Raw genomic sequence first — 288358 nt, forward strand, 5'->3', positions numbered from 1 at the left:
TGTGATTTGCGGGTGTAGCCCGCCTCTTGTCCAAAATTAGCGGGGATAGCATCCAGCATTCCTGCAGCCCTAGTGAAGATAGAAGATGAATGACTGGATACTGTACTGTCAGTATTTGCAGTATCTCACCGCTGGTGAGAACGTGGCAGCAAGGATTGTATAGTTAATGAAATTTAAAGAAATGATTAAAGATACATTGGAAAAAAGGTTTATGATAACAAAATGAAATTAAAATTAAAATTAAAATTAAAATGACTTTAAAAAACAAAAGCGTAATACTCTAAAACATCTAACGTTTTTTTCTAAAAGCAAATATAACTAACTATGATTAGAGCGAAAATGACCTTTGTTTTCATTTGTGTTAATTAATATCATACATGAGCTTTCGGGGTTCATTTTAAATGTATTTTTTTCCAGTATCGCTGTACTTTTGCGTAGAAAAAGGAAGGTCGAACAGTGTTATGAGAATTTTAGTTTACTTTTTATACACACTTTATGACCTTTTTTTTAAAAAAAATATATATAATTAAAAAATAAACTAAAGCAAAAAATAAAAACTAGTAAACCTGCTTTAAAGAGTAATTATAACTAACTGAGAGGGGGGGGGGGGGGGCAAAACAGATAAAAACGAACTACAATGGAAAATCCCAAATTATAACCACCCTGTATGGCAGCAGGGTGAGCATGTTTAACTCACAGTCAAGAGGTTCTAGCGGTTCAAAGTTGGCATGTTCCAAAAACATGTCTATTAGGTTAACTGTAGAATAAACTGCCCATAGGTGTAACTGGGTAGTTATGGTTGTTAGTCAATTTTCCCATGATTGGCCGTGACCACTCCAGGGTGTATCCCGCCTCTTACCCAAAATCAACTGGGGCATGGTTCCAGTTCACCCGTGACCCTAATGGGAGAAAGCACTCCAGAATTGGATGGAAGATGATAACAGCAGTCATGACAGCAATTTATATACACCAATGTTTTTCGATTTTTTTTGAGTCAAGGCACATCCCGCGGCACACCACCAGCTGAAATAGTGAAAAAAAAAAAAGCTTATTTTAACAATATAAGTGTTACATTTTTCATGTAAGCATTTTTTTTAACATTGAAGAATGACGTTATATCATAACGTCTTGAATGGGAATTAAATAAACACAAAGAAAAAAGTATTTTATAATGTTTTATATTGATACTTACTCAGTGTGAAACATGGGCCTGTTTGGATAAACGTGTCACTAATGCGCTTGTCTCTAAACAAAGGCAATCGGCTACCTGCTGCTGCTGATACCTGCTGGTATGGAAGAGTACCACAATGTAGTAAAGACATGATTACGTTGCCAGGCGCTAGACCGCACGGGCACACAAATTAGATCATTTCCCACGGCACACCTGACAATATATCACAGCAAACACAGTTTGAAAAACACTGATCTACACCTTCCACTGTGCAGTAAAGTCCTCACCAGTAAAAGTACAGAGAAATGGTGGCATGCTTTCCAAGAGTGTCTGAAATGAATGAGTAATGCTGCTTGTCAGTAGAAATCCAACAGCACAGTCAAGTGGTGAAAGATCGGAACAACATGCTGTCAGCAGGAACGTAGATGACGACATCCACCCATCCATTTTCTTACGGGTGGTTATTGCTTGGAGCTCATTTCCCCCACCAGTTGGATAAACGTATAATCTCACATCAGTGATCCTCACCTTTTTTTTTTCCACAAGATCCACACTGGCAGAACAAAAGAAAGGGAGAGCCACTTCAATGAAAACATCTGACATTGACACTCCCACAAAGCATCTTACTCCCACTTCCAAGAGGTAGAGTACATTCTACCACCATGTACTTTACTCCCTTCCCCTCAAGAAAAGCCCTTGGTCACTTGATGTTTCTCTTTCAACCTGGGATTCTCAGACTCCTGCACTTTCGACGTGTTGTTTTCGACCATTTGGGGGTGCAGATGGGACTCCCTCTTGAAGGGTTTTCAACATCCCTTTCTTCTTGTTCCCTCATCTTCCATTGCACAGCCTCTGCACAGGTTCAAACCGGACTCCGATCCTATTTGTCTGACTTGAATGTTGCTTTTGGCTCATTCAACCACAAGTATAGTTGCTTTTACTCTTCCACACTCATATTTTTGTAAAATGTGTTGTTGGTTGCTGTTGCATTCATTAAACCGCCAAGAGATGTGTTCAAAGTAAGTTTAGTGTTAAACTAAGTTTAATGTTTGTTTAAGCTATTACTTTTTTTTCAGGGTGAAATTCACTAGCAATGACAAGGCACGTTGTTTGTTATAATTTGGATGAGGAACAAAAAAAATATATATCTAAAGAGGAAGGCAAGCAAAAGGCAAAACATGTATCAAGTCCCAGCCCTTGCACATATCAAAGATTGAAACTTTGTGAAATTTTGATAAATAAATGTTTGGTTTGTCAACATGAAACCTATTAAATTTTGTTCGCATAGGACATGATGTAATAACTCAGATATTCCTATAGCCAGTGATGACAAACAACTTGTATATCGTTGACATTCGTTATGAACGTGCACACTGAAAGAAAACAGAACTTTGAAGAGTGGAATATTTATTTGAATGAATCAAGCAAGATGCACTGTAAAGACATCATTATAATTGAGGACCTCATGCATTATTAGTAGTGATTAGCATTTTCCCCAAATCAACTGTTAATGACACTTTTTTTGTCTTGAGAGCATGAAGATACTTACTGGTGTGTTTTATAGTGTCCCTCAGGTTTCTGGACAGATACCCCAATACATAAGCGTTAGTATGCAAACAAAAAAAAGTGAGTGTGTTCGTATATACTGGGCAAAAAAACCCCAAAAAACACCCTCAGTTTGTCTCCATCTGTGGTTTGTTTGATTTAGGCTTTGCTTTTGTCACTTGCGTCTTGCTCTTTCACCTCTCCTCCACTGCCAAAGCGGCGATTAAGCTCAGAGGTCAACACCGAACAGCATGATTTCTGTAGCAAGGAGGAAGATTCAAAATGGTGGAACATGATTCATTTTTGTTTGTCAACAGTACTCTCTCAGTATTTCCATTCGACTGTATTATTAAAAAAAAGCCTTAAAAGATCTGCTAAGTGTGGAGGTATAAATATATCATCGTGCATGACAGTTATGTCTCACAGTGTTGCAGAACATTTTGGCAACAAGTGTCTTGCTTTTTCTTTGGCTTTTTAATGCACCACAGACAGGAACTAGCCTAAAGAGTAAAGGTGTGATGATAACCACAGAACCTGAATTGGAACTGAATGAAATAATATAAAAGAACAATTATAGTACACACCTGAAAGTCAGCTGCATTGTGTGTGAATGCGAAGAGAGTCACCTCCCAGTCACAGGAGTAGTTCTACTTCTAAATGTTTATCAGAGCTAATGATGACTAAACAATTCACTAATTTTAAGTTTTGAAACACTTGCGGTTTACACTATGTCAGTGGAGAATACAGCGGTCAGCAGCAAATTTTAATCAGCGATTACTTTACGTGTCTTTAAATGTATTTTTGATACTGTTTTACTTTTTTTCACATCAGTTTTTGAGATCTTTACATTTTTTGTTTTAAGGTTTGAATTAAAAAAAAGCTCATTGCAATACGGATTTTTACCATGCACTGTAATTTATAGCTATGATATTTCAGAAAAAAATCCACTTGCTGCTGAACCTCACCGTTAATTTATAAATCTGACTAAATACATTACATTATTATTATTACAAAATCCTGATGTGATGGGGGGAAATGAGGGCAGATTCTGAATCAGCGCAAAAGAATAATCTAGAAAAGTTGACTTGCATTTCTGATTAAAGAATTTTGTTGACTAGTGATATCAATACATTTGATCTCATAGTTTGATCCGTTTTCAGTAATGCTCCCTATACCTACACCTCTGTCATGCCGCATGTGTCCTCAAAAGGTAACGAAAAAAGATCACATGATGTATGTGTGTTATGAGAATTATTTTACTTTCTTTACTTCCTAAATTGTTTCACAATATAAACAAGTGTAGCGGAACAGATTGTATTTGACATCACAGATTCCAGACTGAAATAACAGCACCATTTACCGAATGAGATGTTTCTATTCTTACCTTCTGTTCCTTGGCCCGATTGCGAGCCTTGGATAGAAGCTCGAGCAGGGCAATAAGGAGGCCCACACCCAGACCAAGACCGAGAAGGAGAAAGAGACCCCGCAGGTCATAAGGCTGGAGGGTCTCTGAGGTGCGGGCCCCGTCGTCTCCCAAGCAGCTGCTGGCCCACCACTTGTCTCGCAAATAAGTCAGCTCGCCAGACTCGCTCAGCTGAAGAATGGCCAGGGTGAGGTTTTTCATCAATGGGGAGCCTGAAGGAGTGGTTTGAGACCTTTGAACATATGAGTTAGTGGCTCCTTAAAGCTGATCACTAGCTGGGACTCACCCTGGCGTGCAGCGATGCTATACGCTCTCATGGCGATGACTTCCTGTGAGCGGGTCAGCTTGCAGTAGCGAGCCACAGCCAAGTCCAAGGACACTGCTTCACCGATGAAGGCAAAGTTTCCCTCCTGAGCACGGCGAACGCCTTCCTCCATGCCCGCCACGTAGCTCTTCTTTCGCTCCATGTGCTGGTAGATGCGGCGGTACACGGCACTCTTTGAATTCTTGAACATGTAGTGAAGAAGGAGAAACGGCATCCCTATGAAGTTGACATCATCACAAAATTGTTGCCAATAAAAACTGAACACCTTGAAGAAAAGCATGGTGGAGCCACCATCCACTGTGCCATATTCGATCTCGTCCTGGTTGACGAGGTCTTCAAAGGTCTTGATGGAGGGATTGTTGTTCGAGTGCAGTGCGGCGTTTAAGTTGGCTAAGTAGCAAGCGAGTAGCAATATAGCCAACACCCACCAGATGGCACTGACTAGTTTTCCAGACACAGATTTAGGATGAGGACCAGCGCCTATAAAACATCCAGACAATTAATTTACCTAAGAAACATGTAACCCCAGGGAGAAAATGCAAACCCCATACAGAGTGTATGTGGGTGTGTATTTTGATGCAACCTTAGGGGGGAAAAACTAAAAGAAAACTATGCCCCTTTAGGCGTTCCATTGGCACCAGTGAGGGAATAGAGGAAAAAAATGAGATGAAGGATGAAATGCAAGTGAAAGTCACAAAAGTATTTGAAATGGGGTAAACTTGATTGTATATTTGCATGACAGTATAAAATGATACTTAAATCATTGGCTGTTTAGTTAATTTATAAATGTCTCATGATGGTAACACTCCTGAAAGGGATTCATTCAATTTTATTTCTATTAAAAACAAAATACAGCGGCAACTGTTTGTGTATGTAAGTACCGTATATAATTGTTTTAATTGTGCAGTCTCAACAAGATGAAATTCACAACTAATCAATTGGGTGCAAATATACGAATACATTGACGCTGCAGAGAATTGAACTCCTTTTCTGAATGCTTGGAATGTCAGGCAGAAAAGAGAAATAGGCTTCTACAATAGTGTGTAGAGTTTATGTGGTAACGTTCAACTGGTTGCTGGGATACCTTGAAGGGTGAGCGCTCCTGTGATGTACCAGAAGCTGTGCAGTAAAGTGAATTGGTGCTCGTCTGTGTGGGGCTCGGCCCATTCAGTGGGACTGATCCTGTCGAAAAAAAAGGCACAACAAAAGCACAAGGAAAAGGTTAATGTCAGGCAAAATATGTTAAAAACAGTGTAAAGATTTGTATAAGATAAAAGGCAATGAAGCTAAAAAAAAAAGACAATAACGTAAGAATGTCTGATAATAGACAGGGATTTTTTTTTTTTACAAATTCTTCAGAAATCGGTGAGAAACATTCAATACACCTTTACCATGAAAAATGCTAGAAAATGAAACACTAGGAAAAATACAAAATATGAAAAAATATTGACAAAAAAGTAAAACAAAAAAAAAATCTACAAATATGCAGATTCACAAGTGCCGAACTGCACATATGCAGGGGTTGACTGTAGTTTGAAGTTGTAATATCACCGATCATCACTAGATGGCAGATATGTCGCGCTAACATTGGGTCTTATACTTCCCTATAATACAGCATGAATAGGTAGGCCTAACATTGTTTGCAGATTTGGAATTATATGCAAGGCAAACATAAGTAGCATCTCAATAACATCACAATTTTGAGTGAGTTGATTTTTGTGAAAAAATGTACAAAAGGAGTTGTTGCACATAACAATGGTTTCTTTTTGTGTTGTTTTGTGTTTTGTGTTGTCCTTGAATGGTCATTTTTATGCAAAAGAGCCCTTTGCATAAGAGAAAAAAAATTACAGTATGTGGTCATTTTGTTGTTTGCTTCAAACCATTTGTTGTTAAAATAGTATTTTTGTCATGTATCTGGTTAAGAAAGTGCGTAAACCTATGTGGGTGTCCTCCAGCATTTAAGTTGCCTATCCCTATAATACATTATTTTATTATTACTGTTCCGCATTCTTTATAAATATGAACAAGTGTTCCAATTTTTTAAAGTAAGGGATTCCAGAATTAGTTTTTTTAAAAACATCTGTAAAATGCTAGCATGTAAAGAAAAAATTGCCATACAGAGTGAGAAACCACTGAATGCTCCGTGGTTGTTCAATTTGGTATTTCAGCAAAATAAGCCAAAGAATGTCAATTTAAAGTCTTCAATTAATGTTGCTTGATAAAGTGGGAGGAAGTGTGAAAAGAGCTGTGTCAAACGAATTTATAACACGGACTACAACACTTCTGCTCTACGTCATCTTGTGCAATGAGTTTATCGCAAAATGCATCCAAGAAAAATGTGACACATACCTGCCCACAAGGAACATGCAAAGGCCGGTGAGCATGAACGCAACGAGGATGCCCGCCCACATCTCAGTGGAGAAGGGTGCCAGAAGGCTGAATGAGCTGTGATCGCAGGCCACGTCTTTGTGAAGAATGAAACTGATGCCTGTTGTCATGAAGGGGGTTGTCATGTCAACATATTGCTCTCTAACAGCAGTGAGGGTCAGCGGCGCCACAGCCAGGTCAGCTTCCTAATGGATGGTATTGGGAGACCACCTGTTAATTTACATGCTGAATTTCCCCACCAGCTCTAATATTACAGGCACATTCTCTACATGCGGGAAAAATATCCCTTGAAAAGCAGGGCTGGATTTGTGCGTGTGAGCCCCGATCTCAAGCACGCAGTGTACATGCATGGTTTAACTGTCCGCTGCTGGCGACTTACTCCTCTGATGACTTCACCAATCATTCCATTCCAGTTGCCGCTGGAATCCATGGCTCCGTAGCGGTTGTCCTTCACCAGTTGCACTTTGTATCTGAAGCCGAGCATTTGGCTGAGCTCAGAGATCAGGTCCATGCAGAAGCCCTCCAGCTCTCCTCCTGAGCCTTTGGTCATTGTGTACGGGTCTTGCTGAGTAACACAAGCACAGTGTTTTATTTGAATGAGGATTGTGGGTGAGATAATGAGCAAAAAAAAATGCATCCAGGATCCTTTTTTTTTTTTTTTATGTTGTTTCTTTAACCAGCACATTATAACTGTCAAACAAACAAAGATGAGACACTTTCAATGTGAAAAGTTTAGAAAAACAAGTCAGGATTTTACTCTGAGGGAAGAAAAATAAATACCTTTATAGTGGTGATGGATAACTCCTTGTTGCCTAGAATGTGGGTGGGGGAAAAAAAGCAGAATTTCACTCAAGAACAAGTCAAAGTCACAAAGCAAGCTCAAATCGACTTTGCTTTGATGTCTTCAAACGTATGTTGGAGCAGCTTCAGAAAGCCTGTTGAATTCAAGTTCTCTTTGTGTCCCATTGGCTTTTTTCTCGACGCAGCAGTAAATAAGCTCAGCAGGCACTAAAGGACAATAGAGGCCTTGTGTACAATAATGCACGGCACTTGGCTATCTGGGAATCAAAGTGAGGGGACCCTCTGGAAAGAAAAAAGATCTTTTTCCAACCCTTTATTCCAGCGTGTAAACAAGAGCAGTACAAGGAATCCCCTCCCCAATCCCCATGGCATCAGCCTGAACAGTGACCAGTGGTGTTCCCAGCATGTCTGGCAGGACCTTACATCAGAGAATGGCAGCGGGGATCAGGAGGCGCCAGGGGCGCGTGTTCGTCATAATTTCATGCCATGACAAAAGTCGTCACAGATGGGTCATACCAGGCTCATGACACCCGGTCAGTCTCCTCCAGAGAGGATGGCAAGACCTATGATCAGCGGAGATGCCTGTCGGTTCATCGATTGCCTGCCTGCGGAGTGTTGCTTAATTGATTTATCACACTGCTTTCTAGACCACAGCACGACGCGAGCCCCTCCACTGGTGAGAAATGCGAGGCTGCCCAATTGGATTGTGCTGTGACAGGACCCCGACAGTCTGGCAGGGTCAGTTGGGGGAAGGATCACATTGAAGAAAACTGGTTGGGAGCGAGACCTTTTTTCAAAAGGTCAGCCAGAGCCCAATGTCTGCGATCGTGAGCTTGAGGCATGCAGTTTGTAACTCAGTGTATATATACACACTACTCATAAAAAAAGTTAAGGGATATTTGACTTTTGGGTGACATTTCAGATGCACTATAACCTTTGAAGTTGAACATAAATTGAACTTCTCTACACTGTAAAAAAAATAAAAATAAAAAAAAGTTGAGTGAACTAAAATTTAAAGGCACCGAACCGATAACATTTTAAGTTAGGCAATTTAACTAAATGTGTTAAAGCGGAAATCAACCCAACATGTTTTTTTTCAAGAATATGTTCTATGCAGGCCCATCTGTCGAAGCATTCTGATTAATATTGCGTTTGTGAAAAATGAGTTAAGCAGTGACAAACACCTGTTTTTAGCAATATCAGGGGGTGGCCATTTTGTCACTTCTGTCGACTGAAATTGACATCACAGTTAATCAGGGCTCAGATAACTACCAATCATGTCTCATCTTCAGAAAACTGGTGATTTGTGATTGGTTGTTACCTGAGCAACTGTGATGTCATTTTCAGTCGACAGAAGTGACAAAATGGCCACCAAGATGGCTAAAAACGAGTGGATTAACTCTTATTCCACAAACGCTATATTTATCAGAGTGCCTTGTTTCTGCATAAAACATATTCTTTTTTTTTTTCCAATTCTTTATTTGTATGTATTTTTTTTTACAGTGTAAGCTTTTCAATTCACATGTCCATCTGTTCATTGCTTCAGTACTTTTTGCTGCTGTTCTCTAACAAGAAGCTGAATGGCAAAATTCACATTGTTTGATCACCAATGTGTTTTGATCATCCATGTATGGTTAAATACATTTATTGGTTCGATTTGAATTGTTATTTTCATGCTTATCACATTTTGAAAGTATGAGATCAAAGGAAACCCCTAACAACTGATGAACAGTATCGCACCATTGAGAGGCTTCAAGCTGAATGTTCTCTGAGGGGAGAAAGCGGCCACTATGAATGTTACCGAGTGTCATCGTCAGGTTGCAGCAGAGATACAGAGAGACTGCAAGTAGCAGAAAGGCATAAAAGTGGATGTTCCTGGAAATATATACATTTATTCATGATTCAAAGTGTTGAGAATTCTGCCATTCGGTTCCTTGTTATAGAACAAGTTTTGCAAAAAGCACAGCGCGATTGCATTTGGAAAATGCATTTAAAAGTTTAAGCAGGTCAAATTAAGTTCACTTCTAAAAGCTATAGTGCATTGCACGGTCATGCTGAAATTTCACCCAAAAGACCAAAATCCCTGACTTTTTGAAAGCACTGCATGTGGATTTCTGTTGAGTAGTTTTTTTTTATAGGCAGAGACATATGCAAACCGCTTGAACTGAATCAAAAAGTCAGCCTTGTCCAAGATGATAATGCAGTTTTGATACACACTAACAGCGAGGTATTTAACAAATGTTGAATATTGTTGGTTTAATTAAAGAGATGTACGACTGCTCTGCATTATACAGATAGTTGGAGTCCTGCTATGAGAGCCACAGCTTTTGTGTTATTACCTTATGAAGAGTTACCTAATGAATATGCTGGTGAGTGGATATACCATGTATTGACAGTACATTTTCCTCAAACAAGTGAAAAAGAGAAAATAACAAACAACAAAAAAAGAAAAACAATAAGATTATTGGAACTAATTGTTAAAATTATATACCAGTATACATTTATTAATTTTTCATAGTCTAGTCTTAGTCTTACCTGCAGCGAATGCCCATCTACTCAGGGCTGCCATACTGAAGACAACAGCTATGCAGCCTTTCATACTGGAAAAAGCCTGAAAATCACACTTGCATATATTTCAACATGACTGATAACATGGCTGTCGCAAAGGAAAAAAAGACAAAAAAACCAAAACGTTTTGGCTGCGTAGTTAATGTTGTACTCACCTATGAAGTGTGGATTTCTCAACAACAAAAAAGACACCAACAAAAAGTCAATGAAATGGTCTACAAATGTTGCAAGTGTTAAGTGGTTGTGCACAGCGGACGGTAGTGGGCGAGTTTAAATGTGGGAGAAAGAGGGAGGGCCTAAATGGGGGAAACCTCAAACTTGTTTGTTGAGACAGAGGCTGAAAAAAGTCTCAAGACAGATGTTGCTGTCCAGTATGGAAATGGGATGATGTGGAAGGGGGAGCAGTTTTTTCAAGCACTCTATTTAAAAAACAAAACAAAAAACAAATACAATATCTGTACTTATAAAGACTTGGACCTTGGTCGAATGTTGAGTACACTCTAAAAGCAGTTGGTTAATAATAACACAATTTTGGGTCAAAAATAAACCGATACACAAAATGGGTCAACTTTCTTGCATTGTTTTCTACAAAACAGCCCATTTTTTGGGAGTTGTTTTGTACAAAACTACCCATTTTTGGGGTTGTTTTCTGCAAAAGCAACCAAAAAAGTTGGGTCAAATTGACCCAAGTTGTGGATTGGTCCATTGTTGATACCAAATTGTGTTATTTTTAACCCAACTGTTTTTAGAGTGTGATTTTGTAAAGGGTTAACAGTGTCAACTGACTGAACAAATGGAAATGTAAAGAATAGATTTTGCTGCCAACCACTCTATCTCAGATCATAATCATATACATATACATATATAAAATCATAAGTTATACATAATATAAAATGCATGATCAAGGAAATTATTTTGTTTTATGGTGGCATGGTGGTTGACTGGTTAGCACGTCCGTCTCACAGTTCAGAGGTCGTGGGTTCGATCCCGGCTCCGGCCTTCCTGTGTGGAGTTTGCATGTTCTCCCCGTGGTTTTCTCCGGGTACTCCGATTTGCTCCCACATTCCAAAAACATGCCTGGTAGGTTAGTTGGACACTCTAAATTACCCCTAGGTGTGATTGTGAGTGCGGATGTTTGTTTGTGTCTGTGTGCACTGCGATTGGCTGGCAACCAATTCGGGATGTCCCCCGCCTACTGCCTGAAGACTGCTGGGATAGGCTCCAGCACTCCCTGCGACGCTTGTGAGGATAAGTGGGATGGATTTTGTTTTATTTTAAAAAAATGTGTAAAAGCATTAACACCCCAGAGAATATAAATAATATTTGAGATATACAGTATTAGTATATTTCAGGCTGAAGTCAAAAACACAAGTGTCAAACGCAAGTCCAGCTCAATAGCTCACAATATGATTTTATATGGCCCACTAAAGAAAATAAAACATGTGTACTTCATGTTTCTGGCTAAATTAATTTGATCTTTTCATTTTGGCAGATTCTGAGACAGAATACTTTAAGTTAATGGCTATTTATATTATTTTCAGCAAATCCCTTCTTAACATAAAGTGAACAATAGTTGTACAGTTAATATTAACTCTCCATGACGCCTGCAGTTGGGGACAAAATGACTAACGATGTTTGAGTGACTTTTTAAGAGTGTAATCCTGTTGTGTTTTGTCTAAATAGCCTATGTGACATTTTTTTCATGTACCATGAAAACTATCTGTTTTTTTCTGTGGATTTTGGCATAGTCCAACAAGTTGATGGGGCATTAAAAATAAGTAGTGACTTCATCATGGAGGAGGGGTTGCATTCACTTATTGAGACAAAACATTCTGTTAGGCGTGAACTGAAGTGCCAAACGGTGAAGGAGGCTTCAATTGAGAGAAAAAGTCGCGCCAAGCGGTCTAGATAAATACATCCTTAAAAGAGTGTCTGGGATTGTCTAAGAATCCTAATGAAGCTGTCTTTTGTATTTCTTTGCTGGCTGGAATGGAGTCTGCAGCGCAAAAACAAGCATGTTGCGCTTCACAAAGTCTCTCAGAGCTGGAGAAGAGGCCCAGCAGAATGTGACAGCGAGCCAGAGGAGGCCGTCAACTTTGGAAAGCACAAAGTGACAATAGGCGAGGCTTTGAAGAATCAGTGTCGTGAGAAAGCGTGAAGTGGCTCCGTGCCTTTCTGGATGTTCAGATTGAAGGTTCACGTTTGGTTTAAATTGCTTTGCCGTGCAATGCAGATGGTGATCACACTCGTTACAAAAGGGAATTCAAAGGGCTTCTCAAAGAGCAGTGGCGAAATTGATTTACTGCCGTGTCTGTTTATCTGCACTTTCCAAAGATTTACAACCGAGAGCTCTCCTAACAAATTCACTTTTAGTAATTTGGTCATCTTGAGGCAGCGGTTGGCAGTTTAGTGGTTGAGGTTGACATCCATTGTGCAGCCCGATGTCTTTCAAAAAAACATAACCCCTCCTGTAGGGGGTCTGATGGGTTTTTGCCAAAGGTCACTGGTGGTAAACACACCAAAGGAGAGTTGATAATTAGAGCAGAAAGCACATTCACCAAATCCAAGGTCAAATCCTTCCACATGTCACTTTGCGTAAGGCTCAATTATAGTGGAACCTCTGCTCTGAAGTGGAATGCCCCAGCAGCTCCACAATTTTCAGGGGGAAAAGCCCTTTAAAGTCGCAAAAACGTTTTACCTGCCAAATCTCATGACACTCCAGCTTTGTAACACCACAAGCGTGTTTTGCATTTTTGACAGATGCCACCACAGAGGCGAACTTTACCATGAATGGAACTGGGGACTTGGGAAAGTGGTAATTGGCTGCTCAATAAAATATGGTAGGTCAACAATAACTCAACATCTACTAAAGAAGGAACCACACAACTGAAATTCTTCAATGAAGTGACTCCGCTCCTCTGTGTCCAACGCTTATCATCAAAGTAAACAAAGGAAAACCCGATTTTGTTTTGCAAAGGTAAGAGTATGAAACTATTATTTAAAACCTTTTTTCAGGACTGTAAATAAAGGTTTTATGATGACAACCATTTGGCTCTGCAATAGCTTAATTCAGAGGTTTGAGAATTTTGACTTTCAAATCCAACAAATTGGGTGTCAACCATTATCCTGGGTCAGAATGTGTTCAACCTCAGAGGTTCCACAGTTTTTTTTAGTCACTGATCAGGAGCACCTGGGGGGGAAAAAAAATGAAGAGGAACTTACATTATTTTTGGAAATTTATTCATTTAATTTCACATTGTTAAATTAAATATCGCCCCTAAAATGTTTGCACAAATAACTGGCATGTAGGTACAAACAATACAGCAGGCCAACAAATAAACATGCTTTGTTTTAGTAGCATGGACTATGCAGAAGAACGAATTACAATGTGATTCTCTTGGGAACACCAATAAAGTGTCCTACAAAAAGTTTGGGACGTTAAACATCTTGATATAAAAAAATCATAGTAAAATAAAGCCCAGCCATGGGATAAATAATTCAGTGCGTATAACACATGCAGTCACCTAAAAGGGGCTAAAAAGGAGGAGTTCTCTCAGTGCTGTGACATGCTACAGGTCAAAATCATTCGCTGAAAGTTGGCAGCTTGGTTGCATTACAAGAAAGCACGGCACAAACTATTGCATAAATGAAAACTTGGATCTTGCATTGCAAACATATGAACATAGTTCATTTTCTCAGCAGGTAAGACATTAGCTCATCGTTTAGCATAAAACTGCACGTTATGTTTCACATGATAACAATGCCATCGCTCTTATAATATTGCTTGATGGTTGGGCTACAAATAATAATGCAGATAAGAATCCCACCAGTATATGTCTAAAATTCAGATGATACATTTTTGGGTTTGAAAATTACAAGAGATGACCTCTACTTTACATATTGCTACTGGATGTTTTACCTCCTAAAATACACAAACATAAGAATCGCTCAAAGTCATCATCATAAAGAGCCATTAAAAAAAAATTGTAATTTTCACTCTATCATTTGGTGCAGATTTACAGGGCTTTTAATCATTTGCTTTGAGAAGAGAAATGTATTTCCATATGTCAGGACAATGTTTCCCAATCCAGATTTGTCTGGGATCTTTTGATGAACAAAGATACCTTTTATGAACTAAAACAATACTTTTTGGAACTTTTAAAAAAAGTCGATCGCTCTGAATGTGTCGTACTTGTTCAGTTCAAGGGATCCAGTTACTGAAATCGAACCTTGTAAAGGACCTCTCTGTTTTCAGGCTCTGGGAACTGTCTTGAAGGGGGGGAGCCTAAAGACGTGGCCAGACTGACCATATTTGGGCTGGCACAGGGACTCCTCGTTATGCAACATGCCCCTTCAGGATTCCCCCTCTCCTCAATGGGGCAAGCAGTACTTCCGTTGACGTTATCAGTATGGCCAAAGCTTGTATTGCCTTGAATCAAGCTTTGGAGCCTTTGCCTTTCCTGGGCCTTCTTGGCTCGATTCGCAATGTATCGCACCCTGCTTTGGCTCCTGGAAGATGACCTCCGAATTGATTGTGGCCCATCGAGAGATTCCTCCTGATAATCACTTGGTCTGTTTTCAGGGGCAAAGTCACTCGCCGTGAGGGGCTCCACATCAGTCAGCCTCCGTAGCTGCTCCGCCAGGTCACTGTTTGGTCGGGCTTTTAGCGGGCTGCCCTTTCGAAGATGGTCTCTAGTTGACCTAGTGATGAAGCTCCGGCTGATGCTGCGGTACTTGCTGTCGAAGTTACAAGAAATATCATCTGATGTGAGATCCCCCAGGCTTTTGGATAGGGACACGGGCGCTGTGGTTGGAGCAGCTGATGAATTCCTTGCTGATGACTGCTTGAGCCCTTCCATGAAGAGCCGACTCCAGGTATGCCGTCTTTGAGTAAGTCTGTTAGTCGGGTCAACAAAAGATATCTGGCGCTGCTGTAGACTGGGAGACGTGGAACACTCAATCTGCGTAAGATTAGGGTTCGACTTGCTTCTGTTGACTTGCAAGCTATCAAAAGAGACGAGTGCTGAATGGTGACAGCAGGCACAGGGGGGGTCGCAATGGACGCTTGTTTTGGCAAGACTCTTTTTGGCCAGGTTGGTTAGCGACGAGTCAATGACAGTGTCACTGGATGAGATGCTGGAGGACGACGACATGCTGTCTCGATGGCTACCCGACTCGAGCTTGCTCCAAAGACGGTCGTTCAGAGTAGCGTCCGTGCATACTTCTGGTACTACTGACTGGGCCCTTTCTCGAACATGCCCATCGCTTTTTGTTCTTCTTATTGGTGTGTATGACGACATATTGTTGACCGTTCTGCCTGCCTCATGCAATGCTGCAGCAGACGTTTCTAATCTGGGCTCAGACTTCACCACTGCTACATAATTTGTCTCATCTGTAAGAGCTTGCAGGTTTTCTCCCTGGCTTTTGGTGTGCTCTAAGGATGATTGAGTACTTATGACTGTTTGGGGAGCTCGGGTGCACTCCATCTGGATATTTTGCTCAGCAGACGTCACTGGGAGAGACACTGTCCGAGTAAGTGCTTTGAGTTTTTTGTTTTCTAGATTTACTGGACAAGGACTGGTGGTTAACCGATTTGAATGAACTGTCAAATGGGATTCAGCATTCATTGGAGTGGAGGGTGACCGCGGCAATGATGAGGAATGCTGTGAGGAAAAGCTGTCCTCGGGAATGGTGACGGAGCTGATGAAAATTGTCTTCTTAGCATCCTTGGAATTTTGTGCAGGAAATGGAAGTGGAGCAGTTGGACTCTGCACTGTGGAACAGTCTGGGGGGGACAAAACAATGATTAATTTGATTATTGAAACATTCTTTTCATTTGAGTTAAGTGATTAGGTGCGTTACCATTGCAGATACTACATTGGATGAATAAATACTGAATTTGTCACATTTGCGAGATAAGCTCCACTCTAAAAGTATGGGAACAGTGAGGCCTATTGGCATTGGATGTACATAACTTGAACGACTTTGTAGATTTTTTGTAACAAAACCCCATACATTGAGGTGGAAAAAGTACCAGAACAAAAATAAATACATTCAAGTGACTTTATAGTTTGTTTCTTTTTTTAATTTTTGTTGCAATAACTGTTTCAAGCCTGTGGCAACCTCACATAAACTTTTACATGCTTCTTTTGTGAGTTTTTGCTAGGCTTTCCCCTCGGTGTCTTTTTTTGGATGGTGTGTGTGTGTGTGTGTGTGTGTGGGGGGGTACACCCTTCGGTCTCCTCTTCTGCAGGTAAAGGGCATACTCTATAGGGTTTGGAACCACACAAAGTTTCTTCTTTCCCCTAATTAACTCCTGGTTATTTAGGCAGTGTGCTTCCTCCTGTATCGTGCACGCAGAAAGCGTAAAGTTTCTGTTCACTCAAATCTGAATAATGGTATGCATGTTTCTAACTAGAATACACATTTTCAATGAGATTCCCTTGACATACAATGAAATAGTTTGGATGGACAATGGCATGTTATCACTTCCTGTAACATTGTAATCATAAAGCATGTTCCCAGAAGGCACTGTGTTGCTTTTTTGTATTGATTTCAAGGTCTCCAAATGAAAAAATGTCAGTTTAAGCTAACTTTGGTTTGTTTCTATTTTATTCCCGTCTCAAGTATTTCTTCTTATAACTGCCCTTTCTGGGCCTGTGGCAGCATGACTCAGTATTGAGACCAAACTTGACATGGCTATTTTATTTTTTCCACTGATGTGATTTTGGGTTGTGCAGCATCGAGAATGTATATTTTCAAATATTTATTTCAAACTTAAATCAACCCCGACAAAGAAAAGCAGCCACAAAAACACAAGTGAATGGAGGAGGAAAAAGCTGGGTAAGATGGAGAGAAATATGGGTGAAGTGAAGATGCACATAAAATTGTATATAGTGAGCTGAGTATTTGGTTGTGTGCATTCAGCAGGTTTACCTGGCTCTGGTCATCCCCTCAATTCTGCACTAGGAACAGAGAGAGCGTGCAAAGGGAAAAACAGGAAAAAGGAGTTCAGCAAAAACTGGAAAGAAAAGGAGATGGGGGGTGGGGGGCTAGGGAACAGCTTCCAGAGAAAAGCATTCATCAATAGAGAACATGGACTGACATCACCATAACATGGAAATAGAATTACCGGTAACAATTATTCAACACTGTAAAGAGATACCGGTAGTTGCCCGCAAAAATATAACCCTAAAGCATCTCAAACTTCCCTAAAATGCCTCCAGAAAATCCATTACGGTCACAGAAACGTAGCCTCGTTATTCTTTACTAAAATCAATTGAAAGCTAAAAGAAAAACTTAAATCATATTTGGATGGTTGCACTGAGATGAGCCCTATTCGTAATGAATTCAAAACTTACCATTTGTGTTATCTGTTAGACATGGGGAGTATCAGATTGCGTATTTTGGGCAAAGACAAAACACAATTTGAATCAAATATTTTAGCAGTGATAGAGTCAATTTTTGTACACACTTTTGGAGAAAGCTTTTAAATAAACTCATTGCTAAAGGAAACTAAGGCTAGGTTCTCACCGCAGGCAAATGCGACCCAGATCTGATTTTTTTTGCCCATATGGGACCTGTATCTGATTTTTTTATGACAGTCTGAATGGCTCAATTCCGATTTTTTAGAATGCAACCTGGGCCACTTTCATACGTGGTCCTAGATTGGTTAAGTATCGGATTTTTGGCAATGCGACCGCAGTCTGAACGGCAAGATCGCATATATCGACATTGAGGTCATCCCGAGCCAAAAATGTGCTCCGAGTGGGCGGAGGGAGAGTGCTTGGGGCAGGAAGATCGACTCTGCAAAGTTGTTTTGACTTTATATTTGACTTTTAATTTTATCCCACTTGAACCATGAAGCATAAAGTAGACATTTGTGGTGATAGTAGGAATTCAGCCACGGTTCCGATTTTTTTACACGCGCTTACGAAGTGACGTCATCTTCAGTGACGTCTCCATGAAGTGAGATTGAAAAGCCTCGCCTCATCATACTGTATTTCTAGCACCTACCTAATCGCTTCACTGTAGAAATGCCCCGACACACTGGACCACATTTACTTCCGGAAACACTATGTCGTGAGGGACCTCATCTCTTTTTCTGCGCATGCGGGTCACTTTAGGGACACATATATTCATACATGAGGTCGCATTTATGATGTAATAAGAAGGCTTACACCAAAAAATACGAATTGAGCATTAAGGCCTGTGGTGTGAACCTAGCCTAGGAGGATTTTAAATAAAGTATGTTTGGACACAGGATGCTGAGGTTTGTGCTTACTAGGAGAGCAAACAGGAGGATTACTACAGTGACGGGAACATGAAGCTTCACTCGTGATATTTTTTACTCCTCTGGATGGTGCTCCTGGTTTAAAGTGTATGGGAGACAATTTTTACAAATGTAACATGTTGTATTTAACAATAAAATGTCCATGTCGAAATAAAAGGTTTCTCAAATCGATACACATTAACCAAGTATTTCCTTAATTTAGCATTATGCTTTGAAAATCTTCCAGGTGGGGCGAAATCATGAGGAAGGCGGATATGACATCATCGAGCTTCTTCTCTAACTTGCCGGCTATCAAGTGTGCTTGTCGTGGTTTTTCTTTGGATTCATTTAATTTCTCCGTTAATTGAACAATAAAAACGAGCAACCAATACTTACCGACAGCTTGTCATCGACATTTTCAGCGCCTGAAGACGACGACGCTGGGCCAGTGATGTCACACGCGCACTGGGTCAACCGGCCAATGGGCTGACCAGGCTCACGGGAATATTGAGTTTTCTGCTTCTTTTTTGAGGCCTTTTCATTATGTTTATACCAAAGTAATCATTGGAATCTCATTATTCGTACTTGAGCTCCTTAAAAGGTTTTTAGGGTAACTTTTTTTGATGTCCCTTACACTTTAAAGATAAATGCTACTTCAATGGATTTTATTTTAATTTCCACTGCATCTTTAAACCACGAGTGCCATCTAGAGGAGTAAAAAAATTAGCTGGTCTGTGAGGATATGGGGTCGACTTGAGCTAATCTAAAACTGATCTACCGTACAAAGGGCGACTACACAGCGTCCAGCTGGACACTACGCCTCATCAACATCTTACCAGCGAAGAACAGGGGTGATTTATGACGCAACTCCTCCATTTTCTGGGCGAACAGGGCATTCATCTCACGTTGAAGAGTGCCTACCGCCCTCTTGCGGCTGTCAAGGACAGAACTTCGAGGCAGCACCGGGAGGGAGTCAAAGCTGCTCAGGCTGCCAAAGCTGTCACAGCTGCTGCTGTCATCACTGAGTGAGAGACTTTGCTTGCCGTCACTGTTTGCATACGGTATGAAGGCAGGGCCACACACGGTACCATATTTGGGTATTGTCGCCTGATGCCAACGGAGGTTGGTCCGACAATCTGGTGTGAGGCTCTGCACTGGTGTGACAGTGTTGGGAAAGCGTCTACGGGGAATGTTGCAAGACAGGGCATTCCTCTGCGATGCATCAGGCAGAGATTGGAGGTGCTGGGCAGCCAGTGTTTGCCTTGCTTTGGATCTGGGGAAAGGCTTGGGTCGAAGGAAAGCCTGGGATGAGTACCGAAACTGGGCCTCCTCGGAGTGGGGAAGTGACTGTGAGCTTGGCGGAGAAGCTCGGGGCTGACACTGAGCTGTAGGTTGTGGCTTCACTATTTCCTTGTTTGAACAATTATTTCTTTCCTGGTCCTCTGCCAATTTTGACTTGAATCCCTGCCTTTCCTCAACACCACCCTTTCTTTCTGCGTCCGGACTCTCCTTGGAGCCGATCACACATGTGATACAGTTAGAAGACATTCCCACCCTGCTCGAGCTGTTAAGTGAGACTCGAGCAAAAACCCCTGGCTTCATATCTGGATCGTGAAAACGTAGTCGGCTGGCCCGTTTCAAAGGCTCACTCAAAGGACGCCGATGAGCAAAACGAGGGCTCTTACCTTTACCCTCAGCGTGAAAAGTCCCATTGGTCTCAGGGGGTTCCCATTGGCCCTTGGCTTGGCGGGATGCCAGTGAATCGCCATTGCGGAGTTGCGGTGGTGTCGGCTGGTGAGAGGAGGAAGCGGAGGCCTTGTCCTCAGACTCTCGGTCCTCACTTGTGCCCTCCGAGTTGCAGTCTTTGGTGTTAATGGTGATCTCAGGGAGGCCCTTCTTGACTTTGGGCTGACCTTTGGTCGGTGCGCTGGCGGTGCGCCGCAGGAGGTGGGCACCAAACGGTTGCTTACGGCTCTGCTGTGCAGCAGCATGGCTGTCTAGGGAGGCCTGCTTTGGATTTCTGTGAAACAGGCCTTTTATGCCGCTGGCTGCTTTGGCCTGATGAAAGCACAACAAACAAAACTGTCAAACACATGGTGAATTACCGCGGAAACATTTCGAAAGACACAGAGGGTAAAGCAAAAATAAATGGCATGCTACCATAATGCAGATAACACTGGTACACTGCATTATTGTAGTAACACACAATCTTTGAGGAGTGAACATGCTTAGTAAAGGAGTAACTAAACACAAATCCACATGTACTTTCCTGTGACACAAAACCTGTCACTCAGTGTTTACGAAGACCTTTCAGTTGTACGCCATACTTCCTCAAAGTGAAATGAAATGATTAGCAATTTAGTTATTGCTTCTCGCGTATAGAACGACAATACACACAATGATAGTTGTAGTTAACATCTGCTTAAAGTAGATATACATTTACTGTATATAACGGCTCTAGATGATTAATTTCCAAATTCTCAGCCTTCTGATGATCCAACTAAAGAGCAATGGATGCTTGAAACTTTGATGTTTTGGTTTTTATATAATTTTTATATAAAGCCAAGGCTTTTGAACACTTTTTCCAAAATTAATACTGCAATCGCTAATACTGCACAGTAAGTCAGTACAATGTCAATGAAATTCAAATGTGTGGATGTTTCCTGTGCCTAGTATATGCACAGGAAGGCTAAAAAAACAACGACAACAATGACTGATATGACAATGACAATGTCTGACTATCAATAACATCCAGACAATGTGATGACTGTGAAGGTCTGCTTGTGTCCAATATTAAATTGAATCATTCCAAAGTAAACACAGATGCAAATGAACTTTAAAATAATATTGAAAGTAGATCCAAGTAGTCCAAGTGTTGACACGGAAGTGATAGTCGCGAGGAACAAATAACAATAAAGAAAACAAGTCTTCTAAAAAAGGAGTAAGTGGCCTAAATGATCTGAATGTAAAAACTAAGCATGATTAAACTTGGGAAACTAAACTTGGGACCTGGAAACCCCTACACCTATGCTCATGAATCAGGTATTTACTTAAAGGGACTGTGGACGTAAGATGGTCTATTTTTCACTCAAAAACTCTCAAGAAAATTTTGCTTGAGAAAATTGGCATTCATTTTCAACTAAATCAATTCATTTTGGAATAATAAAACAAATGCCCCTGGAATACCCCTTTTTCAACTGGAAATCGAAATTTGAAAGACTAAAAATGATCATTGTGTCACCCGCAGCTCTACAACACGGCCAGGTATCAATACCTTCCGACATCAGACGCAGCACAAGCACAAACAGTCAGACAGTGTGGAGAAATAAAACCAAAGTAGGACAATATCATGGCTGTCTGTGTGCACCAAGAGGTACTGTATACAATGCGGCCAGCTTCCAACACTGTTTGGGAGCGAGCCAAAGAGGAGCAGGCTTGGTGAATGGGGAGTGAGGAAGTTGGTGAATCTGGCGAGTGTATTGACTTGTTTACAGCTGTTGAAGTGTCAAGAAAGATAGCATTTAGCAGCCAAAGTAACACAACCCCAAGCATCGGCCACTAAATTCACTTAACAGTGTGCAAGCTTTTTTTCTTCTTCTTTTTTTTTGGGTCAGTGGAGAAGGAGGAGCCCCTGTTCTTCTCTGCTCCATGCAACCCTCGGGTAGTTCCCTTGCGAAGAAATGCCCGCAAGACACACAATGGGCGATTTTGTGTTGGGTCTAAATGTAGCATTAGGCTCACACATTTATCTAAAAGTGGGCATTCCAAAATCTGCAAAATATCTCCAGAAAACAAGTTTACAACAATTACTGTGTCGTTTTTTTTTTTTTTGGGGGGGGGGGGGGGGATTTTTATAGCAGACATATTTTTCAAATCCAGAACTACAAAATAAGTGCAGATGTTCACCCCATTACATGGGCTCTTTAAAATGGCAACAAGGTCATATCATTGTCATTTGGCTCCTTGCACCCAAATACATGTATTAACCCATTAAGGACGGGAGCGCATAACCGCGTTTCTACCACTGGAGCCGGGAGCGCTGTTGCGTCATTCTACCTTTAAAGCTGGGAGAGCGGATACGTCGGTGTCTTTTTTTAATCCAATTCTCCGTTTCTTAGCCAATTTAATGCATCACAATATACACGTGACGGTGTCGCGAGACGGCCGAGGATGTCGTGGAATTTTTTCAAGCCATAGGTAGGCTAATGGCAGACGCCATCGATCGCCGGGAGCTCTGATAAGTAACGGCTGTGCTATATAGACGACGCGCACGACCAGTGGAACCAGTCGAACGTGATATGATATGGTTTGTAGACAATGACGATATTGACGTCTTTGTAAGAGAATAGAGGATGGTAATTACCACTCGATTTTTTTAAAATTAAAATACTGCTTCTCTTGCACTGACACATTATTTTTACATCTTTGATTGAAACAGTAAATAATAATAAATTCTGCCTGTGTGAAAGCCACATGTCGAAGCTCTTTAATTATTTTGGAATTATGTTTCTGTCTGCTACAGGGGCTGAGATATTAATCATTTTGTAAGTGTTGAATTTCTGGGAGAACTTCAGCTTTTCAAGGCTAATTCCAAAGGCGACCTTAGGTTTTGGGGAGCTGTTGGGACAGGCGCTTTAGTCCTTAATGGGTTAAAAGAGATATGTGTAAGAAAACAACAAATGTTATTAGAGGTTAGATAAAACTTGGAAACTCATAGGTTTATATTATGCAATCTTTAATCCAGATTTAAAATTCAAATTGTCAGAACTAGCAGTGAGACTAACTAGGAGTCAAGTCTAATGTAGTCATTCCTTAAAAGTAATAATGTTTCACATTTGTTTTAATAAACTGGATGGATTTAAAATGATGGCATAATCCAATTCAAAGAAGAAAAGAGAGAAGGAAGATGGGCAGATTCCCTAATTAACTATTCTGTTCTCAAACAGCTCTGGCATTAAAGACATTGGATCTACTTGATGGATCACGGAAAGTGCAGATAGGCCAAGCCTTCAATAACTCATGCGAGGCATGAGTTGCTCATTTATGTAAAGCGGACGAGTGGGATATGTGCAGGGGGAGTGTGTCAACTCAATTGGGCTCATGCAAGGTGCCGACTGGGTGTCACTACACCTGAGCTTTGATTGGCAGCTTCAACGTTCCTAAAAATGTCCTGCTTCGAAATGAATCATTTGGTAAAAGAGAGGTCCACTGGAATTACAGACAGACAGAGGCAGAGTGGGGGAGAAAGAGAGAATCAGACGGGAACAGATGAAAAAGAAATAAAACACAGGTGTGGTGGGAAGTAAGATATAAAGCACAACAAGGAGTACAAAACTTCTGAGAAAGACAAGGTTCAAAACGAGGACAATATGAAGAACAGTTTTACAAGTGACTGGACACGGCTGAGTGCACTGAAACAGAGGAAGCAACACAATTGTTTTTATAGCAACAGCTGCATTCTTTCTGAAAGTTGAAATACTAACAACAATACACACTAGCCCTATTCGGAGCCTCCTTGAACATAAATCCATCATAGTGAGATGTGGACGTCACCAACAATAAACAGGGATATAAAAAAGAGCTACACGCATCTACACTTATGTCTCTGTTTGGTTTAAAAATACTTATGCTATAATTGCTTGAGGGGGGGATATTAGTTGTCCATATGCCTCAGACAGCAATACCTACCTTACCAGTGATGTCATGTACAGCTACATGAACAAAGATGGAAGCCTCCTCCATACCTTCTAAGTACACATGGCGATAACCTGCAGACAAACCAAAGGGCGAAAAAAAGTCATTCATAAAAGATTCTCAAAGTAAATACACAGATAGGTATTTACTGCACGAGTCAGCGTCCAGCAACACACAACATATTTCACCTTAAACAACAATACATCCACACAAAGGTGATGAGTAAGTCTTACCTGGCATCATGCTGTTGAAGGCGATGGTACGCTGGCCAATGAAGTCTTGACCAATGGGGTCGTGGTCCCACACGAGGAAACGCACGAGGGCCAGCTCTGGCATGTGGACTGTAAACACCAGAGTTTCCTCCCACATCGGGTTGAAACCTTCAGGAGCATCCCAAGTGAGATTTTAGGTGTTAAAAATGGAAGGGTCCCCCCAAAGGTTTCATAAGAAGTACACAACAGGAGAGTAAAAGTAGGAAATGAAAAGTGAATGCGAAAAATTGAGACATGTCAGAGAGGGAAATGGCAGAGAAAGTAGAGTCAGGAGAGTGTCTTAGAGTGGAACACAGCTTAGCTGTGAGAAATTATTCTTGTGTGCAGACAGAAATGTCGCATGTGTAGGTCTCTTTGGACTGTGCTCATCAATAATAGATCACAACCCATACAAGCAGCCCGATGATGTTCTTTTAACTTGGGCTGCATGATCCCGGAGAAAAACAAAAATCATGATTTCTCCTTTGTTTGAATTGTCTCTTAGGATTCAGTGAGCAAATATCATAGCAAAAATTCATCATCTTACTTAGTCAAGAGTGAACTTTTTTTTAAGGTGGTTGCATTATTTTACAGTACAAAATGCTTTACCTATTTATAGGCACTGCTTTATGACAAATATTCAATCATAGCAAAATGTTTACATAGAGACTATTATTCTGTTTCTCTAATCTGATTGATCTTAGTCTTCTAAATTGCTATCAGTTGAGTACGGTTGTGGGAGGTTATTCAGTTTTCAATGTCATTGGCATTGCGCATTAGATACAGTCGAAGCCATATCTTAGGCACTGACGACACCATGTGGACAAGAACATATGTTGGAAATGGTGATTATGTGTATTGTGTACAGTTGTACACCATACAACAAAATGGTATTGACATACAGTGCAGTTTTATTAATCATTTGTTCATTCATTGATCGTGCGGCCCTGCTTTATGAAGTATGAATAAAACTTCCTCAACTAACCAGTATGTTAAAAAAATGGATTAAAAGGTAAAGCAAACTTCCACAAACCGACCTAGTTTAGAAACTCTGAAAATGAGAGTTAAAGTGCAAAAAAGTGAATTCTTGTACATACTTCCCATAAACTCACCATTATCATCCACCACTCGAGTTTGCTCCTTGGAGCAGTCCACTGGAAGGCCAATGATCTCCACTTCCACAAAGGGATCAATGATCTGACATGGGACACGGACACACCAGACCGAGGATGTCATTTGAGTGTACCACCACGCTACTGATGTGAGTACATTTAATGTTAACATACTCCTGTGAAAATAAGCATTCATGTTTTCTACCTCTCCTCTGTCCCCCAGCATAGAGTCTTTGGGTTTGGGCAGCTGCTGTCCACTGATGATCTTCAACACCAGTTGTTTCTTCATTTGACCTGGCAGTGGATCCTCCAAATTGGGATTAAAGGCACCTAAAACGTATGCAAAAAAAAAAAAAAAACATGTAGTACACATGAAAATATAACACAGTCGACTCTTGCTCTGTCTCACGACCGCCACCCTATCCTCCAAGCTACCGGAGGCCTGGGAGCTTGTGCAGGAACTTAGTTGTTACCACTGCCAACATAAAATATTGACATGTATGCATGCTCACCTTCACACATGCATCTGGGTTTGATAATGAAGCCACAGTTGCCATTGCTGTAGAACTTGGCTCTGTTGAGCTGAAGGACCCGACCCTCGGACTGGTAGTTGAGTGCAACTGAAATGCAAGTCATTCCATTATTACTATCAGTAGGATGTATATTGGTCCATAATGCGCAATGAGAGCAATGTTATAATGCACTTCATTGATTAGAGTGCCGCTTTTAAGACAATACTTACCTTTACACTTATTTACACACTGCAGTGTCTTTGGCTATATGATGCTGCTTGCAAATGGATTTTTAGTTTAACATTGAGACATAGGAGAGTCAGATTTAGGGTTTTAATGCCCTACGAACTGTTATGTCCTTGTTTTAAGTATTGACTCATGACATAGTCCACCGTTGTTCTGTGTCTACATTTATGACTGTTCTGCCTCTCAACTGAATAATCTGATTGTAAAGTATGTTGATGGGCCAACTGCCATTGGGTTGTATACCTGTAGAGTCCAATGACACATTTCATTACATATGTGAGGTGCACATTTTAAATTGAGTGAAGTGTCATCTAAAAAAAAGTTGTTGTTTTTTTAAGCTTTTAGGTGTTACCATTATAGATGATTTTAGCAGGAACTTAAAGACAAGTATTAATAAGTCACAGCAACTGCTTTTTTCTTACTCAAACTGAAGGAATTCACTTTGAATAATCAGATTTTGCTTAACTTTTATCAATGTGCAATTGAGAACATCCTGTGCAGCTTAATCCTTGTGTGGTTTGGCAGCTTATCAGAAATCGCTTATCGGAGTTGTGCGCCCACAGGACGACCGGCATCAATCTAACAGAAATAAATGACTTACAGTATACCGAGGCAAGATATTGTTTTGGGTCAAGTAGAGGCCATCCTGCTGCAAACCTTTTTGTTCTTCTCCCTTTAGACAAATATTTCCATTCTATTAAATGCTCCGCCTCTTATTTTGCAGAAAAAATTGGAAGCGTTTCTACCCCTGTGCAAACTCCAAATGAAATTTTGTCTGGCACTGTATCATGCACCTTTTCTACTTTTGTTATGTCAAGTGCTGTAAGCCTGAGTTTATTTTAATCGGTAATTTATTCTATAGAAAAATGTATGCTTCGGTCCCATTATTATCGGTCTGTTCCACATGCAGGCATGTTCTCTTCAACCTTGTTGTACATTGTATGTCGCTGAACATCTCCAATGTGGTGCTTCCACATATGTGAAAAAAACACCCAAAATTTATGAGTGCTGCAGAGCCATCGGCAACAGCAGCAATAGTTACAGTATATAATCTCTGTCAGAGAGAAGAGGGGGGGTCAAAGTCGTGACGTGTGCAAGAGCATACCAAGTTGGCAGCCTGCGTTCCAGAAGGGCTGAGGGTTGAAGTTTGAGGAGTCCACACGATAAGAAGAGGGGTAGATGCGTGAGAGCTGTCGCTGGTTAAAATGGTTGAAGGAGCTGGCTTTCTGCTGCATCACCTGATGGGCTTTGGTTTCACTCAGGGATGAAACCTGCCAGCTGCAGTTGGCTACCATTGATGACAGACAACAAATACATAAACAAATAAACTATTTAGGAAGATTGTCCAATTATATCATAAAAGGCATTTCACAATGATCCTGTCTAAGGATCATTGTTTTCCGTCTTACGCCAAATGACATGTTATTTGATTGGTTCAACATACTGTATGCTAATTAATCGAAAGATTGGCATGTGTCCGTCTCATCTATGGATTCCATCAGTAACCTAAGAGTGTGAGCAAGATTAGCGAACACACCTTGAGCTTCAACGTCATAGAGGCCCACGGAGCACGTGTATTTGACCAGGTCGGACAGGGCTCTGGATAACTTCATGGTTTTCTTCTTTCTGGAGGGTTAGAAATTGGACATATATGATGAATCTGACATATTCAAATAATGTAGAGCTGTGCTTTTGTACAACATAGGAACAATATTTTCATTTTGACAAAACCTGCTATAAAGCAGTCATCGTTCATTACTTAAGTGAGGACATGACATGAAATAGGGAGCGGTAAAGTCAACTGAAATTGAGATCTTTGATTGTTGATTGGTTGCAATTTTGTGGATTTAGACGGCAGAATGTGAATCAGGAACTATGAACAACCATAACGTAACGGAACTATAACGTGTGTGCCATACTTGTTGTGATGCAGGGGTGCTCGTGATGCACTGCTGGAGCTTTCTTGGTCCGTATCTGTGTCTTCCAAGCTTGAGGTCTTCTTCAGCTTTGTTATTTTTTTCTGTTGTGGGAACAGTAACATCACAGAATATGGATCGTCCAACTAGGGAACAACTCATCATAGTAAACATTCAGTACTGTCATTTTTGCGGCATTTTGCGGCATTTGCCTAGTCAAAGATTTTTGGGGGAGGGGGGCCTATCCTCTGTTACTTACTGAAAAAACTCAAGTATGTGCTGTTTTTGTGCTCAGGTCAAAGTCATGTCTAATATAAAAAATATTGCTTTTGCTCCATCTGCTGGCATGTATGTGCCAAGCAAATTTGTTGAACTGAGGGGAGGAGGAATTTAGCCAGGCCATAGCCTTGTCTTATTTGTGCAGAGTTTATTAAGTGTAAATATCAGACAACTATTTTTTACATACCAAAGAGTTTCAAACAAGCACATAATTGAATTGAAGGCTTCATCAAATGCTGCAGATTCCTCCTCGTATACTCATATCCATTTTTTTTTCACGCACTTGGTTTGAAAAGGATGTTCCCATTACAAAGTCACTGATATAATGACACGTGTCATTATCCATCCATCCATTAACTGTACCGCTTCTCCTCACAAGGGTCGCGGGGCGTGCTGGAGCCTATCCCAGCTGTCTTTGGGCAGTAGGCGGGGGATACCCTGAACTGGTTGCCAGCCAATTGCAGGGCACACAGAGACAAACATCCGCACTCACAATCACACCTAGGGGCAATTTAGAGTATCCAATCAACTTACCATGCATGTTTTTGGAATGTGGGAGGAAACCGGAGTACCCGGAGAAAACCCACGCAGGCACGGGGAGAACATGCAAACTCCACACAGGGAGGCCGAACCCACGACCTCTGAACTGTGAGGCGTAAGTGCTAACCAGTCGACCACCGTGCCGCCACGTGTCATTATAAATCTTCCAAAGGCTTCATATCCTCATGTCATGTTCCTTTGTGAGGGAATAACAAATACTTGTTGAGTATACACGAGAACAAACAAAAAAGCAAACCTTGCGTTTTGAGAAGCTCCCCATGAACGAGTGGCCAGTGCGCTTATTGCTGCTGGTGTTAGCTTCGTCCAATATCTCTGATCCATCCTGCCCTTTAGCCTGTTAGAACAAGTAAGTGGTACACATTTCTGAACATGACTTTGACATTCATTTGTGCTATTTTTGGGAGGTTTAAGATAATGAGAGATAAATGTTGAGTTTACTGTAAATAAAGTGGGAAAACATTATGTCATGCTTAGTTAAAAATGCTTTCTTAATGAATTGCATTGTTTTTAAAGTGCATTGTTTTACACGTTAAATATGTTCATTGAGCATAAGCAGGTGTAATGATGCTTATGTTGAGGGAAAATATAACGTGATAAATGAATAACCCAAAAACAGCACGATACACGCATTAATACACTCTCACATTAACTAACTGTTGCCAGCTGTGACACTCATTACAAAAAACACATTATGAAAAACACTTTTTCCAGAATGCGTAATTGTAATTTAGCCTTGATTTTACCATTTACTGTTTGGTGTGTAAAACGAGATGTTATTTCAAGAAGGAAATCAACCCAAACATATATTTTTTTCAAGAATATGGTTCCAGCAGGCCCACTAGTTGAAACAAGGCATTATGATAAATATTGTGGTTGTGGAATAAGAGTTAATCCACCAGTTTTTAGCCATTTTAAGGGCAGCCATTTTGTCATTTGTGTCAACTGAAAAAGACATCACAACTACCCAGGGCTCAGGGAACGACCAATCACGGCTCGGCTTCAGAAAACAGGTCAGCCGTGATTGGTCGTTACCTGAGCCCTGAGCAGTTGGGATGTCAGTTTCACTCGACAGAGATGACAAAATGGCCACCTCCTGAGATGGCTAAAAAGGGGTGGATTTTGCTGCTTAACTCTTATTCCACAAACTCAATATTTATCAGAATGCCTTATTTCAACTAATGGGCTTACATAGAACATATTGTTGAAAAAAATATGTTTGGATTGACTTCTTCTCCTTTAATCAGACATACTTTGGAGGCAGTTTTATCTAAAGGCCCAGCCGGTGGAAGTGCAGCGATGGTGAAACTGTCTGGGTCTTCTCTGTCTCGAATCTTGGACTCCTTCATCAGGTTATCCAGCTTTTTCTTCGCCATGTTCTCTACTTGCTTCCTGTTGGCAGACATCTGCAGGAGGAAGGAAAACGCATGATGAAATCCAAAAAGCAGTGATGGTGGGGTATGTTATATTTTGTATGTCTTAGAAATTATGATGGACTTGAGGCTAGATTCAACATAGATTAAGGTACTTAAAAACACGAGCAGATGAATTGTAACAGGGTTCATACATTTTCAAATGGATAAAGCATGGTTCTTGATGAGCACCATAGATAAATATATACAAGTTGCAGACGACAGACAGACTGTAAGATGTTTTAAATTTTAAATCAAACAGTGATTACCCTACCGAAAATGTGGCCATGCTGAGTGCAGCCACAGGATGGCAGAGTTTAGCTTTAAACCAACTGATTCAAGTGTTGAGCACTACTGTAATGTGTGTGCTCCAGGTAAATAGTATGGGTCAGTTTTTATCATCAATAAATGTATTGAACTCATTGTTACCTAATAAATATTATATTGCATTTACTGGTCATTGAGCAGTTGGGGTTTCAGAATGTTATTTCACCATCAAATAAATTCAGATTAGTGCACCGTTTTACAATTCATGCACACATGAATTGCAGGTAGTTTACACCTCCCATTTTAATAAAACCAAAGGACCATTGAGGAGGAAACATACAATAAAGTTTACGTTCCCGTGTTAGATTCTTCAACCAAGAAATTAAAAAAATGCAACAGGCATACATACATCTCCATTCATCAGCTTGCAGTCATCCTCCATTTCATCTGCACTGTCTTCGTCGGACACATCGCCCTCCTCTGCGTTTTCATCGATGTTTGGAGGCAACTTTTTACCCTGAGCGAGAAAGTGGGTGACATTTAGAAGTAGAGAAATTAATAGTATAAGTTTGAGAAAGTAATGCTATCCTTGTCAAGTGTAATTTGCATTAATAGTACTGCATTAAATACAAAAGGCCAAGCAAGCATCTGGTGACTAAAAATAAATGTATGAGGTATCATTCAGAACATGTCATCAACAAGCCATCGCTTTTTGGGATGCGTTTACTAGCCCACTATGTTAATCCGTAGCATCCTCATACTTCCATTCTTTGGCCATTGTCAGTGTTGCAATCATTATGGAACCTTGCAATCTAAAGTTTCACTTGATGACTACAGCTCAAGCTTTTTCCTAAGGGTGAAAAATTGACCTTCCATTTATAGTACATTGCATGCTCAGTTTTGTTAAATAATATAAAGTATGTCCTGGATGTAGTAGCCTGCAGCTTGTCTTGGAAAAACTGCAGGCTGAAGATAACTTCAGTCCAGCTGTCTCATCACAAAGTTTGGGAAAATTTCCCGAGCGCTCTCACACTGATGCTATTACTACTGTATATTACTCCTGGCTGGACACACAAGTATTGGTTGTGGTGCAGCAATAGGCTGAGATATTTATTTCATGCCAGGTATTGGCACGCAGCCTTCTCCTCATTGCAAGCATTTGGTGGCAGTGCAGCCTCATTAACTTCAACACGTTACATCTGTGCTCTGTCAGCAGCGGGCTGTTACAATCATGAGCTTTAAAGAGGATGGCTTCAATCCATTATTTAGGATTTACATTGCATAACAGTGCCGCCATTGAGTGGAACTTTTCAATTAAATTAAATGGAAAAGACAGCCCTACTTTGAAATTAACTTAATTAAGTTTGGCCCGCTGCTAGGCAGCACGTCTACCTTTTCTGAAATTTTGGCCACAGCCTTCGTGTGTGGAGTGTGCAGCGTAACTGTGCTAGAGTTGATTTTCTCCAGGGACTCTTTAGTCCTATACCAGGTTCCAAAAACAACTAATTTAAATTAATTAAATACTCTAAACTGCTGCCAGTATTCAGTAATGCAGTCACACTCTGTACACTGGCCTATAGACGGGTACTAATTTTTTCCTCTCTGGAAAAAGGCGAATGACGGACGATGGAAAGGTGCAGACGGATGACGGATAACGGACGCTCTAATTTTTAGTAAAATGCCCAGCTCTGCTGATTTAACTCGTGTACAAAGTAAGGGAAAAAAGTAATGAATGAAGCAAAAGGTCAAATTATTTTGTTTACTGTCAAATACGCACACAAAATAGTTTCCCTCTTGTAGGAACTTACACAGTGCTCATAGCGACATGTAGCATGTTTATGTATACGAGCTAGCATTAGCTCAACTTTTATGGTATCAACAGTGTTGCCAAAGTGTTGCTAATGTGGTCAATGGAAGAAAAAAAAATCCCAAATTAGCTAATGTCAACAACAACCAAAAAAAAACATACATGTTTGCGTTTGACTATGAGAATTTTTGGACATCAGGAACTTGCAGTTTTTAGGATGGCATAAGACAACCCATTTGCGATGAATCAGTCTTGGAGCCGATAACACCAAACACATCTCTCAAATCCATCAAATAGGGAATACATCTTTTCCCTGAAACTATTGCCGCCTTGTTCCTGCTCCCCAGTTTACATTTCTCCATGTCGTTACTGTCTCTTTTTTTTGTACACCTTATACCTAAGATCTCAATAAACCTAGATCTCAACCACGAGTGGCTTCAACTTTTCATGTCAGATATCTGAAAACTTGCTCTCACTTAAGTTATCGATTAATACTTCCCTTAATCATACGCACATATTTTCTTTTTTATTAGTTCAGCATCAACACAAGTCACCGCCATTGACTCTTCACAAATTTGACCAATTTAGACCACTTCACAATCCGCTACCTTTGAGGTCTAGTTTGAAACGGCAAGTTCTTATACCTACAAGTTAAAGTGTGTTACAGTTCACCAATAGACTTGACTTACTTTAACAAGGATCTTTCCCTTAAGGTTTTCTGGTGAGGGTAGCCATCCAGACTCTTCCGCTTTGATGTTGGAAACATCGAGTTTGTCCGCTAGAATATCAATGAGGTACTGGGCCATCTTTTTTTGTTGAGGGACACTGCAGTGGTTCTCTATGGACAGGATGACTGGGAAACTGGTAGAAGGCAGAAAATGACACACAGGAGATTGGCGTTATGAGTGTGAAATGCTGGAGAGGACATACATACAGTAATACGGTGTCTTTTGTTTGGAATGTTATGCACCTGGGTCCACAAGGTTGATATGATGTAGAAATCTATCATCCACTTTGGGGTTTGATATGCAGTGATAGCTGAAATATGATCGGAAATGACAAGTTCCATTGCTCCACGGTAGGAAATGAATTGCAAAGCACCTTACAGTAAAATGTCAGGAGTCTGTTTCAACAGTTTGTTTTTGTCTGCTGTGTCTCCACACCAACTGTAACTAACTTGAATTGACAATAGTCATTGGAGTGCATCCACTATTATTGTCTCAATCAATTTGATTTGGACCTATTCATGAAGAGAAGTTAAGATAGAGCGAAATGCGGTATCGCAAACAACATATTAAATCACTATGAATTTATTCATTAAAATCTAATGGATACATGTACATTGATTCTGATTTGAATGATTCTGGATACATTATGTAGTTAGAAATGTTTTTTTTTACTATGCCAAATGTGCAAACATGGAAAAAGCGAACAGATATTTTTTTCTGCTTATGTTATTACCTTGACAAACGTTTGCTCTTTTATTATGTAGGCTTATGAGCCATGCACTATAGCACACAGTAGACTCCTTGCTCTCTAGTGTGGGCCTATTCACAAGATGGCAGCTTTAAATTCCAATTTTTCCCATGTCAGTCCTCTGTAGAGTTGTTGTGCATCTGGTAACAAGGAAATCTGATTGACCTTTGACATCAAAGGAATCCTATTATTACACTTCTTTTGACCGATTTCGGGTGGAATAGGGAGCTCATGCTAATGTTCTCATAAACACAAAAGAATGAAGATCTTGGAAAATTGAGTATTTCTCCGCCTTTTGCTCTAAAAATAGAGCTTTTGTGCACATCCTCCAGTCAGTGTGCATGTTGATGGGAATATCACCTTCTGATGCAGCTATCTTGAAAAAGAAAGCGGTGGTGGTGCGGGGGTGGATGTGGGGGGTGTCTCTCCTTGCACACACGCTAGTTGGCGTGTGAGTAGACAGGACTGCATCTCAACGTTTTGATACGTTCTATATCATCCGTGCATGCAGATGGTCACAAACCGACGCAAAACTTGGACACTTCTGTGGCATGATTGGTAACAGTGTGAAAGTTATGTCATTCACGAGCCACGGCATTCACAATAACCTACCAAACTAAACACGAGACACTAATAAGGTTAATGTGTTAAAACGCACACATCATCACGATAACACTTGCCAAAAGACAGATAACCATCTGTAATGATGTGCTGCCTCCTCTAGTTGCTCGTTTAGAGAATCTATGCCGCTTCTATGATTCTATTGGCTGCATTTGTGCCACAAAAACAAATATTACTAATTAACGCAAATGTATTTAACCACCACCAAGTAAGATTTTTGCTAAGAGCTGCCCTAAATTATCAATGTTGGTCTTGGGCACAGCCAGACATTTTTCAGTGGGGTGGCCAGGGTGACACAACACCACAGTGAGGTGCGGCAAGGGGTGGCTGTGCTTGTGTCATTCTTTATCATAATATCCACAGTCATGGTTACATGAAATAAAATTCACACATATCCAGCTCAAAATGCCCAGCTCTGGCATCATTAGCAAAACCATTTTGTGTGCCGTTTCTGTAATGTTAATACACCATTATGTAGACTCTGTGAAACAAAAATAATATATTTAATGCTAAAATAAACTACAATTTTGATTATTGTGATACAAATTATTATAATTGTTGTTAGGATGTTTTTTTTTGTTGTTTTTTTTTTAATTAAGAGAACAAATGGTGCAGGGGTCTTCAATCCTGTTCCTCGAGGGCCGGTGTCCTGCCTGTTTTCCACCTCTGCCTGCTGCAAAACACCTGTTTCAAATGATCAGATAATCAGCAAGGCCTGCAGAAGGGGGATAACGATCCTGATCATTTGAATCAGGTGTGGGTTGCAGCAGGGAGGGATGGAAAACAGGCAGGAGGCCGGCCCTCGGGGAACACGGTTGAAGATCCCAGGTGTGGTGTTTTGTTCGCCTGACTTCTAAGCCGACAACCTGTATTAACTTCAGTCCACGCTCAGTGTCTGTGTGAATGTGAATGCTTGTCTCTCTACTGGATATGTGCACTGTATTTAGACATTTGGGGGCCCAAGGCAACCCAGTTATGGGTCACCTCCATGTACAGCAGAGATTTTGGATATTATTGTTTATCGTCAAATATAGAGTATGAAGTTGTGAAAATTCTCCTATTTCCAGAGCTACATTATAACAAGTCCTTACAATGATCAATCAATCAAGAAAATCATCTCAGTTGTTTTACTATAATTGATAAGAACATTAATCATCATGTAATAAAGTTAACCTGCAATGCACTATACTGTGCATCAGCAGAAGGAACATTGGGCACCTACATTACAGCTCACCTCCAACAAATGACATGAGCACATCACAGTAGTCCCTGTTGCCCTTCATTGGCTACCTGTGAGTTTTACAATAGATCGTCATTTGGGGTTTTACTTGGTCCATAAACCCCATCTGGTCTCCAAGGCTGAGTTTAAACTCAGCGTCTCTGGAACTCTCAGCCTTGTGACCTCTGACAGACAGCATCATTATCCGTCTGTAAATCGCTTCTAAAACTCGCTTTTATCACCCAACTTTTATTTAACTGCTGATTTTACTGCTTTGTTGAAATGTTCATATCTATTTTATTACAGTATTTTAATGTGTTACTGTGGACTGGACGACAATTATTATTAGTACGCTTATAATTAATAGTAGTAGAAGTAGTGGTTAGTGGTGGTAGCAGTAGCATTTTTGCCTAAATCAGCTGGGAAAGATTAAGTAACGACAGTAGCAGAGAGTCCTGCGCTATATGGGCTGGAGGGGACTGTGCCTTGCTCAATGGCACCTCAGCAGTAGCCGGCAAGCACACGAGCCAGAGCTGGGCATTCCGTCTATGTGACGGACCGGTCTGTCTATCTGTCACTGACAGACGCCCGTTTTGCTGTCAGTTGACGACCGATGGGAACATTTTTTAAAACAGACGGATTAAGCATCGACGGAAACCCCTTTGTTTAGTCCAGCATTCGTCTGCAGTCGGTCATTAGTCTATTTTTCACGCCGAGGCTTCGATGGCCGCGGAGAGCGCGGGGAAGAAAATAATGAGTTGTTGTTGCTTGGGGGACAGATTTGAGTGACGGACCAGGCTGTGAACATGATTCCAAAACACAGTGAGTCGCTATTTCTGTTCAAATATCATCCAGCGGGGGGCTCTACTGAAATTTGTTTTTGAGGTTAAAAAAACATAGTCAAATATTGAAAGCCTAGCAGTGTGTTGTAGCTATTGCGCGAAAAGCCAAAACTTAACTAACCTAAATGCCGAAACTCTCTATAAAGCTTGATATAACCAATTGTAGCACTTCTTGACGACCAATTGTAGATATGCAATATTTTATTTCATATTTCTGTACGACTAAATGTTATGTTCCAAAGTACCATAGTTGTCAGGTTTTAAAGAACCAATATCAATATTTTCATTGTGTAACGGTTAGATTAGAGATGGACTCTTATTCACATCACAAATATTCTCATCGATGAAATACCAGAAAAATAACATTATATACAAAAATACTAATATGCTGAAATGCTGATGGTTGTAAAAGCAAGATCTTTGGTTTATAAGCCTATAGCATGTCAAATCAACAATAGTGACTGTAGAGGGCCATATTATTGTGTTGCTGAGTTTTTTTTTACTTAATGAATATTAAAGACCAGCACACATTTCTTATGAATTATTCCATGTTTTTTATCTGTGATTTCCGAATGAGGCGGTATGGTGGTAAACTGGTTAGCATGTCCGCCTTACAGTTCAGAGGTCGTGGGTTCGATCCCGGCTCCGGCCTCCCTGTGTGGAGTTTGCATGTTCTCCCCGTGCCTGGGATTTCCGAATGAGGCGGTACGGTGGGCAACTGGTTAGCATGTCCGCCTCACAGTTCAGAGGTCGTGGATTCGATCCCTGCTCCGGCCTCCCTATGTGGAGTTTGCATGTTCTCCCCGTGCCTGCGTGGGTTTTCTCCGGGTACTCCGGTTTCCTCCCACATTCCAAAAACATGCATGGTAAGTTGATTGGACTCTCTAAATTGCCCCTAGGTGTGATTGTGAGTGTGAATGTTTGTTTGTCTTTGTGTGCCCTGCGATTGGCTGGCAACCAATTCAGGGTGTCCCCCGCCTACTGCCCGAAGACAGCTGGGATAGGCTCCAGCACCCCCCGCGACCCTTGTGAGGAGAAGCGGTATCGATAATGGATGGATGGATGGATTTCTGAATGATACACAGTATTTGCATATCAGTACTGGATATGATTCTACACTATGGCAGGTTGACAGTAATAACATTGGAGTGGTTGTGTGTGTTGTAACATACTCATTTTTGACAAAGGCATATTTGTTGATGGTTTCAATAACGTCTTTGAAGAGGATCTTGGAGGTAAGAGTGTAGCCGTGATGAACAATTGGCTCGCCATCCTGACCATCCCAGCAGTCCACTGTGCACAAGAGAGACGTGACAATCAGCAGCAGTTTTCTTTCAAATGCAGGAAGAGGCCATTTCAAAACCAAAGCATGAGCCAATATTGCATAAATTAGGTAGGACCGTATACAGTCCCAAATATCACCTGTTCTTCTTGCTCTATTGTATGTAATTTTGACACCTTCAGAGCCTTGACTATAATTAAATAACTATATATTATTGTTATTAGCACAAATTTGTAATATCAAAAGCAAGTGGAAAATGAAGCAATTTCATATTACTGAAAATAACTCATCTGTTTCACTTGATTTTTCACAATGAGTTTAACTCTGGAGTACTGTTTTTGAGTCAAATGTCATTTAAAGGGGAAATTAACCCAAACATTTGAATTTTTTTCAAGAATATGTTCCCAGCAGGCCCACTAATTGAAACACAGCATCCTGATTAATATTGCGTTTGTGGGATATGGGTTAAGCAGCAAAATCCACCCCTTTTTAGCCATCTCAGAGGGCGGCCATTTTGTCACTTCTGTCGACTGAAAATGACATCACAACTACTCAGGGCTCAGGTAACAACCAATCACGGCTCACCTGTTTTCTGAAGCTGAGCCGTGATTGGTTGTTTCACGCCTTGTTTCAACTAGTGGGCTTGAATAGAACATATTCTTGAAAAAAATGTTTGGGTTGACTTCATCTTTAATAACTTTAAAATGAAAACACATCTTATACATGTGATTATTAATGCCTGTATCATTGTGTCAACTGTCCTTGAACAGTACATGGAAGGCCAGGGCAAATAAAGTACCCTCAACACAGCGGCAGCCGGCCTGCAGCACCCAGGCATACATGTCCACTCTGGACTGGGACATGAGTTGGTCTCCCATCAGGTAGGTGTTGTGTGAGGAAGCAATGAAGTAGTTGCACAGCGGCTGGCTCATGTCCTGGTTAACACTGTAGTGATCTGGGTTGAAGATATCCCCAGCAGGGCTGCGCATGTAATTTGTAAACCCTGAAAGAAGGTTAAAGTACTGTTAAGAACCAAGCTGATCAAGGTTTTGTTTTCATGTAACCTTTTCTGAAGTGCAGTCAAGTAATCCAACATGGAGTATGCCAGAGGGTCTAGTTATGGATTTGCTCTCATCATTATTTATCTGAATGATCATGAAAATAATGAATGATTTTATTTTATATACTGTATGTATGGTTTAAAAAAAATCATTCGACAATCAAAATCTTAAAACACTGTTTTAAGACAGTTGTGTTATTTTATTACAAACTTCAACTGGAAAATACAAATTGTTTGTGATTAAATTATTAACTACTTAAAAAAGAGAAAGAACATACTTGAACATGGATATATTTTGATTTACAATTGTATTTTAGGGATTCTTAGATTACGTAGATTTATTAGTATGTCTTTTTGAAAAAGGTAACAGTCCTGCTGAATTTTATGAAAAGACAATGACAATTCACTGCAAAATCATATAAAAGGCTTAAATATATGAACATAAGTGCAGTATTCTTACCATCAATTCCCAAAACAGCTTGCTTCTGGTTCTCTGAACACGGCTCAAATTTGTTGATAATCTCCAGACAATGGTCCTTGCTCACTTTGGTCATCTATAAAGTATGGAAATCCATATCAAAAATGTATCTGCCTCGTTGTAGTAACATAATGATGCCTTATTGTAAGGAAAAGGAAAAAGAACAAGTTGTATGCAGAACTGTCTCCCTGCCAGTGATGCAAATTTCTCTGTGGTTACTGCTGTGGAGCGTGAAATGGCCACATGTATTGATTGTTTTAAAGTGGGTTGGACAATTCTAGGTCAGCCACTGTCTTCACTATGACGGGTTATGCCATGGAAGTTCACAGGTTAGTAGTCTGGTAATATATCAGTTCCACTGGGTAGTATACGCTTAGGTTATACATTATATTAGAACACAAGCACACAATCAGGTTACACAGAACGAGTGGCATTCCCTGAAGGCTTTCAAAGCCTTCTCTGGTGGCCTAAACACTATCAAAAGCACAGACCTACATTTACACCTTACATGAAATTGTATTAATTTATTTCCAACAGTATTTTGTCTTCATTTCAAAGAGTTTGTCTTGGCTGCAGTTTACAGTTGTTCGTCGGCTATATATTTTTTGGTCCAATCAGATTTCAGCTTCTGTGGTGCCATAACATTGAAGGTTTTCCAGGGCCTTTACAACTAAGGGTTGCTGATTGATGCCAAATACAAAAGCCTGGTTCTTTTTATTTATTTATTTTTTTAACCAATTTGAACCAGTTAGATTCTAGATTCCACGAACCAAGCCAGTTAGAAGGCTCAGGGTCATGTCAGCATTTTTCCATCCTTTGTTTGGTTCAGAGCTATTCGAGCAGGGGAAAAAAAAAGAAAAGAAAGAAAAAGAAAAAAAGGTGGGGAAAAAGGTCATTGCAAGGATAAGTCGTACAACGACTGTAGCCAGTTGGCTTGTTTTAAGCCGGTAAAGGATTTTTCGCCACTTTCAGAGCGGCGACAGCTACCTAGCTAGCGCTGACTATACCGACACAGCTCGCAAAAGAGGATAGATATTGGGAAGGCCACTGTGTAGAACATGGTTTTTCACTGTTATACTGAAATGTTGATCAAATATTGATGGTGACATAAAATATTCTAATATGTACACATGACGGCACAAAGTAAAACAGAACAAAATGATTAATGGAGCATGAAATTATAACCACAAATGAAATAAATACATGCTGTGAATTTGAATATATGACAGTTATTCTGTCTGGCCAATATTTTTGTTTTTGTCATTGTTAAACAATGATTAAACTTTTCGACAATTCCGTTTTTCCTGGTAGACTATGTAGATTTCCCACAGAATAACACTTTGGAACACTAAACTTCAGTGAGTGAGACAAATCTACTGCATTATGAGATTCAAACATAAATGAATACATCTTCACTTCACAGAGTGGCATCAATTATTGACAAATACCAAGTGCCATTTCATGATCAGAAGCTGAGAATAAGTTATCGCCAACCATAGGAGAGCGCACATTTTGCTGACAGAGCATTCTCCCTTAAAAATGACTCTGCATTAAAGGCCTGCTAGAGTGCTAATAGGAGGAAGAAGCACAGTCTGTCTCTTTAATGAACAACTTGCAGTCACGCTTATATATATTTTTTCTTTTGCAGAGCACGTGCATTAATAAAGAAAAGAAAAAGCTTTACAATTTCACCTCAAGTGTGGCAAGGGCACTGGAAATGTTCCTTATGTAGAACCTCATGATGTCTACATTTTCCCACACCGAGCACCAGTTCAGCAGTGCAAACTAAAGTTGGTTATATATTTCACCCTACCACAAGTCCAAGATAAATATCTCCACAAAGTTAAGTCACTCTTCACTCTTAAATAGGTGCAAGTGAGAATGAGTGAGGTGAAGGAAAGGAGCAGCTCCAAATCAGCTCCCATCACTTGTCAACTGTGGTGAAGGCAGTTTTGTAACACAGACATTTTCTGCTGATAATAGAATTGGGTCACCATCATGATGTGACTGCTGACATAGTGGTTATATGAATTCTGAAATGTACAGAGTTCACCCATTTGCTCATATTCAGCCAAATGACCCAAAACGTTGTTACTTTTCCATTGCTTGGATTCATGACACAGTCATGATCTTTTGACACGGAATGGTTAGCGTGCTCTCACATTTTGCCAACTGGATGTACTCTGCGATCTATTGTTGACATACATTCTAAAATGGTATAATGTATCCATCCTCTGCCATAGTGACACATTCAATCTAGTTGAGACTGTGGGATGCTAACATGCAAATGAAAGCAAAACAGCTTAATATGCCAACGAGAATATGTCCATAGGGGTAGGCGAGCGATATGGGCAAAAAAAAATCTCTATATTTTTTCCCAAAAAATCGATAACGATAATTTGACGATAATCTACAAAAAAATATTTTAAATCTGCTCTTGCTTCACAGACCAATTGTGGATAGGCAGCGTTTGTGAAAAACACACCTCTTTTAAATTGCTAACTACAGCTTCTGCAAAACATAATGATATTCTACGACAATATGTGACAATAAAAAACAAAAAATTATGTAAAGACTTACATTGATTTTTGGGAATATTTATGTCATTTAAAAGTCTGTGCTGTAATTCCATAATGATGTGACATTTTGAGCTGCAGTAGGTACTGTTGTACCACTGCGAACTACTAGAGGAATCAGAATGAGAAAAAGGTGTTAACTACAGCAATCAGAATGAGAAAAAAATGTATTTGATATGTCACGTGTGACGAAGTGTCACCCAGCGAGAAGAAAAAAAAGACGTCGTCATGACAACACCCATTTCTCATACATTGGCCAACGTATTCAGAATAAAGTTGAATAACAAAACTGCAATTTACAGAAAAGTGCATTTTCCCACTCATTCATCGCCGTGATATGTAGACTTGTGACTTTATTCATGTTTGGGCGTATGCTGGCGTTACACTAATAAACCATCTTAGTTTGTGCAACATGCTTCGGGAATACAGGCTAGTTATGAATGATGCGGACTAAAAGCGTGTAAACTGAATGTTATCTGATCATCCGGGATGTCACGTTTGCCTTGCTCGCTTAAGTACTGAGTGTGTGTGTACGTGAGTGGGTGCGTGCATTTATATTTGTCGGTGCAACTCGCCGACTGTTTTCTGAGTGTGTGTGCGTGTTTAAACTTTTGTTTAGCGTGCTTGCGCGGTCGCCAAGTTTTCCTCGTAATCCATATGGCTCGTGGTGCAACAGAAAATTGCTCTTCACGGTGACCGTTTTGGCACATCTAACAATGTTATTCCCACCAACGTCAGTCTTGTCAACTCCAAACCATTTACAGACTACGGACAACGTGGACTCGCGCCTCGCTATAAATCCCCGCTCGACACTCCTCCATGAAATGAGGAGGAAACAGCTCAGCTGTAGTGCGGGCAGAGTCAGGTGACCGGGCCCAGCCCACTGATTTGGCGAATGATTATCACTTCCTCCTCCTCTGCCGTCAATGCACACTGATTTTTCAGCATTTCCTCCAACTTTGTGGCCGTCAGATGACTCGCTTCGAGGCAGTATTAATACTCGATAATGTAAAATTACTCATCGTGTAGGCAAGATTGACGATGATATCGATAACGATATGCTTTATATCGCCCACCTCTAGTCCATACACTACTGGCTCTCGCAAAATGTCAAAAGCCATGCACCTGGAAAAAAAAACGCGCCAGCATAAGACACAACGTCAGCCTTCGTTACACTAAACAGACCCATTTGTAATATCGCTTGTGTCATTTTAAACAATGTAAGTACCTTCTGCTCTATTTCTAAGAACCGGGTTAGGTCATCTGCATCAAGGTGGTCTTTGTGGTTGCTATAGGTGAGCATTAGCAGGTAGAGGTCTCGACGAGTCGACATCATCTTGTAGAAGGAGCAAAACTCTTCAAATCCCAGAGTTCCTTGGTTGTCATCAGTGTCAGCCTCCTGCGTAACAGGCACAGGCAAATGAGTCAACTTCATGCATTGTATTTTGTCCTATTGTGCAGATTCCTGATACTATTCTTCAAAGAGAGGGTTATTGAGCATTAAACTGCTCTGAAAACAAACCACGGGCCCGCATACATTATTTTCAAGTCCCAGCACTCTTTTCGGAAGCAATCTTATTAGTGAGAACATATCTTCCACAGATAACACAGTAGCAAATGCTCGGTTGGAGAACTACGTTCATTGGACACCAAACATCAATCTAGCCTTGCTCTTTCCAATTCATTATGTATGAAGCGGGCACTTAACTTGTTAGCGGGCTTCTGCTCAGCGTTTTAGTTCAGCAGCTAATATGGATTATTTCATTAGTAAGAATTGCTGTAGCTGCCTCTTCCAACAGAGATTTTCCTTCTCAGCTACATCTACAAGTTCGCTGTGATAAATCATTTAGCAAAGCAGCAGTTGTGAAGCCTGCTTTTTTTGTTGATCCATTTAAAATACAGCAATGCCACAGGCTAAGGATTCAGCCTCAGTCCCAAAAACACCAGAATAATCTGTGTCTAAAAAAAAACAAAACAGAATCAATCTAACTCGTGTGTGTCAAAATAACCCCAAAGTTAAAATGTGTCTTGCTGTAACAAAGTGAAACACATTTTGAGAAAAACACCTTGGTCTCATTGTTTTTTTACGACACGAGCTAAGATGGGACTCTAAAGTTTCTCTAACTTACTGGGTATTGTTGGAATGCTTCTCTTTTGACACATTGTGCTAATTATTTGACCATGTTTGTCAAAAGTATTTTACGACGTACAGGCCCCTATTTTTGTGCCCAGCACACGTCTAGTGCCAAGCATGTTTTAAACAATGTGATAAAGATGATGACATGAATTGATGTCAACAGTGATTCAGAGGTTTTGATGCTGTTGTTGTTTCATTTACGAATTAAATACAATGAGAGCCACCGCATATATAAACGGAGCGCAGAATTTATCTGCTAGTGCCTTGTTGAAATTCACCAAAATCAAATCACACCACCTGTGCCCCAACTTAGACCTGCTTTGAGGTGGTCTAAAGTTTAGTCGACTTGATGTAACTAGCATCGTGTAAAAGAAAAAACACTTGGTCCGCTGGAATGCATGGCGCAGCGCGGTCTGCCAAATTCCCAAACAGTAAACAAGACTTGCCCTGTCATGACAATGTAGATGCGCTAGCTTTCACAATAAGCGCACTTGCAGCGTCTACGAAAATAGAGCCTAGAGTCACAGTGGGATTTTCATTTGTGGAATACAAATATATAGTATACTCATTTGAATGTTTCAAAATTGTCAATAACTGCATAAATTATTCTTTCAAGCAAGAACTAGTTGGGCAATTAGTTGTTGATGAGATGCTTGTCTGTTAACTGGCGACTGCTGAGGTGCCCTTCAGCAAGGCATTGTCCCCGCCACCCCAGCTCAAGTGGTGCAACACTCTTTGCGCACCTCTGTCACTGTGAGGGCTCTATTTTTGCAAACAGCTCATCTGCGCCTTGGCGCAAATGCAGGCAGATCCTGATTTTCACATCAGCGGAAGGCTCACGCGCGTTGTACAATTTGGCAAACCAGACTCTGCCAAGCTGTGCAGCTCGGCGCAGCAGAAGAAGTGGCTTGGAGAGACGCCTGGTGGAGTGACACATACTTTTTACAGAAAGTCGATATAAACCTTACACTTGTTCAGGCCACATTGAACACCGGCGTAGGGTATACCCACACTACAACAGAGGTCACCAAAGTGGTCCAATTTAGATCACTTGAGTGAGAATTGACTATGTTATCTGACCTCGTAATTATGTCAGTTTTGGGGGTCACCCAATACATAAATGAATATGGAAACATATTTTAATGGTGTCGACTTGGCCCAAAAACACTGGTCACGTGGTAAAAGAAAAAAACAGACAGACTAAACCAATGACCACTTCTGTCCGAATGGTAAAATAGAAAAGTACAACTCATCGTGACCCATTTAGAGTGCATCATTTATGCACTGAACTGTGCTTTACAAGAATCTCCAAGGCGGAAACTCATATTTAGTGATGTCCATCCCCACTTCAGGCAGTTATCACTGGAAATGATTTTTATCCAAGTTTGACACATTATGGTTAAATTCAATGATTTCATTTATCCAAATACTTTTGATCCCCTGAAAATGGAGGCACTCTGCATAAAAAGACTGACATTCCTCAATGGTAAACATCATATTTTTGTGACACCTCTGAAACTACACTTAATGTCTACAGGACACTTCAAACAAAATGTGATTGTTTCATTTCAAATCAAACTGACGGTGCCAAAGAAAAGGAAATAAAATATGCACTGTGTTCTATACTGTGAGTAGATTATCAAGGGAACTGGTATTTATCGTCTTCAAAGTGGGAAAGGGATCAACTCCACAGGTGCTTTGCTTTAAGCACGTTAATCCAAGAAATGAGTTGCGATTGTCAACACACAAATCTTAAGCAAAACACACAGGGACAGATTGGTCTCGTGTGTGTTTACCTTGCGTTACATTAGAAGCCATCTGTAGCACAAAGACACCATATGGATGTCCGTCAACAGAGCCTGGGACTGAGTCCAGTAACCAGGCTCACTGCTCTGTGATCGCAAGGCTAGAACATAGTGCTTAACGTGACAATGTGCCAATCCTCCTGAAGAGGAGAGCTAGTGACCGTGTCATGTGCTAATACAGCACTACACATTTTTGCTATTTAGCTATTCTGTGCCTAGAGAGCTTATTCACATTTTTTTCTGTACAAGTCAACAGAGTTGGGCATTCCGCCTATCTGGCAGACCGGTCCGCCTGTGGCACATTTTGTAGGCGATAAACGAAAGACAGCAACCTTAAAAAAATAGCTGGACTAAGCATAGTCGGAAACCCATTTTTCCCATCTATGTAATCGTTCATCGCCTTTTTTCGCGGTGGTTCAATGGCCACGACTAGGTTTCTGTTTCCCGTTGGTCGAGCCATCTGGGTCCTAAAAGGAGACACATTTGGTCCGGCCACAGTGAGTCTTTCGTTTTAAATATTGCTCTTTTGGGGGGTGGGGAGGCAGTGTGAGTGGATGTTGGTCGAAATTGGTAGACTGAAATGCTAACGGAAGCCCGTTTAAAATGCCAGGCGGCCCGGCCTATCGGCGATTAGTATTTGGTACGGCCGGACAAAAAGGCGGATAGACAGATGGCGAAAGGGTACCCTGGCTTGCAGGTGGAAGGCGATAAACGGAACGCGAAATTTTAGTAAGATACCCAGCTCTGCAAGTCGATGCAAACTTCAGTTTCAAGTGGCCTGCTAAGCCTACTCACTCGCAATGAGTTGCTTATGTTAATACATCTTAAAATATATGCTATGTTTGAAGTTGTAAAGTGCGAATTTACCTCGGCTATGTGTCTTAAAATGCCTTTAAGAATTCTACAGCTTTTTGTTGTATTGCACCTAAACTAAACTGGACAGTTGCGCTGAAAGCATAGATGCTTTTTTTTTCTTTTTAATTTCCAATTGTTAAAAGTTGTAAAGGGTACCAAAATAAGCTGTTCCGTTAACGGTTAGCGCCCATCTAATGGGGTACAAACCACAATTATAGAGTATGGAATGATAATGAGCATAAAGCTTAAAACATAAAAAAGCAAAAAATGTTAATTTGCATAATTTGGGAAATTGTGGAAATGTTTCTATTGAATCAACAATAAGGCAAACTGAAGACATGTTACAAAATGACAACATTCTCTACTGTACCTTGAACATCTGTTTGACTTTTTGCCGTGGTAGGTTGACGTTCAGTTTATGCAGGAGCTGGAGGACTTCACTGATGCTTAAGCTCCCGTCGCCATTCTTATCAGCCTCTGTGAAGGTCTGTTTTAGCCATGTGATATCAAAGGGAGTTAAAGAAAGGTTGCATAAAGATTTAGGGAAATGCACCATATATTAATGTTTATCAATGTGGCAATATCAGATAAGTCAAGGTCAATATTTTAAAATGTCTATTTATGACTGAGCATTATACTTGCTTACATGGCTGTCCTGTAAAAAACATGTTATGTCGAATGTTGTCTTTTTTTTAATAGTCACTTTAATTGGACATCTGTAATGTGGAAATGCCGTTAATGTAAAAAAAAAAAAAAAAAAATGGACATAAGTGTTTTTGACAATGACGATATGGTTAAAGTAACATGCCACAACAAACAAGCCAGCAAGCAATGTCATCAAAGGATATTGGTCTCGAGTACGCTGCCTCTTGGCCAGGCTGTCCTCATCACTGATACCAGCCATCAGGTATTTGAGGCCTGTGATCCAAGTTCGCGCCTCCTCGCCGGTACCAGACACAAGATCAAGGGACTCCATGTGCTCTCCGTAGTACAAGGTGAAGCAACAGTTGGGGTCAAAGCTGCCCTCGGCATAACGCTGGAAGATCTCAGACTGCTTACCCTCACACACTTCCCGAATGGAATCTATAGAGACTGATGCAGGAAAAAAAGACTAAGAATATTTTGTAACAGAATGAAATTCTTTTGGAGAATCTTCTACTTTTTGAATAATGCATACACATAGCAATTGTTCCTAAGTGGGGAAAAAAACATTATTGTTTGGTAGACTATATAATACCCAGCAAATATTTAAATTTTTCTATCTATTTAAAAAAAATGCCTCTTACCTACCAGCTTTCACACTTACGCCAATAATTGACAAGATGTGTGTGCAAAACTTTTACTGGTGCTGAATATTACACCAAATACTGTAAATGCATTTGACCTAAAAAGCACAAACATATGAAAAAAAAGCATCAGATTTTTGTTCTCTACATGCCGTATTAAAAAAGCATCCGGCCATGTGTTGTGGATAACCACAACGTTCATTCACACAATGCGACATGAATGAAACACTGCTGACATACTCATCTATCCATAATGTAGCCGAATTTTCAATTCTGCACCATACTAGGCGGAAAAGTAAACTCACCTTACCAGTGCATAACATAGTCTCAATGAGACACTTGAGATGCTGCTGCTGTATAGCATATCCTCCCATGTGGTTTTCACATGGATAAAATGTTTTTTCCTCAGTGTAGCTCATAAATAATACAATAACATAGACCAGGTTACTGTGAGGGTAAGGTGATTTTCATAAGCTGCAGTGCGGTGATGATTCTACAGTATTAGACACCACAGGGTGACACCTGACTTACACTGTACATTGACACTTGTGAATGCAGTGCCCATATAGTGTAGATATGTGACCCATCTGACTAAAAGTCATTCAAAAATTGCTTATTTTTAAATTGGTTAAACAGTTTATCCATCTTGGATGTTTCTTTAAAAATCATGTAAAATGTCAAAACTTACAAGGCTTGAAAACTAGTCTGGTTTGAGAAACAGCAGTGTGAACCAGGAGGATATAAGAGTGAGGGCATACTCTGACTGAGCCAGTTCTACCATATCGGGCATTGGCAAGATTTCTTCTCTCAGTCCCACGTCTCCACCACAGTCCTCCACTGGCCCAGACTGACTCTGGTCAGCATCCATTTGGGTTTAAAATGCATTTGCCTGAGCATAATTTTTCACAAGTGTCTATTTTCATTGTTTCTCTGCATAGAAGGGGGTTAATGTATAGCAATCACTTTGATTGTCCATTGTCTGTAAAGGGGAAATAAACCCAAACATATTTTTTCCAGAATATGTTCTATGCAGGCCCACTAGTTGAAATATGGCATTCTGATGAACATTACCTTTGTGGAATATAAGTTAAGCAGCAAAATGCACCCACTTTTAGCTAGCACAGGGGGCGGCCGTTTTGTCACTTTTGTCGACTGAAGATGACATCGAAGTTGCTCCGGGCTCAGATAACGACCTAATCACGGCTCACCTGTTTACTGAAGCTGAGCTGTGATTGGCCGTTACCTGAGCACTGAGCATTTGTGATGTCATTTTCAGTCAACAGAAGTGACAAAATGGCCGCCCCCTGAACTAGCTAAAAATGGGTGGATTGCTCATATTCCACAGACGCAATATTAATCAGAATGCCGTGTTTAGACTAGTGGGCCTGCATAGAACATATTCTGGAAAATATGTTTAGGTTGACTTCCCTTCAAAGAAATGTATTACTTTCCACAGACCAGCTACCCGTACTTCAGCATATTTTACAAATGTGTATTTACAAAAAGTGATAAGTGTGTAAAACATCTTTGGCAGATTAAATCTGATGAATAATTAATCTTACTTAATCTTATTAAAATCATGATTAGACAGGAGAGAGAGAGCTAAAGGAAGCGTAACTGAGCCTCCATAGGGAACCAATCCACAAATGTGCTGCTTTCTTATAATCTTACCACACTTTAAGAAAGATTTAGGGACATTAAAGCTACCTCATGAGCAAAACCCTCTTTTTCAGTGAATGTGGCAGTCTCCACCACGTGTACACGTGTTGCTAACAGCGTATGTAAACCTTTAGAGTGAGTGAATACACAATTTAGCACCCTATTAGCTATTTGGGACCTTTGTAAAAAAAAGACTGCAATCTTGGATCTCCCCACAATACCAGCAACGCGTGCAATTTGTTAGCGTGGAACCTCAATTTTGGATTTTGGTAAATCAGGCTTGAAGTCCTATTCACTTCATTCTCTTTTAAATCTATGTATTCCAATAATCCTCAGACAAAAAAATATCTCCACTAAGTTGTCTCCTGTCTCCTAAGTTACATTTTATCCAGATCACTATAGTACCTGTGAAGAAAATAGAATGGAATTGTTCATCTCGTGGCTCATTTTCATCTTTTCATGTGCAATTTAGAAGATTACAGCCAACAGCCCAAAAGATTTAATTGGCCTCTGTTCCAATACTTTTGGAGGGTAATGTAGTTGACTCTCGCACTCTCTCTCGCACTCTCTCTCTCTCTCTCTCTCTCTCTCTCTCTCTCTCTCACACACACTCTCACACACTCTCTCTCACTCTCTGTCACTCTCTCTCTCTCTCTCTCTCTCTCTCTCTCTCTCTCTAGATAATGGATGGATGGATGTCAAAATATAAAATAATACTTCAATACTTCGATTATGAAATTTAATTCACAGCTCCTCCCCATTATATTTTATCCAGACTAAATGAAATGTCAAAGGTTCGAAAAGGGCCGAACATTCATTCATTCATTCATCCATTCATTATCCATACCGCTTCTCCTCACAAGGGTCGCGGGCGTGCTGGAGCCTATCCCAGCTGTCTTTGGGCAGTAGGCGGGGGACACCCTGAATTGGTTGCCAGCCAATCGCAGGGCACACAGAGACAAACATCCGCACTCACAATCACACCTAGTGGCAATTTAGACAGTCCAATCAACTTACCATGCATGTTTTTGGAATGTGGGAGGAAACCGGAGTGCCCGGAGAAAACCCACGCAGGCACGGGGAGAACATGCAAACTCCACACAGGGAGGCCGGAGCCGGGATCGAACCCTCGACCTCTGAACTGTGAGGCGGACGTGCTAGTCGACCACCGTGCCGCCAGGGCCGAACATATACAGTAAAAATAATGGAAATCAGACAAGCCTGCCCCATTAAAAATGACAGATTTCTCCATACAGTTACATCATGAATGCAGGTGTGATTACATTGTGAGTTCAGGGAAAACGACACTTACTCTTGGCTTTTTCATTCTTGCGCGATGGCCTCCAGCGGATGCAGGATTTGTGTTCGTCCAGATAGAAGAACCGCACCAGTCCCTTGGAGCTGCCACGAAGCTTCACCATCTGGGTACCCATCTGCATGGAGCTCATACATTTCTCCACTGGGGAGGAAACCAAACAGACAAAACAGAATGTTGGAAAAGATGGAAAGTTGACAATTAGAAAAACAATCTGCTCAAAGCACTCGTGACACTGTTTTTTTTTTCCAGAAGGAAATGCATTGTGTGTAATACAACGGGTGGTGGTTAGCCTATATTATATTTGAAGATTCAGGCGTGGCTTATTGGAAGAAGAAATAAAGTGACCGGATAAGCAACACTGCTGTTACAATACAATAGGTAACGTAGGCCAAACTGCTTAATCCAACAGAAAAACAATACTGGCCAGCCCGTTGTTGTTGTTTTTCTTTCTGTAGGAATCCATCAAAAATAAAAATCATCAGCTATACTGAGAATAGAGGACATGTCCTTGACATTATTTTTGTGTGAAATGGTCAGTAACTCCACAGGAAGCTAATGGTGTGGTATTCAGCAGTGGGATAGTTACAAGCCCCAAGGCTGCAGGCATGTGGCCTTCCCAATAACTGTCAAGTGTTCGTCACATTCCAGCAAGCATGCAGCAAATTTGGCGGCCTCAGAAAGTGCCACAATCTAAATAAATAAGGCTAGCTGACAACTAGTCCATATGACCTTTAATATGTCCCAGCTCGCGTTTCACATGAAAGAACCACAAATGAAGTTTGATAAGAGTGTTTTGCAGTTTCAGACTAAACTGATTAAGAATGGATTGTCTTAGGCATTAGGCAAATGAATCAATCATGAATATGTTGAATTTGCTGCATTAATCGCTCCTAGAAGTGTCTGAGTTGGTGGGACTAATTAGGTAAGTGATTGCAAGGTTGTTGCTTTCAATATTATATTCCAATTAAAACTCTATTTACATGTTTTTAAAAAAGAACAAAATGGAGCCTGAGGCGAAACTTCCTTATAGTCAAATGCACAAATTACCTGCAACAACACACAAAAAGTCCTACAGGTCCTTCCTGAGCAATATGATAATGTCAACATGTCACATTCAGATGACAGGCAGCCCAATGACAGTCAGTCAAGCAGATAACACATCTGCTCCAGAGGTAGTTGTGGGGAATTGGAACATTACCTTTTGGACTACAGCTTGTTTTGCCGGAAAATCACTTGGTCTTAAATTAGTACAATTGTAGGTATGTATTATTACACCTACATTTATTCACAGCACCACTTTCTACATAATATAGGCAGACAAAGATAGAATGCAGACAAAGAAACTCTGTCCGCCATGAATTTAACAATGACGAACATCATCCCAAATCAGTTTGGTGATTAATCTGTCATTGGGGGTAGTAATTGTCTGATAGAGTGACACTGATGTGACCTCAGATATCCCTGTTACATTGCCTGGCACAACTACAGCCTGTTGAGAGAATTAATACTGAGGCTAACCCAGCGCCCAGGGCAAATTCATTACAGCGAGCCCACATGCAGACTCCATTATTCACACATAAATATGCCTGGGTTACAGAAAAATCTGCGACCAGGACAAAATTGCGACCAGGAGGCTATCCGGGGGGCGGTGTTGGCCAATTTCGACCATGGCCTGTGTTTGACTGATCTACCATCGATGAGATCGACAGCAAAAGAGAATACTACTACTTATGGCAAAACTTACATTAAAGTTTGCTCCTGTGTGTGATGTACAATTTACTTTACTTCTTTTCATCATAATGGCAGAAACCAGTTGATTATATTTCCCAACACATTTGCTGCCCAGTGCATGCAATTAATGTAGAGCTCTGGTGATGTAATAAATATATAAATACAACAAATAAATAAATAAATAATGCAGAAACATTGCATATTTTGCAACTTGAACCAATAAAGAAAAAAAATTCCCATGTTCACAAACAATCCTACACCAGCAAAGAAAAGAGAAGGGGAAAAAAATATTGCGGTAAGAACTGTTCAATGACTGATCAACGATTGAAGTCATTTCAATAATAATTCAAAGAGCAACATCCGCAAAACAAAGGTAATGAGGAAAACAGTCATTGGACATTGACTGGGTTTCAAAGTAGTGTTGAAGGATGACATAGCGTGTTCCATAACAAAATGATAAGAGAGAGGGACTGTGTAGCTCTGTGTGTGTGTGTGTGTGTGCCATATTCCACGTCGGATCCACAAAGGAAAAACACTGTCTACCACAGTCTCGCTGCAGTGGGGTGAAAATGGGGAATTAGCCCTAGAGTCCAAGCGTTTGACTTTAGCCCTCGAGTCATGAGCCTCAAGCAGGAACGGCTAACGCTTGGATGAAGTGTTTCAGTTGACCATGAGTCATTTAAAAGCATGAATAGAGGCAATTTGAATTTACTGCAATATTGTCAACTCAAACGGCATCTGAATTCTATAACTTCGTTTAAAATTGCACTGACCTGTTTTTGCATGTAGTTTGGCTGATGTGAATTTAAAAAATATATATATATTTGGCCAAAAATAATTGAAATGAAAACATCCCATAAACGGTTGCCTTGAAATACAATTACAAAGTACACAATTCAATTGTTTTAACAGGGTCCCATCACAATTGAACCGAATAGATTGTTCTTGTATCAGAATTTCATAACTTTAAGTGAGTTTTATGGAGTCTTGCGTTTATAAGTATGTTTGGTGACAATTTTGACTGTCCAATATTATATCGTGGATTGCAAGATTGTTTTTACTTTATCTACGATATTACCAATAACTGTGATCATTTCTGTCACGATGCATGGATCTTAGTATTGACTTCCCTCTGTGTTGTAGATACTGACTGACTGCATCTCCTCTTTTTTGGAGATTGCAACACAACTCTGGATGTTTTATCTTTGGGGCAGTAATCCATGAAATTAGTTGCTGTCAATTTGGTTGGGATAAGAAGATGATATGGCATAGTTTTGAGTCAGAGAAGAAAACTCCCTGTTGACATTGACGTACATGTCCAAACTCACCCCACTCCAGTTTACATGATGTGCCCACAACTAACATCCTTCATGGCCTCTCACCAGATAAGAAGATGCTGCTAGACAAAAAAAACATCTCAAGAAATGTCAATTTACTACTGTGCGATGTATTTAAAAGAAAACCAACAGCCTTTTTGAGATTAAGCCTCCAAAATCTCAGCTCAAATAATTCACAGATGAGGAAGCAAAGAAGCCAGTTCTGTTTAAGCTCCCACTGTTACACTGTGTGCAGGGCTGCGGAATTTACTATAAATATCAAACATTATCAAATTCATACTTGGAGTTTGCATTTTTGCTGCAGGCCTGGGAATGATTGTCATCACATGGCTCAATTTTGAAATATATTAAATTACAGTTAGATAGCTCGCCCATTGATTCCCTGCAATGTGATGACACTACATTAGTTAAACTTTCTTAACTTTGCATCTTATTTTTAGTTAATCATCATAAACAATTATTATAAACAGAAGGGAGGAATCATTATGTCAGTGTGACACCTCTGTTGCCTTGCCGTGTTATGTTCTTGTGCAGAACACAACACGCCGTGTCTGTCGGTCAAACTCTTCTAGCCTAGTCTAACAATCTTGATGTTAGGGGCCAATGAGATTGATTGCCTTATATACTGTATGTGCACCCTAAAAATTGTAACAGAGGGGAGCATGGAAAAAAAAAAAATCACCTTTCCTACAGATCAATTTCAAAGATCAATACTTAACATATTTGGCTCATCTGGTCAAACGCTTTAGTGCGAGCCAAACGTGTACATCTACTAAAGTCAGCATATGCCATTACGATTAACAGGAGAGGATTCATCTCCTGGCCAGCTTCTTGAGAAGACACAGTTTCCATATAAAGGAATGACCTACATCGACACGTAAGTATTTGAATGGCATGACAGCGGAGCTGCTTGAAGCCACAGCTGTCATGGCTACTAGAAGGACTTCAAATCAGGAAGCAGACACGATGTAACTCGCTGAGGCTAAAGTCAGGTTAGAAGCTGATAAAAGGATGCCATGAGTTGGGTTCTCCAGCCAAAGTCACAGGATGGGACAAACAGACCTTGTTAAACTACTCTACACCATCAGGGAACAAGGTTAATCTTGAGGGATTGCCTGCAGGCCATATGGCGCTGACCCAATGCACACTCAGGTGATCTGCAGGTTCAGGACTGACGTAAAACCAGCAAACCTAATGACAGAGGTAATACACAGTTCTACCATATACAGAAAACGTGAAAAGAGAGATAATAGCAGGATAATGACCTACATCAAGGCAGACGCAATGCTAGTGTTTCTGATAAAAATAGTCTTGATTGACAAAGTTGGGTGATCATCGACCTCTTTTGCGTAAGCTTGTCAGCACACAGACAGACGAGCAGGCAGCTTGTGACCTGGATTGTTTACGCTGCATGTGAATTACTGTACAGTCTTGCCAAACATGGAACATTGGACAAAGTATTTCTTTTATCCTGCAGAGCAGTCACAAGCGATCTGCAGTACAACAATTATGACAACATTTAGTTCCCCCACTGCTTTTCTTGGTGGAATTTATGGACCTTTGGTCAAAATGGGTTATCTACTGTCATCACGTATAATATCGCAAGACAAAGAAAACTGTTAGTCACACTTTGGTAAGGTGTTACATAAATGGAAAGTCAATTCTTTAGGGCATAACAGGAGTTTGATGCACAAGATACACTTCCAATTAAAGAGAGACCACAGAAGAAGAAGCACGGGTGTAGTTCTGACAATCCAGGCATATGATGTTTCAAGGTTCTGAACTATGCTCAGCGACGTAAGAATCTGTCATTACATGGCTTAAGAAGACATGAACAGTTACCGCGTTCCTTATTGTTTCCATTTTAATTTTATACTTATGGCATAGAAGTATTTATGAATATTCATGGTAACTATAACAAACCTGCACTAGCATAGAACAGTAATAAACGTCACAAAGATGAAGGTCACAATGCCACAGATGGTCACAGGAACATGACTCTCTAACAATAAACAGAACACTTAGACTATTATAGCAACAAAATGTTCACCAATGAACTAAACGTTCAGAAAATTTGAAATCATTTGGTCTGGACAAGCTAACTTCAGAAATGACAAATTGACCAATAGTAATTGTAGCTGCTGACTCGCAATAACAATGCTACTTCCAGTGAGCGCTAACAGGCACTCTGCAGAGAGAGTGTGACCGAACCATCAACCATACTTGGCTTACCAATGTAGCCAAGCCTCCACTTTGAGAAGGCTACAATGCTGCTACCAATCCAGAAGAAGTCGTCCACCACATATGATGATTTCGATTCAGCCACCTCCTTGTCTTTGACGGAGAAGGCTCCTTTCGCCGGAGGTCCGGGCATGTCAATAGTGGCCACAGCAGCTGAGCACATCAGGGCTGAAGTCATTGGGCCAATGGATAAAAAGTTGCTCTTCTTGTGGACACTCATTGAAAATAATGCAAATTTAAAACTAGCTGAATATTATTCTCTCAGTCGTCCGTCTTTTGAAAGGACTATTTTATTGGAACTATTCAATCGACATCTCGTTTGTCATCCCTAGTGTCATTGGTTGGGTCCCACTTTCAATGTACAATCCAAAGAGAAAAAAGCCCACAGGAAGACTCCATCTCACTGACTGTTTGGAATCAACAGTTGGTCAATAATCCTGTAATGTTATTGCTTCAGCAACCCTGCTTATTGCACTGCCATCTCCTTAATATTCCTCCATCGCAAAGACCCACAAGAAAAGAAAAATCTGGTGCAGCAGTTTGTCTTCAAATCTGCAATTTATCTCCATTCTGTGCCATTATTTCTTTTTACCCGCATCAGGAGTGCTAAAATTGCTGAGGTCTTCTGAAAGTGGCAGCAGTGTCAGGCAGGTAGAAGAGCCGTGGAAGCACAACACACAAATTGCAACTGCAACATGTGTGCGGTGGGTGGAAATCCTAAATCCCTTTGGAGCCCTAATCCCAGTCTAGGAGATTTACTAATGGTGTGGATTGAAACAGAATGACCCACAGAAAAAAAAAAAAAAGACGGTAAAGAGGCTAGCTCTGAAATAAATAACTGCTGATTACAGAAATAAAAGCTTAATTTAAGGATCACAAAGTATTTCCTCGAAAAGACTGGGAACATAAAGGGGATGTGTGCCAAGACATAACTCCGCTACCAACTGCACATTTCTGACTGCTGTACTGTTTAATCCACTCTTTGAATAAACTTGGAAAGGCAATAAGTCTTTTCGTTCATTTTAAACTCCAGCTTTGTCTTGTTTCCAAGTGACAGGTGTCTGAATCAGTGAGTAATGATATTCAAGTCGACTACTTGATATTTTCCTTTCCGGCTCAGACCACCACAGCACACAGTGTCACAAGCATCAATTGTTGACTGAAACAGGTCAGGGTGTGATATGGTAGTCAGAGCACGTTGAATGGTTTCAAAATATATTAGAACTTTGGAGGAAGACTACCACAAAAATCAGGTACAGGTAGGATTTATAACAAAATAAGTCGGTAGAAGGCTGTTCACTGAAGCAACCTCGAAAACAATAACAGAAAATAAATAACTCAGCACATCACTGTGTATTGTCTGAACAAAGATCCGTCAGTAGTCATACAATTTCCTTTGCATTCTATCAATTTGTCAGAATGTTTCAATCATCCAGCCAACTCCTGGAAAAATCCAATATGACAGTTTCTCATTCCACTCCATTTGAGTTACTTGAGTACTTTGTGGCATTCTGGGCCTGTGCTCATCCATTCCACAAAGTTTCATAAAAACTGGCCAATTTTTGGGGGGAAGTTGATGTGTAACACATGCACGCATGCGCAGACACACACACAAGCAAAAACATATGACCTCCTTGCAGAATATAATTGGGTTGAATTTAGACTACACGGTTAAAGTGACCCATTTCTGATTTATTTTCTCCCATTGGGCAGTTTGCATATGTCAGGGCAAAGTAAGTTACAAAAAAAACAGGACTACAATAACAACAAATGGTATCTTGCTTTAAACTGAAAATGTAACATTCCTAACAGGAATGAGGAATTAAAAAATGAATTACACTGATTAAAACACAATATATTCAAGCATAAATTCCATCCAATTATTCTGTTCAGCAATGGAAGTAAATACAAGAACTTTACACCTTAATACATAAATAGATGAATAAATAAAATATTTGACTTTTGTTTTGTTTTTAGCACATTACAATTCAAACATCATTGATAATAATAGTAATTATATTTTAGCATTAAAAACATTTAAGTCAAAGAACTTCTACAAACTAGTATAATAACCATTACAAAAAAAATACAAAGATGATGCTTTCCAATTACCAGTGCTTTAAATTTAAGACCATCACAAACCTTACACTAACAATTTTGCGGAATAACCAACAAAGTCTCATGCTGTATACACCTATGAAGTGTATGCAGTGGAAACAATCTAGGGCACAGAAGTGTATAACTAAAATGATTCAATTATCTGCCAACGCGATTGCAGTACAGTGGCCCACTGCTAAGGGGCCGGCCCGCAAACAGCAAAAATCCACATATAGCTGACGTTCATTGAAATGCATTGGGGAAAAAAATGATATATATAATTTTCTAAACACTATTTTTTCCTCAAAACATTGATAAACCTCCAATATGGGTTTTCCAAGAAAAACAGGGGTTATAGTACTATCCATTAACTCCAAAGTGAAGGACTAACAATACTATTTCAAAAGCCACACTGCCTTCTTGGTGTTCATAGGGTACAATATCAACAAGCTTTACAATATGAACTCTTATTCCTCTGAGGACTCTTCTTAACTGGTACAAACTAGTGGCCAGGGGAGATTTTCCACACTTTTTGGCCAGCTGGTGCTTTGCTTTTCACATGACTGGAGTGCTTTACCCTGAGCTCACCAAACTTTTCCAGCTCCTTTTCTCTGGCGGGAGCAACAGAACTACACACAAGAACCTCTAGACACAACCCCAGCCTTTATTTGCCATCACAGTCTTTAATGCTGTGAATGTGTTACTTTCACATTTCACTCAATATAAACCCTATTGTGCATTACTATACTATAGGCACATATATTTATCTATGACAATTATATTTACATACAGCATATTAAACACACAGACTATAATACCTGGGTTACACCAACAGTCAGTAACTAATTCCGTGTGGTGTCTACTTTTTTCATTTTGCTTTTTTCACTCATTTTGATATCTGTGTACATATTGAAAGCAATTTTGAAGACAAACTGTTGCACCAGATTTTTCTTTTCTTGTGGGTCTTTGCGATGGAGGAATATTAAGGAGATGGCAGTGCAATAAGCAGGGTTGCTGAAGCACCGTGCTAGGCTTTCGCTCGTGCTTCCCCACCAACAATAAAGCTGTGTAACATTTTCAAAATGAACATTTGACAAATGTGAATCAATTCACAATGCAAATGCATCTTGTATGGAACCACTTCTGTTCATTGCTTTCCTGATCATTCTGTATGCATGTGCATTTGTTTTCTGGGAGAACTTTCCGTAGTAGTTTTTTTTCCCCCCCTGTTAATTGGTTTCTAGGTGCTGTAAGCGAATCAGGATGCAGTAAATTAGACTTGTGGCATTCATGATGTCACCAGAGTGTGTTTTTCTGGAACTTTGACAACATTGACAGCAGCAGCAGGAGTCTGAGCACCTGTTCACATGCCAAATGTCAACAATTCAGACAATTCATCATCACTGAACAAACATAAACAAGGTCTCCGCAAAGGCAAGGCAAGCTTAGCTGACACTAATTAAAGTATTTTTCTTTTTAATTAAAAATGAGCGGGCACTTTTTAAAGTGCACTCACGACCAACCAAGAGTTGTCTTATGCACACAACGTGAGCCACATTACATTTCATAGATGTTCACAAGTTAATCCACATCTACATCGTGATCCACAGTTAATCAGCTTGACTTTGGGCCCTGCCCATCAAACAAGAAACACACTGTACATAATATTCATCCAACCTTTGAGGATACTAGACAAGGTGAAGAGTGAAGACTAATTATTAGAGCCTGTCAGATGTGATCTTGTGAAATACAATTAAACACCCCCTGTAGTCAATTAAACTGACAGATGAGAGTGATGATTCAAATGAAAAATTTGCACACAAACACACTACACTAAAATCAGAACGTAGGCGTCATCAGGGCAGCATGATGACAGGATTCATTTGAGGCACACTGCTCTATCAGCAAGTGCACTAGAAGTGGGACACCACTACATCACCTCTCTCCAATGAAGGATTCTGTCACCAGCGAGTGCTAAACAAGCTTTTACCTTCCCACTGTGTTATCTGTTATTAAGGAGAGGTCGGGACTGACCTGGAAAAGTGTGGCATGATCCGGATCAGCAGAGTCGATCCTGGAGTGTTGAGCAGGCTGCAATCCATTCAGCTGTCACTTTAGTCACTTTTTGAAAACACGCTAGCCAACAATCACCCAGTAAAAGTTACCACCGTCATACGTACTCGTTGTTCGGATTTCGTTCATAAAACGTGCCTTAGTAATAGATTAGAACACGTTTGAACGCAGGGAAGCGAATTTATACTGCAGATTGAAGGCTCATACTGCACCGAGTCATTAGAGTGGAAAGTGTTCGAGGGAATTAAAAAAAAAAAGATGCGCAAAGAATTTATAGACGACTCACCATGACCACGATCGTTGCCTTTTTTGCTTTTTCCAGTTGAACATTTTGAAGCGCTGTTTTCAAAAAGTAGGCCGAAATGCGATTTACTGGGCAGTTTTCTGACTTTTGGCCAAGTGACATACATATGATTTTTTGACGGCTTGTTATGGAACCAATAATGCGTTGACTTGTATAAATTATGAATGTGTGGCATATTGAATGAAAACAACGAGGTGGAACTCCGTTGGCGTTGACGTGCGTTCTGCGTAAACACGGAGCAGCGAAAACTGCGCGGTCCGTGATGTCATGACCCAGGAAGCTCATGCACGTGCCATGTAGCTTTCGTGTACACACGGAAAACGGGAAACTGTAATTATGACCATAAAATATCCTCATTAAAAATGGTTTATTTATTTACTTTTTTAAAAATATATAATTTAGCAGTTAAACATAGATACAAGATTGCAGCTGATGTGAAGCATGGGTAAACGTCTACTTATCTTCAACAATTTACTAGGTTGACAAATACAGGTACAGATTCAATACAAACGCGAATACACACGCAGAAGTAATTAAGCTCAGAGACGCAGCAAAAAAGCACACTTTTGGAGTCAGGAGGAAACCGCGGCTGCTTCATTCCTGTGGTGAGTGACATGAATATCAAGTGTTTTATTGACAGTTGAAAGTAACAACCGGAATTGAGTCACGACGCCGTACGTCGCCGTCCACAGTGGGTTATTCAAATGCTTGAGCAACTTTATCCGCTCATTCATGTAAAGGGGGTTATTTCGAATTTTCAGAAATCGGGATTTTGACCTTAAAGGGACACTTGGATGAGCTTAACATTGGCACTTATATCATAGGTTTGCATGTAAAAATGACATCAGTACTAAAATGTCCATCTCACAAGACTCTGTAGTGATTTAAGGGTAGTGATTAAGTGTAAGACAAATTGCCCAGCTCTTTTTTGGGGCGAGGCTTATGATATGTTTTCGGTCTCAGCTGTCTACGTCATGGGAAGGAGCCAAGTGTGGTAATATTGCTCGCTTTGTCAGTTCTGTTGTCTAAAACGGCGACTGATCACCACCAAAATGCAAAAGCACATTACTACTCGTGTCCACTTCAACCTGTGAAAGAAAAAAGTGTTCTGCACAATAGTTTGGATTTATTGACATAAAACGTGATCTCATCATAATTACCTCCACAAAATCAAAAATATGTAAAAATATATAAATAATACCATGGCGATCGCTTCTCCACTTACACACGCTGATGCGGACAAGAGCAGGAATGTGCACACGAACCCTGATATATTTCGGATATTTAGCGATGCTAAATTCGTGTCAGCTCTCGGGAGGCAGATGGCGACTGGCAGTGGGCAAGCAATCAGGCAAGCATGGATCTTTAACCCCCCTCCTTCCCTCCGCTCCCCAGCTAACAGTAGGATAACAGTACAGCTAACAGCAACAACTAGCTTCAGCACGCGTTAGCACAACAACAATAGCTCCTTACTGTCCGCCCAGCCTGAGCCTTCATGTCGCGGGGTTGCCTCCCAAGCAGTCGCGTGCGTTGTCCGACACCGCTTGCAGCCGCCAGCTTCGGCGTGAGTGAAGCGGCGTGAGAGTGAGGTAAGACCTCATCGAACAAGTGTCAATGTTCAGCAAACAAAAAGTTTCAGCCAGGAGCCTGACTGCACAGCTGAGTGTGGCCGCATTGGAACGTACCGTTTCAGCTGTTGCGTCCCATTGTGTTTGTTCCACAAACTGTGGCCATTCCTCATCCAAATACATGTGCACGTCCACGCATTCCCACTTCAGTCTCTGTAAATACCTTGACTTGTGTTAAATGCCTGGCCCGTCCTAACTGTGATCAGCATAGAAGCAGTGTTTTATTTTATTTATTTATTTATTTTTTTTTTTTATAGCAAAGAAGCAGTGTGCGCTCGTCCCAGCATAAATCTATGCAGCTCTGCTCACTTCCACATTTCCTCATTCTCATATAAATCAGCCACGGAGAGGTTAATCCTTTTGATATGTAGACGTGGTCATTAGAAAGGATGTCCACATAAATTTTGGTGCCAACTGATCACCGTTTTTGGACATCAAAAGCAATCAAAGTATAATGATTTCCAATGGAGAGTTTGTAATCGGTTCCTCCAGTGACTCCGACCAAACAAGGATAGAACGGTAGGGGGCGTGACCATAAAATAGAAAATGACAACTCTTTAAATTTTCCTGATCAAAAACTATATAAAATGAACTTGTTAGTGAAAACATAGCCATCCCGGCCCAACCGTCCCTTTAACCTGAATATTAACTGCATGTAAACGTAGTCACTATGGTGCTGGGGACAAAATAGCGGAAGAGGCACGGCCGGGCGTCATAAAGTTGAAAAGGTAGCATACGTCGTGATTCTAGGACTTCTGGTACAACCAATAAAGAAGTATTCACTCTCACATCCACGTATATTCAATTTACTATTTGTCTTCTTTTAACAGAACTGTGGCAGGAAGGAGGGATAAGGCAGAATGTGCAAACTCCACAAGCCCAGAATCGACCCATCTAAAAGTAGGCCAAAACCCATTTTTATATTAATGTTTCCTCTTGATAGCGGTTACTTTCAATGGGGTCCTTCACTCAGTGAGGGGCCATGAGCATTTGACCATTAAAGTGGACCAATGGCCAAAAATGGCTTTAAATCTGATTGGAGTTGATGAGCAATGTGGGTTTGCCAGAGTGTTGTATAATTTTCTTCTTGAAGAAATGTGTGAGCTTTCAGTAGACATGTGCCGGCGTTGGTGTTCAATGCTTCAGAAACGAATAAGGTAAACAATGCTCTTAGTTAAAGTTGAAGAGTTAAGATATTTGTGTTCAAACAAATGCTTTTTTTTGAAGATGAGACATAACTAACTAAGCTTATAATAATAATTCAAGCACCAAGACAAATGCATTTTCCACAACACAATGTTACTTTAGATAATGAATTCCCTGAAATAAAATGCACAAGTGGAAAAAAATCATTGGTATCCAAAACCAGTTTCATATAAGAAAAGTGGCTTTGTCTGTGCGCCCTGCAATTGGCTGGCAACCAGTTCAGGGTGTACCCCGCCTACTACAGACAGAGACAGAGACAGAGAGACAGAGAGAGCAACAAACTCCCTTACTCCCTCATAGCAGCTATAAATAGAACAGCGCGGGACATTACATCAACCTCTGCATGAACGCAGGACATATCAGGGGCAGGCCACCTCGGTCTGTGGCAATGTACTGTCTTATAATCATTTTAGATACCAGATTAGAAGACTAATGGATAACCACGATCTAATAAAGTTAACAATCAATCACTTTCTAAAGCATGAAAAAAGGGTAGGACAAAAGATTGACTTCCTTTCCGGTGACAGCAATACAATTTCCACTGGGGTTTTTTGGATAACTTTTTTCCATTGTTCTATGCACTGAATGAGCGTAACCGTGTGTGCAGTTACCAAACCATGTAACAGTGCCAGATGGCATAGTGGCACAGAGAAGGCAGAGGCCTGCTGGTTATCTCAGCAGGGAAATGATCCCAGCTTGTGTGTGTTAGTGAGTTTGGTGGTTTCAGTGCAGAAGATTAGCTTCTGCAGAATCCCCTAAAACTGTCTGATGTTTTAGGAGACGCACATTAGGTGGCCAATTGGAGGCAGGGACAGAAGGCTCTGCTGTGTAAATCTGGCCTCACACTGCTGTTGACACTTTGTCTAAAAACACAGCATAAAGACTACATACTGTAGATGTTCTTCTAGTATCTTGTCTCAGAGCACCAAAATAGAAAACGGAACACAATGCCAAGCTGCATGTCTCAAAAAGCTAATCACAGATTAGTCATTTAATTGTGCATGTATACTTGTCTACATTTATAGGACTTAAATCTGAATTTTCCACATAAATTAATGCCCCCATAATGACTTTTTTCAGATGATGTTCGTAAGAAATTCATGTTTACATAGCAGTGTCATATTGCGAGCCTGACTTGGTCACATCACACAGCATCAGACCGTTTTCACAACAGTAAAGTTCCATTTATTTGATTTACTGTAGCACTTGTCCTCATTAGGTCGCTGGTGAGCTGCTACTGCATGATCCTAACCCAATACATCAGCAACCACTGAGACCCAATAATTAGTGTTGGTTGGGCCCAGAATGGGTGCTGGATCAGAATTTATGACCACAACTGCTTTATGTATGGACCTTAGTACTCCCTGGCTTTGGGATGTCAGGGGATGCACAACATACTTGTATAAAGTTGTGCACTAGCATAAAAGTTTATCTAGGTGGTTATCTGCCTGTAATTGTCTTGTCTTGTTTCATATATTATGTGGTATACAGTTTGCTTCAGATTCCAGCTCCAAATAATCAAAAATATTTTGTTTGTTTTGGGGGTCGGTTAAAGAGGGTTGGGGTAGGTTATCATATTCAAACATGCAGAAATAAAACGTGTCTGCTGCAAGATAAAACTGCATGTTCTTCTATTGCGCTTACTGATTTTGACCTAATGTACATTACAGAGGAAAAACATCCATGATCATGATGTTTATGAAAAGTCTCCATTTAACAATTTGAATGCGATGTAAGGCGTCTCGCCGGGTGCTTTCCAAAAACCCCTTTCCGATCGTAACCCTACAACCAGTGTGACCATGAAGAATAGAATTCAATTGGTCCAAGCACAGCTTCTAACATCCACATAATCACTCTTAATGTGGGTTGAAATTATAATAAGTCCGTGGGATAAATATTCATAAAGGTTGAAGAGAAAGATGAGGCAATGAAGGAAAAAATAAAGTCATTTGCATTGATGAATGGATTGGAATACTTTTGAAATCCACATAATGCTTATTTGAAGTGATTTAAAAAATGTATTTCATTGTTATCCTACTGCTCCACACCAGAAAACATTGTCACATTCAACTCAAATCCCGTCTGAGATGAAACGAGAAAACAGGATTCAATAGTGTCCAATTACAGCTGTCCTGCAAAACACTGAATAAATCATTGTGTTGAAAGACAGTTGCAATGATAATTGGAACCACTGTGATTTTGTCCTCAATGAGCATTTAAACAGAGCACATAGCATTCGAAGTTTTATGGTTTAACTGTTATAATGTATGATGACATGAGATTTAAAACAAAAATAGTATCTATCCATCCATCCATCCATCCTTTCTCATCCATCCCTCCATCTGGCTCGCTCCTGTAAGGAGTGTGCATGTTCTCCCAGTGTTTGTTTGAGTTTTCTGTGCGTATGCCGGCTTTCTTCCACATCACCAAAACTCTTCTTCTTATTTAGGTGGATAGAAGATTTGAAATATTCTATGGGTGTAAATGGTTCTCTGTCTATACTTGGCCTGCAATTGGCTGGCAATTAGTCCATGACCCTAATGAGGACAAGTGCTATGCATAATGGATGGATGACGGACCAGAAGCAATCCTTTAAAACAAATGAATAGTTAATGGTTTGTGGTTAATTTAGTCTACAGCTGCCCTGATGTGTCAAAATGTAGAAGTTGCCAATACATTTTTTTTTAATGTTTGTTCAACTCTAAACAAGGCAACAATTCTGTCATTGTGATGCAATTTCAGAAAGTGAAGCTATCTTGGTTTTGAGTGACGTTTGTGGTGATGCCTGACACATTAAAAAGACAAGACAAGTCCTACCACACTATGAGGCACAAAGAGGCATGGTAAGCTTTGAGATACATAATATAGCACATAATAATGTAAGTTGGTGCCTTGGTGAGATTTGATAAAGAAAGTAATGAAAAACAACTGAGAAAATGATTAGATACCTTGAAAACTGAACATAAACTTTTGAGAAGCCAGTGGTAAATGTACTTTTAATTGGTAGAGGATGGATACAAGGTCGCTGTAATTATGTTTTGCATATCTTACTTGACACGCATATTAGTAACCTTGTCACCATAGCAAAGTCAACAGGATGTTGTTTGGGACAGGAAAGCTGTGGAGTGGAAGGCCACCGCGATGCGTGAGGAACAGGAACAGTTGGCCATGTGTGAGCAGTGTCCCTCTGCTCTGATAGCTTTCATTCACACATACGACTAATTGCGTGCCGTGGCAAATTCTATTGACCCACGCATCAATCATTTGACAAGTCTTTGCAAGCGAGCGTCGCTTCCTTCATTCTGCGGGCCCTGCAGGCACATCTCCAATGACAAAAAGAATGTTTTGACATTAGCTTCCATATAGAGGCCTTGTGATGTCTGCGCATGGAAGAGCGGGAAGTGAAAATGTTTCCTTTAATCAAAATCAAAATGAGTAAAAGAACCATTTGGCATTTCTTTGCTCCTTTGACATTTAAACTAGTCTCCTGCGTACAGCAGTTTACAGTACATGCGCTCATGTGTTCATGGCATCCAGACACGAGTGTTTGCATTTGAACATAGGACGAAAATAATCATTTTGTCATGATCCTGTTTCTCTGCCTTACCTGTCTTCTTGAGGATGGTTGGTGGGCGGAGCACCTACCATCAGTTATCATCAGCTGGTTTTGGTTTAGAAACAGTAGAAGCGTAAGGAAGACGCCAGATGATTGTATTGCTTACGTCCATCATTTTGATCATTAGTTCTATTGTATTTCTTATCCCTCATACGTTGTTTTGTGTAACCTGAGCATATTTAAAGTTTATTCGTCCTCTGATATATGTACGTTCTCCTACCATTTTGCTTCGCTAGTGTTTCTACTTTATGTGGTTTTTTATTCTCTGTGTTTATTTCTGGATTAGGCATCCTTCTTCCACTCTGGCTCAGTCCACCTCTTTGAGTTATTTGGTATTCGATAGTTACTGTTTTATTCCACCTTTTGTTCATTCCTCAGTCTTCTTTCTAACTTATGTGATTCCTTGGTTTAACAAATTCAGTTTGATTGCTCTATTTTTTGTTTTTGCTGAGTCTGGTTTGAGCTCCAAGATTTGGCGTTTACATCTTCACACTTTTCTTGCCACGAGGAAAGAATATGACAACAAACTTGTACTCATGCTCCACAACTTCTATCAATAAAAGAAACCTATCAAGTAGATTCAAGGGAATAACATTACTTATTGATCAAGCCCACCTGCCAAAGCTTTTCTTACACATAAACCCAAAATGAAGTGCATGTGCAAGCAAGGATTGAGAAACTTGGATTAATCGATCACAACTAACAATAGCCAGCAGTACTGTACTACATAGCACATACACTAGTAACATGAAAACAGCAAGATTATTTTTATATATTAAAGTGCCACCAACATAACGTATATATATCATAACAAACACACTAAACATGTAATTTGGGTCTTTACCTGATCCAGAGCTGTTTGCCATCATGACCTTCTTGAAGTTTTCACATCATTTTAAAACCTCCAAAGTGAGCCTGCCGTTTGCTTTTGGTAGAACTCTTCTTTGCCGGGACAGCAACAAAACTCAGTCAGAAATGATGATGGGTCTCTTATTGTAGCGTAGATGATACCACCAAGTTGTCAGAACTACCCACCGAAAGCTGTTTGTTAGTATTCCTTTCAACAGAACTCCGCTTGAGGTCACAGAACATGTCTCATAGTCAACCAATGCATTCCTGTCACGGAGCTGCTAATGAAACACCAGCATGTGTCGAGGCTTATGGAGCTCCGGCTTCCAGGTATCACGACATACTTGTTGAGGTGTGAGGACCTGGATTCAATTTGCCACACAGAACTCTTTTCTTTTTCTTTTTTTTTCTTTTTTTAACAGATCAAATATTTAGCACACATGAGTACAGGGGGTTTATATTGTTAGGAGCAAAACTACAAAAACAAAAAATACCAGTCCAGGGTAGAGTACAGGTTGTACCCTGCCTCTCATCCAAAGTCAACTTTTCTAGACCCCTGATCACCCGTGACCCGAATCAGGACAAGCAACACAGAAAACTGAAAAATGGAATAATAATTTGAATTTATTTAGTGCCTGCCAAGGACGCTTAAATGCAATGCCACAACGCAACTGAATATGCAATGCAGCAAATGTGCCTGGTACGTTTCATGAATACTCTCTGATGAAAAAGTAGGCCAGACCACAAAATGGTAATAGTAATTCCAACATTTCAATGTGGGATCTAGAATGTCGGTGTCAGCAATTTCAGTCTGAGTTTGAAACATAGTGCCGGGCTGATTCTAATCAAATTACATAAATTAATGGGTAGACAGTCCTAAAAACAGATTATTTTAATCATTTGTTAAAAATGCAAAATGGTGGATATAATTGTGTTACAATCAGTAAAGGAAAAATGTTGTGACAAACATGTGTGTCATGTGTCATCTTCCAAACCGCTTATCCTGTACAGGGTCGCGGGGAGGTGCTGGAGCGTATGCCAGCCGTCATCGGGCGAAAGACAGGCTACACCCTGAACTGGTCGCCAGTCAGTCTCAGGGGACACGCACCGACACTGTCACTGAGCGGGAACCAATCCCACGCTGCCTCCACACAACTCAGGCGTGTGTACCACTAAACCATCAGTGACGTTGTGACAAACACTTAGTAAATAATTGGCTGTGAAGCTCAGAGATAGCACATCTTGACAAAAGCCTTTCTCTGTGGAGGTTTGCAAGTTCTCCCTGTGCTTGCATGGATGGGTAATGGATGGCTACAGGATTAATTATGCTCTATGCAATAATGTACCAAATTAAAGTATGACAGGTATTAAACAGGAAGTCAACGCAAATATATATTTTTCAAGAATATATTTTATGCAAGCCCACTAGTTGAAACAGGGCATTCTGATAAATATTGCGTTTGTTGAATAAGTGTTAATCCACTCGTTGCCACTGGGAGCGGCCATTTTGTCTTCTGTTGACTGAAAATTACATCACAACTACTCACAATGACCAATCACGGCTCAGATTCAGAAAACTGGTCAGCCGTGATTGGTGATTGACAAAATGGCCGCTCCCAGAGATGGCTAAAAACAAGTGGATTTTGCTTCTTAACTTATATTCCACAAACGCAAAATTAATCAGAATGCAGTGTTTCAAATAGTGGGCCTATGACTTCCGCTTTAAACAGGAACTCAAACCAAAAATATTCTTTGCATTAATGTGTCCTATTCTGACAGCTCACCTATATTCTGAAACTGAGCCATGATCGGTCGTTACCTGAGCCCTGTGCACCTCTGATGTCATTTTCAGTCGGCAGAAGTGACAAAACGGCCACCCCCTGAGATGGCTAAAAACGGCTGGATTTTGCTGTTTAATTCATATTCTACAATCACAATATTAATCAAACCTTTCACAATTGGTAGATTTCATTAACCATCTATCTATGCATTTTCACAGAATGACTGATTATTGAGAAAATCCAACACACCCAATGAACCATTTAGATAAGTAGCACAATAGTTTAGTCATTTGAGAACATTTAATGAACATTATTAATTAGGGAAGTGCCACATTGTTTCTTGTCAGTTGTCTTGATTAAATTAAAGTAAACAACATTAAATTAAAGTAAACAACCAAGTTAACTTTTTTGTGTTTAAATAGCACAATCAAATTGTGCACGAGAGATGAGTGTGGATGGCTGCAAACATATTACTGCACTCTGCATAAAAACAGCAGACAAAACATTGAATATGATTCAATCGGTTTGCACCCTCTTGTTGTGCCTTAAAGCCAAAGTTCAAAGATTTAATTTCAGAGTAAGATGTGGAGATGAATATTGTAAACTCAGAAATGTAGCTTTGTCGTAACATCATCAAGCCCTGATGTGTGATTCTTTCATACATACGTCTTTGTGCCACTTTTTGCTTTTTGATGTGCAATGTTACAAAGCTATTTGTGGCACAATTTCCTCCTTCTTCTATAAGTGCTGGTGCAAATGTACTGTGTGAATTTTGTGCATTCTCGCGTGAATTATTACACACTAAGAATATCTTGCCTAATGCAATGTCCATAAGGTGCTTTTTAAACATAATCGAAAATTGCCATCAATTTCATGTAAATGCTATTTTCGGATATATAAGACCTCCCCAAAAAAGGTATTTTATGCGTTATATATATATTTTTTAAATAAATGGGATGATTAATTGGTAATCTGTATTTTTTTCTGCCAAATATTAGAATCTGCATTATATCGGTTGAGCCCTAGTTTAAACTGCAAATGCCCCCTTGAATGCTACAATGCATATCACATGATAGTAACAAACAAGTAACAAATCAAGCATTTAATTGATTCACTTTGTGCATGTGTTTCGCTTTTTGAGGGAATCCTCTGACATTTATTTCAAAGATGGTCCAACCTCAACAAGGCGTGTAACAAAAAGGATTGATGTAAACCAGTGACGTGAAGCAAGCAGTATCACAGTCAAAACTCCAGCATCACCAGACACGCCATCATTTATAAAAAAAAGAAAAAAAAAGGGAGTGCTTTAATGTTACCTTTGACTAGTGGTTACATAACAGGTGAGACATCAGCAGCTGCAGGCACAAACCATTGCCAACATCTATTAAAAGTCGGGGTCAGTTATTGACCGATTCATCCACCATTAGCTCCACACTATACACCTCCACATCATACAATAGCCTACAAAAAAGAAAAAAAAAACTTGAACGTATTTATGCCCTGTGGGAAATCATTCAGTGTACACCATTTTTATATTTTCTTACCCCAGTGATATTTCAAAGATGCCATCCACATGAGTTTTTTTTTTTTTTTTTTTTTAACATTATATTTGGAAAGCGTTTTATGGTTTAATTCTGATAAATCACATTCAGGACAAAAAGGAGAAGGAAATTAAAATTTAAAGACAAAAACAATACTCCCCCTCTCCAAGAAAACAAAAGTATCTTACATTCCAACTTCACTATTTCGCTATGGAACGTCCTGGTACACATGATATATCACATACACTAACTTACATGTGTGGATTTTATTATATGTATTTTGTACAATTAAATGTTTATAAATGGTTTCATGCTTACTGCCACCACTGCAGCAGTTTTCTCTAAAAGTGGCAGAGGTTCATCCCTATAGCGTGCATTCAGTCATTATCGTGATCATCAAATAGTGTTATACCTCATCCACCAGGTGAGCCTTATTGAACTGAAGCCATAGAAATACACTAACACCAGGGGACACAACCTATGACTGAAGAAGGATATTAAACCTTTTATTTAACAGCAACAGTAATCCAGTGTTTATCTTCTCCATGAATTCATCACAGTGGCCCTGTTGCAATTTGCATCATATGGCATCATCAAATCTGCTAAGGCGGATTCTAATACGGAAGGCAAGTGGCAAATTCCACAGATGGACCCTATAGATGATCAATAATTCTGCAGGCGAGTTGTTCAATGACCCGTGGAGGAATTTCTCATAAAATCAGACGTGTGAGGGTAACCCTACTGGCATTCTATGGTGTAATGGCACAGGTCCATTTATTGCTTTACTTTGACACTCTCAATTACACGTCATTCCCCTATTATTATTGTTTTCTATTATAAAGGATGTTTTTGATTTGTCCTTGTTTCTAAGTGATGCAGAGAAATCCTTTAAAACTACAACTTTTACACCCGATGAGAGGTACGCTACTGGCCACCAGCTAGCTCGTGAGCTAACAGCCTCCCAATGTTTCCTCAGAGCCGATGCCGGGTAGGGGGGGGGACCCGCGGCAGGCTCGTCCATTGTCTCCTCTCCTCGCTCGGTGTTGTGTCGGTGTGTATGTCCATATAACACAGATACTTAAGAGAAAGTCAGTTATTTATTCAACACAGCAGCACACGCCATTTAGTAAGTGGCTCATACAGGTAGCTGCGACATGACAGACATTTGGGCAACTACTGGATTTCCTGCTAATTATTCTTGTATACCTACAATGCTTTGCCTTTTACAACATTATTCTAGCCCGAATAATGCAAAAATAAATAGCACTTTGGGATTTAAATAATAAAAATAAGTCAGTAAGTTGTTTTGTAAATTGTAGTATACAGGTAAGCTGCATTTTTGGGGTGTAGGCACTGAACACTAATATTCAATTCGTTCCATTTTGGAACAAGGCCGTAACAAAACAAAATGTGGAAAAAGCGAAGCGCTGTGAATACTTTTCGGATGTACCGTATGTTTTTACATCGAGTACTACATTGTTCTCATTCTTTGCAGATTTTCAGAAAATATCTTCAAACTTGTATAATGTAGAAACAAATCCATGATTTCACGTTTCATAGTCCTCAACAAGCTGATCATCCGGGTCCTAACCTCAAAAGTACTCTTATACTCAGTCACACAACTTCCACCAAAATCACCTGTTCCCTGTTTTGTCACCAACTCATACTGCGAAGTCATGTCCTCATCAGGATTGCCACTGTTGCTTGCAAGACTACAGCCTGTCCCACCTTGGTTTCCAACCTGGTTGCTTGTAAATTCAATGTTCCGCTCTATTCGTGCCTCCGAGTTGTTTTTGTGTGCATGTCTTTCCTCTGAACTGTGACAAATTGGTCTACAACAACACAGTATCACAGCTGGGAGCATGCCGTGCACAAACAGGAACCCCTCCGAGCCTCAAAATATTCATTTCATATCAACAATGCAACCGTAAGTGTTTGGCAAGCTGTTAAATTCTGGCTGTTTCCTCAGGCAATGATGGCAAGGTCTGGAGAAGTGGTACAGACTCGCATAGTGTCAATGAACATATTTATGGTAGTGATTGATAAATAATGGTATTAATGGCTTCTTTCTGAGGCAGCTCCAGAAAGGTATATCGACTTTATCAGTTCTACAAATGTGTCAACATTGGTGTCTTTACGTCATCCATCCGTGTGTAGAGCAAACAGCATAAAGGAGAAAGAGAACACACAATCGCAGAAGCTCATCAACGAATTCCTCTAGATCAAGGCCCTGCACATGAGGGCCACCAGAGAGTAGACAAATCCCAAACACATTTGTATCGTCACATATCCTAAAGCAAAAAAATTGTAATTGGATTGGAAAATTGGAAAACAAAATTGGATTGCTTATCTTAGTATTTTATTTTGAAAATCAAGTGCATCCGCCTCTGCGTGTTAAACCGCTGGTCACGGTCATCTGATACGCTAGCAAAAAAAGTATGCCCAAAAGCTAGCAAGAATTAGTAAAAATAAACAAACGGCTTTGGGGAGCTTCTTCTTCAGAAAGGGGAAAAGACCAAACGATTAGGCAGCTGTGGCCAAGTAGTTAAGATTTTTGCCTTGTGAGGACCCTGGTTAAAAACCCTCCACCGTCAACATGCCCAGGTACACAGCTGTGGTGTCCTTGAGCAAGACACCAATACCCTGAACTTTGTCCCAGGTACATAAGTACCCCCCCTGCTCCAGTGTGTGTTTGCTGTGTCCGTTACTGTGATGGGTCAAAAGCACTGCAAGTACCGTATCATAATACTAAACACAGTCCAAAATAGTCAAAGTATCAAACAAACAAAAACGCCCACCAGACAGCAGCAGCAGAAACAAATGAAACGACAAAGTGAAAGAAACCAGGGAACAAAATACAAGCAAAGTGACGAGACAAAGAGGAACACCTGGACAAGACACGGATGGCTGGAGAGAGAGCTGATTGGTTGACACAAGGGACCGGGTTGATGAGAACAGGTGGAAAAAAACAACAAGCAAGACAAGAAAAGAGGGACTCTGGTAAAATATGACAAAACATGAAACAAACAACCGTCTACGAATATAGATTTGTAAAGTGGGATTTTTTTTTTTTTTTGCAATGACGGCAACCAAAACAAAATGAGTAGACTGGAGTGTGCTACTTAACTCTAAGCAGTTAAGTAGCACACGTCAGGTGTCATTGTCTCCAATTACCCCAAGATGGGACCGACTCGTTGAAGAAAAACAAGTGCGGGGCTCTGCCACTAATTACACACTACAGCGTAGTGGCAAGTTATATATTTAATATCCTACTTAGTTTTTATTTGTTTCTATGCAGGTCTATCAAAATGGTGCTTCATGTGAAGCCATTCCATCATGCAAAAACGGATGGGGACAGCTGTTCTCAAGTATCTAACCTCCACCACCCGTCCACCACCGACCTCCAACCTTTGTATATAGATAACATCAGACGAATGGGTCTCATCCCCAAATCTTGGAAGTGACCTTGGTTTGACATTCACGTCACTGCTCCTTTGTATAACCAGAACACATACAGTATAGGAATAAGAAATAGAAAAACAAATATGTAGATTAGGATCATGTGAAAAATTAAACACTTTTTAAAAAAAAGAAAATCTATTAAAAAAAGCACTCATTGAAATTTTTCTAATGGTACACTGATGTGATATAAAATTGCCATTGTGAGATCTTTACTATGTTGGTAGGCTGGATAAAATGTCTGAACTGTCTTATGAGGCATGTAGTATTGTTTTTGACAAATTGAATTTTGACGTAGATTACCAAATGTGGGTCCTCAAAGAAAAAAAAGAGCTTGAGCTGGCTGGGTGCTGAGAGGCACAGATTGAACAGGAGCATAAAGTATTGATACAAGTTAGCGTATTTTCAAAAATAGTAATATAGTGTAAGTTGACTTGGAATTACATTACATTTCAAGACAATATATATTTATTTACAGTGGAAAAAAATCCAAATCACAATGCTTTCCAATGAGCACAAAAATGCATGCTGCTTTAGTTGCACTGCAACTGTAACATTTTACTTCCCATTTTTTGCAAGTTAGCCATATGTGCTGTGCCATTATTTAAACACTAACACATTTGTATCAATATGAGGTGAATTGGGTGTTTAGCTGGGAGGGATAACTGAGACAGTTGTAAGCTTGCACACCTCAGAGGAACAGCAGTGTGGGCATTAAATTTCCATTGTATAGATTTGTGAAAGTGTGATTATGGAGCTCCACTCGCTGTCTGTAGCTGCTCTGCTCCTGAGAGCCACGGTGATCCAGCACTAATGACTTGTTCTATGCTTACTGGGGCTTGTGGGAATGCTGGAAAGCACGGAGGGAGGAGGTGGAGGGGGTGGCAGCTGTGCTAATTCCTGATGGGGGAGTTGTCAAAGATGGATGACTTGATTTTTACTCGCTTTTCTTTTCTTTTTCTGCTGTTCTACTTTCTGGATGTGTTTGAGGGTCAAAATGGGACACTGGAAAGAGGCTATGTGTGTGTGTGTGTGTGTGTGTGTGTGGGTGTGTCAGCACTCCCTCTCCACCCAGGTGGCCACTAAAATGCAGCTGGGCTTGGCCTCATCTAAGTATCAACTTGAGTCAACAAAGGAAAACAAATTGCCAACAAAAGAGCCACAAAGTACCAAACCGTGAGAGAAACCTGTTAGAAATCTCAACAGAATATGATCACCATGAGACAGTAAGTGTCGCCTTGAGTCGATTTAGCACACAACACAGCCCGAGCCAAAACCCCAAGTGAACAAAAACTGACAGGTTAAAGTCATAAGCCGACGCTACTTTCCCATCACTCCCCACTCACATGTTGGAAGAGCACAAGAAGCGGAGAATCTTTAGCTGGCCTACTTCTTGAAATCTGCATGCAAGAAAAGTGCCAATTGTGGGCTGCTTGCTTGTCTTACCTTGCTCACGGCTCAGGCTGCGAATGTTGCTGGAACCGTCCATTGTTGCATTCCCCCAGTGAGACAGCGCTCCATGTGATGCGAAACAGGACTGGTGGAGATGGCTTCACCCTAGCTACCACGTGGAGGGCTGCTGGCACTGCTACTCTCTCGCCCCATGGGTGTCATTATCCAGGGTGTGATTGGAGATGTTTTGGGGATAACTCTTTCTATGCTACCTTTCTCCCACAGTCTTTCGTCTCTTCTTGCATGCTGTCTTGATGTAAGCCCATCCTCCCTTTTCTCTATGAGCTAATTTAGCAGCAAAGACAATATAGTGTGGTCTCACAATTTCTTCTTCCTCTACAGTACAGAGTGGATGGACTGTGTGTGTGCGTGTATGTGGGGAGGGTTTGCCTGGAGAGCTTTAGGCGCGCGCTAAGCACAGTCAACCACTCACAGCTCTTGTAGTGAAGGGGAAGCGCTCGGTTCAACGGCGATCACCTGGGAGAGTGAGCGCTATTAGACGGACAAGGGCGGGGGTGGGGGTGAGGGGGGAGTGAGGAAGGAATTGAGGCAAAGGAGGAGGAGCAGGAGTAAGGCGGGGTGAGGAAATGGACCGAAATGCATCTGCTGAGATAAAAGGGAGGAGAGGGGAAACGCAAAGGAGCCAAGGTGGCCGTGATTTGCAAGTAGGGGAGAGCAGCAGTGTGTGGCACACATGTTTTATTCAGCACGGAGAGATGCTGAGGGATAGGAGCAGCCAAGCATGGTTGGGTTTGTCCCAGCAGTCGGCCAAAGGGAGACACAATACGGGGGGTTGCGGGGCATGGTGATGGACTCTGCTTCTGCGAGAAAGAATACACCTTGAAGAAAGAGGTCTATATGCTACAAAGTTTGAGGCAGTGCTAAGTCTACACATAAGACTGTATAGTTTCTCCACTGCAGTGTAAAAAAACAAAGATTTTAAAGCTGTATCTGTCCACATGAAAACACATTGGAGGCTGTCGCTTTTTTAGCAAATCAGGAGCCTAAAAAAAGTAACAGCGGCAGCCTCCTTTGTCACGCATTCTGCTCACTCCTCCGTTCCTCAGTATAGTGGGAGACGAGGATGAACATTTACACATGCCAAAAAGAATAAAACCGGTGCTGATATCAGTATTTATGAGGAGATCGTGAGTCCATCTTCTGTCGGTAATTCCCATCCCATAATAACAAAACTAGCCCCATAAATGCTGAGTTTGGATATTCTCTATACTTGTCTAGTAAAAATAAAAAAAATGAGTGAGAAATACTTGAACTTTTGCCTTTTCTGCAAGTCCACAGAGCACATGCGTTAAGTCCCAAGCGCTCGCTATAATGTCGGTGTCAAACATCAAACAATGCAAGTGTCTGTAAGTTGTTATTTTATTCAACTCCAATTCCAAAATGGGTTGTCCATCAATTTGTTGATTTAAAAAAGGACAATGCAACGCCAGGCCAATATGAGGCTTTACATTCATAACCATCCCTGCAATGGCAATTATAACTATGGTGTGGTCGGTGATGAAATTTGTGGTGAGTTTGACTCTGGGGTATAGAGCTTGTGTGATAATACTTTCTAAATTCCTCAAAATATGCCTTAATAAACTCCTAGAATCATATCACAATAATCATGCCTCTTTCCAAGAGCATTGATGAAAGGTGGGCAATATTAATGCATCATTGAACTAATGCCTGCATTAGTGGTCAGTGATGCCTTTAAAACACATATGTCAAAGTCGAGGCCCGCGAGAAGGTTTTCTACGGCCCCTGGGATGATCTTGCTTTATTATTAGAGCCGGCTCGTAGATCGCAGCAAGCCGGTGTGGGTAGCAGATGTGATCGGGTCCTTCGCTCCTGCCGATGACGCCACGCTTTAAAATACATTGTAGCGTCTTCCAAGTACACAGACGCAGTTTAATTATCACGTTTTTATTAGTTCAACAGGCTACTGTGGGCCGCAACCGACGCCAATACAGTACGACAACCGTTCAGTCAAAAAAGTTCCACCGCTCTCCTCCTCCGCTCCTCTCGCTTCCATCCCCTCCGATACAGCGAGCCGCGTGGTGCATTCACAAACCTCCAAAACAACACAACCCGACAAAACACAAATTCGACCACAACACAGATAACCCAATTCGTTACACCATTTCTGTAATATACTGTATTTCTTTCCATCTATGTTTGCCACCCCCTGGCTGTTGTGTTTGCTAAATATTAAATGAAATAACGAACATTACCGCTACTTCTGCGAGGATCGTCCTAGTGTCGACTGAAGACTTCACGTCACTGTTTCGTGTCTTTCAGAATCGGATTGTGGTGAAAGGTTATTCGGAGTAAAACACGCTTTATTAAGAAATACTTCATGTTAGAAAGCTCACGTTGCTTTACTATTAGTAATTGTTGGCATTTGATAAAATCATTGAGTTTCGATGGAGTGCTGAGCTGTCCGACACTGTGAGGAGGCATTTAACGCTCCTCGAGCGCTAAATGTTGATAGCATGCGACTTTTTTTTTTTCCTCCTTTGACACAGCCTGTTGTTTGTTCGTGCCAGCAAACTCAGTAGATTGCCCGTGTTTCACCACGTTTGTTGTTGTGTGTAAATGTTAAAAGGTGAGTTTAATCATTTAAGTTCGTGTCAGGTAACTGCTGTACATAATAGCATAGATAGGTTCTCGTGGGTGATGTCACGTTGATGAACACCAGTTAGTCGGCTAGTATGCTAACTATTCTAGTGATGAAACGTGTTTGGCTGTTTAATTGCTTAATACAGTGAATTGTAATTTTTAGGCACATTGTTAACTAATGGCTATGCATTGGATGATGTTGCTAGGTTATTCTTTGTCTGTGTTGTTGCAGACCACAATAAATAGACGTGTCAAGTGGAATACGGCCTGTGCTCTCTGACAGGAGCACCCACATCCATACCTTGCCACTCTAAACTAGAGTCAGTAATAGAGTCAGCTGGAGACATCGTACCAATCAAATAATCTTATCCATTTTACTTCACATTATGCACAGTTCATACATTCTAGCAGCCCGAGTCAACAAGAAAATTTTTTCCAGTTTGGCAGGAGAAACGCAAACGTTCCGCTGATCTTGTTTCACAAAATGGGTAGCGGCTTCTTGTCGGGTCATAAGCGGAAGTGACGTACAATCTACCTCGCAAAAGTAGCAGTCATGTACTTTATTTTATTTTTTATTTAGTAACCCCGAACATAAAAACACAACAGCCAGGGGGGTGACAAACATAGAGGCAAAGAAATATATTACAGAAATATGAAGCGTGACATCATCAGCAGGCGCGAAGGACCCAATCCAATCTGGACATTTTAAAAATGCCTGCATCAATCTTCATGTTGCGGGGTTGCCTCCAAAGCAGTGTGTAAGTCGTCCGACACCGCTTGTAGCCGTCATAGAGTGAGGTAAGCCCTCATCGAACAAGCGTCAATGTTCAGCGAAAAAAAAGTTCCAGCGAGGCTGACTCCACAACCGAGTGTGGCCGCATTGGAACGTACCTTTTTGGCTGTTTACGTTCCAAATTGGACGGTGTGTTGTCGGTCGAAAAACTGGGGCCATTCCTCATCCAAATAAATGTGCACGTCTACGAATTTCCACTTCAGTCTTTGTAAATATCCTGACTGATGTTTAATGCCTCGCCCGTCCTAACCGTGATCAGCAAAGAAGCAGTGTTTTTGTTTTATTTTATTTTATTTTTTTAAGCAAAGAAGCAGTGTGCGCTCGTCTCAGCCTAAATGTATGTAGCTCTGCTCACTTCCACATTTCCTCATTCTCATATAACTCAGCCACAGAGAGGTTAAACCTTTTCTTATGTTGAAGTGGTCATTAGTAAGAATGTCCACAAAAATGTTGGTGCCAATTGATCACCGTTTTTGGACGTTATAAGCAATGAAAGTACAATGATTTCCAATGGAGAGTTTGGAATCGGTTCCACCCGTGACTCCGGCCAAACAAGGATAGAACGGTAGGGGGCGCGGCCATTGGCCTAATTAACGAGAGGCGTTATTCATGGAGTCACTTATTTCCTAATTTCTCCAAAATGATTGGATAAAATAGAAAATGGCAACTCTTTTCATTTTCCTGATCAAAAAATATATAAAACGAAGTTGTTCGTGAAAACATGGCCATCCCGGCCGGCCCTACCGTCCCTTTAACCTGAAACGATTATCATTATTAAACCTCTGACCCGTGGTTTCGTTATTAAATGTGGAGCAATTGAGCATTGCAAGCTCATTTATGAAGGCAGTGAATTATCTTTGTAGAGTTGGCGGGTTGGGAGAAAGCTATTTAAAGTCCTGCTACATTACCAGCAAACACAATTTACAATATATTCAGCAATTTTCAACTAATGCATGAATAATACACCTTTTGAATTGTCTCACCTCATGTATGTTTCATGAGGCAGAAACACCGACTTTCGAATGCTCCAGCACCTCAGGAGATGCAGCAAAACCTGCACTTGCACCAAAAGTCACACTTCATTTATGTGACAGTGTCTTCTCTGTATGTTGGCGTGCAAATCCTCCTGCTGCTTGAATGAGCTTTGGGAACATTACATGTCCACTGAGTCACAATACCAGCAGGACCCGTTTCACACACATGGTTGCCTTATGACATTTGTGACACAGCAAGCGGTTAGCTCAGATCAAGTGTGCCACGCACGGCTGTGTGCAGTGGTCAGTGGAAATGATCCCTAATCCAGTGGCTCTCTAATTAACACGAAATTGGAGACTAGAGAGCAAAGCATGAACCTCCCACTAACAAACAAGCTAATGAGTAGACAATCCAGAAAAAGACCATGGTCATCGGCATTAACCAGAAAGTTTAATAAAGGGAGGCAGGACTTCATGAACAGAAATGTGTGAATTTAAGGGCAAAAACAAAAGCCAAAAACACACATAAATGGACAGTGCAGCTGAGTCCAGAATACGACGACACAGTTAATAAAACAAATTAAATTTTTAGTAGAAAACAGATGCCGAGACATAGTAAGCAAATGTTGGCTAATTCACAGCTAGAAAAGATAATGACTTATCCTATATATTTATCTTCTGCTTCAGTCAGCAATGAGACATGTTTTTTTTTAATCAATACAAAATACCCAATTTTAAAAATAATATCAGTTCCAGGCTTGCTGTCACTGTCATTCCAAGGTATTTATTCAGCTATTCTATTAAAAAAAAATACAATGCATTACTTTCTTTTCAATATATGAAAGTTGAGGCAAGGAAACTAGAGGCTGAGGCTGAGGAAACTAGAATCCTGATTCAAACCCTCAAACTCAAAACTGTGAGATAGATGTGCTAACCACTCATTTACCGTGCCACCAACATTATTATTTTACAACAGACAACGCAATGTTTTCAAAGACAAATTGTTTGTCCAGGTATTCCGTAGACACTGAGGAGTGAAAAGTTGGTTCCACCAATTGTAACTAGAGAAAAAATCTCACAAACCGTAGGTTTTGCTGTTATTTACACTTTTTTTCATTCCTTTGAAGCCACTTTTGTAAAAGCTTCTGCCAATGAAAGCAAGCATCATATTGTCTGATTGACTCAGAGGAAGGCCATGCTTTGGTGAAGAGAATAATAACATCCCTCGGAAACAGGAAATGCAGAAATTTGACACTCACACTAAAAAGTCTAATTAGATTCAGCATATAGGCTACTGAAAACAACCGGTCAAATTATATTTTTTATTTTTGCCAAACTATTTTTGCCAAACTAGTTTGTATGTATATATATTTACATATATATAGTGTTTGAAATGTTCACCAAACTGTCATTTACATATCATGAGACGAACTGGAGGAGTACATTGAATTTTAATTAAATACGGGTGTATTTTGCATGTGTGCTTGTAAGTTGTGGGTAACCTAAGGTTAATAGAAAGAGAACATGTGTAATTATACTACACACAGTCTGGAATTAGGGTCACAGCGTGTTACTGATGAAATACTGTAAAACCAAGCAATTGAATGAAGAAGGCATACAAGCACAAAAAGGACACATTTGGCCTTGTGTGGTCCAGTTTAGTGGGCATGCAAACACAACATCCTACGGTTTGTCATCCATCCATTTGTTATGCTGCTTATACATGTGTCATAGCGCCTAAAAGTAGCTGACGTTAGAGACTTAAAGAGGCGGTCACAGAGCTCAGTCAATCCCTTCTGGAATTAGTTGAAACATCATCCCACCTTTTTAGGATTAGTGCAGGCAAGTACAGTATATGACTGATTAAACTAGATCAAGAGAAACCAATCCTTTACTTAAAGCGGAAGTCAACGCAAACATGTATTTTTTTAAGAATAGGTTTTATGCAAGCCCACTAGTTGAAACAGGGCATTCTGATAAATATTGCGTTTGTGGAATAAGTGTTAATCCACTCGTTTTTAGCCATCTCTGGCGGCGGCCATTTTGTCTTCTGTCAACGGAAAATGACATCACAACTGCTCACAACGACCAATCACGGCTCAAATTCAGAAAACAGGTCAGCCGTGATTGGTCGTTGTGAGCAGTTCTGATGTCATTTTCAGTCGACAGAAGACAAAATGGCCGCCCCCAGAGATGGCTAAAAACGAGTGCATTTTGCTGCTTAATTTATATTCCACAATCGCAAAATTAATCAGAATGCTGCGTTTCAACTAGTGGACCTGCTGGGGACATATTCTTGAAAAAAATATGCTTGGGTTGACTTCCGCTTTAAAGTGGAAATCAACCCATTAGAGAGGAGAATCAGGAATTGTACAAATGTACGATATTTCCTATGTTAAAATGTCTCAACGTGTTCCTCTGAGACAATATTGGTGATGGTCAGTGTTTAAACAATCATAATAGTTGATTGATACATGTAGTCTCAATGTAAAATTATTTACTGTAAAACATGGCTGTATAGTGAATCAAATTTTAATCGTGATCATGATTTTGGTTGCCACGATTAAATAAACCTGATCGTCGGTGATATTTACTGTACATTATAATAATAATTACCGTAAACACTTTCTCAAGCACTTGTCAGCCAACCACCAGGAGGCAAACGCATGATTAAGGCTTCATCAAACTGCCTAAATAACAAGCGAGTGCACTCTGCAGTGGCAGCCTAAAGTCACTCGATGGACTGACGAGAGTGAGTTATGTTGAGATAAGAAAGTTCAGCAAAAACTTCCTTCCGTTATGAATAAATGGTGGAACCCTATAGCAGGGGACAGTGACAAAGCACCCGTAGGAACTTCCAACATCTACACTTTTATTGTGAATAGCAATGTAACTGTAGTTACAGAAAAAAAAAACATGTAATCAGCAAAGGTACATTTACCATCCTTGCGGTCGTTGTGAGCAAACAAGACCACTGATGGGGAGGTAGAGGAACTGGCTGTGTTTTGTCCTTCAAATGCATCCAGTTTAAAACCAACACGGAGGAAACAAGGAAGTGGTGACCGGCAGGCATGGCTCCAAGATTTTTTTCTCTTCGGAGCTTAAGGGGAGCTTGAAGGATAGATAGCTGGACTGAGAGAATAATTTATAAATATGTTTTAGAATATCAAATATAATGCTGGAGGGGCATAACTGGGGCACAGATTTCTGACGGGGCTGTAGCACCCCCTGGCCCCAGTGTAGCGCAATCCCTGGTGACCGGTATTGACTGGTTGGAACGTTCTCACTGAAGGACTAATTTTATCTTCAGTAACATTTATAAAGAAAAGTGTGAGCTGTCATCTGGCCGAGCTAGCTAGTAGCATGCTGCACTGTTAACGTAAGTCCAGTGTTACTCTCCCGTCACAAACCACCCACAGATTTATTACTGTATTTAAACACCACATTAATAATCAAAATGGCTAAACTTGTCACCGGGAGAAGTGTTTTTTCGCAGTTGACATCACATATCGTCATCATCATTGTAACATTTGTATGTGTACTTTCACACGTGTCTTATAAAGTAAGCACAATATAAAGCACTTATATGTAATATAGTAGAAGCCACCTGCTCATCAACATTAAATGCTAGAGGCCTGATTCTGCTTATTTGACATGACTTTTAAGAAAGACAAATCTTAAAAGTATTATACAGTAAAACACTTTAAAAACCTATGAAAAACACATCTGAAAATGAAATATTGATTTTTTTTCATTTACAGTCTATGTCATCCATTCATCTTGTCATGTTCATGTGAATTGCTTTGTAAAATCAGACACCAATCCTGATGGAATATGACCACGTGCCTCGAGTGTCGTGCGTGTACCGTGTGTGTGTGCGCGGCTACTGAGTTCTGATAACTGGCTGTAGGCAAAACTGTCAAATACAATTCATGTGGCCAGAAAGGCGTCAGCTGTATTACACATTGTAATATGTTTAATATGTTTGGACAGCTACGTATGTACAGTGTACAGAGAGCCAAAGGAGGAGTAGACATTGTCACTGTATCCACTAAAATAGGAAGACTGTGCTTATTCATATTTCTGCAATATGAAGGACTTGGCTCATCCACATACAATTATGTTCATATAACCTCAGTCAGAGAGAGTAAGGTCACCTACTATGGTTGTGTGGTGACACTGACATGTATTTCTGTGTGTCATCTTAAGTATGATACGATATGTTTTCTGGATGTGAATGTTAAATAGAAGCAGCCCAAGAATGGACCTTTGGGGTACCCCACTGTGATTGACCTTTTCCTCAGACTCATTAACATCAACTGCAAAAGAAACAACAACAACACTTCTCCGGTCTGTCATTCAGAATTTTTTCATCAACTGTGTCAAATACACACAGAGAACTTGTAAAATAAACAAAGTCGTTGTCAAATGCAAAATCGTGTTTTGGTGTTATAAATCAGACTGATATTCAATTAAAAAGATCATTCTCCAGCAGAAAATCACAAACTCGTTGAAAAACAACTCTCCCAATCATTTCCCAGAAACGGAAGGTTACATATCGGCCTATATTTACATATTGCTGAAGCGTTAAGATTAGTCTTTTTAGCAAGTGGTTTAATTACTGCAGTTTTTAGATTCTGTGGAAACTCCCCAGACTGAAGGGGATTGTTTACTATCCCTACATATCCGGAAAAATGCATTTAAAGACAACATTAAAGAAATGTGTGTGCAGACTATCCACACAGAGTGCAGGTTTGTGGGTGATGTGATGCAATCATTATCACTTCTGGGGGGTCGAAATGGGCAAAATGTAAGAAATGTAGAGAAACCTCAACATCAATTGTAAGCTTAGGCTAAAAGCTGAATTGATTATTTCAATTTTATGAGTGCCTCTTCCTACTGTTTTTTATGTCGATATCCATATGCGCAGCATACTTTAGCTTCATAGCTTTGTTATTCGTGTTTGTGTGCACAGGGAGACAGGAAGGAGTTGAAACAATAACTACATATGCATGTGAGGAAACCCTGAGAGTACTCAGAGTTGCAGATCATGATTATGCAGTCCTGAAAAATAGGATTAAAAACATCTTTACTAAGTGAGGGGGTGCTGATTATTAGTTCCCTGTGTTTATTGCCACTACTACTCATGCGGGTAAGGAGGTGCAGTGATGAGTATGGCAGAGATTTACATGCCCTTGTGGATGAACATGACACTTTGAGAAATGGTTTCACCAGTAAAGTGTCAGTGTCCTAGCTACCACAATTCCTTTCACTAAAGAACATGTGATGCATGATGTGTAACAATATCTTAATGTTGCCATCTCCTGAGAGATACATATAATTATTTTCTTCTCACTAGCATCCAATCTGAATATACACCAGATCACTGGCAGATAACAGTGATTTACAGACTGTAGTGCACTGTTTCTCAACCTTTATTGAGCGAAGGCGCATATTTCACCTCGGAAAAAAATTCACAGCGCACCGCTTCGCAGAACGATTCACAAATAATGGATATACAGGTGAATTATTTACCTTTGCCTTGAGTGGAAGAGCATTTAATTGTTTTGCCTGTTGCTATACGTGGTTGGCATACATACATTAATAAATGTAATTATTATTTTCTAATATTTTTTTGTCTAAATAATTGACATTGGATAATTTTCCGCAACGCACCTGATGATCTCTCACGGCACACTAATGTAACACGACACACTGATTGAGAATCACTGCTGTAGTGGGTCAGTCAAAGCAAACACACATGACCCTTAAAATGACTAATGTTGTTTGCATCTCGGCATGCAGCCAAAGGCTTAAATTAATGGCAAATGCGATTAAATGATGTCAAAAATAAGAGTGAGTGGTGATGTTAGCACCATGGACAGTGGCATACAGATGCAGACAGCCACAGTCTGATAAAAAGATTATTTAGTCAACCGCTGTACCTCTACATTCAGCATTCACAGAATTGTGATGTTGTGGTACAAGTGCTGTGAAGGGAAACATTACAGCTGACGGGTCTTACAATAAAGCAAGCTGTGAATTACATACTGTCGTTTCAGTGCTGGATCATCCATCAATTATTATTACGACACAGCAGAAAAGAAAGGGAGCTTTTAACAAAGGCTTCCTCTCATACGGCATTAACATTTTGAGGATTTAAAATGTCCTAATATGTTAGCAACCATATAAAAACAAGTGTACATGTTTGTATGATATAGAAAGAATACTGTTCACCATGTTACACAATATATACTGCACATTAGACATCCTGCTAACCTCACAAACAAGATGTAGAGTATTACATCTGGGACATTGCTCACATAGACACACAATGTGTAGCAATAAATCTTAGTCATGCATATGATTTAATCTCAAAGGTAAATGTGGAGGAAGTAATGGAAATGTTCTCTTTTTGGACAGGCTTTACTTGAGTGCCCTAAAAAGGCCTCAGTTCACACATTGGTTCTGTCCTCTCGTGTTTGCCTGGCATTTGATACCGTAGAGAAACTCTTGCAACTCTGTGTCTCAGTGCCTCAAATGCAAGAACCACCGCCCACCCCATGAGACCCCCCCTACACACACACACACCCCGCTCTCATTTTTAGGTCAAGAGAGTTACATAAGATCTTCTAATGCTGAAGTATTGTTACAGTGTTATGCAAATGTGTAACATACAAAAGACCTACTTTAAAGGATCCGGGAGCTTCTCCTTGGTGTATTAAGGTGAATCGCCTAAAATATCCACAAACGTTTGGAATACTGGTTCCGCAGCCTTATTTCTGCTGGATAGTTTATCTATTACTGCAGTAGTTTACAGAACGATTGTCCCTTTTATTGAACAGAACAACTTGCTTGCAGTGTTGCGCTAACTAACATTATTTTTCAAACTTAAATTCCGTTTTAGGCCAAAAAATCATATTCACGCCTAAGGACAATTTAAATGCTTCAATGAACCTAACATAAATATTTCCACACAAGAAGGCCAGAGCCCGAAATCGAACCATTAGCCTGTGGACACAATTACAACCCAAATTCTGAAGTTCTCATGTTATCTACAGCTCACTATAGAGGTAGATAATGATAGTAGATGTGATTTGGCTACCGTTTTCTAAATCATTTCTTTCCTGGATGGATTTGTAAAACCTATCATCTGTTGTGTTAGTTTGGGATTGTACATCCTCATACCAGAAGTGAAATGTAGTCTGGAACTGTAGACTCACCTCCACATTTAGATGTCACATCATTACACAACCATCTTTTTGGATCAGCTGTTTTTATACCAGGTGCTCTTAGTTTAAGGCACTGCATGTACTGTTGATTAAACGTACTAATGAACTGTTTTCAGATCTCTAACATGAACCACAGAACAGATAACCTCAAGGGCTCTATTTTCATATCCAGTGCAAGTGCAGCACGAGGCGCAGTCTAAATCTGCACAGGGGCGGGCAAGACTGGTTTTTGGTATTTTGCGGAATCACATGCAGCTTGGCACAATTAAAAACAGGCATTTGGCGCGATTGTGGGCGTCAGCACAGACAATTTGATTCACTGCCAAAGCGGCTCCTCTAATTCCCTTTAAAATCAGAGCTCAAGAGGCACAGTCCTTGACATGGCGGAATCAGAAATGGATTTGCTGGAGTCCATGCAGGATATTGAAATTGAAGTGCGCAAAGTCTGTTTATTACCCTGCCCAGAGCACATCAAGGTGATTCTGTGGCAAGGACATGTTTTTTTGGGGGTGATAATTTTTGTGGCTGGTTATTCCAATAAGAACCCAAGTCTCTCTGCTTGACTCCGATTATCTTGGGGCACACTTTGACAAGGCTGTTTAGGCAGTTTTTGTCTTCACTGACAAGCCTCTGAACCAGCAGATACAGTGAAAGAAAAAGCTAAAAGAATTTCACTAAAAGACTCATACAAATTACATATGATAGTATCACAGATGGAAAAAGAGTTGAGCTTCTACAAAAAATATTACCCTGTTATTGACCTCGCTTGACGACACTATCTGTGTTCAACTCAAACTTCAACTGAGAGACGAACACAGTGCATATACAGCATTTGTATGATTCAACCAGCTAAAACCTCTTGGTGAATAATGCTTGCTTCTGGCGTTTTTTATCAATTGATTTAATTTATTAATATCTAAAATTTATGTTTAGCTCCTTGGTTTTTAAAAGAGGAAGCTATGATCACATTGTTGTTGTAGAAAAGCAAGTTAAGTATTTACATGATCTCTGCTTGCACCTTAAAGAAAAGACAGGAGAATAGTATCATCAGAAAGCTTAATACTGTACCTTCCCTCCTGTGACCACAGCGATCTGTGTACATTATAGACCACAGGTGTCAAACTCAAGGCCGGGGAGCCAGATCTGCCCCGTCACATCATTTTACATGGCCAGCGAAAGCAAATTATGTGCATTGACTTATGTTTGTTGCTAAAATACCAAAATTGCCTTCAATTTTAAAAACATTTAGATGATGCAAACATGTTTTGTTACCAATTCCTCTTTTCAAGTAAATGTAATACAATTTGAACAGTTTTTACCGGCCTCTGATTTCACATCAAGTTATATTTCAATTGTTTGTGTATATGCTGGAATACTGTAATATGGGACAATCATTTATCATACATTTATTTGGATTCACAGTCATAACGGCCCTCCAAAGGAAACCAGAACTACAATGTGGCCCGCGACACAAAGGAGTTTGACATTTGACAAATTTCCCCGCCATAAGTACTTCATTTCCAAAATCTTCATGACAACTGATTTAAAATCACCATCTCATCTCAGCTCATTGGTATTTTTTTTTTAATTTCGGGGTGGCCGTTTTCCTGATTTTGGATATCTGTCCACAATCAACACAGATTTGAAAAAAAGTTTGAAAACATTTTGTAAAAACACCACTGAGCTGGTTGGCAGTCGGCACAGTGTTGCAGTGTTATGGGCAGTAGGAGCGGCGGCATTTCTAGTTTAGGCATTTCTAGTTTAATTACTTTTATCAGTAGCATAGTTGTATCATCGCTGTTTTCAACCTTAAATATATTTTCAGTTGTGAAACTACTTTTGTGATCATTTCACGTCACGTACCTATCTACCCTAGACAGTGTATTTTAAGATGCCCGTTAAATGACTGATAATGCAACAGAGCGGGCGCTCAAGTGGAGACAATGGCAGAGATGTGTGTATCTTGGAATACCCATGGCCATACCATAACAAATTCATGCTACTTATTGAGTCTTCACAACATAATATTAAGGATACACCTTCAGGTATGTCCCAAAGTTAACACAATAATCACCAGCTATGCTAGTTATCATAACTCAGCAAACATCAACAGCTCACCTAGCTAGCCAGCGACATGTTTTGATGCAAAACTGGGATATTAGAATACGATTATGGGGCACAAGTGCGTTTTTGAGAAGAGTCAGACATTCTGACAAAAAAACAAGCATTTTAAAGCAAGAACAAAATGAATTAAAATGTCTGGTAAGTCAAAGTCATCCACTTCCCTGAACTTCGTCGTCACCGTCGGTTAAGCCGTCAGAGTCGACGCATCTGTTCCCTGTGGTTGGCCATCAAGTCTCGCAGCGCGGATCAGGGAGCAGCGCGTCTTCTCTCATCTTAGATGTCTTCCCTAACATATATTTTAAAATATGGATGCGTATCATTTTATTTCTGTGGCATGCAGCATGGAGATTCCTGCTGCTATACTGCAGCTGTGTTTTTTCCCCGTACTTTACTTAATAGCTTCCCTTATTTCATTTCTTAGTTCTCTATACGACATGTTTCTCTCAAGGGGGTCCTTTCATAAAGTAAGTGGTTTTCCTTTCATTAAATGCTGCTTCAACTTCTTTTGTTATCCATCGCTTTTAATTTGGGAATATGACCACCTTTTTAGTGGGGATGAATTAATCAACACAAAAGTATCTCATTTGGTAGGCAGGTGACTATGCGGTCGGCGCATTTTCATTTTCGTGCCGGGAAAAGTATAATTTACCAAGTTAGGGTATTTGGCAGATTGCGCTGCACCTTTCTGGGCATTCCGGAGAATCGAGGGTGTTTTCCTTCACGCACCAGACAAATTTGTGGCTGAAAGTAGACTAAAGTTTAGACCAGCTCAAAGCAGGTCTAAGTTGTGGCGCAGGATGGTGAGTTTTGGTCAATTTAATCAAGGTGCAGGCAGACAGCAGGCAGTGTTCCTTGCAATTGTATGTTTAGAAACCTTGTTCTTAAACTTTCTGACTATTTGCTCATGTAGTTATTCAAAAAGTGGTGAACCCCACCCTTGTTTGTGAACAACTGAGCCTTTCAGGGATGCTCCTCTTATACTTAATCATGACAATCACCTGTTTTGAATAATCAGATTCACCTGTGGAATGTTCCAAACGTGTATTTTGTGAGCATTTCTCAACTTTCCTCAACTTTTCTTTTGTTGCTTTTTTGGAACATTTTGATAAAATGAATCTCAAGCTGATGTTTTAAAAAAACGGCATGTGGTCTACTGCAGCACCAACAAAAATGAAATCCTTCCACACAGCTGGGGTGGTATATCATCTCACAAATACCGTATATTTAACAACACAACATCATAAAAAGACATGTCTAATTAGTGTAACATTTTACATTACATTGATAGCAAGTCTTGACAGCTACATACTCTTAAAAACCTAAATTTGACTTTTTCAGTCTCAAAAAACAAAAGGGTGAACACAGCTGACGGTTCAAAGTTATATAAAGGGACACGCAAAAAGATTTCCATCCATTGCCGAGTTCTGTCACTTATCTTATGCAGGGCCATAGATGAACTTGAGCCCATTCATCCAAGTAACCATCCCAGTTTTGGGTAACAGGGGAGACATAACCTGGAGCCAGGGCTAATTGCAAGCCAATCAGCAGGTTGCCAAGTCAAGTCAGTGACAGTGAAATGAAAAAGACACCATTTGAGGCTCCCCATGGTCATTAACTTTGCAAAATACCCTCTCATTGTTAACATTCTCTTTAGTGGTTTAATCACCCTAAACAGAAGAGCTTTGTAATACCAATGTAGCAGTGGATCCAACTATTATATGCCTACAATGTAATGATACATATCAGTCCACAAATTATTAGGTGGGGTGAAAAATATCAATATTGCATCATTATCTCCTACAGCACAGTATCCATACACCACCATCAGATTTCAACAGGATAGCTTTCTGACTTCAGTATATGAATTTGCTCGCTTTATGTCATTTTAGACTTATAACTACATTGCATTACACCGCTGCTCAGCAACACATTTGTTCAGTTTTGAAAAAGCGACAATTCATAACACCCTCAAGGTTGCTTGCATTAATAAAGAGCTGAAGACCTTGAATAATGAATGTGATATTTTTGAACTGATGGATGATTAACAATAAATTGAATTACAGAGTCAGCTGTAATGAGAGAAACACTGGTCAATCATTTAAACATTTATTGTCAATGTTGTATTGATCATTATAATAAATGTAGGTACAGTATACAGTACAGTATAAACTGCTGTTGGTAACACTGCCAGTCAGTGACCTATTCACACCTCATTTAACATAAACGACATTATAACGCTTCGACCTGGCTGTTTATCACATTGCCTTTGACCTAAATGAAAGAATGAGAGATGACAATGGTAGCTGTCTCTGATGCTTGACTGACCAAGTGCTCCCTTTATTGCACTGTAATAAATGCTGCAGACATGGTTGGTGTCCTCCTGTGAATCCCATCTACTCACTTCATATTACTGCAGATGACACGAGCGTATGTCTGGAAGTGTGTGTAAAATGGCATACACGAAAAGTAAGATTCAAGTGTATTGCTGCTTGTGAAGTTTACCATCCAATAGACACACACCGTCACACTTGTTTCAGGAGGCGTCCAAGTGTGTCGTCTTGCAGCAGCTCATTAAATGAAAGCTGATATTTTCTCGTGTGACAGGAAAACTTGGAGAAGTGTACACATTTCTCTGCACTCTGAGACTGTACTTAAAGAGGAAGTCAACCCAAACATTTTTTTCCAAGAATATGTTCTATGCGGGCCCATTAGTTGAAACAAGGCATTCTGATGAATATTGCGTTTGTGGAATAAGAGTTAATTCACCCGTTTTTAGCCATCTCTGGGGGCGGCCGTTTTGGCCCTTCTGTCGACTGGAAATGACATCACAGTTGCTCAGGGCTCAGGTAACGACCAATCACAGCTCACCTGGTTTCTGAAGGTGAGCCATGATTGGTCGATATCTGAGCCCTGAGCATCTGTGATATCATTTTCAGTCGACAAAATGGCCGCCCCCTGAGATGGCTAAAAACGGGTGGATTTTGCTGCTTAACTCATATTTCACAAACACGATATCGATCAGAATGCCGTGTTTCAACTAGTGGGATGCATAAAAGATATTCTTGAAAAAAATATGTTTTGGTTGACTTTCACTTTAAGTAAAAAAAAAAAAAAAATCATCAGCGTCTTCTTCCCTTTAGTTGGATGGGATCCAAATAAAAACACTAACACAGTGCATATAGTACGCTACCATAAAGTAAGGGGACACAATAGAAAATACTCACCTTTGTCTTTATTTATATTGTTACATTTTATTTTAATACTGCCCTGGCTGTTCTCATTATAGGCTGTTAAGAAGGATTTTGATGGACCAAGTACTTTTTTGCATACGCACGACACAATTTATTCCAATATAAGGTCTTTCACATCTTTAAACCTGGGTTAGCAAATAGGCATAATTGGCTTTCTTACTGTTAGTCTCGCCTCCAGCCATCTTATGCAGATTTTATTTACATGTGGACATCAAAGGCTAAATCCTGTTGAAATTAATTGACATCTCTCTGCAGATCAAATACGCGACAGTGCCCTGTGGGATTATTTGTTTGTTTGTATGTTTGTTTTTTAATGTATATTAAGAACAGAATGAACGTTTCTTTGAAACAACTTTTCCTTGGATGTGTGATATTAGGTTACGTAGTATTGTTAGTATGTATTAGTATGGACACTACCCAACTGTACTGGATTTGCTGTTTCGAAATACGCAATATAAACAAAATTGTATTCTACTCTATTGTATTTGCTACTTGTTCCAAGAAATGAGAAACAGTTTTTTTATGTGCACAAGTGACACAATGTGAAAATTGAACAAGCAATTTTGAGAAATTCATTCTGATCTGAAAAATGTAACAAAGCAACTGATAATAATTGGAATACCACCACTGCAGGAAGCGCCCTGGTTGTTCCAAACATGTAGGTGACTTTGCTCTTGGGAACATTACTTTTGTTGCCTCATCCAGATCGATGCTTTGCCGCTACTCTGTCTGTAACTCTAAAGGTGTTCTTTTAACCTTGTGGCTTGTCTTTAGCTCTGATATACTGTATCAGTTGTGTGAATTTTCATCTATCCATCCGTATAGACAAACTAGCAGAGCTAGGGATTTTACTAAAAATTGAGTGTCCGCTATTCATCAACCGTCTGCAGTGTGGGTACCCTTCCGTTGTCTGTCATTTGCCTTTTTTTCCGGGGGTGGGGGTAAATAGTACCGTCTATAGGCCGGTTTGCCTCTAATTTTAAACACGCTTCCGTCAGCAATTCCAGCTGAACTTAAAGGTCAGGGTGCAAACATTTTTCAGAGTCTGTTAAAATTCATATTCTCATTGGCATTAGGTTTCATAATACATACAAGTCACTTCCTGCAAGTTGTCAACCGCAGATCGATTAGAAAACAGGTTTCACTTACTCATTCCGAGTGTTTCCGAACCTCATTGAAGCTCGAGGAATCGTGGCTCTAGCCACCGGAAGTGACATAGATATAGCTGAACCGCTCGCTACACCGTAGCCTGTACGATTTCCATGCGCTACAAACACAGCACATTCAATGGCGAGCGATATTTTGGAATGAGAGGATTTTGAAACACACGAGCCCGTTCAGATTAGTAGTCACTGAATCCTCCGGCTACTGTGACCTCACATCTCCGGAAAAAGCCAAAGATGAGGGGGCGTGAGATCCAAACGGCAGACGACACATTCTGAATTGTATGTAGTGATTAAACTGCTGTCTACCAGCGACCTAATCACATTTTAATGACAGTTATGCATTGTAAAAGGGGGTTCTAGAGGGCTACAGAAAAGTTTGCAATGTTTGCACCCTGACCTTTAGCCGCCCCCCGCCCCCCTATACTCCCAACCCCCGGGTGAAATAATTGTAACCTTAATCTGCTGCATAAGAAACATGAAAATAAATAACGTCGGGGTACATGCTGATAAAGTCACATGCACAATATAATTATAATTGATTGGAATCTGGGGGGGTGAGGGTAAAGTCAAAATTGATGACATTCATTTGAATGACTTCACATGCTCATTAGATATTTAATTTGCTTGTTTAAGATCAGTCCAAGAAAACAAATTAGCAGATGACACTACAACAAACTGTCATTCATGTATTGTTGTGTGTGTGTGTGTGGGTGTGTGTGTTAATGACATTGGCCATGGGTGGGCATTTCAGTAATAACCAAACAAATGCTTAACTTGAAGTTAGAGACACACATCAATCTTGATTGACCACATTTGGCTGAAAATTGGTCAATGGATCCTTCCATTGTAGGTTAATTGCCACAAAATATTCAAACCTGTAATTTATGTAAATGGAAATTGCAATGATGATTAGCGGGATAAAACTGTCAAACTGAATGAGATGCTTTCTGAAAGGGAAATGGGCACACGGTCTACAGATAATGGGTTTTCTCATAAAATCTGATTATCCCAGCATGCACCCGAAAGAGTTTGGTGACTTTTGATCTGGCGATGCGGTTCATTCATCTCAAATGCAACAGAGGGATATTGGTATCAGAGTCACATCAGCTTCCATTCCAACCCATTGGGCTTTCAGCTTTTTTGCGTTTGAACAACACGAGATGCAAACACAACAGTGGGTCCTTCATTCAGGTCGCTCTCACACTGAGCCAGTTCTGTTGTCAACACACGATCCCCCCGACCACCACCACACTTGTCAGCCCCCTGCAGGCCCACAATCACAATGTTCAAACCCAGTCAGACTTGTTCATGTACCATCACTTCATAATATACAGTAACACTGTATATAATGTGTTGCATCTTTCCTGACTTTGTGGATTATTTTGAAAAGTGTCCTAGTCCTGAAAAAAAATTGTAGTCTAAGTACAAAAAAAAAACAGCAGAATAAGATGTTTTACATATGTTGTAGAGACACTGTTACAACAGAGAAGCAGTCTACCAGTCGCAAATGTCCAAACATTTTGCTTTACTATCAGTGTGATAAATTCTTTCAAGATGGCTTAATGCGGGCAAAATAAATCAATATACTCGTACGATACGAAACAAGAAGACGGCTCTATCCCTGCTGACAACCACTTCCTCTCCCTTGGTGTCTAATGCTCTTAAACTTTATTGTTTTCTCATCTTAGACAGCTCAGCATAGAGGCACTTTTCTGGCCTTGAAGAGACCGTTTCCCAATGCATGTAAACAATACGCACTGGTGACCTAAACTAAAACTGAACTGAACCAAATCACATGATTTACAAATCATTATTTCATAAAACAGTTGACGTGATAAAGCCAAAGATTTGTTGGCATGATTGTTGTAACCTCAATTATGATTGACTAATTTATGTTTACATAACGCTTGTCTGGTAGAACTTTGTGAAGTTGTCATAGTGAACTGAAAGTCAAAGTGTTGAGTAAGTTAATTATAATTCAAGTAGATAAATTTGTGTTTTTTCTGCCTTTATTTTAGCATAAAGATAACCTATAATACCAAACGATTTATATATATATATATATATATATATATATATATATATATATATATATATATATATATATATATACATCTGATACTGTTTATTGTAACACAGATTAATTTATTTCTTGTGTTTGTTTAAAAAATACAAGGAAAGAGGGCCTTGACAAAATAATTGCGTATTAAATCACAATCGCAATATTGAGGAAAAAATATTGCAATTGGGTTATTTTTCAAAATCGTTCAGCCTAACTGTTGACAGACACTAGCAGTGAACAGTGTCATCAATCTGAAGAAGGAGTCCTATCATGCATTTGTGTTTTAGTATAAAGTGAACAGTACACTATTTTTTACTTTGGATGTGCTTGGCAGTAAGCATCAATGTGTTGGACATTTTGACACACTGCTGGCCATCAAACTATGACAAACTATAATATGTCAAACATAGGCATGCTTAAATTGCCACTGTTTATCTTATTGAAGAGATGATCAAATTGAGCTTGTGATCCCAGACAAAAACCTCTTGAGAGTCTAAATCAAATTATACACAAGCACAGGCTGCTTTTCACATTTTCTGACTTACTGCAGATGAACCAATTTTTATTTCACATTTTGGCATGAAGTAGTGTTTTAGTGTATTTTACTTACAGAATACTCATACTGCATATGTGTTGACTTAGATGGAGGAAAAATGGGATTGGACAAGATTGATATCATTTCTAAACTTTGACAAGTGAGACAGGATGATACATAAGGATGACTGATCTGAATCAGAACCTTATCAAGACCTTTGCGGGTAAGAAAGTGTGACACGTTGTTTGATCTGTTTTGTCCCTCTTTTTCTGTCTGAACAATACAAGGTAGAATTTTTCACCTATCGCAAATTATTCAGTGAGCACTTGAGTAAACACTTGGACACATGTGTTGCTGCACACTCATCTTATTCTCATACTGAGCAATGAGGCGAGAGGGTCCCTTGCCTCATATTTCAATTGCCACACCAGGGAACACACAAGCAAACAGTTAGATCTGGCTGACAACTCCGCCAGCCATTTATCTTATCAAGTTTTTGATGTTGATACTCAGACGACAGTTGAAATCTCTGAAGGCAAACGGGCCTGCACCTGCTAATTTGCCTTATTTGTCCTGGGCTTTGGACTGATTAAAGACAAATCAGCAAGCTCAGAGGTAATTTGCTTCAGTCTTCAGCCATGCGGTTTGTTGAACAGGAACACCGCACAGCAGTGTCGCAGGAATGAAGCGAGGATTGTTTACATTGCCGTACGTAATATACAGTCATGCTCTCGCTGCTTCTGCGGGACTGCTAAATCGCACGTTCGGCCGAGGCTTCAACACGTTACAGCAGTCTCGTACACTGTCATTATTACACGCTAGGTAGCATCATTTGTTTTAATGGCTGCTCTGTCACACCTACAGACACCGAGCGGAGGCATCCTTGCTGACAGTCCTTTATATTTATAACTTCTACCTTTACACTCGTTTCAATAAACTCATTAATACAGCAGTCACAAAGGGATCCCATTTAATGGCCCTCATATGGCGCAAGCGGTATCATGGAATGATTAAACACCATTACAGGGAAAGGGAAGGTGCAAGGACATCCCCTGATCTCGTTAAAAATAATTTCACTCTATTCATATCTCAAGTGAGTATGTAGGATCCAAAGCTCTAAATGTCAAATCATGCCTATCTGATCCAGAGTGTGCTTTTGTCATTTTCATTTTACATAGATCTTTAGCATATTTAGATGCTTCATTTATTCAAGGTGCCTTTTATTTGCAAGCATTTGTATTTTCTTTATTAGACTATTGGATAAGAAAATGACCTTTTTAAAGTGTAAAAAATACATCCAACCACCTCTAAATTATTACTCAGCACTATTTGACCTTAAAAAAAAAGTCTGACAAAATCCCAATATTCCCATTCCAAGTTTCATAACGCCGGGAATGTTGGAAAGAACCTATTGGCCATAACCAAGTTTTTCAATTTCAGATTGTGTGTTTGGGAAGCCCGTATCTCATGGAGCGACGAAGGTTTGTATGTGTGCGCACGTAGCAAATGTTATTTTTTTGTCTGGGTTTGTTCAGTGATGCAAACGGTTGTACACATTTGCAAAGACTTTCGCCTGACATTCCCAAACAGGTTTAATGGTTGCAAACAGTTTTAACTTGTCACCATTGAATTTTGAACATCTTCAAAAGACACAAAAAACTGTTTGAGACCATTAAAATTGTTGGCGAACGTCTTTGCGACCATTATTGCTTGGAACGATCAAATGTCCTAAGATCTAAGACCTAAGACTTTTCTCCACCCATTCCCATTTAAAAAAAAAAAAAAAAAAAGTGGCGCACCTCGTTAGGGTTCCTGTTGACGACATTTCGACATTTCAAATTTCAAAATGGCACTCGGAGTTAAAAATATTGATGACATTCTGACATATATTACATGCATCCTGTTTCATTTGAAAGCGGTTAGCAATTTGATATCATATGATATGATATCAGCTCACATCTTATGAGCTGATCCAACTGATAAAGATACTGTGGATACATGCAGTATGCAGGATGATATAAGATGTGTTGTCCAAAACTGAGATAATCTCGGACTAAGCTGCTAACTTGGATGGAGAATGCCAAGAGATATACATTGTAGTCATCCTTCACCATGTGTTTCTAGTTAAATGCAGGTGTTTCTCATACTTAAACTTACCAGTAGTTTGTGTGCAAACTATAGTATTCATGACATTTCTGTCCATTCTTCCATTAACCCCCCCCATTAAAGATACCCTATTTTTAACATTTCATTGTATATCCTGCATCTGCTCAATTAGTGGTGTGAGCCGAACTCTCGCCTTGATTCGATTTTAGCCCCTGTTGTGGTCTTCAGAGCAACTGTGACATTGACAAATGTTTCTTTCTTGCTTTGCAAAATATAGGTTCTGACTTTGAATATCAATCTTCCAAGAAGCATGTCAGCGCTACTGACTGTTCTCCTTTGTGAGTTAAACTAACCAGTGGATCATCTTTACCACTAACGAAAAAATGGATGTTTAAATTGCTACTGGCTATCTCATAAAATGATGACAAAACGATGGAAGGAGAAATAGTGAAGTTCAGTGCTCAAAGTATCAGAAGTAATTTGGCTGAATTTAACCATTGTTTGGTCTTGTTAGTTTTGTGTTTGTGGTGTGAATTCATTTTCACTTCTTAATTCTCTATGTAGTTGCATCAAATACAACCCCATGTTAATTTTACATTTTCAATTAATTAAATATTGAGTATTATACAACAACACATATGCCAACAACGCACATAGTACATATTTTATTTCGCTCTTTTATGTGGACTGAAACTGGGTCAAATTTAATTGAACACTGGCAGTAGTATTCGCTGACTACTGCATTTTTAATTATTGTATATCATATCAGACATATGGGTGTCAAACCAAATATTGAATTTCATACATATTGTATATTAAGAAAAACTACAAACATTTGAGGAAGTCATTATTATTATTATTGTTATCATTATTATTATTATTATTATATGGGGCACTATATATATAATCAAATAATATATATATATCTCCATCCATTATCTGTACCGCTTATCCTCACAAGGGTCGCGGGGCGTGCTGGAGCCTATCCCAGCTGTCTTTGGGCAGTAGTCGGGGGACACCCTGAATTGGTTGCCAGCCAATCGCAGGGCACACAGAGACAAACATCCGCACTCACAATCACACCTAGGGGCAATTTAGAGTATCCAATCAACTTACCATGCATGTTTTTGGAATGTGGGAGGAAACCGGAGTACCCGGAGAAAACCCACGCAGGCACGGGGAGAACATGCAAACTCCACACAGTGAGGCCGGAGCCGGGATCGAACCCACGACCTCTGAACTGTGAGGCGGACGTGCTAACCAGTCGACCACCGTGCCGCCTTATATATATATATATATATATATATATATATATATATATATATATATATATATATATATATATATATATATATATATATATATATATATATATATATATATATATATATATATATATATATATATATATATATATATATATATATATATATATATATATAATATTAGACACACACATTGGATAATATCCGTTAGGTCATTATCATGTCACTTAACTCCGATTTTTATGGTTGTTTATTAATTATGGTAGTAGACAAGAACATCAGCCAAATATGCATGATATAGAAGTTATGCTTTAATGTTAATGTTGAGCATTTTATTGAAGGAAATAAATATTTGATTTCCTGTGATGCAGCCACAATTCTGGCTCCCTCAGATTGGCTGGTGCCCAGAAGACACACAGATGTACACTATCAAGCAAATACCAATATTCCTGCTCTCGAGTCATCATGTGTATAAAGCACATATGTACTTTACAACCTTCACACCACCAATTGGTATGTAGTAGTAGTAGTAATTGGTAATTGGTAGTAATTGGTTATAAAATTATCATCAGCAGGTTTAGCTAAGGTGGCAACAATTGGCACTTTTATTTGAAAGTGGAAGGCACAAAAAATGACCCTCAATTGTCTTCAGTCTGAAGTGCCATGGAAGATCTTTCCTTATGGGTTGAGGATGACCATCAGAAGGTTAGGAGAGCAGCTTCAAATTACATGGCAGGATATTGTTAATGATCTTGACAGCAGTTGGGGCCTCAATCCCAAAGAAAACACCATGCCACAATAGACATCATGCTGAGCTATGTTGCATTTACTTCTCTCTACTATGAACCTCCAGCGCAGTACCACACACAACACACATTATATACACATCATATTTGTGCAGATATTTTTTGAAGATAGATGGGAGCTTTCAGAACTTTGATAGAATACTGATTGAAACCTTATGAATGTCCAAATATTAATATTACTGTCACTGCTGTCAAGGTTAATGCATTTAATTGTATTGACTTGATTCTCAAGCTTCACTTGATGCAGGCATATGATGACTGGGATCAATATGTGGCTGCATGTCAAGGTTTGAATCATGTTTCAGAACAGCTCCTTCTGGTATTCTGAGTGCCTGCTTTGAATCAAAAGTATTGTACAGCCATTTGATAAATAGTCAGCAAATGTGACCATTATGAATCAGGATGTCACATTAACCAAGAATTGTAAATGTTGCTCTGCTTCTATCTGTTGCCAAATGCTGATGGATAATCTGGATTTTTTTTAATACTCAAATAAGTACAGATGCATACTCTTCACCCGTTGGTTCAAGTAACAATATAATGATGATGATTTATGTGTTTAATCCCTGTGTGGTGGACCCGCTACAGTTTTGGGTTTTCAAAACAAAACAATTTAATAACTTTCTGTTAAAAATACTCAACAGATGTTTACTTCATCCCAATTTAAGTTATATGAACAGCAAACATTGTTAACATTTGCCCTTTACCTTTGTTAGATCACATTTATGAATTAATGTGCTACTCGATTTTAGAAATAAAATGTAATTATAAAGAAAAAAGAAAATCCCATAACAGTGTGTTATCACCATAAGGAGAAGGTTTCAGATATGCCTTGTGTAATTTTTCTTTTGATTAAAACTGAAAATGGGTCCAACAGACCCGAACACCATACAAGGGTTCAGTTACATTACTAATTCAATAAAAACAACAAGGGAATTAAGTCCAAATTTTCCCAGAAATCTGAATAAACTCAAAATTCACCAGATAAAAATAATACAAAAGTAACAAAGGGAGGAAATAATAAAGAAATACTGTTGTATGTGTTTTGTTTGCCCTGATCACTTGGCCCATACACATTTTGTTGAAATTGGGTTGATAGTTTTTGCACAATGCTGCACACCCTAACTGATAAATAAAAACATAACTAAACCAAATCAATGATGTGACAAGGGGCTGAAGTCAATCCCAGATGAATGAAGGCTGGACCAAACCCTGGACTGATCACAACAATCACAGAGAAAATCTTTATGAGGCTTTGGCTGTAGTCCACCAGCAAGCTGTACATGCAGCAAAAATATTAGCATATCCATATTTGTTGGAACATTACCCTTTTTTCCTGGCAAAAACAATATACATAGCATGCGTGCACTGTTGGTCCTATCAATTCTTGTATTATTAAAACAGCCGCTATAAAAGTAAAGAAAAAAAGCAGCAGAAAGCACCTCCCAAATATATTACATTAATAAAATAAATATTTTTGGCTTTCTAACTGTCAATATCAAGTTCGTGTTCAAGTTCAAAAACACCTGAGGAATGTCACTAGTATATGTCAGGCTTTGATTAGTTTTTCCGTCTTGACAAAGGTCTTCCAGAAAAGGTTAAACAAACCTGAAATGATTTTTCAGGCTGAGCAGTGCTATTGCTGACGTGCCATTTGTACTGTAGATAATATCAGAATCACCCCTGAGTCTCTGGTCGCTAGGATGCGCACAGTCTTTCTGTTATGACATGTATGGTTTACTGCATCTTTCATCAGTAGCACCACAAAACAAAACAAGACACTCCAGTCGCTGGCTTGTAAACAAATATTTGGGGCTTTGGGGTAACTACCAACTCCTCAAGAGGGAAATGTATGTATTAATCAACCACGTAACTATTTTTTAAAAATCTATCTATCTATGAAAATGTGAACGAGCCATTCCGTACATGACAAATAACAACCGCCCCACACCCAGTTTCTTCGCCCATAACACGATCAGCTAGGCTGGGCAAATATCCTGCCAGCGCCACTTTCAAGCGACAGACACATAAGTGTCAAAAATACACATAAAGCCATCTCTGATTAAAATTTGCTCATGACCAGTGTTACTTTATTTTATTTGTATTTATTGACAGTATCTATTACCACAAGTAGAAGCCACTACGGTCCAGTGCTCAAGCTTCATCCACAGTAATGAAAGCCAGACTAGCTGTTAGCGCAGCAATATATGGGGCGGAGTATAGAGTCACTCAATTGCATAAGACAGGCCCCTATTTCAACGAGACACAAATGGGCTGTGTAAAGTGTACTATTACTATATTCATGATCCTTGGAAATTGTTAAAATGCAGAACATGTTTCTTCTCCTTTAATAATTTCTTTTCCCTATTTTGATCACTCCACCGCAAACTCATCAGCAGCTTACCATATATTTTATCGTAAGGCGCTAGCAGTATTGCTTTTGGACTTGAGGAATGGGAAGCACAATTATTCAAACAGTTCAGTGATGATTAATCGTTTGGTTCTAATGGTTCAAAGGTAAATCAAACATTCTTTGTCAGCATTATGCCAGGCATAAATTTGATCTTCAACACCAATCACTGGCTTGATGGACTCAAGGAGTTTATTCATCATCATTGTTTCTCTTTTACTTCTTGCCTGATCGGAGTGTCGCCTGTTTCACCGATCAAGATTTCTTTAAATAAATCTTCATACTCAACAGAGGTGATTTAAAAATTAAATTCTCTGTTCATGTGAAAATACATTCTCACACTCTCAAAGACATTTCTAAAGCAAAAACTTGCAGCTCTAACAGTATGATCAGTTGATCCAAAACCAGATTGTGTTCATTTCCATCCGTTCATCCATCCATCCATTTTGTGTATCGCTTGTCCTCAGGCTGCAGCCTATCGAAGCTGACTTTGGGTGAGAGACACCCTGGACTGGCCACTAGCCAATTGCGGGACAAACAACCATTCTCTCTTACATTCACACCTAGGGACAATTTCGCATCTTCAATTAACCTATTATGCATGTTTTGGAATGTGTGAGGAATCTGTAGTAGGCTCCTGGAATAGGAAGGAACAAGATCCAAATTTGAGAAGTAGGCCAAGTTTCAGGCCCTAAAACATAGTTTTGATATGAACAAACGGTGAGGAAAGGTTTAAAAAAATGCGCATGTGTAAATATGGCCTTCGTCTGTATCTTCCAGCACTCTTTATCCTCATGGTGTCCACCTTTGTGTCTCAAAGGCATCAGTCATGCTGGGTGACTGAGGGCCGACTGCACTGCGCACCTTAACCTAATGAAGAGCTTGGCGTGATCAATTATTTACTGTATAATTAATCATGATCCCTTTCACTCCACACACACAACAACGGTACACTCATGCACAAGCGCACGCACTGGCGCCCATGTTCCATCTCAAGGGTCCTCATTAAATGTTGATGAGCATGCCCACTATGTAGAGAATCCCCATGCGAACTATCTCTGACATCTTTTGTCCTTCTCCCACCTTTTTTCTCATCAGAACTCTGAATGTGAGCCACCTTTGACCATCTTTCACCTTCACTCTTTCTTGCCTGCCTTGTCACATGGCCTTCTTTCACATGCTGCGCCACTCGCTATTGTACCATTTGAAAAGAAATAACAAAAGGAGATAGGCAGACAGGCATGTAGGCAGATGTATGCCTGCACCTCGATCAAATTCAACAAAAGGGCGTTTTGGTGCATCAATAGTAAGACATGGTTCCAGCAGGTGTAAAGTTTAGTTTGTAGCCAACAAATCATCAGGTGCGCCAGGCGCATGTCAAAGGAAATGCCCCGAGTATGCCGGAACGCCCAGCATGGCGCAAAGAGATGAACCAAATTCCCAAAGAAGCGCATCGAGGTTCGCGTCGGCACGAAAGTCAGCAGACGGCAGCTTTAATACAGAGCCCGAGATGTGTTTTATTTTTGTTGAAATAAAATATTTTCAGATCAAACGGTGGATTGATCAAAGCGCATGGCTTGTCTAGCAACACCACTTTAGACCTCAGCAGTCTCCACAGACCAGAAGAAAGCCGTCCATCCACATTTCACCTACAGCTAACAACTCTCAGTGTTCGCTAAGTATTTGCTCATCGTCCCTTGTAAATTGATCGGCTTGTTCAAAGACCAATAGTATTTTCCCTGACATTGATCATTTAAGGGATTACAGGGACTCTTAATTTTGAACCAGTAACTCCGCGTGGATAATACAAAGTGTATTGTCACTTTATTTAATACTGTATTTTCTTTGGTTTCAAAGTAGCAGTACGTGCAAAGGTTCCGTTGTTAGAAATCATGGGAAAATGAAAATAAATCCTTCATGAACTTTGCAATTTGGCTCCGGGCAGGAATAATATAATAGGATAATCACGCACTCGCGACATGAAGCATGTACTGTATTGTTACAAAATATAAAACACTTTTATTAAGTAGAATTGAGGGACTGATTAATTAATATTTAATATGTTATGTGCACTACATAGCACACAAGTGCTGTAGGCAAAAGGAGATACCTTCTGAAGACTTGCTTACTGTGGAAAGTTGTAGTTTTTAATTTGTCCTTTAAATGCTCATATAGTCCTGAGTCCTGACCATCCTTTCCATTCCAAAAATGTGCTTTTTAGGTTCATTGAAGATTCTAAATTGACCATAGGTAAAAGTGTGAAAGGCTGTTTGTCTACAGTATATGTGAACCTGTGATTGAAAATAGCAGTTCACAGATGACCCTGAGCAGTATAAAAAGAGGTGAGTGTATACAAAACAATAAAAATGGGTTCCTTGTACCTTGTACCATATGAGCTGTAATGGCTCTTTTGGCCTGATTAAACAGAAAACCTATGTGTTTGCACTTTTGCCCTCATCTTTTCTTATCACTGTGAACAAGGCTTCAATTTGAGTGCATTGAAAACCAGCCCACCTTCCAGACACTTTTAAATGTCACAATTCCCACTTGCAGCTACTCTCTACCAAGACATATGGTGACAACAAAGAGACTGTCGCCTTTGGAACAGTTTAAAACTTCTACGGAAGCTCGTAATCCTTCTCAACTGTAAGAGATTGGGAAAAGGCTAACTTTAAATTGAACAAAGAAGCTTTTGTTGTTGAACAGCATGAAAATTGATTCGGAATTATTCAAAAATAAGTTTATTTTGTGTTGTCTTGCACAAAATAACAAAGTAGAGTCAAATTGACTCAAGTAGTGAATTGGCCAGAGATGGGCACTTTGCCCGTCCGTCCTCCATCCGCGACCTGGGCACCTTTCCGTCCTCGTTCATAAAAATAACGGTCCTCCGACCCCATCCGTCCTCATCCTTTGAAAGCACTGCCGTCCTTACATTTTGTCAATCCCCACCACCCACACCCCCAACACAAAAAAAAAAAAAGCGTCCATGCATGTTGTGGGAGAAATGATAAGGTACTGGTTTCATGATTCATAAGTATTATTTAAAGCTCATTACCTTGCTAATTTCCTATGCACATCCACTTACCGGTTGGGAATGTCGTGAGTGGATTGAATTGTTTACAACGGTTTAACCAAGATAGCATTTAGCTGCCAACACATCCAAGTCGGTCACCAGACGGAGACCACCAGGGGACACCACGAGAATATTTAAGATTGCTTTATAATGCAATACTATTGTGTTTTATTGCAGAATGTTTGTTATAATGCAGTAAGTCTTCCGTTTTATTGTGTTAACAATGATCTTGCTTTTTAAAAGGATCTAATACAACACATCAGTCGGTACTTGACCCGGTTATATGGGGGACGGACGAAAACCCACTTGTGTCCTTGCCTAGTCCGTCCTTTGGAATGCCCATCTCTGGAATTGGCCCCTTTTTGACACAACTTTTTGAGTGAATGTACATGAGAACAATAGTATTGGAGTTCAGTAACAGTTTAGCCAGTACAAAAAACAAGAGTTCATATATTAGGTACAAAGATGTAGGTATTCAATTATTCAAGTATTATCGTAGGTTGCAGATGTATTGCGCAGTGTAGATAAGTATGAATTGCTGCAATACATTACACATCACGCGATACAGTCTATGCCCATTGTTCAAGAGTCTTATGGCCTGTGGGTAGAAGCGGATTCATAGTCTTGTTGCTGTGGCTGCGACACTCCAGTAGCGTCTGCCAGATGGAAGAAGTGAAAAAAGTGTGATGCAGATATGGCACGGCTGCCATAGACGTGATGTAATGGCGTGAAGGATACTCCAGAGATGTGCTGTGCAGTTCCTTCTTCCCCTCGAAATTGCAGAGAAGTTTGGGGGATATTCCGAATTTTCTCAGAGTAGTCTGTGTTATTAAGCCTTCCTCGTGATGTGCTGTGTGATCTGGGTCCATGTGAGGTCATCACTAATTTACGTACGAAGGAGTTTGAAGGTTTTGACCTACTCCGCCTGTGTGCCAGTGATGACAAGTGGCGCAAGCTGCGCTTTCCTCCACCTCAGGTCGGTAATCATCTGTTCAGTCTTTTCATCATTAAAAAAGAGATTCTTTTCAAGGCACCAGGACACAGGCTGAGCCACCTTTCCTGTAGGCTACAGGCTCTTGTCTACAGGGGTGCAGGCCAATGACTGTCGTGTCATCAGTAAACTGATGATGGGAGGAGAAGCAGTCATGGGTGACGACGATGTACAGGAGAGGGTTGACAATAGCCTGGACAGATCACCACTCGTCCACAGGGTGACTCGAAATGGCACATTGAGCAGTAACGGATCCCAAGCAGCCTGCAAGTCAGCTGGTGTATATGAATCACCAATGTCTCTTGCATGAAAATTGATTTGAAATAAAATCGACTTCTTAGAATATGATGATGAATGGAAAATGACTTTTCTCATTAGCTCAGACTTTATGCATTGTGGGTTAAAAAAAAGCTGACAGAGCTGACCTTTTTAGAAAGCTTCCAAGTAGCACATTCTTCTATTGCTCCTGCTTAGTTGCTTTTTCTTTGCTTTTTGTTATTGCTGACGTTGAATCATTTCTTTTTTTATTTCAATGGCCCGACTTGATTAATTGCATTGAATTGAATTTGTTTTGTTTAATTTGAATCATCGCATTGAAAAACAGAATCTGTGATGTACAATTTGAATTTGAATTTTAGTTTCGAACTGAAGTCCAATGAACTTCAAACTGAATTTAAAGTTTGCGTGGTAAAGTCAGTGTCGAGATGCCACATTAGTGTAACATTGAAAGTAAAAAATGAAAATGCGTCTGTTACTTGTCAATCATGTATTAAAATGAAGTACTGTATTTGGCAGAAATTTCCTCTAATAAAAGTTCCAAGCCTGAAACCATGTCCACGCCACAACAACATGAACAGAAAGTGATGCTACAGCCAAGTCAAACAGGGACTGTCACTATTGAGCTCAAGAAGAATCCAAATGGGCAAAATCTCCCAAACGTACACATACACCAATTGGGACCAGGCTCCCAATTGTTGGATGTCTCTTAAAGATGAAAGCGAGACTTGAGTAAAGCTACAAGTATCTTAAACTGAAAATAACAGTAGTTCAAAATCACCTTGTAGAATATTACTTGAGTAAATGTATATGAGACTTGCTGTACTCAAGTATCAAAAGTATTTTTCTGATACTAAATGTTCTTCAATATTGGTTGTAAAAGTATTCTTTTAAAAAGTGAGTGGGTATAATTTTGATGATGTTCTTAATCTATTTCAATTATACCTGTATTTCGTTTATGTCAGTGGTGTATTTAAATATCTGCGTGTTGTCTAATGAGCGAAACAATCACACCACGCTGATATGCGGTGGCCTCAAAAGGGAAGAAGCAACAGAGAGAGAGAGAAAGAGAAACACACGACTGTGTGCCCATAGTAAGACTTCCTTGTCTGAAAATGTATACAGTAGACCCTGCATATTCTCAGTTCAAGTGCCTGCAGATTTTTTTACTCATTTGTTTTTCAATATATGGTGATTTTAATGGTGAAAACAATTTGTGATATTTGTGCTGACTAAACTGAGTTGCAAGCTTGGTCACACAACAAAATACAATTGCAAGTTATGGTACCATTGTACATTTGAGCGTGCTATGTAAAGGGTTTCATCCATCAACTTGTCTAGCTTTCAGCAGTTCACAATCATGAGACGTGTTTTGCTCATTTCATTTTAACTGAATGGCCAACGTATCCATGAATGATTCCATGACTTATCGAAATGAGTTATTGCACGCATGAATGTACGGTATGAAGACACACTCCTCTGTGTTGGTGCACTGATGCAGTGGACATGAGATAGAACGCTTCGATGCTATTGGATAACTTTGGAGAAATCAGATGTGTGCTGAGATTTTGAGATTGTTGGATGTGAATCGGGGCAGAACATGGTGGACAGAGCTTGCAGACAGACTTCCAATTAAGTCTTCCTCCTCAGAGTTCTTCTGAATTCATTTGGGAGCTTACTGAGAGGTTGGCAGGGAGTGTGAGGGGACTGCTTGCTCACAAACACAACTGCAGAGGTTCACCACACCCCCAGGGACCTTGCCAATTAGCGCTGTAACCCAGTGTGGACTGAGCCCAGCATGAAGTGAACCTCGTCAATTTGCAGTAATGTTTGGGTCCTTGCACACACGGCAACATCCATATAAAAATGAAGTGTCTGGTGTTTGGAAAACCTGGTAACAAGACTGCAGAGCTGGGCACTTGACCCTTTTTTGCCCGTCAGTCCTCCGTCCGCGACCTCCTCGTCCCTCTGTCCTTATTCATTGAAATTATCGTCCTCCGACCCCGTCCATCCTCGTCCTTTTAAAGCGTTTCCGTCCTTACGTCCGCCCCCCGCCCCCACCTAGCAATAAAAAAATGAAGCTAACGGCAGAGATTTGTTTAAAGCTTTAGCTTTAGCATTAGCTGGCTAATTTACTTTTCAAATGCGCTTACCTTATGGGCACCCACTTCTGGGTTAACGGTTTGACGAATCGTTTGCCAGCACATTTTGTACTGTATGTGTGTAAGGAGACAAAGTGAGTGAGTCGAGAGTTGTAATGTAACTGCTTTATTTAACAGCGCTCATTGTTTATATGTCAATGCAGCGGACTTGATACAGATCAGTCTCTGAACGGATGGGCAGAGACGCCCGGTCCAAGGAGCGCTTCCATTGGTCAGCCCTTCGGGTTGCTGATTGGCTCGATGGTTTCCCCTCCAGCAGTTTTGGTGCTGCTACGTGTGTGCAGTTGTCCCATCTGTCTTATGCTGCATTCACACCAAATCCGTTGAGGGCGTTTCTGGCGGCCCGATTCAATTGAAGTCAATGTAGTAAGCGCAAGCGGGCGCAGTTGCGTGCGGGACAGCGCGGATGATGCGCTTGGAGCGGTGGGATGCGGAGTGGGGAAAAGAAAATCCGCCCATTCAGTGCTGCTAAAACAAATTAACTTTTGTCCCTCTTTGCCTCGTTGTGGTTTGTGGACATCCCAAGCTATATGATACGGCCAGCTACCAGTACCGGGACAGGAAAAAAAGAGACCAGACCATGAGCGAGAAGCTTGTTATACCTGGTATTATTTTACTTTGTTTTACTTAGTTTTTTACAGCTGTTGAACTTTGCCATGGTGGCACTATTTGTTTGCATTAGCTTTAGCACAACTAAAGCTACGTACTACACCAGCAGCGGACAGTCAGGTGACATGCTGGCGTCACTCGTCGGTGTGCTGGCTCTGACGCTGCTCGTGCTACTGGGTCTCATCCCTTGTTGTTCTAGTAGAACTCGCGCTGTATCTCTTGTTGAAAAATCTCCTGCGCAGCTGGGTAACTAGTAGCGTGTTCGACGTGTTCGGAGGCAATTTTCGTTATTTGCCCATTTCGCAGAGTAGGTTGAGATGATCTTTGGCCGCCTCTCGACCACGTCACACAATGAGGGTCAATTAGTGGGCCGGACTAAAATCCACCTCCGCCCTTGCTTAGTCTGTCCCTTTTTTAAAACTTGTCGTCCTCCGTCCCAAAAAATGGCGTCTGTCCCGTACTGAATGCCCAGCTCTGCAAGGCTGGTGCCCTATTTTATATCTCAAGCTCATTACAGGGTGTTTCTGTTGAGTAAGTGCATCCAAAATGTGTATTCTCATGAAAAACATTGTACTTTTTTAGAAAAATATGCCGTAACTAAGGGGACCAATACAATCCAGCACCAACCACGCTTAAATAATCAGGGTCATTCCCCTGACATGCCACATTGTAGCATTATGGGCCCAAATGAGGTGGCTTCCTGGGTGACAGTGATTGGCCAAAACAGCCTCATGGTGGATGTAGCTAAGGTGATGGTTTATGCTAAGCTGCAGTGTGGTAACGAATGTGAATGTTTTCCGTGCTGCGTGGCAGACTGCATCGCTACATGTCATTCTTGACTGTGTTTGTGTGTGTCAGCATGAGCACATTAGAGCCTCTCTGTGTGATTGCTCTGCTTTCATTTGTCACTACTACAAACAGCAGGGGGCTATCGCAAAAGCTCTTCACAAGAAATATTCAGATGCCATGGGTTTTATGCACATAATTACTGTATGCTTCAAAGTTATGCAACTTACGCATGTAAGAACTTGTTTTGAATCGTAGAATGTCTCAAATACAGTCCCACAGAAGACACATGCCTTGAAAATGTATACTGTATTAGTGTCTTTTTAAAGTCACATGCCACATTTTTAAAAAAGATTTGATAAACTTTGGTGTCCTTTTATTAGGGTTGCAATATAATTTCGGCTGGATATGGCCAGGATGCTCCTTTTCAAGCTAATTTTGTTGGTCAGAAATGCCTGTGATTTGGAACAGGCCACTTTCTCATTAATATTAAAAAAACATTCAACATGTAAATAAGCTTTGCTTCAATTGCTGTTCTCCTTAATGTAACTCCTCTGAGGTTGGCAGCTGATGCAAAGTTTTAGCTTTGACAAGGCTCAGGCATCAGTCATTTTTCCTGACTTGAGTGAGCATGTAGCAGGGGTGTGGTGGACATCGGGAATATCGGGAAAATATGTGAATTTTACCGAATGGCCAGTGTATTTTCGGGCCGGGAGCCATCCGCAATACTTTTTTGTGGGCCGTGGAGGCTCTGTACGGTCATGTGACTTCCCGGTCATTATAAGTAGGCCATAATAATTACAACAAATCACCAACAGGGCTGCTCACAGTCTGATTATTTAGCTTTTCAAAATAATGAAAAATGGTGTTTCTTCATTCACGCAGTGACGTGTGAAAGAGAGAGTATTGGCAGAATTTGATGAAGCATGTAGACATATGGACACAGACTGCAGCTTCACATTCTTCCATTTTGCCTCTCCCAACCTTGACAAGAAACACATAGCTTTCAGACCATGAAGGTGCCTATGAGGGGACGAGGCAGACGCTGACATTTATTTCCTAACCATCCATCATACCGGTGCCTTGGCCTGTATCTTAATTTGCCTGTGTCAAAGAATTTTTTTTTTTTTTCGCCTCTTAAATGCTTGAGCACTTAAGCGTCTGCAGCATTCCACCTGCCAATGATAATATTTGCTTGTCATAAGAGAGCTGCCACAAGAAGTTAAGCTCCACATTTCAGAAGAATACTTTTTATTTACCGCTGTCACTTCTCACTGGAGTTCATGGAAACAGGCATCCTTGCTCAGAGAGAGCAATGTTACAGTGTGCTAAATCGAGTAATATCACACCTGAGTCAGCAAACTACAAAGCACGGCTGATTATTCAACCCACCTTCTATTAGTGCACAAGTAACAGCAAAAGATGAACATCAACAGTTGTAAAATAAGCACCAAAAAATATGCTAAAGTCCAGAGCTGGGCAGTCCGTCCCGGGGCCGGACCGGTCGGACCCTCCAACACAGATGCCCATTTTTTGGGGCAGGGGGTGGGGGCTGACAAATTCTTAAAAAGGGCTGGACTAAGCATGGCCGGAAGTGGATTTTAGTCCGGCCCACTAATCGGCCCTCATGCGTGTGACGTGGTCGCGAGGCTGCCAAATTTCATCTCAGCCTACGGTGAAAGGCTTCTTTTTAGGCTTCTTTATACTCCCGTGTCGGCGCGAGCGACAACTGCCGCATTGATTCACATGACCGACGCATTGTGCTGTTGGCGACTCGTCTGCAACACATGCCACGCACACATCAGGAATTGTTGCTGCTCTGGTCGGTCCATTATGTCGCATCTTGCGATGACATACAGTTTCCCACCACGCAGCTTGTTGCTGCTGCAAAGCAAACTAGTTTGGCAGCAGCGTGGGTGTCAAGTCACCTATGCGTGTGTAAAGGAGCTACTCACCCACGTTCCCCCTTAGCCGCCACCTTCCAGAGCGTTTTCGCAATAAAATTAAATGCATCGTCTAGTCATCTCGGTCCCTTTATGGTTGTAGCAGGCACAATATCCCTTGTTGTCGCTGTCTTTTTGAAGCGACGCCCCCCGACTTGGAACGTAAGTGTTTCAAAACAACTTGTGTCCACGAGTATAGTCAAGCTGCGCGCAGCACTTAAGGATAATGCTGGTACATCAAGGTGGAGTTCATGCACTTCTCCTGCCGTCTTCCCTACTTCTGGAATATTGCTTAACTCATATTCCACAAATGCATAAAAATAGATTCCAAAGGGTGTGAAACATACTTTGTCCTGTTATTTCGTGAGAGTCAAAAATAGTCTGTGGTGTTGTTCTGTGGAGTTCGCATGATTCCCACATTTGCTGGCGATCGGTCGCCGTTTTGGACAACAGAACTGACAGCGGCCATCTTGAAATACGGCGTAGCAAACCTGCTGTGTAGTGGTTTGCTGGAATGCTTTTATTTTGAAGGCCGAGAAGTGTGAAGGAGGGGAAGTGTGGAAAATAAATAAGTAACTTGTTGACTGCGACTTCACGCTGTCTGTTGGACCCAAATAATTATACAAATACGACAAAACCAACCCCGGGGCTCGCAATAATTTTTATGAATCAGGGCGAGGGTGGTCGAGGCCGGAAGGGTACCCAGGTCAAGGGTGGAGGGTCGCGGCCGGACCGGCAAAAAAGGGTCAAGTGCCCAGCTCTGCTAAAGTATTACACAGTTTTTTTCGTTTGTTTTCAATTCTTCATAATACATAGTGGTACACAAGGTAAACAAACACTATGCTGCAATTGCAAAGTGAAGTTATTAACTGTCATCCTACCAAATAGGATGAGTCAATCCTGCTCATGAAATGAGGGTTCAATTGGGGTTCAATGTCTAGACTAAATTAAAAGTATGCATATTCCTCGCTGTGTCGTATGCTTGATACTGAAAATGTATGAACTGTTCCCTGTGAAATATTCAGGATCTACACAGTCCAGTGATCAAATGGTAATCATAATCATAATAAGGCTGTGGAAATTCTCATCTTACTTAACTTGTTGGGCTAATTTTCTGCATGTACTTAATGCATCCTGAACAAATTACAACAAGTGTTCACATTTGGTTTGGGTGACGTGATATTGAGTTGATGTTCCAAAACTCCAACTCTATTTGTCATTAGCTAAAATTAACTTTGTGTCATCACATTTGGACTGCGCCCAAAACAAAATACTCCGAGACGTGAGTAACTTCAATTATAGAAACACTACAGTGCTATCGCCAACTTCTCCCATAAATCCTGTGATGTCACGTGAAAGTCAAACAATGTTGTGTAACATACTCAACCATGAAACAAAAACTGGAGGGTAATATGTAATTATGTATGTACTGTGTGGTGTGCACGTGTTCATAATTGCATATGTTTTGTACAAAAATAAAAAGAAAATTAAAAAATAGGCAAAATTGTGGCATGGTACAGGTAGGAGGACCCAAATGCAACAATAATGGGCAGATAATTGAACAAAAACAAAGGAACTAAATGCACACAGATTTAATTCAACAACGACAGCTGAGCAGGCCATGAAGGAAGAGAAGGATCTGATTAGAGAAAAAACACGATTGATGACTGACCAGTGAGTGAAATATGGGCAACAGGTAAGACCAGACAGACAATTGTATTATTGATGAACGTGGCCTATGCACAGACACAGGAAATCAATAAACAACAACACAGAATGAAGAAAATTAATAATTAAACAAAGTGTACCACTAATCAAAGTATCATTAGCAAGAAATCAAACGCAGGTACCAGTCCAGACAAGAATGCGACAGAATATGCCCACAGTCTTATAGGACTGCTAGGGTAAAGTTTTTAGCACAACAGGCTCACAGCTCTCAAACTTAAGCGGGGCACATGAAATCCATTGGGGGGTGGGGGGTTATGGGGGGGGGGAGAGCAGTTATTACTAATACCATACAGACAGTACATATTTTGTTCCATATATTTGATTATATATATATATATATGTATATGTATGTATGTATGTATATATGTGTGTATGTATATATGTATGTATGTATGTATATATATATATATATATATATATATATATATATATGTATGTATGTATGTAGATTTTCATGGCATATATTACAAGATGCAAACTACACACAGCACACCGCATGAGCTGCGGGTGATCGGATTCTTTGATCGGCAATAAAAGGCTTTGATCGAATATGCCGATCACGTCATTTTTCACGGAAATCAGCCGATCATTATCGGTGCCCGATCCATCCATCAGTAAATATAAAAGATTGCATTATATAAAGGTGCGGCTTATTTAAGGTTTTTCCCAAAATGTTCTAAAAAATAGAGTAGGTGCGGCTTATATAACGGTGCGGCTTATAGCCTGGAAAATACGGTACTTTTACAGTATGTTAAATAAAATATTGTCTTATAAAAATATTGTATCATAATGTGTTATGAATACAATGATGAAGTATACCACAGAGGTCATTTTTTATGTTCCCTCATGTTTTATGTTCCTTCGTAAAAATATAATGGGGAAAAAAAACTGTTCCAGTGAATCTCATTTGCTGCAGTGATGATTTGCGGATTTTTATAAATAGGAGTTTTTATTTGTTTCTTTTTACATGGAGTCATCACAGGGAGCTAAAGCAAAGGAGGGATTTATCCTAGTTATGATCAGGCCTAAAGGCCTGCCAGGGGTTTCTGCCCAACCTGAACCCCACAAAACGCCTGATATGTCACTCCCTTGTCCAGTGGGATTAACCTGCAAAACAAAAACAAAAATTGCTCCTTAAATGAAGTCAGATTAGCAATACCGCTCCTAAAAGAAAAACAAAACAGAAAAACATTATTTCAAGCCTTGGAGAGATCTATGCCTTGGTGCCATTTTAGCTTTGTTCTTACACTATATATTTATATGCATTACTCCGACTGTGTAAAAGCTTCTTTTCAAATGGCCGCTTGAGCAGATTGCTGCAAAAAGTAATTAGTGACTGCGTTCAGTTTGCAGAGATCTAGGAAGTATTGAAAGGAAGAAGAAATCTCTTTATTAGTCCATGAGATTGGAAAATTCAATTTTATGCAAGAGAAATGGTGTACAGCAATTGTTTGGATTGCTCGCAAATAGTTTTTGGTTGCTTTTATTTGGGAAAGTGAATCCAGAGAAGTAGACTATGTGAGAGTGTAGATGTGTGTGTGTTTCTACCCTCTTAATGATTGGAATGCCATCTGATTGCCTCGGGGTACACCCATTAAATGTGCTGCAAAAATCACAATAGCACAGAACAGTTGAGCTCCACACAGTGTCAAAATCAAATCAGCGCAAAAAAACCCCAAATCATCTTGAAAAGTTTACTTTCATTGATTAAAGAATTGAGTAAACATTTGTTGTCGACCAGTGTTAATGCACTTTTCCTACTTTGACTTTCTGGCCATTAAAACTGACATATTAGCTAAATGTCATCCCCATTAAAAATGTTGTATGATGATGTATCAATACGAATACATTAGAATGAAATTCAATTAATAATTAACGCATCATTCAGGCTGGAGTTATAGTCTGGTTCTGTCATAGACCAAAGTAAAAAGAAGAGCAGATGCAGAGAACAAAAAGAAGTAATTTAATTCCATGGAGTAAACAGAATAAGTACATAAAGATTGTCTCTCGAGCTCATTTGGCTCTGGCAGTTTTCCAATGGTGTACTGTTTAGTCGATGCACTAAGCCCATTTTAACTTACCAGGTAGATGGCCAAGCATCATACTTAATTTACTTACTTTTAATTTACATCTGCTTCGCGGATTTTAGGTTCAGCGTTTGAACCTCGGCTGCGGCCTTCCTGTGTAGAGTTCGAATGTTCTTCCTACTTGGGTGTTCTCCGTACTCCAGATTCCTCCCACATTCCCAAAGCATCCATGTTAGGTTCAAAGAAGACTCTAAATTGCCCATGGGAGTGAATGTGAGTGTGATTGTCTTGCAACCAGTTCTGGATAAATCCCACCTGTCTCCCAAAGGCAGAGCCTGGCAGGGAAACTGGCGGCCCCTGTGAAAAATCAATTATCGTACTACTGATACTTTAGCTCTACTTCAAATAGTTCCATCTACCTGCTACATGATTAATAATGAACTCATTGATGAGAGTTCAGAAGCATTTAATGGCTTGTTTTTTTAATCGAGTTCTTTCAGCAATATGAAACAATAATTGAGGATTCATATTTTATATTTAGCCTTGACATCCAATTCGCCTCATCCAAAACATGTTTTATCATCATGTCAGGACAAGCAAGTTGGTCAAATGGTTCCGAAAGATGAAATTCAAAATTTCTCTGTACACAGGTCACGCTGGAAGTTTGTATTAAACCAAAAAATGATTTTGACACTGCTACAATAGTTTAGTAGGGCAAAACGTGTACAGTACATGTCCACATATGTGTTCTATGGATTTATTGAACAAGGCAAACATCCTTCCTCACGCTCCACATACTGTGCAAGGCCATCATCTGCTCACACTTGTCATGCTAAACACACTTGTAACACAGACGAGACCCATTTCACCTCGCTCTGGGACTTTCGGAAAAACACTATTCTAGCATGACCTGTACTTGTATCTCGTTTGAAATCACATTTATAAAGCAATAATGGTTATTTGAATTCTTCAGAACTGTGTCATTTTAGTATAACATGTATAGGATTTAGGTGAAATTCACATTTGTGCTTTCGATTTTCTGGGGAAGTTGTGGCATATGTTCTTCGTGTGACTACCAATCTCAGACTGGTTTGATTAGCTTCCCAAGTGTGCCTAATCAAACGAAATGAAGTTACAATTTTCATGCGGTGTGGGTTCCCCCATACCGCATGAAAATTGTAAGAAGGATCCCATTTCAAGAACACTTGATCATCAAAATAATCATCCAAAAAAGGTGTGTGTGTCATTATAAAGTTGCATTAAGGAACGTTTCTCTCCAGCAGATGCACCGTATTAAGAGAGCAGCTGTTAAAAGGCCACTCATGTGTCTCTAGAGTCCTAAGAACCACTCGATGTGGGATGCTCCAAAAGGCTTGCAGTCATGCATAAAGCTGGATTTCGGCAACCCCTGAAAAATGCTCTCAAGGAGGAAACGTTTGCAGGGGCTTCCGAAATAAATGAGAGACTATTTGGCTAACTGTTTTATTGACTGATAGATGTCGGGCCACTTTGTACGTCATTTGCAGCAGTAAAAAGTTGATATTATTTATTGTATTTCTTTCATTATTTTCCATGCGCATTTAACAACTTTAAAAACCATTTAAAAAATAATATAGCTGGCAGCCATGTTCATTCAAAACATTATGAGATAACCGTCATGTGTGTAAACGTTGGACTGGACTCCAATGATATACACAAACAGCTTCACTGAATGGAATGCATCTTTTATGTAGCATTAATCCTGAAACAATGAAGACATATTGTTTCCAGCCAATAATGTGAAATAAGTCTACCGAGTGAAATTCCACTTTTGATGTGAAAGATGCAGCGCCGGGCGGTCTTTTGATGGCACAAAATACACTTTGGCTGTTTCTGAGCCCTTCATTGTTTTTCTTTGTCAACCTCATTATCCAATGTGCGTCTGTTGTCCCACAGACCTCTCGTTGGACCCAACATGGACGTACCCATGTTTTGAAAATGTTGTCATAAAAATATATCAATCCACAGACTTCTCGGCTCGTTTTTTACAAGCTAAACTAATTAATTTCTACCAATCAAGCCACATGTAAAATTAATGAAGCCTTCCTTTAATGGCCCCGACCTTTCTTATCTTTTAGAACACCTTGTGCTCTATGAACCCTCACGAGCTCCGAGATCCTCCGGCTCACACACACAAACACACGATGCAAAAAAATGTAGAATCTTTTGAAATCCCCCCCTAAATTAAACAGTTGTGCATAATAATTAGTAACATGGTATTTCATGAAGTCATTTTGGGGAGATAAATACTGTTGTCATCGTAGTAGTTTTGTTCAATACAAACCCATTGGTTATAGAAATATGTGTAATTGTTGCTGATTAAAAACATAATAATAATGTGTCAATAAAGTGTAAAATATCACAATAAATCGCATTGACTCCTTGTGGGAAAAAACATTTGCCCAATAATTTGGAAAGCAGTCTAAAGTTCACCATGATTAGCGATGAAAAGAAAATCTTGGTGCTCAAAGCTACCTTTTGAGGTCCAGACAGCGTCGCTCACTTTGACACTGAACTGTGTCTGCAGTCCGGTGATGAAGCGCACTGCCATTTTCTGATCCTTTCTCTGACAGGAAAGTATCCCGACACTTAATTTGTTCTATGTTCCCATTGGATCACTGGCTATCTGTGTGTTTTTGCTATTGTTTTGTTTCCCTTCATTTACCCTCATCACTTCTCTGTTGCATTATTATTAAGTCATCATTCATCATGTAAATGGTGCTATGATTAACATTTGCTGTGTTCTTAAGAGCGTTTTGATGAGATGACAAAGGTTTTGTCATCAACTTTTGTCAGATGAAAAAAAAGAACTGATGTTCTGTTTGATATACTCATTATCATATCACATAACACGGCTCATTTCAGATTGGAAGTGGACTGTGATGCCAAAGGATGCTTTCACAAATGTAGTTTGCTTTCTTTGGTCCAAACATTTATCCAATCGCCTACCAAGCTCAATTTTTTTAAATGCCTGCCTCGTTTGTATGATCTCTGTCCAGATTAGGTTAATTTAGTGAAAATTCACTTTTTCGTATGTATAACCACCAAGAGAAAGATGCAGTTGGATAAGAAAATGTACAGATTTAAAACTAATCATTTTGTATCTGAGTGAAGATGATACGGATCCTGTGGGAAGGATTTGAATAGAAATTAAAATGAACAATGCATTATGGATTGACCCCAGGAGCACTTTACATATGATTAGGATGAAAACTCCAACCGAGAAACCTTTGAAAATACAGTAGAGTAATTGTAGATGAGCAAGGAGATTGCAAAATCTATTGACTAATCTGTGGAGCTGCACAAAGTAAAGAAAGATGTAATAATCAATAGCTTAGACTTGTGAAACATTGATGAAGTGGAGCCGCACACAAGAATGGAGGAGGAGGATTCAACATACTTAGTCTGGTTTTGTTTATGCTTCCGCAACATTGGCTATCTAATAGTCAATGCTCAATGCCTTGCTCAGAGGCACTTCAACTGGAGTCAGGAAGAAACTCAACAAAACTAGGAAACCATTTCTAAGTAAAGCAACTCTGCATAGACTAGGTCACCACACTCGAGAACAAATTTCAACGAATTGCTGATCTCATTGAGAGAACTGCTGGAACAACATGAACAGCCTCTCAGAGTTCTACATTCTATATAAGAAGAGCTGAAATGTCAAGAATGGCTCTGCAAAGAGTCCCAAAAAGTCATTTCATCAAATCACAGGACTGAAGTTACCGTACCTTATTTACTCATGACGTAAACTGACACAGTCCTATCGTGTGTAATCCTTGTGAATTTTAGTTTTTTTTTTCTTTTTTTTACTGATCCATTTTAGAATGCTGCGTCTCAGTATTAAAAATCCAGCAGTTGTTAATGGTTGAAAGGATTATTTATATCCAGTTCTTTCAGCAAGATGAATTAATTGCAATTGTGTCTACTTGTCAAATGTGTTCTGCCTTGTGAAAGGCAATTTCCTTTTATTGACAAATGACACACTTGAAAAATGTATGTGGAAAATACTACACAGTATCGCTAAACATGTCTGAAAGTTAGTACATCTAGCAACACATACAACACACAATGCAGAAAATCCACATACTTCCAAGGTACGATTTGCAATCCCCTTTTCAATATGTGTGGTCATGTCAGCTTGTGCGGGTCCTTACAAATGATCTTGTTAACCGTATAGATAAATACCCATGAGATGCCAAAAGATCTGACATGAGAAAGCCGCATCACCTGGATCAAAATTACCGAAGCATTTCTGCTTCAAGCTAGACAAGACAGGTTCAAAGTGGGCAACATTTAAATACAAATTTTAAAATTCCCATTAGAGACAGAAATTCACTGCAAGATGTGACATTCTGCAATGTGTGCAATTTGTCATTAACCGCATTTCAATGGTGCTGTTGCCTTCAATTGGGATGTGAAGAATTTCAAATGTAATGGAATGTATACTTCAACATAATACCCGTGTTGGAGTCATAATGTCAGCTGGCCCATTGGGGGTATAGTGACACACATTACGGACAAAAAAAAAAAATGCTCACACCCGAACGGATGAGCAGATTGAAAGGCAGCCATTTCGAACACCCGGTGTAGAAAACATAAACCAAAAAAAGCTTGATGGAAATGGAAATAAAACTCTGCGGCATTAAATATGAAAGCCTTGAAGGTGATTGATTCAACAGGTATACGAAAATGACTTTAGATTCTATTCAATGGAGCTGCCCTATCCTGACAAGCTAAGTTCAATTTTTCTTTGTTCATATCTTCTACGTGAATTTTAAATGTGCATTTATAAAGTGAAATGAGAGGTACAGTATACGAAATGAAGATGAAATCACCAACCCAAAAGCCCAATGTGCAACACATCAAGTGTAATAATTAATCCAACTTTGAAACACACACATTCACACAATTGGTACAAGCAACCTCAATCTAAAAGTAATGCAGCCCAACCAACCAACCTGTGTAGTCAGTGAAATCGAAAGTGTGATACCACGTCAAAGTCACAGCTGAAGCAAACAAAGAGAAGTGATAGTAAAATCGCATTACATACTGAATCTTGGAGGTTCCCGCTCCATGCTGCTTGCTGCTTAGTTGCAAAAGCAAGTGACATCAAAGAGAGCGAGAGGCAGAGAAAGAATATGCCGCCAAGCTCGCTCGACCTCCCCTCTCCTGTCTCTCTTTTTCTCCTGTCTGCGCCTCACTGCCGTGATGGTGTTAACCTATTTTTATTCCTTTACCTACGTTTCATCTCTCCCATTCATCACTCGCTATCTCGGTCCTTTGTCTTTTATTCTCTCAATTAGGCACACGCATAAACACACATACACATTCCCAATTCCGGCAGCCTTGGTTGCCATGCATACCAGATGTGGGTAAAGAATGCTGCATGCACAAAAAGTAGTGCAAGTACTGCTATTGTTAACGTGTTAAAAAAAAAAAAAAAAAAAAAAAAAAAAAAAAGCCATAACATGAGAACCTCTAAAGTTATGCAACCATACAAAAGTACTTTTTCCATAGGGCACAATCTACAGTGAGTCATCTACCGGTAATTCATTATTTGTAATTTTGTTCTGTCTTTCTTCTATTCAACCACATCATTTGTCATTAGTCAGTCTAACGAGCACTACAATTAACATTTGCATTCCCTTTGCTATCTCGTTAAAGCTCATCCATCCTATCAAATCACACTTTCTGGCCTGACCAAAAATTACAAATGCTTTTTGAGCAGCCCCTTTCAGATGGGGGAAAAATTGGAAGGTGATTGCAGGTGAAAAAATGATGCCTTTCTTCAGTTGATTGCTCTTCTACTGAAGATAATTTGAGGGTGAGTCAGTGTGAAAATCATGTGAGTCACAAATTGAAGCTACGGACTGAAACAAAAATGCTTAAAATACAATACATTCAAAGCAGATCTTGACGAGTTTTGTACAAATAAGATGGAATGTCCAAGCATTTTTGGGAATGGATCAGCCCCTGAACAGATTAGAATGGACGTCATGTCACAGCAGCACTTTTATCAGAACAAATGTCCAAGAATAAATAAGTGAGATGAATGCTTGGTGTAAAGGATGTTTTCATCATTTCCCTTTACTCAGTTGAACGAGACCGACCAGTTGTTTTCTCTGGAGAAAAAAAATAAATCACATTGAATTGACGCTCCAATACTTATGTAACATTGTTGCCCTTTGTTTTAGGTTTTAGGAGAATAAACTTGCAAATATGTGATTGTTTATTCAACATACTAGATAAAATCCATGTTGAGCATTTTATCGTAAACAATATATGAATCCATTGTCATTAAGTTCTTTTCACTTTTCATAGCAGAAAGGAATGAACATAGCAGTAGACATTACTTATTTGATATAAATTGTTTAAGAAGCTTTTGTTATTTTTGTTTTAAATGTGAAATACCAGGTGTTTGAGTATGGTAAAATTCAGTAAATGTAGCTAAATACATAAAAATGAGTCAAGCATGATTTTTACACTTCATGAGCATACAGTGACTGCATACATGAATTAAGCAACAAAATGTTTTCTTGTCTTGACAATGTCAACATGTTAATTGTTGAGACTGATTCAAAGTGTAGTTTGAGTCAAATGGGAGAAAAGATTTTACAGTAGTTTTGATCATTTATAACATTTTTGCCACTTTAGTTTAGACACACGGACAAAATGTTTGGTACCTTGCTGCTCAAGGAAGAAAACCTCATTCTAGTCACTGAAAGATCTTAAACTGATGAGGCTGGAAGATGCCTAAATGAATGGCTGAAACACCACAAAGATTCTCGCAGAATGTCCTTCGACGGATGTGTCAATGTATACAGATGCAAAAATGCAACATACTATCCGTAGGAAAAAAAACACTGTACCAAAACATGGGCAAACAGTAGCTCAGTTACGTTCTGGTGTTGCTTTGCTACATCTGGCACAGGGTCAGCTGAATCTGTGTGGGATACAATAAAAGACTCCATACATATAAAAGCATTCTGAAATGAAATTTGCAGCCCGCTGTCAAAAAAGCTTGGGCTACATGAGCCACGACCTGTGTGGTCATGGCTCTTCCAAAAGACAAAGACTCAAAACACACAGTTGAAAACACCAGGGAATGGCTCAAAACAAAAACTGGAATACAAGCATGAAGACCTAATCTACGGTGTATCCCATTGCGCAACCGTGGAAGGATGTGAAACATGCAGTCTAGAGAAGGCGCATTTTGAACCTGAGACAGCTGGCGCAGTTTGCACACCGAGACATTTGTCAATAGGTAGACGAGTCTTGTTGACAGTTACAACCCAAACATGTTTTCTTCAAGAATATGTTCTATGCAAGCCCACTAGTTGAAACAAGGCATTCTGATAAATATTGCGTTTGTGGAAAATGAGTTAATGCACCCATTTTTAGCCATCTCTGGGGGCGGCCATTTTACCACTTCTGTCGACTGAAAATGACATCACAGCTGCTCACGGCTCAGGTAACGACCAATCACGGCTGACCTGTTTTCTAAAGCTGAGCCGTGATTGGACAAAATGGCCGCCCCTGAGATGGCTAAAAAGGGGTGGATCTTAACTCATATTCCACAAACGCAATATTAATCAGAATGCCCTTTTTCAACTAGTGGGCCTTCAGGGAACATATTCTTGAAAAAAATGTGTTTGGGTTGATTTCTACTTTAAGTTTGTTGCCGTTTATTTGTTGTCTAATCATGAATATAAAGCAATGCCTGACATCAATTTCAGCTATGTCTTTGAACATTTTCTTCTTTTACCGGTATGGTATCAACTATTGTCCCCGTGTGTATGTAATTGGGGGGATCAGATTCAGTGCCCTCCAGGAACAGGCAAACCATCATTTAGATGGCCTTAAGACTGTCACATTATATTGTGTTTGCTGGAATTTGGTTCTTTAAGAGGCTGTAATGAGGTAGTAACACAGCGTGAATTAGTGTCGAGCTGATAACTGCACTCATTCACCAGTGAGGCGAGCGCCACTGCTGATAGCGGCAATCATGCTCCAGCACGCTATAGTTCACTTTCAAGGCTTTCTAATGAGCGTTCATTCGGAAGTAGTCAGCACCTCTACTGCATTGCATACACAAAGCTTGACTGTACAAATATAAACAGGGTGTTTGATAAAATGGCAATTGTCAAAGTTAGTTTCAGGTATAATAATAGTAATAAGACGGCTTTGAAGTCTTGACGTCTTTGTAGGGTGTGGGGTGGCGGGGCGAATTATGTAAAGGTTTGCTACTGTGAGAGACATAATCCTCCATCTATCTGACTGAGACGGAGATACAGGACTACTTTTAGACACTGACTAAAAAGCAAAGAATATAAGTTCTCCAGACACATAAGGGTCCTGTTTAGGCATCTTAAAATCGGATCAATATGTGCCACAACAAACCGTGTGATATTGCACCCTTCTCCTATTGGTGAGCGTAGGAATGAGAACCACAAAACAGCGCTAATAAGGGTAAGGTGAAGTAAAATTGGCCGTTGTAGGATTATTACAGGTACCGTATACCAGAGTAAAGTACACTTTTTTCTAGTATAAAAAATTGTTGGGTCTCTGGAGTACCTCTTGTATCTGTATACACGCACACACCAAGTTTCTCTGCTCAGGACATGATCAGCTAGGCTGGGTGACAATGCAGGGCCACTTTCAAGCGTTACTTTCAAGGGCTGCATTGATTTTTGTACTGATTAGCATTAGCTAACAGTGTTTGATTCAGATAGGTTGGATATACTTGATGGATGGATCAGTGAAGCTGCAGGTATTTGTATGAGATGATGTCTATGCGCCACATACACACAGCGTAGTGTATGAAGTGCTGCCTCCATGAGTAAAAATAATGTTATTTCCTTTATGGTGCTCAATTTTCCCCACATTCTGGGCTCTGCTCTCATTGCAGTACTCAAGCGCCAGCCCCGGTTGTCATGGTAACAAAAGCAGCGCAGTACATTGGGCGGGGTAGACAGTTGCTGACTTGCATGAGACAAAAAAGATGACCTCATTTCAGCAAGCCAAGAAGAATGGTGTGAAAGTGTACTAGAATTACACTGGGCAACATTTTTTTCAAAAAAAAAAATCTATCAGACATGTAATTAAACATTTTTAGATTCATTTGTTACACTGATTTCAAATCTGCCCTCTAGCGCATCAGGTTTTAATAATAATAATAATAATAATAATAATAATAATATAATATGTAACAGTAATATATTTAGTGGTACTTATGAATTGCTGGTTAGGTTCAGCAACAGGTGGATTTTTTCCCCTGAAATGTCGTAGCTATAAATTACAACGCATGGTAAAATCTGTATTGTGCAAGCATTTACAGGTGAAATCTCAAAAACCTGATGTGCTAGAAAAAAAAAGTAAAGACATTTTTTTAAATCAGCATCACAAACATGTTTTGGGATACACAAAGCCACCTCCGATTAAAATTTGCTCTTGACCCGTGTTTTTGATCCTTGGAGTATTGTAATGAAATAATGACAGACGCTTTATTAAAACACCCGGGCAATGTTTTCAATTTGTCAAAAAAAATACACTTTAGGCAGACATCTTGGGCAAGTAATCATCCGTCCTTCTCCTGTCATTTATATTCGGTCAGCCATCAGCCTTATCTGTTTCCATTCTACCTGTCACAGTTTGTCTCAGGTCTTGCACCTACTTGGTTCATTTTGCAGCAAATCAAGACACAGATCGCTGTCTCACCTCAACTGGGATGAAAAGCATGTTCTGAGTTTTCCGTGTTCAATCCTGATCAAATAAAACCACACTGATTGGGGAAATTAACTAGAGTTTGAGTAAAACAGACTAAAGGGCACTTGTATGAAAGCATTATCATAGAAACACAGACCAATTAGTCGCCGTTTTTCTGTATTTGTAAACACTCAAAAAATAAATTGATGTCTGCTATCATTAAAACCGCTGATATGACATTATACATACTTATCTTTTGGAGGGCCACCATGTTTATGGGTTTGATGTTAACACCTCCTAAATAAAATCCTATTCATATAAAGGCATTGGCACATATCACCTATAACATGACAGCAAAACTGTATGTGGTCTACCATCCCTGTCGGATGGTGATTCATCATTTTCAGATAAATTGGCAGGTGAAGTGGCTTTCAACAAAACTTGAGAAATACACTAACTGGCAGTGGGGCGCAGGTGGACGGGCTCACCATTTTGTGACTCAATGAGTCTGAAAAAAATCAAACTTGGCTCTGCGATGTGGTTGATGATGGATAGAGGTTTGCCGGCTGCAGCTTTTCTAGTTCTTTGTGCTGGCATTTCTGTGCACAAACTTTATACTGGCTGAAATGAATGCTGCTGCTGCCAGTGGGAAATTATTGAAAACTGGCCATATGACTGCAAGTTACATGGCACACAGTATGTGTCCCAGTAATACACTTGAGATGAGTCAATAATCAAGTCAAATGTGTCAGTTATAATTGTCAAAGTAGTGTGTCAAAATAGTAAAAGTAAATGTGTCAAAATATTAAAATGAAATAATACAGTGTGCATAGAATTACACCTTCATTGGTCAGCAAGTGAATCTCAGCGACATAAAAAAAAAAAGTCATTTTACTGCTATAAGGTATTTTGCACATTTATTTGATTCACCAGTAGCGTAGGACGGTACTTTGTCGTCGTAGTTTTGATGTTATACTAATACAATGCCGTCTTTCCGCCAAGTACAGCTGCTGCTCAGTCAAAAAACACAGTGAAAGCACATGATAAACAATGTGCTTGTTTGTGTGTTCCTTGGTTGACCGCTTTAGATGGCGGTTGCATTCAGAAAGTAAAAGCAATAATTATTAATAGATATAGTTGTTTTTTTTCCTAATTGGAGGCAGATGGATCCACATAAATTAAATGTGATTTTCATCCCTGTAGGCTGAAACTTCACTGGTCAAATAAGCCCATGAGATATCGGGTAGTGCTTAATGAAGCCCATCAACCGACATTAAGGGTTGTCGAAAATGGACAAATGAGCCGTTTCATGCTCACCACCATTTTGCGTCAATAACACTTGACCTCGGCGAGCATCAGAGTTGGCGGACGGACGCCTGAGTTAATGTTGCAAACAAGTCAGTCCAGTGAGCTGAAGAGCTTTGTGGTGATGTGCTGAAAGATGGAGGAGCTGAAAGATCTGAAGGGGCATCTGTGAGGCAGGCATTAACATAGCCTGAGTTCATGCACTAGAAATGGCATTCGTAGCAATAAAAAAAATCATTATGGTGTAAACTCTTACTTTGTATGATTACATGTTACGTGAGCAGATCAATAAATACATGGAACCAATCTAAATCAAATATCTGTGCTATAAATGCCTCTCTTTTGGTATTTTTTGAATAATTTCAATAGCCATATTTAATGTTTTCGCTTTCCACTTTTACTTTATCAATGAGTCCCGCTGTATGCATTGTCAGCAAATCAGCGCTGTTATTCTATATTATTAGCCAGCAGGTATTGCAACTCATTTTATTAGGAATCTATTAAATAACCATTACGTTTTTATGGGTTCCCAGAGGAACTGACCTGCTTGTTACTGTAAATTTAAATGCGTTTTTTTTTTTTTTTTTTAATAATGCATTGAGTTGATTTTACTTTTGAAATATTGTAAATGAGGAACAGAACTACATGCTTTCTACTCAACAAAGCTTCACCATCGTGTACAATTTTATTAGGAAAACAAACTGGGATTTTGTAATATATTTTAGCAGGCTATTACTCTGGATGACGCATCTCTCCGGTACCACAAAGTAAATGTGAACCATCCATTTCACTGCTGGACTCATTGAAGCCAGCTGCACAAAAATACTCCACCGCTGTCCTGCTCATTACATGCAGGGGAAACTACTCCACCGTGATGAATAAGTGGATATTCATGCCATTAGGAAAATGGGCCATCTTCATGTTGAGGAGTTTTACATTGGACATGCACCGCTTCAGTTGTGTTTTTACGAGGAGGGAGGTAATGGAATCATGAAGATCGGAGAGGAGCGAGACCAAAGGCCCGAGGGGAGGTCTTAAAAAGGCTTGAATTTAGCATTAATATCCTGTTGGTTAAGGAGTTGAAATAGCAACAAATAATGTTTTTTGTGGAGGTAGACTCAAAGGCGCTCTTCTGTTTAAAAATTCAACTGTGCAGCCATGCATTATATAACCTCTAACTTGGTTAGCGTTTGTATTTTATATTTAATCATGAAATTGGACAATGTAAGCATTAAAAAAAAAAAAATGTGTTTAATCCTCTTGTATTATTAGTAGCTGTCTTTTTGCTTCTCCTTGTACTTCCTCCGCTTTGTGGGGCAATAGAGCTTGTTTAAAATGTGCCTGCGCAAAAATGAATAAACAGTATGTAGGAATAAAATGTTATGCAGGGTGTTGCTCCTTATCTATGCGCACCTGTTTGGCATTTTGGGAGTTTTCGGCATGGAGCAAGTAACAATTAATCTCCTTTTAAGTGAATAGCAGTATTTACCACAAGACATGTTTTTAATTTAAATAACATATGTGAAATGATACATAATTCAATCAAAAATAACCCATCAGGGCACTACACAACCAAACAAAGAGCCACACTTTCTTGTACTAAAGCTGTTGACGCTAATGGTAAGCTCTGGTGTGGCTTGAGGTGCTTTGGTGATAAACAAAGTCTTTGTGGCACAATTTGCACAAAAACACGCTCTGTTCACGCTTTAATTCAACATTTGTTTTTTTAGACTTCATCCAGAAGGCCAAACAATGCGGTCTTACTACTCCCCAGTTGTTGGTGTGCTGGTGGACTTATGTGACTCAATGCATCTTTAGGATCAGCCTTATCGGGGTGCGAAAAAATTAGTATGCTAAGAAAAGTTCCATGTAGCCCGAAGCATGGAAATGGAGAATGGCAATTAAATGTTTGTTTGGCTTTTTTTTTTCTCTCGATAATCCAAATTAACCATATTAACAACTCCATTCCCAACTGAGAGCTGAACATATCAGACAGTAAAGGGAGCACTTTGGTGTATGTAGTTTAAACTAGATTTAAAATGCACAAAGTTTATTGTTTTCTTTCCCTGATTTGGATGTGATCAAGTAATGCTTGTCTTTTTTACTTTGCTGAACCAAACTGTCTTTGACAGTGAGAATTAGTGTTGTTCCGATACCACTTTTTGGCCCCGATACCGATTCTGCTACCTTGGCTGTGCGGTATCGGCCAATGCCAATACTGTACCGATACCTCGCCTTTTGAAAAATCAAAATATAAGCGCAATTTTCCTTGTAAGAATTACATCCCGTATTTTCCGAACTATAAGTTTTTTCCCATAGTTTGGCCGGTTGTGCGACTTATACTCTGGACCGACTTATGTGTGAAATTATTATCACATTACTGTCATGGATTGTTAGTACTGACTTGTGACTTATGTTTTGTCTCCCTCTGCAGGCGCTTTAGCGCTAAAGCGCCTGCAGAGGGAGACAAAACATCATAAATACAAGTCAGCACTAACAAGCCATGACAATTACTTCTATATCATTTCACTTGTTATTGTAACCAACATAAAGAAACATAAGATACATCCTAAAAGCTATTAAAATGCATGAATAATTTAAACGGTTAAAGTCTAATGTTTTGTTAAACTAACAGGCCTTGCTAGTCAAGGAAGCCTGCTTATCCAAACAGCTAAACATTCACAAACAAACTCCGCTGACTCCAGGTGTGCAGCGAAGTTGCCTGTTTATATTGTGAAACTGTACAAGAATCAGAAAATACTATCAATCTATGCATTACATACACATGTATTTTCATAGACATGAACAAGATGAGCCTATGCTGACGATTAGCGATCGCGATTAGCTTTAGCGATAGCGATTAGTATGTTGAGTCAACAACCTACAATCATCCAGAATTCAGCTCGCATATAAATGTCATTACACACAATTGTCAAAGTTAGTTTCAGATGATGGTTGAACAAGAATAAACCACAACCACGCAGACATGCTAACGATTAGCAACCGCGATTAGCATTAGCGATACCGATTAGTATGTTCAGTCAACAACACAGTACAATCAGCCACAATTCAGCTCCTATATAAATGTTGCATGGTCATTACCGATATACACAATTGTCTAGGTTACTTACAGACGATGGTTGAATAACAACAAACCACAAACAGGCAGTGCCTGCCTATGGCTGGGGTATTGCATCATGCAGCCACACACGTAAGGAGGAGCACACTCAGCAGAGAGGAGAGGAAGACATAATTACGACCGAATACATAAATACTTTTGGAGACTTGGAAACATTCTACATGGTCGGGGATGAATAAAAGACTTATTTAAGAGATCTACGATCGTTTTGGTGAGTTTAAAGTTATCTTACCGTAACTTTCTTGAATGCTACATGTAGCATCATAGCTCAATGATGTGTACTGAGCGCACAATTTCCTCCCAAAATGCGACTTATACTCCAGTGCGACTTGTATGTTTTTTCCCCCTTTATTATGCATTTCATGGCTGGTGCGACTTGTACTCCGGGGCAATTTATAGTCCGGAAAATACGGTACTCACTTGGATGTAAAATTATTCATATTTTAATCATCACTTGTGAAGTATCCGTCGTAATATATACACAGTATATATTATCAGATCAGTATCGGTATCGGAACAACACTAGGGCGAATACCAACAATACTAACAAAGGATTACATCAGAATGCCTTGTTGGCTTCAGGATGGGTTTAACAATTCAGATTAACACTTGCTCTGATTGAACATAGTGAGGTGTAACTAGAGCAAAGAGAGTGCAGAACATTGAGAGCATTGATTGATTCACTGGAGAGGGGTGCCGGCATCTAGGCCATCGGTAGTTCGCACTACATTTGAGATGGAAAACGACATTTCACTTGAAGTGCTAAAGAATCCAATTGTGGTATCACAGCTGCTTGTTAGTGATGTTTCTTTAGATCAGCTGGATCAGACAGAGTGCATTTTACTAAGGCGTTAGATCAATTTGATGAAAACTCTATTCAATAACTATTAACCTTGAATCACTGTGAAGCTGTTTCTCTCCAGGAGGGAGCATTTGAGACCCAAATCACACTTTTTAATGACTGAAACAAACATTACATTATATTGGCTAGCAAAAGTGTATGTCCACCTTTTGTTGATCTGGGTAAGATGCTAGTGATAACATTACAAGTACAACCACAGAGCATGACACACAAGCATAAAGCCCGAGCTTATCTATAAAGAGCAAATGGAGGCTAATGTCCTTCTTAGAGTTATGTGTTACAGTCTCTCCTGTATTTTAATTTGTCTGCATTACAAAAACAATGCTTTACATTTTTCCTTTGACATTTATTTGACACTAAGAAATATAAGAAATGTGTCCAAAGAGTTGTAAATATTTAAAATTATCATTCAATCAAATACAAGTCTTATCTCGTGTTCTTTCTAGCTTCGCGAGAAGTTGCCCGGCCACGTGTAGTGTAATATGACTTCATATAATTCGTATAATTGTTGAATCTTTTTTTTCTTTGTACAGTTGATATGTTCTTCTTTTTGTTTTGTTTTATTACCCTGCACGTACAAAGGCATTCAAGATAGTCATTGTACCTGCTCCTGCCATTCTCACTTTCCTCAGCTGCAAACCTCGACATGACAGTGTCATCAAAACACTGTTGGTAATTACTGTAATTACCAACAGGGACATGCAGTCCACATAGCGTCTCATCCACAACTGTAGCAACACAGATCACAATTGCATTTGGAACATGATCAAATGTCATCTATAACAGTACTTAAACCATTATGCCCCCATTTGTAGCATTTTTGAAATGTGAGACACCCCACACATGCTTATACATGAGGTATATATATATATATATGTATATATATATATATATATATATATATATATATATATATATATATATATATATATATATATTATTTTTTTTTTTTATATATATATATATAGCATGGCATCTTCTAAACCGCTCATCCTATACAGGGTCGCAGGGAGGCGCTGGAGCCTATCCCAGCCGTCGATGGGCGAAGGCAGACTACACCCCGAACTGGTCGCTAGCCAGTCGCAGGGCACACACAGACACCGTCACTGAGCGGGAATTGATCCCACGCTGCCCGCACACAACTCAGACACTATTTATTTATTTATTTTCGACTTGACTGCATGTTTGAGCAAAATGTATTTGCAACCAACTCACATGAACAACCTCCAGACGCACATTGGGATATATTGTGGCCATCATTCATAATGGTACATCCATCTCAGATCTCATTTGACTGCACAGGTATGTCACACATTCGTTGTACCGGTGTACATTATCCACTGTATGCATTTAATGTAGAAATTCTAAATATTACCACAACATAAAATTGCTTTGTATCCTATTGTCAGAATATTCAAAAGGATGCAGCCAATAACATCTATTAATAGTCTGGCTTTGAACTATGAAAAACTGTTGTTGCTATGATGGTGTCTTGCTTCATCTTTTACGACTACACAGCTACTCAAATACGTAAGCTGCGATTAAATGTAGTCTCCTCCATTTCAGTGTGTGTGTATGTGCGTGCTCAACCATCCACACATATGCACATACACTCCATTAGGAATCAGCTTTGTTGTCTCCTGCTGCAACTCAGCTCTCATAAAAGCAATGGTGCAGCTGAGGACAATTCTCTTTCTCTGCTCCACTTGCAGATGCTGCACATCCCATCCCCCCCAGCCATGCGAAGACCTCTCCCTCACTATCTTACGTGTACTGTCTTACTTTCTGCCTCTGCCTTTCTCTCATGTCCGTTTCATATTTCATGGCCAACCCTGCTTTCCTCGCTCATCTCTCTTTTAACATGGGTCATCTTTGCGAAGTGTCAGGAAAAAAAACAATTGAAGAACTCAATTTTACAACCTAACATTGTCAGCGGAGAGGAGCCCGACATCTAAAATAAATATACCATCAAAAGGGTTCTGACAAATTCCCATTTGAAGGTAGCAAGGATGGATAACAAAATTGATGAAAAACAAGACAGCTTTTCTCAGCACAGTGCCTTCTGCTTATACTCATTTGTAACTGTTGTAAGTGAAGGTAATGGTAAAAACCAAAGCATCGTGGGTAACTTGCACATGTTTTTTTTGTGTATCCATTCATCCATTTCCGATCTTATCCTGTTCGGGATCACAGATAAGGTGGAGCTATCTTGTTCTGTTGCGCTTTGTTTATGCTAGAATATTAAGAGGACTTGCTTGTTTTTATATCAATGTTGTTGTTGTTGTTTGTTTTTACATTCTGGAATCAATAATGCTGATTTGGTTTTAAGTGAAATCCAATGAAAAAAATGATATCGTTTATTTTTAGTTACTTTTGATTTGCATAGGTTTATTTACAGAAAAGTAATTGTTACTTTATCAAAATATCGTAGCGAAATATAGCATCGGAAACACATTTATCATATTGAATTGTTCAAAGAAAGCAATACATCGCTTTGTATTGAATTGTTACTCCTTATATCGATACGTATCGTATCAGTCAAAAAAACGTATTGCTACGCCTCTACCGCAGACCAGTCACAGACGTTGTAGTTTTGCTTACTTTTCTACAGTATTTCTAATTTACATTCTAAACATACACAGAAGTATAGTTTGGTAGGTTTAAAATCCCCCCTAATTAGAACTGCTTTACAAATCATCAAATAAATGCATCCATTACACTAAAAGTCCACTACATTCCTTTACAAAATTATCCACTATCCATCCATCCATTATCGAAACCGCTTATTTTCAGGAGGGTCGCGGGGGTACTGGATCCTATCCCAGTCGTCTTCGGGCAGTAGGCGGGGTACACCCTGAATTGGTTGCCAGGGCAAACACACTTTAAAAAAAAAAAATGGATGCAGTGTTGGATGTTGTGTGTAAGTTTGATCAGCCTTTCCAAGATGCTCTTTAATATTGCATATCATCATCATTATCCCTCCCTATCGCCTCAGTTTAGCGCAAAACTCACCACCTCAAGAATCACTCCATATTATGCACATAAGGATATTTTGCAATAGCGCCGTAATATATTATTCATAAGGCTCTTGCATGTGGCGGCTGGCAGATGGTAGCACTGGAGCCATAGCAAGATGGAAGGCGCCATTGGTGCTAATTGCCTTGGACATCGCTGATAATGAGTGTCAATGTAAGGAGAGTATCCTCAGGGGCAAGAGTGGGTGCGAAAGAATCGAAACGCAAGTAAATGTGTACGCATCGTACACATACACACAGGACGTAATGCTATATTTTAAAGGATTGACGTCAGCATTCATACGCCCAAACATGTGCACTTTTACACAAATATTTTAGGCTAGGTTCAACACCACAGGTCTTAATGCTCAATTCGGATTTTTTGAAAAAATCCGATATTTTTTTGTATAAGCGTTCATATTACATTATTAATGCGACCTCTGTCTTACTGTATGAACACATGCGCCGTCAAAGTGGCCCGCATGCGCAGAAGAAGAGACGACGTCACACCCGTTTTCAATGTCAGATATATGCGACCTGGCCGTTCAGACCACGAACGCATTGGAAAAGATCGGATACGTATCCCGATCTAGGACCACATATGAAAGCGACCCAGGTCGCATTTGAAAAAATCGGAATTGAGCCGTTCAGACTGTCATAAAAAAATCTGATACAGATCGCATATGGGCAAAAAAATCCGAGCAGGGTCGCATTTGCCTACGGTGTGAACCTAGCCTTAGTTGCAAGACTTTTATAAGACAAAAATGCGATACAATAAGAGCAGAATGTTTGTTACTAATCATTTAATTATGTGCTAAAATGTAATTAATTCAGTCTTCCATGTTTTCTATAACACTTCACATAACCACACAGGATTTACTCCTGTCACAAAAATAGTACCCAAGGGATGTAACGGTTTATTTGTATACTGACTTTTTGGTGCGGAACATTCAGTACATTACTGTACAAGGGGGTATGGGATACCCACTAAACAATATATTAGCTCAGGGACAGAGACCTAAACAAATGCTGAACTGCCTCAACAAATACAACAACAAATACGACTCTGGCTAACAGATGTCATAACTAGTGACGTGCTTTTGGCAGTACGTCAAACATTTGAAAATGCATCATGTGAACAACACTATCAGTGACGCAACGCAGCACCATTTTAATTCACACATTCTTCAGATCAAGCCAAAGCAAAAAAAATGATTGACAATGGTTGTTTATATTTGAAAGTAAACTTTAACCAAGCATCTTTTTTCATACTTAAAATGATTTTGTTACAGTCATAAAATGTAATGTTCTCTAGAGAGGTTCATTGAGTTCCTAAATGCAACAACACACTAATGTTTTTTTGTTTTTTTTCAAACTCAAAGGTATTAAAAAAAAAAACAACAACAACATATGCCACGCTATGCTCACTTTTGATGGTAAAAGGGGTATGTGGCTCCCGGGTTTCTTTTTTTCTGTGGGAGAAGATCCAATTCAATTGGCCTTTTCAGTATGTAAGGTTGCCGACCACTGACATAGCCAAATATTATTCCGGAACAACACAGTATTTCTTTTCAGAAGTCAGTGCTGGTAATACGCTTGTCTGCGCTCACACTGCAGCTCATAGTGCGTCGGCTGCCATGCCAAAGTGGTTCTTTTGTTCTGGAACTTCGGCCAGCCTAATTGCTTAGTTGTGATTGGCTGAGAAATTCGATGCGGGGTCGTTATCATGTTTATTAGCTCCACTGTTTCATAACGGTGGAGCGAAAGGGTAAAACGGCTTGTCCACAGAGACATATGAAAACATTAGAAAGCACATTTCCCAGTCAAAAAACGTTTAGTATTTTTAGGTTTTAACAGTGATTAACATTTTATACTTGTATGTATCCATGTACACCAGTCCTCTTTAAAGACAAACTGTGGTATATACACATTATTTAGCAGTGAATTTAAACTAAGACTGTAGGAATGTTTCCCTTGTTTTCTCCTGTTTTCCCGACGGCTTGTTAAGTGGTTGCCCTGCCTGTCATTCCTGCGTCTTGGCTCACTGAGGTCGAAGACACTCCTGCTCCTCCTCCTCCCTCTGTCATGTGCTCACCTCCCTGCAGCATAAAAGCATGGCCATTCCATCCATTCAACAACAGTTCCGTGTGTTAGCTTTATGTCATACTTTCTGCTGTGCCTGCCTTCCACGCCCAACTGAGCCATATCTTTCTCCATCTGTGTGTGTTTGTGTGTGTGTGGGTGTGTGTGTGTGTGTGCATGTGGCCAAATAAACACTCATCTACAGCTTGAAAAAAAATGAAGAAACCACTGCAAGATTAAACAATTAAACAAGAGACAAAACAATAAAAGGATTTCAAAATCAAGGGTGGCCTTGAAAGCTAATGCTGCTTGCTGTGTTGGTGTCACAATCAAAATAACAGAAAATCACAAACGCTTCAGATTCTTTGCATCGCAATGAAGATTTGTTGGCATACACTAATAATGTTGCAATTGTTGCTTAAACGAGTCCACAGCTGCACTTTTAGTAACCTTTCCGAGACTGTGTTTGGAGACCACCTAGTTCACCTGCATTTATAACATATACGGTAATTGTGGTGACAGTTTGAGCCTGGAACAGATTATATCTATTTCCATTAGTTTCAATGCTGAAAACCTTGGTTCCACATCTTGACCAACATCTTAGATTGAATTGTGTTCATCCTCAGAGGTTTTGCTGTAAAAGGTCAAATCAGTATGCTCCAATAAAGTGAGTATTTTGATCCTGATCCTCTCCTTTTCTTCAGAAATGTAATATATTACAAATTTAGAAAAGCGGACGACAGCATGAAAAGCTCATTAACTCTGCACTTCGGGTAAAACCACCCAGAAGAAAGGCTGCCTACAGTTGACTTCAGGGAAGATCCACTTGGGTTCTCAGTGAAAGTAGAGCATTACACTGCCCCCATCTGGTTGTATCAACAGTTGAGATCAGAACGTCACTACATCATTTCTACTACATACTGTCATGCATGCTGGTCCCAGACATCCCGAATTTAGTCCTTTGTTCCCTTTGAGACTGATGCAAACGAGTGACACCGATACACAATAAGAAAAAAAAAATGTGGTTGTACCAATGCACAGAAAATAATTATTTCAAACTGTACTGATGGGACCTGTTTTGTGCACAAATGTATTCTGCTGTCCTTGCTTGACAGCCTGAAAGATGTTATGATTTGGCAACACGTTTCACTATAAATGCGGAATGACTGTTGGTGTGATGATGATGATGATCTTCATCATCATTACTATTATTATTATTGTGATTATTTCTTAGCAATATTATATCATAATTGTTTATTTTCAAACTACATAATATCCTCTGTATGTTTCACACATACTGCAGATTGACAACAAAAGCATGCCATAGCATACAATAGGGAGCAACATATTCTGTCTGAGCGTTATCATCATTAAATCAAATAATCCTCAACCAGATAATGTTAACAATATACAAAGTAAGAACATTTCCTAGAAATGAATTAGAATCAATTCAACCTTCCTCTGAATATGAATGTCAACGTTCCCGATGAGTTTGGAGAAAATTCTAAACGGTCAAGTCCCGATATTCCTTGTTGTGTTCACAATGCACCAAATATTACTATGGTCTTTATTTATTTACTCAAATGTTTGTATATCCATACGCCACATAAATGAACAGATGTTGTAGTTAGACTGACAGCTCTTTAAACACCCTGGGACCGAGCAGATGGCTTCCTGTTACATTTAAAGGCAGCATCGGTCTGCTGCTGAGTTTAAATTGGAAGGTTTTGGGCTTTATTCATTTATTCATTCATCCTTCACACGCATTAAGTTCATCAAGATGTGTCCTGGTTGCTACATTGGGAGGGTTAGCCTCAGTTTAGGACTTTGATGAACTCCCAAACGTGTTTTAGCATTCCCTAGCTGCTTGGTGCACTAAATCTGTATGCTTTTTTTGGTGCATTACAAAGAGCTAACAAAACTAACAGAGCCTACAAAAGCCAAACTGACTGATACCAGTAGTTGCCAGTTATACTGTTATGTTATACTCCTCAACGCCTTCATATGTATACAATACAATGCATATATTTCAAAATAAACATAAATGAGTGGAATAGTAAGGAATACAGTAGGCCTACAGTGATTTTGCTTTTATGTTTATGTTTGTCGTAAAGTGCAATTTACTTCTAAACCACTGTGATAAAAGCAAATTCAAACATAAGTCCAGTGGTAAATAGTCAATCTAAAAAGTAAATCCACTTAATGCAGACTTGAAGCTGGAACCTTGTTGCGAGACAATCCAACATGTTGCCTCAACCCAACTTGCTCTTACGCATACTGTATGTGAATCAGAATTTAGTTCTGCCGGCATGATAAAGTAGAAAAAGTTCATATGCAAATGAGCAATGGGAGTTTATAAACTGAAAACACCGCTGCAGTTACAGTACTTCTCTTTGCAGAGAGGTTGTCTCATATGAGGAAATGGGTCACCAACAAAAATGGAATACTGTACGTAATCCTGCATGCACTGTTCATAAAACAACTGACCTTGTGTTTCATTCACATAAACATCCATCCATCCATCCATCCATTATCTGTACCGCTTCTCCTCACAAGGGTCGCGGGGCGTGCTGGAGCCTATCCCAGCTGTCTTTGGGCAGTAGGCGGGGGACACCCTGAACTGGTTGCCAGCCAATCGCAGGGCACACAGAGACAAACATCCGCACTCACAATCACACCTAGGGGCAATTTAGAGTATCCAATCAACTTACCATGCATGTTTTTGGAATGTGGGAGGAAACCGGAGTGCCCGGAGAAAACCCACGCAGGCACGGGGAGAACATGCAAACTCCACACAGGGAGGCCGGAGCCGGGATCGAACCCACGACCTCTGAACTGTGAGGCGGACGTGCTAACCAGTCGACCACCGTGCCGCCTCACATAAACATGCATTGTTTTATACATTTCTTTAAAAGTTTTTTTCCTAGGAGAGTTGCCCAACTCCTGTGTCTGTTCTATAGCTTTGGGTCCAGGTGCCAATAGCTTATGACTGAGGTTCTTAACGAGATTAATAATCAATCGTGTCATCTATCTATCTATCTATCTATCTATCTATCTATCAGACCTGAATTTTTTTATTTTTTTATTTATATTTTATATATTATTTATGTCTATATTTATTAATACATGTACCACAGCCTTTTATTTTTTTGTTTTATTTATTGTATTGTAAAGTGCTTTGTTACAGCCCTAGCTGTTATGAAATGCGCTATATAAATAAAATTGTATCTATCTATCTATCTATCCATCCATCCATCCATCCATCCATCCATCCATCCATCCATCCATCCATCCTTAGCTGACTTTAGGACGAGAGACGGCACAACTGGACTGCAGTCAATCACAGTTCTTACCTTGTGAATGCCAATAATTCCTTCAAAAGTGTATACTTAACCAGTAACTACAAACCTCATTCGCATGACATGTCTGAAAGACAGTACACAAAACTGATAAATGGCTCATTTGTGCAGAAATCAGAAGCGGCGATTACCCATACGAGCGCCCCGTTATCCATCTGCGAGGACACACACCATCAGGTTCCAAATTGCACCCATTTTGAAGCATTTGCACTGCCAAGTACATCACTTGTGGCCACGAACCAAACATAACGGTACTTTTGACTACTCAGCACATCCTTCCTCTGAGTTAAGCACGTTTGTGGACATAAAGGTCGCCGTCAACAACGATTACATGGATGCAGAACAGCTCAATTGCATCTTACTGACTTAACTCAGCAAAGGGATCGATTAAAGTATTACTGTAATAAACAGTAGCCTATACCAAAATAAAACAGTATTGGTACAATCCAACAAGTACCTCGATTCTGAGAAAATCCCTTTCATTTGCCCCAATAAAGCTGTAATGAAGAAACGTCTGCTCAACAAACAGACACCAAGAGGCTGAACTCAAACTCATGCGGGTTAAATCAAAACCCTAGACACAAACTGCCTTACATTTACAAGACTTAAATTTTCCTGAAACTGAAACAAGGAGTAGCATAAGTGTGGCTGCTTTGATGTAATTAAATACGATGAGCAATACTTTTGGAGGTCATTATTTCCAGTTTTGGCTTCCTGGAGCAGAATGGGCCAGCCAGAAAAAAAAAAAATGGACACAAATACATTCACGATCACTGCCAACAGAGAATTTTGTTCTTATTTATTTCCTCTGTATTCTGGACCAGCTGAGTTGCTGATGGTCTGACAGTAGCAGAAGCAGGATTAAAATATAAATACTGTAATGAATGTCCAGCCAGAGGCACTAAGATGCTGAGATGCCGCTTCTTTGCAAGAAATGTATTTGGAAACCACAACAGGTGACTTTCCAACCAGAAAGGGAAAAAATGACCCTGGCAGCTACAATGCCACAAATTGAAAATACAATTTTATAGGCCCCCTGTCAGTCATAAGCCCTTAGAATCATCATCACTTTTCTCCCTCTTATGGCACCCCAGGGCGTGACCTATGCTAACTACAAAAGCATGCCCTCTTTGCCCCACACAGACATAAAGCTAAAAAAAAAAAACTCTGTTCCGATGCAAGTTTTTTTGTGATGTAAAAAAAAAAAAAAAAAATAGTAAATCCAAGTTAGTCAGGTAAATCAACCAATCATTGATATGGCCTATAACATGCACAACTCAATTGAGGAGGGGACATAAAAACAACTGAAATAATTTGATTGTACTTGAAGCTTTTGTGCTAACACTGACTCACAGTGATAGCACAAAACCTCCAGGCTTCTCCTTGGTAGAAAAAAAGTCATAAAGTCAATAAGAACATCTGAAAAATTATGTGGGGTGCAACAGAGGCACTTTAAATGGTGGCAGGTGTGCGCTGGCTCTTATTTAACATGAGTTTGGATATGATTTGCTCATTCTGAACACAGACACACCCCAGTTATAACAGGGTGTGCACACTTGTGCAACCTTATTATTTCAGTTGTTTATTTTTTTTTGCATCCCCATTCTAAAAGATTAAACTAAGTTTAAAAAGTTGGTGAGGGATACTGTACCTGACCGCTGCACCTCTTTTTAGCCTCATTTTGAAAATTGTATTCACCATGTGCTATGATGTAATGGAACGTATTATGTAACTATATCACGCTACAGTTTGTTGTCTGCATTTGCATTTACTTTTTATTTTTGCTGTGTTTTTACTCTGCCGTCTGCTGTCAGGTCACAATTGAGTTGTGCCGATTAGAAGTCATATTAATGGTCGAAACATTTTGAAATGATTTATCTTAGTAGCCTTTTTCATATCACAAACGGCTCTCATTTGAATAGGGGTGTGTAGCCCATACTTATCTTCTCTGCCACGTGAATGTTAGGAACACGCAGTAATATTATGACCTAGCCATACATCATAATAATCCCTAACTACTACTGCAAGTCTGCAAACACCACCACATTTCAGTAACAGTTTGTTAACTCTGAATTTTATTATTATTTTTCTATTACACGGGATCTGCCAATGACCTGAACTCTGAAAAAAGAAAAAAATTGCCTATATTTGCCAGCATTGTGGGTACTTAACACAATACAAGAGTCTTTTCTTTTCGGTATCTAGCAACTTCTCTGGACTTCACGTCACAATCCAATAACGACACAGCCCGAGTTGTTCAAAATGGTTGTAAAACAGAAAGGCGGCGTTAACGTTTGCAGCAGCAAACATTATTTGAATATTGTAGCTCACCACATGGCAGATAAGTCATTTACTGTATGTACGGGAAAATTTGTGAAGAGTGGCGCGCTTCATAAATGAAACATACAACCAGCATCCAGCTCGCATCTCAAGGAGAAAAAGAGGTGAACACTTACCAACATTGATGACATTGGCTGACAGGAAGTGCCTGCAGGGGAGGGAGGCCACGCTCAGGAAGGAGTCGCCATCCGAGGTCATGGTTGTCTTTGATCTTAGCGACTGATTTGGTGATTCATTCACCACAGAAAATATAACTCCTTCAGGCTCCATTAAAAGTTGGGTAAAAAATGGATAAAGGTTGTGTGATAAAAGTTGGTGTCTAAACAATGGTGACACTGTGTTCTTGAAGCTGACCTCACTTCCTCTTCAAATCCAGTAAGTTGTTTCTAATTAAGCAAGAATACAGCTATTTGTTAGTTATATCACTGGGGGAGGCATTTAAAAAGCGTTTGGACGTGAACCTGAAAATGCTGAGTTCTCAGTTAATCTGCAGTAACATCCAACATTTACCTAGTGTATTCCCAAATATTTGTTAAGTTTTTGCTGGTGAAAATGGTGATCAATCCTTGTCAGAGAGTTAAGACTCACAAAAGGGCCTTAAAAAAGGGCGGCGGGGGAAAGGAGACAAAAAACAGCCTTCTTTTTCATTCCTCTGTGGTATTAATGGCAAATGAGTCTGAAATCGTCTTGCTCTGAAGCCAGAAAAGGCATCTTGTTCATTTGATTGTCTCAGGACACCAAGCTGCTCCAGTCCCCTGCAACATAGCCACAGTGAAACACATAAGGAGCACATTAAAAAAAAAAAAAAAACACGATTAAAACAAGTACTACAAGAAATATAAATGTGTCATTTCTTTCACGATTCTCAGATGAATAAGCAAAGTTGCTGACTTTTAACTGGCGTTGACACTTGAAAAAAAATCTGTTTAACCAAGTATGCAGATTATACTGTTCAAAAATAATCACACAAAATCCAAATGTGCTTTATTGGCACAATAGGCTATACAGACATAATTTAATCTACATGCATACCATCCACCGTATGTTCCGTTCCTTTACAAAGTTTCATAGAAATTGCACATGTATTCGCATCCATAGCCCCTAAGGCGAAGCATATTACCGACAATTCATTGCGGATTCGACCAAAATAGCGGGAAACTGACGACATTCGGTGGAATTACGGTACCTGTGCCGAAAAAATATCTCTTCAAGTGTAAATATCCGATTATTAGAGTCTATCATATTTATACCATATGTATAATTTGAATCGATGTATTAAAGTCACCGTTTAAATTTTAATGTAATTTTAAACAGCAAAATTGCCAAAACAACAACCCGTGCTGCCATGCTCGCTGACGCAGCGGCATAAGTCGATGACGTCACGCGCAGTGTCCACGTTCTGCAATTTTTGTACACTTGTAACCTACGCCCTCGAACCCTTCGTGCACTTCGCCTAGGGTGCAAGTGTGGGTATTGGCATTGGGCCAACTTCTAGTCCTCCGTCTGTCCGTCCACAAAATGGGCATTCGGACGGACGGACCGTTACGTCCGCTCTGCTAATAGGGAAGTGGTTGCTCAAATGTTCTACTATTTTTTATGTTGGGGTGAAGCTAAATTTAGCCTGGGCTTCATCAGAAATTTTGGAGAGTCAATGGCACTTGCAGGACATTTTTTTCAAAATCATATGTATGACATTTATGACATTTAAGGGTAATGTTGTAACTTGTAAGAGTTTGAAATGATATTTTAGTGTTTGCGGATTGCAGTTAGTGGTACATTTACGGCTTTAAGCTTTTAATGTAGGCAGTTTCACACATTTTAGGGAGGGTCCTCAAGTTGACATTTTTGCTCACAAAAAAATGCTTAGATAGAAACAGATTTAAAGACATTTAAAAAAGTTTTAAGAATGTGAAACATCAATCGTTTGTATTCTTTTGAGGAAATATGGGAAGCAGACCAATATGATAGTGACAGCTTGAACAGTGTGAATTATTCTGCAATAAAAACGCAAATAATGACATTTATTATTGTGTTGGCTGTGATTGAAGAACCAGGGAGAGGCAGATTACATGCCCATGGAGGTTTGTACCATACTGTTTTTTTCTCACAATGCACCTATATTCTGAAAATTAAAAACCCTGAGGGTGACAAATTAAAATTATACAGTGTTGAAAACAGAACGTGGAGAAGAAAAATATGAAGGTGTTTGTGTGTGGGGAAAAAGTTGGAGGAAGAAGTTGAGTTTGAAAAGATATTACGATGCTAGACAAAAAGTTCATGTGGAGCATGATAACTCACTTGAACTCTCCTTCACTTACCTTTCACCATGGGCTGTCTCATGAAAAGGTCAGATACCCTGCTGGAAAGCTTTAGTGGGCTTTGTGAGATCCGCCACCATGCACACTAAGTCCACACATTGAATGTGCGTGTCTGATGGAGGTGGGGTTCGCTTCATGTGGTGGGCAGACCGGTGAGCATGTTGAGAACTGTTTGTCAGAGGTTGGTCGGCAGATAGTTTCAGTTGCAGGTCAGGGCAAGTCCTTGTTACCATCAAACACGTATTCACTCACCAATGCGTGTCCCAAATGTAAACTGGTATTTGAGACATAGATATGATGTCATTATTTTTGCATTGCTATTCATTCATTTGTAGCTCTCGGTAACTTTTAAAGGGAAGTATTTAATCATGGTCATGGGTGAGTTGAAGCCTAATTTTGGGTGAGAGATGAGGTACTCCTTGGGCTGGTTACCAGCCAGTTGCAAACAAACACCCAATCATTGCCATCTTCACACCTATGGGCAATTAGTCGGTGAACCCATTATGCATGCTTTTGGAATGTGGGAGGAAGCCAGAGCTCTCCCCACCCAAGCGCAGGGAGGGCATGCAAATGAAACACAGGAGGGGTCTGAGCCTAACCCAGAACCTGAGAACTGCTGTGAGGCGGGTGTGCTAACCACTTGCACACCATTCTGCTCATAATGATAATAATAATAATAATAATGAATAATAATGATAATGAATAAAAATGATAATGAATAATAATACATTTTTAAAAGGTGCCCTGCGACTGGCCGGCGACCAGTTCAGGGTGTAGTCTGCCTTTCGCCCATTGTCAGCTGGGATAGGCTCCAGCACCTCCCCGCGACCCTGGTGGTGTGGAAGATGGGATGACTTTTTTTTTTTTTTAAATGTATTCAAACGAGTACATTTCCATCAAACAGTTAATTATTTTTTGTGGTTTGTAGTGAATCATAGATTAAATGAAGTGTGCTTTTAATAAGGGATGTCACTGTGTCTGTATCAGGAGTCACCAATGTGATGCCGGTGAAATAGCTCCACTTACCAGTGAGATGAATGTATCATTTTTTGTTGCTATTTTGAAATCACACTCACATTGGTTTGAATTGGCAATGATAATATATTTAAAAAACCTAGTTTAGTTCAAAGGTCAGTATTATAGACCAAAGCATAACATTTATAGAGACAAGCTAGCAGGCGGTGGACCCGGCTCCCGAAAACATTTATATAGAGTTTTCTGCATCTTTTTTAAGCCTTTTCATTACGTTTTTACCAAAATAATAACTGGAATCTCATTATTTGTACTTGCTTGTACTCCTTAATTAATATATATATATATATATATATATATATATATATATATATATATATATATATATATATATATATATAATGCGATAATTAATGCAAACTTTTTCAATAATATTGCATTATAACGGTTTACTGTTGCATTTTATTGTAAAACTTTTGCATTAGAACGCAATACGTTTTTGTTACGTTATTTTGCAATAAAAGTAATTATTGCAAAATAACGCAAAGTTCTTTTAGGAGGAGAACAAAAGACTTCCACATCCGGGTCGTAGCTTTAAGTGTACAACAGCGCTCGTATGAGCATGAATGACGGTTTGTAGAGACTTTAACACTATGTTCCAGACAAGGACATACTTCACATGCAAAGGGATAAGGTATATTTGGGGCTCATGGGGTGTAGGAATAAGTGTATAGCAATTTTGTTTTGTTAATTAACTGTTAACATTTAGTACATCCCTAACTAAGCAGCATATTATGCAACATTAGTAGCATGGCTACTTAAAGGACTATTCACTGTTAAAATGAAACAACAAGCTCCTGTGTCGAACACTAAACGAGAGACAAGCCCAAGCGCAGTCACTTCACCTCCATTGCACAACTCCAGCCATGACTAAGGTTTCACACTGTGTCAATTGAAACAGAATAATGCATGCACTGTAACACCTGAAGACTTGACCGGGGCTGAAACATAGCCTCACAGGATAGCTCAGACTTAAAGTGGAAGTCAACACAAACTAATTTTTTCCAGTATATGTTCTATACAGACCCACTAGTTGAAATACGGGATTCTGATTAATATTGCGTTTGTGGAATATAAGTTAAGCATCAAAATTCACCCACTTTCAGCCATCTGAGGGGGCGGCCATTTTGTCACTTCTGTTGACTGAAGATGACATCAAAGTTGCTCAGGGCTCAGATAACCACCTCACCTGTTTTCTGAAGCTGAGACATGATTGGTCTTTAAATGAGCCCTGAGCAACTTCGATGTCATTTTCAGTCGACAGAAGTGACAAAATGGCCGCTCCCCGAGCTAGCTAAAAACGGGTGGATTTCTCATATCCCACAAACACAACATTAATCATTAATGCTGTGTTTAGACTAGTGGGACTGCATCGAACATATTCTGGAAAAAATATGTTTGGGCTGACTTTCACTTTAAACATGCACAGCCACAATTATATGGTATCTTGAATAACACACGGTCATCGAGATGGGACTGCTTCAAGAGGTGTTCAAATTACAACACATTCGCAATTTTTCACTTCAAGCAATGTAATAGCTGTACCATGTCATCATACCTCAATAATTACATGTTTTAATTTGAAATCTCCCTGTGCATTATTGCTACAGTACAAAAACATTAGGCCAAATGGTTATAGGGACAAATGTGTGCAATAAAATGCACTCCCAAAAGTGTTTTTCTTCAACGAGGTCAACTATTTATATTATTGTAGTATCACCAACTGCATGGAGTTATGGGGAAGCATTATTAGTGTGTTTTCGTAAACAAAACTGCACAAATCAAATTAAACCTGGTGGTTTGAAAGGCTATGGAAACAAATAACTACAAAAAGGTGGCGCATGTGCCAAGCAGGATCCCTTCAAATGTTAATATTTGTAGTAGAGGTACCACAGGTCTTTTCTTCCCACTACTGGTGGGCTTTCCAACCAAAACTGCCCTCAATAGCATGTGTACGACTGTCCATATATCCTCAAGTGCCACACAAGTAGTATTAACCTCTATTTTCATTTCAATTTCTCAATCCAGCACGCCTGCGACCCTTGTGAGGATAAGTGGTTTGGATAATGGATGGAATTACAATACTCATTGCAATAATGTAAATCCTGTATATTTTCTCCTTATGTTGTCAACTTTGTGTGAATAGCAGTGCTGCTGTCTGCTGCCTTGAGTGCCGCACAGCGATAATTAAGTTTTCTGAATCTGAATCTAAATCTGAACATTATTTATTCATGTTTTGTAAACCATAGTTGTCACTCCATTGTTGGTAGTTTATATAACTTATTCTATCCAGATAACATATATAATATGAATATGTATAGTATTGTTGATCCATGTACAGCCATACCCTCATTCTACCAATTCTCCAATTATCTCAGGATCTGCAACTCTCCAACATTGAGCAAATAATGTTACAGGGAATCTGGCCTGACAGTTCAGTTCCACTGGAAGCACACATCAACACTCTTCTCTTAAAGACAGATTACACTCTCTTTACCACAATAAATGTCCATGAACACATTCTGTTAAATTGCTTCTAGTCCTAATGGCTGTCCTTCAAATCTTAGATCACAATGATGTACGGTTAAATAAGATTCAAAATCTCTCCGCCACGAGAGTGCAGTTTTAACCTCTTCGTTCCCAAAGCCTGCACTATTTCTGCTCACTCATTTCAGTTTTCTGCCCCAAACGAAAGAAACACTCTGCAACAAATAATTAAACACGCTAGCTGCACCTGTTTTTAGCGTGTTTAGAACCTTGCATTCACCATCTGCTATGATGTAATGAAATCTGTGATGTAACGATGCAACTACCACACAAATAAAATAAAGAAAATACAATGGTGCCTGTTTTTGCTGCTTTTGTTCACATTCACATCTCGGGATGTAGAGTATATATGTAGAGCATAACGTGTGTATAGAATGGTATGTTATTTACAAAGAGACATCCATCCAGTATAAAGCACATTTATAGGAGTAAAAAAAAATGGCAAAGCTGTTGTCGATTAAAATAGCCTATTTGACTATCTCACCAAGTCACATTGGTTTTAAAACACAAGGCGTATGAAGCCTAAACACAGCACAGCACTACAAGCATAAATCATGCAACACAAGTAAGCAACGCGATTTTTATCTGCAATTGTCATCAGACCTGCAACACGGCAGTGCTTATTTTGTGAATGTGGTTATTAAAAGCACCAATTTACTAATAAAATAAAACCTATATAACACACTGTGCATCCAGTTGAATCTTACCTGTTGGTTTGGTTCCAAGCAGCACAGTTCCAACCACACTGTCCACCTTGAAACTAACTACTTATGAGTTGTTAGCACTTAAGGACAAGTGGGGAATACACACTTGCTTTGCTTCACACATGAAAGCAAAGTTCAACTTCCTGGTAAGCAGGATGGGGAACAGACTGTCCAAGGGTTATGAGGAGTACTGTATACATAGATAGATACAGCTAAGGCACACGAGTGGCCATATAATGGGATGCATTATTAGGCAGATACATTACACCTTGCTGGCTCCAGAGGAGAGAAAGGAACTGGTTTAGCAACTTTGCAGTCTGATTATAGACAAGCTTTCATGAATGAATGAATGGACGTGCTTAACCTACTTTTCACTGGTGGGAGAGCTTCCTGTGGCGCATTGTAAAAAGACACAAGACACTCAGATCAGATATCAGCTAGTATTCAAGTAGAAAGAACCATTCTCTATTTCCACCATAAACTTTATTTTCTAAATAAAATGTAGAGTACTTGAGTGAAATTAATTATTTTTCTTCACCTACATAGATGAAAATACTTTTTATGTGCTGCACTGACAAATTGATCAGTGATAACGTTTAGTCAGTGCGCATTCATTTTTTAAATGTAAATGTGAATCATATAAGTTATAATGAATGCTCTTTCCAGCGGTCAAGATGAGGAGTGCATTGCTGTTGTCCAACAGTGGTCTTATATTACGTTTTAGGATGCAAATGAACTTTTTAGATTATTACCATTCAAAGAAAGCTGTGGTGTAGCATTTCATCAAAAGACCTTTAGATAAAAACTCAAATTCTGTCAAATAATACATAATTGTTGTAATCGTTTTAATGAGTTTTATAAATTAATGTTGAATTGTGTCAAAGTTTTTAGACATCTTGAGGTAGAGGGAAAAAAAGAAGTAAGCAATAAACTCATGACATCAAGTCTTTTTTTTCCAGCCATAATGGAGTATGTCGTTCAAACCAACGCTTTGTTACTCATATCATCAGAAAAAGACATACTATCTCAAAGTGTTTCTCTTTTTTAAAATTACATTATAAACGTTTGACTTTCACGAGTTGCGAGGCAGCAAACACATGTGCGTCTTGAGCTGATTATTTCCAACTCTGTGATTGTAATTACAGCAATACTAAAATTAAATTAGCATTGAAATACAATTTGTCTTTATTCAAATTTGAAGTATTATTTAATATGGAATGTTTTTTGTTGTTGTTGTTTTTCATGTCTCTGGCTCCATTTTCTAAAAATGTTGTGCTACTAATTGCGCATAATTATTTTTGCATACGATAAGACCTTTATTAGTTTCACAATGGGGAAATTTGCAGGGTAGAATTTATTTTCCTTTCAGCTGACAATTTCACTCATTCAAACTACGACTTCTCGTTGGTTACAACCCCACAAAAAGATAATTCAAGCCATGTTTTCTCATCTGTCTTTGACAAATTACAAAAGGGTTTGTTTGCTACTAGTTCCCTCGCAGAAGCTTAGGTTTTCGTCACCATCAAGAACGGTCATGCTAAAATGTCCTATAAATGGCATTACGGGCCGTAGTATAGTATAGATGTATAAACACCCTACCGCCGTATGGCACGCGTGGTTGCAATATCTACAATAACCAGTAGAGAACGCTGTGAAAAAATGAATCAAGATTTTTACCGTCTTGGGTTTTGTTTACGGAGCGTCCACTTCCGGCGCGTTTCCTGTCTCCAGTGTTCTGGTGGAACAGGGTCGAATGTTTAGAAAAGCAATAGCTTATTGTGTAAATGTACATTTGTTACTTTAAAGCTTTCGGCACAAAGATTTCCGATGTAATTCACGATGCCCCTCGCTCCTGCCAATCAGTCGCAGCTAATTCGAGCCGGTCAGAAGGACGAATACTACCAAACCTTCCTTCGAAACAACGCTAATGAAACCTTTCAAACGCTTGCCGGTGAGTTCATCCCGAATGATCACATAAGGCTCTGTTTTTAGATAGCTTTTGGAAAGAAGGTCCGTTTACTTGGTTAAATTTCAACTTTATTGGCTTGATTAAAACGTTTCAGGAACGAGACTCATGCCATCACTTCGTGGCGGGGACTAAACTGTCCAGGAGTGTAACAACTTTGTTGAGCAAATTGTCATCTTGTATTCAATTTTACCTCCATCAGACCTGCAGTGAAAACAAAGCACTGATCCTCATAAAAGAACACTATTCAGCGAAACATGGTGAAAAGCATAATGGAGCTCGAAAGCCAATAACATGCAAAGAAAAGCCTACTAGAACATCAAAACTTGATACGATGTTAATAAAAGGCACTTTAAATTGTGGAAATTGTATGTTGGTTCCCATTAAACATAAGTTAATTTTGAACACAGCCACATGAGTTGTATATGTTATTGGTCACTTTGATAAGGGATTTTTTTTCAACAATTCAGCTTTTTTTTCACGTCACATCACAACAACCTGACATTTGAAGTGGGTTATATTAACTTTATATCGACTGTATCTACACTGGACTCAGTTCTAGCTGTCATTAACAGTTTATTGAACATTTATTTCCTTTTCTGTAGGATCTAAAAGGTGGTTGGACTGGAGGAAAGAAGTTGAGCTACTTTCAGACGTCGCCTATTTTGGTTTAACAACACTCGTGGGTAGGCTGTCCAAAACAATGTGAAATGTCTCCGTCACTGCTGTGTTAAATGTGCTGGGATAAATGCAGAGGTCAAACGTTGTGTACTGCGTGTACAGTGGTCAGTTTGAATCAACAATTCATTTTTGTGGGAAAATAATCGGATAAATAAAATAATTTATTTTATGCTCATCTTGCCCAGCCCTAATTCATTGATTACTATCCTTATCAGGTTACCAGACTCTGGGTGAGGAATACGTCAATATCATCCAAGTTGACCCCAGTAAAAGACGCATCCCCTCCCTAGCCAGACGAGGCCTCTTTGTTTTCTGCCATACATTCCTGCCTTACTTCTTGGACAAGGTCTTAGTCTGTTTGGAGAACGAGCTCGAAGGTGCAGAGGAGCCGAGCTGCGGTGTCAGACGGCGGCAGGCTGCATCCGGGCCATGGAGCCTGGAACTGTGGCTGAGGAGATGCATACGGAGGGCAGTGGGGCTGCTGTCAGAGCCCCAGAGGAAAAAGTGTTTGCCTTGTGTGTTTGTCCTCCAGCAGTCACTCACCCTCCTGCACAGATTCCACGTGGCTCTCTTTTATTTCAGCGGCATTTTCTATCAACTGTCCAAGAGGACGTCTGCAATCAGCTATGTAAGTCATTTACATTCAAAATATTTCAATGTCAATGTTTCAACTGTCTCAAATGAGGACTCCATAATGGGTTTGTCTTAACCTATATGCTATGAATGACACACTGAAACAGTTTCAAGAGTTGTTGCCTTGCGTAGCACACACAAGCCTCCTCTATATGGCATGGATTCTGTTTTCCTTCACGACGGCAGCACCAAGCCACTGATATCAACTTGGCAATGACTATGTGCACCCGTGAATGTGATGCACTGGACTGTGAACAATACACAAATAAGCTCCCAGTTCCTCCTTGTTGACAACTTCAAGCAATAACATGTGAGCCACTTATCAGGACTAAACACTGTTAGCTAATGCAAATCTGTGCATCCCCAAAAAATTGGAGTGTCGCTCTGCTTACCTGCGGAAATGCACATCTCCCTCACAGATATGTTCAGAAATAGGCTGGTAAAAGATTTTCATTCACTCTGTAATTAATAAATGACACTGCTGGCTACACTTGGGATTGTTCTAACTTTTTAGTTACGGAAAGGACATTGACTGCTTTTATATAAGTATTTATCTATAATTGTGTGGATTTGTGTGTGCAGCTGCGCATTTCAGGGCCTCAGAGTGATGATGGGACCATCAGAAGCAGTTACAGGCTGCTGGGAGCCGTCTCCTTCATCCAGCTGTTCATCACAGTGTATCTGCAGCTCAACAACTTTAGACAGAGACACAGAGCCAGGCAGGAGTGGAAGCTTTACAGGAACCTTACTGGCAGGTAAAACTACAGTCATACATGTGTGGTGATATGACAGTCTGCTTGTCATGATGCAGTTTGTATGGTGTTTAAATGAGCAATGCGTGTTCCCTCTGACTGTGCATGAATAAGATGGCCATAGTTCACTCTGTTCGACACCCTGATACCACACGCTTTTTTACTTTTTCAGCCCACAGCAAACCCAGAAGTCAAGGTCCTCGCCCACCCGCTGCATCCTCTGCTTGGAGGAGCGCAGACATTCAACTTGTACTCCCTGCGGACACCTCTTCTGCTGGGAGTGTATCACAGAGTGGTGCAACACCAAGGTAGGGCCCATGTGAGAACCATCATCACAATCACTTAAAGGGGACATAATATGGAACGTTGACTTTTGAATATTTTCTATGTCAATAACTGAGTCTCTGGAGTGACAGTCCACCCATCAAGGGTCAAATGACTTACAATGTTTCCCTGGAACCTACCCTCAGCTTTTCAATGAAAGTGTAGCTATTCACGGAATAAAAGCCCTAAAAGCATAAATTTGTGTCAAGGAATTGTGTCGAAGTGATATACCGTATCTCAACTGAGACTAACATATTTGTATATCAGGGAGCAACTCAATTTAACCTACCCGGTAAGTTGTTTGCAGAAGTTAAGAGTATAAGTAATTGTCAGAGTGAGACATTAGTAAACAACGCACACAATGAGGAGAGAAGACACTCAGCACAATATTGTCTTTTTTCTTGCAAGGAGAGCGCAGGCAAGTGTACTATTACAGTTCCTAAAACCCTCTACCCGGCTCCTGCGCTTCCTCTCTTTTTATTTTCTTAGGAGGCCCTGATTACAAAGGTGTTCCAGCTCTAAGGGAAAGTGGAGCGAAAGCAGCTGGAACACTCTGAAATTGTTTTGTCTGTGTGTGTGTGTGAGCCATTAACATACATATGTGGAAGCAAAGCACATCAAGCAAGTTGGGCCTAGATATGGAAAAAGCTAAAGCTAATAAACTAAGCTAATAAAGCTAACAAGCCTAATAATAATAATCCAACACATGAATCATAATATACATTATTATTCTTACATTCTCCCCTGTTTTTATATAATATAAAGCTAAACCTACAAAGCTAATAAAGCCAACAAGCCTAATCATGAAAAATCTAACACATGAATCATGATATACATTATTATTCTTACAGTAGTATAACGTACATTTATGCATTTTGCATTAATAAATGCTACTCCTGCAGACTGAATTCCATATAAGCACGTTCATACTTCAAACTGTGATTTGTCGGTATTGTGAGTCTGATACCTGATGCTCTATGTGAGTATACTGTTTTATTCAGTCCCTTGTGTATGTCTGTGTTTGCATGATTTAACACAGGCCGAGTGCCCCCTCTGCCGTGAGAAGTTCCAGCCTCACCGACTAGTGTACCTGAGGAACTACAGATAGAAGATGCATATGGTCCTGGTAGACTCATTTCATTTTTAAAAAAATAATTAATTTAAATTAATAGCACTTGCAAGACTGCCCCCCCCCCCCCCCCCCCCAAAAAAACAAAAAAAAACACCATAAAGACATCAATATTTTCAATCCTGTAACTTTCTCTGTCTCAAATTATATATAACAGACGGACAGATGTGTATGATCTTTGAAATGATGATTGTGCCTTTTTTATAAAAAAAAAAGACGGAATTCAGTTTTTGATTGCATCAGTCAATAATACTGGAACAATTGTTTGATTACATCATAGAATTTAATAAATTCAGTAATCCACTATGATTTGTCATTATTGAATGAATACAGTAGATGAAATAAAGTGACCTGATGAATATCTATAAAATATGCTGCAACAGAAACAACCAGACCTGTACAAAAAGTGAACGAAAGCATGAAAACTAATGGCAATTTTTGAATGCTACAAGCAATTCGGCATGGCTTGTTGTGTGCTAGGTGTGTTACAAAGTGTTTACAGGATTCAGTGAACAATCACTTTTCTTTTTTTTTTTTTTTGCTGAAACCCCACTTCAGTGTCACTGCAAATTCCCAAAAGCCATCTGGACAAAAATGATAACATTGGTGCTTGTTTTTTGGGTTGTTGTCTTTTATTTTATTTTTTTTTAGCTCACGTTGAGTGATAAATGGTGATAAAAGTTGGGTCATGTAATTCTACATAATCCACACAACAGGACTGTGAATCTCACACTGTTATTGCAAAACACCAAACAACCACGGGGCCAGGCAAACATCTTCTATAGGTTGTTTCTTGCTGTAAGGCAATACAACTTATGTGGTGTCTTACCGCCACCAACTGGTATAGAGTGTGGACCTTGATTTCACTCATTTCAAGGGGAAAAGGGGAAAAAATAGATCCTACTTATTATATGTAGCAAAAATGCCAAGGTGGAACCTGTGGTCGGGGGCAGAAGACTGAGGGGATTCCCGGCAGAGGAACGTAGCCACATGTCTGACGTTTTCAACAAAGCAAACCGCATGAGAATTGCTTAAAAATTCAGTGAGTCCTGAGTTTTTTTTTTTTATTGGTAAGGTCTCAGTATAAATCAAATAATTTGGAGAGATGGGACATTCGAGGGACTCCCGTTTCAAGATGACGGCCACTCTGCACGACGCTCCAATGCTTTCTCCAAGTCCAGGCTCCACCTCGTGTTACCTATGAGCAAACAGCTCAGCTGCGTGAGGAATGCAAGAATGAGAATGGAGAAAAAAATTGACAAAGAATAAACTTTTACACAAAAATACAATTGATTTCTAGGAGTAAGAGAGATCTAGCTAAACTGCCAGCTCATTATATTGAAGTAAAGCACTAATTCACCAGAAATACATTTGAACTTACTTGTTCGTTCGTGTGGCAAAAGTTTACGGCTGCATATCTTACTAAAGACGCATGCATGCTAACGTGATGTAAGTGGGGGTGGTGGATCATAGTGCGCTCATCATGAAGATGGAGGGGGTGCCCATAGAGTGCATCCTATATTTTGTAAATAAATTACAAATTAAATTAAATTATTCGATTCCGTACTTCACACAATATTTTTAAGGTAAAGTCATGCTTTTTCTGACGGTTTCTGCTTTAAAGCGCCACGTTCCAGTCATGATGTCACAGGGGCGCTTTCCGCTTCTGGTTGTTTTGCGTAATCACATGACGCCCCTATGCGTGCAGAGCGGCAGTAAGACTGGAGGATCCTTTGCATAGGTCCACTCGACTTCTATTCCTGCGATCTCGGCAGCAGGTAACGCTTCGGTTTTCGAATGCACGTTTTGTGCTTGATTCTTATGTACGGTACAGCTCAAGCGGAAGCACGTCGGTTTAGCCGCGAAAATGTCCAACAGCGTGTGGTCACGGCATTTTTGCAGCTCAAACACAACTCGCTTTCCCGTGGTTGTTATTGCTTCTTATTGCTAACAAAACAAAAAACACCCGCGGCCTTCAGTCACGTGAATATCAACTGAATACAGAGATGCAAGTGACAAAATAATGGCAAATTGTAGTAGGTTTTAAGTGCAGGACTGAATTATCAACATTTATCCCGTCAGAAATGCAAGGGCAAAAGACTTTGAAATAAAAGTTTAAAACAATGCATTACGTATTACCAGCGGGCGGGGCCAACGGACCGGGCATCTACCTGTGGGGAGAGTGGGGGGGGGGAGGAGAGAGAGAGAGAGCGCTCAACAAATCAGAATGAGTATGTTTTTATCAATGGACTTTATGCGCGCAGCTCTTCCACATTCGCTGTCTTAAGGCACCGAAGCTCCCGGTGCAGGGTAGACGCTATAGGGTTAGGTTAAAAATGCGGGTACACTAACCATAAAATAAATCTTAAGCAGATCTGCTTTAAATGTTAATAAACGTAAATAAGATTTAAATTTCACTAAGCTTTCGCATGGCAGAGGTATCTTCAGTTTATTGGTGCAGTTAACGGTCATCTTTTTATTAAAAGCCTTTAACCCTCGAACACACATTTTTTTATGTGATGTTTTGTATTGGGAAATTAAAGAAGACAACTTCCAATTTGGCATACATTGTTGTACTTTTGCATAAATTGATGAAAACTGTATTTTATCCGGGATATTTTATCGGGGCAAATGTACCCGACGTTAGTGATGGTGTTCTAGGGTTATAAAAAAACCCGGAATATTTTAAACTTCACAATTGCGTAGTTTTTGGGTATATGAGAGCTTCTTCCCTGTTAAGCACGGTACACCTTTCCTTGTGTTTGCTGGAGGTTGTACACTTTTACAATACATATTTATGCTGGTATCGCCAAACTCTTTATGTCACACATCCTGCTCACTGGAATGGGTAGAAGGGGTAGAATGTGCAAACTCAGATGATTACCTGAAATTTCACTCAACTATGTAGACATAGTTACATTTTATAAAGTTTTGGATTACAGTCAGGTCAGTCACTGGTTATTCTTTCACATACAATTTTTCCCTTTTCCTTTAGAAGAGCACCATGTCTGTTGTGAAACTGGAGGAGTGTCGAGAGAAGATTCGCAAAGAGCTGAACAACGTTGTGGACTTCTGGCTGAAATACTCCCATGACACTGTTTATGGGTACTGTACCGCTTGCTCCTGAAAAGAATAAACCTGAGTACTGATGAAGATGTAAATGTCAGAAAGCTATGTCCAGTCTTATTGATCACAGCCTGCTTCCTGATTCAGGGGCTTCTTCAATTGTATAGGGAAGAATGGGACGGTTTATGACGAGCTGAAATATGTCTGGTTGCAGGGAAGACAGGTAAGCCTTTGTCGTGGGTTTGTCACGCATGTAGTGCACACTTTCCCGTTGTCGGCTTGAATAATCTTGCTCTTTCCCAGGTGTGGATGTATTGTCGCCTCTACAGAACAATGGATAGATTCCACCGGCCTGAAATCCTTGAAGCCGCCAAAGCTGGTATGTGCACTTCTTGAGACATACAAAATTGTCTGACTATTGCTTTCTAATTATCTGGAATTTCACAACCACAGTCACCATGTATTCTTCTGCTCTGTTGCAACTTGGGTTTCTTTCTTACGGCTGCACAATTTGACTATATCATCATTGGCCATGTATTTAGTCACGGTTGATTCAATCATTGATAGTCATGATTGCCATTGATTGGTTGAGATTCACTCAGTGCAGTGGAAAATGTTTTTGTTGCTGAAGTTGCTAGAAAAGGGGAATCTAGTATCTGAAGTTATTGTTTGGCCAATAGAGACAGTAAGCCATCAATATTCTTGGCAAAGGTCGCAATTGCTGCCGCTGTTGTGAAAGCACTATATAAATAAAGTTGAGTTAAATATCGGCTGATGAGCTGTGCAAGCATTGGTTGCCGGAATCTAAGCAAGCACATCATCAATGCGACGTCGCTGCATTGGAGACTCAAATTATATCTGGACTCGCGAGTCAGAAGATCAGACCTCAGTATGGCTCCGTATGCAAAACATGGCGCCATAATCTATGTAAAAATCACACTTCTTAGAGATTGCGTAATTTACCCTTACCGTATCTGCACTCAATCTCTTTTTAGCCCAAAAAGTTGCAACTTGCTTGCCCGACATTTTGTGTTCCCATAAGTACAAAATGTTACAAAGTACATCAGTGAGTCAGCTTTTTTCAAACTCACACACACACGCGCACACACCCACGCACACACATTCACAACATTCACATGGTGGATATAAAAAGGCTACACAGGTTTTTTTGATAATAAGCAATGAAACTAAGTTTTTAAAAGTTTTTTTTTTTTACCGTTAATGTTGCCTATAACCTTCCAGAGGGGAAGTAAAAATAAACAACTAAAATAATGTAGTTGCATAAGTGTCTTATTCAAGTCTTATAACTGGGGATGTTGCTATGTTCAGAATTAACCAATCACATTCAAATTTATATGTAATCTGAGTCAGTACTTGCCACTATTTAAAATGTCTCTAACCCTAAATACATTTCCGCAGTTCTAATGTTTTGTTTTTTGTGTTCTAGCATAAGGCTGAAGATTTTGTGTTAACACTGACTGCTAATTAGAATTGTGGCAAATTCCCTCCATATTGGCAAAAGCCCAAGTTTCAGCTGAAGAAAATCAGCCCCTGTTCATGATGCTGCCACCGCCATTCTTCACTGTGGTTCTGTTGTTGTTTTGGTGCGCCAAACATACCTTTTGTAATTATGGCCAAAAAGCTCAGCCTTGGTTTCATCGGACCAGAGCATGGGGGTTGATTTCAAATGTGTGTGTTTTGATTTTTTTAATTTTTTATTTTTTTTCAAAATTCAGCCAGGCGTGGTTGATTTTTTTTGTAATGTAAGGCTTCTGTCTTTTACCTTTTCATATTTTGGACATAGGGACATCCAATTCTTGGTCATGTCAATGTTGTGCCATATTTTCTCTACTTGATGCTGACTGTCTTTTACAGTTTTCCACTGTGTTACTGTGTTTAATGCCTTGGAAATAGTTTTGGACCCTTCTCCTGACCAATCCCTTTCAACAATAAAATCCCTCTGATGCTAAGCTCTCTGCAGCAGACAATAGCTTTTGTTGTACGTAAACTAACTACAAAAACATCAGGAAAAGCCTACTAGAGCAGTTGAACTTTATGTGGAGTTCAGAGGCTCATTCAACATATTTTTGCTTGTGACTGCTTCATTCTGAACGCAGTCACATCCCTACTTATAAGAGGGTGTGCACACTTTTGCGACCACATCCTCTCAGTTGTTTATTTTTACTTCCCCTCTGGAATAGCCTTTTCTTTCAACTGAATTGTACAGGTAGTACGTAATATTAATGATGGAAAAGGTTTTGAAAATGCAGGTCTCATTTTTATACCATAAAAACATGGCATCAACATAATAACGTGTTGGTGTAGACTTGTTCTGTGTGTGTGTGTGTGTCTGTGTGAGAGTCGGCATGCAAGTGTTTGCGCAGATGAAACTCGTTCATAACTGATCGCTTACTAGTATTTTCTCTTACATTTCAGGAGGGACTTTCCTGAGGAAGTTTGCTCGTGTTTCCAGCAACAATGGTCAGATGAAGTGCGCGTTCTGTTTAACGCGAGATGGTAAAGCAGTAAAAGTACAGAGGACCATATTCAGTGAGTGTTTCTACATCATGGCCTTAGACGAGCTCAGCAGAGTCACTGGTGACAAGGACATGCAGGTACAAAGTCAAAAAAATTGCACATGCCCATTAAGAGACACTAAGTTTAATTATTTTGATCTTTCATTCAGTTACTGTATATTTTGCTCTATACTACAGTACGTGTTGTTGATCTTTAAACGGGAGTTCAAATAATGCATTCTTCTGTTGTACCACTATACAGTAATAAATAATAATAATTTATTTTATTTTTAACACATTTTTTACTACACAGCATTTATGTTCTATGTAAGTACTGAGATAATTGTGAAATACACAGATTACACAAAGAGAAAAAGGACATATATTATGAGGTATTTGTTGTGTGCACACCATCTTTTTCATTTAATTCATTCAATTGGTGTTTCATTGTGTTGCACTCACACTATTAACATTCCCCTCTGAATGTATTGGAACAGAAAATGCATACTCTATAGTTTTTAAATCTAGCAGTTTGACTTGGACAGACTAAACACTTTCCCCAAATTAACCCCTTTGATACTGTATCTTGTTGCATGATGAAGGATTTCCCCATTGGATTGGTTGCACACTGTATATCTTTTAAGTTTGAAGACCAAATGTGTCGGTTTACTTCTGCGTTCATTTTGCTGCTTCACCCATGTTACACCAAATTAGATGAACAAACCTGTCCAAACCGAATGTGTGTAAGTAATTGGCCAACCTATTGCGATCCAGCCTACACATCCTGCAATGAAAATAAATATAAGTGAAGATCAGTGTTGACCATTCCAGTATGAAATAAGATGAGGAAATAAGGCTTTAGAGGTCTATTTTACATTGCCATGCTGACTTGCATCTGGATATTAGGAAACTATCGGGAGGCTTCCTGCTTTTCATACAAACAGTACATTTTAAGATTGTTGGAAATGATGTCTGCAAGAGCCCTGAAAATGTAACTGACCTAACATTTCACTGCTTGTTTTGTTCCCAGATTGAGGCTGAAAAGATGATGGCGCAGCTCATCTTCTGGGTTCAGGTTGACCCAACAGGTTTGGGCCGACCCACATTGCCCGGTGACACACTTACCAACAGCATGGCGGTTCCAATGATGCTGATGTGTCTCGTGCAACAACTCACTGAAGGCCGCGGTCAGGAAGCAGTCCTGAAGTACAAAAAGTTAAGCAGCTGGTGTGTGCAGCAGATTCTCCAGCATGTCCAGGTTTGAGCAAGCTATAATGTAATTGCATGTTGTGTCATGTGTATTATCATAGCATGCAAAAAGTCTCAGTCCACACACTGTATGTGCAGTATTTTACCACATTTAGGTATAGTTGGGTAAATTTCATAATGAATATTAGACCTTGGACTCACACCTGAATTCCTGATTTGCTCTTCGTGTTGACAGTCACGAACGACTTTCGAATTGAATCGAGTCATTGTACTTTTTCCGAAAAACAAGTCATAGTCCAACAACAACAACAACTGTGGCGAATCTCATCTTTGGGAAAGCTGAGTTCATTTTTACTTATTACACCAAAGCCTGATTACCACCAGACCATCAGTCAAGGAATCACTTAAATAGAACCTGTCTGACAAGATGGAGCCGGCCACAAGATCTCAAAAATCTGCAATAAAATGCCACGATCCAAAGAAATTCATTCAGAAATGTAAATGACATCAGTCAATCAGAAAGGGGTTACAAAGCCATTTTTAAAGCTTTAGGATGATACCCCCAGAGCACGGCATTGCAGGAAAATATCATCATACCAACAGTCAAACGTGTTAGTGTGATGGTCTGGGGCTACACTGCTTCTTCAGGGCCTGGGTGACTTGCTCTGACTGGCGCAGGGGCGGAGCCATGGGTGGGCCTGGGTGTGCACAGGCCCACCCAGATTGACACACTGCCCACCCACCCAGTGAAATTCATGAAATATATACTTTTACATTTTTGGTAAATTACTATTAATCTCCTAAGGCCCAAGCTGTTTTTTTACATGCATTTTTTTTATTTCTTTTTTCTATTTGGGCTTATTAGAATCTAATTAGAAGAAACACTAAGCATCATCTTTTAGTTTTATGTATTGTATTGTACTGTATTTTGTATACTGTATTTTGACTGTAGTATGTAATACTCTTCTGAGACCACAAGATGTCGGTGTTAGTGCCCACATATGTGTCCAAAACACCCACAGTTCCACAGTGCACACGCTTGTGGACACAAGAGCTAGAAAGTGCTGTCCACGTGTGTGGCCACTAAGCCTTAGGAGGTTGAATTATTTTAGAGTTTGTGTTTCCTTGTGTGTGTGTTTTTTTTATTTTTTTATTGAATATTAAGAATGGCATAATTGTGGTTGTCTAAGGAAGATCTGAACTTCATATTATTCAGTTTGTCATTGTATTTGAATATACGATGTGTCGGGATAGGAGGATTGTGCTCAGTGAGAGAAATATTCAGGCCCGCCCTGATTTTTCCAGGCCCACCCATTAGCCACGTTCTGGCTCCGCCCCTGGACTGGCGGAATCATGAATTCTGCTCTTTACCAGAAAATCCAAAGGGGAAAATGTCCTGCCAGTTAGTCAGATGTTGCTGCTGAGGGCGGTCCAACCAGTTATTAGGTTTCTGGGGCACATACCTTTTCTCACAGGGCTGGAAAGCTGTGAATAGTTCTTTTCCTTCATAAATAAAATTATTATAACTGCATTTTAGGTTTGCTTGGGTTATCTTTGTTTGATATTTACATTTGTTTAATGATCTTAAACATTAAAGTGGGGGAAACTCTGCACAAAAATATGAATATGTAAGAATATAGTGTCTTTTTTTCTATTTGCCAAATTGATCCCATATTTCTTCTCTTTGTACAGAGAGATGGCACAGCAATCTTAGAGAATGTGTCATTGGATGGGGCGGAGCTGCCAGGTTGTCAAGGCCGACTGCAGAATCCAGGTAAATGACCCACTTTTTGCTAAGCAGTCGTGCAAGTAATAGATTAAACATTGCTGGTGCTTTGGCCCAGCTCCAGCAAGGCCCTTCTTTTTTACCTCCTTCCTAATAATGTGTCCTATTATTTTATTTTATTCCTCCTCATGCGCACAATGCCGATTTAGGCCATGCCTTGGAAGCAGGCTGGTTCTTGCTTCAATATGCTACTCAATGGGGGGACAAGGAGCTGCAGGAGAAAGCCATCGATAAATTTGTGGAGTTACCCTTTCAATATGGCTGGGATAAACAACACGGTGGCCTCTTCTACTTTCTGGATGTGGATGGCCACTGTCCCACACAGGTAATTCAGTCATCACTAGTTGTTGTAATACTCAAAGGCAAGGAATAACAATTTCATTTGGAGACAATATCACAAACAATAATTACACAAACTTGCGAGAAGGAATTTCATTCTGGATACTATATTTTCTTATGAGGCCACCGGGCAGTTCCCGGGCCTCATCTAAGAATTCCTTTCAAATACACAATCGCAGGTGTCGGGCTAAAGCCACATTATGGTGAATTTAATATTTTTTCAAAAATCTATACTATTGGTCATTCCACACGCATAGGTGTTATTTTTAGACATTATTGACCGATATAAAGTGTTGAAAATGGCTTTCTTTCTTTCACTATGCAATGCTAATGGTTGAACAAACTTGCCATTTTTTGGGGTCTCCTGAAAAGTGACATTTCAGGGGTACGAGGTTTTGGCCCGGCGCCAGCGATATACATAATGTATATGATTTGACACATCCTTTGGAATATATTTTTATATTAGGGTTATGCCGTTTTCATCTTAATGATGCTCAAACAATATAAATATATATAAATGTAAAATAAAGTTTGTATGTCTGTGTTTATCAAATTCGTACATCGGGTAAAAAAAATAGGGTGGGTAAAATATGTTTACACTCAACTTATTGATGGTTGGTTTCAACGATGGTTGGTTTCAACGATCATCCTAGATTACTGTTGGTTTCTCCGTGCAATAAAAACTGGCCGTGCTTGCTTGCTTTATTTTATTTTAATAGTTATTATACAGTCATTCTATCTGCCATGTAAAAGTCACTGACATTTACATCACAACAGTATATTTGCGACGTGAAGATGAAAAGAATTACCTGTGAGAATGAGAGTACAGGTAAAGATAAAATACAGCAAAAGGAGTGCCGTATCGTCACATCAAGCAAGGGAGAGTTGGAAAATTATGGGCTCTAAGGGAATGTATGTATGCATTTTCTTTTCAGTGGCTATCTTTAAGGCTGGGATGGCTTGCTTGTTGGGTGGTAATAAATCTGATCTTTGGTGTGTTTGAGCAGTTGGAGTGGAGTATGAAACTGTGGTGGCCTCACTGTGAGGCTCTCATTGCCTTCCTCATGGCCTACAGCCAAACCAAAAGGCCCGGACTGCTGGAGAGGTTCTCTCAAGTTTATGACTACACATTTACCCATGTGAGTATTGTACCAAACCGCAAACTTTTCAAGCCACCCCACACCTATTTTTTTTTTTCCAAGGGTGATCAATCATACTGTATATTTAGGTATTATCTATCGATGCAGTTAGCAAAGGGTTAAAACTGCCTAGTTGACCTTTGCTAGAGTCGAGTTGACTAAATTGCATGATACAATAGCACAGTCAGTTGTCACATTATAAGAATGTAGCATTTTAATGGGGTTATGGGGAGTTTTTACAGTCACTGTACAGTCACATAATTGTTTTGCTTCACATTTCTTTAATTGACATGTGCCTGTATGTGTGTAGTTTTCTGATGCCCGCCACGGTGAATGGTTTGGTTATCTGTCACAAGATGGAAAAGTAGTTCTGGATTTTAAAGGAGGCCCATTCAAAGGTGAGAATAACGTTGCTCTGGAGGGTTGGTGAATGATTTTCCAATTTTGTAAATGAAATAAATGTCTCTGGATAATTGTATCGATTTTCTCTGCAGGGTTCTTCCATGTACCACGCTGCCTGTATATGTGTGAGCGTATTCTGGATGATCTGCTGAATAACGCAGCGTGAATGTGTTCTCCATCGTGTTTGATTGCGAGGGACACATCTTTTTTAAACTGTTGCAAATCAAAATGTAATGAATTTATTTTTAAAGCACTGTAGCTGTTTTATGTTACTCATTTTACATATCTTCAGTTTCAGATGAGTTATGAAATAAAACACTCCCCTGATGAGTCTGTCAATCCACCCACTTTGTACACCGCTTATCTTGTTCAGGATTGTTGGGAGTTGGAACCTATCCCAGCTCACGTTGGGCAAAAGGCAGGGTAGACCTTGGACTGGTCGCCAGTTAATCACAGGGTACATTGAGACAGAAAACTATTAACACTCACAATATGGGGCAGTTGGGGATTTAATTAACCTAACGTGCATGTTAAAAAAAAGAAAATATAAAAAAGGCAAACATGGGGAGAGAAAGGCTTGAGCTTGTCCTCCAGCTGTCAGGCAGAAGCGCTGACTACATGCTCCACTGTGCCAAGATGGGAAAAAAAAACACAATGGTCCCAGTGATAACTTGAAACCGGCAAGTCCTTTGGACAGATGAGCTGCAACTTGTTGCCGGTCACATCGGTGCTATGTCTACATGTGCAAAAATGAAGCATGAGAAAATGATTTATAAATATATTTTACAATATCAAATACAAATCTGAAGGTGTTTAACTGGGGCTGCACAATTATTTAAATTATAAATATTTTACCGATTATTTAATTTTAAAAAATCTTTATATTTACTTTTTGGTTTAAATCAACACAATTAGTCGATAAATTGATTAAAAACTAAAGGGGGAAACTGATACATTACAGTAACAAATACTGTATGTAAATATGAATACTAGGTGGCCGAATAAGAGAATGGGCGTGTCTGGTTTGGCCCGCGGGCCATTGTTTACTAAATATTGACGCAGTAAGATCTCCATACCAGAAGGCGGTGCTATTGCACACCAGAAGTTGTTTGCTAACCTTCAATAAAACTAGATTTAGAAGAAAAACACAACAAGGACCGAGAAACACATGAAACACAAGAAGGCGAGGATGTATTCCTTGTTTTTGTCCAATTTTTAAGTGAATATGGTGGAGCTTTACGGATCCAATGGGTGAACACCGATGGACGACCAAACGTGGACCCTGAGTTTACTAATTCATTTTGCCTGCCTGCGACCGTTAGCTTATTCCTAGAGTTAGCATGCCGCTCTCGAGCCTCTCTTTATACCTCACAGCAAAAGTGGAGTATACCACATTTATTTGACCGAGACATGTATTCCGCACCTCGGCTAGACAATATAACTCAAAGGTAAAGTGACCAACTTAAATGACAGGTATTATGACGTGTGCTGTTTATGGGAGACACGAAAAGACACTCCGGTGTTACTTGACATGCATTATTGTACCTTTCCTTTCTGATTAATGATTTGACAGAGTCGTAAATATTGCATCATACATATTCATGACGTTGTACATGTATTTTACAGTGCATGAAAGTAAAAGTAAGTACGTATGTAATGTATAGATCTAAGTGTTTTACAGGTTAGGTACAGGATTCAAAGTAATACATCACAGCAGCTCGCACACACAATCGACAGGGCAGCTGGATCCATTGAAGTATACCAAATGGAAAAGATACAGAACATTCAAAACATTACACTGCAATATTTTTTCGCCAAGACAGCAGTATGCAATGATGTTTTTTGGAATCCTGTGGATATGAATGTTTTTACTCTTCATGGTGCTCTTAACTGATCAATTGTTTCTCTGCTCATTTTACTTTCCTCAGAGGGACTGGGGTTTTCTACCAGGCTTTGCCTGCCATTGGTGCTGATGGAAGAAATATCATGACACTGATTCCTGTTCAGATGGTCAATGGGAAATGTGTCCAAAGTGAAGTCATCATCAAACGTAAAACGCAGGGAAATGTGTCCCAAGTCGTGACGTCATTGGTTACGAAACAATCTGCGGGCAATCAGGGTTCCCTTGTGAATGCCTTGCCTTGTCAATTTGGTGTAGCAGGTGAATCAATGGAACTTGGCATTTCATTAAATACACATCCACTTAGGACTGTTGAACCACAAGCATTCCACAGACCTCTCAAAAGTCAGGTGCAAACAGTTTCAGCTTCTGAAGGTCGCTCCGGTATTAAGAAACAGCTTTTGATGTCATCAACCAATTCATTGTCAAGTTCTGACTCGGCCAGTGTGCGTACTGTATCATCTAAAACAACTGCCTGTCAAAGCAAGACGTTTTGTTCAACATCACCTATCATTTCACTTCCAATGGGATCACCCAAATCACACTTGAAATTAATTCCAAAGGTTTCCCAGAGGCCCGATAGTCCAATGAAGTGGGTGATTGAAGAAGTCAACTCTAATGAGTCTGCCGTTGACCTTCCACATTCTCCTTCTATTCCATCAAAAACCTTTCAAAACCTGGATAGGAGCAACGAGTTTGGAGTGCTTGAAAAAATGGCGCCAGTTTCTGTGTCAGGCATGATAACGAGTGAAACACATCATCACCAAGACTTGGTCATGTGCGATGGCAGGGTGTTTTTCGCAGCCAAAAAGTTCGCCCTTGCATCGGCAGCGGCGAGCACGGAAAAAAGTTGCCAGCTAAACTCTGCAGTATCATCCTCATCGTCACTCTTGCAACACTCAAGTATCATCACTCCAAAGGAGCCAAATGAAGTGATTGATCTTTGCACTGACGATAATTCAGATGACTTGAGTCAAACACCACAGACAGACCCTACTTTGGATGAAGATAATGTAATATTTGTATCATATCTTCCACCAAAATCTGGAAATGTGCCAATGCAAAGTCTTGTTGGAAAAACACTGGAGTATGAAACAAGCAGAATGACTTTGGACCGTGAGACTGAACATAAGAGGACAGCCAACAATTGCTCCGATACTGCCCATGATCAACTGATACAAGAAAGCTCCATTGGTGCAAGCCAGAAACCTGATCAGAGCATGATGGTAAGCGATTTGTGAAAGATTTGTCTCAAGTTATTCACACAAATGCATCCATGATTTTCATGTGTGTTTTTCAGATCCATAAATACATGTGAGATTTTCACGTTTTTTTTTTTTTTAAACGTGTGTGTGCATTTGTCATGATTTATCATGACTATTTCTAAATATTAAATTCTGCGTGTGAATTGTCGAATGTATGTTTGTGGATCAGCGGCGGCGCGCATTTATTTTTGACACGAACCTCAGGAGGTGTGAAGATATTCGCTAGAAGGTAGTGTTGCTGTCTCCATTGAAAGGGAACGAGCCATCTCCCGTGTCTCGTTTTAAAACTGGAAGTTGAAAAACAGAAAATGAGCCTTTATCTGATCTTCTATTCTCTTCTTCTATGTCGGTGCAGCAGCGGACAAAAAGCAGATGATTTGTGATGGAATATGCAGCCAAGATGACATGTTATAATTAAAATTGTGTATGTATTATTTATTTATTTATTTTTTTACTTCCAGAATTCCTCAACTGGTCTACCAGTTTCCATATCATCTGACCACCTTCTAAGGCAAATGTTTGGGGTTACATCTGATGTGAGAGTTTGTCTACAGAGAATTAATCCAGGATCACCTGGTCTTGGACTCAATGAGCCTGCACAGAAGGTGCCTGCAGAGGACATTCAGGAAAGTGGAAACCTATTGAAAGAGAGTGAACTTTTCATGCAGTACTGTTACAATCCACAAGACCCTGACCGCAGCAGTAGTCCAGTTCATATCAAAAGAGCAAAACTATCAGGGGAAATTATCACTTCAAGTACCCATGCAGGTAACGACTCAGTCAAGTGTTGTCTTTTGAACCAGAATAGAAAAGCTAAAAATACAAAATGTCCTTCTGGCAGAGGTTCTCATAAGACAATATTCTGTGATCTGGACACAGGGCTAATGGTTGGCTACATGGAGCCAATCGATGATGATCTCCCCAACTCAGATGAAAATGACACTCCTAATTCCCAGGACTCAGTTGCCCAGAGCCTGAATATTGCTCGTTCAAATACAAGTAGAATGGGAAGGGCAAGGAAGCGCACAATGTGTTCATGTTGTGTCCCTGGTACCCCGGGCCTCGTCGTCAAGACCGGCACCAGGGTGGAAGAGTCACAGAGGTTAACATGGACAAGAGACCACACGAGTAAACGGAGTAGACGTTGACAAAAGGTCAAATAAAATAAGTACATGTATAACTTAAGTGGGACCAACCTGACTGCATGGACTCACAGGAACCAGCAGAGAACAAGAAGCCAGTGTATGTGTGTATGAGATAAACATTTGAAATTCTAAATGTGTTAGTTTGGCTGTAGCATTTGAGTATAGTTGAATAGAGTAATTTACGCAAACACTCCCAAGAATGTCCTTCAATGTTGAAAAATGCAGCAGCAGTTGCATTGAAGGTGGAGCTAAATTAAGATGGCAATGAACCAAAACTGACCTAGAAGGAGGAGTAGCCATCCAAAAAGTGGATCACAATACAAATATTATTTCAATTTATTTGTTTTGTCGAATATAATGATTTAACACCTTCTAACATAGCCCTTAATCTGATTCCCATTTTCCATCAATTTCAGTTGGACGTTCTTATGCAGCTACTCAAAATTGATGTCATTACATATTTGCACCACATTGTATTTTTGCTAAATTATGACCGTGTTTATAAAAGTGTATTTTTTTTAATGTCGAGTTTAATGATAACATTTCTGTTAAATAATGTTGGTTTAACATTAGAATAAGAAAATTGTGTCAACTTGTTTATATATTTGAAAACAATATTATAACGATGTTTTTTTTTTACTGTTTAGCATTAACATCCATTGGTTTAATTTATTTAAATTTGCTGGATCGGATCACCTACCAGAACAATTACTTGAATGAAATACTAATCTTAAGTACGACTGCTGTCTTCTTTTTGCATTGAGCAAGAATTAAGCCAATAGGTCATTTACAGTCTTTTTGTGAATGTTACAAATGTCTATTTGTTTTGTTCTTTTTTAGGTTTGCATAGACAATTATTACATGCTGCATACCACAACTGCAAGTGTTTGGGTCTGAAGCAATCGACGCCAAACTGGAAGTAATGTCTCATACAAAACAAATATTTTCACTGTTTAAAAGGCTTGTTGTGAAAATAGTTTATTTGCTCTGAAATGTTTGTCAACAGTCACCTTATTAAATTGTTGAGAAGCCCTTTGGCCTTTAGATTAATAAATTACTCATAATTTACCCTTACAAAAAATGCTTGTGTCAGTACGTTACACATGTAAATATCATTGGGCCTCACAACCGACACCTGGGGGACACCACAAGTAATGTTCCTACACGTTTGACAAGCACAAGTACCACTTGCTTTGGGCTGGCTCTGCTGCCTGACAAAGCCACAAGAGGAAAATCCTACCTGAACAGCCGACATGGATGGTGAAAGCAAAAGCAAAACTTGTTGCAAACCAACCAGACGGTAAATCATGTTTTACTGGCTTTTCACTGGTCTTCTCAGTCCCGGTTATTCGGAAGGCAGGTCGCTAGAACTTGGGAGTAGGGTGGTCAACCGCTCGGCACCTGCACAGGCACATTAATGTTACGTGTTTTGTCCATTATTAAAGTTGGCTGTTAAATAATATCATCCAAATGTTTCGCCTCCAATAAACTATCCATTTCAAAGTGGCTTAGGTGGAAAACTGCACATTTAGTGGCATTTTTTTTTTCTTTTCGACGTTGAATTAAGGATACAAGTTTATGGTATTGAATTCTGTTGCCATAAATAATGAAACCAGTGTCACTTGTGTACAACTGACTGCTGAAAATGGTTAGCGGACATAAAGGTCAAAACAATCGACAAATCAGCGGATGTTTAAAGGGCCATAATCGGTCGGGCACTAAACGAAACATTTACACGGATGTTTCATTTTTCACTTAGTGGATGGGCAGTCACTCCGGATCCATAACTGATTGTACATAAGCAATTAAAAAGTCAATTCCTCATAACGTGTCCCTTTAACTTTCTTTGTGTCCTTAGGAAAAATTAGCACCCTGGATAATGTGGAGTTATACATCCCAGCAGAGGTGTTGAAAATACCTATTTGGAGTTCACCATCCTCAGCGGTCAGAGCAATCGGCCTACCTATTATGGAATCTAACAACTCCAACACGCTTGCACAGTCCCCACAAGGCATACACTGTATCAATTTGTCCAGTCACTTGTCGAAGCAAAGGCCTTCCAAAGAGTGTATCCCTTCACTGCTCAAAGCGGAGTTTCAGCTTGCCTGGCCTCCCTTGAGAATGTCCTTTGTGTCCTCCAACTTGGAAGCTTACAATGTCCTGAGGGACACAATACCAGGGAGGGTCGCCACTGAGACACTTCAAACCCACGTCTTGTTTGAGGAGGCGGGCTCTTACAGCAGCGAGTATTTTATCATTGTTTACTGTGAACGTATTTATCTGACAATGAAGAAGGTCACCAAGAGTCAACAGATGACACCCCAACAGCCTCAGGAGAAGGTAAGTACATGCATCACTTTTGATATTTTCTGACAATGAGGCCATTTTGATGACTGCAAAATGCCATTATTGTTTATGGCTTTCTGGGCATTTGTTTGCTTGATTCAGCTAGGCCTTGTATTTTGAAAATCACATTTACCAAAGCTGTTCATTTAAGGGAAGGCATACCTTTTACATTGAGTTGAGGTCAAACATTGTATTATCATCCCGTGTCTTTCTGGCAGTGCTGATGAGCAGCAGCAGGAAGATACAGATGGCAATCCAAAGTTTGACAGGTGGACTCAAAAAGAGACTATGGACGTGAAACTTTTCATCAACACTGGAAAGACAACTTTAACGAACTTGAGTGAAGCAAAATTATTGCTCAAATGAAGGTGAACTGTACTGCTGCATTTTGTACTGGGATGTTTTATGAATGTTCAGTTTGAAATAAACAATTGAATAATGATTGTTTGCGTTATTTAAACATGAAACTAGTATCCTAAATCAATTGACCGTGCGGCACGTGTTAATCGCTCCTTCTGGCTTAGTGCTTGATGATGACTGACACTACATTGCTAACGTGTGTGACAGCTATTCACATACTCGGACCCAGTCGTTCTGTATAATAGGGTTGTGCCATCAGCAGACCGCGACAATATGTTCTTGTATTTGTGGCCAACCCTATGTTTGATAGGGAATCTTAAAGGTCTAGTGGAGGTGGGTCTTGAACAGATAAGCATAAGAATTTGAAGGCCGCAGTAATGAAAGCTTCAAACAAAGTGCAAGCCTTGGAAACAGATGAAGTACCGAAATAATCCACACGGTGGTGAAGGTTACTTACTGAGCAGTTAAACTTAAAAATAAGAGAGAGAAAAAAACTTCTGAAGTGCATAGGTCACATATACAGCCTTTTAGTCCGTGGAGTCTGGAAGGGGTTGACCCAATCTACACAACTTGGATAGTGGGTGATAAAGTTAGATGGGGGGAATGGGTGGACTCAATGTTTGTGCTGTAAAACATAAACAATGACAATGCCCTGTTTAAGTTTTCAGTGCTCGTTGCTTTGTTTTGAAACTGCTAGCTTGATGTTCTTGATTCCGTACTGCACTGTCCCCTCTAAAATATCGCCAAGTTGGTCTCTGAGTGTGTGATATCATTTTCAGTCGACAGAAGTGACAAAATGGCCGCCCCCGGAGATGGCTAAAAGCGGGTGGATTTTATAAACAACTGGCAACAAAAGTGAGAACACCCCTAAAATGTACAAATAGAAATCACATGAAAAGATGTATGAAAATATTTACAAAAACGTGAGGATTCTGTATGTGTCCTGCGATCGACTGGCAATCAGTCCAGGGTATAATCTGCCTTTTGCTCCAAGTCATCTGGGATAGGCTTCAACCCCGTGCGACCCCCAAGAGGGTAAACAGTATTGAAAATGAATGAATGGACTACAGCGGGTGACGTCCATCGACAACTGATTAAAAAGTAAGACGATAACAGGTGAGGGAGGCTGCCAAAGAGCTTTTAGTGACATTGAAGAGCTGCAGGAAGGCGTATTCCAAATGCTACAGTTTGTTTGGCACAAAAATAACAGCACATCACCTAAACAACACCATGCTCAAGGTGAAGGTCAGAATCACGGTTTGGGGTTTTAGTCAAGGTGATCAATATTACAGTGGAATCTCTTCAGTCCAGCATACCCGAAGTTGTACAATCAGAAGACCAAAACCAATTTTAGAAACAACTCCGACATGATTCGTTTTGGTCTCACCGGTGTCTCAAAACCAATTTAACAAAGGTTTGTTAATTTTTTGTGTCCACTGTATCATGTTATTACAAATGATAGTAAGGAACATTTTAGAACAAGTTCCGTTCCTGTAACAGAATGTTGAATCATCTGATAGAAGAATCAGATGAGATTTGAAAACAAATTTGCAACCGAGTGGAGGGAGGCCATCTCTCTGTGCTGCGCTCCTTCCTCCTCTCCTGCAGTCGGACTATAATACTGAAGGTGCGCTAAAGTCCCTCTGCACAGACAGGATGAACTCCTCACGTTGTCCTTTAGGGAGACCACTGACATTGAAGGTAAGAGTTTTTCTTCTTAGTATAAATGTCAATGACTATACAGTTTTTTGTCGTTTTTGGTAGTGTTGTTGTGCATTCAGACAATATTGAACTCTTGTTATTGGTGCCATTTCACCTTCGAATCTAAAGTGACGATATCTCCTAGAAATGAAAAAAGTTCAAACTCGAACGTTTATATATAACTTTATTTTGATTTCAACTTTTGAACTATTTTGTCCAAACCAAAAAAAAAAAGAAAAGCCCAAAACTATTGGCTGAAATCAAACATCCTCATGTTTAAATTAAATGGCATAAATGTAATCTAATGTCTTTTTGCTACAGAATCTTTACAAAATGTAGACTTTGGCCAAATAATTTACTTATCTAGGAGTCACTGTGTTATTTATACTCATGCAAAAGTCTGAAATCTAGCAAACAATTCAGAGGTTGGGGAATCATTCTCCAATGGCTCCAATTAAGTTGACATACTACTCGAATAAGTTTGATTGTTAAGACACCGGCACTTTGCATATGTGCATATAATCACAATGAGCAATTCTCAACTGCGATTTTATAAAATTTCACAAAGCAAAATCAACCTGTGACAGATCTACAGCTGAAATCTCATTCAAGCAACATCGCCGTCAGAGAAAACTGATTTCATTTCAACACATTTCCCTGTTGTCCTCAGGTGTTGTGCATGTTCTGCTCGACCATGTGCCTGGTCAGCGGGCCTCTGCGCTCAGAGGCAGCCAAGCTTCGCTGTGGCTCGGAACTCCTCAACGATCTCCTGTTTGTGTGTGGTGATCGTGGAATCTACTTAGGTATGTGCGTCCTCGTGGTTTGTGTTGCGTAGTTGATATTTACTCCTTTCCAGGCGACTGTTTTGAAATGATGTAAAGAGATTTACTAATTACGTTCCAATGTATTTATTATTTACATATTCGTAAAACCAATCCACTATTCACGTGGCACATTTTTGATGCACGTCTACGAACACTTGATGAAGTATTGTGTGTACATATTTCCTATTTTATTTTTGAGACACTGGAGGGAGTTGTAAATTTGAAAGTATCTCTAGCGTCGTCTAGCCTTTTTTTCTCTCCACTCAGAGTGTTCATAATTGCAATTCGAAAGAGGATCACAACAATATAAGTATCATGTTAGAGCATTCTTGAATTGCTTACTCGGCAGTTGTCAACTATGTGTAAGGTAAGGTTCTTACAGCAAGTCACAAGGCACAAATTGATTTTAGTGTTTGTGTGTCGAATTTTATAGTAGTACCTCAAGGTGTATTCACTATATGCATTTTCAATCTCAAATACGTATTTATCCCTACCCCTTGTTAATATGAGGACTAGTTAATTGCACGTTTGCATATTGAAAGTCACCCACGGGCCCTTTCACCTCATTACCTTTCTCCTCTTCTGACCGAGGCCGCTGTCTCCATCTGGTATCAAAGTGGTGGCAATACTTCCAAATGGGAGCATACCCACCAGCACACAGTGCCACATTGTGTGATAGCATTTTTGTTGCAGCACTTGCTATCTGAGAGCAGCTTTGTTTTCATAGAAAGGTACAGGGGGGGAAAAAAGGGAAAGAGACCAGTGCTGGTTAACACTAACACTGCCTGGATGACAATAACTAGACATGTTTGGATTTGGTTGCTTGTCGAATGTTTGATTCAGTCAATGTTGCAATGTTACACAACATTGTATCACCATGGAAATCATGATTGATCAATTTAATGTGACCCCATTGAAAGCATATTATTGCTAATTCATTGGTTCAGGATGATGATTGTTTTTTGGAACGTCTTATTCAGGATATTGGGTTAGTTAGTCAAATAAAATAACCGAACGCAAACACAGCAATTATCTTGCACCAAGACAACATTCATTTGACTATTGGGCTACTCAGCACTACTCCTAAAGTCTGGTCCACTAACACAACAAAGATGTCAATGATTTTGATGGTATGTCGACTTTAAAAGCAGACCCCAATGGATCGTGTTTGTCCTATGACAGGTAAAGGTACATGGTCTGGTTATGGTTCTCGGCCCAGAGGGAAGGGGATCGTGGACAGATGCTGCCGCTCAAACGGCTGTGACCTGCATCATCTGGAGATGTACTGTGCTAAGGCGAAGAAGCAACAGCAGACTACAGCATGGCCAAGCACAAGCACAAGCACAAGCATGGAAAGCCTCACCACCAAACAAACGGATGTGGTAAGAACTGCATTTATTGACTCTAAAAACACGAGTCTTGTTTAATAAGTGAAGATCCATATAACAGCACGTCCACCTGGCAGTTCCCGCTCAAAGTCAGTTGTGATAGGCTGCAGCTCACCTATGATCCTACTGAGGACAAGAGTCATAAAAAATGAATGCAAATCTGGATGGAACCATACAACCAGAAACAAGTGTTTGTTGCCCCGTCATACAAAATAATGTTTTCAGCACATCACCCTTCTAGAATATTCCATCCACCTGTAAACCGAGGCATATCAAAACATGATAAATACATATGATTAATAATAATAATGCTAATAAAAATTCAACTTAACTATGTGCCGTTCTTTAATGCAGCTCTTTTTTTTTTTTATTGGAGAGTACAGTTTCCATTGATGGTGCAAGAATGTCACCACTAAGAGTATTGCATAAACGGCAGACAACTTAGATGGATGTTAACTGTGATACGCATACGAATACGCAATATCATGATGAGACTTTTGGGCTCAATGTCATGGCATGTTTTCCAAATTGAAAGCAGGTGTTTGCAAATGTTTTATTTTGATTGAACACGGATAGTCTGCTTTCATAGAGGACTACACAAATCTGAGAATATTTACTGTTGAGAGGCTGAAATTCCCCTTTGAAAAAAAAAAACCCTTGTTTTAAATTAAACAAGGTTTCGAAATGAGTAATCAATTAGCAAAATAATTATTGATTCATTTAATAATTGATTAGTTGTCTAGTAATCATTGCACGCCTAAAGTGAAGTTATTTTTTCAGTGAGTTACTATTGTGAGGTTTTTCTTTTCTGGTCTTTAATCAGAATGTTGGTATGTCTGAGATAATGCATTATTTGATTCACATTTTGTCAATGTGAACTACTCACTAGCTAAGCAAATTTCTTAAAGGGCTTCAATTTTAAGCAACATTGTGGTAGCAAAGAAAGTAAAGATGATTGTTTACACTCACTGATCAAAAACTTGCGACTAAATAGGTGAGCAAAACACATCTTAATGACGTCTGTATGTTGAAATGATCATGTTGATGCAAAATAATCATTTACTGGATAAGAAAATGTAAACAAACGCATGCACCAAATAATACTGACACTGAACCATAACAAGGCAGTGCCAACCCATCAAATCAGTTCAGGTCAAACAAAGCACCAAGGTCATCTGATGCAGAGAAGCTGCTGCTTACCAAGTCCTTGAAACGCTTTTGTTTTTGCTTATCGTTTTCTTGCAGGCCTATCAATTCCAAGCTGTATTTCAGAAAAGACTTTTACAGCACCTGGGGCCACCCGACAGTCCAAAGAGAGAGGCTTATAGGAACCAAATAAAGGCATCATCGCGCAGGAAGAGGGACCGACAGCACATGACAAAGGAGCCCCCCTCGGTGGCCACTACTAGGACATCCTTGTAACCGGCTGACCTCTTCCAAAGGTGTTCTATGTGTCACCATTTGAGTGAGTCTGTCTCATCCCATGGACCCTCCTTGTAGGACTGGCTTGACTCTTACCAGCAGGTGGTTTCTGTCATGTAACTCTTTTGTACTTTGGGAAAATGCTGCCTTTTGTTTTGCATACTTCAATTACGTAATAATTACTTCTATGTGTGTTAGTTAAATGCAATAAACCACGCGGGTAAGATAACTTTAAACACATTAAAGCTGCATATTAAGTGTCCAGGCTCAGGTTGCAGGGTTAAACCCTTTTCATGGGCACAATTTTATGATCAAAGATATTCCGTTAATTAGGGTTGGAAACGTTCCGTGGGAGTTAATGACAATTTGGGGGAATTGATGAGAATGGGGGGGAGGGGATAAAGCAGGACATTAATAAATTGAGGTTGGCTTTTGATAGGGAATTTAAGTACAGTCGGGGTTTTAACATAATCCTGACTAAAAGAGGTCAGAACATCCAGTCTTAAAGGCTTCACATTGGCTCCCAGAATAGATTTGAAAATTCTGCTTCTGGCCATGGAAATTTTAAAAGACTTGTAAGAAACATTCCGCCCTTTTCATCCTTACTGGCATCTGATAGCCACAACAATATTCTGCGCAAACTTTGCTAACACCTGCCACATTTTAGTGGCTCAACATAGTCTTGGGCCTCCTTTCTGGATTGTGGGTTTCGTTTGCACAAGTTCGCAAATGCTACTGTTAAGTTGTGAATAATTCTCCAGCTGCTGGTCTATTCCTATTGCACTCTTTTGCTTTGTATCTATGGCACATTTATAGCTGTCTTTCAAACATGTTTCATTTGTTTATTATTATTACATGCACTTTTATAACATAATATTATTTGTACATTATCTCAAATGTTTATATCTTATTTTATTGTGTATGGAGCCCTTATTTCTCTAGTTGGACCTTATCATACATTGCATATCTGTGTTGTATATATTAAAAGAACTATTTATTTCTCATAGACAACATATAGTATGACTGTTGAGATTAAAAGATGTTGATGTTGGTTATGTATTGATCTAATTCTTATCATAAAAACAATGAATGATTGAATGTAAACAACATGATTGAGTGATTTGTTGCTGAGCAACTTCCAGTGTTACAGGTTATGCTTTTTACTTTGCCGGCATTTCATAACAATATGTTGTTTACCACAACTTGACCCTATGTTTTGACTTTGAGTCTCTGTGACATGGTAAACAGCTGATCATTTTATAATGAGACTGAAGTTATCTAGTCCCTTCCTTTCAGCTCAGAAGGCCATCTCAACAAAGAAACAAGTAGGGATTGCATTGTTTAGAAAGCAGCAATACTAGTAAAATTATAGAATTGCAATCCCTTTATCTGTGTTCAATGATATATAATACATGCTGTATACAGTCCCCTTCAAAAGTATTGGAACGGCAAGATCAATTCCTTAGTTTTTGTAACTATAACTACATAAAGCCTGCAATGCTTTTCCAGGCCTTTACTGCAGCCTCTTTCAGTTCTCATCTGTTTCTGGGGGGTTCTCAGTTCAGTATCCTCTTCAGGAGGTGAAATGCATGTTCTATTGGGTTAACGTCCGGCGATTGACTTGGCCAGTCTAACACCTTCCACTTTTTCCCCGATGAAGTCCTTTATTGTGTTGGCAGCGTGTTTTGGGCGATGGTCTTGTTGCATGAAGAAGCTTCTCACGATTAGTCTGGATGTATTTTTCTGTAAATTGTCAGACAAAATAATTTTGTAGACGTCGGAATTCATTCTGCTGTTACCATCATGAATTACATCATTAGTAAAGATAAATGAGCCCGTTTCAGAAGCAGCCATGCAAGACCAAGCCATGACATTACCTCCACCGTGCTTAACAGATGAGTGTGTGTGTTTTGGATAAGCAGATCCTTTCTTTCTTCATAGTTTGGACTTTCCATTACCGGTACTTTGGTAGAAGTGTGTGTGAATGTTTGTTTTCTACTTATTCTATGCAATTGGACAGCATGCAACACAATGGTTGAATTCACAATTTTAACGGTGACCTTTGTATGAAATGCAATACACAACATGTAAAACACATCAGCAGAAATTGACTTTTGTGAATACTTTGACTACAAATATTATCGTAAATCCTCTTCTATGCTCCACTCTCTATCCGAATTGGAGGCTTACTGCTTCCAGTCAAGTTGTCAGTAGAACCTTGGCTTTAACATTAACACGTACAGACGACACCACAGTTAGCTTCTCTCAGCTAATGCCTAACTAACAGCATCAACAGTGAGCTACGATGAAATGCAGCAAAAATTACGACTTGGAATGGTAATAGTGTTGAGTAGTAAAAGTTAAGTAATGTTCCACATATCTTGGTTTATGACAAGCGCAGTAAGACAGCGTATTGGCCTGTGCAAGTAGCACAAAGGCCAGTGGGGGAGAGGTAGGAGGAAACATTTTTTTAGGCTGGGGGGCTGTGTTTTTGTTGTTAAAAACCTATGTTTTCAACACATACTGTCACAGTTTTCTAGCTCCTTTAAAAAGTACATAAAGTGGAAAGAATTCAACATACAGTACATACAAATAACAGAAATGTATGCATCATAAAATGACTGTGGTCAGATTTCAATTTTGGATTAGAAAAGCCTGGGCCTCCCGAGTCCACAACAAAGTAACAGATGTTCACTGTTGGTTTGATAAGACCATAAGGGAGCTCTGTCTCCTGTGAGTTGCTTGCGTCACCGTTAGATTATTGCATTCACCTCGACAGTATATGGCTCCTTCGTTTAATGCTCGACTAATTCAATTGCTCCCAAATTATGTTCTAAACATGTGCAATTAACATCTACAGTATATGTCATATCTACTTGAAAAACATCTCCATTGTTCTTTACATCTTCATCATAAGCTAGGCAGCATGGCGTTAGAATAGTTAGCACAATTGCCTCACGGCACTTCGATTGAAGCTTGGACCTGACTTGCGTATTCGGCCAAGTAGATCATAAGGCAACACACACAATTAGAAGCCACACAAAGTGAACTTTTTTACATAGAATGTGACGCACCTTTCTGCTGTGCACACCTTGATGGTGGCAAAAGTGTGACACGACGAGTCAAGTTGACTGATGATGTCATAAAGAAGCAGACATTCATCAAGCTAAAGTAAAACTAAAGCCTAAAAACTCCAGAAGTTCTGTGTTTTTCTTCACAAAGCAAAGAAAATACTGTGTAGACATGTGAATATTGTTTGATATGTCAGTGATAAAAAAAATATTGCTAAGTGCGTGCGTTAGATCTGAATACCAATGCTTCAATGTGCGCCCATATGATTTCAAAACATGAACAGTTAACACTTCAACATGGAGCTCATTAAAAAATTCATGAACAGTTAACATAATTTCGGAGAGTTTTGTAAAAGCTACGAATGAATGAAAAGCGTCTCGCTCCTGTGATTGACTTGACTAATTCTTTTTGTTGCAATTCACCAGCTGTTATAAATGCACATTTCTTTATAAAATTCAAAATGCAGCTTTATGACTTATGGGTGTGAATTCTATTGAACAGAGTAACCCCCCGTGTATACTAAGTGCATACTAAGTGATGTTGATAACCATTGAACAGTGCACACACTGTATGGCATGCAATAAATGATAATAGCGTCACACCCACAATCCACATAGACTTAGAATTGAAGAATGATATGATGAACTCAGAGGTGGGCACTTGAACCTTTTTTGCCGGTCCGGCCGCAACCCTACACCCTTGACTTCGGTACCTTTCTGGCCAGGGACGGACTGCCCAGCTCTGGATAAACTAATGATGATAAAATCAACTGTAACTCTGAGTAGTACTCTATTTTAGGTCAGGCGCTTTGTGGATGTCAGTACTATCAGTATTCTGGTGTGCATTAATCACATTCACAAAGCCAGCAATTTAACTTGCATGCGCTCACATTTTGTCCCTCACAGGGAGACGAGAGCATACTCGTCCAGTTCTGTCGTGTCTGTGGTGAGCACAGAAATTTCTTATCTGCAGGATACACAAATGATTCAGCCAGTGGGAAAAACCATCCTCCAACCACCTGCTCACGTTTGTTTCAACAATGTAACAACAGATGAGGTGAAGCCACCAACACACAAAGGCAGTGGGGAATGTGTTCGTCAGGACATGATGTCGATGTGTCTTCATGCCACTGTAATATCAGGGAACAGTTTGTGTTTGTTTTAAGTGATTTACTGCACCTGTTGTGTGGCTTGCGTTTTCATTGTCTTGGTTCCTTCAGCCATGAAAAGAGGCCGGCCTATAGAAAATCCAAAGCGTCATTTCAGGGGGTTTCTTGTCAGTTTGGCATTTTTGTCAGTTTACATCCTGCTGATCTTGTCAATGTTCACACACGCAAGTGAAGGAACTGGTTGAGGAAAACGTGTTTTTTTTTCGTGATTGAAAAGACTTTTGCCTAGAAGGTGGATGGGGTACTAACATAATTTATGAGGCCGGGGTTTCATTTTGTGCCTGTGCGTTTAAGTCCATTACTCTGGAGAGAGCTAGTAATTGCTACCATAGTAGACCATTTTAAAGAGTCAATGCTGTTGCTTGTCATTGGAATGTCATAAGGAGAGTGTGTAGGAGCAGAAATCCAGTTCATAGATTTTAAAAACTTCAAATTCACCAAGGTTTACAATCGTATTTCTGCTTATAAGCATATTCGATACTCCTTTTTTTTCAGACCAATACCAGTACGAGTACTCAGTACTCACCGATACCGATACCAAGTAACTGATACCACCCATTCTTTTGATTCATAAAATTTCCATTAAACCAATACAGATAATTTGAAAGAAAAACATTTTGTTTATTTCTGACAAAAGGCAGAACAGTACCTCTGAAATAGAGAATTTAAGTCCAAAATAAGACAAATAACTCTGAATTTAGGATTCATTTATAAGAAATTAACAACAGTGCAAAAATAAAACTGACAACCCCCTAAGTTTTAGTCAGTGTTTGAACTAAATTTAGGTGCAAAATAATGCAGGTTCAACAGTTAACTATTACACATGACACTGTGAAGTTGGAAAATAGGACTGAGCAATACAGCTGAAAATTTTATCTCGATGGAAGTATTTCACGTCAGCTGATAATGATGATTACAACACATCCAGAAGAAAAATACCATTCATGTTACAAAATATAGGAACATACTAGTATTAAAAAAAAGTAGGCACTACACAGGGGTAAGTAAAAGCACTATGTTGTCTGTATAGCATTCAGTAGGAAAAAATAGACCTTGTTAATTTACTGAATAATGACATTATATTTTTCTTAGTCAATGAAAGCATGCAGCTAAACTCAAATGTGTAAGAAATACTGTAATGGAGAAAGTCATCATACCACCCAAATTGAGTTAGCAAATAAATGTATAATGTCGGTAGCGAGACACTACTAATGCACTCTAAGCATTTATATAAACATATACGTACACTTACAGAAATTGCATCTTGAATCATACAGTAGACATAGAAAAACATTATGTCAGCCTTGCATGCTATTTAGTTCCTGATATTAAAATGGCCAGAAGTGGGTGCCTTGGTATCGGTGACTGATATCTGTTGCAATCGCGTTACCCAATACAATGAAATAAGGTCGGTATCAGCCCGATACAGATACCTCCTCGCCAATCCCTATTTGCTTGTTGTTTTTCCTTGAGCTCCTCAGCTATTCCTTGTGTTTGTATGTTATTCTTGATTTCAATTTGCACTTGAATTTGAAAAGTGTAAAAAATATCAAAAGATGCAAAGATGATTATCAATATTGTCTTATGCCTTTTCCTGTTCAAAAACACAATTGAGGACTATAAAAATGGTTAATACATCATTCATGTTATAGTCGACCCCATGCGATGCTGATGATGTTGATCCATAAAGGAAACTCTGTTTTTGTAATTTCACATGCTAAATGCTAATCAGGGGAATGCGGGACAAACTATGTTGCACCGTAATAATAATAACCATAACACTAGTAATAGTTTGGATTTATATAGTGCCTGTCAAGGGACTCAAATATGCTTCAGCTTACTATAAATGATGTGTGAAATGAAAATCGTATGTTAGGAGCACCATGCCAGCAGTTCAGGCTTTTTTGCCTCGCTCGAGAAGCGAACTGAATCTCTCCTAGATCCACCTCCAAATTGTAATGCTTGCTCATTTGAGTTGCGCACAATTGGACCATGACTGACTTCAAACAAGTTTAGATTGTTCCAAACATGTTTACGTTAATTTGAACCCTCTTATATAGCTGAGCCCCGGTTAACTCCTTTACTTAATACAAATGCTGCAAATTACATTTTACTAGTTTAATGTGTGCATCGGGTTTACCCAAAATGACGTCTTGCTATATTGTGCTAGCAGCTGAATTTGAGTGTTAACAAGCTATCTGCAATGCCATGTTTGAACTTTAACAATATGTGACAAACAGTGTTTCATCTTTTGTGTAAAATCACAACAACGTGTACGTCACAGATAAATTGAACATGTGGGGCAAGGACTTTGTGATTAGATGCCAGCTTCTGTTGTGTGTTGTTTGTGACCTGTTTCTCGGAGGTCCAGATTACGTGGCTCCCTCTCAGATGACTGCACTCAATATGCTCGTCCATGTTGCTGTACGGTTGAACACACTGAGCATCAGACAACAAAGCGTTGATTGCAACTGTGTTTGAAGATGATGACTTGTGAGGTCAGAGCCAGTCAATTTCTTCCACACCAAACTCACCTTGTAATTGTGCGATGGGATGGTCATTCTGGAACAGCAAAGGGCCTTCTCCGAACTATTCTCACAAACAGAGAATTGTCCAAAATGCCGTCCAAACCCAAGTGGTTGTATGTAAAATACAGTATAGGGGAATGTGTAGTGTTCGATTGTGACTTTAATCTTCAGCATATTTTTGACTACTTACTGATTACATTTTTCATAGAACATCATGTTTGAGATATTTTCCTCTTTTGTTTTTAAAGGGAAAGTCAACCCAAACATATTTTTTTCAAGAATATGTTCTGTGCAGGCCCACTAGTTGAAACAAGGCAATATGATTAATATGAAATATGAGTTAAGCAGCAAAATCCACCCCTTTTTAGCCATTTCACGGGGCAGCCATTTTGTCACTTCCGTCAACTGAAATGACATCACAGACCCTGAGGGCTCAGATAACGACCAATCACGGCTCACCTGTTTTCTGAAGCTGAGCTATGATTGGTCGTTATCTGAGCCCTGAGGGTGTTTGATGTCATTTTCACTCGACAGAAGTGACAAAATGGCCGCCGCCAGAGATGGTAAAAAGGGGTGGATTTTGTTGCTTAATTCATATTCCACAAACACAATATTAATCAGAATGCTGTGTGTCAACTAGTGTGCCTGCATAGAACATATTCTTAAAAAAATACATGTTTGTGTTGACTTGCGCTTTAAGTTTCACCTGCAAACGCTTGCACAATACAGACTTTATCATGCGCTGTAATTTATAGCAATGACGTTTGAGAGAAAAATTCCACCTGTTGCTGAACCTAACCCTTAATTCATAAATATTAGTTAATATATTACTATATTGCATATTATTATTATTATTATTATTATTATTATTATTATTATCATTATCATTATCATTATTATTTTTATTAAAAGGGCAGATCCGTAATTTGTGCAAAAAATTCATACAGGAAAGTTAACTTGCATTTCATCTAAATTGAGAAAAAATGTATTGACCTGTGTTACCTATAGCAGGGGTAGGGTAACCCTACTCATGCATGCCAATAACATGAGTTATAAATCTGAAAGAACTGATTTGTGTAAGATGTACGTTATAAAGCTGTTTGTTATTTACACTGACTTACCGTACTGTATACATGCTGTCATTGCAAAGCTTTGTAAAAATCACCTCATCATATTTAGGCGCTGTGACTTAAAAATTACAACAATAATGATATTTTGTCACATTTAGTGCTCTTGGTACAGCAATTGGCTGATGAGCAATCCTGCGTGTACACCGCCTCTCGCCTAAAATAAGATGGGATAGGCTCCAGCTCACCCCTGACGCTAACGAGGATAAACTCTGGAAATGGATGGATGGACAGATGGATGGATGGGTGGATGCATGGGTGGATGGGTGGGTGGGTAAACCATTTGGTTCAAAGGCTACAGACGTTAATTACTTCAAGTTGAAAAGTGATGAAAGCCCAATACTGTCAAAGGCAGCTCTATGCTGCCCTGTGCTGGACGAAACAGAAATGAAACAACTCTCTACTTAATTTGCTTTGAATAGATATCAGCATACCAAGACATACATTTTATTTTTTCCTTTAAACAACATAAGTTACATGTTTTGGGTTTTTGTTGCTGTTTTTACCTGGAGAATGTTTTTAATCAGAAGCAGAATCATCTTTATTGGTCAAGTATGTTAAAGGGAAATCAACCCAAACATATTTTTTTCAAGAATATGTTTCCAGCAGGCCCACTAGTTGAAACACGGCATTCTGATTAATATTGCATTTGTGGAATATGAGTTAAGCAGCAAAATCCACCCCTTTTTAGCCCTCTCAGGGGGCGGCCATTTTGTCACTTCTGTCAACTGAAAATGACATCACAACTGCTCAGGGCTCAGGTAACGACCAATCACGGCTCAGCTTTAGAAAACAGGTCAGTCGTGATTGGTCATTACCTGAGCCCTGAGCGACTGTGATGTCATTTTCAGTTGACACCAAGTGGCATAATAGCCGCCTCCTGAGATGGACAAATGTTTAGACTAGTGAAGTCGCATAGTGCATATTATTGCAAATAACTTTGGGGGGTTGGCTTCCCCTTTAACACAACATAAACTCAATAAACAAGTTACAGTTTAAATACAAAAAAATATATCATGTTAAAATGGTCCGTGTGACCTGACAGTAAAATATTATTTAAATGATCTTATGAAAAAACATCCCTTTCCGCCCCCATTTTATACTTTATAATTTCATTTTTAATTACCACTTTAAAAGTTATCACAGTGCGACAAAACTAGCCAATCAGAGATTGTAGTGATTGCACTCGTGACCCACCACTCACGGAGAGGCAGGGATAATATTATAGTTTCTTGGACTGATTTTTTTTTTAAAACAACACTGTATAATATTGGTGTCCAAGACGCAAACAGATTCACCTTCTTTAGTTGCATCTCTACAGGTGTGCCCAAGGTAGCAAGGAACACCTACTGTGCCCAAGACCTTTCCTGTACTGTATTTCAATGTGGCCGGTTCATTATGCCACATCAGTCAAACAAGTTAGACAACAATATTTGTATCCATACCTGACTGGCCCTGCCTCAACGGGTTGGCCAATTTCTAACCATTGTTTGTAATACCAAACTATGTTGAGTTTCCGAGTATGACTATAATAAAAACATACTTTGTCAAAATCTTACCAGGAGCCGTAAGCCATGCATAACAGGCGTGTTTCAGAAAACAGCCACATAACGATATCGCTGTACTTTGACTTCACAGGAAAAGAGGAAATCCCAGCTAGATTCTAAAGTCTGACAACACTTCAACAAGTGCACTTCCTCATATGTGTGTGTTGCCCACACGGTGTGGGAAAGAGCAATGTATTCTGTGTTTTAGCAAAGAACACGTTCAAGCGGATGACATTACGTTACATTTGGATCCACTTGATGAATACTCTTTTTGAGCAGCTCAGACATGGACACAACTTCACAGCACACACAGGAGGAGGTAAGTGTTAGTCCTTCACAGATGTTGCTATTTCGATTTTACTTTAGCTTTGTTATGGGACATATTTTACCACTGCAGTAGATTGGTATTTCAATTTGAACACATGAATTTCCTGTGTGTTGCAACTGAGAGTAACGTAAGGTCTATGCCATATAAAAAAAAACGTGAGAGAAAAAAAACCCATTCATTTACATTGTAATTTTTATTTGATTTACAAATAAAAATTTAAAAAATCAGTCGATATTTGCCTCTGTGTTCCCTGCGATTGGCTGGCAACCAATTCAGGGTGTCCCCCGCCTACTGCCCGAAGACAGCTGGGATAGGCTCCAGCATCCCCCGTAACCTTTGTTAGGATAAGCGGTGTAGATAATGGATGGATGGATGTTTTTTTTCAGTCGATGTGTGGTGTGCAAAACAACAAAAATATCAGACTGAATGTATGTTGAATTTCTGCTCAAGGGATAATTCAATTAAACTGAATCAGATTAATTTACTGTGTCGAGTTTGCATGCTCTCTTCTTTAAAAATGTGCATGTTAGGTTCATTGTATCATGTACTCACTGTGGTGACCCCTGACAATTCATTTCTCCTACTCTGACTTCCACATTTGAAGAAACTGGATGGACGGACGGATGGATGAATGAAATGAAAATAAATCAAGTATTCAATGTAAATGACCACAATATAAAATTACTCTTGCTGTTACACAGTTGCTTTGCCATGAAAATGCTTGATACATCCAAACCAACTTTCACACAATATGAGCTTGTAAAAAAAAAATTGCTTGCAGTAAAGGGGCAGCAATTAGCTTAGTGTTGGTTTTGTACCAGAGGGTTGCAAGTTCATGACCCACTGTGGATAAACATGTTGGAAGTTTGGGCTGGCACTGAGCCCTTATGGCAACAAAGCACCCCCCTTCCTCTGTCATCTCTTTTCGGCATGGTGGAATGACAGACAACAACACCTGAGTCGGTGTGGCATTTGCATGTTCTCCCTGTGGGACTCCAGCAGGCGCTCCAGTTGCCTCCACAACCAAAAACCACATGACGTCCCTTGGCGCAATTGTTGCTACTCACTCCTTCTGAGTGACTTATGACAATATGAAGTAATGAAAATAAAGTACCTTTATCTCTGAGAATGAATAGAAATTTCCTCAACATATTCAATTAAATCATGTATTTCTTTAAATATACAGTAGACACTACAAAATTAAAAATGGCCTTGAGGGCTATCAATGCAAGTGAAAACAAATATTGGAAAATTTCAGAAGGACACACTCATTCTTTCTTTCATTCAGTAGATTCCTTTTATATGGCATTTCATGGAGGGTTTGAGATGGACTACATGTAAAACAAAATATTTTATATGATGACTACTGCACTCACTTTTTTATTTGCTCCATGTTCTAATAGAGTGCAGGGCAGACGCTGTCCCGACACAGAAGGAGCTTCAGCTTGTCAGCTTTGCGCATTAAAAGTGAGCTTTTGAGGGAACCACTGACTGTAAAGGTCAATGAACACAAATTTGACGCGCATCTACAAAATCCGCTTTCGTCTGATGGTAACTCTCTCTGCAGAAAGAAACACCAATGTCGAAGAAGTTGGCATCTCACGGCAAAGAGGTGCATGGTCCTTTTCATCAGCTAGAGAGTTCTCAAGAAGAGGTAAATGTCATTAGTATCTATTTTCTACAACACAAATAATAAGATCTTCATAAAGATGCACATTAATATTCACTGCATGACCTTTATTTTTCATAGAGACATTTCCAGATGGAGCTGCTGCCTCACAGTCGCACAGCACTCAGGTCCAAATAAATAACACAGGTAAACCAAAATCGTCTGGCGCTATTTCAGACAGAAAATTGAAGTCACGTTTGTCTCCAAATGTGTCTTAGCCGGATAGCTGACAACAGCGGCACAGTGACGCTTGTGTTTAGTGAGTCCCAGCACGAATCTCGACTTGGGCCTTTCTATATCGGAAGCTTTGCATGGGTACTCCGACTTCCTACAACATTAGAAGACGGTTTAATGAATAATCTTGTTTACCCCACCTTTTACCCAAAGACAGCTAGGATAAGCGCCTGCTCATCTTTGACCATGATCACAAAAAGTGGTAGGAAATAAACGGATAGATGAATGAATGAATGACTGAATGAATGGTCGACAACAGGGGTGAATTTAAGATCAGCCCCATCACATCTGAGTTCTGTGTACTGATACACAATGGTGAGTTGAAATAGAACACTGCCAGTGTGGACGGAGAGTCGAGTTTAACACCTGAGACTCACTGCCCACACCCTTTAGGTCGAGTTAATGAACACTAAGACAAAGACTCATGAAGTCAATATTACAGAGCTTATTATTGTTACTCACTTATGGAACTTGTAATATTAATGATGTGCGCATTACATTATATCAATGTTAAAAATACTAAATGGAAAGTAAAAAAAAAAAAAAAAAGTACTATTACTAAATATTTTGCAACCAAAATAAAAGCACTATGTATGCATCTCAGTGTTAAAGGACAACCTTATAAAACTATAATACAATTTATTACAAATATTACAGTGATTTCTTATATTTTGTATTTACTTTAGTTCATTTTTACTGCTGCAACACCTACATTTCCCCTCTGGGTATAAAGAGAGGATATCCTATTTTATGAAGCACACACATTTGAGCAGTCAGAGTTCCTTTCAATTGTCCCACAGTGGGAAATTCAATATCCATACATATTATGTACCACTAATCCTGTTCACTGTCATTGAAGAGGAAGAGGAGACTAATGTTGCTGATTCAGGGTGAGAGGTGTGGTACACTCTGGACTGATCACCAGTCCATCTCAGGCATGATACCCAGGCAACCATTCACACACACATTTACACCTATATGGACAAATTAGACTTAGAGCAATGGTGTCAAACTGGTTTTCATCACTGGTCCCATTGTTGTGATTGCCCTCAGGGGACCGGTTATAACGGTTAAAACCACATGAATGTGTAATCACTAAGAGTAGAACGGTGTGCCAAAAATCACTGTTAGGTATGTACCTGAGTTTTTATGTCTTGCTTTGGGTTACATTGGGTACAGTAGTGTTTCCTATTGAGCCAAGTAGAATTAATGGTTCAAATTGTGTACTCACGTAAAAGTAAAACAGTACACTCTGAAATGTACTTACGTAAGTATAAATGTAAATGCTAAAAAATATATTTTTACTGTCAATTACACACAATACCAGTCTTTTAAATTGAAGATTAATTAAAATTAACTTGCTGAAAAAAATCATGTTAAAAGCCAAATGTTATTTAACAACCAGCAAGTGTTGGCTTGACTTTTGCACTAAAAATTAAAGTTCCATACTGATGAGCAAAAAAAAAAAAAGATAAATTAGCTAATTATAACAACAGAAAATAACCTTACTTGTATGTGATGTTCTGATAAGAATGAGAATTTATAGACTGGCACAAGACAATAGGATTGCATGAATTACTAGCCCAAGGGTGTCCAAACTTTCTGCAACGAGGGCCAAATTTGGTGAGGTGAAAATGTGTGGGGGCCGACCATTCAGATTTCAGTTGCCTTAACTTTTCACCGCATCCGTTACCAGTCACCTTGTCGTAGTTTGTATGTTCCGCCTGGTAGTGACTCTTGACATTGAATTCCTTGGTAACAGCCAGTCTCTTAGCGAACTAGGCAGATGCGGTTGAAAGTGTGAAAAAACTGCCAATTTCCACTTGTTCTGAAAGCAATGGTCCTATCTTGTCAACGGGCCGTTGAAAATATAAACACGGGCCGCATTTGGCCCGCGGGCCGGACTTTGGATTGCGGTAGCCACTAGCCGACAACATCCAACGATTCTCTTAAACAAGGCCATGTGTGGGGAATGCCTCAATAACATCTTGCTTCTCTGAATCTGTTGCCACAATATTTGATTCTACCTGGTTCACATTCCTCCATGTCGCTACGACCCCAAGATCGAAATTAATCAATTGCTCTCAAGTCTCAACCCAACCATGACTTTATATTTCTCTATTCATCCGCGAAATATGAAAAAAAAAGTATTTTCACAAAAAAAAGTAGAACGCATTTTGTTTGATTGCTCATGTAGTGAGTTAAGTAAAAAGTCGTCAGAAAAATAAATCGAGTAAAATACAGAGTTCTGGAAATCAGCAGTGCGGGTGCAGCATCTTTCACTTCAATGCTTAGCTGCTGGAACTAAAAAAATAAAAAAACTAAGCAACTTTAGCGGTGCCGTCATTTTTAAACAGTGGAGGTCGTTTGGTGGCTGACATTGAGAAATCCCACGCATTAGGTGGGGTTGAAGGCAGCACTGCAACACGAGGAGCGGGCGGCGAGACGCACGCACACACTCACACGATGATGGTGGACTTTGACGTGAACCGGAATGGACAACATGCACTACCTCTGTTGGTTTAGTTCTTTCTCAGCCAAATACAACTCAAAAGTTGACGAAAAGGAGTAAGGCAGAGATGAGTGAAACGGTAACGAGAAGACGTGCTGGGCGCCGCTCGACAGACTTAAGAAGCAGATGGAGTAAGTTGTTGACAACTGATACTGTCGATATACCTGCTCTTGTTTGACGGAAAGAGACATTGCTAGAAATGGAGGTGAACGCCACTATGTTCATCAGCAAAAAGCTGTTGATGTGTTCAACCCTGTCAAACTGAGTCAAACTGTATTTATGTCTCCGTCAGGTGTCTTAGCTAGACTCTTTTGGGGGGTTTCCAGCATTTTAGCCCTTTATATTGGGAAATATGGCCTCCATTCTATCTATTGTTGATGAGTATTATCAAGCCAGAAACCGTAAATGAGCAAACTGTAAGACATAATGGTCCTCGTTTTACGACGAAGTTTTGTTCCAAATGGCGACGCAACCCGAATCTGTACGCATGCGATCGATTTACTAAACAACGCCAAAACGCCGTGCTTTTAGTAATAGTTAAGGTAAATATCGATGTAAAGTCTATGAAAAGAAAAACATTATGGCGGTAACTGAGCGTGCCTTATTGTGCTGCGCCCTTTATAGTTTGATGGAGAATTTTATTCACTTTGTCCGACAACGAGATCGAAATTAAAGTAATAAGATTTTTTTTTTCAAATCTGAATTGTTTGTTGCAGTAGTTACAGGAATACATTTATGTAAAATTAAATGACATGGGGTATATACTGTACTGTAAATAGGGGTGCTCTGATCAGGATTTTATTATGCTGATTCCGATACCGATCATCCATGAGTGAGATCGACTAATACCGATTCCAATACCGATCACGTGGATTAGCGGCACAGTTTCCAATTTTTAGAGCTTCTCATTAATAATTAATCTATAAATCTGTCAGTTACTCTTGCACTGTGTGCTTGCTGCACTGACAGCCCAAAAAACATTTGCACAACTTGGCCAAACGAGGAAACCTGTCCTCAATTTGGGCCTGTCACAAAAGCGTCTTCTACATGCTTGAAATTCGTGGCGTTTGCAAATAATTGGTGTAGTGAAATAATTCCCCACTCTCCTTCCACTTCGATAGTGCGTTTTGAAAATTTTTTGAAAATCCTGCTTGACCCTGGCTTCCCCCCACAACCCCCGTTCCCTGGTTAGAAATATAAGATCATTCAAATCAATTAAGGCGACTGAGTTATTTCACTCAACCAACCAACTCATCTGTTGCCAAAAGTGGCTCTGTGCCCTCCTCAAGCAGGGCAAATGCGCATGATTTGCAGCTCACCGACTTCAAGCTGTAAACATCATTGTACTGGAACCCCAAACGCAAAATATCAACAGCAAAGGTGTGACATCAGATCAGAGCAGTGTGATTGGACAATTAGTAAGTGCTAAGATCTTTTTGGTGATGCAATGAAAACAATGCTGTGTCACTGCTTTTTTGTTTATGATCTCGCATCATCAACTTTTTTAAAAAACATGTTAAGATTATTTCAGAACCAGAAAGTCGGTTTGGAAAGTACCAGTCACTGTATAAATGCTCAATTGTAGTCTTTAATTGAGTTTAAATTGTTGGAATGTAAAGCAATAGACGTACATGTTGTTTTGACAGACATATTAATGTCATTACACAGAGATTGATATGAAAACCTGAGCTCCTTTTTAGGTTTTTAAGTGCACTTCTACAGTTTAAGTTATTCTATTTCACTAACATTGCTGCCTTAAACTGAAAGTGGGTGAGTTAGGCTTGTGCCTTTGTTATTCGTTATTCGTTTTTCCTGCAATGTTGTTTTTTGTTTTTTTTTATAACTTGGGAAAACCAGGTGAAATTCTTCATGTTTGACTCAATCTAAACTTTGGAATGTGGTTGTTGACATAGAAAAGGGAATGTGAAGAAAGCACAATTTTGAAAAGTTGCAATTGAAATTTTGATATTTGCATTGATTACATACAAGGTTAGCTGGAATTGAAATAATGCCAAATCAGTGAACTTCGGTATCTTTGTGACAGGTTTTGCCCTGACCGTGCCATTCCATTCCCGTTCCTTTTCAATTGACAGCTTGCTGTTGTGACTTGTTCAGGAGCCTCTGGGCTTTATGCTGTAGATTAAACAGGACTCCCCCCCCCCCCCCCCCCAAATGGCTATAACCCAGGTAGTTCAGACTTGAGAAATGCAAGATGTATTGGGACTTTTGTGTTGTGGACAATATATGCAATGTTTTGTTAACATCAATGCTACTTGGAAATGTGCATTGTCTTTAATAACACAGATGATACGGTTTCAAGTAGGGATGTTCCGATCAGGTTTTATGACACCGTTACCGATCATGCATGAGTGAGATCGGCCGATACCGATTCTGACCACATGGAATACCTGTATATTTTTCCATTTATGGTGACTGCTATTATACGAGATTATCTGAAAAAAAAACCCCAGCCATATCATTGCCGTAATTTTGACAAAAATCTATATATATTTTCAAAAGCACGAAGAAATACAAAACCGTTGCTGGCACAATACAACAATTACTCAGTCACAAAGATAATTGAAAGACCAGCTTTTAGTAACACAGTTTTTAACAGATCAAAAGAATCAGCAGTCTCAAAATACTTACTACAAAATAAATTCAAATAAATAACATGCCGCCTAAATATATTGCGTGGTTCAAAATATAATCAAAGTAGAAAAAATAGTCACATGCAGGCTTCACTCGAATAAACTATTCAAATGAGTTCCTAAATTGAAACGACTTAGGAAGTTGGTTTCTTGTCTTGTGCATAGACAAACTGTCTTGTGCATTTGTCAACGAGAAAGAAGTAACGCACCATGCATAACGCACTTTGGAATACATATGCCTCGTTCCAACATTGTCATTAAAAGCAGTACGCGAGCGAAAAACGTCCTTGTTAAACTCAACATCGACACAGGACTGACATCCGAGCTCCATTTAACACTTGTAAAACTTAAACAGGATAATAGGCCTTCTTTTAGCAAACTTTCGATGCGACAATACACTCTCTGGTGGAGCTCCGTCTGTAAAGTATTTGCGTCCCGGTCTCACAGTTGAGAGTAGATGAACAATGTTCTTTCACTTTCTCTTTCTTAGGAGCAAAACCATTTAGGGGCAGTGTGGAGCCCTGACACAAGACATTTAACAGTACAAAAATTAGCTTGCCTTTTGCATGCAACCGCACTACTCATGGTCAATACAGGAAGTCGGCGAATTCCGATGTACGCGACCTACGACGTTTCGACTTTACGACGCCCGTGCCTCCTCCTCCATTTTGTCCCCAGCACCATAATGACTACATTTACATGCAGTCGATATTCGGTTTAAGGTCAAAATTTCGATTTCTGAAATATTCTGATGAACCCGTTTACATGATTGAGCGTACAGAGTTGCTCCGGCAATTGAATATAACCCACCGTGTACGGTGACCCACGGCGTCGTGACTCATATGGACGTCATTTCCGCTTGTTACTTTCAACTGTCGATAAAACGCTTGATGTTCATGTCACTCATGAAGCAGCTGGTTTCCTCCTCGCTCCAAAAGTGTGCTTTTGTGCTGCGTCTCTGAGCTTGTTTACCTCTGCTTGTGTATTTGCGGTGGGTTGTACAAGCACTTCCTGTACTACAAAGACCAGCATTCCTTGCGCAGCAGCATTCCTTCCTCCAGCATTCCTTGAGCATGCGCAGAGTGTCTCGATGGTGTCTGTTTGCGCGCCAGCAGTATCTTTGCCTTTTTCACCCCTCCTCTCCTTCTTCTTCATCCACCTCTCACCAGTAATGCTAATTACAGCATCTTATGCTTTTTATTTTAATGAATTTTCGTTATTTTATACAAAGCATTTTGACGTAAATTTAGACTTTAACGGTGAAATCTGACATGCGCCGAAATTCGGGTTACATTGCCAGTGTGGGAACGGAACTCGTTTGTAAATTGAGGACTTTCTATATTGAAAACAGTCAACCCAACAATATATTAACATACAATGGAAATAAGACATTAAATTACATAAATATAGAAAAATATACAAGAACAATTTTATGTTTGTGTACATACGTTCTTTTTTTTTTTTATTAAGGCTAGTATGCTAATAGAACTACTCTAGATGACTATTAAGGTTTTAGCTATGGCAAATGAGGCTTTTGACCTATATTAAGTGTTATTATAGTCTATTGTTGACATTTGTTTAGTTTTGTGGTTTTCTCGTGACGCTTGTTTGGAATGAGTCATCTTTTTGCCATCACCACCCACTTCATGGGAACAGGTTCACTTAATGCAATGGAGAGGCTGCACTGAGACAGCTCACTGTCAACAATAACCATTTAAACATGACTAGCAGTTTGCTGGCTTATTTGCACATATTCTGATAATGTTGAACTTGTTTTGTGGTACAGTCTCAGGTTTCTGCATGTGGCAAACTTTAGTTTCCCGGTCCTAATGGAGGATTTTAAGCATTCTCTCTGGAGGGTGGCGGGTGGGGAGGGGCTAACTACCTCACTGGTTTTTCTGTAATGCATTACAACACGTTTGTCCTGTGTGGAGATTGCATGTTGTCCTCATGCTTGCACGGTTTTCTCTAGGTACTCTGGCTTCCTCCCACAATCCAAAAAACATACTTCTTATTGTAATTGATGGCTCTTAGGTTGTTGCTTGCTATAAAGCTAAATTAATTGTTTTGCTCTCTTTCAAATAACATTGGCCATTGCCTTTTTGCCATTTAAAGTATGAGTTGGAGAGTGTTCTTTGGAGGTTGTTTTTAATCCTACGAGATGTGAATACACTACAAGTATGAAAATTCTTTCCCTGGAGCCTGAAGTAAACAAATGTTTCAGCAGCCTGCCAGCGCAGCAGCAGTGTAGCACACTCTAAGAATTATTAGGACAGACTCGTAAAGTACTACGTTGCCAGGACTCAAAAAACATACTGTAATAAAATCCCTATCAGATAAGCATGTGTTTTTGGTGACTTTAGTCAGAGGAGAAAATATATTGAAAGGCCCAAAACCGCTCGAGAGAGGCTTCTTTCACCGAGTCACCACAAATCTTTCTTGAGTAAGCCAGGCAGTAGAGTTACTATCCCTCTCAGTTGTGATATATTCAGTGCTACTTTATGACTGAGGGTTTTATTGTCAGTGGGAAAATTAATCAGCTCCTGCTGCTGACCTCCATCAATCTTGTCACGGTGTTCTAAAACACACAAACCTTGGAGAAAGCTCCTCTGCATGTATGCCATTGACATCTCAGAACCAACTTTTACAACTTTCTGGCTCAGTATTATCAACATTATGGACAGCGTTGGCTGACCCATAGGTCTTAAAAGTAGCTGGAATCAAACCAAATCAACACCACAGAGAGTTTTTGTTCTGTTGAGTCTCGTTCGTCTGTTGAAAGCCTAATGCTTTTGGTGCTGTGGCATGCAGATAAAATAATTAGAACACAAGTGGAAGTTTTTTGCCAGGAAAGGGTTAAGATGGTCTCTAGAGACAAACTAGTGCTCTGCTGCCCACTGATTTGTCTGTTTCATACTAATTTCTTCTGATGCATTTCAGTGCTCTGACATTTAAGAGGCTGTTGGAACAACTTATTTTAAAATCTGTAAACTCACCTAAAGGTTCTGTGTTTTCTAGGTGAGCAGCCCAAAGGTAGCTTGATCTCAAATGTTGCTGGTAAGACAATCATCTATTTAACCATTTTATATATCTCGAAACGACCTATTCCAATTGACTTTGGATGAGAGGCGGGATGCAACATCGACTAGTTGTCAGCGAATCGCAGAGCACATAGAGAGAAACTTCGGGGCTTGAGCCGAGATTCTGAAATGGAGTGCATGCGACAATATTCAATGATCCGCCACAACAAGGATTGACTATTTACAGCACCTAAAGGTGCAATCATCGCCCAGGATTCTAGTAAATGTAAGCCATTTTAAACTAAAAAGAAAAAACATTTCTGTCGATAAAAGAGGGTGTTTCGAATCCAACCAGAACTCGTTCGCTGCCGTCAAGGCGACCCTCGTGAGGATAAGCGGTTTGGATAATGGATGGATGGATGGATTTTGTGCGCGAGCCCAAGCTCTGTCTTTTATATATACAAGTTGCGCCTGAGTATTAGTCGTGGAACAGCCAAACTATGAAGAAAAGTGTGACTTATAGTCCAAAAAATATGCTCTATATGAACATTTTATGTATTTAATGTCAAGGAATTTTCTCTATTGCTAGTCTTGATGTATGAGTGTCTCCTGAAAGACTAGTAGCACTTCCACAGACAGTCAGAAGGGTGAATAAACCTATACTGATGTGTAAATATTTCACTGGTAAATTTAAACACCATTACTTGCCAACAGGCACCATCCCAAGTGAAGATGGGAGTGGACGACCAAAAGCACTCAAGAGGCTAAGTGCCATGTGGTCTTCTTTCCGCAAAGGCAAAAGAGATAGTAAGTTTTAAAACATATTTTCTTTTTAGGGCTCCCTTCTTTTTGTGCATATTCTAATGCATTCTTCTTGGAATGTATTGGTGAGTTACCCGATGTATGATGTGTCATATGATATGACGTCGGCAGCTTGCATAAAGACTCTCGGTGGGAACTACAGTACTTTGTCAAAAAAAACAATGGCCTAATCATGTGAAAACACACTTTTACAGTATATTTTGTCTGCTTTTTCGTCTTCCTCTCTTATGTATATGTAATGTATAATAGAACACTTAACAGTGACTCATTTGTGATGGACATTTGTCTTGAAATCATGGTTAAATTCATTAAAGCAGTTAAACGTAAACAAAATCTTATGCCAAATGCATTTTACACATTCTTCAATCTTTACCGGTTCTAGTTAATTGGTTTTCTGCAATATAATACTTCTTATTCAGCAGCTATGACCCCTTTCATATTGTGAGGGTGTTTTGCTTTTTAATTGATCAATGTTGGCAATAGCCTACCCATGAATGACTCAACAACAATTCCAATTTTGTGTCTGCAGGAATTTAGCCACCTGCCACAGATTTTTACGTTTTATTGCAAAGGAATGTAGTGCTGTCTGTCTGTGAGACTGTTATGTGTCAGTGGTTGGATTAGAAACTGGCGGTGGTGTGCTGATTTTTCAATGCTTATTTTGTCAATTACTTTGGATAAATGTCATCTTCAGATGAAATCAAATTTAATATAGATTTGATTAAAGTGAGTATCGCTTCATGATATCTGTTCAAACCGTTCAGCCCGATTAACAAAATGTGTCATTTTCAAATATCTTTGAAGAAGTGAAAGACCAAGAACCTCCCGAGCCTCTGGGGCAGACAGGGGAAGACAAAGCAACTAGGCAACGACGTTTTGTCAGTGGGCAGTACTTTTTCGAGTACCTGGTGGTGGTCAGCCTCAAGAAGAACAAGGATGGCAATGGCTACGAACCTCAGATCACCTACCAGTTCCCTAAGGTTGGTTATATACATTAGTCTTTTGAACATGAAAACAGTAAAAAAAAAAAAAAAAAAAGAGATTCTTTTCCGTATTCCAAATTCAAAAAGAAATGGGAAGAAGTGTAGACTAATGAAATGCCATCTCTTCTCCATACTCTGCTCATTTATATTGTGTCCATGAGCAAATTAAAGAGGCAACTATCTGCATGGAAAACACATTTTCTTACTGACTGAGCTAAAAATGGCATCACATTACATACCAATTGTCTTACTTTTTTCCAAAACAAATCAGTGTTTACATTTGTATGTCAACTGGTTCCACGTAATTGTATTTTTTGTGGTAAATGCAATATTAAGTTAATTTTGAGCCAATGGCATGGTAATATTAAGAACATGTAGTATTTCGCCAACAGATTACAAATGTGCAAACAGACAAACATGCAAGGACAAGTAATGTCCTTGTGTCCTCATTTTCAGTGTGCCTGACCTTGTTTGGTCATTCCAGTGCATCATAACATATCGTCACATTGAACATAATTGTTGTTTCACAAAGACAACAAACAACCCATGTGATTCATTATAAAACATCAATTTGGAAACTGTCATTTTTGTCTTACAACATACGCTCGATCAGGGCATCGTTTTTCCTCATCACGGCGTTACCACCTGTTCCTGTATCGTAACAACACCATGGACTAATCAATACTAATGTTCTGTTACATGTAAAATGCATATCGGGGAAAAGCTGTATATGGTGGGGCTCATACTGACTGAGTCCCTGAAAGATGGCCACATTAAACTGTTTGCATGCCTGTGTGCTTTTGTGCGTGTGCGTACATTCAGAGGGATGGAATGGCCAAATTTCAAAAAGAGGAAGAGGAGCGAACACTAAAGGCGATCACACTCTTCTGCTTCCCAGAAGGTATCAAATGGGCCCCCTTGACTGAATATCACAGGTACAACTGAAAACACTTGAGTTCTGAAAATCGTTTGGTCACATTTAATTCATTGCTTGTTGGGATGCATCAGTCATCGTATTCCTCATGTGTTTGCAGTGAGACCTTCTCCTTTGTGTTAACGGAGATTGACGGCAGCCGAAGGAATGGATACTGCAGGCGCCTACTGGTTAGCATGTCGACCGTTTGAACTGGAAATAGTCGTAATGTATCCCTAACCTCTTCACTCTCCAACCTGCAGCCTGGTGGGAAGGGGGCTCGTCCGCCTGAGGCGTACTGTATCATCAGCAGCTTGGCTTGTTTTGGCCTGTTTTCAAAGGTGATTTTAAACAAATGTGTGTCAAAATACTTTTTTTTTTTAAATGGAAACAATAAAAGAACACTAATTGCATTCCAAATATACCTCAAATTTCTTTTGCAAGTGTCACTCAAATATCTTGTACCACTACTCAATGCAAGAACTAGAGACTAAACTGAGATAATAGTGTGCCTTGGGCCAAAGTTATTGCACAGAACTCAAGATGTAATGTCAAATCCAGTGCAGTGTCTGTCTGTCCATATATTCTTCGAATGTCTGTTGGTGCATTGTCTTATGACTTGTCTTGTTCTTTGGGAGCAGATTTTTGATGAGGTTGAGAAGAGGCGGCAGATTTCCATGGCTATGATTTACCCATTCATGCAGAAACTGCGAGAGGCTCCATTCCCAGCTCCAGGAAACACTGTGGAGATTAAAAGCTTCATTCCTGAGTCGGGCACTGAGGTCAGAGCAATACCACGCCCCCCACACTTCGCAGTTATCAGACGTCTGTGGACTTGAATATATCAAATGTGAAAATTAAATGTGTCTTCGTGTTAAAAAACAATTTATCCTACAGTGGACATAAAAAGTTACACATCCCTGTTCAAATGCTAGCATTTAGTGATATGATCCATGAGAACAATAAAAATCTTGTCCAAACTTTTTCCAGCGTTAATATGACCTGCACTCTGTACAGCTCATTTGGGAAAAAAATGAAATCTTTTCAAGAGGGGAAGTACAACAGCAACAATAATGTGGTTGCGCAAGTGCGCACATCCTCTTTTAACTGGTGATGTGGCAGTGTTCAGAATCAACCAATCACATTTAAACTTGTTAAATGGGAGTCAGCACTCACCTGTCATTTAAAGTGCCTCCGAATAACCCCAAATAAAGTTGAGTAGGCAGACAGAAATTCCTGCAGCTCCTTCAGTGATGAGGTCAAGTGTCAACCTCTTGGCAGCTTCCCTGAAGTTTTCTTCTCATCTTTTCATCAATTATGGAGGGACCTCCAATACTAAGTCATGTCAGTGACATATTTACGAAATTACTCATCTCCTGACTACTACCTTTGAACAATGAGATCCTTCTGATGCTGTTGAAGTTCTCCGCTGACCATGGCTTGTGCTGTAAGATGTGACTACAAAAATAGCAGAAAAGGTTACAAAAACATCTGCCAAAAAGTTTTCTTTCAGTTGAGTTGTGCAGCCTATAGGTCACTTTAATGGTGGAAAAAGTTTTTTTTTTTTTTTTTTTTTTTTTAAATTTATTTTTTTTATTATTTATCTTGGTCTCTGGGTTTTTTTTCTGTCACAAAAAAATAGCATTTGAACAGAGTTGTGTAAACTTTTTATATTTCCATTGCATATTCTGCAACTACCCCTGGGGTCATTTCAACTTAGGTTCACAAAAAACGGTGTCACAAAATGACTTGTGCCCATTTGTGGTAAGTCTCAAAACGTTATGCTTTCACGTTAAAGGAGAGGGCAAACTGTTGTAATAACTTCAGAGTCCTCATCCTTCAATGTGGGTGTGTTTTTTTTTTTGGAGTCGTGTCTCAACCTGTCCTACATTGCTCAACTTACACCTCCGAGCATGAGGCCACGTACCATGTTTCAACAGCTCTCACTCACTCCAGTTATTCAGTTAGGGTTGCCAATGTCTGCGCTATAATTACTGCAGTCAGCACCTAGGGGTGGAAGAGCTTCACAAACCCAAGTATGCATCTTGTATGTGTTGTTGATCACATGATCAGAATAAAGAAATAACCTGCAGCTGTCCTAAGAATAAACCCGGTCATTGGAAATCACACAGTTGGTGCCATTAGCTGTGTGCCATGTAAGTGACAGTGGTAACTCTCTTCCCAGATTATAAGACTGACGCGGCCGCTGGACTCCTGGCTGGAACACGTCAACTTTGAAGTGCTGTTCAGATGCCTTACAGATGAGGAGGTGCTACTGGTGTTTGCGGCCGCAGTCCTTGAGAGGCGGATCATTTTCATTGCTGATGAGTTGGGGTAATCACACTCACCTTGGACTCAACTACACATCCTGCTATGATTACAGTACAGTACTGTACACAAACTCATGTATGCATTACTTCTGACGTCATTGTTAGTAGTAGTGACTGAGAAAAGAAAAAATAAATAAATTGTCAACTGACTTTGAATTCTACTTAAAGCGGAAATCAACCCAAACACGTTTTTTCAAGAATATGTTCCCAGCAGGCCCACTAGTTGAAACACGGCATTCTGATTAATATTGCGTTTGTGGAATATGAGTTAAGCAGCAAAATCCATCCCTTTTTAGCCATCTCAGGGGGCGGCCATTTTGTCATTTCTGTCGACTGAAAATGACATCACAACTACCCAAAGCTCAGGAAACGATCACAGCTCGCCTGTTTTCCAAAGCTGAGCCGTGATTGGTCGTTACTTGAGCCCTGGGTAATTGTGATGTCATTTTCAGTCGACAGAAATAACAAAATGGCCGCCCCCAGAGATGGCTAAAAACGAGTTGATTAACTCTTATTCCACAAATGCAATATTTATCAGAATGCCTTGTTTCAACTAGTGGGCTTGCGTAGAACAAAACCAAAAAGTTATTCATCAGTGTGCTGGTAAATAATACTGATACTGTAAGTAATGCAACTAATCAAATGCAGGTGAAATATTTTATGTATGTTTTTGTTCTACTAAAGCATGATAGAACTCTCAATTTGAATGACATTGGAGATTTGAGGTTGTGTGGCATCAGAAGGTAAACTAAAATTTTCAGTATTGCGCATTTCTCAATCCACCATCCATTCATTTTCTGCTTCTTGTTTGGGGCATGGGTGAGCTACAGCCTATCCCAGCTCATCATTCAATATGCTATGTTATCTTTACAAACATAATTATAAACAGGATAACCTATTTATTTTCTATGTTGCTCAGACAAAACAGTACCATTTACTACTAGTTGCAGTAGTTGTAAATTGCGATGTTGAAAAAAATATATGGTGGTCTTTAAATTTGGCTTGTCAATCAATTAATGTACAAAATAAAACCATAACCCCAATAGCATAGAATTCAAATGTTTGTTCTTGTTCAAATGTTGTCACTTTTCACACTGCCCCAAATTGACAGAAATGTTTCTGTAGTAGTTATTACACTAGTGTGTAGAATCGCTTTAATACAAATATTTTTAGTGCAAAATAATTGTCTTTTCAAATTGTAATTGTATGTTTTATTTTTTTTCAAATGAAAAAAAAATGTGCAGATGTCAGATTGCAGTTATTTATTTATTAAATTAGAGCACTTAATGATGCTAGATGGTCTCTATGGCAAAGATGTGATGGTAAGCTAAAAAAAAAAAAAAGTTAAGCACTGTAGGTTGAAATTGTGATTTTAAATACTGATATTTTGTCATTCATCAACTTTCTTCCCCATTTTAGCTAAATGTTGTATTTTAACTGAACTTCCTGATATATATCTGAATAGTTAGTTTGCCTTGTCTCACCTGAGTAACACAGACAAACCAGAAGAACTGGTTTTGCTAGTTGGTTGTCTAAATAACCCCAGTGGAGAAACACAAGGAAATAGCCCCCAACATTCATGAAGGACACTCATAAAATGGGCTAAACTGATGAGAGGCAAACGCTTGCTCTCAGTATACACAACGTATACTGCAACAAATAATTGATACAGTAGGTCAACATCTTAAGGGTTGTACAACCATGTTCAAGATCAAGTTAGAATTTAAATTAGCCTATGCTTAATCTTGTTCGAATTAAATATATTTTCTCCACATTGAAACATGATGACATGTTGCACTTTTAAATTTGGTTTATTTCCTAAAAAAAAGACATCAATGGTATGACATCAGTTCTCATAACATTGTGGGTGGATAACGTTTTTCTCTCTCATCTTTTGTCTCTGCAGCACGTTATCCCAGGTCATTCATGCAGTAGCAGCACTTCTTTATCCCTTTACCTGGCAGCACACCTTTATCTCCATAGTTCCAGTGATCCTAATCGATGTTGTGATGGCACCCACCCCATACCTGCTGGGTGTACAGAAACGCCTGCTTGACCATGTCACTGACCGAAGCGATGTGAGTTAGATATATTTTGAATTTTCTGCTGATACAAAACCAATGTTAAATTGCTTGAGTGCAATGCCACAACAGTGACATTTGTCTGTACCTTTTACAATTTTTCACAGCTACTTATAGTGGATTTATCAGAGAACAAAAAGGAAACCTTCATTGTTTCTGTAAGATACATTATTTTTTTGTCAATTGCATGTAAGTATTGCACTCAACTTTGAAATAAAAAAAATTAAAGCTCTGAAATTATCCTGTTGCAGATCGGTGATGAGTGCTCTATTCTTCCCCCCATACTGCAAAATGAAATCCGACAGACACTCAGTCAGCGAAATAAAGACTCATGTAGGTCAACTGCCATGTTTACAAGTGTTAAATATATCTCATCATTCTTTCAACATAACGTTGGTGTCTTCTCTTTCAGCGACAGAAGATCTAAACCGTGTGGTCTCGGAGGCCTTCCTGCTGTTCTTTGTGAAAACAGTCGGTCATTATATGTCCTATGTGAAATGTAGTCAGGCTGGAGAGCAGAGGGTGTTTGAGAAAAGAAGCTTCTACAAAGCCATCGAGTCAAAGACCACGCGACACTTTGTCAAAAAGTTCATCCAAACGCAGATGTTTGATCTGTTCATCCAGGAGGTGGAGCAGCAGCAGACTGGACCACAGCAGGGTGAGGCTGTTCACAAAGCTTGCACGGTCCTATTTACTTCATGCCAATAACATAAATTCACAAATGATCCAAGGAGCTAGGTATGGTAACATTCTAATACAGTCAACGTACAGTTCCTGGTTGGGAAAAACTGTTTCTGCGTATTAAGTGGGGTTTTTTTTCCTCCTGTAGGAATATTTCACAAAAAGATTGTGGAATACCAGGAAAAGAAGAAAAAGGAAAAGACCAAGAAACACTAGTTCGTCGCATTGAGTGTGTATATAATAGAGTACGTAGATAATAAATATTGCACTGTTTTTATGTCATTTTCTGTAAAATATTTTTTTTTGTAAAGTGACATACTGTATTGCTGCTACTTTGTCAAAACACTGGTTTACAGTCTATTACTGGTGAGCAGGAAATAATTTCAATCAAATAAAGACTTGTTTTTAAATTCCATCTGCATACGGTCTACAACGACACAACACTGAATGTTTCATTTTTGAGATTTCTTTTTCCTTTTGTTGTTCACTTCTCCCACAACAACAAAAAAATCTTCAGAACATAAATTTGCATTTTATGTTATTGCAAAGCTCCAGGTGTTAACCAGTCTAAAAAAATGTCATGTTTAACCAGCAAGTTTGATGTTACCCACTAGTGACACTGAAGGTTCAGTACGCTACCCCATTCAGATGATGTCAAAATGAAGGCATGGGCTCAGTTCGTAAGGCTAACAAAAACTTTAGAAAAATACGAGAGCATAGGCACGAACAAAGCATCAGGCGCGAGAAGCAGTGCTGTTGCAGGCACACAACCACACATCTAAAAAAACAAATACCTCGTGCACAGGATGTGGGTTGTTTCAGCCATTGATGCACAGTTGCACAAGAAACACAAGCGAGTGTTGCTGCTCTTTCACTTCCACCACCTACCTGTACCTCAGTGCAGGTCATGGAGAGTTGAATCTTGGACCCTCAGATGCTACATTCGAACATGTGCCACCCCTGACACTTATTCAATATTTCATTTCTGCATTTGACGGAATATGTTGTGTTTTAAGCACCATATTTGGCAGATGGGGGAAAAATAATTACAAATAAATTCTCTGGCAATTAGGTATAGAATCCTTGAGTTTGTAAGGTCTTCAGGCATTCAAACGCTAAAATACTTGCAGAATCATGTAGCTCACTATATTGACAATTGACAATATATTGTCAATTTGGTCAGAATAACAAACCTGGATAATAGGTGATTGATATTTGAAACGTAAAGATGAATCTTTGAATCGATATACAATTGATAGCATACTGTAGCTCTGAAATTACGTTTTTAGGCAAGGATAAGCGGATCACATAATGCATGGATACATTTTTAAAGGCTGCGGAGCTGTTTCAGGATTTGGCCACTAGGTGTCCCACTGACTCCACACTATGGATGTTTCATTGGGCGCTGTTCAGTAGAGGAAGAAGCGGCAACCACAACACCTTCGATTAAGGTAATAGACGTTCAAAGAACAACCTTTCAACTTTTGATCCAAGACAAACACATTCGTATTTTGATTATACGTCAAAACTGTATTCTGACATGTTAAGATAGTTTGTTGTAAAAGTGTTTCCGTACGCCAAACGCCTCGGTTCTACTTTAGCAAATAAGTGGCTAACGAGGGTTAGCCAACTAACTGCCATCAAGGTGTTTTTTTTCTTAACATGGACAGGAGTTTACGAAACTTTTAAAGAAAATGCTCCGTCGCTGAAAGAGCAGTAAAAACAAGTACAATATAAAATGCCTGAACTGTATTTTATGGACCGTCGTGTCTTACTCTTCAAAACTTGATACAGTCTGGAACTTTTGGAAGCTAAGAAGCTAAGGCTAGCAGGTAACATTTTTTGAAACTGTTGCTTCAAGACATCGAGTCGATCCAAATAGACGATTTGCTTATAAGATGAACTGTGTTTCCGTGTTCGTTTGGTTGGTGTCACATGCATGTCCTTGTTTTCCACTACCTACAGTCTCGGAGTTGACGCTACGTGTCGACGTACTGCTCTTTATTTCGGTCGTGTTGCTTTAGTCATGCGTGACTGAATCCAAATGTAATGTCGTCTCACGCACATCTCATTTTTACGTGACAGAAACTTAAATGCGTAATATTTTGTCATTCTAAAGAAAATTGTTAATGTCTTGATATGTTTGTTACGAAAGCCAGTCCAGATGTATAAGACTTATTAGTGGTCCAATTATATACAGAATGCAAGATAACTTCTCTTTTAGTCTAATTTTCACAGAGGATAAATCCAATCAATATCAAAAACTATTTGCATTTGTTTTGTGTAACAGTCGCTTACTGCTTTAATACTGTCAATATGACATCAAACACTACCTGGAATCCCTTTAATATTCCAGAAACGTGCTTGCTAGTTTAATTGAATAATCTAAATTGTCCATAGTTGTGTATGATTGTTTGCCCAAAGTTGGCTGGAATAGGCTCCAAATCCCCGCGGCAATGAATAGAATATAACATGTTTCAGTCATAAACATTTAACATGCATAAGAGAGCAAGTAATATTCCATCACACAAGAATAAACCACTCTCTTTTCATGTAACATACTGTACTCTGTTCAGTGGAAGTAATCTTCTTTTCATCTAGCCTCACCTGTTCAAGCCTGAGGTTGTTTGTGAAATGATTCTTTTGCCAGCATTTTGGACAATATACCTCGCCCTTTAATTTCCATGTGTACAATCATTTAAGAACAGTGTAGCTGCCTCAAAATGTTTTTTGACCATATTGAACATTAGGACTAAGAATGCATTTTGCTAAAATAACTAAAGACTGTTCTATGTATATCTTTGTACTTTTCATCAACATGTTATTTTGTCATACAAGTATGTGCATGGAGTGACTCCACCTTGTTCTTGCACATTTCCTTATTGTTTCTTCATAATTCTGCTGTCACATTGCCACACGCTTTCCTTCCTCTTTTTATGCATCAGTCTGTGCATGATATCATAGTCTCGAGTTTTCACAGGCTCAATGCGGTGAGAACTGAACTAGTCTGGGCTTTGGTGTTCACGACACCGGATGCAGATCACCTTCACCTTGTTTGTGTGTGGCGCGTGTCTTGTTTCAGGTAAAGCATGGCAATGACGGGCCAGAGCTCATGCTCCTCCATGAGTAACCACACCAAGGAACGTGTCACCATGGCCAAGGTGACCCTGGAGAATTTCTACAGCAACCTCATTGCCCAGCACGAGGAAAGAGAGATGAGGTAACAGCGACAGATTAAACAATCTCTTTGTAATGACTGGACTAAGCATTCAGTGTAAAATATTTGGTAGAAATGCCTAAGGTCAAAAACTGTAGTAAACTGTAAAGTTGATGCTCAGGCAGAAGAAACTGGAGAAGGTGATGGATCAAGAAGGCTTGGCTGATGAAGAAGTGAGTGATTATCCAATTTTGAATTGTTGGACTTAATAATAATTGATAAAAAAATTCACATTATTGTATGTCTCCCTAATGATGACAACGATGTGCCTGCAGAAAAGCCGTCGACGTACTGAGCATGCAAGGAAAGAGACCGACTTTCTTCGTCTGAAGCGTACTCGCCTGGGTTTGGAAGACTTTGAGTCCCTGAAGGTGATCGGCCGTGGAGCATTTGGAGAGGTGAAACCACCATTTATGCGTACTGGATCTGTGTCCTCAGCATTCTCTATTTGGATAAACATTAACAAAGATAACAGATTGTCAATGACATCTACACGTACGTCACGCAGGCCACATAAAATCAGCTCACGTGCTCATCAGGCTTGTATCAGCAGTGTTTTGTCTCGCTTTCTTGCAGGTGCGTCTGGTGCAGAAGAAAGACACCGGCCACGTCTATGCCATGAAGATCCTTCGCAAATCTGACATGCTGGAGAAAGAACAGGTGAGGTCACTGTGTTGCTGGTGAGGCAGTGCTGTTCCTAATCTGGTGTTACTCACTTTTAATGGTCGGTTCGATTATGTTAGGTGGGTCACATACGTGCTGAGCGGGATATCCTGGTAGAAGCAGACAGCCTGTGGGTGGTCAAGATGTTCTACAGCTTCCAGGATAAGATGAACCTCTACCTCATCATGGAGTTCCTGCCTGGAGGTATGAGCGTTGCCGCTAACACCATAGAACAAAAAGCCATAAATAAAACGTGATGAATGATGAGCGATGAGTATATATGTGTATGGTGTTGCTGGTATCCGTTCAGGAGACATGATGACCCTCCTGATGAAGAAGGACACTCTGACAGAAGAGGCCACTCAGTTCTACATCGCAGAGACAGTCCTGGCCATCGACTCGATCCATCAGCTGGGCTTCATCCACAGAGACATCAAGCCAGACAACCTCTTGCTGGACTCCAAGGTATGTTACGATGCATTTTTGCTTGTAATTCATCCATTTAAGCCCACGTTCAGAACAAGGTGACCTCTGCAAAATATTGACCTCTGCAACCAATACGTCGATAAATCAATGCTTTTGCAACAAATAAATGGGCATTTTGACTTTGGCAATGTTCAGCATGAGTGACTCTGTGATTGCCTTTCACAGAGCTGCTTTCTTGTTATATTAAAAACAATGCGGCAATGATTACGCTGTTCAGTTTCTTAGCGGGCATGTGGCCCCTAGTTACTTTGAAAAACAAAAAGAGGTGACTGAGAGGGATTTGAATAGTCACTAACTTGGCAACACTGACTGATTTTGTAAAGTACATGCAGCTCATCCTAAAATGTATGTAAATGAAATCATTCTCAGCAACAAACTAAAATGAGTTATTAGCCCAGTCCCAACATGAGTACATGTACGTTTCTTAATGTGCTAAGGGCTCTCTGTATTGATTTTTTTTTTTTTTCAGGGTCATGTAAAGCTGTCTGACTTTGGACTGTGCACGGGCCTGAAGAGAGCACATTGTACAGATTTCTACAAGAACCTGAACCATAGCTTGCCGAGTGACCTCAGTAAGCAAAGTCAGGCAACCTTTTCCTTTTCCATTATCAGTGATGTAATTTGTGTTTATGCAGGTCAAGGCACAATTTGATTAGAATCAGATTGAAATTGTGTGTAAGGTATTGGAAACCATTCTCAAATCCAATAATTGTAATTCTTCAATTTTGTAAGGCCATGTTTTTAATTCATAATGTCCAAGTCATTCAAAAAGAAATCAAGGTAGTTTTTTTAACAATTCTGTTAAAATATCAAAGACAACTGTTTATGGACATTTTACCATACACGTTCCCACTCTGTGTTTGAACATAGGCTATGAAATGTTTAGTGTACTGTTTTTTGTTGTTGTTGTTGTTTGAAAGCATTGTAAAACTGATAGATTGTCCCTTCACAGCCTTTCAGAACATGAACTCCAAGAGAAAAGCAGAGACCTGGAAGAGAAATAGGAGGCAGTTGGTACGAACAAGGAAGCACATTTACAATGCATTGCTTGACTTACTGTTTAAAACAGCCTGTAATATTAAAATTAATGTAAATGACATTGGCACAAAATGGCCGAAAATTGTTATTTTTCCTCAACTTACCCCAAACATTAAGAGGAAATGACATTTTTTGCATCTTAAACCACCCCCCCCACCCCCCCACCCCCCCCACCCCCCCCACCCCCCCCCCCCACACACACACACCACACCAAAATCAAGCCAGTATAGGGGCTGGCCGATTATTTATTTTTATTTTTTTTGCATGCGTCCCTTCTCATGTATTACCCGGAAACTTGCATAGTTTGTTGAATGAACAACTAATAGCTGGTTCTAGCCGGGCGAGTGTGTGTGCCTTTTGGTTTCTATTCATGGAAGCAGGGCCCAGAGTGTGGAAAACAAGCCAGCGCCCAAATCAACAAAAGCATATTTGTGGCACATGGACATATTGCCAAACACCGCCCCTGCACTTCCAACAACTTTGCCAAGCAATCAAATATGTGCTGTTTATCTAATGTAAAAACTCGATGCAGATCTGCTTACCTTGTGTTAATCCTCAACTTGGAAATTTAACCATTACTTCTGGTGCCACGTGGGCTCAAGAAATATTTAAATATGCACTGTAGTAAATAATTATGACATTAAGCAGTCACAACTTGACTGTTCCACTGTATCCAAACTACACGTACTGTCCACCTTGAATAATAAGGATATTTAAGTGATTCTTTATTGTATCACTCATGTGGAAAAGCGGTCATTGGCATCAAAAAATGTATTGATAGTCTTGCACATTGGAACCTAATTGTAGAAGGTAGAACTTGAACTCCAGCTCCTGTGGTTATTTTTTAATTCACCCTGAGCTCTTCCCTTTCAGGCTTTCTCCACCGTGGGAACACCAGACTACATTGCTCCTGAGGTTTTTATGCAAACTGGATACAATAAGCTCTGTGACTGGTGGAGTCTGGGCGTCATCATGTATGAGATGCTAATAGGTAAGAGCTGCCGGGACACTCAGGAGCTAAGTTGGACACCGGGCTAGATAAGGTACCAATAGTGCGTGTTGTGTGTGCGCTCTACGCTCTGATCAGGTTACCCGCCTTTCTGCTCGGAGACGCCTCAGGAGACGTACAGGAAAGTGATGAACTGGCGGGAGACACTCATCTTTCCTCCAGAAGTGCCTATTTCTGAAAAGGCCAAAGACCTCATCCTTAGGTAGGACCGCTTGGATCACTTTCTCACTTCTGCTGTAAGTGTTCTACATGCAGTGGGTCAGAGATGCTCGCTACCGTTTAATCGTATTTACACAAAAAGTAAATTAATCCAAAAAACAAAACAAAACACCCTCATCATGTCAGAATCATCACGTAATGCACACAATGCAGACCTGGCCATCGAAAAAGGCAATCAAGCCCCAGAATGTAAATTGTATTGTATTAGTTGTAATCACAATAATAGTTCTGAGTCTTCAAATATAAAAAAAATGTTAGGTTTACTAAAAAATAAATAAAACATTTAATTAAAAAGCTCACACTGGAGATGAGTGCCTATTTACGTGCTGTCATGCAGCACAGGCTTGGTGTATTTGAGGTGGCTGTTCTAATCGGTCCAGTTTTGTTGATGACCGTTGACAGATGCATGTGTGTAGTTATCACGCATCCCAACTTATATTACCTGTATCTACATATGTGTTCCTATAGCGTTTGTGAGTGAATGTTTATTTGAAGTCCCAGAAGTCGATTTCAGTTTCCTGTTAGCATGTCAATGGGATTTTACCTTGACTTTAGCGTTAGCACTAGGAGGTTTTTAAAATGAAGCATGTCTTGTATTTAAATGTATGACGTGTGTCATTATTTTTGTGGTGTCTTTAGATTTATAGTTAACTCCAACAATTTAAAGCATGCACAGGGAGGGCAGATTCACGTACGTCACATGCTTGATGCACGAGCAACATGGTGCATTCAGGGTACTTTCACAGTGTCGGGAACACTCTGCACCGTTTGACACATTAATAATTTTTCTTACGTTGTAATGTTTTTAAGATGGTGAGAAGCCACAATCAAAATCCCGATGAGTTGCCCAGCTACAATAACACATGCAAATAGTCACGCAAGAGTATAAACAGCAATTTTAGCTTCAGCTTGAGTTTATTGACCGCTTACTTCTGCATTAATCAACTATGTCTTGTTTTTGGGTGTCTTTTGACAGGTTCTGCTGCGAAGAGGAGCACAGAACCGGTGCTGCTGGCGTGGAAGAAATCAAGTCCAATCCGTTCTTTGAGGGCGTGGACTATGACCATATCAGGTGCGAAAATTGGAGTAATAATTTGCACCTACTCATGATGAGCTCAAACTATAAACGTGCAGAAAAGATCAGGTGACGACATGTTTGCTTTGTTAAATAGGAAATCAACCCAAACATATTTTTTTCAAGAATATTTTCCCAGCAGGCCCACTAGTTGAAACACGGCATTCTGATTAATATTGCATTTGTGGAATAAGAGTTAATCCACCCCTTTTTAGCCATCTCTGGGGGCGGCCATTTTGTCACTTCTGTCGACCGAAAATGACATCACGATCAATCACAGCTGACCTGTTTTCTGAAGCTGAGTCATGATTGGTCTTTACCTGAGCCCTGAGCAGTTGTAATAATTAACTGTAAATGGTTAACTATTATGATTAATTATCACAGGAACTAGCAAGGACGCACAACTGTCTTGTGATTTGAGCCTCATGTAGTAGGTTGAGTACATACAACACAGTGTAGTTGCACATCACACAGTCCAGGAGTTGTGCGATGACAAAATGAATGAACATGACGACCAGCTCGGTTTTTCAGAGAAAGGCCTGCTGCAATCCCCATTGAGATCAAAAGCATCGACGACACCTCAAACTTTGACGAGTTCCCCGATTCTGACATCCTCACACCAACAGGTAGGATTGCATTGTCGCATATTGCCCATTTCAAAGAAACCACACTCTCTGTTGTATGCACCCCCACTAGTCTAAATGCAGCATTCTGATTACAATTGCATTTGTGGAATATGAGTTAAGAAGCAAAATGCACCCGTTCTTATCCATCTGGGGGGGTGCGGTGGGCTGGGGTGTACATTTTAGGCACTAACTCCTGACTGAAAATGACACCTTTTTGGTTGGCTTTTTGATAGGGATGTAATCGTACACATGGGTGCATTAATACGTTTCGGTATGGCATGTTCGGTTCGGTCCACTTACTAGCGCGAGATTACGCACGGGCGCTATTGACTGTTGCACGCGGGAGATGAGAGCAGCGGCACTAAAGAGGAGCAAATGAATACGCAAACAAGCCAGAGCTCGAAGGTCCCCCGTACACTGCAGTCTCCTGTTTGAGAACATTCTGGCTGTCCTGTTAAAATCGCCGATGGGGAAAGGTATGTGTAAGTCCCAAAGTTGTGCCGACATTGCTACATGAGAACTGCGGCTATGCTGTAGCTAACACGTCTAACACTTAAAACGACATCATCCGTTTTTTCATGTTTCTTAGACGAGGAAGCAAGCAGTATTTTTATCCAAAAACAAAGTACAACAGCTCTTTCCTTCGTCTCCGCTGCTCCTCTCACTAGCCGTACGATGCATTCATGAACCTCGGAAACATCACAACTCAGCAAAAGACAAATCCGACCACAACACAGACAACCCAATTCGTTACAATATGCTGTTGTACATTCAAAGATTTCAATGCCTAAAAAGTGTAAATAATTTCATAAAGATTTCATTATAAAAAGAGTTTTAATATAGTTAGCAATAATTGTAACTGTTATTGTATGCATTTCTTTCATCACAAAAAGTGTATATATGTACTGTAATGACAACTTGTCTTTAACTTGAATACTTGGATGTGTCATAGGCTGTTGCTGCTGAGTGTTTAAAGATTTCAGTGTCTAAATAATTTACAAAATTAAGAGATCTTTATTGTTAGTGTATTTTTTATTCTGGTGTAATTTCTTAGCATATCACCCGAATAGTTCACTTTTATTTATTTTTTCTAAAGAATATACCGTTTACTTGTCATCTTTTCAAAATAAACATATAAAAAAAACAACAACTTTTTTTCGGTATGGTATATTTCCGGTACAAAAAAATATATATATACTGAACCAAAGTTTCCAAGAAACCGAACCGAAATGTGATTGAGCGTATCGTTACACCCCTACTTTTTGACAAATATCGGCATCTGCCTTTTTTAAAACTCTGCTGGCCGATAATAAATCAATTAAAAAATGTGGAACTCAAAACAAAAATATGTGAAAGTTTAACCTTTCTGTCATTTTGAAATGTTCATTTACTGTACAAAACTTCATGGAGCTATTGCTTAAGGTTTACTTTTTAAGACATGCTGACAATCCTGGGTGCTCCCTGAACTTTATTAGAATTTTATAACAGAGATGTATACTGTCAAAAATTTCTTGTAATAATGATTTTTAAAAAATCACCATTATGCAAACCTGAAACATTGTTCAATAAACATTCTGAAAAATGTTACAACAAAGTTAAGAGTACATTTTTCTTTAGATTATGATTCCAATATTTTACTTTTCACTGAAAATGAATATGGGCTCCAAATATCAGTTATCTGCCTCCTTGACTACTAATAATCAGTATCGGCCCTGAAAAAAGCATATCGCTCTATCTCTAGTTTGAAACCCTACTTCTAAACCCTAACCGTAGTTTGAAACCCTCCTTTCAAACCCTAAACCTAGTTTGAAACCCCATTTCTAAACCCTAACCCTAGTTTTAAAACCCTACTTTGAAACCCTAAACCTAATTTGAAACCCTACTTCTAAACCCTAACCCTAGTTTGAAACCCTACTTTGAAACCTTAATCCTAGTTTGAAACCCTTCTTCTAAACCCTAACCCTAGTTTGAAACCCTCCTTTGAAATTCTGACCCTAGTTTGAAACCCCGCTTCTGAACCCTAACCCTAGTTTGAAACCTTACTTTGAAATCCAAACCCTAGTTTGAAACCCTACATCTAAACCCTAACCCTAGTTTAAAACCCTCCTTTGAATCCCTAACCCTAGTGGCCATTTAGTCACTAACTGTTGACTGAAAATGACATCACAGTTGCTCAGGTACGGTTGGGTCGTTACCTGGGCCTTGAGCAACTGTGATGTCATTTTCAGTCGACAGCAAGTAATAAAATGGCCACCCCCTGAGGTAAATAAAAATGGGTGCATTTTGCTGCTTAATTCATATCCCCAAACACAATATTAATCAGAATGCCATGTTTAGTCGAGTGGGGGCACATAAAACAGTATTGCAAAGAAAAAATTGGAGTTGACTTCCCATTTAAAATAATTTTGCATCATTCAAAGTGAGTAGTATCATTAAAATCTTAAAGATACGCGTTTATTATATGTTTATATTTTGCAGTATAGTTCTCTTCTCTTTATTAAAAATATGCCCCAAAAACAGTAGTGGAGATGAATGACATTTTCTTTGCCATGTTCCCTTTGAACAAGCATTTTACTGTTTTCGTCTTTTGCAATGTCCCTCCCACAGTGATGTGCATTGACCTGACATAAGTGTGTGTGTGTGCGTGTCTTCCTGCAGCCACTCAGGTGTCCAACCACTCGGACGCCGGCCTGAAGAATAAGGACTGGGTGTTCATCAACTACACCTACAAGCGCTTCGAAGGCCTCACCGCCCGAGGAGCCATCCCATCCTACATGAAGTCCACCAAGAGATGAAGCTGCCTCACCAACAAGTCCTTGTCCTAACACTTGTCCCGGCACGCCCACCCGGACCGGGAGACGCCGAATTTGTTTGGAAAAGGGCTCCCGTCGATCGCTTTGCACCGTGGAAACTGCTGCCTTCATTTCTCTCCATCTTGACTTTGTCCGATGCTTCCAGGGCCGCCTTTCTGCTTTCCAAGGATTCTCTTCTCTTAACTTTTATGCCAGTGGACGCGGCGGTGGGAAGTTTGTTTTGAACTCCAATACCAGCTCCATCACATTCCCTCCTCAAAGCCAGCACCGCTCTCCCTCTTTCGCTCCCTCAGCGGACTCGTTAGTTTCAGTTTCTCACCGCTTGTACGCGTTTAGTAGACACTTGACAGGCGTCAAGTGCTCTCTTCAGGGATTTTTGTCCAAATGTGTTGGCTGCGCGTGTTGAATGATGTCCAACCAAAGACTGCATCAAGAACCTCTCCTTCATGTTGCTGCGTAATAACTGCAAATGGATGTTTTTATACAAGTTTTGCTTGATGATGACAAGAGGGAATTGAGCAACATGTTACATATTTAGTCCAGCATGATAGCACCTTATGTGATGTGTTTGGGGGTGGGGGCTACAAAAAAAAAAAAAAAGAAATTCCCATCGAAGTTAGTTCAAGAGTCTCCTGTAAGTCCCGCATAAGCTTGAGAGGAGCACGTCCATCGGGGTTTCCTGTCCAAACTAAACCAATCTGAATCTGCTTTGCTCTCGACATAAGACAGGCCTTTGTGTGAATTTAGTTGAAAGTAGAGTCATGCGCTTTATTTTTAAACACACTCTCAGCCCCGGCATGTGCACGCGCGTTATGTTCACTCTGTAATTAGAGGGCTAAACCGCTCCAATGTCCACAATATCCAATATGCTGTCTTCTAAAATGAATGTACCGTAAGTCTTAAGGTGTAACACTTTTAGTTCATTTACGACAATAATTCCAAATGCTGATTGTTTGAATGTACAAGAATTAACTGTGGAAGGAATTGTAATTTTATTCGATCACACCCGAGTCATTGAATTGACATCAAGGCAAGTTTTGTTTGGTTTTAAGATGGCCTTTTGTCTTTAAAATAACTGATGTAATCAATTTTACCAATGGAAATTACAATTGTTGGATGTACACTCACACAAGTCAGGTTCGGTCCAACGTATGCAAATGATGCTATCCAAAAGCTGTGACATTGATTCCGAGGACATTATCACATTGTCACACTTCAGAGCTCACAGCTTGCTTGTATGACTTTTTAGCATTGCAAAGTATTTTCTGACTATCATCATATTGCCTTTTTACATCTTCCATGCGACATTTAATCTATTTTTATGAGAACAAATTGGCTTCCATATCTTGTGTGAAGGTTTATCGCCTGTAATATATGAAGACAATGAGCACATTGTATTTTAGAAAAGCTTTCAGTGGACGTTTTCCTTTTGGCAGGGTACTTTTTTTTTTTAAAGGAAGTGATCTGTTACTGGTGCAATTGTGCTTAGTCGCTTTCAAAGCAATACAGTCCATGTTGATGTTCTAAGATCTGTGTGTTGTTACAAAGGATGCGCTCGTGTGTGTGTTTGCTTCTGTAGTCATCTTGAAGTTTGAGTGAGGGGATTTGGGAAGGTGGATGTACATTATAATTATTTAAACCACTTTGTGCTGTTTTGTGTCATTTTCTTTACGAAGCGACAATGAAATACTCTGCACTTAATGGTGTTGTCTCGTCAACGCCTCAATTATTGAGAATGATGGGCACAGATTTAATCGAATTTAAGACAAATGTGAGATGAGCCTCCAAAAAATGTATACCATAAACCTACACAATTTGAGATAATTTATTAATCTAACCCCTTGAACCTTAACCCAAGTTTGAAACCGTAACTATAGTGTTGAAACCTATTTTGAAACGCCAACCCTAGTTTGAAATCCTTTTTTGAAACACTAACCCTAGTTTGAAGCTTTATTTTGAAAACCTAACCCTAATTTGAAACCCTAACCCTGGTTTAAAGCCACCACTTTGAAACCGTAGTCTTAGTTTGAAACGCTACTTTGAAACCATAAGCCTAGTTTGAAACACTACATTTAAACATTAACCCCAGTTTGAAACCCTAACCCTAATTTGGAACCAAAAACAAACTTTTAAACCCTACATTGAAACCTTAACACTAGTTTCAAACCTTAATTGGAAATCCTAACCCGAGTTTAAAACCCAACTTTGGAACCCTAACCCTAGTTTTCAACCCGAACCCTAGTTTGAAACCCTAACCCTAGTTTGAAACCCTAACCCTAGGTTGAAACCCTAACCCTAGTTTGAAACCCTACTTTGAAACCCTAACACTAGGTTGAAACCCTAACCCTAGTTTGAAACCCTAACCCTAATTTGAAACCCTAGTTTGAAACCCTAACCCTAGTTTGAAACCCTAGTTTGAAACCCTAACCCTAGTTTGAAATCCTAACCCTAGCCTGAAACCCTAGTTTAAAACCCTAACCCTACTTTGAAACCCTAACCCTAGTTTGAAACCCTAACCCTAGGTTGAAACCCTAGTTTGAAACCCTATCCCTAGTTTGAAACCCTAACCTTAGGTTGAAACCCTAGTTTGAAACCCTAACCCTAGTTTGAAACCCTAGAATGAAACCCTAACCCTAGTTTGAAACCCTAACCCTAGCTTGAAACCCTAGTTTGAAACCCTAACCCTAGTTTGAAACCCTAACCCTAGTTTGAAACCCTAGTTTGAAACACTAACCCTAGTTCAAAACCCTAACCCTAGTTTGAAACCCTAGTTTGAAACCCTAACCCTAAAGTACAAAACCCTAGTTTGAAACCCTAGTTTGAAACCCTAACCCTAGTTTGAAACCCTAACTCTTGTTTGAAACCCTCACCTTAGTTTGAAACCCAAACCCTAGTTTGAAACCCTAACCCTAGTTTGAAACCCTAACTCTTGTTTGAAACCCTAGTTTGAAACCCTCACCCTAGTTTGAAACCCAAACCCTAGTTTAAAACCCTAACCCTAGTTTGAATACCTAACCCTAGTTTGAAACCCTAGTTCAAAACCCTAACCCTAGTTTGAAACCCTAGTTTGAAACGCTAACCCTAGTTTGAAAACCCTAACCCTAGTTTGAAACCCTAACCCTAGGTTGAAACCCTAGAATGAAACCCTAACCCTAGTTTGAAACCCTAACCCTAGTTTGAAACCCTAGAATGAAACCCTAGAATGAAACCCTAGCCCTAGTTTGAAACCCTAACCCTAGCTTGAAACCCTAGTTTGAAACCCTAACCCTAGTTTGAAAACCCTAACACTAATTTGAAACCCTAGTTTGAAACCCTAACCCTAGTTTGAAATCCTAACCCTAGCTTGAAACCCTAGTTTAAAACCCTAACCCTACTTTGAAACCCTAACCCTAGTTTGAAATCCTAGTTTGAAACCCTAGTTTGAAACACTAACCCTAGTTCAAAACCCTAACCCTAGTTTGAAACCCTAACCCTAGTTTGAAAACCCTAACCCTAGGTTGAAACCCTAGTTTGAAACCCTAACCCTAGTTTGAAACCCTAGTTTGAAACCCTAACCCTAGTTTGAAATCCTAACCCTACCTTGAAACCCTAGTCTAAAACCCTAACCCTAGTTTGAAACCCTAACCCTAGTTTGAAACCCTAGAATGAAACCCTAACCCTACTTCAAAACCCTAACCCTAGTTTGAAACCCTAGTTTGAAACCCTAACCCTAGTTTGAAACCTTAACCCTAGCGTGAAACCCTAGCTTGGAACCCTAACCCTAGTTTGAAACCCTAACCCTAGCGTGAAACCCTAGCTTGAAACCCTAACCCTAGTTTGAAAACCCTACCCCTAGTTCGAAACCCCAATCCTAGTTTGAAACCCTAGATTGAAACCCTAGTTTGAAACCCTAACCCTAGTTTGAAACCCTGACCCTCATTTGAAACCCTACCCCTAGTTCAAAACCCTAACATTAGTTTGAAACCGTAGTTTGAAACCCTAACCCTAGTTTGAAACCCTAACCCTAGTTTGAAAACCCTAACCCTAGATTGAAACCCTAACCCTAGGTTGAAACCTTAGTTTGAAACCCTAACCCTAGTTTGAAATCCTAACCCTATCTTGAAACCCTAGTTTAAAACCCTAACCCTACTTCAAAACCCTAACCCTAGTTTGAAACCCTAGTTTGAAACCCTAACCCTAGTTTGAAACCCTAACCCTAGCTTGAAACCCTAGTTTGAAACCCTAGTTTGAAACCCTAACCCTAGTTTGAAAACCCTACCCCTAGTTAAAAACCCTAACCCTAGTTTGAAACCCTAGATTGAAACCCTAGTTTGAAACCCTAACCCTAGTTTGAAACCCTAGATTGAAACCCTAGTTTGAAACCCTAACCCTTGTTTGAAACCCTAACCCTAGTTTGAGACCCTAGAATGAAACCCTAACCCTAGTTTGAAACCCTAACCCTAGTTTGAAACCCTAGAATGAAACCCTAACCCTAGTTTGGAACCCTAACCCTAGCTTGAAACCCTAGTTTGAAACCCTAACCCTAGTTTGAAAACCCTAAAACTAATTTGAAACCCTAGTTTGAAACCCTAACCCTAGTTTGAAATCCTAACCCTAGCTTGAAACCCTAGTTTAAAACCCTAACCCTACTTTGAAACCCTAACCCTAGTTTGAAACCCTAGTTTGAAACCCTAGTTTGAAACCCTAGTTTGAAACCCTAGTTTGAAACACTAACCCTAGTTCAAAACCCAAACCCTAGTTTGAAACCCTAGTTTGAAACCCTAACCCTAGCGTGAAACCCTAGTTTGAAACCCTAGTTTGAAACCCTAACCCTAGTTTGAAACCCTAACTCTTGTTTGAAACCCTAGTTTGAAACCCTAGTTTGAAACCCTCACCCTAGTTTGAAACCCAAACCATAGTTTGAAACCCTAACCCTAGTTTGAATACCTAACCCTAGTTCGAAACCCTAGTTTGAAACCCTAGTTCAAAACCCTAACCCTAGTTTGAAACCCTAACCCTAGTTTGAATACCTAACCCTAGTTTGAAACCCTAGTTCAAAACCCTAACCCTAGTTTGAAACCCTAACCCTAGTTTGAAAACCCTAACCCTAGATTGAAACCCTAACCCTAGGTTGAAACCCTAGTTTGAAACCCTAACCCTAGTTTGAAACCCTAGTTTGAAACCCTAACCCTAGTTCGAAATCCTAACCCTATCTTAAAACCCTAGTCTAAAACCCTAACCCTACTTTGAAACCCTAACCCTAGATTGAAACCCTAGAATGAAACCCTAACCCTACTTCAAAACCCTTACCCTAGTTTGAAACCCTAGTTTGAAACCCTATCCCTAGTTTGAAACCCTAACCCTAGCGTGAAACCCTAGTTTGAAACCCTAGTTTGAAACCCTAACCCTAGTTTGAAAACCCTACCCCTAGTTCGAAACCCTAACCCTAGTTTGAAACTCTTGTTTGAAACCCTAGTTTGAAACCCTAGTTTGAAACCCTCACCCTAGTTTGAAACCCTAACCCTAGTTTGAAACCCTGACCCTCATTTGAAACCCTACCCCTAGTTCAAAACCCTAACCCTAGTTTGAAACCGTAGTTTGAAACCCTAACCCTAGTTTGAAACCCTAACCCTAGTTTGAAAACCCTAACCCCAGATTGAAACCCTAACCCTAGGTTGAAACCTTAGTTTGAAACCCTAACCCTAGTTTGAAATCCTAACCCTATCTTGAAACCCTAGTTTAAAACCCTAATCCTACTTCAAAACCCTAACCCTAGTTTGAAACCCTAGTTTGAAACCCTAACCCTAGTTTGAAACCCTAACCCTAGCTTGAAACCCTAGTTTGAAACCCTAACCCTAGCTTGAAACCCTAGTTTGAAACCCTAGTTTGAAACCCTAACCCTAGTTTGAAAACCCTACACCTAGTTCAAAACCCTAACCCTAGTTTGAAACCCTAGATTGAAACCCTAGTTTGAAACCCTAACCGTAGTTTGAAACCCTAGATTGAAACCCTAGTTTGAAACCCTAACCCTAGTTTGAAACCCTAGCTTGAAACCCTAACCCTAGTTTGAAAACCCTACCCCTAGTTCGAAACCCCAATCCTAGTTTGAAACCCTAGATTGAAACCCTAGTTTGAAACCCTACCCCTAGTTCAAAACCGTAACCCTAGTTTGAAATCCTAACCCTAGCGTGAAACCCTAGCTTGAAACCCTAACCCTAGTTTGAAAACCCTACCCCTAGTTCGAAACCCCAATCCTAGTTTGAAACCCTAGATTGAAACCCTAGTTTGAAACCCTAACCCCAGTTTGAAACCCTGACCCTCATTTGAAACCCTACCCCTAGTTCAAAACCCTAACACTAGTTTGAAACCGTAGTCATGTCATGTCATGTCATCTTCCAAACTGCTTATCCTATACAGGGTCGCGGGTAATTGCTGGAGCCTATCCCAGCCGTCAATGGGCGAAGGCAGACTACACCCCGAACTGGTCGCCAGCCAGTCGCAGGGCACACATAGACACTGTCACTGAGCGGGAATCAATCCCACGCTGCCCGCACACAACTCAGGCGTGTGTACCACTACACTATCAGTGGACCTTGAAACCGTAGTTTGAAACCCTAACCCTAGTTTGAAACCCTAACCCTAGTTTGAAAACCCTAACCCTAGATTGAAACCCTAACCCTAGGTTGAAACCTTAGTTTGAAACCCTAACCCTACTTCAAAACCCTAACCCTAGTTTGAAACCCTAGTTTGAAACCCTAACCCTAGTTTGAAACCCTAACCCTAGCTTGAAACCCTAGTTTGAAACCCTAGTTTGAAACCCTAACCCTAGTTTGAAAACCCTACCCCTAGTTCAAAACCCTAACCCTAGTTTGAAACCCTAGATTGAAACCCTAGTTTGAAACCCTAATCCTAGTTTGAAACCCTAGTTTGAAACCCTAACCCTAGTTTGAAATCCTAACCCTACCTTGAAACCCTAGTCTAAAACCCTAACCCTAGTTTGAAACCCTAACCCTAGTTTGAAACCCTAGTTGGAAACCCTAACCCTACTTTGAAACCCTAGTTGGAAACCCTAACCCTAGTTTGCAACCCTAGTTGGAAACCCTCTCCCTACTTTGAAACCCTAGTTGGAAACCCTAACCCTACTTTAAAACCCTAGTTGGAAACCCTAACCCTAGTTTGAAACCCTAGAATGAAACCCTAACCCTACTTCAAAACCCTAACCCTAGTTTGAAACCCTAGTTTGAAACCCTAACCCTAGTTTGAAACCCTAACCCTAGCGTGAAACCCTAGCTTGAAACCCTAGTTTTAAACCCTAGTTTGAAACCCTAACCCTAGTTTGAAAACCCTACCCCTAGTTCGAAACCCTAACCCTAGTTTGAAACCCTAACCCTAGTTTGAAAACCCTACCCTTAGTTCGAAACCCTAACCCTAGTTTGAAACCCTAGATTGAAACCCTAGTTTGAAAACCCTACCCCTAGTTCGAAACCCTAACCCTAGTTTGAAACCCTAGATTGAAACCCTAGTTTGAAACCCTAACCCTAGTTTGAAACCCTGACCCTCATTTGAAACCCTACCCCTAGTTCAAAACCCTAACCCTAGTTTGAAACCGTAGTTTGAAACCCTAACCCTAGCTTGAAAACCTAACCCTAGTTTGAAAACCCTAACCCTAGATTGAAACCCTAACCCTAGGTTGAAACCTTAGTTTGAAACCCTAACCCTAGTTTGAAATCCTAACCCTATCTTGAAACCCTAGTTTAATACCCTAATCCTACTTCAAAACCCTAACCCTAGTTTGAAACCGTAGTTTGAAACCCTAACCCTAGTTTGAAAACCTAACCCTAGTTTGAAAACCCTAACCCTTGATTGAAACCCTAACCCTAGGTTGAAACCTTAGTTTGAAACCCTAACCCTAGTTTGAAATCCTAACCCTATCTTGAAACCCTAGTTTAAAACCCTAATCCTACTTCAAAACCCTAACCCTAGTTTGAAACCCTAGTTTGAAACCCTAACCCTAGTTTGAAACCCTAACCCTAGCTTGAAACCCTAGTTTGAAACCCTAACCCTAGCTTGAAACCCTAGTTTGAAACCCTAGTTTGAAACCCTAGTTTGAAACCCTAACCCTAGTTTGAAAACCCTACACCTAGTTCAAAACCCTAACCCTAGTTTGAAACCCTAGATTGAAACCCTAGTTTGAAACCCTAACCCTAGTTTGAAACCCTAGATTGAAACCCTAGTTTGAAACCCTAACCCTCGTTTGAAACCCTGACCCTCATTTGAAACCCTACCCCTAGTTCAAAACCCTAACACTAGTTTGAAACCGTAGTTTGAAACCCTAACCCTAGTTTGAAACCCTAACCCTAGTTTGAAACCATAGTCTAAAACCCTAACCCTACTTTGAAACCCTAACCCTAGTTTGAAACCCTAACCCTAGTTTGAAACCCTAGAATGAAACCCTAACCCTACTTCAAAACCCTAACCCTAGTTTGAAACCCTAGTTTGAAACCCTAACCCTAGTTTGAAACCCTAACCCTAGCGTGAAACCCTAGCTTGAAACCCTAGTTTGAAACCCTAGTTTGAAACCCTAACCCTAGTTTGAAAACCCTACCCCTAGTTCGAAACCCTAACCCTAGTTTGAAACCCTAGATTGAAACCCTAGTTTGAAACCCTAACCCTAGTTTGAATCAATGACCCTCATTTGAAACCCTACCCCTAGTTCAAAACCCTAACCCTAGTTTGAAACCATAGTTTGAAACCCTAACCCTAGTTTGAAACCCTAACCCTAGTTTGAAAACCCTAACCCTAGATTGAAACCCTAACCCTAGGTTGAAACCTTAGTTTGAAACCCTAACCCTAGTTTGAAATCCTAACCCTATCTTGAAACCCTAGTTTAAAACCCTAATCCTACTTCAAAACCCTAACCCTAGTTTAAAACCCTAGTTTGAAACCCTAACCCTAGTTTGAAACCCTAACCCTAGCTTGAAACCCTAACCCTAGCTTGAAACCCTAGTTTGAAACCCTAGTTTGAAACCCTAACCCTAGTTTGAAAACCCTACCCCTAGTTCAAAATCCTAACCCTAATTTGAAACCCTAGATTGAAACCCTAGTTTGAAAACCTAACCCTAGTTTGAAACCCTAGATTGAAACCCTAGTTTGAAACCCTAACCCTAGTTTGAAACCCTGACCCTCATTTGAAACCCTAGTTTGAAACCCTAAACCTAGTTTAAAAACCCTAACCCTAGTTTGAAACCCTAACCCTAGTTTGAAACCCTAACCCTAGTTTGAAACCCTTGTTTGAAACCCTAACCCTAGTTTGAAACCCTAGTTTGAAACCGTAACCCTAGTTTGAAACCCTAACCCTAGATTGAAACCCTAACCCTAGGTTGAAACCTTAGTTTGAAACCCTAACCCTAGTTTGAAATCCTAACCCTATCTTGAAACCCTAGTTTAAAACCCTAATCCTACTTCAAAACCCTAACCCTAGTTTGAAACCCTAACCCTAGTTTGAAACCCTAACCCTAGCTTGAAACCCTAGTTTGAAACCCTAACCCTATCTTGAAACCCTAGTTTGAAACCCTAGTTTGAAACCTTAACCCTAGTTTGAAAACCCTACACCTAGTTCAAAACCCTAACCCTAGTTTGAAACCCTAGATTAAAAACCCTAGTTTGAAACCCTAACCCTAGTTTGAAACCCTAGATTGAAACCCTAGTTTGAAACCCTAACCCTAGTTTGAAACCCTAGATTGAAACCCCAGTTTGAAACCCTAACCCTCGTTTGAAACCCTGACCCTCATTTGAAACCCTACCCCTAGTTCAAAACCCTAACACTAGTTTGATACCGTAGTTTGAAACCCTAACCCTAGTTTGAAACCCTAACCCTAGTTTGAAACCCTAACCCTAGTTTGAAACCCTAGTCTAAAACCCTAACCCTACTTTGAAACCCTAACCCTAGTTTGAAACCCTAACCCTAGCTTGAAACCCTAGAATGAAACCCTAACCCTACTTCAAAACCCTAACCCTAGTTTGAAACCCTAGTTTGAAACCCTAACACTAGTTTGAAACCCTAACCCTAGCGTGAAACCCTAGCTTGAAACCCTAGTTTGAAACCCTAGTTTGAAACCCTAACCCTAGTTTGAAAACCCTACCCCTAGTTCGAAACCCTAACCCTAGTTTGAAACCATAGTTTGAAACCCTAACACTAGGTTGAAACCCTAACCCTAGTTTGAAAACCCTAACCCTAGATTGAAACCCTAACCCTAGGTTGAAACCTTAGTTTGAAACCCTAACCCTAGTTTGAAATCCTAACCCGATCTTGAAACCCTAGTTTAAAACCCTAATCCTACTTCAAAACCCTAACCCTAGTTTGAAACCCTAGATTGAAACCCTAGTTTGAAACCCTAACCCTAGTTTGAATCAATGACCCTCATTTGAAACCCTACCCCTAGTTCAAAACCCTAACCCTAGTTTAAAACCCTAGTTTGAAACCCTAACCCTAGTTTGAAACCCTAACCCTAGCTTGAAACCCTAACCCTAGCTTGAAACCCTAGTTTGAAACCCTAGTTTGAAACCCTAACCCTAGTTTGAAACCCTAACCCTAGCTTGAAACCCTAGTTTGAAACCCTAACCCTATCTTGAAACCCTAGTTTGAAACCCTAGTTTGAAACCCTAACCCTAGTTTGAAAACCCTACACCTAGTTCAAAACCCTAACCCTAGTTTGAAACCCTAGAATGAAACCCTAACCCTACTTCAAAACCCTAACCCTAGTTTGAAACCCTAGTTTGAAACCCTAACCCTAGTTTGAAACCCTAACCCTAGCGTGAAACCCTAGCTTGAAACCCTAGTTTGAAACCCTAGTTTGAAACCCTAACCCTAGTTTGAAAACCCTACCCCTAGTTCAAAACCCTAACCCTAGTTTGAAACCATAGTTTGAAACCCTAACCCTAGTTTGAAACCCTAACCCTAGTTTGAAAACCCTAACCCCAGATTGAAACCCTAACCCTAGGTTGAAACCTTAGTTTGAAACCCTAAACCTAGTTTAAAAACCCTAACCCTAGTTTGAAACCCTAACCCTAGTTTGAAACCCTAACCCTAGTTTGAAACCCTTGTTTGAAACCCTAACCCTAGTTTGAAACCCTAGTTTGAAACCGTAACCCTAGTTTGAAACCCTAACCCTAGATTGAAACCCTAACCCTAGGTTGAAACCTTAGTTTGAAACCCTAACCCTAGTTTGAAATCCTAACCCTATCTTGAAACCCTAGTTTAAAACCCTAATCCTACTTCAAAACCCTAACCCTAGTTTGAAACCCTAACCCTAGTTTGAAACCCTAACCCTAGCTTGAAACCCTAGTTTGAAACCCTAACCCTATCTTGAAACCCTAGTTTGAAACCCTAGTTTGAAACCCTAACCCTAGTTTGAAAACCCTACACCTAGTTCAAAACCCTAACCCTAGTTTGAAACCCTAACCCTAGTTTGAAACCCTAGATTGAAACCCTAGTTTGAAACCCTAACCCTAGTTTGAAACCCTAGATTGAAACCCCAGTTTGAAACCCTAACCCTCGTTTGAAACCCTGACCCTCATTTGAAACCCTACCCCTAGTTCAAAACCCTAACACTAGTTTGATACCGTAGTTTGAAACCCTAACCCTAGTTTGAAACCCTAACCCTAGTTTGAAACCCTAACCCTAGTTTGAAACCCTAGTCTAAAACCCTAACCCTACTTTGAAACCCTAACCCTAGTTTGAAACCCTAACCCTAGCTTGAAACCCTAGAATGAAACCCTAACCCTACTTCAAAACCCTAACCCTAGTTTGAAACCCTAGTTTGAAACCCTAACCCTAGTTTGAAACCCTAACCCTAGCGTGAAACCCTAGCTTGAAACCCTAGTTTGAAACCCTAGTTTGAAACCCTAACCCTAGTTTGAAAACCCTACCCCTAGTTCGAAACCCTAACCCTAGTTTGAAACCATAGTTTGAAACCCTAACCCTAGTTTGAAACCCTAACCCTAGTTTGAAAACCCTAACCCTAGATTGAAACCCTAACCCTAGGTTGAAACCTTAGTTTGAAACCCTAACCCTAGTTTGAAATCCTAACCCGATCTTGAAACCCTAGTTTAAAACCCTAATCCTACTTCAAAACCCTAACCCTAGTTTGAAACCCTAGATTGAAACCCTAGTTTGAAACCCTAACCCTAGTTTGAATCAATGACCCTCATTTGAAACCCTACCCCTAGTTCAAAACCCTAACCCTAGTTTGAAACCCTAGTTTGAAACCCTAACCCTAGTTTGAAACCCTAACCCTAGTTTGAAAACCCTAACCCTAGATTGAAACCCTAACCCTAGGTTGAAACCTTAGTTTGAAACCCTAACCCTAGTTTGAAATCCTAACCCTATCTTGAAACCCTAGTTTAAAACCCTAATCCTACTTCAAAACCCTAACCCTAGGTTGAAACCTTAGTTTGAAACCCTAACCCTAGTTTGAAACCCTAACCCTAGCTTGAAACCCTAACCCTAGCTTGAAACCCTAGTTTGAAACCCTAGTTTGAAACCCTAACCCTAGTTTGAAAACCCTACCCCTAGTTCAAAATCCTAACCCTAATTTGAAACCCTAGGTTGAAACCCTAGTTTGAAACCCTAACCCTAGGTTGAAACCCTAGATTGAAACCCTAGTTTGAAACCCTAACCCTAGTTTGAAACCCTGACCCTCATTTGAAACCCTAGTTTGAAACCCTAAACCTAGTTTAAAAACCCTAACCCTAGTTTGAAACCCTAACCCTAGTTTGAAACCCTTGTTTGAAACCCTAACCCTAGTTTGAAACCCTAGTTTGAAACCGTAACCCTAGTTTGAAACCCTAACCCTAGATTGAAACCCTAACCCTAGGTTGAAACCTTAGTTTGAAACCCTAACCCTAGTTTGAAATCCTAACCCTATCTTGAAACCCTAGTTTAAAACCCTAATCCTAATTCAAAACCCTAACCCTAGTTTGAAACCCTAGTTTGAAACCCTAACCCTACTTTGAAACCCTAACCCTAGTTTGAAACCCTAGTTTGAAACCCTAACCCTAGTTTGAAACCCTAACCCTAGTTTGAAACCCTTGTTTGAAACCCTAACCCTAGTTTGAAACCCTAGTTTGAAACCGTAACCCTAGTTTGAAACCCTAACCCTAGATTGAAACCCTAACCCTAGGTTGAAACCTTAGTTTGAAACCCTAACCCTAGTTTGAAATCCTAACCCTATCTTGAAACCCTAGTTTAAAACCCTAATCCTAATTCAAAACCCTAACCCTAGTTTGAAACCCTAGTTTGAAACCCTAACCCTAGTTTGAAACCCTAACCCTAGCTTGAAACCCTAGTTTGAAACCCTAACCCTATCTTGAAACCCTAGTTTGAAACCCTAGTTTGAAACCCTAACCCTAGTTTGAAAACCCTACACCTAGTTCAAAACCCTAACCCTAGTTTGAAACCCTAGAATGAAACCCTAACCCTACTTCAAAACCCTAACCCTAGTTTGAAACCCTAGTTTGAAACCCTAACCCTAGTTTGAAACCCTAACCCTAGCGTGAAACCCTAGCTTGAAACCCTAGTTTGAAACCCTAGTTTGAAACCCTAACCCTAATTTGAAAACCCTACCCCTAGTTCGAAACCCTAACCCTAGTTTGAAACCATAGTTTGAAACCCTAACCCTAGTTTGAAACCCTAACCCTAGTTTGAAAACCCTAACCCTAGATTGAAACCCTAACCCTAGGTTGAAACCTTAGTTTGAAACCCTAACCCTAGTTTGAAATCCTAACCCGATCTTGAAACCCTAGTTTAAAACCCTAATCCTACTTCAAAACCCTAACCCTAGTTTGAAACCCTAGATTGAAACCCTAGTTTGAAACCCTAACCCTAGTTTGAATCAATGACCCTCATTTGAAACCCTACCCCTAGTTCAAAACCCTAACCCTAGTTTGAAACCCTAGTTTGAAACCCTAACCCTAGTTTGAAACCCTAACCCTAGTTTGAAAACCCTAACCCTAGATTGAAACCCTAACCCTAGGTTGAAACCTTAGTTTGAAACCCTAACCCTAGTTTGAAATCCTAACCCTATCTTGAAACCCTAGTTTAAAACCCTAATCCTACTTCAAAACCCTAACCCTAGTTTAAAACCCTAGTTTGAAACCCTAACCCTAGTTTGAAACCCTAACCCTAGCTTGAAACCCTAACCCTAGCTTGAAACCCTAGTTTGAAACCCTAGTTTGAAACCCTAACCATAGTTTGAAAACCCTATCCCTAGTTCAAAATCCTAACCCTAATTTGAAACCCTAGATTGAAACCCTAGTTTGAAACCCTAACCCTAGGTTGAAACCCTAGATTGAAACCCTAGTTTGAAACCCTAACCCTAGTTTGAAACCCTGACCCTCATTTGAAACCCTAGTTTGAAACCCTAAACCTAGTTTAAAAACCCTAACCCTAGTTTGAAACCCTAACCCTAGTTTGAAACCCTAACCCTAGTTTGAAACCCTTGTTTGAAACCCTAACCCTAGTTTGAAACCCTAGTTTGAAACCGTAACCCTAGTTTGAAACCCTAACCCTAGATTGAAACCCTAATCCTAGGTTGAAACCTTAGTTTGAAACCCTAACCCTAGTTTGAAATCCTAACCCTATCTTGAAACCCTAGTTTAAAACCCTAATCCTAATTCAAAACCCTAACCCTAGTTTGAAACCCTAGTTTGAAACCCTAACCCTAGTTTGAAACCCTAACCCTAGCTTGAAACCCTAGTTTGAAACCCTAACCCTATCTTGAAACCCTAGTTTGAAACCCTAGTTTGAAACCCTAACCCTAGTTTGAAAACCCTACACCTAGTTCAAAACCCTAACCCTAATTTGAAACCCTAGATTGAAACCCTAGTTTGAAACCCTAACCCTAGTTTGAAACCCTAGATTGAAACCCTAGTTTGAAACCCTAACCCTCGTTTGAAACCCTGACCCTCATTTGAAACCCTACCCCTAGTTCAAAACCCTAACACTAGTTTGATACCGTAGTTTGAAACCCTAACCCTAGTTTGAAACCCTAACCCTAGTTTGAAACCCTAGTCTAAAACCCTAACCCTACTTTGAAACCCTAACCCTAGTTTGAAACCCTAACCCTAGTTTGAAAGCCTAACCCTAGTTTGAAACCCTAGAATGAAACCCTAACCCTACTTCAAAACCCTAACCCTAGTTTGAAACCCTAGTTTGAAACCCTAACCCTAGTTTGAAACCCTAACCCTAGCGTGAAACCCTAGCTTGAAACCCTAGTTTGAAACCCTAGTTTGAAACCCTAACCCTAGTTTGAAAACCCTACCCCTAGTTCGAAACCCTAACCCTAGTTTGAAACCCTAGATTGAAACCCTAGTTTGAAACCCTAACCCTAGTTTGAATCAATGACCCTCATTTGAAACCCTACCCCTAGTTCAAAACCCTAACCCTAGTTTGAAACCATAGTTTGAAACCCTAACACTAGTTTGAAACCCTAACCCTAGTTTGAAAACCCTAACGCTAGATTGAAACCCTAACCCTAGGTTGAAACCTTAGTTTGAAACCCTAACCCTAGTTTGAAATACTAACCCTATCTTGAAACCCTAGTTTAAAACTCTAATCCTACTTCAAAACCCTAACCCTAGTTTAAAACCCTAGTTTGAAACCCTAACCCTAGCTTGGAACCCTAACCCTAGCTTGAAACCCTAATTTGAAACCCTAGTTTGAAACCCTAACCCTAGTTTGAAAACCCTACCCCTAGTTCAAAATCCTAACCCTAATTTGAAACCCTAGATTGAAACCCTAGTTTGAAACCCTAACCCTAGTTTGAAACCCTAGATTGAAACTCTAGTTTGAAACCCTAACCCTAGTTTGAAACCCTAGTTTGTAACCCTAACCCTAGTTTGAAACCTTAACACTAGCTTAAAACCCTAGTTTGAAATCCTAGTTTGAAACCCTAACCCTAGTTTGAAACCCTAGTTTGAAACCCTAACCCTTGTTTGAAACCCTAACCCTAGTTTGAAACCCTAGTTTGAAACCCTAACCCTAGTTTGAAACCCTAGTTTGAAACCCTAACCCTAGTTTGACTCCCTAGTTTGAAACCCTAACCCTAGTTTGAAACCCTAAACATAGTTTAAAACTCTAGTTTGAAACCCTAACCCTAGTTTGAAACCCAAGTTTGAAATCCTAACCCTAGCATGAAACCCTAGTTTGAAACCCTAATTTGAAACCCTAACCTTAGTTTGAAATCCTAGTTTGAAACCCTAGTTTGAAACCCTAATTTGAAACCCTAACCCTAGTTTGAAAACCCTAACCCTAGTTTGAAACCATAACCCTAGTTTGAAAACACTAAACCTAGTTTGAAACCCTAACCCTAGTTTGAAACCCTAACCCTAGCTTGAAACCCTATTTTGAAACCCTAACCCTATTTTGAAACCCTAGTTTGAAACCCTAACCTTAGTTTGAAACCCTAACTCTAGTTTGAAATCCTAACCCTAGCTTGAAACCCTAGTTTAAAACCCTAAACCTACTTTGGAACCCTAACCCTATTTTAAAACCCTAGTTGGAAACCTTAACCCTAGTTTGAAACCCTGACCCTAGTTTGAAACCCTAACCCTAGTTTGAAATCCTAGTTTGGAAACGTAACCCTAGTTTGAAACCCTAACCCTAGTTTGAAACCCTAACCCTAGTTTGAAACCCTAACCCTAGCTTGAAACCCTAGTTTGATACCCTAGTTTGAAAAACTAATTTGGAAACGTAACCCTAGTTTGAAACCCTAGTTTGAAATCCTAACCCTAGCTTGAAACCCTAGTTTGAAACCCTAATTTGAAACCCTAACCTTAGTTTGAAACCCTAGTTTGAAGCCCTAACCCTAGTTTGAAAACCCTAACCTTAGATTGAAACCCTAGTTTGAAACCCTAACCCTAGTTTGAAACCCTAACCCTTGTTTGAAACCCTAACCCTATCTTGAAACCCTAGTTTGATACCCTAGTATGAAAACCTAGTTTGGAAACGTAACCCTAGTTTGAGTTTGAAACCCTAACCCTAGTTTGAAAACCCTAACCTTAGATTGAAACCCTAACACTAGTTTGAAACCCTAGTTTGAAACCCTAACCCTAGTTCGAAACCCTAAACCTAGTTTGAAGCCCTAACCCTAGTTTGAAACCCTAACCCTTGTTTAAAACCCTAACCCTAGTTTGAAACCCTTGTTTGAAACCCTAACCCTAGTTTGAAACCCTATCCCTAGTTTGAAACCCTAAACCTAGTTTGAAACCCTAACCCTAGTTTGAAACCCTAACCCCTTTTTGAATCCCTAGTTTGAAACCCTAATCCTAGTTTGAAACCCTAACCCTAGTTTGAAAACCTAGTTTGGAAGCGTAACCCTAGTTTGAAACTCTAGTTTGAAACCCTAACCCTAGTTTGAAACCCAACCCCTAGCTTGACACCCTAGTTTGAAACCCTAACCCTAGTTTGAAACCCTAGTTTGATACCCTAACCACTTTTTGAAACCCTAGTTTGAAACCCTAATCCTTGTTTGAAACCCTAACCCTAGTTTGAAACCCTAACCCTAGCCTGAAACCCTAACCCTAGCTTGAAACCCTAGTTTGAAACCCTAGTTTGAAACCCTAACCCTAGTTTGAAAACCCTACCCCTAGTTCAAAACCCTAACCCTAATTTGAAACCCTAGATTGAAACCCTAGTTTGAAACCCTAACCCTAGTTTGAAACCCTAACCCTTGTTTGAAACCCTGACCCTCATTTGAAACCCTAGTTTGAAACCCTAAACCTAGTTTAAAAACCCTAACCCTAGTTTGAAACCCTAACCCTAGTTTGAAACCCTAACCCTAGTTTGAAACCCTTGTTTGAAACCCTAACCCTAGTTTGAAACCCTAGTTTGAAACCGTAACCCTAGTTTGAAACCCTAACCCTAGTTTGAAACCCTAACCCTATTTTGAAACCCTAGTTTGAAACCCTAACCCTAGTTTGAAACCCTAGTTTGTAACACTAACCCTAGTTTGAAACCTTAACACTAGCTTGAAACCCTAGTTTGAAATCTTAGTTTGAAACCCTAACCCTAGTTTGAAACCCTAGTTTGAAGCCCTAACCCTAGTTTGAAACCCTAGTTTGAAACCCTAACCCTAGTTTGAAACCCTAGTTTGAAGCCCTAACCCTAGTTTGAAACCCTAGTTTGAAACCCTAACCCTAGTTTGAAACCCTAGTTTGAAACACTAACCCTAGTTTGAAACCCTAGTTGGAAACCCTAACCCTAGTTTGAAACCCTAGTTGGAAACCCTAACCCTAGTTTGAAACCCTAACCATAGTTTAAAACTCTAGTTTGAAACCCTAACCCTAGTTTGAAACCCTAGTTTGAAATCCTAACCCTAGCATGAAACCCTAGTTTGAAACCCTAATTTGAAACCCTAACCTTAGTTTGAAACCCTAGGTTGAAACCCTAGTTTGAAACCCTAACCCTAGTTTGAAAACCCTAACCCTAGTTTGAAACCCTAACCCTAGTTTGAAATCCTAACCCTAGCTTGAAACCCTAGTTTGAAACCCTAACCCTAGTTTGAAACCCTAACCCTAGTTTGAAACCCTAACCCTAGCTTGAAACCCTAGTTTGATACCCTAGTTTGAAAAACTAGTTTGGAAACGTAACCCTAGTTTGAAACCCTAGTTTGAAATCCTAACCCTAGCTTGGAACCCTAGTTTGAAACCCTAATTTGAAACCCTAACCTTAGTTTGAAACCCTAGTTTGAAACCCTAACCCTAGTTTGAAAACCCTAACCTTAGATTGAAACCCTAGTTTGAAACCCTAACCCTAGTTTGAAACCCTAACCCTAGTTTGAAACCCTAACCCTAGCTTGAAACCCTAGTTTGATACCCTAGTATGAAAACCTAGTTTGGAAACGTAACCCTAGTTTGAGTTTGAAACCCTAACCCTAGCTTGAAACCCTAACCCTAGCTTGAAACCCTAGTTTGATACCCTAGTATGAAAACCTAGTTTGGAAACGTAACCCTAGTTTGAGTTTGAAACCCTAACCCTAGCTTGAAACCCTAGTTTGATACCCTAGTATGAAAACCTAGTTTGGAAACGTAACCCTAGTTTGAGTTTGAAACCCTAACCCTAGCTTGAAACCCTAGTTTGATACCCTAGTATGAAAACCTAGTTTGGAAACGTAACCCTAGTTTGAGTTTGAAACCCTAACCCTAGTTTGAAAACCCTAACCTTAGATTGAAACCCTAACACTAGTTTGAAACCCTAGTTTGAAACCCTAACCCTAGTTCGAAACCCTACACCTAGTTTGAAGCCCTAACCCTAGTTTGAAACCCTAACCCTAGTTTGAAACCCTAACCCTAGTTCGAAACCCTAAACCTAGTTTGAAGCCCTAACCCTAGTTTAAAACCCTAACCCTAGTTTGAAACCCTTGTTTAAAACCCTAACCCTAGTTTGAAACCCTATCCCTAGTTTGAAACCCTAAACCTACTTTGAAACCCTAGTTTGAAACCCTAACCCTAGTTTGAAACCCTAACCCTAGTTTGAAACCCTAACCCCTTTTTGAATCCCTAGTTTGAAACCCTAATCCTAGTTTGAAACCCAAACCCTAGTTTAAAAACCTAGTTTGGAAGCGTAACCCTAGTTTGAAACTCTAGTTTGAAACCCTAACCCTAGTTTGAAACCCAACCCCTAGCTTGAAACCCTAGTTTGAAACCCTAACCCTGGTTTGAAACCCTAGTTTGATACCCTAACCCCTTTTTGAAACCATAGTTTGAAACGCTAACCCTAGTTTGAAACCCTAGTTTAAAACCCAAACCCTAGCTTGAAACCCTAGTTTGAAACCCTATCCCTAGTTTGAAACCCTAACCCTATCTCGAAACCCTAGTTTGAAACCCTAACCCTAGTTTGAAACCCTAACCCTAGATAGAAACCCTAACCCTAGTTTGAAACCCTAACCCTAGTTTGAAACCCTAGTTTGAGACCCTAACCCTAGTTTGAAACCCTAGTTTGAAGCCCTAACCCTAGTTTGAAACCCAAGTTTGAAACCCTAACCCTAGTTTGAAACCCTAACCCTAGTTTGAAACCCTAACCCTACTTTGAAACCCTAGTTTGGAACCGTAACCTTAGTTTGAAACCCTAGTTTGACACCCTAACCCTAGTTTGAAACCCTAGTTTGAAACCCTAGTTTGACACCCTAGTTTGAAACCCTAACCCTAGTTTGAAACCCTAACCCTAGTTTGAAACCCTAGTTTGAAACCCTAACCCTAGTTTGAAACCCTATCCCTAGCTTGAAACCCTAACCCTAGTTTGAAACCCTAACCCTAGTTTGAAACCCTAGTTTGAAACCCTAACCCTAGTCTGAAACCCTAACCCTAATTTGAAACCCTAACCCTAGTTTGAAACCCTAACCCTAATTTGAAACACTAACCCTAGTTTGAAACCCTCGTTTGAAACCCTAACCCTAGTTTGAAACCCCAGTTTGAAACCCTAACCCTAGTTTGAAACCCTAGTTTGAAACCCTAACCCTAGTTTCAAAGCCTAGTTTGATACCCCAACCCTAGTTTCAAACCCTAAGTAGAAACCCGAACCCTATTTTCAAACCCTAGTTTCAAACCCTAGCTAGAAACCCTAACCCTAGTTTGAAACCCTAGTTTGATACCCTAACCCTAGTTTGAAACCCTAGTTTGAAACCCTATCCCTAGTGTGAAACCCAAACCCTAGCTTGAAACCCTAGTTTGAAACCCTAATTTGAAACCCTATCCCTAGTTTGAATCCCTAACCCAATCTTGAAACCCTAGCTTGAAACCCTAACCCTAGTTTGAAACCCTAATCCTAGTTTGAAACCCTAACCCTAGTTTGAAACCCTATCCCTAGTTTGAAACCCTAACCCTAGCTTGAAACCCTAGCTTGAAACCCTAACTCTAGTTTGAAACCCTAACCCTAGTTTGAAACCCTAGTTTAGAACCCTAACCCTAGTTTGAAACCCTAGTTTGAAACCCTAACCCTACTTTGAAACACTAACCCTAGTTTGAAACCCTAGTTTGAAACCCTATCCCTAGTGTGAAACCCAAACCCTAGTTTGAAACCCTAGTTTGAAACCCTAGTTTGAAACCCTATCCCTAGTTTAAAACCCTAACCCTAGCTTGAAACCCGAGCTTGAAACACTAACCCTAGTTTGAAACCCTAGTTTCAAACCCTAGTTTCAAACCCTAACCCTAGTCGAAACCCTAACCCTAGACAGAAACCCTAGTTTGAAACCCTAGTTTGGAACCGTAACCCCAGTTTGAAACCCTAACCCTAGTTTGAAACCCTAGTTTGAAACCCTAACCCTACTTTGAAACCCTAACCCTAGTTTGAAACCCTAGTTTGAAACCCTAACCCTAGCTTGAAACCCTAGTATGAAACCCTAACCCTAGTTTGAAACCCTAACCCTAGTTTGAAACCCTAATTTGAAAGCTTAACCTTAGTATGAAACGCTAGTTTGAAACTCTAGTTTGAAACCCTAACCCTAGTTTGAAAACCCTAACCCTAGTTTGAAACCCTAGTTTGAAACCCTAACCCTAGTTTGAAACACTAACCCTAATTTGAAACCCTAGTTTGAAACCCTAACCCTAGTTTGAAACCCTAACCCTAGTTTGAAACCCTAGTTTGATACCCTAACCCTAGTTTGAAACCCTAGTTTGAAACCCTATCCCTAGTGTGAAACCCAAACCCTAGCTTGAAACCCTAGTTTCAAACCCTAATTTGAAACCCTATCCCTAGTTTGAATTCCTAACCCAATCTTGAAACCCTAGCTTGAAACCCTAACCCTAGTTTGAAACCCTAATCCTAGTTTGAAACCCTAACCCTAGTTTGAAACCCTATCCCTAGTGTGAAACCCAAACCCTAGTTTGAAACCCTAGTTTGAAACCCTATCCCTAGTTTGAAACCCTAACCCTAGCTTGAAACCTGAGCTTGAAACACTAACCCTAGTTTGAAACCCTAGTTTGAAACCCTAGTTTGAAACCCTAACGCTAGTTTGAAACCCTAACCCTAATTTGAAAACCTAGTTTCAAACCCTAACCCTAGTCGAAACCCTAACCCTAGACAGAAACCCTAGTTTGAAACCCTAGTTTGGAACCGTAACCCCAGTTTGAAACCCTAACCGTAATTTGAAACCCTAGTTTGAAACCCTAACCCTAGTTTGAAACCCTAACCCTAGCTTGAAACCCTAGTTTGAAACCCTAACCCTAGTTTGAAACCCTATCCTTAGTTTGAAACCCTAACCCTAGCTTGAAACCCTAGTATGAAACCCTAACCCTAGTTTGAAACCCTAACCCTAGTTTGAAACCCTAATTTGAAACCTTAACCTTAGTATGAAACGCTAGTTTGAAACTCTAGTTTGAAACCCTAACCCTAGTTTGAAAACCCTAACCCTAGTTTGAAACCCTAGTTTGAAACCCTAACCCTAGTTTGAAACACTAACCCTAATTTGAAACCCTAGTTTGAAACCCTAACCCTAGTTTGAAACCCCAACCCTAGTTTGAAACCCTGGTTTTAAACCCTAGTTTGAAACCCTAACCCTAGTTTGAAACCCTAACCCTCGTTTGAAACCCTAGTTTGAAACCCTAACCCTAGTTTGAAACCCTAACCCTAGTTTGAAACCCTAGTTTGAAACCCTAACCCAAGTTTGAAACCCTAACCCGAGTTTGAAACCCTAGTTTGACACCCTAACCCTAGTTTGAAACCCTAACCCTGGTTTTAAACCCTAGTTTGAAACCCTAACCCTAGTTTGAAACCCTAACCCTGGTTTGAAACCCTAGTTTGAAACCCTAGTTTGACACCCTATTTTGAAACCCTAACCCTAGTTTGAAACCCTCATTTGAAACCCTAACCTTAGTTTGAAACCCGAGTTTGAAACCCTAGTTTGAAACCCTAACCCTAGTTTGAAAACCCTAACCCTAGTTTAAAACCCTAGTTTGAAACCCTAACCCTAATTTGAAACGCTAGTTTGAAACCCTAACCCTAGTTTGAAACCCCAAACCTAGTTTGAAACCCTAGTTTGAAAACCTAGTTTGAAACCCTAACCCTAGTTTGAAACCCCAACCCTAGTTTGAAACCCTAACCCTAGTTTGAAACCCTAACCCTAGTTTGAAACCCTAATTTGAAAACCTAACCTTATTTTGAAACCCTAGTTTGAAACCCTAGTTTGAAACCCTAACCCTAGTTTGAAAACCCTAACCCTAGTTTGAAACCCTAACCCTGGTTTTAAAACCTAGTTTGAAACCCTAATCCTAGTTTGAAACCCTGACCCTAGTTTGAAACCCTAACCCAAGTTTGAAACCCTAACCCGAGTTTGAAACCCTAGTTTGACACCCTAACCCTAGTTTGAAACCCTAACCCTGGTTTTAAACCCTAGTTTGAAACCCTAACCCTAGTTTGAAACCCTAACCCTGGTTTGAAACCCTAGTTTGAAACCCTAGTTTGACACCCTAGTTTGAAACCCTAACCCTAGTTTGAAACCCTAACCCTAGTTTGAAACCCTCATTTGAAACCCTAACCTTAGTTTGAAACCCGAGTTTGAAACCCTAGTTTGAAACCCTAACCCTAGTTTGAAAACCCTAACCCTAGCTTGAAACCCTAGTTTGAAACCCTAGTTTGAAACCCTAGCCCTAGTTTGAAACCCCAACCCTAGTTTGAAACCCTAGTTTGAAACCCTAGCCCTAGTTTGAAACCCCAACCCTAGTTTGAAACCCTAGTTTGAATACCTAGTTTGAAACCCTAACCCTAGTTTGAAACCCCAACCCTAGTTTGAAACCCTAGTTTGAAACCCTAGTTTGACACCCTAACCCTAGTTTGAAACCCTAACCCTGGTTTTAAACCCTAGTTTGAAACCCTAACCCTAGTTTGAAACCCTAACCCTAGTTTGAAACCCTAGTTTGAAACCCTAACCCTGGTTTTAAACCCTAGTTTGAAACCCTAACCCTAGTTTGAAACCCTAACCCTAGTTTGAAACCCTAGTTTGAAACCCTAACCCTAGTTTGAAACCCTAACCCTAGTTTGAAACCCTAACCCGAGTTTGAAACCCTAGTTTGAAACCCTAACCCAAGTTTGAAACCCTAACCCGAGTTTGAAACCCTAGTTTGACACCCTAACCCTAGTTTGAAACCCTAACCCTGGTTTTAAACCCTAGTTTGAAACCCTAACCCTAGTTTGAAACCCTAACCCTGGTTTGAAACCCTAGTTTGAAACCCTAGTTTGACACCCTAGTTTGAAACCCTAACCCTAGTTTGAAACCATAACCCTAGTTTGAAACCCTAATTTGAAACCCTAACCTTAGTTTGAAACCCGAGTTTGAAACCCTAGTTAGAAACCCTAACCCTAGTTTGAAACCCTAACCCTGGTTTTAAACCCTAGTTTGAAACCCTAACCCTAGTTTGAAACCCTAACCCTGGTTTGAAACCCTAGTTTGAAACCCTAGTTTGACACCCTAGTTTGAAACCCTAACCCTAGTTTGAAACCATAACCCTAGTTTGAAACCCTAGTTTGAAACCCTAACCCTAGTTTGAAACCCTAACCCTGGTTTGAAACCCTAGTTTGAAACCCTAACCCTAGTTTGAAACCCTAGTTTGAAACCCTAACCCTAGTTTGAAACCCTAACCCTAATTTGAAACCCTAACCCTAGTTTGAAACCCTAGTATGAAACCCTTACCCTAGTTTGAAACCCTAACCCTAGTTTGAAACCCTAATTTGACACCCTAACCCTAGTTTGAAACCCTAACCCTGGTTTGAAACCCTAGTTTGAAACCCTAACCCTAGTTTGAAACCCTAGTTTGAAACCCTAACCCTCGTTTGAAACCCTAACCCTAATTTGAAACCCTAACCCTAGTTTGAAACCCTAGTTTGAAACCCTAACCCTAGTTTGAAACCCTAGTTTGAAACCCTATCCCTAGTGTGAAACCCAAACCCTAGCTTGAAACCCTAGTTTGAAACCGTAGTTTGAAATCCTATCCCTAATTTGAAACCCTAACCCTAGCTTGAAACCCTAACCCTAGTTTGAAACCCTAACCCTAGTTTTAAACCCTAGTTTGAAACCCTATCCCTAGTGTGAAACCCAAACCCTAGCTTGAAACCTTAGCTGGAAACCCTAACCCTAATTTGAAACCCTCACCTAGTTTGAAACCCTAACCCTAGTTTGAAACCCTAACCCTAGTTTGAAACCCTAGCTGGAAACCCTAACCCTAGTTTCAAACCCTAGTTTGAAATCCCAACCCTAGTTTGAAACCCTAGCTGGAAACCCTAACCCTAGTTTGAAACCCTAGTTTGAAACCCTAACCCTAGTTTGAAACACTTGTTTAAAACCCTAACCCTTAGTTTGAAACCCTAGCTGGAAACCCTAACTCTAGTTTGAAACCCTAGTTTCAAACCCTAACCCTAGTTTCAAACCCTAGCTAAAACCCTAACCCTAGTTTGAAACCCTAACCCTAATTTCAAACCCTAGTTTGAAACCCTAAACCTTGTTTCAAACCCTAGTTTGAAACCCTAGCCCTAGTTTGAAACCCTAGGTAGAAACCCTAACCCTAGTTTCAAACCCTAACTAGAAACCCTAACCCTAGTTTAAAACCCTAGCTAGAAACCCTAACCCTAATTTGAAACCCTAACCCTCGTTTGAAACCATAGCCGAAAACCCTAACCCTAGTTTGAAACCCTAACCCTAGTTTCAAACCCTAGTTTGAAACCCTAGTTTTAAACCCTAACCCTAGTTTAAAAACCTTAGCTAGAAACCCTAACCCTAGTTTCAAACCCTAGCTAGAAACCCAAACCCTAGTTTGAAACTCTAGTTAGAAACCCTAACCCTAGTTTGAAACCCTAGCTAGAAACCCTAACCCTAGTTTGAAACCCTAACCCTAGTTTCAAACCCTAGTTTGAAACCCTAGTTTGAAACCCTAACCCTAGTTTTAAACCCTAGTTTGAAACCCCAACCCTAGTTTGAAACCCTAGCTGGAAACCCTAACCCTAGTTTGAAACCCTAGTTTGAAACCCGAACCCTAGTTTGAAACCCTTGTTTGAAACCCTAACCCTTAGTTTGAAACCCTAACTCTAGTTTGAAACCCTATTTTCAAACCCTAACCCTAGTTCCAAACCCTAGCTAAAACCCTAACCCTAGTTTGAAACCCTAACCCTAGTTTCAAACCCTAGTTTGAAACCCTAAACCTTGTTTCAAACCCTAGTTTGAAACCCTAGCCCTAGTTTGAAACCCTAGGTAGAAACCCTAACCCTAGTTTAAAATCCCTAACTAGAAACCCTAACTCTAGTTTAAAACCCTAGCTAGAAACCCTAACACTAATTTGAAACCCTAACCCTAGTTTGAAACCATAGCAGCAAACCCTAACCCTAGTTTGAAACCCTAACCCTAGTTTGAAACCCTAGGTAGAAACCCTAAAACTAGTTTCCAACCCTAGCTAGAAACCCTAACCCTAGTTTAAAAACCCCAGCTAGAAACCGTAACCCTATTTTGAAACCCTAACCCTAGTTTGAAACCATAGCCGAAAACCCTAACCCTAGTTTGAAACCATAGCCGAAAACCCTAACCCTAGTTTGAAACCCTAACCCTAGTTTCAAACCCTAGTTTCAAACCCTAGTTTGAAACCCTAACCCTAGTTTAAAACCCTAGGTAGAAACCTTAACCCTAGTTTCAAACCCTAGCTAGAAACCCTAACCCTAGTTTGAAACCCTAACCCTAGTTTGAAACCATAGCCGAAAACCCTAACCCTAGTTTCAAACCCTAGCCCTAGTTTTAAACCCTAACCCTAGTTTCAAACCCTAGTTTAAAACGCTAGTTTGAAACCCTAACCCTAGTTTGAAACCCTAGGTAGAAACCCTAACCCTAGTTTGAAACCCTAGTTTGAAACCCTAACCCTAGTTTGAAACCCTAACCCTCGTTTCAAACCCTAGTTTGAAACCCTAGTTTGAAACCCTAACCCTAGTTTAAAACCCTAGCTGGAAACCCTAACCCTAGTTTCAAACCCTAACCCTCGTTTCAAACCCTAGTTTGAAACCCTAGTTTGAAACCCTAACCCTAGTTTAAAACCCTAGCTGGAAACCCTAACCCTAGTTTCAAACCCAAGTTTGAAACCCAAACCAAAATTTCAAACCCTAGTTTGAAACCCTAACCCTAGTTTCAAACCCTAGTTTGAAACCCTAACCCTAGTTTCAAACCCTAGCTAGAAACCCTAACCCTAGTTTCAAACCCTAGCTCGAAACCCTAACCCTAGTTTGAAACCCTAGTTTGAAACCCGAACCCTAGTTCGAAACCCTAACCCTAGTTTGAAACCCTAGCTAGAAACCCTAAACCTAGTTTGAAACCCTAACCCTAGTTTGAAACCCTAGCTAGAAACCCTAACCCTATTTTGAAACCCTAACCCTAGTTTGAAACCCTAACCCTAGTTTGATACCCTAGGTAGAAACCCTAACCCTAATTTGAAACCCAAACCCTCGGTTGAAACCCTAGCTAGAAACCCTAAACCCTAGTTTGAAACCCTAACCCTAGGTTGAAACCCTAGCTAGAAACCCTAAACCCTAGCTTGAAACCCTAACCCTAGTTTGAAACCATAGCTGGAAACCCTAAGCCTAGTTTGAAACCCTAACCCTAGTTTCAAACCTTAATCATAGTTTCAAACCCTAGTTTGAAACCCTAGCTAGTTACCCTAACCCTAGTTTGAAACACTAGGTAGAAACCCTAACCCTAATTTGAAACCCAAACCCTAGGTTGAAACCCTAGCTAGAAACCCTAAACCCTAGTTTGAAACCCTAACCCTAGTTTCAAACCCTAGCTAGAAACCCTAACCCTAGTTTGAAACCCTAGCTAGAAACACTAACCCTAGTTTGAAACCCTAACCCTAGTTTGAAACACTAGGTTGAACCCTAAACCTAGTTTCAAACCCTAGCTAGAAACCTTAACCCTAGTTTGAAACCCTAGTTTAAAACCCTAACCCTAGTTTCAAACCCTAGTTTGAAACCCTAACCCTAGTTTCAAACCCTACCTAGGAAACCCTAACCCTAGTTTCAAACCCTAGCTAGAAACCCTAACCCTAGTTTCAAACCCTAGCTAGAAACCCTAACCCTAGTTTCAAACCCTAGCTAGAAACCCTAACCCTAGTTTGAAACCCTAGTTTGAAACCCTAACCCTAGTTCGAAACCCTAACCCTAGTTTGAAACCCTAACCCTAGTTTGAAACCCTAACCCTAGTTTGAAACCCTAGTTTGAAACCCTAGTTTGAAACCCTAACCCTAGTTTGAAAACCCTAACCCTAGTTTGAAACCCTAGTTTGAAACCCTAGTTTGAAACCCTAACCCTAGTTTGAAAACCCTAACCCTAGTTTGAAACCCTAGTTTGAAACCCTAGTTTGAAACCCTAACCCTAGTTTGAAAACCCTAACCCTAGTTTGAAACCCTAGTTTGACACCCTAACCCTAGTTTGAAACCCTAGTTTGACACCCTAACCCTAGTTTGAAACCCTAACCCTAGTTTGACACCCTTACCCTAGTTTGAAAACCCTAACCCTAGTTTGAAACCCTAGTTTGATACCCTAGTTTGACACCCTTACCCTAGTTTGAAAACCCTAACCCTAGTTTGAAACCCTAGTTTGAAACCCTAGTTTGACACCCTTACCCTAGTTTGAAAACCCTAACCCTAGTTTGAAACCCTAGTTTGAAACCCTAACCCTAGTTTGAAACCCTAACCCTAGTTTAAACCCTAGTATGAAACCCTTACCCTAGTTTGAAACCCTAGTTTGACACCCTAACCCTAGTTTGAAACCCTAACCCTGGTTTGAAACCCTAGTTTGAAACCCTAACCCTAGTTTGAAACCCTAGTTTGAAACCCTAACCCTAGTTTGAAACCCTAACCCTGGTTTGAAACCCTAGTTTGAAACCCTAACCCTAGTTTGAAACCCTAGTTTGAAACCCTAACCCTAGTTTGAAACCCTAACCCTAATTTGAAACCCTAACCCTAGTTTGAAACCCTAGTTTGAAACCCTAACCCTAGTTTGAAACCCTAGTATGAAACCCTTACCCTAGTTTGAAACCCTAACCCTAGTTTGAAACCCTAGTTTGACACCCTAACCCTAGTTTGAAACCCTAACCCTGGTTTGAAACCCTAGTTTGAAACCCTAACCCTAGTTTGAAACCCTAGTTTGAAACCCTAACCCTCGTTTGAAACCCTAACCCTAATTTGAAACCCTAACCCTAGTTTGAAACCCTAGTTTGAAACCCTAACCCTAGTTTGAAACCCTAGTTTGAAACCCTATCCCTAGTGTGAAACCCAAACCCTAGCTTGAAACCCTAGTTTGAAACCCTAGTTTGAAACCCTATCCCTAATTTGAAACCCTAACCCTAGCTTGAAACCCTAACCCTAGTTTGAAACCCTAACCCTAGTTTTAAACCCTAGTTTGAAACCCTATCCCTAGTGTGAAACCCAAACCCTAGCTTGAAACCCTAGTTTGAAACCCTAGTTTGAAACCCTATCCCTAGTTTGAAACCCTAACCCTAGCTTGAAACCCTAGTTTGAAACACTAACCCTAGTTTGGAACCCTAGTTTGAAACCCTAACCCTAGTTTGAAACCCTAACCCTAATTTGAAACCCTAACCCTAGTCGAAACCCTAACCCTAGTTAGAAACCCTAGTTTGAAACCCTAGTTTGAAACCGTAACCCCAGTTTGAAACCCTAACCCTAGTTTGAAACCCTAGTTTGAAACCCTAACCCTAGTTTGAAACCCTAGTTTGAAACCCTAACCCTAGTTTGAAACCCTAACCCTAGTTTGAAACCCTAACCCTAGTTTGAAACCCTAGTTTGAAAGCCTAGTTTTGAACCGTAACCCCAGTTTGAAACCCTAACCCTAGTTTGAAACCCTAACCCTAGTTTGAAACCCTAGTTTGAAACCCTAGTTTGAAACCCTATCCCTAGTTTGAAACCCTAAACCTAGCTCTAAACCCTAGTTTGAAACCCTAACCCTAGTTCAAAACCCTAACCCCAGTTTGAAACCCTAACCCTATTTTGAAACCTTAACCCTAGTTTGAAACCCTAACCCTAGTTTGAAACCCTAACCCTAGTTTGAAACCCTATCCCTAGTTTGAAACCCTAACCCTAGCTTGAAACCCTAACCTTAGTTTGAAACCCTAACCCTAGTTTGAAACCGTAACCCTAGTTTGAAACCCTAACCTTAGTTTGAAACCCTAGTTTGGAACCGTAACCCTTGTTTGAAACCCTAGTTTGAAACCCTAACCCTAGTTTGAAACCCTAATTTGTAACCCTAACCTTAGTTTGAAACCCTAGTTTGAAACCCTAGTTTGAAACCCTAACCCTAGTTTGAAAACCCTAACCCTAGTTTGAAACCCTAGTTTGAAACCCTAACCCTAATTTGAAACCCTAGTTTTAAACCCTCCTTTCAAACCCTAACCCTAGTTTGAAACCCCACTTCTAAACCCTAACCTTAGTTTGAAACTCTACTTCTAAAACCTAACCCTTAGTTTGAAATCCAACTTTGAAACCCTAACCCTCGTTTGAAACTCGGCTTGGAAACCCGAACCCTAGTTTGAAAACCGACTTTTAAACCTGAAAAGTAGTTTGAAAACCTATTTCTCAACCCTAAGCCTAGTTTGAAACCATACTTCTCACCCCTAACCTTAGTTTGAAACCATCCATCCATCCATTATCTGTACCGCTTCTCCTCACAAGGGTCGCGGGGCGTGCTGGAGCCTATCCCAGCTGTCTTTGGGCAGTAGGCGGGGGACACCCTGAACTGGTTGCCAGCCAATCGCAGGGCACACAGAGACAAACATCCGCACTCACTATCACACCTAGGGGCAATTTAGAGTATCCAATCAACTTACCATGCATGTTTTTGGAATGTGGGAGGAAACCGGAGTGCCCGGAGAAAACCCACGCAGGCACGGGGAGAACATGCAAACTCCACACAGGGAGGCCGGAGCCGGGATCGAACCCACGACCTCTGAACTGTGAGGCGGACGTGCTAACCAGTCGACCACCGTGCCGCCACTAGTTTGAAACCCTACTTTAGAAATGTTTAGATGTTACCAAAGGCCACCAAACATAAATAACTGAACAAGTTGTGCCAGCATGTTAAAATATTTCACATATATTGTGTAGTAATAGATGACATTTGCACGTCAGTGGATGTTCTACCCACTGCCGTTCAGTGTCACTACCAGCAGGTGGCAGCAGCGCCTCACAGCAGCGCCCACAGCCGTTGCAATATGTCCTAACATTTTCTACTTGAAGCGCAAGTCCAGAACCATTTGCCACAACATTTTGTTGATGGGTTGTGCATGCACTCAAGAAGAACACGTGATGTTTAGGTATAAGAGCTGCAGATACAGCGGACGGGACCGGGCCAGCCTGCTAATTGTGAAAATTCACACAACAAGATGTACAACGGTTTTTTTTGTGTTTTTTTTTTTTAAATGTACAGGGTCTTCACATCATTGAATGAGCCAATGGTTCTAGTTCTAGTCTGAGTTTAATAAGTAACTAATCTCCTGGTGTCTTTTCTACAGTAAGTGCACTGAAAGTTCTGAGTCTAGATGTTGAAAAAGAGGAAGAGAAAGTTTTACTTTTGGCCAGGCGCTCTTTATTTCATTTCTGACTCAACAGTCAGAATTATTCTGACAAAGTATGGCATTTTTTTCGGAACATTAAATCTCACGCAACCCTTTCAAATCGTCACGCCATTACATCACGCGGGAATGACTACACGGGCCAACAACTTTTTACAAATTGAGGTCAAACTTAAAAACCAAAAAATAAAAATATCTAAAAAACCTGATCTGCTGGAAAAAAAAGTAAAGACATTTTTTTAAATCGGCAGCAAACATATGTTTCGGCACACATATAGCCATCTCTGATTAAAATTTGCTGTTGACCAGTGTTTTTAGACCAGGCAAAATAGTCCAATTAGCTCAATTTGATGGTTTTTAGCTAACAGGGGTTATCTTCTCAAACAATTGCCTCATACATTGTGTTCGTCATTGTTGCCCATACTGAGCACATTTTCTTCAAAGTCACTAAATTATCACATTTCATATCTGTCCATAAGCAAAATATGGAAATGGAGACTGGTTCTCGGGGATGGCTTTGTTTCCTTAGGACTGGAGCGAGTGGCCTTAAGCAAATTGAATAGGATGGGCTCAGCCGATGCTTGTCTTTAACAAACTGGTTGAAACTGACACCTATACAAGAGGCTAGTGAACATATCTATTCAAACATCCTCACTAGCATGTATGTTTTGGGAAAGTGGGAGGAGTAAGCTTGGGTACCCGGAGAAAAACCCACACAAGCACACGGAGAACATGCAAACTCAACATTGGAAGGCAAGACCCGTTTTCAACATCCCAAGCTCAGAAGTACGAGGCGCATGTGCCAGGCGCATGTGCCAGCCACTTGTCCACCGCTCCTTCAAAAGGAAAAACAAAGCATCAATAAATATTTGTGTCATCTTATTCTATTGTTTGTGACAGTTCCTCCTTTTGTTTATATATAACCGGCAAATGTTTTGAATGTCACTTACAATAATGACAGTCCAGTTCATTGTGGTGATGACAATTACGTCAGTTGGATGGAGGGCACCGGCACGCGGCGAGAGAAGAAGCTGGATCCTCTGAACAGGAGACCCTGACAACAAGGAACTTGACTTCAAATGCAACCGACTCACTATGGACATCCGCTCAAAATGAGAACAACAGAATACCCTGCGGCTGAGGTACTTCCAACAGTGCAGCCAGGATGTGAAGATGGGCGAGTGCGGAGGAAGACCTGCAGTCAAACTGACAACAAAACGGCATTCATTTCAGTCTGCATTTAAAAAGTACAATGGCGGACGTCCACATTAAGCGTCATTTAGCATCCATATCAACACACAGTGATGGGGGAAAAAAAAAAACGATACATCAAATTTGAAGAAGTATTTGGAGTCGCCACACGGTACATTCAAGCTTACAAAGTCCCAACAGGTTTTGTGAAGTAGAGTTGCGACTAATGCAGGAGGTACCTGAATTTTGTAGCTATATTTACAAACAGTGTACATTATGAATGTTAAGTTTTACCATTACAGTGTTAACAGTTAAATATGTGAGGTAAAAAAAGACTGCCGTTATTTTATATTTCACACCTGTATATAAAAAATTTACAGTAGTCATATTAACTCATTCACTCCCATTGACAAATGTACTTGTCTTTTCACAGTCCAGCCATTCAATCTAGGGAATTTATTTATATTTTTTTCAAATTTTTTCAAACGTTAGGGTAAAAGAGGGTCTGAAAATGTCTGGCAGTGAATGAATTAAAGTGGAAGTCAACCCAAAGGTTTTCTTTACAAGAATATGTTCTATGTAGCCCCACTTGTCTAAACACAGCATTCTGATTGATATTGCATTTGTGGAATATGAGTTAAGCACTAAAATCCACCCGTTTTTGTCCATCTCGGGGGGGGGGGGGGGGCGCGCATTCAGTCACTTCTGTCAACTGAAAATGACATCACAATTGCTCAGGGCTAAGGTAACGACCAATCACGGCTCACCTGTTTTCTGAAGCTGAGTCGTGATTGGTTGTTACCAGAGCCCTGAGCAACTGTGATGTCATTTTCAGTTATTTCGGTCTAAAGACTGAGATGGCAAAAGAATTGGGGCTGTCGACGTCTACTGAAAGTAACTAATGAAATAACGTACTTTTCAATTAGGTGATCAGCAACGTAACTAACAACGTTACATTTCAAGTGAACTGTGGAAACATTGCTCACACAAGAAAGAGGAAAAGGTCAGTAATTTCCACCTGATTCAGCATCCCTTGAATATGAAAAGGTGACTTCCTCTACACTGCATTGCAAATGTTTACCGGTACATGGTGCCGCGAATAAAAACACGAAAACACACTTGTTTGTGCGACACTTGAGGAAGAGCGTATCTCACTGTGAGTGACTCACCCGCAGTTGTTGACGGCCATAACGTCAGCCACCAGCATAAACGGATATGTCAGGATGCTCACTGCAAACTAGAGGAAAGAAAGATCAACAAACTGTTGCCTTTGCGTCGCAAGGGAAACACTTTGTGTGTGTAGCGAAGGAATGTTGAACTTACATCCAACACAAACTTTGTGTAACTTCTCACCGCCGAGGCCTGGCTTAACTGCAGACAGACAACAAAACAGAACTAATGAGAATAGTGTATGTGCATTTTTTTTATACACTATATTGTAGAATCTATTAAAAAGGAATTTGATATTTTCATGTGGTACGTGTCATGTAGAAAAGAGGCGTGTAATGTGTGTGCACTACAGAAATTGACTGAAACATTTCTAGGCCATTATGGTGCACGTCACATGGGCGCTATAAAACCCAGCACAGACGACTATAAAACGTGTCACCCTCCACTCTTACTGTTATAAAACAGCAACAAACTGTCCCATGTGGCCCTCTGACTAAAAGCTCTCAGACACACTTTAAGATCATTCGGGGAGCTGCGATAAACACACACTTGGACATTCATTTTACATTTACATGAAAGCCAATCCTGAGTGACGGCTGAGAATGAACTTACGCTGTCGTCTATAGCGTAGGTGTTAATAAAGTGCGCCAGCAGATTGCAACACCACAAGAAGAGGACCTCGCCCAACACGTGAGGCGTTAAACCGCTGCGGACACAACAAATCCGCACAGCGGTTAATTCGCGGCGCTCGCTTGCTCAGCCATACATACTCTTGCTGTGAAATATACTAACGATGTCTTACACGTAGAATCCAGCAATTCCTTCTTCTTGAAAAATCCTGCCGATACTACTGATAATTCCACTGTGAACACAGCAGAAAATTCACATAAATCCTCCAAACGGCTTCCAATTAAGTGCTATTAGTAGCTTACTATTGCTGTGTTAGCGCTAGGGCTGAATGAATTTGAAAAATAATCCAATTGCAATTGTGATATATTATGCAATTATTTCAAGGTCCTCTTCCCATGTATTTTTTTTTTGAAAGACACAAGCAATAAATGAATCTGTATTACATTAAACAATATCGGATTTATTATATATTTGGTCTTATAGGCCATGCTAAGTTAAAAAAAAAGGCAAATGAACCATGAATTAATATGAAAGACAGGTTTTTTTTTTCTAATCTGTGGCTTTATCACTTGAACTTTTCATGTATGTATGTCTTAAGCACTGAATTTATTTACAGTATATACACTATCTAAATACTGTAAAATATACATATATTTTTGTTTAAAAAAAAAAGCCAACAAACCGACCATAATGAAGCTTTTTTCCCTCAAAATCACAGCCTTTCCAATTTGAAAATAGCATTCTACCACATTGCGATGTTATTTGAACACAATTATGTTCAAACACACAAGATGCAAAGCTTTTGTGGATACAATTTTAACCATACATGTCGAGTCTACATCTAGGCCAGTGAGGCAGTCACATGCGATTCTAAGTGACAAGTGTGCAAAATGAAATTCCACAGGTTTCACATGATACATGGACTGTATATAATGTATAAAGTCCTACCTGTACTTGATCTCTCTGCCAACAAACTGGGCCATACAACGCACTGACATAACTGGCAAAGGAAAGGAGAGTCTTCAAGCAACGCGTTCACCTAAGTCATGCTCACCATTTCACAATACAGTACACACATTAATATAGTATATGATATGCACGTGCACAATATGAAATATGCACATATACATGGAAACTTTGGGCTCAATCAGGAGATTTTCACTTAGGGGTGTACTTACTTTTGTTGCCAGCAGTTTGGATATTAATGGCTGCGTGTTGAGTTATTTTGAGGGCTAGAAACGGTAAATGTACATTGTTGTACACGCTGTAAATTGGCCACTTAACATTCTCACAAAATGCCATTTCCTCAGTGTTGTCGCAAGAGGATATGGTAAAAGATTTGCAAAAAAATGTGAGGAGGTGAACTCAGTTTTGAGATACTGTATGATTTTTAAACATATGATTTATTACATAAAACGTTTTATACGTGTTTGAATGGATGAACTACAGTCAACATAGCCACTGTGGGTGTCAGATACCGTTGCTGGAATATCACAGAAACGCAATGCTGCTCACAAACCAAAAGTGGCTGCTTTTAAAAGTAGACTTGGAAAATATTCACACCTGACTGTGAAGCCGCTTGAAGTCTTTGAGCCTCTAGTCTAAACACTTGTTGCAGCATTAGAAATAGCACAAGCGCTCATCATGATGTCTTACCGTGAAAAGGATGCACGGCTATTCTGGACAGGCACTGGATGAACATCTCGTGAGAGGTCTACACAAGGCAAGGCAAAGTTATTTGTGTCTCAAAGAAATGAACTGACAGTTTGAGCAGACCTCAGTTTTTCAGGGACTTTGTTCCACAGGTGAGGAAAATAGTAACCAAATCCTGCTTCACTTTGTTTGATTCTGGTTCTGGGAAGACACAATAGACCTGAGGGGTCTTCACAAGGTACTAATAATGCATCTTGCATGTATTTTGGCCCAAGGCCATTTGGAGATTCATAGACTAGCAGCAAGATTTTAAATGATATTCTTTGACTCACAGGAAGACAATGTAACGATTTGAGGACAGGTGTGATGTATATAAAGAGACGTTCGTAAGGGGAGGTACCACTGTATAGTAATAGTTTTTAAGCGTTTGTTCAAATTCAGGTCTGAGTCAATAATTACACCAAGATTTCTGGCTTGGTTTGTAGCTTTCAATTACTTACATTGGCGGTAAACAGTTAGTCACAATGCAACCAATTTATTTACACAAAAATGACGTGGTGAGGTATGTTATAAAATATACAGGTTTTACGCAACATAATGCTCTGTAAATTTTTATGTTTTGTTGGGGTTTTTTCCTACTTTCTTTTCACCATTTTATCAAATGAATGACGAATTATGAATAAAAGTGATTTGCTTCATGTACTAAATTGGCTTCACTACTTATGTACACCCTTTGTCACACAGTTTCAAAGCAGCTGAGCTTACCTCTTTCATTAATTTCCTGAGAGGAGAAAGACTGTCATCCTTCTTGGATACACGCTCCGTCTACTCAAGAAGAAGAAGAAGAAGAAGAAGACAACGTACACTTTTCAGTGGGCATAATTTGTGGATTGCTCTGACAAAAGAAGGGATCCAGCTTCTCCTTTACCTTTTTAGCTTTGGTCCTGATTACTGTGGAGATGGCAATAGACGCAATACGTGGTGACAGGCCACGAAAGAGTCCCCTCTTTCCATCCACCTTAACAATGTGCTGTGCTGCAAACACATTACGCATTCATTGCATGATGCGTCAACTTACCGTACGAGTGTTGCCACAGTTACCTTAAAGAAGTGACTTAGTCACTTTGCTGATTACCTTACTTTACAAGTAACTTAGTTAAGCTACTGATTACTTAATTCTAAAAACCGTGATTGAAAAATTTGTGATGCCTATTCAAATGTCACTCACTGCATATTCACCATATAGTGAATGATTTCTGTAAGCTCCTTTTCATCATAGTTAATTGCTGTACAGTAATTAATTGTGATCTTGAAAAGTGTAGTCAGATCACATCATTGAGAAAAGTAACATGTTAGATTCGTTGTAACTGTAAAAATTTGATAGAGTTGAGTAACGTGTTACTTTCTGATGTGTTACTGGCATCACTGCGTAGGACATATTGATGGATATTGTAAATTCACTCACCATAGGAGAAGAAGCCAGGCAGGTATAAAACTCGCCTTCCAAACATAGTTGTGCCTACAGTTGGTGGAAGAGGTTCATGTCCCACCTGAAAGGAAACAAAAGTAACAATACAGATGGTAAGTGCAAGTTAAAGTCACACTGTTTTCTGTTTTTTTGTATGTAACAGAAACAGCATACACATCAGTCCTGTAGGTGGCAGTTTTCTGCTCACTCCTTAAGTGTCAAATCAAACAACCAAGTAAATCATTAGTTATCTGCCCATTTGTAAAAATGTGTCTGTGAGCAATCTGTTCTGCACCTCAGCCCCATTGTTACAACAGTGGGCATAATTAACATGATAACCACAACCAGGTTTCTTAGCCAATTAATTTTATAGCGTTATTCAAATAGCAAGCAAGTACAGGTTAATCCCTAAACAGCATCCATACCTCAATGTAACCAACAATGTATGTAGTGCCGTGAACATCGACAAAAGGTGCAAGGATTAATCGTTCAATTGACAACTAATCGATTATCAAATTAGCGTGTAATTATTAATTCCTATTAATAATAATCAATGAATTTGTATTTTTTTAATTGTTCAAAGGCTCAGAATGTCAGCTTCTCAACAGTATATGCGGTAAATAAAATGGAAACATAATCACATCATTCAGCACAGTTTACATGTTCAAAAGGAGCTGGAGCAAGTTTAAAAAATAAATAAATAGAATAAAAACGTATCCTACCAATTAATATCTCATTTGTTTTAACTTATATAAATACAATACTAGGTTATTCATATAGGTCTAAAATAGACTAAATGAATGAAACCAAATACAGTTTAGTACAATAGCAACAAACTGAAAGCACATTAAACAGTTAGAGTTCGCACTGTAGTTGAATGAGAGCAGTCGCTGTCCCTCCATCAATTTCAAGATAGGAATGGCACATTTCGTATGGAATTAAAAGTGGGGTGCCATTCGAACAAGACGGCAAATGAAAGCCGGGCTAATCACGTGACTGCCTCACTAGCATAGCGCCATCGGCTAACGATACCTGTATGAGCAGCTTCACATAAAACAGCGGATGTGTGGCGGCCGTCATCCCAGCTCCCAGCAGCAGAACCGCGGCATCCATATCCACGCCAGTCGATGTCGGGACCTGCTCCACATCATCTGTCTGCGTGGGAATGTTCACATGGGGAAACATCATTAGCTAGCTTGCCTGACACGGAATTGGACGGAAGTAGTCACCCCGCTCTTGATATTCATTTCCGGTTTGACGGTTCAAAATAATTGCGTTAATATTGAACAATACAGTAATCACACGTTATTTATTATGTTTCCCGCACCCCAAAATTGTGTTGTTATTATGATGATGATGATGATGATGATGATGATTTATTATTATTATGTGTCATGTGTCATCTTTCATACCGCTTATCCTGTACTGGGTCGCGGTATTTTTACTATTATTATTATTATTATTATTATTATTATTATTATTATTATTATTATTTTTATTATTATTTTCTTCTTATTATTATTATTATTATTACTATTATTTTATTATTATTATTATTATTATTATTATTGTTGTTGTTGTTGTTGTTGTTGTTGTTGTTGTTGTTGTTGTTGTTGTTGTTGTTACCTTCAGCTAACTTTCACCCTTCTACTCCTTGCACGTTTCTCCATGGTTCAAGCCATTCAAACTTCAACACACTTTATTTAGGGACGTTTTCCACATTTCCAAAATTCCTTCTTTTCCCACAGTTACAAAATGGCCATGAAAACAGTTCTCATTGGAATGAATCGACACGTCTTCCCAGTGTAACTCTTCTTTAAATTAGTTGTTGAAGAACTTAAACCATTCCAACTTTCAACTGTTCAGCTCTTTCAGGACATCTTGGGAACTATAATTTATAAAAAGAATAGAATACATGTTCATGTAATGTATTTGTATATGCAGGCTATACTTTGTACTGATTAAAAGCCTCATCGAGCACAGATGATCATTGGCATAAAAGACAGATAATGCCATAAATAAAATGGAGCTGACATTTTTCTCATTTTGATTTAAAGAAGAACCTTGATTCACTCTGGAATTGGACCATTCATCCGTCATACGGTGAAAATGTCAAAACACTTTCATCAATATTTTATTGTTTGTGCAAATCAACGAATGATTCACGGCAAATTAAATTCATCTCCCATGTCATCCTCCAGACTCTCTCTCCATATGTAATGTCATAGTGAGCCCGATTCAAAGCGCATAGTCCAATTACAGTGATTGTGACAGTGACGTTTGAAATGTATTTAGGGTTAATCAGAATCACTTTAAATGATGGTGGGTATGTGCTCCCATTTTACATTAATTTGAATGTGATTTGGTAATTCTGAACACAGTTAAATTAGCAGGTATGAGGGTGTGCACACTTGTGCAATCACATTATGGCCATTGTCTGTTTTTGCTTCCCCTCTTGAAAAGTTTTTATTTTTCATTTGACATGAGTTATACACATTATAGATCACATTTATAGTGGAAAAAGTTTTGAAGTCTCATTTTTTATATCACAAAAAAATGTAATTTGGACAGGGGTGTGCAAACGTTTTATATCCACTGTAAAGTCCTATACAAAATGTTGCCTTTGAACTTTTTGTTGAAAACATCTATTTCACATGAATGGACGGGAAAAATTGGAGGCGATAGGAATGCTTCACCAAGTGTAAACACGAAAATAGCCATCGTTCCACAAAAAGAAAATAAGTGAAGTATGTCATCTCACATGCATGACATGTTTTATGGCAGGGGCCACCAACAAGGACCACATGAGTATCCCATAGGCCGATGGAGCATTGTGATATTTACCCGTTTCCTTTAAATTAGTCTGAGAAATCATAAACATGATCAGTGTCTTGGTATAAATGAATGTCATCAATAATAACTAGGGCAGTCACTAATTCATCTTTTTAGAATTGATTATCCTATCGATTATTCCATTGATTACTCTGATAATTGCCCCATCCCGGTCTTGAGGCAGATATTTTTGTGTTAACCAATTTTTGTGGTCGATTTAGCCAATTTTGATTTTTTTTGCCCACAACTCTAATAATAACTTGTAAACTAATATAATAATATTAACATATGATTAAATATAATTTGATCAAATGTGTTATTTCAGATGTATCAAACAGGTAGCCTTTTGCACTAATCAGTAGGAAAGAAGTAGCTCTCAGCTTAAAAAAAGGTGGTGACCCCTATTTTATGGTATTCGATGACGCGTGTCAATTTGCTTCACACGTCGATCACAGGCACCACAAATAGTCCTGTGTCCATCCCAAGGACACAGACAGCATCAAGGAATCAGCCAACTGTCCCGCACTACTGATATCACTTACTAATTAAAATCCTATTTGTCCACATTGTTAAGCACGGAATAGATTCAATATCTTGAAATGTGTTTCTGTAATCAGGATTCTCTCAACCATAAGCTTAGATGTCTCATTTCATCGTCTGAGCTGCAATCATCTCGCCGCGGCCTTTATTCTTTTGTTGCAATTATGTCTTCTTAACAGATGTTTTTACATGTCCAGCAGAGCAGCTGATGAGGCTCCGCTTCTGGTGGTTTGCAATCACAGTGCCACACGCTCAAGGGCGTCAGCTTGTCAAGGTGCCCTCGTCTTTGACGAGTCACAGATGTGTTAAGCATACAGACAACACCCAGAAACGCCATACCCGAGTCCTCATCATTCCAGCCCTGGGATTGCAAATGCTTTATTTGTGTTTGTCCTAAACAACAATGTTCAAATAATCAATTTAATGACCAAAGCAGACTGGAATCATCAATCGCTTATGGTGTTGTGTCTTGAGTTTAGATTCCATCAACTCCTGTGAGGTTTTTATGGCCATAATCCGAAGAAAGGCTTAGCATCCATGATTTAAGCGAACACAGTGCCATCACAACAAAAAGGTGTTCCACCAGTCCTAATACGATACTTGGTTGATCTGCAGGATCAGACATGAGATTCCCGGATGAGAACATCCATTTGAGCCTAATCCATTCAGAAGCCACCCATTCACTTCATTCCCTGTGATCTATCACTCAGTCGAAAGGAAATGCAAAGGCTGCACTGGGAAAGTGTTTGAGAGCTGCAGAAATTAGCCATGTCATAAATCAAAAGGACTCACCATCTCTCCAGGTGGATCTAAAATATCATTTCATTTGCTAGGAGATGAAGGTTAATGCATGATGGATTAGAGCAAGAAGGTCTAGTTGTTTTATGGGCCTTGTTGATCTGCACACACGAAGGGTCCATTGTTTGATATTAATCAACAGAAAATGTTAATTAGAGGTGGCGTTATGTTTCACTAAAACTATTTTTGACACGGATTTCCAAAATATATTTCCTTTTTTTTGTGACACTTCAGTTTTTGAGATATTTTCTTTTTTTTTTCAGTTTAACCTATAAAAGCTTGCACAATACGCATTATACCATTACTAAATATATGACATATATTAGCAGTAGTAGTATTGTATTTGTATCATTATATGTTTTATGGGTATTTTTATGAAAACCTGATGTACTAGAAAAAAAAAACGAGGGCAGATTCGGAATCACTGCAAAAACAAAAAATCACCTAGAGAAGTTTCCTTGCATCTCTGATTTAAACAAATGTAGTTAAAAAAATATTGACCAGTGTAGTGAGAGATGTACAGTACAATACACATATGATGGATTCAAGCATATAAAACAGCTTCACACAGCTTTCTTTATAACTACAATATCGTCTTTCACACATATACACACATCTCATGTGTCATGTGCCATCCTCCAAACCGCTTATCCTGTACAAGGTCGTGGAGAGGTGCTGGAGCCTATCCCAGCTGACAATGGGCGAAAGGCAGACTACACCCTGAACTGGTCACCAGCCAGTCACAGGGGACACACAGACACCGTCACTGAGTGGGAACCGATCCCTCGCTGCCCGCACACAACTCAGGCGTGTGTACCACAACACCATCAGTGACTCTAATACACACATCCGTTGTCACAGATAGTAAAATACAAATTAAGTCAGTAACCCAGTAACTCAGGTGTGAGCAAAACATGGCTTTAATCGAATAATGAAGAGTCCTGTTATACTAGTAATTTTAATTTGGATTTTACTAAATAATTATTTTATTGTTTGCAATTAATTGTCTGGACCATGAATAATCAAACTCAAAAATTCAAGAACAAATTATTTCTCCTGTGTGTGCATAAGTGTGTATGTGTGTGTGTGGTGGGGGTGTGTGGGTGTGTGTGTGTGTGTGTGTGTATATATATATATATATATATATATATATATATATATATATATATATATATATATATATATATATATATATATATATATATATATGATGAGAATAATTACCATTGTCACCATCACCTCTGCTATTAATATTATATACACTATATATATATATTGTGTTATTGTGACGTATATAATAGTATTGTTACATATTTAATGTTAGTTTCCTCACCACTAATAGCTGTGAAAACATCATGATTATTATTATATTATCAGAGAATGAACAGAAGAATATTAATAGCAGAGGTGATGGTGATAATGGTAATGATAATACTAATACGATGCTGATCGGCAGGGGGCAGCACGACTCCGTCCAATAAACTGAGCTTTCATGCCAAGCTGCAACTGCTGTCAGGCTGGGACATGATGTTCCCAGTCTTGTGCCTGTGCTGCACTCGACACACAGCAGTGAAAACATTTCACTTTCCCCACCCTTTCTTCATTTTATGTTAAATCTGTTTTGAAACGCAATAGCATTAAAAATCATGATGTTGGATTTGTGTATCTTAAGATCTATATTTGAAAAAAAAATTATAAATCAATCAGTACGTAAAAGCAATTACATAACGGCAATGTAGTTAATGTGCAGTTATTCATTTTCTTTCCCCCCGCGAAGGAAAAAATATCCTGTTTTGCTTCATTTAAAAAATATAGTTTCCAAGCGTGCAAGTATTTTTTACAACCTTTTCCTTTACCTTTTTTTTTTTTTTTTTTTAAATAAACCTATTTTTTAGAATATCCATCCATCCATTATCGATACCGCTTATCCTCACAAGGGTCGCGGGGCATGCTGGAGCCTATCCCAGCTGTCTTCGGGCAGTGGGTGGGGGACACTCTGAATTGGTTGCCAGCCAATCGCAAGGCACCCATAGACAAACAAACAACCGCACTCACAATCACACCTAGGGGTAATTTAGAGTGTCCAATCAATTTACCATGCATGTTTTTGGATTGTGGGAGGAAACCAGAGGACCCGGAGAAAACCCACACAGGCACGGGGAGAACATGCAAACTCCACACAGGGAGGCCGGCGCCGGGATCGAGCCCACGACCTCTGAACTGTGACGCGGACGTGCTAACCAGTCGATCCCCGTGCCGCCTATTCTTTTAGAAAAATTTCAGAATATTAAAAGGTCACTTGGATGAGTTGAACTATTCCGTAGTACCTGCAGATATATGTTCATCATAGTGTTGTGTTGATTAATAGTGTATAGATGTATGTTATAATAATTTCGAAAAATACATTTTATATCCGATTTAATTTACAAGACAATATGTTTTGCAGTGGGAGGGGGTCCATTCCAGGAGATATTTACACTGAAAAGGAGGAACTAATCATATCTTACTTTTGTATAAACGAAATAGTGTGTGCGTTGCGTGTGTGTGTGTGTGTGGGGGGGGGGTTATAACGCACATTTTGATGTAAAACAGCTGTGCATAAATTGTGTTGAATTACAATCTGTGTCTATAGCTCTGAGTCAGGATCGGTGATGAGGACAGACATTGAGTTAAAAACTCCTGAGCTAGAGTCTATGCTTTGTCATGGTCCCAGTACGGACGAAATGAGACTGGTAAACGTCACGATTGAGGTCATGAGCCAGGACAGGTCACAATGACGCACGTTCTTCCCACAGTGGATTAAAGGCTTGTGGATTAGGATTATTCTCATCCATGTATACTGATACTATCTTCTCCACCATTTTGGTGAATGGAAGAGACCAGGTCATTCAGTGTGTTGAATTAGTAGTCCAGTACACAGAGTAGCTCACCAGGAGCAGTTGAAGGTTTGGTGTTTAGCTCAAGAGCACTTAAGATGTTTTCTGTTTCATGGGTTTTGGCAGGATTTGAAGTTGAACCACCTAGAACTATTGCTGACCAATTAATTACAAATGTAGAGCAGTATTTTATAGGAACACAAAAGAGACATTTACTGGTAACGTTTATTTCAAGAAACTTTGTCAAATATATTTACAGGAAAACAAAAAGCACAAAATATTTTACTGGCTCTTGTCAATTTCAGTAACAAAAACGATGTACATAAAATAAACATAGATTTCAGTACACAGTGGGGAAAATGCACAGAGTTCATACACAACAAGGTGTCTGTAAATTGTTCCCAGTGAGGCAGTGAAACATTTTGCATAGTGTGAAGTTGATTTTGTTTTTCAAGTGGAACCACTCTGAATGTTTAGTTTGAAAGAAAATAGTGACAATCTTAAATTCAATTTTAAGATTATTTTTAAGATCCTTTGTTACACTTGAGCACTGCATCAACCGCAGCAAAGTTAGTAAAAGCCTTGTGGAATAGCATGTACGTACTGTAATTTAAACCCCTTGACTTTTCAACATTGCTAGCAATGAGTTATATTTTGACTTTTTATATCATTGCGAAAAAAAGTCTCAATATACATTTTTATTAAAAAGAGCAACAAGCGAATCCCTCTTTCTTTTTTTTTTTTTTAGCAGATTTGGAATATTAAAATGTTTAACAACTCAAGCAATAATTTAAGGAGTTTTCTGAGTTTGGTTAGATTTCGTTTGAACGAATCCATTGTAAAGCAAGGGAGCATGATCACACGTTAGAGATTGTGCTCGTGAACTCCATTTGTAAAACGGTCTCAAGAGAAACAAATCACATATTTCCATTTCGTTTTGGAGATTGTCTTAACATTGGGTAAAATGTACAATAACAACACCTCCTAGGAACTAGATTACAATAAGGTGACCGTGTTGAGAGCAAGTAAGATGTTAGTGAGCGCTAAAGTATGTCTAAGCCCAAACTCCACAAGAAAACTAGTCACACGCGTGTTTAGTATCGAGTAACTTGCCAAGAACCTGAGGATGTTTCAAACAAACTGAGTGTGTAAAGGTAAAAGAGTGTTGCTAATGAGGTAGCTCCACACCACATAGGCTAATACATTGAAGTCCAACACTACTGCAGAGTGACTGAAATGAAATGCTACATCTTACTTTGGTCAGGTGCACAATGAAAAGTGAAGGATTGGCGATGCTCTCTCTGTTTACAAACTAAATCTTTTGGAAAGCCTCCACAGTCTTTGTATGCTAATTTACTTGTTCTTCCTTACCTTCATTCACTTGCCCTCTATTCCCCTTATTCACGTCCGAAGGCCGGGTGGAGAAAACTCACGGGTGTGACTATGTGTTTCAGTGTTGGAAGACCCTGTTTAAGGCACAACGTTGGGAAACCGATAGCATCGCCTGTTCATCGGAAAGAAGCGAAACTGCCACCTTATGACAAGGGTCATTCCATAAGGTAGGTTACCTGTGCTACTGCTAGGTGCATCCCAATGAAAAAGAAAACAAACTGGCCTGTAAGGAGGAAAACAACAGCTACATAGTAACAGACATTTCATAGTGGTTGATGCTGGAATAGAGTTGTTTGCATACTGGTCCAAACCAAGGAAGCTGACCACATCCATCCAAAATTAAGGTGTTGTGTTCTTCACAGTCTCGCATTGCCGGATTGCCTTTCTCTGTCAAGAGTCCACATCCATGCGGTAAACAAAATCTGCAGACACAGAACATATGATGAAGGTTATAGCAGGAGGAGCGACAATTTATAAGAGCAGTCAAATAAAAGCATGGCTCTTTTACAGTGTGGAGTGACAGTGTCTCATGAATGAGGGTCCACCATGTATGTAAATTATATGGATAAAAGTCACCATCTCCGTTCTAGTTCTTCCAAAGACAAGTTCTTCCACAACAAAGTCACCAAACCGTGAGAGATTATGGACTTTTGTTTTGTGAACTGAGGTATCGTACCATAATGGGCTCAGTACATTTGAAGGATAAAATTGCCCGATATATTGTGATGGATGAAAAAATAAGAGTAGGTAAGTGCTCTTGAACAATATCGGTGTGATTCATTAATTAAGAGAAACGGTGGTACCTCAAGTTGTGAACTCAATTCATTTCGTGAGCTCGTTTGTAACTCAAAACGTTTGAAAAAAAAAAAAAAAAGGTAACTTTTCCCATTATAATTAATGAAATGCAATTAATCTGTTACAGACCCCATATTATGTTATATTTACATTTTATATTATGTTATATTCACATTTTACATTTCGCCCCTAATTTTAATCGGTGTGTGATTGAAAATAAATACAGTACAATATAAAAATAAGTGGAAATAAATACTTACTTAGGAATAACACACTAAACAAAATGTGCTTTTTCTGCATAAATGGGGAAGTCAACCCCAAAATGTTCTTTACAATAATATGTTCTATGTAGTTCCACTAGTGTAAACACAGCATTCTGATTAATATTACGTTTGTGGAATATAAGTTAAGCAGTAATACCGACCCGTTTTTATCCATTTCAGGGGGCTGCCATTTTGTCACTTTCCGTCAACTGAAAATAACATCACAGGTGCTCAGGTAACAACCAATCATGGCTCAGCTTCAGAAAACAGGTAAGCCGTGATTCGTCTGTACCTTTCCCCAAAAAATGAATTCAAACTCTGTATTGGGTAACGGCATAATAAAACAGAAAAGAAAATGTAAAGAAATGGTTTGACTGAATGATATAATGTTTGTTGTTCGGCACGCTAAGAATAGCCCAGCAGCTAGCAGGCCACAGCTCAGGCTGCCAGTGGTGTGTCACTCTTTTAGGTTGCATAACTCAGCAGCACATGGTATGAACACAAGTGGGTCAGCTTAGCAGCGCACACACATCTTGGTGATGATGGACTGTGCGGGGGAGATGGAAAGTGGTTACGTCACTGCTCAGGTGGGACCATTTTGATGCTGTAAACACAATGCACCATTCACTAAGTAGTAAGTTGGCTCTAGCATACGTATACGCATACTGACAATGCCCACTGGCACCATGCTGCCTCTCACAGGCCAGTCTTGGCACTACGACAGACATCTGGTGAAGGCAGAGACTCTTGATTGTTGGGACAAATATTGCTGTGTGTGGCGTACGCCTCGAGTACGCAACACACTAGAAGAGCTATGCACATCCAGTCCTGTTGCACACACTCTGTAAATGGTGTTTTGAAAGCCGAATGATCAGTTCATCTTGGTAGTGGGTTTCGAGGGCGAGCAGTTTTGGCAACTTTTAATCTACTCGATTGAAGTTCGTGTCATTATTCACTTTCTATTTTAATCTAAATTTGACAAAAATGAAGAGAAACCTGTCAAAGGTCAACACTTTAAAACCTGGGGAGTGTCAAGTCGAATGCCAGCTATTTGGTGTTGTATAAGCCAAAAGTAAACACTGTGTTAACCAGTGGTGACTGGTATTTTAGGGTGAGTGGTGGGGGCTGGTTTCCTGTAGACCCAAGACACTGCGGGACTTTCAGCGATTACTGGAGGGAGTGTTGATTTTTTACAAGCTCAGGGTGTATTTGTGGGCATGCGGTATGCAAAGAAAAACATTTCTTACGGATGCCGTTCTCGTTTAATTATCTCTTATGTAAGTGTAGGTGTGTGCCTGCATGTTTCCCTTGCTGCAAAGATGCCAGCTACTTTTTTTCAGCAGGAATCCAAACAAAGCTTCAATACAGTCCAGGTCTTCTATATCCTCATCACCATCAATTTAACACCTACTATTGTGAACTGTACTTCTGGTTAATTGGCCCTCTCTTCACTCATGCAGACAAGTTTACTGGTCCATGTTTATCTATAAAAAAAAAAATCGCATTGACAAGATGCCACCCTGGCTTTGCTCTTTCTTCACCATGCATTCTCTGGCTGTTTTATTAACCTATTCGTTCCCAAAGTCTGCATTACTTTTTAGTTAATCCAGGAACTGTCTACTGAAGACGTCTCCAAAGAAATCGCCAGCAACGATAACAAATCTGCCTCCTACAGATCGGATGTTGACCACATCCTCGGAGGCGCTTCTATGGAGATTCCTACATTGAGCAACTGGGCAGGGACCCACTTCACCAAAGTAGTCTTCCTGCAGCACTTCATTTGATTGACTTTCATATTTTAACCAACTGTATAGTATCATAATATGTGTTAATGTTGCCTACTCGGCATCCATTGCAGCCTGATCATCCTGGAAGGGGGATTCCCCCATCTGTGGTCCCTTCTCAAGGTTTCTCATTTTTCCCCAGATGGGTTTTATGAGTTTTTAATTTCCCTCCTAGGGGGTTAAGATCAGGGGATGTCGTTAATATGTTGTCAGCCATGGGCATGTGAAGCCCTTTGAAAGTTTCTTGTGATTAAGGGCTATATAAAAAAAAAAATGACTTGACTTCCCTTCCAGCAACAGTAACTTCTCCCTCCTTTACCGTCTACGTATGCACATCGACTTCGCTCTGAAGATGAGTTACAGTACAGTACTACTGTGGCGCTTGTTCACCTAAGTCCTCCATATAACTAATCATTTAGAGGTCTGATCGGGACCGGGTGACTTTGAATGCCTGACTTCCGATTGAATCCCTGTTTTGGGAAAGCAATATTCATTATTGATTTTGCTCCAGCAACACACTACAGTCATTTTATAAGACTTCAAATGACAACCATAGATTGAAATTTAATGTGTTCCGATTTACGAACAATTCAGCTTACAAACTTGGAACCTATTTTGTTCGCACCTTGGGGACTTCCTGTATTTAACGTTGATATCCCAACCACCAGTACTTAAATATTTTCTGAATGGTGGATCAGAGCCCAATAATTTGATTTTGATTTGTGAACTATCCAGATCCACTCAAATCCGCCTCCAGCGCACAATCCTTCCATCTTGCTCCCATCTTGGCCTGCCTGACGCTCCGTGTCCATAGTCGAAGCGGCTAGAGCGCACCCCAAGCACTCGAGTGTGACACTATGAATAACCAAATTGCACATTCCAACAATGCTGTGAGTTTCTGAATAGTCGGAGTGGAGCAGAGCACGCCCGGAGCACATTACCAAGCAAACTTGTTGAATCCGCTTGAGTCTCTGCGTAAATGTCCATCTTTCATATGCATGATAAAAACGTTTCCGGGTTCTGAGTTAGCGATCGCAAAATTCAACCGGCCATCGCGCCGCCACAAATTAAACCGCATAAATACAGTATACAGACACTGTGATCCAAAACAATACTTAACGACATTTTACATTTTGTAGGCCTATCTATGGATGGAATTGTGGGAGAAGTGAAGCGTGTCGTGTCAGCGGCCAAAATGCATACAGGTACGTAGCATGTAAGTGAATGGGGCGAATGAGGCAACCGCTAAAAAAAATATCCACACTCTCCTTTGTAAAAAGCAAATAGTAGTAATTAGGGTAGCTGGCCATGAATGTGGCAAAGTACAGACAAAAAATATTCTGGGCTTTATACCTTGTTCAAGCCAACAAAAATGTTATACCTGGAACGCAAAAAAATGTGTCACGTGTTAAAACGATCAAACGTGAATATCACCTTAAAATGATAAAAGTGAAAATTTTTAATATTAAATATTGAAAAAGCCTCACAGCCTTCCCTTTCAATGTTCTGCCTGCTCTGCAACAAATGATAAAACGCATGTGCTCAATGATAAAAACAGATGTGCTATGATGTACTCCAATGCATTACATATGTATTGTATGCTGTAATGTATTTAAATATGTAACTATATGGCACAGTGCAATTTATGTTCATGCATTTGTATACGCTTTTCTTTCTGTCTTCTGCAAGGTTGGCATTGGAAATAAAAATATTTTCTCAATTGCCTTATCTGGATAAATAAAAGCTAAATAAAATCAAAAACATAAAATCACATTTCTCGGGAAGCTTGACTCTATCCGAGCTGACTAAGGGTGAAAGGCTGGGTACACCTTGGACAGATTGCCAGTTAATCACAGGATATTGCAGAACAACTTTCAACTGACAAGCAAGAAAAACAGGGTTCCTTTGTGGTACACGGCAATGACATCAAAGATGCAATGGTAGAAAGAGTCGCAGGTAATTAAGACAAACAGAACAGCTTGATGGCATGTGCTTGTTGCTCTTCCGTGTGGATTTTTAATGGAAATTCACGAGATAATTGGTCCGTGAGGTGACATGCTGGCTATCAGATTTTGACCCTCCAAAAACCTAAAACTACTACTTAAAAATATTTATAGGGACAATGAATGATTGATTAATGAATTACTGTAATTTTTCAAAAAGAGGGCATGACATATCAGAAAATAGGCAAACATGCGGATCATTGTTTTCCAAAGTGTAAGTAGATGTTTACAAATATCTTATTTTGATTAAACACAAAGATAAGAAGACTGCTTTTCTGAAAGACGACAGAGTATATTTACCGCTGAGAGGCTGAAATCCCAATCCCCTATTTGGCCAAGGTTTGGTTAAAAGATCGATTCTCAGTTAAATTGTTGATTATCAAAATGAATCAAATCAATTAATTTGAAAATAGGGTAGTTGTTGATTCATTAATTATTGCACCTCTCATTTATATATTAGTCAATAGCAATTTTTAGTTGTTGATTAATCAATTAAATGTTGCACCTCTCACTTATACAGTAGTCAATTACAATGATGGTCCAATGGTAAATAATGAAATTGTTTTGAATATGACTGCAAACAAATGTCCACCTTTAAATCAATTGAATTGACTTAAGCTTTTAGTAGACAACTTGTCATTTGAAGCAGTCACACACATCAGTAATCATTTTTGTAGCAAAGGGAAATGGTACTGTTCTCTATAACAGATGGTGACCACACCTCTTTTTAATCTATAATTCATATGTGAAAAGGAATCTGTCTGCATAGGCACAGAACTTGGTTCAAGTACAGATTGTACCAAGTGCATACACCATGAGGGCGATTAGAATGGCGTTATGAGTTTACAGGCCATCAGACACATCACAGACACCATGAATGTGTATAGCAGGTGGAACAGATATCACAGGATATTGGAAGCTAGAATGACAGCATTGCAAGAGACAACGGCAAGTCATCACAACTGATTTGTACCTGCGTTATTGTTCCTCAAATTTGACTTATTAATAAACATAACACATACAGATTTGCATCGCTGGGACAATTTCGTTTGTGCTGTTCAAGTTTGACTCTGGAGGAAATATTTCCAATTTTAACTTTCCAACTACTGTCTCCAATGTCAGTCATCAAGTGCCTACTTTCACAACTGAATTGTTGCATAACAGTCATTGGAGTTATCACACCTACTCCCCAAATCTTGTAAACGAAGTTCGGTTTTTATGAGGCATTTCTCAGTCTCCACTCCGACTGTGAGCTCTATTACAAAACATGCTGTTGCGTGTATGTAAACTGCCTTCAAGCTGTTGTCAAAGCAACTTAATTTCCTGTAGACCAAAAGAAAAAAAAAAAAAAAGAAAAAAAAATGTTGCCCAGTCCTTATTAAAATGCATGCTCCTCTGGGGTATGGCAACCAGATGGTCAAAGAAACCCATCAAAAGGTGAAAGCTGCTTGTAAACGAGCATCTATGCCATTCATACAGAGGACATTGAACCTGAAGATGACAAACTCTATTCCTGCTGTCAAGGAAATGAAAGAGGATTTCCAACTAAGGGCAACTAGGGCTGGGTTGGGGCTTAAATGTGGCCCTGGCCCGGTTCTGTAAAGAAAAGCCATACGGTCGGCAGGCAGCAAGGGACAAAATGTTTCAGACACAGGCCTCCATAAGCTTTGGAATAATGAGCGACACTGTCACTGTCCGAGGAAGAGGGGGGAGGGAGGATGAGTGAGTGTACTAAACAGAAGGGCGGGGACATGTGATCATGATTTTATGTGGTTGTCTTCAAAACTATTTACAAATGGTAATCCTTACTTGGCATTAAAAAAAACACACCAAATCAGGATGTGCCTACAGATTATCCTGAGGGAAATGTGTGGTCACTCTATATATACACTTAAAGGTCATGTTTAAGAAATCTATAGCACACGGTGATAAAAGCAAGGAGCAATGTGCTGTAAATTAGGGTGTGTGTCTGCTAATACGAAGTATGCATACAATGGGTGCAAAGTTAGCATCATTTTGCCTGGGCACTGCACCTACTGTATCAATTGAATGGTGCTGCAATCGCCATGCTTCACCGGTCCGTGGGTATAGTGCCAAATGTGCAGTATCTTTTCACAATGTAGCAAAAAGCGTTCGCCTAGCTCTCATGAGACCAGAATATATTTTACACATTATTTGGAGTCATTTCAAATAGGGTTTTGTTACATTTTCCTGGGTTTGGATGTTTCTCTTTAATTCAGGGAGTGTGTGCTTATGCGGATGAACTTTCCAATAATCATTGAACTCCTGGAATCATGTGTTGTAAAGGAAAGAGGAGACATTAACCAAAGTAGTTGGCATTTGTCTAATTATTATAGTCAGTAAAGTATATTTAACAAAGCTCGAAATAAGCAGTTTCGCATTACAGTTAGCGAGTCAAAATTAACATTTGGCGCCACAAAAAGTTACATTGAAGGGCAAAACAGAGACTCGTCCGATAATTGAACAGTGGAGAGCTACGCTGGTATGGATGCACGCGAGTTAAGATAACACAACGCGCTTACGTCACGTACGTGTAGATAGTGTAAGGACGAGGAAAACTCTGTGCTGCTTATGCCGTACCTGTTAGCTAGTAACGAGATTCAGTTGGCTAGCTAGTGCGGCTAAACGCGTTGCGGAGTTGCTCCTTAGTCAGTAATCTTCGCCTCCATGGTGGCAAATAAAATACTCTTCTGATAAGATTCGTTCTCACAAAGGGATGACGAGTAATTCACAGAAAATGGAGAGGCCATGCTAATTGCTAAGCTAACCTAAGAGTGACATGTCATCATGAGACAACAGCATTTAGAGCTTGGGTGATTCAGTACCCTTTCCACTGAAGTCTGGCAGGAACCGAATTAAGCGTATCAAAGCCTATCCAATTTTGAAAAGCAAAATCGCAGGCAATTTAATAGGTGTCTGGCGAGAAAATTATACACAAGTAACAACACAGCTAAACAGGACCGGAAACCGGAAATTAATTACATTACAACGTAGATAAGTTGGGATGAGTGGCCAATAAGCTTAAAAGTATATCAATACAGCAGAGATGGGGGACTCGAGTCAAATGACTTGAGTCATACTCCAGTAGCTATTTTTAGGACTTGCGACTTGTTTGATCTCGTAGACGTCTCTTCCGCCGCTTTCTTTAAATCCCATTACCGTTCAATGAAGAGTGACTGTACTGTTGTCAGCGATACCCTGAGTTAACTTACATGTGACATACTGTAAATCCCACCGGGCAGCATAAACATCTGACCTCCCGCCGTCAACGTTTACAGCTCTAATCCCTTTTGCGCTGATGACATGTTTCGAAGTGAACCAGTTGCAGCCATGCAGGCTCGTTGCATAACGTGCTTTTTCATCATGCTGCAAGAGAACTAATCTGGAGAAGCTAGAGTCTAGCACACAATGGCGTGCTCAGAGTGCATCAGCAATCACACGGATAGTTGGGACAAGAGAGGTGTTACGTCATAAGGTCTTTTACAATAAACGGGTTTGTGACATGATCGGAGAGCTAACTGTCACCCACAGTCAAGCTTGGACTTTGACAGTGGTTTATATTTAAACAAAGAGACTGGTGTTTGTGTCACTGACCATGCGATAGGTGTGGAAAAAAAAAAAGAGGGGGTTTTGTTCGACACAACACATTTCAGCATGTTCACCTTCAAGGGTGAACCCCCACTAACAGCAGAAAAAGTTCTTGTGAATCAGTGGTGTGTGTGTATGGATTTATCAGATGAACATGAAAACCATGATGGATATTTTCAAACAATGCATTTACAGTGTCTTTTTCAGTGGTCAAACTGTCAATTAGATTTTAAAATCGGAACGAAACATCCACTTTTTCAATAGCATTTTCTTGAAAGTGACACAAAATGTTTCACGGGTATATTTTTGCTGCACTTACTGGTTTTCTTCGTGCTATTCTACCTAGTTAGTACTTTTACCCTAGTACCTTTAAGTACCTTACTGGTATTTAAAGCACTTTGTGTCATGTCATTCATCCAGTAACGGAAGAATAAGTTGCCATTGGCTACGTGTACATGGGGCGGCATGGCTCAGCGGTAGAGTGGTCGTCTACCAACTGAGAGGTTGTGGATAGGTTCGATCCCCAGCCATTGTGACCGTGTCAAAGTATCCTTGAGCAACATACTGAATCCGCAGTTGCTCCTGATGCTGCGTCATCAGTTGGTAAATGAGGTACAGTGTGAAGCGCTTTGAGTACCAAAGGTAGAAAAGCGCTATACACGTGACAGCCCATTTACCATTTACATGGACACATTTATTCCGATTAAATGCCCGATCCTAATAAAAATGCTTCATGTACATACCCCATTCGGAATATTCTGATCCGATGAAGCCCATTCCGATCAAGATTTTATTCCGAAAGAGAGGGGTGGTTTATGTCGATCCGATCGGAGCGCATGAAAACACTTATTCCAAAGTTTCAGAACAAACAGTCTTAACCGTGCATGTCTGTGACGTCAGTATACGTGTTTCTTTTATTCCCGGAAGCTAGTAGAAGCAGAGCGAGCAAAAGACATGGCGGGCGCAAGACTAAGCTGCTACATTTGCAGCTCCATTAGGAAGTGTTAACTCGACGTAACAACGTGAGCGTGAAAAATACGCTAAATAGCGCTAATGTTTATAGTAGAAATAGACAAAGCGATGTTTTGTTGACACAGAAGTTGTTACGGCTTATTCTTCTACTACTATTTCCGGTATATTTGGTCCATCTGCGCATGTCAAAATAATTAGTACCGATCGAAGGCGTGATGCATGAACACGCAGGGAGGGGCGGCACGGCTCAGTGGTAGAGTGGTCGTTTCCCAACCCGGAGGTTGTGGGATTGATCCCCGGCCATTGTGACCATGTCGAAGTATCCTTGAGCAAGATACTGAACCCCCAGTTGCTCCTGATGCTGCGTCATCAGTAGGTAGATGAGGTACAGTGTAAAGCGCTTTGAGTACCCAAGGTAGAAAAGCGCTATATAAGCGACAGCCCATTTACAAGTCTTAATCGGATCAATATTTTTAGTGTCAATGCCTCAGTTCATAATTTTAATCCGAACTCTGATCTTCAAAATGGTGGTAAATCAAACGTTAGCAAAGAATATTTTACAGAGTAAAGGAGAAAGGCTTATGAATACAACTATTATAGGACTCTTGTCAAGAAAATGCTGATGAGGCTACGCGTCTTAAAGCAAGATTAGCCGTTTTCAAAACCCGGTTAACAAGGTTCAATGCTCCCATTAAGACAGTGGTGTTGAAAGAAGAGTGCAGATTTTAGGTACCACTAATCACTGCAATGCCTCAGTTCGCTAACTACTCCTCTGTGTGTAGAAGGTTATCTATCATCGACAGTATCTACTGCAGGTTTTTAAAAGGTTTGGCAGAACTACAGTGAGGTCAGCTTCTGATGTTACTGGTCTAGTGTCTGTGGCAGTACATACAATGCTGATTCTAAAAAAGCAACACCTTTTGTTGAAGCTGGTACTAAGCAATGCATTTTAGGGCTGTGAAATTTGGGGCTTAATCACAAATGAAATGTGCTGTATCAGGTACCCAGTGCAGCTGCAGCTCTTATGGCAACCCAATGAGAGGAATTGCAGCTAATTCAGCAGATGTTGGAGGTTGTCCAACACTCACATTACCAACAATGAGGGCGAGCTTATTGACACAACAAAGCTTGTCTGATCCAGAAGTTTTAAACCAGCACAGACTGATGAATTCGACGGGTCCACTTGTTCAAACCATGAAGCAAAAGGACTCGCCAACGATTATTCAAAGCGAGTGGTTTGATTTTTTAATATTGCTTCACATGTAAATTATTGAATGGATCACAAGAACTATATATCCTAATGCTACTGTTGTGTTAGATTCTTACTAACCATGACTATGGTCAATGTGACACGCTCTTACATTAAAATCATCCAAAACTCAACTCAGCTTTATTTATAGATCGCTTAGTTAAAACAATGCAAACTCTAACATACAGAAAGAAAGCAGAAAAAGTTTAATCCTGTTTTTTTTTTTCCTTAGATTTTCAAACACTCATTTTGATGCAAAAAATAACACGAGGGCTACTAAAACAAGGTAGATTTAGTTGTGTAGAGCCAAATTAGTTTACCCCAATAATAAATAACGTCACTGTCCTGTGAAAAACAAATGTCCAATTTTGGAAACTTTTTTAATTTTCACTTTTAATGCGACGTCTGTAACGCAGAAACATGATTCAGGTAAAAATAAGAAAACGGAGATAAGTGTTTTTCACATGACAGCGACGATAAGTAACACTTTCTGATTGTTAGATATAAAACAATATAAGGTTGGGAAGAGAGATGATCTTACCTGGAACATAAAGTGTACCCTTCTTTGACTAGTTGGGGGGGGGTTGAGAAGTTGGGGCGCTCACGCGGCACACGTGACCCGGTCCATCAGCACCTCCAGCTGACAGGCGTCGGGTCGCTCCTGAGGGTTGAACGCAAGCATTTCCTGAAGGAGTTTCTTCACCCCTTCTGACATGGAGCTCCTGGCCTTCTGAGGAATGTGCAGGACCATCTTGGGGTTCTCCAACAACGCCTCGCCGACAGGCACAATCTCTGAGCCTTGTCGTACATAGGTGCCCAGCAGCTCCCGTTTGGACTCCGCATCAATGAAAGTGATGCGCTCGATCATTGCCCAGATGATGATGCCTAAGGCAAAGATGTCCGCCTTAGCCGTGTAGTGGCCCTCCCACACCTCGGGGGCCATGTAGAAGTCCGACCCGCAAGCAGAGGACAACCATAACTTGTTAAGGTTGACAATGTTGTTCTGGTTGCTCCCTCTGCTGCCAACACCTGCTGCGGGCAACTCATCAGCGTTCTTAAAATTCATGGTAGCACAAACTTTACTCAAGCCAAAGTCAGCAACTTTAAGAACTGGTGCCCCGGATTTCTGTGTGATTAGAATGTTGTCTGGCTTCAGATCCCTGTGAACAATGTTGTTCCTGTGCAGGAAAGCTACAGCACTTGTCAACTGCCGCATAAAACTTCCGTTGGTGTGGGGGTCGGGTCGACGTGACAGGACGTACTGATTGAGGTCTCCACCTTCACAAAACTCCATGACAAACCAAAGGTAACATGGTTCCGATGGCTGACCGATAATGCGTTCCCCTGCAAAGGCAAAAAAAAAAATAAAAATCAATTGAGTCAGTCAGGAGTCACATTAACTACATAGCACAATACAAAAAGAGTGCATGGTGTTGAGACCAAGCTGAATTTGAGCCAACTGTGCGGCTCAGAGAAGATTGGGTCATGTGAAAAAGTAGGTCTGCTCGATTATGAAAAAAATATTAATCACAATTATTTTGGTAATAATTGAAATCACGATTATTCAAACGATTATTTTTTTTTGCTACAAAACAAGAACAGGTTTAAACATATAAAAAATATTAAGAAAAAAATTCTTTGAAACGCTATAATAATTTAAGTTCGTTTTGGACCCAACAACATCTATTAAATTAATTATTTAAAAAAAAAAATTAAGTGCAAATGTATAAATTAAAGTATGGTTTCCTTGTATAAACAAACGAGTTAACTTGCTATGCATTTATAATTTACCAAAGTAGTAAACTGCTTTGGAGTAAAATGCCAATTTTGACAGAATAACAGACATGCTATTCATCTATACATTTAGACCTTTGTCCAGAGCCTTTTTTGTTTTGATTTTAAAGTAATATTTACACATAGTAAACAGAGTTAAAGTAATTTGCTTCTGATAAATTATAAATTTAATATGCTGATTGGGTCAAACTAATTTAAATGTTGACTGTTACATACTAGTGCGTAATCCATACAATACTTCTAAATTACAGTAGGCCATATATAAACCGTATTACAATATAATGACCAATAATGTGTTTGCAAATTGCATTTGAAGCAATTTGAAACAAGAATGAACACAAAAAATTTGACTTCATATTATAGACTACACAAGAAATGTAACTTAAGTCAAAGTAATAATGTTTAGCATGGTTGCTATTTTTGTGCTAGTAAAAGTAGTGTAAATTTGCATAAAATATGTTATTTAAAATAAATCCCTCGTGCCGATTGCGAAGTGGAGTCTGTGCCCTAAACATTTGGAAGCCTTGTCCGGGCATTAGATTCTGTTATCTTTTTGTGTCTCTCCGATGTTGATGGGTGGGGGTTGCTGCGTACAGTGTTTCTACGACTGAGATTTGCGTTGCAGACGAAGCCAAATCTAACTCTGTGTTTTCTTGCTTTGGTGTATCATCACATCATCGTAAACCAAACGATGGTTGAATAGATTTGTTGTGTTGCCGGTGGATGCAGCGACAACTTGCACTTTATACGTCTTTGCTCGCCACGTCATTCCTGTGGCGGGTCTTGTACCATTTTTAGGTCTGTTACTCTGTTAAAACGTTGAGTAGGAGGGTGTGCAGTGTGACTTGCGAGGTGCGGGCTGGCTGGCTAGCTAGCTAGCTATCTTGCAGAGGGCGGCGCAGCGGAGTAACTCGTGTGCGCATGCCTCAAAACAACTCCAAACTAGTATTGATAATCGTTTTTTTACGATTATGCCAATTTTGTAATCGTGAGTGTAATAATCGAAATCGTAATTGAATTTCGATTAATTGCACAGCCCTATGAAGAAGTTAGAGAAAACTCTTCAAGGCTTGCAAATTAAGAGCTAGAGGCCATACAAGAAAAATGACAGACTTTTGCGATATGGCTACAGGTGCTTTCACACCTTGATTTTGTTACGTTTCTACTGTCTAAATCTATTGATGCCATCCACATAATAGTGGTTTCCGAATAACAAAGAGAAACCAAAAGAAAATACAATGAAACCTCAAAAGTTGAATGTCCTACATTAGGTACAATTTGGAGTTCAACAAAATAAATTCTAGGAAAAATCTCCAAAACTCAAAAATGTATTTATGTATTTCATATGTCCACTCCAGCAGCCAGACAAGCTACAAATTTTCAAAAATAGGCAGCTCACCAGTTATTTACTTGGCCATGTAATTTCATATTTGATGGGTGGACACATGCACTCCAGAAACACAACAATAAAGTGTATACAAATAATTAAAAAGTACGGTTTCTACAATATGAACCCATTAAAAGGCAGAATATTTTTAGTTCTCAATAGTCAACATTTCTTTAAACTTCCATGACAGTTCCTTTGAACCTCACATGAAAAGCGAATGCATCTATTTTGATGAAATGAAAGGACGGAACCCCTTTAACCCTTTAAAAGGGTGAGGATGGACTCTATTTACTCCACTTACTTTTGTCTTGAAGGCTATGAAGAATGCCGTCTTGGGATACATTTTACATTCTTACATAAGAGCCAAGCTACTAAAAAAAAGCAAACGTAAGGACATTCTGGACTGCTGAGCCAGGACAAACACACAGTAATAAGTAGGTCAAACCTTATAACATACAACCTGTACCACGTAAACTTACTACCTATACCACATATAACAAGTTATTAAAATTTGATGTGAAAATGACACGCCAAACAAGTGTTCAGTGTAGAAATAAAGTGGGTCAACATGCTGCCAAGTACACTGTGTTCTTCTGAGCAGGGGGAGACTGTTCCCTTTGTGGTCATTATGTATAAATAGATGACATGTGCAGATGGGAAATAACGCTTGAAAAACTGCAACTCTACTTAATGCAATGTGCATAAACGTTAGTTCTTAGAAACAATGAATTGATATTACTATACTACTCCTTTCTGAACTTGGGTGCAAAATACAATGTCATAACTTTACTCGTTATTCGTTTGATTATGGGTTAGGAGTTCCATCCATCCATTATCTGAACCGAGGTGTGGTTTGAAATATAGTTTTTAAAGGGTTTCCCACAGTAAAAAGGAATAAATGCCGATGATTTGTGTACCTTTCAGTGAGGTCTCCACCAGCCTCAGGTATTGTTTGGATCTCTTGTTGCCATGGCTCATCTTCTGGGCCATGCCGTTCCTCTGCAAGACACACTCCTCCAGTTGCACCACATTTTGATGTCGGTTCTCCAGGCTGGTCAGGGCCCAGAACTCGGCCAAAGCCAACTCCACGTTCTCCGGGGCGTCGCACTGGAGCCTTTTCACGGCCAGCCTGGCTCCGGTTTTCCGGGCTATGGCCTCGTACACCACGCCGTAGCTCCCCCGGCCCACCTCCCGGATTAGAGTGTATCGGGGCGGCACAGATAGCGGCACCAGCACGGCAGGTTCGGTCCGACCTGTCCGAAGGAAGCTAATGGAGAAGCAATCGTCGTCGTCCTCTTCCTCCATGGGCTCCGGGTAGTTGTTATTGTCCTCCACCGTGAGGGAGCGGAGGACTTTAGCCGGCTGTCGTTTCGGCTTCCCGGCCACATTTCGCCTGCAATCGCCGACGCCCCCGCTTACCTTTCTCTTCTTTTTCCCGTCGCAAACGTCCATGATTTAATTTTTGGATGAAATGAGCACGGATGGTGGGCGTGTTTACATTTCATTACTTTAACTCCAAAATCATCGAATCTGAGGCCTTTAACGCCCGCCTTATATCGTTTCTGTAAAATTCAACTTCAAGTTAATGTTGCAAATTCAGCGGAGAACCATTAGCGGAGCAAGTGTGGAAATAAATCGGCTTCAAAAAAACAAAATGTTCCAGCAAGCATAGGACAAGGGGCGTGGTTTTCAGGTTACGTAGCACCTAAGATCGACGCTGATTGGTTAACAGGCCAAACTAACTCGCAGTGATTGCGCCAGTTCAATGAGCACAGACAAGTGTTTTGTTTTCAAAATAGAACCCAAGTAGAGCATATCCAACGCCATTATTTAGTCCAAATGCTATCAGGTTTGCTGAAATAATACTGAATTGTGACTGCCACTGACCACCGCCGTCCCCGTCTTCCTTTTTGTCCATGCTGCTTCGCGGCCGCGTGGGAAAACACGAGAGTTGAGCAGCACGTGCGCAGAGGCACGAGGACCCCGCCCCTTCACAACATTGCATCGTTTGGTACAAAACCTGCTAAGTAACGAAGTACAAATACAAAGTTACTGTATTTATGTCCATTTACTTCACTTCCGTATCAATGTTTTCAGATTTTACTTTTACTCTTTAAATTTGAAAACCGATATCTATACCCGCTGTGGACCAAAAAATAAATAAAATGGTAGTTTGCTTGCTGGGTACTGTTGAGGTGCCCTTGAGCAAGGCATTGCCCCCACCTCCCCAGCTCAAGTGGTGCAGCACTCTACGCACCTTTCACTCTCAATATTTCTCTGCATGGACCATGTGTGTGACGTGGTTCTGTGTGCACCAAAAAAGAATAGATTGGCTTGTGAGGAGTATTTCCCCTCGCGGGATCAATATAAAGATAATACATTAAAAATAAAGCAGAAAAACAATGGACAACAGTGACATGGAGAAACGTGGAATTAATGACACGACATATTTGGAGATTAAATATTTCTACTGTTAAGATGTTCAAATGGTTGTTGTGTGTTTTCTCGGCTTAAGTCATGGTACAGAAGATGACACATGAAATAATGTGGTCACATTATTGGCTGCAACGGTGTGTCTTTTACCCATGCTCTGTTTTGTCTTTACCAGCAGGGGGTTATTCCAACACTACACTGAACATCATTCATTGTCCTGCATACCAGGCTGACTGGATGTACAAGAGCAGACTTTCTATTGTCATTGTTCAGTGGCCATGCAGGAATGATGTATTTGTTAGTCCAACCTACCACACTGCAATCAGCAGAAATCCAATTGTCAAAAGCACCACTGACTTTTTCCCATGATGCACATAATTCTTCTATAGTCAGTGTCCCTCCCTCTGAACCATTTAAACATATGTTGACTCCCATCAATTAAGACAACACAAGACAACACAATAACTACAAGCAAACTCTCTGAATGTACTTCCAATTTGTGTTTCAAATGCAATGTACTAAACCTCACATACACCACATCACATCGCAATAAATTGAAAGCACAACGAGAAATGTTTATACTGAAATGCTGTTTCTTTGGCAACACAGGGGAGAGGGCTCCACTGTCCCACACAGCAGAAAAAGGACAGCGAGATCTGACAGGAGAACAGTCTGACAAAAAACAGCACTATTCTTATCCATCCATCAGATTCGGTTGGGTTGAAGTCCAAGTTTTCTTTGACTTTATTTCTATTTTTCCACAAAATATGAGTTAGTTTGTTGTTGTTTTGTTTTTCATTTTTAAAAACGTTTGGTTGGGTTCTATATAGAAAAAATTGTAGCTTGGTGAGTTTGCAAATGGTGAACTGTGAATCAGTGGAAATTTACTATAAACTCAAATTAAACTCCAGCGGTTCTAATTGTGTTTTTGAGTTGATGCTCTATTTGTATGTGTTACTGAAATGTTTAAACTAAAGTAACAGTTGTTTAAAGGTTTCAAATGACTTCAATAACTATGATATTTTCCGTTTGCGCATCAATGACTCTTCCCATAAATTAGTGTCAAGCTAGTGGATTTATGTTAGGTCAATGTAAATGGCAGTGATGCTGTGTTGAGTTCTTTGAATAAACATATATGACAAATAAACACCTTGAACACAAAAAACACGTTTCCTCTCATATTGTGAACAGTTACTTATTTGCTGAAATAAACTCTGCAGGATCATGGGCAGAACACATAACAATACAAGAGAAAACAAAGGCCACTCTTACTGTAGGAACTATTGTTTTATTTAATGTTCTTGAGGTCAACACACAAGTATTTACACTCTTCCACAAACTCTCCTTTCAATTTCTGAGTGTTTACCGGCAATGTGTGCAGTGGCTTCCTATTTAGGAACGTTGCTATGTTGTTTATCCATTGCAATACATGTGGCAAAAATGCAGAATTACTCTATGTGTCTGTGAGGTCAGTCTTCACATTAACCTATAACACCTCCAAAACACAGCTGACTTTGTGACATAAATTACATTTTTCCTCTATTAATGATGTTGAGTTATTGTCACTTTGGTCATTACTGAGCATCCAGGACGGATCTGTGTGCACTACCAGTTGAAGAGCACCACAATTCATCACCATTCATTTGGCTAACAAAAGCTGGTTTTATTTGAAATTTGTAAAATCAATAAAAGGTGTGTGACACACTATATCAATTTTTGTTTTGAAAACATCGCGCACTCCAAAGAAAATCACTGCTATTCAAACAACAGACCATGATTACCAGTAACCTGAAAGCCCTTTTAAATGAGAAAAGGGCTTTGGGTGTGGGTGACAGGGATAAAGTCAGAGAATGTGGAGATAAGGGAGGGTAAACAAGTTTATAGCCTCAAATTAGAACAACAACTCCAGGAGGATGGGGCTAAACAGATGTGAGGAAGATCACAGGTATGAAACAGAAAATGGGTAAATTGTCGGATGGTGATTGGATGATGTCTGATACTCTAAACTGTTTTTTCAATAGATTTGACATCCCTACAATCTCAGTCCTCCCAGTCCAGATTGTTGTCCCCTTCCTGTACCCTTCCATCCATCTTCCCTCCCTCCAATTCATGATTACCAGCTGCTCAGTGTCCAAACTCCTCCTCTCTTTCCTCAGCTGGAGCATCACCTCTCGTTCTCTCTCCGGATCAGTTTAAAGCTCAAGTCAACCCAAACATATTTTTTTCAAGAATATGTTCCCAGCAGGCCCACTAGTTGAAACACGGCATTGTGATAAATTTTGCGTTAGTGAAATATAAGTTAAGCAGCAAAATGCAGACAGAAGACAAAATGACCACCCCCAGAGATGGCTAAAAATGAGTGCATTTGCTGCTTAACACTTATTCCACAAACGCAAAATTTATCACAATGCCGTGTTTCAACTAGTGGGCCTGCTGGGAACATATTCTTGAAAAAAATATGTTTGGGTTGACTTCCGCTTTAAGAAGGGGCTGGACCAACTCAAGCCAGGCAAGGCAATAGGACCTGTTAAAACGAAGAAGATCTGCTCTGCTGAACTGTGTGCGATCTTACCACAGTTGTTTAATATAAACCTGTGCCTACAGAAGGTCCCCAAGCTTTAGAAGACTTCCTGCTTGGTGCAGACGATGCCCTCATTTATATGCTGCACAGGGTCTTTGCACATCTAGATACTTCTGATGCCTCTCTGAGGTTTACTTTTTTTTACTTCACGGGTGCCATCCATCCATCCACATTTAATCCTATCTGTCCTGTGCTGCTGGGTGAGAAGATGACTAGAATGAGGGTTGATGAATCTTTGGTCCAGTGGTGCGTAGACTATCTCTCCAGCAGACCACAGCTTGTGCATCTGAAGAGCTGCACTTCATCGGCTCAACCTTGCTTTGGACGCTCTATCAGACAGTCGTCGCCAGTGCCCTGTTTTTTGCTGGGGAGAGGGTATGCGTGGAGCTGATAAGAACAGACTCAATAAGCGTATCAAAAAAGAAGGTTCTGTGGTTGGCTTGGAACTTCCAACAGTTCAACAAGTGACTGAGGGAAGGTTTATAAAATCACAATCTTGCCCACCCCATTCATGCCCTAGAGGTAATCAATAGCAGCACTTTCGTGCAAGACTGAACGTTTTAGAAAGGCTTTTATTCCAGCTGCTACTAGACTGTTTAATGCACAGGGTTAATGATGTCTACTTTTGTTTTTGTTTTTCTTTGTACTTATTTATGTGAATGATTGGTGTATGAATGTTGCTGTCTGTGTGAGCTGCTGCAACAGCATCATTTCCTGAAAAGGATCAATACTATTCACTATTCAAGAAACACCTCATGGATGCACTGGGACACATCATCAGTGATGTATAGTATGAAATAGTATCTATCTAAAAAGAACAGATAATTCATTCATAGTGGTGATGAACTATACGACATACGAACTGCCGTAAACACACACATAAGGCCCTTTTCCATTATCCTTTGTATGACCAGAAATTTATATTACCACGAACTAAATGTTCCCAACTAAATATTCCTGGGCTTGTTGGTGGAAAAGGGTTAGTTAGTTAGGCCTGCAAAGCTCCAAATTCCCAGAGGAAAGATTTTTATTGCTACTACAGACCTAATGTGGGCAACGTGACTACCACTGATGGAGATTATTTGTCACATCTATATTGCTAAACAAATATTAAGATTGACTGTTGTGGAGCTCCACTGATAATTGCGTTCAAGGATTTGGCCTTACTTCCACATAAGGCAAACTGCCTTTTTAATGTTATTAATCACACTGGCACAAAGTAGAACTGATGAGTTCTCGTTTAGTTCTTTTTTTTTTTTTTTTACTCTGAATGTATCTACAACAGTCAAACTGCTGCTCCATAGCCAAATGATACGCAAAGATCCTTTCGCTAATGAATGAACGTTTACCATACTTAAGTACTATGTCTTATTTCCTAAATTATTAAAAATGAAAACATTAAATGAGATACATGTTGTGTTAACAAATACATATTGTATAATGTGAATTTCGGTGGCACGGTGGTCGACTGGTTAGCACGTCCGCCTCACAGTTCAGAGGTCGTGGGTTCGATCCCGGCGCCGGCCTCCCTGTGTGGAGTTTGCATGTTCTCCCCGTGCCTGTGTGGGTTTTCTCCGGGTACTCCGGTTTCCTCCCACATTCCAAAAACTTGCATGGTAAGTTGATTGGACTCTCTAAATTGCCCCTAGGTGTGATTGTGAGTGCGGATGTTTGTCTCTGTGTGCCCTGCGATTGGCCGGCAACCAATTCAGGGCGTCCCCTGCCTACTGCCCGGAGACAGCTGGGATAGGCTCCAGCACGCCCCGCGACCCTTGCGAGGATTAGCGGTATCGATAATGGATGGATGGATAACGTGAACTTCAATGTGATACGCTTGACCAATAGAGGGCGACATTGGTACATGAATGGGTAAATACCAAGCAGGTTGAAAAAAACAGACGTAGAACAAAACGGAGCATGTTGTGAGCTCGCACACTCTCAGGATTAAAAAGAAAACTATTGAAGGTTAAGTCTTGTTTTTTTTCCACCACCAACACAACAATACACTTTGCAGCTATATTTTATTGCCAAGCTACTACAGCAGTGCAGTTGCAAGAACCGAGGCTGATCTAGTTTAAAGACCATTTTTGAAAATGGTACACATCTGACCTCTTGTGGTTTAAAATGGAATAACAGCTCCTAGCTGACAACGATCGGCGCTCAGGTCAGCAAGACACGTCGTCACGCGTCACACGAAAGCTTTGACATGAGATAATTTGCATTTTAACCCTTTAACAACCAAATGAAAAAATATTGCATTTTATACTATATTTTCTTTGGTCGATTATGAATAAATGAAAATATAAGCGGTATAGATAATGGATGGATGGATTTGAAAAAAATATATATATCAGCCTCCATCAAATGGTTAAGATGTGATTTGATAGTTAAAAAATTATAAGGACATGAACAAAAACTTCAACCTTGGTTTCACTGGACCACAACACCTTTTTTAAAACTCCACACATTTCTATTGATTGACTGCTTAAATGTTTTTTTGTAAGATATAGGCGTCCATTTAGATGAATTGTTGTGTCACTACCATATTTTCTCTATGATGGTGACTGTTTCACTGTGCTGCTGGCACATTTGATGCTTAGAGAAAACATTTTTACCTTTCTTATGACTACACAGGGGCGTCCAAATCTGGTCATCGCCGGCCACTATCCTGCATGTTTTAGGTGTTACCCTCCTCCAACACTTCTGATTTAAATGATCAGGATCGTTATCAGGCTTCTGCAGAGCTTGCTGATGATGAGCTGATCATTTAAATCAGGTGTGTTGGAGGAGGAGAATCATCTAAAACATGCAGGATAGTGGTCCTCGAGGACCTAATTTGGACACCCCCGGACTACAAAAAGACTACGAAAAGCCTACTGGATCATCTGAACTTTTTGGGGCAAAGTTTCATTTTTGTACATATATCACAAAAAACTGCCATTTCAGAAGGGGTGTGTAGACAATTTATATCCATTGTAGCTTTCATTCACCTCCTTTGTTAATAGTTGTATTATTGACTCTGATGACTATGTTCACATAAATATTAAATTCGTGAATTAAATTTACAATCGCTTTTATTTTCTTAATTGTATGAATAATTTGGGACTTTAGTGGATGTGAGCACCTGCCCCCACAAACATGTACATGCGCCTGCTGCTGACAGGCTAGAGAGGGTATCATTTCCATGTCAACTTTTCAAGTCATACATGACTTTTTTGCCATGTTTTTGAGGGGGGCGGGAAAGTAAATAAAACTGTTTAATGAAGGTCCATGGATACATTCTTCTTGCTGAATTACATTGCGCGATGCACAGGTAGTGTTTATATGGGGATGTGGGAGTGTGAGACATCATGATCATTTGAAGGATATTCATGCACTACTGATGCTCATGATCAGTGTGTGTGTGTGTGTGTGTGTGTGTGTGTGTGTGTGTGCGAGTGCGTGTGGGGGTGCGTGTGCGTGTGTGTGTGTGTGTGTGTGTGTGTGTGTGTGTGTACGTGGCTGTGACCTTGCACAGTACTTTCTGTTTGTTTGCCTGCAGAAGTTCTGCGCCGTAGCTCAGCTCTGCCATTATTTTGCTTCAGGATGAATATCTTTCACAAGTTTCAGGGACACTCACTTCAGTTTCTGACTCAACCACAGCTCCACATTACCATGGCAACCTGAAGGCCAATACTGCTGTTGGTGAATAGATGGAGATGGATTGTCAGTGCCTGCTCCTTTGTAGATCATACAGATCTGAATTGAGGACACAAAAAAAAACCTCTTAAAGTTGTCGTTTGATTCTTCAATATCTTCTTCTCACATCTACAATATAAATCGTACTATGTGTATTCGCGTTAAATATATCAGAAATATACTTTGTATTTGATGATTTTACATTCATTTCTAGATTTTACTCGAGCAAATACCTGTTTCGTATATACTACTGCTCCATAGTCATCTGTTTAGGAATAATGTAACAGCAGCTCAATGAGGCAACACAAATGGGATGCCAAGAACAGGAGGGAGTGACAATAGAACCACTCTCTGCTTTTATGCAAACAATACTTGCAAAACGGACAATTAACATTTTCCGCCAGATCTACAAAAAGTACAAAAATAAGAGTCAGTTGTTGAAAATAAATTAACCATACAGTCCTCACAGAAAAAGGGAATCAAACACTGCAATATGGCACCAGGTTCACCATTTTCCATCAGATAAGAAAATCAATAATAGTTTACCAGTAGACTCAAATTGTAATTCATACAGACCTGCAAGTCAGCAAATGCAGCCAAGCAATGACTTTTGTTTTTCTCACACGAACAAGATGCGCACACAGTGGGCAGTAGGCAGCATGAATAGTCGAAATCATATTATCAATCTTTGTGTGAATAAAAATCCTAAAGAATATCTTTCTGCTTATTCAGCAATACAAAACATAGTGCTAAAACACTATTTAAATTTCTGAAATTAACATGATTATTTATTTTATTTACTAATACACTGTTTGGACCGGTTTATTTCAGGTAAACTTATATACAACATTAAGTAAACAGCTTCACTTACACGCTTTGTTTAAATTGTAAAGGATTTCATGTGTAAAATGGGGATGTATAATAGAAACCTTTTGATTGGGAGTCTATCAGCACAACACATGTTGACTTGGGAATATTTGCCCCTTCTTTACATTAACACTCCAAATGGGTCAGCTATTGTACATCCCATCATATTTGAAGCATATTCAGTTGCTTTGGGAACGAAAAGTGCTATATGAATAAAGATGCCTTGCGTTCCTTTAAACCATCATCCAAAGATAACACTGCTCTCCGAGAGCACGGCATTATAAAATTATCTTACTGCATATTGGGTAATCCCTTTTCCCAAACATATTTTTTTCAAGAATATGTTCTATGTAGACCCACTAGTTGAAACAAGGCATTCTGATTGATATTGTGTTTGTGGAATATGAGTTGGGCGGCACGGTGGGCGACTGGTTAGCACGGCCGCCTCACAGTTCAGAGGTCGTGGGTTCGATCCCGGCTCCGGCCTCCCTGTGTGGAGTTTGCATGTTCTCCGCGTGCCTGCGTGGGTTTTCTCCGGGTACTCCGGTTTCCTCCCACATTCCAAAAACATGCATGGTAAGTTGATTGGACTCTCTAAATTGCCCCTAGGTGTGATTGTGAGTGTGGATGTTTGTCTCTGTGTGCCCTGCGATTGGCTGGCAACCAATTCAGGGTGTCCCTCGCCTACTGCCCGAAGACAGCTGGGATAGGCTCCAGCATGCCCCGCGACCCTTGTGAGGATAAGCGGTATCGATAATGGATGGATGGAACATGAGTTAAGCAGCAAAATCCACCCATTTTTTGTCATCTCTGAGGGCGGCCATTTTGTCACTTCTGTCGACTGAAAATGACATCACAGATGTTCAGGGCTCAGATAACGACTGATCATGGCTGAGCTTCAGAAAACAGGTCAGCCGTGATTGGTCGTTACCTGAGCCCTGAGCAACTATGATGTCCTTTTCAGTCGACTAAAGTGACAAAATGGCCGCGGGGCGGATTAACTCTTATTCCTCAAACACAATATTTATCAGAATGCCTTGTTTCAACTAGTGGGCCTGCATGGAACATATTCTTGAAAAATATATGCTTGGGTTGACTTCCCCTCTTCAAGCAGTTGTGGACGTGCACTCTTGGTGTGGAAACAATACAATAATACAAGCATTATAAAGGAAGTGTTAAGAGTCGAGCCCCATCGAAATGTTGAGTTGGTACAAAAGTACTAATAAAGGCCACAGCTTCCCCAAAAATCCAGACATACCCTGTTGAGCTCAATTGAAAAAGGGCAAAATAATCTCGAAAACTGTCTGCCGTGCTGCTTGAGGTAAGGCAGAATGGGAGATAAGTAAAGTTACTGAGTCACTGTTTGGGATAGCGACTGTCAGGTGGGGTCAAGAGACTGAAATACCCACCACAGAAAGAAGTAAAAAAATCCCGCGACTCAGCATCCAGCTATGACACCTGGAACATGTTGGAGTAAAGGAAATGGAAATGTGTTCCCGAATGCTGTACTCTGACATTAAATAATCATAATAATTAGCATGAAATCATAATGTGGCAGGATAAAAGATACATGGTAACAGTGGTCTAAAAAAAAAAAGCAATTAATTAAAAATAAAAACTGAATGCGGATCCCACAGACCTGCGAACACCATACAAGGATTACGTGAACCATTTCACACACATGCAAGACCTCAACTTTGTAATTAGCTGTGTACCACAGTGTGATTTGAATGACGTCAATGACATACTTACACTCTGTGTTATAAAACATTTTGAGGTTTCCTTAGTTTATGATTCACTTTGTCCCTCAGAAAGTATTATTGATGGTGTTAATGGAAGCTT

At 39.8% G+C, this 288358-nt stretch overlaps 11 protein-coding genes and 1 long non-coding RNA gene across 33 annotated transcripts; 7 read left to right on the forward strand and 5 right to left on the reverse strand.

Annotated features, from left to right (window-relative positions):
• Positions 1-2561: 2561 nt before the first annotated feature.
• On the reverse strand, positions 2562-10481 carry LOC147153126 (glutamate receptor U1-like). 3 transcript variants are annotated; one of them, XM_086024586.1, is made up of 10 exons: positions 10377-10481; positions 10189-10276; positions 7633-7664; positions 7232-7417; positions 6814-7037; positions 5549-5646; positions 4730-4944; positions 4426-4645; positions 4101-4351; positions 2562-2974 (listed from the first exon to the last, which is right to left on the reverse strand). In XM_086024586.1, the coding sequence occupies exons 2-10, from the start codon at positions 10250-10252 to the stop codon at positions 2876-2878; spliced, it is 1389 nt and encodes a 462-aa protein (XP_085880712.1). In that variant the 5' UTR covers positions 10253-10276; positions 10377-10481; the 3' UTR covers positions 2562-2875. The 3 variants fall into 3 exon arrangements, with proteins under 3 accessions (XP_085880712.1, XP_085880703.1, XP_085880719.1); XM_086024577.1 differs by having other exon boundaries at positions 10189-10264; positions 10377-10477; XM_086024593.1 differs by having other exon boundaries at positions 10189-10297; positions 10377-10440.
• Positions 10482-13444: 2963 nt separating this feature from the next.
• plch2a (phospholipase C, eta 2a) lies at positions 13445-149958 on the reverse strand. Of its 12 annotated transcripts, none has more exons than XM_086024627.1 (23): positions 149870-149958; positions 143382-144020; positions 51156-51302; positions 47745-47990; positions 47269-47396; positions 43330-43500; positions 39508-39601; positions 38787-38990; positions 37878-37998; positions 33237-33408; positions 31150-31257; positions 30315-30467; positions 29300-29398; positions 28228-28328; positions 27846-27934; positions 27414-27596; positions 26063-26170; positions 25756-25880; positions 25551-25635; positions 24421-24567; positions 24182-24261; positions 20179-20551; positions 13445-16006 (listed from the first exon to the last, which is right to left on the reverse strand). In XM_086024627.1, exons 2-23 carry the CDS (start codon positions 143533-143535, stop codon positions 14436-14438), a joined length of 4659 nt encoding a protein of 1552 aa, XP_085880753.1. In that variant the 5' UTR covers positions 143536-144020; positions 149870-149958; the 3' UTR covers positions 13445-14435. The 12 variants fall into 12 exon arrangements, 10 of the variants coding, with proteins under 10 accessions (XP_085880753.1, XP_085880745.1, XP_085880774.1 ...); XM_086024619.1 differs by lacking the exon at positions 149870-149958 and adding an exon at positions 145584-145690; XM_086024648.1 differs by lacking the exons at positions 143382-144020; positions 149870-149958 and adding exons at positions 60602-60703; positions 60927-61213.
• On the forward strand, positions 61168-155420 carry pex10 (peroxisomal biogenesis factor 10). 2 transcript variants are annotated; one of them, XM_086024686.1, is made up of 7 exons: positions 61168-61549; positions 63403-63472; positions 152438-152518; positions 152729-153141; positions 153729-153901; positions 154071-154206; positions 155262-155420. In XM_086024686.1, exons 2-7 carry the CDS (start codon positions 63433-63435, stop codon positions 155328-155330), a joined length of 912 nt encoding a protein of 303 aa, XP_085880812.1. In that variant the 5' UTR covers positions 61168-61549; positions 63403-63432; the 3' UTR covers positions 155331-155420. The 2 variants fall into 2 exon arrangements, with proteins under 2 accessions (XP_085880812.1, XP_085880811.1); XM_086024685.1 differs by lacking the exons at positions 61168-61549; positions 63403-63472 and adding an exon at positions 151560-151817.
• A 1567-nt stretch (positions 155421-156987) lies between these two features.
• renbp (renin binding protein) lies at positions 156988-166151 on the forward strand. The gene is made up of 11 exons (XM_086024684.1): positions 156988-157129; positions 158347-158456; positions 158565-158640; positions 158721-158796; positions 160854-161032; positions 161964-162191; positions 163835-163916; positions 164078-164253; positions 165275-165406; positions 165717-165804; positions 165901-166151. The coding sequence occupies exons 2-11, from the start codon at positions 158356-158358 to the stop codon at positions 165972-165974; spliced, it is 1212 nt and encodes a 403-aa protein (XP_085880810.1). The 5' UTR covers positions 156988-157129; positions 158347-158355; the 3' UTR covers positions 165975-166151.
• A 770-nt stretch (positions 166152-166921) lies between these two features.
• Positions 166922-171199, forward strand: lrif1 (ligand dependent nuclear receptor interacting factor 1). Of its 4 annotated transcripts, none has more exons than XR_015085930.1 (4): positions 166922-167256; positions 167737-168934; positions 169435-170215; positions 170959-171199. XR_015085930.1 is itself a non-coding variant. In XM_086024688.1 (4 exons), exons 1-4 carry the CDS (start codon positions 167219-167221, stop codon positions 170119-170121), a joined length of 1812 nt encoding a protein of 603 aa, XP_085880814.1. In that variant the 5' UTR covers positions 166922-167218; the 3' UTR covers positions 170122-171199. The 4 variants fall into 4 exon arrangements, 3 of the variants coding, with proteins under 3 accessions (XP_085880814.1, XP_085880816.1, XP_085880813.1); XM_086024688.1 differs by having other exon boundaries at positions 169435-169741; positions 169853-171199; XM_086024690.1 differs by lacking the exon at positions 170959-171199 and having other exon boundaries at positions 169435-169741; positions 169815-170002.
• An 85-nt stretch (positions 171200-171284) lies between these two features.
• LOC147153131 (uncharacterized) lies at positions 171285-172906 on the forward strand. 2 transcript variants are annotated; one of them, XM_086024693.1, is made up of 3 exons: positions 171285-171418; positions 171977-172458; positions 172683-172906. In XM_086024693.1, the coding sequence occupies exons 1-3, from the start codon at positions 171376-171378 to the stop codon at positions 172686-172688; spliced, it is 531 nt and encodes a 176-aa protein (XP_085880819.1). In that variant the 5' UTR covers positions 171285-171375; the 3' UTR covers positions 172689-172906. The 2 variants fall into 2 exon arrangements, with proteins under 2 accessions (XP_085880819.1, XP_085880818.1); XM_086024692.1 differs by having other exon boundaries at positions 171977-172906.
• A 137-nt stretch (positions 172907-173043) lies between these two features.
• On the forward strand, positions 173044-179496 carry igf3 (insulin-like growth factor 3). Its single transcript, XM_086024694.1, has 4 exons — positions 173044-174525; positions 175196-175328; positions 176532-176731; positions 177983-179496. Exons 1-4 carry the CDS (start codon positions 174481-174483, stop codon positions 178157-178159), a joined length of 555 nt encoding a protein of 184 aa, XP_085880820.1. The 5' UTR covers positions 173044-174480; the 3' UTR covers positions 178160-179496.
• Positions 179497-184794: 5298 nt separating this feature from the next.
• Positions 184795-187769, reverse strand: LOC147153133 (uncharacterized). Its single transcript, XR_015086013.1, has 3 exons — positions 187614-187769; positions 184934-184988; positions 184795-184821 (listed from the first exon to the last, which is right to left on the reverse strand). It is a non-coding gene; the product is annotated as an uncharacterized LOC147153133 (long non-coding RNA).
• dennd2da (DENN/MADD domain containing 2Da) lies at positions 187644-206240 on the forward strand. Its single transcript, XM_086024691.1, has 17 exons — positions 187644-187920; positions 189333-189396; positions 189497-189583; positions 189680-189745; positions 198014-198052; positions 198730-198822; positions 199642-199817; positions 200643-200755; positions 200855-200924; positions 200997-201074; positions 201375-201515; positions 202919-203067; positions 204970-205141; positions 205252-205302; positions 205396-205477; positions 205557-205802; positions 205974-206240. The coding sequence occupies exons 1-17, from the start codon at positions 187888-187890 to the stop codon at positions 206039-206041; spliced, it is 1728 nt and encodes a 575-aa protein (XP_085880817.1). The 5' UTR covers positions 187644-187887; the 3' UTR covers positions 206042-206240.
• A 922-nt stretch (positions 206241-207162) lies between these two features.
• On the forward strand, positions 207163-218614 carry LOC147153135 (serine/threonine-protein kinase 38). Of its 3 annotated transcripts, none has more exons than XM_086024695.1 (14): positions 207163-207276; positions 208908-209045; positions 209164-209215; positions 209318-209440; positions 209619-209702; positions 209786-209909; positions 210016-210170; positions 210661-210772; positions 211144-211205; positions 212103-212220; positions 212317-212440; positions 213434-213529; positions 214064-214158; positions 216817-218614. In XM_086024695.1, exons 2-14 carry the CDS (start codon positions 208915-208917, stop codon positions 216951-216953), a joined length of 1413 nt encoding a protein of 470 aa, XP_085880821.1. In that variant the 5' UTR covers positions 207163-207276; positions 208908-208914; the 3' UTR covers positions 216954-218614. The 3 variants fall into 3 exon arrangements, with proteins under 3 accessions (XP_085880821.1, XP_085880823.1, XP_085880822.1); XM_086024697.1 differs by having other exon boundaries at positions 210661-210763; XM_086024696.1 differs by lacking the exon at positions 207163-207276 and adding an exon at positions 207289-207657.
• A 29928-nt stretch (positions 218615-248542) lies between these two features.
• LOC147153136 (mitochondrial carrier homolog 1-like) lies at positions 248543-255899 on the reverse strand. 2 transcript variants are annotated; one of them, XM_086024698.1, is made up of 14 exons: positions 255696-255899; positions 254661-254745; positions 254124-254230; positions 253961-254020; positions 253199-253256; positions 252721-252774; positions 252491-252542; positions 251715-251774; positions 251525-251618; positions 251066-251113; positions 250912-250979; positions 249682-249757; positions 249502-249605; positions 248543-249387 (listed from the first exon to the last, which is right to left on the reverse strand). In XM_086024698.1, the coding sequence occupies exons 1-13, from the start codon at positions 255849-255851 to the stop codon at positions 249537-249539; spliced, it is 987 nt and encodes a 328-aa protein (XP_085880824.1). In that variant the 5' UTR covers positions 255852-255899; the 3' UTR covers positions 248543-249387; positions 249502-249536. The 2 variants fall into 2 exon arrangements, with proteins under 2 accessions (XP_085880824.1, XP_085880825.1); XM_086024699.1 differs by lacking the exon at positions 252721-252774.
• Positions 255900-261916: 6017 nt separating this feature from the next.
• Positions 261917-278867, reverse strand: LOC147153137 (serine/threonine-protein kinase 35-like). The gene is made up of 3 exons (XM_086024700.1): positions 277875-278867; positions 274318-275120; positions 261917-263523 (listed from the first exon to the last, which is right to left on the reverse strand). Exons 1-2 carry the CDS (start codon positions 278407-278409, stop codon positions 274378-274380), a joined length of 1278 nt encoding a protein of 425 aa, XP_085880826.1. The 5' UTR covers positions 278410-278867; the 3' UTR covers positions 261917-263523; positions 274318-274377.
• Positions 278868-288358: the final 9491 nt, after the last annotated feature.

This window comes from Filicampus tigris, chromosome 1, assembly GCF_054856515.1.
Source record: "Filicampus tigris isolate MCC_2025a chromosome 1, RoL_Ftig_1.0, whole genome shotgun sequence".
NCBI lineage: Eukaryota > Metazoa > Chordata > Actinopteri > Syngnathiformes > Syngnathidae > Filicampus > Filicampus tigris.

Coding starts and splice junctions, on each gene's coding strand:
- LOC147153126 (XM_086024586.1), bottom strand. CDS start 10,252: ATGAAAGGCTGCATAGCTGTTGTCTTCAGTATGGCAGCCCTGAGTAGA. Junction 7,665..10,188: donor TAGATGGGCATTCGCTGCAG/GTAAGACTAAGA, acceptor CCCACATTCTAG/GCAACAAGGAGTTATCCATC. Junction 4,945..5,548: donor AGGAGCGCTCACCCTTCAAG/GTATCCCAGCAA, acceptor GATGTTTTATAG/GCGCTGGTCCTCATCCTAAA.
- lrif1 (XM_086024687.1), top strand. CDS start 167,219: ATGTATTCCGCACCTCGGCTAGACAATATAACTCAAAG. Junction 167,257..167,736: donor CTAGACAATATAACTCAAAG/GTAAAGTGACCA, acceptor TACTTTCCTCAG/AGGGACTGGGGTTTTCTACC. Junction 168,935..169,434: donor AACCTGATCAGAGCATGATG/GTAAGCGATTTG, acceptor TTTTACTTCCAG/AATTCCTCAACTGGTCTACC.
- LOC147153136 (XM_086024698.1), bottom strand. CDS start 255,851: ATGATGTTTCCCCATGTGAACATTCCCACGCAGACAGATGATGTGGAG. Junction 254,021..254,123: donor TCAGGACCAAAGCTAAAAAG/GTAAAGGAGAAG, acceptor CTTCTTGAGTAG/ACGGAGCGTGTATCCAAGAA. Junction 251,114..251,524: donor CCTACGCTATAGACGACAGC/GTAAGTTCATTC, acceptor GTCTGTCTGCAG/TTAAGCCAGGCCTCGGCGGT.
- LOC147153131 (XM_086024692.1), top strand. CDS start 171,376: ATGGTGAAAGCAAAAGCAAAACTTGTTGCAAACCAACCAGACG. Junction 171,419..171,976: donor TGTTGCAAACCAACCAGACG/GTAAATCATGTT, acceptor TTGTGTCCTTAG/GAAAAATTAGCACCCTGGAT.
- plch2a (XM_086024606.1), bottom strand. CDS start 56,690: ATGAGTGTCCACAAGAAGAGCAACTTTTTATCCATTGGCCCAATGACT. Junction 37,999..38,786: donor CGGCTGCCGCTGTGTTGAGG/GTACTTTATTTG, acceptor TCTTGTGCACAG/TGGACTGCTGGGATGGTCAG. Junction 31,258..33,236: donor AGGGAAAGATCCTTGTTAAA/GTAAGTCAAGTC, acceptor TTTCTCGCTCAG/GGTAAAAAGTTGCCTCCAAA.
- dennd2da (XM_086024691.1), top strand. CDS start 187,888: ATGGACACAACTTCACAGCACACACAGGAGGAG. Junction 200,925..200,996: donor GATACTGCAGGCGCCTACTG/GTTAGCATGTCG, acceptor TCCAACCTGCAG/CCTGGTGGGAAGGGGGCTCG. Junction 203,068..204,969: donor TTCATTGCTGATGAGTTGGG/GTAATCACACTC, acceptor TTGTCTCTGCAG/CACGTTATCCCAGGTCATTC.
- LOC147153135 (XM_086024695.1), top strand. CDS start 208,915: ATGGCAATGACGGGCCAGAGCTCATGCTCCTCCATGAGTAACCACACC. Junction 209,703..209,785: donor ACATGCTGGAGAAAGAACAG/GTGAGGTCACTG, acceptor CGATTATGTTAG/GTGGGTCACATACGTGCTGA. Junction 210,773..211,143: donor GAGTGACCTCAGTAAGCAAA/GTCAGGCAACCT, acceptor GTCCCTTCACAG/CCTTTCAGAACATGAACTCC.
- igf3 (XM_086024694.1), top strand. CDS start 174,481: ATGAACTCCTCACGTTGTCCTTTAGGGAGACCACTGACATTGAAG. Junction 175,329..176,531: donor TGATCGTGGAATCTACTTAG/GTATGTGCGTCC, acceptor GTCCTATGACAG/GTAAAGGTACATGGTCTGGT. Junction 176,732..177,982: donor CCACCAAACAAACGGATGTG/GTAAGAACTGCA, acceptor GTTTTCTTGCAG/GCCTATCAATTCCAAGCTGT.
- pex10 (XM_086024685.1), top strand. CDS start 151,706: ATGCCCCTCGCTCCTGCCAATCAGTCGCAGCTAATTCGAGCCGGTCAG. Junction 151,818..152,437: donor AACCTTTCAAACGCTTGCCG/GTGAGTTCATCC, acceptor CCTTTTCTGTAG/GATCTAAAAGGTGGTTGGAC. Junction 153,142..153,728: donor GGACGTCTGCAATCAGCTAT/GTAAGTCATTTA, acceptor TTGTGTGTGCAG/CTGCGCATTTCAGGGCCTCA.
- LOC147153137 (XM_086024700.1), bottom strand. CDS start 278,409: ATGGACGTTTGCGACGGGAAAAAGAAGAGAAAGGTAAGCGGGGGCGTC. Junction 275,121..277,874: donor GGTGGAGACCTCACTGAAAG/GTACACAAATCA, acceptor TTGCCTTTGCAG/GGGAACGCATTATCGGTCAG.
- renbp (XM_086024684.1), top strand. CDS start 158,356: ATGTCTGTTGTGAAACTGGAGGAGTGTCGAGAGAAGATTCGCAAAGAG. Junction 162,192..163,834: donor AGATTCTCCAGCATGTCCAG/GTTTGAGCAAGC, acceptor CTCTTTGTACAG/AGAGATGGCACAGCAATCTT. Junction 163,917..164,077: donor AGGCCGACTGCAGAATCCAG/GTAAATGACCCA, acceptor ATGCCGATTTAG/GCCATGCCTTGGAAGCAGGC.